Genomic DNA, 288358 nt, shown 5'->3' with positions numbered 1-288358 from the left:
TACCCTAGAGCCAAAGATGCTGCAGTGTCTGCTACACTCCCCAACAGGGCAAGAAGGACAGTCTGACTCACAAACAGGAGAATCAAAGTATAGGTTCCAAAGGGCAGGTATGATTTGCCTAGTCAGTCCCCTAATTGTTCTACAAGACAGAATGTAGAGACAATTAGCTACAATTTGTAACACATTTTCATTGGTTAAATGTTCCTTAAATGTCATGGGTACTTTTCTCAACTGTGTGTGTGTGTGTGTGCGTGTGCGTGTGTGTTGCTTTCACTTCTCACTGGGAGTAAATGTGTTCAGAAGAAGCCTCTAACCACATTTAGAGGCTGCAGTGCCACACAGAGGTAACGGGAGGTAGGGAGCGGGCTGAGACCTTCCCAGGTGGAAGGGGCGCCCTGGCATACTGACCACCTGGGGCTTTTTAGTCCAACATGGAGTCAGCAATCTATTCTTGATCCAGAAGCTAAGGAGGTTGATGAGGGCTTTACTGTCAGACAAGTTAGGAAGACATCCAGTTTGTTTCTCTAGGGCCGTGAAAGAAGGAAGAGTGTAGGGCTGGTGAGATGGCTCAGTGGGTAAGAGCACCCGACTGCTCTTCCGAAGGTCCAGAGTTCAAATCCCAGCAACCACATGGTGGCTCACAACCATCCGTAACAAGATCTGGCGCCCTCTTCTGGAGGGTCTGAAGACAGCTACAGTGTACTTACATATAATAAATAAATAAATCTTTAAAAAAAAAAAAAAGAAGAAGGAAGAGTGTAGAGGACTGTGCGAGTGGGTGGGATCTGCTGCTCCCTCTGCAAACTCCCTTTGCATAAAGCACACAGAGGAACACCCTTGCGAAGGGTGATTGATGTTGAATCCTCTGGGCACAAGCATGCATGGCAAAGGTTTTGTGACAATGGCGTCGTCAGGGCAGGGGCTCCAGACATTCACTTAGGAAGTCACATAAACCTGGGTCTGCAAAGGATGGGAAGTTACCTCAGGCTTAGGTGCCGAAGCTGAGTGTGCATCCTGCAAACTTCTGGAGCTTTCTCAGACTTTACATTTTCCTCTCAAGGACTGATTGATTATTCTGATTGATTGACTGATTACTTGATTAAGTGATTGATTGAGTGTGTGTGTATGTGTGTGTGTGTGTGTACACTACTGCAGGTGCCCATGGAGGCTAGACGTGTGATAGATTCCCACAGAGACTGTAGTTACAGGTGATTTTGAACTGCCTGGATGTGGGGGAACCGAACTCAGGTCCTCTGCAGGTCCAGCAGGTGCTTTTAACTTCTGAGCCATCTCTAGCCCTTACTGCTTGTTCTTTCGAAGCATGTAAGATGTTTTCATTGGGTGAATGTACTCTGCCCAGGGCCTGATCAGTATCTGGACAGCCACAATCCTTCAATAGCCCCCTTCCTCACAGTTCTCCTGATTAACTCACCTGGGTTTTGGTGTTAGCCTGACCCCTCCTACCTGATTCATTTACATTACAGCTTGTTTGTTGTATAAGCCATTCTGGTTATATTAAAAGGAACCTACTTAAAAATGTTGTTGTTGTTGTTGTTGTTGCTGTTTAGAGGCTTGAGAGATAGCCCAATGGTAGAGGGTTTCCCCTGCATGCACGGGTCTCATAGACTCAACCTCAGCACCTCGGGAAGAAAATCACTTTAAAGGTTTGTAGATTGATTTTTATATCAGTTTATGTGTGTGAGTGCTTTGCTTGCTTTTGTGTCTGTGTACCATGGATATGCAGGGTCCATAGAGGTGAAGAGAAGGCATTGGAACCCCTGGAACTGGAGTTGTGAGGCTCCATATGGGTGCCGGGATGTGAACTCAGGTCCTCTGCAAGAGCAACAAGTGCTGTTAGTGGCTGAGCCAGCTCTCCAGTCCCAGAAAATGATTTTTAGCTGACACAGTCTACTTGTATATATTTGTAGGCTATAGTGTGATGTTATGTGTAGGTACAATGTGTAGTAAGAAGCCTGGGTAATTCCCCATATCCATCACATCAGGAAGAAAGAGAGAAAGAAAGAGAGAGAGAGAGAGAGAGAGAGAGGAAGAAAGAAAGAAAGAAAGATGGCTCAGTAATTAAGAGCACTGACTGCTCTTCCAGAGGTCCTGAGTTCAATTCCCAGCAACCACATGGTGGCTCACAACAATCCGTAATGGGATCTGATGTACATGCTGATAGAGCACTCATATACATAATTAAATCTTAAAAAAAAAAAAAAAAGGAAAGAGAAACCTTTTAGGTAAAATACAAGAATATTGAGCCGGGCGTGGTGGCGCACGCCTTTAGTACCAGCACTTGGGAGGCAGAGGCAGGCGGATTTCTGAGTTCAAGGCCAGCCTGGTCTACAAAGTGAGTTCTAGGACTGCAAGGGCTACACAGAGAAACCCTGTCTCGAAAAACCAAAAAAAAAAAAAAAAAAAAAAAATTTGTAAAGAAATGGGTGAGTTGTGTTGAAATTCACAAGCCTGAAGACTGCAAGGGACACAATGGTCAGATCAGTCTGTGTTGTAGGTTGATGACCTAAAGGAGGAAGGGAGGAGAGAGTAGGGGTGAGGCAGCAGAGGAGAGGGGTATCCAGGGTTTGGGTGTGGAGGTTCCCACGGATGTCCAGAAGCTGAATGTGAAGTGAAGTGGACTGGGGCCACAGGGAAAAAAACAAAGGCAGAAAACAACGCTGCCCAGAACCAAGCTGTACTAGGAGGGTGTAGGTGAGACGGAGGCTGAGGATTGGCAGTTGCAGAAATTCCCCAGTGGGGCAGAGCTGACTTGGCTTAGGGAGTTTTCCAGGATGGTAGCATGGCAGCCAGGCAGGAGACGCAGCTACAGATCCCTTCAGGAGTGCAGTAGGCCTAGAGGCAAGTCTGAGTGAGGTACAGTGACATAGCGTTTGTTAGTTCCCAGAGTTCGTTAGTTCCCAGAGCCTGGACCCCAGATGTGGAGTGGACCTGGAAGGGGAAGGCATGAAGGCGTGAAGCAGGCTTTGTGTGGGGAGGCGGACCTGTCCTCGGCAGCCTGAGGCCTGGTGATGAAAACTGAAGAGGGGGTGGTACAAATTACCCAGGCCTCAGTGGCGCGGAAGTGATAGGATGGCAGCCCGGTTCACCAGGACAGGGAAGTTGGGCAACAGGGAAAGCTGGGGAGGGACAGGTGGGGGAGTGTGAGGTCTCAGGGCTACTTAGCTTCAGTGGGCGATGTCCCCGAGGCCTCTGTAGGCCTCTGTACGTGACTTGGAGAGGAGGGAAGGCCAGGGTGTGCCAGGGAGAGAAGGCTGGTGGGAAGCAGTCATGGGGTGGGTGGGGTCAGTGAAGGGTGAGAGGCAGCGAGCCATTTGATCCCAAACAATGGGGTGCTCCACTCAGAAATGGGACTATGAGGAAGGAGTCTGTAGGTTCTCCAGCCCTTTGCTGTGAGCTTGGAGCTTGGAGGGTAGAGCCTGTTACCCCTTTATTTTGTTTCACTTGGATTTTCGATCTGGTGCAGCCTCACTAACAGACACTGACAGAAGTGTTGCTTCCATGCACGAAAGAGCCTGAGATGTACGTGCCTCGCTCCCTTGGATTAAAATCATTCATCTGTCTAGAAAAATGTCAGCCGTCTACACAATGGGAATATTACTCAGCCTTAAACAGGAAGGGCATTTTGACACGCGCCGTGACGCGGAGGAAACCTGGTGATGTCATAAGAGTGAAATACGACACTCCTAGGGGGACAGGTGCTACCTGTGGCTACTTCCAAGAAGCTCTGGGACATAGGGACTCACAGGGGTCAGGAAGTAGAAGGGAAAGGAAGAGCTATTGTTTAATGGGGACAGAGTTTCAATTTGGGATTGTTGAAGACACGCACTGTACCTTGATAACTTTTTTTGTTTCTTTGTTTTGTTTTGTTTTGTTTTGTTTTGAGACAGGGTTTCTACGTATAGTCCTGACTGTCCTGGAACTCACTCTGTAGACCAACAGGCTGGCCTCGAGCTCAGAAATTCTCCTGCCTCTGCCTCCCAAGTGCTGGGATTAAAGGCTTTTGCCACCACACCCTGCTACCATGGTAACTTTTAAACCGTTTGTATCTTCACCTGTGAGATGGGCCTGGATCACCTGTCCGTAGAGACATAGGCTCTTTCACATCCCACCTGGCCCCACTCATATTTTAGTTAAATCTACTACTAAACTGTGTTCCAACGTCATTACTACTTGGGTGGTTTCCCTGTTAAGGATCTGGCCTTTGCCTGGCTTTTCTGGGCAAGTCTTAGGGCAGCTCGCAAGCACTGAGACTGTAGGGGTTTCTAAAGGATCTGCTCTGCCCAGAGGGTCTGTAACAGGGCTATGCATGTCAGCCCTTCTGGTATTCCTGCTGTCTCTGAGAGGATCTGTAGGGAGGATCCCAAACGGAGAGGCCAGCCTTCTGACCAAACACATGACATAGGAAGACATTGACGACAACTGGTGAGAGCTCTGTATTCTCAGAGCTCCAGGCCCACTGACACAGAAATGCCCTCCACCAACAGGAGACAGCAAAAGCAACATGCATCTGGGTAGGTCTACAAACGGGAGGTAGGCTGGAGTGTGTATGTGCAGAGGGTGGGGGGAACAAAAGTTTGCAGGCGTAGGATTTGCAAACATTCGGTGCTCAAAGCAGAGCGGGAACAAGTGCAGTTGTATGACAGACAGAGGTCAGGCAAACACAAGACACATGCAGTGTGCTTAGAGCGCGCAAAGCGTGAAGACCCAGGCTGGAGAGCAACACGGACCAGGCAGATAAGCAGACGCTTTCTTTCCTTTTAAAACAGATTTGTGTGATTTTTTGGTCATGTATGTGTGTGTCTGAGTGAGTGTATATGCACAGGGTTGGGGTGCGCCTGAGAAGGCTGGAGGTATCGGATCCCCAGGAGCTGGAGGCACGGGTGCCTGGCGTAGGTGTTGGGAGTCGAATTCAAATCCTCTGGAAAGTAGTGCACACCTTAACCAGTGTGCCTGCCATCTCTCCAGACCCCAAAGGACGCTCTTTCTTAACTGCCCGCCTTGGCTAATCACTTTTCTTATTTCTCACTGAGAAGAACACAAGAGTTGTCAAAATACCAGAACACACATTGTTTTGCACAAATTCACAGTCAATAGACTGGTCTTATTTCATAACATGACTTCAAGGTCCTCTGTACTCCCCCGTTTACCTCCAGAAGTTCTTGGGGGTTAAGACCAGACTCTGATTATTATCACAGTGAGATACCTGGGCAGGGCGGCCCCTTTCTGGCTAGCTCAGTTCAATCCTGGGACCGTGAGTTTCCAGGTGAGCGACAAGCCTCACACAATGTTGTCTGGGTGTGCTGCATGTGCAACCAGAGTGTACCACACCCAGAAAGTCGATATGCCAGAATATTAAAATATCTCTCTCTCAAGACACACCATGTCACGTAGACACATGGCCTGGTACAAGCCAGTCCCTCTAAGATCTCTGAGACAGGGTCAGTCTCAGGTGACTTGACATTTGCATGTAGTGCTTAGCTTTCTTAGGCTGTTCTCTCTCAGGGTGTCCACGGTCCTCCTCTGTCTTAGTGACAGCACAGTGATCAGGACTGAATGAATGGCTTTTGCATCAGGCAGAACCCAGTGAAATCCCATCTCTAGTCCCTGTAAGGACTGTGAGCCCCCCACCCCACCCCACTCCCAGAACTCCTCTCTCCACAGAGAAGATCCAGGCAAGGTTTTCGGGTTCAAGGCATCCCCTTTAAAGGTGAGTGGTTGGGCTGGAGAGATGGCTCAGGGGTTAAGAGTACTGGCTGATCCCAGCACTTGGGAGGCAGAGGCAGGTATTCTGAGTTCGAGGCCAGCCTGGTCTACAGAGTGAGTTCCAGGACAGCCAGGGCTACACAGAGAAACCCTGTCTCGAAAAACCAAAAAAAAAAAAAAAAAAAAAAAAAAAGAGTACTGGCTGTTCTTGCAGAAGACCCAAATTCAATTCCTAACACCCATATGGCAGCTCACAACTGTCTGTAACCCCAGTTCCAGGGGATCCGATACCCTCACTTAGGCACATGCAAGCAAAACACCAATGTGCATAAAAATAAAATAAATTATTAAAGGGGAGGTATTTCCTCTAACCTCCTCTCTGCCACCCTTCTCTCCCTGGCTCTAATGCTTGTCTTAGAGCCTACTCTTGGGCCTTGACTAAACAACCAAATACAGCCACTCCTATTTTACAGACAGGTCCATCTTCCTTTCTACACACGCTCCCTCCGCTTGCCCTGCTCCCATCCCACTCCTTTCAAAAGGAAGCAGTGAGGCTCCAAGGTTAAGGGCACTGGCTGCTCTCCCGGGAATACCTGGGTTTGGTTCCCAGCAACCTACAAGTCGCTTCCCACCTGCCCATCTGTAACTCCAGTCCCAAATGCTCTCTTCTGGCCTCAGACACCGGGCATGCACAGGATACACAGACGACACAAGCATGCAAAACATCAGGCGCATAAAGTGAAATAGATTTAAAGATAAAATAAACTGGTCCCTTAATGTGACAGTCACAAATGACTTCAAAATAGAGAAGTGAGCCCGGGACGATGGCGCACTCCAATAATCTCAGCACTTGGGACCCATCAGCAGAGTAATTAAGAGTTCGAGACCAGCCTGAGGCTACATAGCAAGCCCTGTATTTTTTTTTTAAAAAGTAACAAGGACAAAAAGTGGCTGAATTGTTAGTCTTTGGTCCTTTTCTAACAGGCTCTCAGAAATACGTGGGTGTAACTGGCCTGTAGGGCAAAGGCCCCGCTATTTATTTTGTGTTCCATCCTCTTGTGTGTGCGAGGAGCCAGGCACGTGTCTGGACCATGTCTGTTTTTCTCTCTTAAATGCCAGTACCGCCCCCCCCCTTTTTTTTTACCCCTAGCCTCACTTGCCATTTGTCGTCAGCAGCTCAGCAGGACAGTTCAGTCCCTACGTGCTTCTGGGCAGCCGCCCCTTCTACCTCGGCATCCTGCGAGGGAGCTTTTCTCCCAAGCCTCGGCTGCTAATCACCTCTGACCCAAGCCCTTGCTCTCCCCAGCTACGTGTTCAAGCGAAGGGGCTGAGAGGACAGCGAGGAGCTTTCTATTTCCTGCCGCTGGAAGATCATCTCTCCTTCCCCTCTTACAACTTACAGTTGACTTCCTCCAGGAAGCAGGCGTTCCCTGGAATAAGTCAGAAGTCATAGTAAAAGGGAAAAAAAAAAAGAGAGAGAGAGAGAGAGAAGTTCAGGGGTGGATGCTAAAGAAACACTGGAAAGCAGGCCGTCTTCCCGGGGTCGCGCCTGTGGAATTTTGCTGGGCTCCCGCTAGCTCCTGCTCTCTCCCTCCTGCCCTTTTGGCTTGGGGAGGTTCCTTCATCGCTTCAGCTGAGGCCATGTGGCCTGCAAAGCTTGCTTGTTCTCTCACCCTCAACACAAAGGCATCTCACACTGTTTTGACAGAAATCTGCCCTGACATTTAGGATCACAAGATAATCTGTTGGTCCCATTGCTCTGTGGGGGATTATGGGAGTGGATGTGAGGGATGAGAGAGGTTTAGAAACGAGATTGGATTTGACTTAAGACTGGCCACCTGCGGCTTTTCAGGGTGTGTGCTGGTCAGCTGCAGGAGGTCTGCTCTGCGGGCGGGCGGGTGGGGTAGGGTGGCCCCCTGAGTACCCTGCCTTCCTCCAGGACATCTCTGTATGCAGGGGGACTCATCCCTTTTTTTCCCAATGCCTTCTTTGATCGTGGAAAGAACAAATGATTCTCTACGGTGACCTACCGATGGCGGCTTCGTGGGAAATCACAAATCTCAAGGGAAGTGGATTCAGAGGGTGGGAGAATAGAGACTTAGGGTTAAGCATTCTATTAAGCCCAAGGGCATTGTGTGACTTGAACCTTGGCTCCCTATTTATTTATTTATTTATTTATTTATTTATTTATTTATTTAATGTATGTGAGTGCACTGTAGCTGTACAGATGGTTGTGAGCCTTCATGTGGTTGTTGGAAATTGAATTTTTAGGACCTCTGCTTGCTCTGGTCAACCCGCTTGCTCAGTCCCTGCATGCTCCTGCCCAAAGATTTATTTATTATTATAAATAAGTACACTGTAGCTATCTTCAAACACACCAGAAGAAGGTGTCAGATCTCATTATGGGTGGTTGTGAGCCACCATGTGGTTGCTGGGATTTGAACTCAGGACCTTCTGCAATCAGTGCTCTTACCCTCGGAGCCATCTCGCCAGCCCTGGATCCCCATTCTTAAGAGCTACAGTGATTAGTGTTTTGCCAACAAGAACTTGTTGTGTTTTGTGGCACAAGCCACAGCCATCCTGGAAGAGGCAACTTCAACTGAGCAAAACACTCCCATCATATTGACCTGTGGGCAAGTCTGTGGGGCCATTTTCTTGATTGATTGATGTGGGAGAATCTAGGTCACTGTGAGGGGTACCAACCCTGGGCAGATGGTGCTGGGTGCTAGAGGAAAGCAGGCTGAGCAAGCTGGTAAGCGGCACTCCTCCATGGCCTCTGCTTCAGTTCCTGCCTGCTGCTCCCTGCATGGGTTCCAGCCCAGCCCCGTTCCCTCAGTGATGGAGGGAAGCCCAATAAACCCTTTCCTCTCCAAGTCTCTCGGTCCCGGTGTTTATCCTAGCAACAAGAAGCAAATCAGGACGGCTGCCAACTGTAAGTAGGGAAGAAATGTAAAGAAAAGAACGACATGCATCACCATCATCATTATTACGCCTTTAATCCCAGTACTTCATAAAATGGGGTTCGAGCCGGGCGGTGGTGGCGCACGCCTTTAATCCCAGCACTCGGGAGGCAGAGGCAGGCGGATTTCTGAGTTCGAGACCAGCCTGGTCTACAGAGTGAGTTCCGGGACAGCCAGGGCTACACAGAGAAACCCTGCCTCGAAACGCCCCCCCCCAAAAAAAAAAGTTAAGGAAATGAAGCCTGCAGCCACCCCAAACCAACACACCATGAGTGACAGTGACCTCTGTATATTGGCTTTTACAAACACAAATCACGTTCTTTGTTTAAAAAGGTCCACACACCAGAAATACTGCAAGGCTTTAAAGTTAGGAGGAGCGCTGCCCTCGAGGAGAGGGGTTAGCAGTCCCGGGGCCATCCATTCTGACTTTTCTCAGCGCGTGCACGCACACCTCGTAATGTTTGTTTAAACAACCCTTAGCTCACAGTCTGCTCATTGTTCTGCACGTCAGTGGCATCTTTATTTTTAGTTGTGAGCACTGCTGGAGCTAGAGAAGAGCAAGGCAGAGCTGTGCTAGACCCTTGGCCCCTCCTATCCCTGGCTGCCGGGCTTTGGACGAGTCACGTGGTCCCTTTGAGTCTCATCTTAAAAAGTGGTATCTAGAAGTGATAAGTGTAAAATTCCAGGCACTTGCTAGGTACTGGGTTTCATTATACTTGTTAATTTGCTTTTTAAAATTCTAGTGGGTTTTCCATTCCTTCACTGCAAAGATATTTTTCTCTTGGCTTCAACAAAGTGGACTGCAGTTGATTTAAAAAAACAAAAAACAAATTCCCTTACTTTATGATTGAATCCTCAGAGGGGTTTGTTCTTGTGTTTGTTTTTATTATTTTGTTATCAAAATATTGAGGAGATGTTTAAAGAAAAAGAGCAATTTATTCCTAGTGCCACTATATTAACCTGTACCTTTTTATTTGTTTCCAAACAGGATTTCTCTGTGTAGCCTTGGCTGTCCTGGAACTCACAGAGATCTGCCTAGATCTGCCTGCCTCTGCCTGGGTGCTGGGATTAAAGGTGTGCACCACCAACGCCCAGCCGTAACCTGTGCTTTTACTCTCTCTATAAAAAGACACAAGTCAGAGCAAGAACAACAGCAACAGCCTCTCTAATGCAGACAGGGAAAGCACACAAGGCTTAGGCCCCACAGAGAGAACTCAGGCCACTAAAGAAGGCCGAGAGCCGGAGACAGCCCCAGGGAAGAGCTTACCAACTGGTCATCCAACCCCAAATGGCCAGCCCTGAACACACACACAAGCAACCATGTGCAGACTGAGCAGGTTGTATATATATGTATTTAACACCCCCACACACACACATATACACACACACACACACACTTATGTCACAAAAATTGATGGAAAAGAGGCCATGAATTTAAAAGAGAACAACAACAACAACAAAAGATATCTAGGACGGTTTGAATGGAGGAAAGGGAAGTGGAAAATGGTATAATTATTTTACAATCACCCCCCCTCACCCCCCCAAAAAACAAACCAACAACAACAACAAAAAACCCAACCACAGACACAGACATGAGCCAGGTGTGTGATGGCATAAGCCTTTAATTTTAGCCCTCAAGAGGCAGAGGCAGGTGGATCTCCATGAGTTCGAGGTCAGCCTGATTTACAAAATGAATTCCAGGCCAGCCATAACAACCAAGTAAAAATCACTTTCAAAGAAACCAAACCAAAACGAAAAACTCCCAAAAATACACACACACACACACACATTTATATATACCCATTTTTATATATGGCTATATTTACAGGAACTTTTATATATAAGCGTGTTTGCTGGTGTGCTAGCATGTGCAGTTTTTCTTTTCTATACATGGGCTAAAATTATTCCATACCCTTTTCACTACCGCATACATTTTATTGCAAAGAAGCCAGCTTCCAGCTCAGCGCTTAGCAGCCAGGGACCGCACTGCTTCCTAAAACAGTCCCTCGAAGGCAGTGGAGTAAGACCCTCTACCCACCCACCCCCATTCACCCTCCTCATCTATCCATACCCCTCCACCCTAACCCCCCTTCACCCACCCACCCCCATCCACCCTCTATCTACCCTCCCCATTCCACTCCAATCCACCCTCCCCCATCCACACACCCCATCCACGCTCCCTCCTCTACTCACCCACCCCATCCACCTACCTCATTCACCCCTCATCCACCCACCCCATCCACCTCTACCCACCCTCTCCATCTACCCACCCCCATCCACCCCCTCTCATCTACCCACACCATCTGCCCCCCGGCTCCCCACCCCCATCCACCCCCTCTCATCTACCCACACCATCTGCCCCCCGGCTCCCCACCCCCATCCACCCTCCATCTACCCTCCATCCACCTTCTCTTTCCTGCCCCCTCCCCCTCCCTCCACCCACCCCTATCCACCCCAACCACACTCTAGCCACCCCTCATTCACCCCCATCTTCCCTCCCCCATCCACTCTCCATCCACCCACCCCATCCACCCACTCCTATTCACTCTCACCCCTCCTGCTACTTTAATGACTTCTGTCAGGTTTAGTAGCTCCAAGAGAAAGCTGCCTCTAATAGACCTTTAGAGAGTTACTGTATCAAGAAAGGAAAGGGTGGCCACAAATGTCCACGCTGGCTCATAGTCACCTGACCATCATAGAGACAGTTGATAGGATAAAAGACTCAGGGGAAATACAGAAGCAGCAAACAACAACTGGAGGCTGTGAAGGGGCTTTGAGAGGCCAGGGAGATGATTCCGCAAGAGCCTTTTTTTATGGTATTCACACACTACCTAATTATTAGTAATTATTAGTTTAAAGCCAAATATTCCTTTAATAGCGATAAATTTCCTGCATTATGTCATTGGAACAGGTGCCGTGCTTGTACGTGTTTTCTCGTTTATCTTATTTATGCATTTACCTCATAATAATCTGTAGGTAAACAAATAGTTCTTGACCTCCGAAAACTGACGTCAGTCCACAGGTATGCAGTGGGGGTAGGGGCAAGGACAAACAGCCACCGCTGCACCTGGTGCCAGCCACTTGCAGGTGTATATCAGAGAGAGCTCACCCATCGTGGGAAGGGCATGCTTAGACAGAGCAAGTCAGTGGGAAACCACCCTCTTACACAGGGATTCCAGGGAAGGGATCAGGATTACAAAGGTCTGGAGACCTTTGGTATATTAGTACACTTGGTAAAAGGACAGGCCGCATCCAGCCTCAGAGGTAACTCAGCCAAAGCGATGGCAGAGAAGAGCCACATCAGCATGCGTGTTCCACAGATGATAACCCAGGCAGGATTGCCTCCCCCCCCACACACACTTGTTCTGTGGTGGAGTGGACCCACAGGCCATGACAGGACACTCTGATGGTCGCTAGCTAACTGCCTTTGTTCTGGGAGGTGGGGCGTCTGTTTATGTTGTATGGGTGGGAAAACAGTTTGCTGGTACCTGTAATCACATGTGAATCAAAGGCAAAAACCAGAGACAGGGCACAGAAGAGTAGCCTGGGAAAAGGGGTGGGGATGGGGCTAGGGGTGGGGTGGCTGACAGACACTGTATTGACTTGCTCTCTGCTACAGAGCACTCCCATGCGCACCCCAGCCCAGTGTTCACAGGGCCCATCCACCCAAGTGTGAACAAGCTCCTCCCACTCCGCCCTCAGCTCATTGTCCAGTGAGGTGAGAAAACTGCTTTGGCAGAGACCTGAGTTCAATTCCCAGCACCTACATGATGGCTAACCTCAGACATATATATGGTGCACATACATACATACAGGCAAAAAGGCTCACATATGTAAAATAATTCAAAATTTTAATTAAAATAAAGCAGACAGGAACCCTTTAGGCAGCCCAGGGGTTCCAGATCTGCGAAAGAAGAAAGGGTTATTTAATTATAAGACAGTATGAGTTTTAGGGGGAGAAAAATTAAAAAGCAAATCCCGTAAATGAGCTACCGGGGCCAATTTTCTACTCCAGATCTCTCTCTCTCTCTTTTTTTTGTTTTTGGTTTTTTTTTTTTTTTTTTTTTTTTTTGGATTTTTCGAGACAGGATTTCTCTGTATGTAGCCCTGGCTGTCCTGGAACTCACTTTGTAGACCAGGCTGGCCTCGAACTCAGAAATCCGCCTGCCTCTGCCTCCCAAGTGCTGGGATTAAAGGCGTGTGCCACCACTGCTCGGCCAGATCTCTCTTAAACATATCTAAGTAACTGCTGTGTCTTAGTTAGGCTTTTACTGCTGTGAGCAGACACCATGACCAAGGCAACTCTTAGAAGGACAACATTTAATTGAGGCTAGCTCACAGACTGAGTCCATTATCATCAAGGCAGGAACATGGCAACCTCCAGGCAGGCATGGTGCAGGAGGAGCTGAGAGTTCTACATCTTCATCTGAAGGCTGCCAGCAGAATACTGACTTCTAGGCAGCTAGGAATAGGGTCTTAAAGGCCATGCCCACATTGACACACCTACTCCAACAGAGCCACGCCTTCTCACAATTCCATTCACTGGGCCAAGCATATACAAACCATCACAAATTGGGAGCATAAAGAATGGATGAGGCAGGGCAGCCACTTTTACTGTCTCTGGAGGGTCCCTGACCATGTCTGGCCATCTTTAATTAAGCCTGCTTCTTGGAGCATGCACGCTGCTTTCTGCAAACCTGCCTTCCATCTGATCACTTCATTCCCTTCTGATCACAGCACAACTTCCACAGGTCTCTGTCTCTTGTTTTCTCCTTTTTCCTCACTGGTCAATGAGCTGAGGGCGGAGTGGGAGGAGCTTGTTCCTACTTGGGTGGATCAACCCTGTGAACACCAGGGCTGGGGACCTCACAGGAGTGCTCTGTCGGGCTTGCTAAAGCGGAGGAAAAACAAGAGAATAGCAGAGTCAATAGTACCTAAACAGAACTGAGTGATTCCCCTGAAAATGACTGAATGTCTCTTATCTGGTGTGCTTGGCAGCAGGGGTGTTATGGATTTTGGATTTGAGATATCTTGAAATGATAACTTCCAGGAAAAAGTATTTTGTGGAATGTTTTCAAGTCAAAACAGGAAGTTCATGTATGAATTTTCATAAAGTCATGGAGCCCAAAGATAACCTTAAATAATGATGAATTTAAAAAATATTTTATTCTCCTCGCTTATATGTAGCAGATGTGCAGCTTGGTCTTCATGTGGGTCCCAAACAACTGGAACAGTGCTATCCCAGGGGCTGTTGCCTGTGTATGGAATATGTTTTTCTAGTTGGGCTGCCTTGTCTGGATTCAGTGGGAGAGGATGCGCCTAGCCTTTCAGAGACTTGAAGTGCCAGGGTGGGAAGATACCCAGTAGGGTACCACCTGCCCAGAGGAGAAGAGAAAGGGGGAAGGGGGAAATAGATTATGGGAGGGGGTGACTGGGAGAGGGGTCAGTGAGTGCGGTGTAAAGTGTATAAGTAAAAACTTATAATAAAATTAATTTTAAAATGTTTTATGACTGGTGTAAGGGTACAGACATACCCGTAACCCCAGCATTCAGGAAGTAGAGGCAAGGGGGCCACAGATTTGAGGCCAGCCTGCATTGTCTAGTGAGTCGCTGTCTCAAAACATCTTGTGGGGCTAAGGCTGTAGCTTGGTAGTGGAGAGCTTGCCACACCTGTGCAAGGGTCCAGGTTCAAACCCCAGTACTGGAAAAAATGAAGGACACAAACCTTCAAAGTGTCATTTTTGTATGTAAAAATCGTTTGCCTTCAACCATTAGACTTGTGATGTTAGGTTGTACTCAAAAGATTGGTGCTATATTTTAGATTATCCAGTTCAGAGTAACTGATTTACAGTTGCACCCGGTTCCTAGCTTGCCCATGCCTTGGTTTCTGACCCCAGCACTTAGAGCCACTCCTCAATTGCTCTCTACTCAGCAAGAGAATTCTATTCTTTAGGGAGGTTACCAGGGGGCAGAAAGCCAGTCCTTTTGGACCCTTGGTCTACCCTCTGTCCCATTGTGACCGCTTCCAACTATGCCGAAGGTTTATAAGGTACAAAGACACCAGGGTCTCCAGGTGTACACACTTCTGTCTTCCGATGTCCACTGACCATTCTGGTCTGCACTAAACATCTTTCCCATAGGCCTCTATAATAGCCCGCATCTCTGATTTTTGGACTTGCTATAACTGTTTTGTTGTATATTCACTCAACAACTCCTTCCCAGGTAGACAGGTTACTTCTCTGCTGGTGAAAGGAACCAATCCAAGCCAGATTAGATTATATTTAAGGAAGTTTTATTGGGAAGCTGTTCTCCAGCGGGCAAGTTCACTGGCCCCAAGGATAGAAGCCAGGGGAATTGCCCAGGGAGAGGAGTCGGGGAGGGGGAAGAGAAAGAGAGAAAGGGCATTCGGGCAGAGGGAGGAGGAGGAGGAGGAGGAGGGAGGGGAGTGAGAGAGATTGAGAGCAAGAGAGAAAGGTCTGGATTATTTTGGAAGGAACCTCTGGGGAAAGGGCAGCCCAGCCCCTGGGCTGAAAAGTTTAGGGCTGGGGGCAGGGTATGCCTGGTAGGGTCTGAGGGATGCTGGGAGAACCTGGAGGTCAGGCCGGTCTGCTTTGAATATGTAAAATATGCACCTCCACCCCTCCTCCCGGGGTTTGTAACCAAGCACAGGTATCAGTGATTTCTTAGGCACTGTGATAGGTACTGAGCACCCGTAGTGAACATCCCTGCTTTCTGGATCTTATGTTTTAGTGTAGGAAGGTTCACAAGTGGGGTTCAGTTCTATAGGGTACCGCCCTATAAATAAGAGTCATGAAAAAACAGGTAAGGCAGATAGAAAGGAACGGAAGTGAAGGGCGGCATCCTGGAAAATATATATTTTTTAACCTGAAACTTGAAGGAATGGAGGATGAAGCTGTCTGGGAGCAGAAGGCTCAGGTGGTGGAAGTAACAATGGTAAACTGGGTGACAAGAATGTGCTTGACCTACTCAGGAAACGGCAAAGATGCTCTCTCTGGTCAGAGCCCAGGGACCAGGATGCCACAGCAGTGAGGTCAGAGGCCAGGGCCTGCTACTTCTCTTTTAGCTGAACTAGCTTTGCACAGTTGTTATGGAGACTGGGAGGGGACATCTAGGATGGTGGAAGAACTTGTCTAAGGTCAAGCGACTGATGGCAGAGCCACACAGTGGCCCAATGCAACTGATTGCAAATCCTTCAGCCCTTCCCCAGCATCCTGGACAACCTTAGTTACTGCGGTGTAGACATGTGGGTGAATGACAGGGCACCGCGATGATGATGTTGGCCCAACTCGGTGTACTTTCAAGCCAAATGACACCTGCTCAGTGTTTTCTCCCCTCGATTGGGGTCAAGTTTACAGAAATGAATGCAGAAACCAACTGTAGCAATGGGGAAGACTTAGCCAGGAATCTGACCTTGGAAACTGCTTAAGAACCCCCCCCTCCCGGCCCCGGGAGGGAGCCCCGGACAAAAGGCAGCTGTGCCTGACAAGGGAACACCCGGAAACTTTCACGGAAAATTGCAACCCAGTCCTGGAAAATGCCTGTCAGGATCTGCCTCTTCGAGACACAGATAAAACAAGCCACTTGGTGCTCCCTGTAGGATGAACGTTGGCAGGAGCTTGGGGTCACAGTGAGGACAGCTGTGCCCACCTAAGGGATGAGGTAGGCCTGCAAAACGCCAAGTTCCAGATTCCCAAGCCAGGCACGTACAGAATCCAAAGCCTTCCCCCCTCAGGCCCACCTAACATCTACAATAGGTCCGTCTGACTGCCTGCAGTAAATGGAAATGGCAGAATGGCAGCTTGCTGCATGGCTCGGTGTGATTTCTAAATCAAAATCCTGTCCAGAGGACTGAAGAGACTGGGTAAGATGGTTAGCTGCAGCCGTGGCAGATGGCAAGAGCGTCCTGAGAATTCTTCAGAAGGGACCGAGCAGCCTCTCCGTCTCTATCAACTTCCCTCTGGAGAGTCTCTCGGGATGAAATCAAAGCGAACGAAACAGGAAGTGGTCCTTATCCTGTGATCTCACTTTGGTGCCCAAAGGGAGGCCTCTTCCCCACGGCGATAAGAAAACGTGTCTTCTCAAAGATGTGAGCAGGGTAAGGGAGCCTCTGACGCTCTTGTCAGCAGGATGCTGAATGCTTGGCCAGGACCCGAATCATAATCTCAGGGAGCTAAAAGCTGACATGAAGGCCCAAGCCATGAATGAGCCCCCCGCCCCGCATGGAAGGAGAGTGGCGGGTGTGGGCAGGGTGCGGGTGTGGGGGCCAGGCCTTCACAGTATCACACAGAACTTTCACACCGGGACTACATATCCTTCCTGCCTGTGTATCTGCCTTCCGGATTCCCGGTGAAGATGCTGATGCCTTTAACAGGAAAGGATGTGGGAGCGTTGGGGCCCCAGAGCCCATCAGGTTGCATCAGGAGCAATTAGCATCCAAAGAAAAAAGCCCAGAAGGGAAACTGACTGACAATATCTGTGTGGGTCTGCTGGATGCCAGAGAAATCCTCTCACTCTGAGCTTCATGAAGCTCTGTGGTGTGTGTGTGTCTCTGTGTGTGTGTGTGTGTGTGTACATGTGTGGCTATGTCATAGCAATCGGGAGGCCACATCTCATTTCCAAACACCACGGTTTGGTTTTCTCTCCTTTTATTGAAGTGTCTTTCCTTTGGCCCTCAGCCATGAGGAGTAAGGAGCTGAGAGAGGTACCCGGAGCCTGACTTTGGCCAGACTTAACTTTCTAGTGTGCAGGCATCTGGGGGCTTGTATCAAGTCATCTGTCCTCGAGGGAGCCGCATCCAAATTGAGCAGGGTAGATTTTTTTTTTTTAAAGCTGAGCACAAGAGAAATGATGATAGATAAAATTTCTAACATAAACTATTTGATTCTAAAAAGTATTCGATTATTAATGACGAGACTAACTTCAACAATGAAGACATTTAATAGTGATATAGGGTAGGAATTTTCAGAGGAGGAAATAGCTTTTTTTTAAAAAACCAGGAAGACAATTAAATATCATTTCTCACCTCTTAGGACGGCTACTATTTATTAAGAAAAATGTATGTCAGGAGCGAGTGAAGAAGTCCAAATCCTGATGGCTAGGGTTGTGAATGGAAATGACGTCACCAGTCTGGAAACCTGTATGGGGAATCCTCAAAGCATTAAAACTAGACCTATCACGTGATCTGACATTTCTGCTCTGGGGTAGGGTCTCAAAGAGATCTCTGTATCCCATGCTCTCACAGTAGAAGTATTCTGAACATCCCGGAAGCGACAGAGACCCTGGGGATGGATAAACAGATAAGGCAACCATGCTCCCTGCGCGCAGTCATCCATGCTCACAGGAAAGGCATTCCAACGACTGCTGCGACGGGATGGACCTTGGGACCATCACGCTAAGTGAAACGGGCAAGGTTTGGGAAGGCAGGTTCGTTATGAGTCCATGTCTGTGAAATACTGAGAACAGTTGGGTTTCAGAAGACAGACCCTGGGTTGCATCCCGCGGCAGAAAGCAGAGGGAGAGCGTGCTCAATGCTAGAGGGTAAAAGCTTCCATTTGCAAGATAAAAGGAGTTCCGTGGGTGGGCTGGGAGTTCTGTGAGTGTGCTGAGAGTACTACGGTGTGATGTGCGTGGATTTTGTGTGGTGCTAGGATCAAACCCAGGGCCTCAACGTAAGCCAAGCAAACACTCTCTCAGGGAACTGGATCTCTAGCTACGAAATGGACATCTGTAAATAGTTACCGTGGAAACCAGGGGTGCAGCCCAGGGGTGAAAAGCTTAACTGACTTCTGCGGGCCCCTGGGTTTCATCCTCAGCAGAGAAAGAGGGAGAGAGAAAGAGCAGAGGGTAGGGAGAAAGAAAGGACAGAAGGAAGGAAATAGTTGATAATCTTTAAACCATATGTAAAATCATATGCTTATCATAATGACAGAAAAAAGAGACAGGGTTAGAGATAGAGTGGCCATGGAGGACAAGCTGAAACTCTTCCTCCTGGCCTCTATCAGTAATGAGAGTAGAGAAAGATGAGAAATTCAAGACATGCCACCTAGGCCAAGCACGGTGTCGCACACCTTTAATCCCAGCAATCACGAGGCAGAGGCAGGCAGATCTCTATGAGTTTGAGGTCAGCCTGGTCTTCTATATAGTGAGGTCCAGGATAGCCAGGAGACCCTGCCTCAACAAAACAAAACAAAACAAAACAAAACAAAACAAAACAAAACAAAACAAAAGATATGCCACATGGTGGGAGGGGAAGTAAATCTGTCTTGAGAGTAAATGTCATGGTTGTGTTTGGTGTCTTGGACCACACAGCAAGAGGCACTAAGGTAGCCCCTCTGGCTAGCATCTGGCACAAGGAGTCAAATAGAGACAGTCTTGGAAGATGAGCCTAAACCCCATGTTATTTCGGCATCTCCAGTCTTTGTAGGCCTCAGTTTCCTTACCTGAAAAATAAGAGAGATCAGTAGGATGCTACCTCACTTGCTGTGTGACCCACAGACCTGGGGCTGAAGGCTCTAAAATCCAGTGCTTTGAGCAACCTCAAGGAAGCCATGGCCAGTGGGATTCACTGCACAGGGACTGGCTGAATTGTGCTGAGTGTCCTGTCCTGTCCTGGATACCAGGATAACTCTATGTTTAATAAGAAGAACTGCAAAATGCCTTTCAAAAAGGTCACTGTGTTTTATATCCCACCGGCAGTGTGTAGGGGTAAGAGATTGCTCCACAGCCTTCCCAAGGCTGGCTACTGTCTGAATTTTTCAGTCTTAGTTATGCTAGTGGGTGTCGAATGGAATATCATTGTGGTTTTGATTTGCATTTCCCTGTTGACAAATACAGTGGGATACATTTGCATCTGTTTACTGACTATTTATCACATCTTCTTTGGAAACGTATCTTTGGTATTACCTGGCTGCTTTTGGATACATTTTATTTGTTGTGATTTTTATCATTTCTTAGTACCTTTTTTTTTTCTTGCCTTGAGTTTATTTGTAAAAACAGCACAGGACACTGGTCATCTGCAAATAGTGTGTGGGTAGGTGTGTCCCAGCAGTCCATCTGTCTTCACACTGGCAGGAGCCTTTCTATGGGGCCTTCACCGGGGCCTGGGCTCCTTTGGGAGCCTGGGCTGGAGCTGAAGCCTGGGTCTTAGCTGGAGCTGTGGCCTCTGCCTTGGTTTGAACCTTGGGCTTTGGTTGGCAGAGCCTCTGACCCTTGGCCATGTAGCTTCGAATCCATTTCCCAAGCTTGAGGTGAGCAATGAAAGGCAGACGGCTGAGTTTGTGGCTGGGGTCCTTTGGCATCTTGGGCCTGATGTCCTGAGCCTTCACAAGGGCCTTGATGGCTTCTGCAAGCGCACTCACTGCCTTTGCATTGTTGGCCTGCATCTTCTTCAGGCCTTTCTTGTGCTTCTTGGCAAAGTGCATGTTCCTCAGCAACTTGGGGTCAACCCCCTTAAGAGATTTGTATTTTTGTGACTGGGGTTTCTTGATGCCATTTCTGTGCCATTTGCGGGACTGGTTGTGTGTGGTGTGGTTCTTGGACTTGGCCATGCCTGCACGGTAACCCATGGCTCCCGCAGCGCCTGGGACCAGAAGAGAAACTTCTCATTACTTTTTCAAGATAGCTTTTTATACAAGTCTCAAACAAAATATATGAATTTCAGCTATTTTCCCCATTACATGGCTTATCTTCATTTTCTTATGAGTAGCTTGTGGATCACAAAAACATTTTCTTTTTCATCTAACCTATTTTTCTTTGTTGTTTTGTCCATGACATGTTATCTAAGAAAGCTTTGCCTACCCCAAGTCCATAAAGACTTACTCTGTTTAAATTTTTTTTTTTATCTTCTTATTTGATATGTCTGGAATGTTTTACCTGGATATATGCACGATATGAATGCAGTGCCCACAGAGACCAGAAGAGGGTGTCAGATCCCCTGGAACAGGAGTTACAGATGGCTGAGAGCTGCCACATGGGTACTGGGAACCGAACCTGGGTCCTCTGTAAGAGCAGCCAATGTTTTTAACCAATGAGCCATCTCTACAGCCCCTGAGACTTGTGTTTATCACTTATTTTGTTTCTCTAAGAGTGTTGAAGTTAGCATGACAGTGGTGGCACACGCCTTTAATCCTAGCACTTAGGAGGCAGAGGCAGGCAGATTTCTGAGTTCGAGGCCATCCTGGTCTACAAAGTGAGTTCCAGGACAGCCAGGGCTATACAGAGAAACCCTGTCTCAATCCCTCCCCCCCCCAAATAAAAAAAAAGAAAAGAAAAGAGTGTTGAAGTTTGGGCTCTTACATCTAGATACACACACAAGGGGCCCAGCTTCATCATTTTGTATGTTAATTTCTGGTTGATATTCAGCATCATCAATTGGGGGAATATCCTTTGGGTATTGAATTGTGTCAGCATGGACTGAGTTTCCATCTATTATCTTATGTTTTCTTCCCACACTATCCTTGATAGCTTTAGATATTTTCCTCTATTATTTTGAGCCCCATAGCTGTGTGTGACTAGACTTGCCTTTTTTTTTAAAGATTTATTTATTTATTTTATGTATGTGAGTACACTGTAGCTGTCCTCAAACACACCAGAAGAGGGCATCAGATTCCATTACAGATGGTTGTGAGCCACCATGTGGGTACTAGGAATTGAACTCAAGACCTCTGGAAGAGCAGTCAATGCTCTTAACCACTGAGCCATCTCTCCAGCCCCAGACTTTCCAATCTTTACTATTTTATGTGTATGAGTTTTTTTGTCTGAGTGTAGGTATGTGCACCCATGTGCATGCCTGGTATCCTTGAAGGTCAGAAGGCAGCTTTTAGTCCCCTGGGAGTAGGGTTACAGACTGTTGTGAGCCACCATTTGGATGCTGAGAATCTAACCAGCGTCTGCAGCAAGAGCGACAGGTTCTTTTAACCACTGAGCCATCTCTTCAGACCCACCTTTCCTATCTCAACACACATGCAGCAGGACACAAGTAGACCGAGCCATTCCAATCTTCCCGTACTAAGACAGACCAATCCTTGACATCTCAGTACAATAATAGTTTATTTGTCTTCTGTGCCATTCAGGGCTGAGTCCTTGGAGGAGGAGATATTCCACACAGACACTGAAGACTCAGGATCTAGTCAACAGAGGAGAGATGGAGAGGAGACGATGTGTAGTGAGTGTCCAGCTGTGCCTGCCACACTCTCTACACACCATGAGTATAAGAACCAGAGAACTCCATTTACACATCGTTGGCTTCCAGCTGCTGTAGGAGCAGTGTTCCCAATCCCCTTCTGAAAGACCGTTTCTCCATCTATGCTAGACTCTGCTAGTGAGGCCCTGAGGGAAGAGGCCTGAAGACAAAGGTCCGAGCTAAGTACAGCTCCATGAGTCTTGAGGCTCAGGGGGAAGAGACCTGGTTGTCTGAAACAGAGGGATGCTAAGGGTGTAGTTTGGAGTTTGATCCCTGGAAGCAAAGACCATTTCTCCTCTCCAGAAAGAACCTGGAGGTACTGAGCCATACATCCTCCCAACTGTTCTCCTGACCCACCAACTTTTCTTATCTGCACTCTACTTTTTCTTTCCAAAACGTTTATTTATTTTTACGTTATGTATACAGGTGTTTTTCCTGTATGTGTGGCATGTGCATGGAGTACCCGAGGGGGCCAGTAGAGGGCGTCTGAGCCCATGAGATGACGTATGGGTGCTGGGAGTTTATCCTGGGTCCTCAGGAAGAGCAGATGGCAGCCATCTCTCCAGCCCCATTTCTACCCTTCCGATGGAATCCACACCACTTCTTATGTTCTGCCATCTTGCTCTGGAAGCCGTTCTGGAGGAGATGGAGAGACACCAGTTCCTTCCTGAGCCATGTGCTATCTCAGTTCTAGCCCCGCGGCTTTGATTTTTTTCCTCGTGGGGTGCTAATGCTAGCTCCCTTCGGAGAGCCCCTTGCACCTTACTCTAACTCCCATTAAGGGTTGTGTATTTTCTACTGTGTATTTTACTTCGTCAGAGCCAGCTAAGAATAATGTGTCTCCATCTTTTCCTTTTTTTCTTTTCTTTTTTTTTTGGGGGGGGGGGTGGAGGGGGAGTGGTTTCGAGACAGGGTTTCCCTGTGTAGCCCTGGCTGTCCTGGAACTCACTCTGTAGACCAGGCTGGCCTCGAACTCGGAAATCCCTCTGCCTCTGCCTCCCAAGTGCTGGGATTAAAGACGTGCACTACCACTGCCCGGCCTGTCTCCATTTTAACTCTATCTCAAGTCATACCCTGCCCCCCACCACACACGCTTCCTCCTACATCAAGACCCCCTTTCTACCAAGGATATTCAAATAATTTCGTAAACCAGGCTGGGATTGTTATTCCCCTTGCTTCCACCTCACCTCCCCAACCCATCCTGTTGTGACCTGCGCAGGTCATCCGTCACGCTACTGCGCTGAAAGCTCTTGCAACATTCATCTATTCATTCCATTTTACTAATTAACACATTTGTTATTTGTCTCAGTCTGGCAGGCCCAGCCCTGGTTGTCAGTGTGAATCTGTGAGTTCCATCTCCCTTCACAGCCAGGGATAATACTCCTCTATGTTCATCTGGGCTCTGGCCTGTGGTCTCAGGAAGCTTGGGAACTGAAGCCACGCCCTCAGCTCCCACTAGGCACAACCACACCTCCTGCCCGTGAGCCAGACCAACATAGACTTAGATCCTTTATCAGGCCCTGTGTTCAAGCACGCCTTCTCCCGGCCTCTCACTGCAGCCCTCTAGGAGAAGAGCGTTCTCCTCATTTTTTAAAGATGAGGCTCCGAGAGGTTAAGTAACTCACCCAAAGTCAAATCACGAGTTCCGGAGGCAGCGCACAAATTCATGGCTGTCTGAGTTCCCCTTATCCGCTTCACATCCCAGCTTGTGTGCAGATAGATATTCTCCACACTCATCAAGGATAAAGGGTCTCGGGCTGGAGAGATGGCTCAGCGGTTAAGAGCACTGACTGCTCTTCCAGAGGTCCTGAGTTTGATCCCCAGCAACCACACGACCATCTGTAATGGGATCTGATGCCCTCTTCTGGTGTGTGTCTGAAGACAGTTACAGTGTACTCGCATACATAAAATAAATAAATAAGTCTTTAAAAAAATAAATAAAGGGTCTGGGCCATGTCTCTAAATGTACGTGCCAATCCCAAAGGCAGATAGGGAGCTGACAGTGGAACTCATGTCTCTTGTGTTACACAGCTTGGTACATACGCCCTCCTGACCATGCTGATTCATTCATATGAGAGAAAACCAGCAAGTTCAACAAAATGTGTTCATGCTTTTTTTTTTTCATTAAAAAATTATCTTATTTCATGTGTACACGCATTTTACTTGAAGGTATGTCTGTGCGCTACATACATGCAGTGCCTGTAGAGGCCAGAGGAGGGCGGCAGACACCCAAGGACTGGAGTTATAGATGGTTGTGAGCCACCACGTGGGTGCTGGGAATTGAGCCAGGTCCTTTGGAAGAACAGCCAGTGCTCTTAACTACTGAGCTATCTATCCCTCCAGCATCTATAGTTTTAATTTTTCCACCGTGTGGCTGAACAGTATTTTTATAAAGAAAAAGACATGGATCTTAAGAGCAAAGCCGAGACCCAATTCTCTCCCATGAGAGAAGGGGCAGCTGAAACCCCTGTTAAGCATCCCCAAGCAGCTGGCTTTATGGAGTAGTGTTCTTTTGCAGCAAGTTTGCTAGCGGTTGCTAACCAGAAGTATACAGATATGTGGCAAGCATGCAGTACCTGTGCAGACCAGAGGAGGGCGTCCCACTGGAGTTGTAATGAAAGGTTGCAGACTTCTTGCACTAGTAACCACACATACAATCAGAAATGAGTGCTGTTTTCCCCATGGGACCATTTTTTATCACCTGCTGAGTTTTCTCCCAAACTCTCAGCTTTCCCGGCTACCATCCACAGCAGTGGCTCTCAACCTTCCTAAAGCTGATTCTTTAATATATGATCCTCATGTTGTGGTGACCCCCCAATTATAAGATTATTGTGTTGCTGCTACACAACTGTAATTTTGCTACTGACATGAATAGTAATATAAATATCGGACGTGCAGGAAACCCCCAAGGGGGTCGCGACCCACAGGTTGAGGACCACTGGTCTAGCAGCTGATTGGGGGTTGGGTGTAGGCAAAGGGAATCACTATTTTAATTCTCTTACCTCCCTGGTTTTTCACCTTCGAATTTTCAGCTTTAAAAAAAATAACAATCTACCTCTTTTTTTTTTTTAATGATACATGAAACATTTAATCTGCCATTAAATGTTGCATCCAACACGAATGGATTTAGGCAGTCTCTTGGTTGTGTGTGTTGGTGGGGAAACAGCAGGAAGTTGCATGGGGTGGGTTGTAGAACGTGTGAGAGGGTGGGTGTGTGTGTGTTGGGGGGGGCTACCTGTGGAATTTGCAAAGTAGCTTTGAGTTCTGAAAATTCAGCTCCACCTGCATCTTAGAGACAGGTTTTGGCACCGAACTTTGATAATGGTTCAGAGCTGAATTGTCAAAGTAACTAGGAAGGGTCTGGAGCTGATGTAGTGTGAGCCACTCGTGTAATTTTACATTTTCTGGGAACCATTCTTTAAGAAAGAAAGAAAGAAAGAAAGAAAGAAAGAAAGAAAGAAAGAAAGAAAGAAAGAGAGAGAGAGAGAGAAAGAAGGAAGGAAAGAAAGAAAGAAAGAAAGAAAGAAAGAAAGAAAGAAAGAAAGAAAGAAAGAAAGAAAGGAAGGAAGAAAGGAAGAAAGAAAGAAAGAAAGAAAGAAAAAAAGAAGATATGAAGCCAATTTGAATAATATGTTTTTATCTGAAGCAAAATATTGTTTTGAGACATGACCAATTTAGAAGGGAATGAGATATACTGCATTCCTTTTATTTTATAGATATTGTTCATCTATCTACAACTTTATCTCTGAACCAGGAACAGATTTCTGATGTTTTATTATAGGCGACACATTGAGGTTAAGAATTTAACTCTTTTTTGCTGGTGCCTCTGAGAATCTAGTATTAAACTACCCTCCCAGGCCCCATGACTCAACTATAGGGCAAGACTTGAACTCATCATTCTTTTTATTTCATTGTATGTGTGTATGTCTTTTGCTTATATTCATGCAAGCCACATGTGTGCAGTGCCTACAGAGGCCAGAAGAGGGCGCCAGAACCCCTGGAACTGAAGTTACAGAGAGTTGTGAGCCTCCATGAAGGTGCTGGGGATTGAACCCGGGTCTTCTGGAAGAGCATCAAGTGCTCTTAAACCACGGAACCATCTCTCCAGCCCCATACTTGAATTCGTACTCCTTCATTTACTAAGCCATTCCTCTGATCTTTGGTTGCCTGTGTCTAAATAGAAATAGGAATGCCTTCCATGAGGGATGGCTGGTAACTCTTGGGGCCTCGACATCATGCCTGTACTGTGACCCTGCTGTCATTGACTTCCTTGCTGCCCTGGGCCATGTCTGGTGACTCTTCCCAGCTAGGCATCTGTTTGGTACTTGGAAACACTTTCATCGTGTGGCAATTCTTCCAAATCTTACATTCTTTAGCCCTTACTATATAGAAAACAAATAAAGTGAAATATTTTATCTAAAGATATTTTATCTAGAGATGTTCTCATTAAAAAGAAAAGTTGACAACAAAATTAGAAATCAGCTTTTCTGTTGCCAATTCTACGTATCACTAGAAATTCAGAAATGCAGATCTACCATTTGAACAATTTCACTACAGCCTAAACACCGGGTTAGTCTAACCATGTTTTGCATGTAGGTAGTTCATGTAGTGATCCCCAAGGATAACATTATTTGATTATTACTTTATAACTATAATGTTGCTACTGTTAGGACGAATCATAAGGCCAATACCTGATATGCAGGATATTTGCTATGCGACCCCTGTGAAAAGGTCCTCTGACACCCCAAAGGGGTCGCAACCCACATGTTGAGAACCCCTGCCTTAGGGGACTTATCTGTTGTGTATAAGTATCCCATTTTGATGTGTACTCTCCTCCAGTGCGGAGTAGTAGGGTTATTTCTATCTTGCAGCTCTTGCAGATGACGCTGTTATGAACAGTGCTTTCAAAGCTTGCTTTGATTTTTTTTTTTTTTTTTTTTTTTTGAGGACGGGAATATATCCAAAAATGGAATTGTTAGGTCACATGGTAAGTCTCTTTTCCGAGACAGGCTCTCCTGTAGCTTTGACTACCTTTGTACTTGTTTCCTCCAGCTCTTAAGTGCTTGGATCACAGGTAGGCAACCATCAGGACTAACCTTGGTATTTGAATTTTGAACTTCCTGGATGTTTGAATTTTGAGGGACTGCCATCTGAGATTCCGTAGTGGCCGCATCGCTCTGTATTCCTGTCAACAGAATACAGACAACATCACAGACCGTCATCTCTCTCCACCCTCTCTGATATCTCTTCTCTTCTGCATCCTAATGGATGGAGATGGTTGGTCTAGATTCGTGATTAACTGACTTAGGTAAGTTATATTGAGCATCTCTTCACAGTTCACTTGTAAAAAAAATTTAAAGTGATGTCTATTTAAATTCTCTGACTTATTATTTTTTATTTTATGTGTCTGGATGTTTGACCTGCGTATGTGTATGTACTCCATGCATGCAGTGTCCATGGAGGCCAGAAGGGGGCATCAGATTCCCCTGACCCTGTTACTGATGGTTGTGGGCTGCCATGTGGGTTCTGGGAACTGAACCTGGGTCCTCTACAATCCAGTGTTCTTGACCACTGAGCCATCTCCTCCGCTCCTCTGCCCATTTTTTTTTTAAATCTGCTTGTTTGGTTTTTGTTATTGAATTGTAGGAGTTATTTACATATTGTGATACTTGCCCCTTACCAGATAAATGAGTTGCAAATATGTTCTCCCTGTCTTCAAACCATCTTTTCTCTCAATTGATGCTGCTGTATTTAAAGTTTTAAACTTTTGTGGAGTCCTATCTGTCAGTTTTGGTTTCTGTTGCTTGTTCCTTTGGTTCCCTAGACAGAAAGCCTCATCAAATCCAGCATCATAAAGTATAGGCTACGATTCCTGTTAGCCACCCTTAATGCCCATCACAGGAACAGTGACTTCAGGAGTGCTTACCTGTCCTTCATTTCTTAGTGGGAACCCAGCACACCAGTGGAGAGAAATGCCCCCTCCTCAACCATGTGGCTAGCTCTGTGCTGTGAGACGGCTTTGCTTCTGTTTACAGTGGTCCTCTGCCATTCCCAGGAAGGACTTAGGGGTTTAGTGTCTGTGGTGTTCTTATTTATCCACTGCACTTACTGTTTTTATTGTTCCAGTGTTTCCATCTTTAGACTGAGACAGACCTCCAAGTTGGCTCTGAGCTCTTCTGGCGTGGCCTGCAGATTCCTTGACAGATCCCTCGCTCGCTACTAGTCCAAGATGTTTCAGGCTGATTTTTACACATTTCCTGTCCCAGACAGTCCACCACTGAGATAATATTTAAATATAAATAGATCAGAGCTTTTACAATCTCCAGCAAGACTGCTTGGAAAACCGTGTGATTGGACTGAGCTGCACCCGGAGAACCAGAACATCATGTGACTGCACTGGGCTCTGATAGGGAGCACGGCCTGATCAGAAAAGTCACGGGACCTTCCTAGTGTGTGTCACATGGTGAGAATCCTAATTGGGCATGGTGTCCAGTATGGGGTTGACCAGGTACTGGAGGTCAACTTAGAGGTCAGCAGAGCCCAGCCAGCGGCCCGAGATGGGAGTGACAGGGGCTTTGGCTGGGAAGCAAAGGGTAAACTGAATCAGGACCGAGGAGGCCAAGTCAGAGCCTGGAGTGCCTGGCATTCCACCTCTGAGCCAAGGCAGGGTCAGTGAGCTTTCCAGATGTTTGGTGAGTCAGCAGGAGATGGGGACACAGTGGGGTCTTGGAAGAAGAGCAGAGTGTAAGCCAGGCGGACTGGTTCATGCAGATGATTCATCCAAACTCAGGAGACCAAGGCAAGAGGAACGAGAGGGCTTTGTGACAAGGCTCCGTCTCAGAGGAGAGGGGGGAGAAAAAGGAAAGAAAGGAGAAAGAAACAGAAAAGAGGCTGGAGCAGTGGCACTCGCTGCTCCTCCAGGGAACCAGAATTTGGCTCCTAGAGTAGCTTACCACTGTATCTTCAGCACCAGAGCACCCCACACCCCCTTCTTGTGCTTTCACACCCATGACTCACACACTCATGGACACACACAGACACATGCATACACGTGGACATGTGCAGATGTGTGCACACACATGAATACCATACACACATGAGGTCACATACACATACATGGACACATGCACAAACTGTTCATAAAAATAACTCTTACAGGGCCTGAGCGAGCAGGGCCTGGACCGAGCAGGGGTAGAACAAGAGGAAGAAAGGGAAGGGGCACGGTGGGGGGGGGGGGGATTACTCTTACAAAAAAAGAAAAAAGAAAGCCAGGTGGTGGTGGCATATACCTTGAATTCCAGCACTCAGGAGTCAGAGGCAGGTGGACCTCTGTGAGTTAGTTCAAGGCCAGCCTGGTCCACAGAGTGAGCTATAGAACAGCCAGGGCTACACAGAGAAACCCTGTCTCAAAAAACAAAGACGAAACAAAACAACAACAACAAACAACAGGGGAGTATTTTAAGGTCAGCTGTGTTGAACAGTGAAGCTGAAAGGCAAACTAAAGCGAAACACGACCCTGGTTCACACTGATCGGGATCCTTGGTATAGATTTCAACCCTTTTACCTGGACCTAAGACAGCATATCTAACTCCAGCCTCATGGAGACAGGTCTTACCAACCTAGGCTTGTTTGTTTGTTTGTTTGTTTGTTTTCTTTCCCCCAGTTGTTATAATGCTGTCCCCCCCCCCCCAGCTCTGGCACACGAGGCTCTGCCTGAGATGTCATTTAAGTGGCTCCTTCTGTCTCTCACTCTCCGCTCACCTCTGAAAGGCTGGGCCCTGTCCTATCTGGTGTTGCCCTGGGGCTATCGCCAGTCTCTCTCACTGTAACCTATTTGATTTCTGCGTGTGACCAGCACCTTCTTGAACGTGGGTCTCCCTTTCTCTCTCTCTCTCTCTCTCTCTTTCTCTCTCTGTCTCCTACTATACACACTCTCTTCTCACTCCAGTCTGCAGAAGGGTGAAGGTGCCACTTCATGGACCAAGTGTTTCTAGAACCAACCAGAAATTTCAGGAAGGCAGGTGAGCCTTTCCTTGTTCCAGACAAACCCCTGCTTGAAGTGCGAAGCCATTGCTCTCCATTCCTGGACAGTGCTGACACAGTCCTTGGCTGTGAGTCTCTTGGACGAGTTATTAACTCTGTCCATGCCTTGACTGACTTTTCACCTCAGAGACACTCCATGAGAATTTTTCTCTGCATTTCTGCAAGCTGCTCTCTGGGTCCAGAGCATCTGAGAAGGGTCCAGAAGATGAGGCATGGGGTGGCAGGCAGGAGGGATGGAAGCAGTTGTATTAGTTAGGGTGTCGTTGCTGTGAAGAGACATTACGGCAGCTCTTATAAAGGACAACATTTAACTGGGGCTGGCTTACAGGTTCTAAGGTTCAGTCCATTATCATCATGGCGGGAAGCATGGTGCCAGCCAGGCAGACATGGTGCTGGAGAAGGAGCTAAGAGTTCTTTCTGCATCTTGATCTGCAGGCAGTAGAAGGAGAATACATCCCACTCTGGGAGCAGCTTGAGCATAGACCTCAAAGCTCTCCTTCCCCCTCACCTCCTGCATCCCCCCCTTTCCCTCCCTGAAATGCACTTCCTCTAACAAGGCCACACCCACTCAAACAAGGCCACGCCTCCTAATCGTGCTACTCCCTATCAACCAAGCATTCAAACACATGAGTCCATTCCTATTGGAACCACCAGAGCTCTGACTCCGACTCTCCAAGTGGGGCATGAACTGGAGTGGCAGAATCCCCAGGTGCGCATGAGGGAGGTTCTGTGGTTTAAAAAGAAAAGGAAAATAAGCCAAACTGGGCCGGGGATGTGGCTCAGTTGGAAGCATGCTTTCTATGCCCAGGATCACATAAAGCAGCTATGGTGGCATAGCCCCGTATTCCCAGCACTTGGTAGGTACGCTCAGGAATATCAGAAGTCCAAGGTCATCTTCTGCTCCGCTGCGAGTTCTAGACACGCCTTCTGACACTCAGGCACACAGAACCCGGGTGCTGAGGGGCACAGACCTCTAGGTTTCGGCTGACATTCCCAGACTATGTTTGTGCTACAGACCCCCTGAAAATTGTACAAAGAAATTGCATGTGGATAGATTGAAATTTTACACTGCAGCTATTTCCACCTAAATCTTCCCCATTCCTCTGCTCATTCTTTTTACCTCTCTCACTTATCTGTACATATATGTGAGTAATGTCATGTTTGCATGCCTGCGTGTGTGCAGCTGCCGTCAGCGTACGGAAGAGGGCGCCAGTGGGCACTGGACTTGTGGATACCGAAAGTCTGTCCTGGAGGACTGGGATAGGAGCTGTGTTTGCCCATGGAGGTTTCGCTAAATTTCACCACCTCAGAGTTTGCATTTTATTCAAAGATTCCACATCACAGGCAGCTCTTTTCTCAGTGTCTGCCTTGTATATGTGAGCATGCTCCTGCATTTGCCACAGTGAATCCTCCGTCCCTAGCACAAGTCCCTCTAACCTATTTCCTATTGCGTGCCTTATTCTCTCCTTTGCTAAGGTAAAATGTGCAAAGGGTCGCCCACTACTATTTCTCTTACCAGGCAGGTAGCCTCATGTCCCAAGACTTCTCGCCGGCCTGTTATCTATCCCAGAATGGATTTATCTCGGCGCTGACATCATCGGCAAGACCAGACACAACCCAGAAAGAGAAGACGATCTCACTTCAAATGTTTAAATCACGAATCGGTGTAGAGTACCCACACTAAAGTCACAACCACTTAGACGGCAACTTTCATCAGCTTGGAAGAGGTGTTCCTGCTGAGCAACAGCTCTGAGGTGTACCTTAGCTGACCCTGAGTGGTGGAGACGGCCAGCGGTGCTGACTGTAGCTGGAAAAGAAAGGAAAGATCTTGCCTCACAGGAACACTTATTTAGAACCTTTTCAGGTCCTTAAATCATAGAAGAAAGTTAGTGCTAACCCACAGATATTTCCCCAGCTGGTCTGCCTTCTCTTGACCTTGCCAGCTGTCCTAGATGGCTTTCTGTTGCTGCGATAAACACTCTGACCAAAAGTGGCCTGCGGGAGGAGAGGGTTTACTTCCGCTTACAATATAGGTTCCATCAGGGAGGGAAGCCAAGATGGGAACTGAACGGGGGTAGGGAGGGTTGTGGAGGAACACAGTTGGGGGGGGCGTGGAGGGACACAGCTCGGCTTACTCAGCTTGCTTTCTTAAGCCACCCAGGACCCCTGCTCATAGTGGGCTGGGCCTTTCCACATCAATCACTGGTCAAGAAAACGCCCCCCCCCCCACACACTTGCCAACTTGCCTAATGCTAGTCTGATGGAGGGAACGCATCAATGAAACTTCTCTCTTCCTAGATAATTCTAGATTTATGTCCAGTTGGCAAAAACCAAAACCAAACCAAGACAAAACAAAACAAAAACCACCCTGCCTAGCACACCAGCTCGCCCTGTCAAGGCCTCTGAAGAAAGACACCACAGAGGGAGTCCTCGTTGCTCAGCAGAGCAGTGTTCCACTAAACCCTCCCCCACTCCCCCACTCCTCTGCCCTTTTCTCTTTTCCTTGGTTCGTTCTTTTTCTTAATCTCTAGCTAATGTTTTCCACCCCAAGGCTTTCCAAGCGAAGCCATCCATCTCCTCTAGTTGAGACTGTGATTCGCTGGTACCTCACCCCCCCCCCAACCCCAGGTAGTCTGAAGAACAGGGTATATTTGACAAACCAAGAGATTTAACACCCACTCTGTTACTAGAAGTCGCCTTTGTGAGATGTGATTCTATGGGCTGTTAGACTTTGTAGGGTTGGAATTTGTGGGAATCCATTCCTACAAGACACAGAGAGATGAGGCAGGTGGAGTGGTACGGGTTTCTAACCCAACGGTTGTGAAGCTGAGGAGGTGGTGGGGGGTCATGAGTTCCATCCAGCCTCAGCTACAGAATGAGACCGTGTCAGGCGGAACAGGGCTGGTGCCACAGAAAGGTGTACGTGTGTAGTAGAACTCGGCACAGACCTCTAGGTTTCGGCTGACATTCCCAGACTATGTTTGTGCTACAGACCCCCTGAAAATTGTACAAAGAAATTGCATGTGGATAGATTGAAATTTTACACTGCAGCTATTTCCACCTAAATCTTCCCCATTCCTCTGCTCATTCTTTTTACCTCTCTCACTTATCTGTACATATATGTGAGTAATGTCATGTTTGCATGCCTGCGTGTGTGCAGCTGCCGTCAGCGTACGGAAGAGGGCGCCAGTGGGCACTGGACTTGTGGATACCGAAAGTCTGTCCTGGAGGACTGGGATAGGAGCTGTGTTTGCCCATGGAGGTTTCGCTAAATTTCACCACCTCAGAGTTTGCATTTTATTCAAAGATTCCACATCACAGGCAGCTCTTTTCTCAGTGTCTGCCTTGTATATGTGAGCATGCTCCTGCATTTGCCACAGTGAATCCTCCGTCCCTAGCACAAGTCCCTCTAACCTATTTCCTATTGCGTGCCTTATTCTCTCCTTTGCTAAGGTAAAATGTGCAAAGGGTCGCCCACTACTATTTCTCTTACCAGGCAGGTAGCCTCATGTCCCAAGACTTCTCGCCGGCCTGTTATCTATCCCAGAATGGATTTATCTCGGCGCTGACATCATCGGCAAGACCAGACACAACCCAGAAAGAGAAGACGATCTCACTTCAAATGTTTAAATCACGAATCGGTGTAGAGTACCCACACTAAAGTCACAACCACTTAGACGGCAACTTTCATCAGCTTGGAAGAGGTGTTCCTGCTGAGCAACAGCTCTGAGGTGTACCTTAGCTGACCCTGAGTGGTGGAGACGGCCAGCGGTGCTGACTGTAGCTGGAAAAGAAAGGAAAGATCTTGCCTCACAGGAACACTTATTTAGAACCTTTTCAGGTCCTTAAATCATAGAAGAAAGTTAGTGCTAACCCACAGATATTTCCCCAGCTGGTCTGCCTTCTCTTGACCTTGCCAGCTGTCCTAGATGGCTTTCTGTTGCTGCGATAAACACTCTGACCAAAAGTGGCCTGCGGGAGGAGAGGGTTTACTTCCGCTTACAATATAGGTTCCATCAGGGAGGGAAGCCAAGATGGGAACTGAACGGGGGTAGGGAGGGTTGTGGAGGAACACAGTTGGGGGGGGCGTGGAGGGACACAGCTCGGCTTACTCAGCTTGCTTTCTTAAGCCACCCAGGACCCCTGCTCATAGTGGGCTGGGCCTTTCCACATCAATCACTGGTCAAGAAAACGCCCCCCCCCCCACACACTTGCCAACTTGCCTAATGCTAGTCTGATGGAGGGAACGCATCAATGAAACTTCTCTCTTCCTAGATAATTCTAGATTTATGTCCAGTTGGCAAAAACCAAAACCAAACCAAGACAAAACAAAACAAAAACCACCCTGCCTAGCACACCAGCTCGCCCTGTCAAGGCCTCTGAAGAAAGACACCACAGAGGGAGTCCTCGTTGCTCAGCAGAGCAGTGTTCCACTAAACCCTCCCCCACTCCCCCACTCCTCTGCCCTTTTCTCTTTTCCTTGGTTCGTTCTTTTTCTTAATCTCTAGCTAATGTTTTCCACCCCAAGGCTTTCCAAGCGAAGCCATCCATCTCCTCTAGTTGAGACTGTGATTCGCTGGTACCTCACCCCCCCCCCAACCCCAGGTAGTCTGAAGAACAGGGTATATTTGACAAACCAAGAGATTTAACACCCACTCTGTTACTAGAAGTCGCCTTTGTGAGATGTGATTCTATGGGCTGTTAGACTTTGTAGGGTTGGAATTTGTGGGAATCCATTCCTACAAGACACAGAGAGATGAGGCAGGTGGAGTGGTACGGGTTTCTAACCCAACGGTTGTGAAGCTGAGGAGGTGGTGGGGGGTCATGAGTTCCATCCAGCCTCAGCTACAGAATGAGACCGTGTCAGGCGGAACAGGGCTGGTGCCACAGAAAGGTGTACGTGTGTAGTAGAACTCAGCGTGCATGAAGCCCCTTCCAGCGGTGTGAAAAAATGTGGGCTGTACCTAAGAGCCTTCTCCCTGGCTCAGGATGGGAGCAAATGAGATCCCCACAGCTGCCAGGCTCACTGAGAGGCAGAAAGGGCCGGTGAGGAAGGGAGGGGAACTGTGGAACTTTGTCACTGGGAGCTAGGCACTCCTGGGAGGGATTTTCTTGACCAGATTATCTGAGGCAGAGAGACCCACCCTAAATGTGAGCAGCGGCTTCTGGTGGCAGCCCACAGAAAAGCACCTGGGGGGTGTGGGGTGTGGGCAGGGAAGTTTACTCTTTTGCCTGCTTATCTTCACTCTTGCTGGCAGGCTCATCGCCTTTGCTGCAGCAGCATTCCTCCCCCAGGACTAGAGTAAGCTTCTGGATTCCAAGGAAGACTGAAGAGCAGTAGCTCTCCAAGAAGCCCCCAGGCGTTTGGCAGCAGACTGGGACTGAGAACACATGCAGTCTCATGGACTGAACAACCACAGTGGGAGACAGATGTTGTTGGGCTACCCTGCAAGCCACTCTAACACATCCTTAGTGTACTGGCTATTTTTGTGTCAACTTGACACAGCTGAGTTATCACAAAGAAAGGGGCTTCAGTTGAGGAAATGCCTCCATGAGATCCAACTGTAAGGCATTTTCTCAATTAGTGATCAAGGGGGAAAGGTCCCTTGTGGGTGGGACCATCCCTGGGCTGGTAGTCTTGGGTTCTATAAGAGAGTAGGCTGAGCAAGCCAGGGGAGGCAAGCCAGTAAAGAACATCCCTCCATGGCCTCTGCATCAGCTCCTGCTTTCTGACCTGCTTGAGTTCCAGTCCTGACTTCCTTTGGTGATGAACAGCAGTATGGAAGTGTAAGCCGAATAAACCCTTTCCTCCCCAACTTGCTTCTTGGTCATGATGTTTGTGCAGGAATAGAAACCCTGACTAAAACAAATTGGTACCAGCAGAGTGGGGTATTCCTGTGACAACCTGACCATGTTTTGGGGAGGACTGTGGAAGGACTTTGGAACTTTGGGCTTGAAGATCCATTCGTTGTTAAGAGCTCTGTCAGATGTTGTGTAGGAGCTTGGAAGATAATGTTGAGAACAGTGCAGAAGATGGAGGTCTGGTTTGTGAAATTTCAGAGGGAAAATTAAAGACTCTTTTCAGGGCCGTTGCTGTTTTGATTGTGAAGATTTTGTAGTTCTGGTTAGCTGGAGCTAAGAAATTAGCGGTGATTAAGAAGAGACCAGCATCGTTGAGGTGACATCTTCTGGGAAGTGTTTTTTGAAAGCACAAAGAGGCTGTGTTCCAGAGATAGGCAAGGTTGTACTCCTTCTGCAGCGGGACTTGGTAATATGTAAGGGTCACCCAGGTGGTACTGGTTTTGAAGGCATGAAGGGGTCATGCAGAGCAGCTGAGGCTCAGCACTGTGAGAGGCCATGGAAGGCCATTGGTGAAGGTGCAGCCTCAGTTATAATTGAAGGCCCAGGACTGAAGGGGTCATGCAGTGTTTTGGAGATGCCAGTACCATGAGATGACCACCAAGAGCAGCAGCAGCAGTGGAGTACAGGCATCTGGAGCCCAGAGCACGACGTGTGTGCTACAAAGGGCATGGCTGGAGAAGTGACCCAAGCCCTTGGAGGAGCCCAGAAGATCGTGAGTTGGATCTCAGACGTTGGACAGTTGGAGATTGATTTTTGCTTTGATTGTGACTGTGCCCTGATATTTTCCCTCTTGAAGGAAGAAACTGTTTTAGTGGAGCCCACAGTTAAGAGACTTTTAATTGTAAAAAGACTTTGGATTTTAAAAGAGATGGATATTTTAAAGAGATTGAAATTTTAAGAATATGTAAAGACTGTGGGACTTTTAAAGTTATTTAGATCTTGGGGATGAATAAGAATGTAAGGGTTGAGGCTTACTAGTGATGTGTTTGTGTGTCAGGTTGACAAGGGGTCAATTGTACTGGCTATTTTTGTGTCAACTTGACACAGCTGAGTTATCACAAAGAAAGGAGCTTCAGTTGAGGAAATGCCTCCATGAGATCCAACTGTAAGGCATTTTCTCAATTAGTGATCAAGGGGGAAAGGTCCCTTGTGGGTGGGACCATCCCTGGGCTGGTAGTCTTGGGTTCTATAAGAGAGTAGGCTGAGCAAGCCAGGGGAGGCAAGCCAGTAAAGAACATCCCTCCATGGCCTCTGCATCAGCTCCTGCTTTCTGACCTGCTTGAGTTCCAGTCCTGACTTCCTTTGGTGATGAACAGCAGTATGGAAGTGTAAGCCGAATAAACCCTTTCCTCCCCAACTTGCTTCTTGGTCATGATGTTTGTGCAGGAATAGAAACCCTGACTAAAACACTTAGGTATGGCAGCTTGTATCTGTTTATTGCAATGTTGGCTGGGCAGAGACAGGTGGATTCCCACAGCTGACTGGCTGGCCAGCTGATCTAGTTAAATTGTTAAGATCTAGGCTCAATGAGAGACCTTGTCTCAAAAAATAACATGGAGAGCTATCAAGGAGGAGGACACCAGATATTAACCTCTGATCTCTACACACACACACATACATACACATACACATATCCACACATACATATATCCACACACATACACACACATACACATACATACACACACATACACACATATACACACACATACACACACATACACATATACACACATACACACACATACACACACATACACACATACATACATACACACACATACACATATACACACATACACACACATACACACACATACACACATACATACATACACACAGATACACACAGATACACACATACACACATATACACACAAACACACATACACACAGATACACACATACACACATACACACAAATACAGACATACACACGCATACACACACATATACACACATACACACACATACACACATACACACACATACACACACATACATACACATACACACATACACACACATACACACACAAATACAGACATACACACACATACACACATACATATACACACACATACACACACATACACACATACACACACATACACACATACATACATACATACACACATACATACATACATACATACACATACAGACACACACACATACATACACATACAGACACACACACCACACACACACAAGCTTGGAAAAGAAGGCTGACAACCATTTTAAAAATAAGCCCTTCGCTTCCTTCCCGTATGTTAAGTCCCACCATGTCTCTAGTTTATAGATTATAATATTGACATCCAGGGAGGATAGGTGACTTGTCCAGATCCTCCAGAGTAATTGAGTGTGGGAGTGTCTGGCTCCCGGCTGTGTTTTCTTTACTGTGTCATGTTGCCAAGTGACCATGGAAATGTTGCTATCAGAACCAACTTGACTGGGAATGGGTTCAGGAAGCTGCTGTGGTATGTACCGACTATTTATTTACGTGTTTATCTGCTTATTCTCCTCAGTCTATCAGCAGGGGTGCTGGATCGCTTCGCCCCTTGGATGTCTCGGGGTGTTTCTGTGTGATGATGGATGCCACATGCCCTTGTGGACGCAAAATGTTGGGGAATGCCGTTCTGCAGCAAACCCCACAGACATGGAGCAGGTCACAGGGTGCCTTGGGCTGTCCATTTTCAGGATAGCTGGATCCTGCAGGGAACCAGAGCCCTGGCCAGCTCTGTCATGGTAGAGCATTCTTTCCACCCCTGTTTTGCTGCCTGGCTGCATCAGACTGCAGCTGCTACGTGTTCAGTTTGTGGACAGCCTGGAATTTCTGGTGGGCTCGCCACACACCAGTCGTCAGGCGGCTCTGTGGTGTGGTCCAGGACCTCAGCAGGTCAGGCCTGATTCTTTCCTTTTGCTCTGGGGCAACTCCTGGCTGTTCTGTCTCCCCAGGCTTGGTTCTAGAGGACCAGGGCATCACTGTCCATCTCTTTCCAGAATGAGGGCGCCTTTGTGATTTATTCTCTCTCTAACTGAGCTTAAGACCATGTGTCTCTGCTCCTTACACACACACACACACACACACACACACACACACCACCAATCACATACATACTTGCTGACTGAATAAGCAAACACTAGCTTGCTTCCTTGAAGTATAGTGGGCTCTCGCAAGGGGCAAGCTTATCAAGATGCTTGGATCTGGGTCACTAGAAGTCGGGGAACACTTCGGGCCTATGGAAAGAACTTTGCAAGCATGAATACAGACAAGGTAACTGAACTCTTGAAAGAATGTGAAGGAGAAGGGTGGGGCATCCAAAGAGGCAGCAGGTGTTCACAGATGGACGAACAAGCGATGTAGATTATCTAGAGTGGTGGTTCTCAACCTGCCCAGCGCTGCAACCTTGAATACAGTTCCTCATGTTGAGGTAACCCCCAGCCATAGAATTATCTTCTTGTTTCTTCCTAAGTTTAAATCTGCTACTGTTATGAATCATGCAGGATATCTGATCTATGATGCCCCCCCCCCCAGAAGAGGGCTCAGCCCACTGGCTGAGAGCCTTTGATCTAGACTCACTGTAGGATAAAGCTCTACTCTATTTCCTAGCAAAGTTTAGCGTTGCTCCAAATGTATTTGATGGAGATACAGAAACACAAAATGGAGTTTAACTTTTAATATACTACACTGGAAAGGAGAAGTGCAATGATTACAGAGAACGAAGCAGATCTTTTGTCACTGTGGCAGAATGCCTAACAGGAGGAAGGAAGGAGGAAGGAACAGAGAGGGAGGAAGGAAGGAAAGATGTAGGGAGGAAGGAGAGAGAGGAAGGAAGGAAGAAGAGAAGGAGGAAGGAGGAAAGAAATAGAAAGGAAGAAGGGAAAGAGAAGGAAGAGGAAAGGAAGGAAGAAGAAGGGAAAGAGGAAGGAAAAGGAAAGGAAGGGGGAAGGAAAAAAGGAGGGAAGAAGGAGGGGAGAAGGAAGGATGGAAAAGGGGAAAAGAACATAGGAGGGAAGGATTAAAGGGAGGAAGGAGGAAGGGAAGAGGAAGGAAGGAGGAAGAAAAGAATGGTGGAGTTTGACCCCCAATTTCACAGGTTCCAGTCCACGGGGCTTGTGTGCATGAATCTGAAACCATGGACGGGTGGAGGGCTGCACCAGTGAGAGCATGCAGCAGAGACCGCTGTTCTCATGGCAGACAGGAAGCAGAGCTCTCAACAGATGAAAGCAGGGGCCAGGCAGACCCTCCTAAGCCAAGCCACCAAAGGCCCACTTCCTCCTGCCATCTCCCTCCCAGAGTTTCCATTTCCTCAGCCATACTGCAGAGAAGGACGAGAACTCAGCGCTGACCGTCTCCAGGTACTTGATGCCAAGTGGATTATCCTGACCACACAGGATAAGGGGTTCTGTTCTCTCAGTAAAATTTAATGACTAATCAGATGTTTCATCCTCGGATGGAGTCAGAGAACCCTCGTAATACGAGCACTTTCCCCCAAGCCCATCAGCTGACAGCCTAGCCCCTAGTGGGTGACATTTCATATCGAAGTGTCCTATGTACTACGGACTATTCTGTGTTATCTCCTGACAACTCAGTGAAGGATTCTTGTTAGTTAGCCTCATTTTAATGGCAAAGAAATGGAGTCTCAAAGAAAAATGAATAATTTCCCGGCATCACTGCCTCGTGAATTCTGATGTGTTGTTTTTAAGACAGGCCTGCCCTATGTTAGGACTTTCCCTTTGATTTACCCATGAAGTGAGATTCTCCCCAGAAATTCCAGCTCCCCCATTGTCTTCACCAGCAGCTGAAATCCTAGCTGATTACAGCTGCGTTGAGACATGAAACCACTAACGGTGTGAGATGCTGCTGCAGTGTGGACAGATTTTTCTTGTGGTGACAGATGTCAAGTATATGTATGCATATATGTAAATACTCACACATATACATTAATATCTTATATCATATAATTATACTAATATATTAAATATATTTAAATATTATTATATGATATATTCATTGTCATACATTATAGAACATATTCATTGTTGCTATGATTATTAATTATACAATATAATTAATGTAGTTAATAATTATAGAATGTAGTTATGTAATATAATCATTTTATAATATATTTAATTATTACTATTCTAAATATATTTTATATATTTAAATATATATTGAAAATACATGTGTGTATGTAAAAGATACCCGTTTCAGGCCATTTAAAAAACTTTTTTAGATTTATTTGTGTGTGTGTGTGTGTGTGTGTGTGTGTGTGTGTATACCATGCCTTGTGTCTGGTGCCAGCAGAGACCAGAAGAGGTCATGGATTCCCCAAACTGGCCTTACCTGTGATTGTGTGCCACCATGTGGATGCTGTGAAACAGATCGGGGTCAGAGCCAGTGCTCTTAGCCACTGAGCTCTCTGTATCATCTTTTGAGAAATAGCCAACAGAGAAGATTCAGTGGTCTCATGTGGCAAAGGAAATGATACATGCTAACTTGGCTGGGTTCTATCTCCCCATGATGCATTTGTACTGCATATGGACAAGTAACACTTATCAACTAAAATAAGACTTTCGAAGCCATCTAAACCTCTCTATTTTGTATGTTACTGAGATATAGTCTCCAAGCAACCCAGGCTGAGATTAAAGGTGTGCACCGCCATGCCCAGCCAATCTTGTATTCTTTTGTAATATTGCTTGTGGTCTTTGCCCATGCCGTATGCACACGGTTCAAAGGGAGCCGAATGCCTTTGGCATAGGGTGGTCACACACATCCCAACCTTGATGGCGCTTGACTGTGGACAGCCTGTGCCTTCACAGTACTGGAAAGCCCCACGCTGCCAGTCGACACGGCTGTCAACACACATTCTGAGCCTGCAATGCAATAGTGGCGACGGCTGGGAGAGACGACAGGAAGTGACTGAGTGATGGCTGCCCGGTCTTTGAGAATGGATTCCTGAGTCACTTCAAAGACTTGTGATAGACGGAGTTCAGAGCTGGTGTGGTGGTTCATCCTTATAACCCCAGCACCCGGGTGAATGAAGAGGGAGGGCTGGGAGCTTGAGGCCAATCAGGACTAAACACAAAAGTCTGTCTCAAAGAAATTAATAATAATAACAACAACAATAGTAGTAATAATTAGGGGACTGGAGAGAAGGCTCAGTGGCTAAGAGCACTGGATGCTCTTGCAGAGGACCCAGGTTTGATTTCCATCACTCATATGGTGATTTACAACTATCTGTAACTCCATTTCTGAGGGATCTAATGCCCTCTTCTGGACTCTTGGGGTACTGCATGCCCATAGCACAGGTGCAGCCCAAACTAGCCATACACATAAAATTAAAAATAAAGGAAAAGGACAATAAAATACAATTAATGAATTGATTTATATATTAATCAATTAATTGTATTTTTGTGTTTTCCTCTATTTTAATTTTATTTTTATTATTATTTATTTATTAAAGAGTCTGACTGTTCTCTCTTGTTTCCCCTCTTCCCCACCCTGTTCTACCAGTTACTATCATCTTGACCTTGGACTTCCCAGCCTCCGGGGGGGAGTCAATACACTGTTGATTAAACAGTACCCAGTCTGCAGCCTTCCATTACAGCAGCGCACAGGGGTCTGATTCCAGCACAGTGAATGCCATGTGCTCTTTGGAATTATCCCTGGTTCCTTTGCTCACTTGCCTACTGTGGGCTCTTTGAGTTGGTTCCTTTTGGGATTTGTAGACTTTCTCCCACCACTGAAAGTGGAAGAATAATTAGGCTATAAGCCCTGACTATATTGATTTTGTCCAACCCCATGTTTTGTCTTCTTACTGATTTTAGCCAGGTCATGTCTTCTATTACAATTGTCAACCTTGCTATATTGGTGTGTATTCTGCTCAATTTTAACTATTTCTGCAAGATTGTTTCCTTTTTCTATTTGTTGTGCTTGGCCCTCTCTTCCAGCTCACTTTGATTCTTGGGCTGTTTGTTTTTGTTTGTTTGTTTGTTTGTTTGTTTTGAGACAGGGTTTCTCTATGTAGCCCTGGTTGTCCTGGAACTCGTTCTATAGATCAGGCTAGCCTTGAACTCAGAGATCTATCTTCCTCTGCCTCTGCCTCTGCCTCCTCTGCCTCTGCCTCTGCCTCTGCCTCTGCCTCTGCCTCTGCCTCTGCCTCTGCCTCTGCCTCTGCCTCTGCCTCTGCCTCTGCCTCTGCCTCTGCCTCTGCCTCTGCCTCTGCCTCTGCCTCTGCCTCTGCCTCTGCCTCTGCCTCTGCCTCTGCCTCTGCCTCTGCCTCTGCCTCTGCCTCTGCCTCTGCCTCTGCCTCTGCCTCTGGAGTGCTAGGATTAAAGCTGTAAGCCACCATTCTCAGCTGCTTGTTTCCATTTCTAAAAAATTAAAATAACATAATTTATTAGACCCTTTTGTTTTTACTATTTACTTTTTTTACCTTTGTATTTCTCATTATGTTTATTTTCTTTTTTTTGAATTTATTTTTTATTAGGTATTTTCCTCGTTTACATTTTCAATGCTATCCCAAAAGTCCCCCATACCCACCCCCCCAATCCCCTACCCACCCACTCCCCCTTTTTGGCCCTGGGGTTCCCCTGTACTGGGACATATAAAGTTTGCAAGTCCAATGGGCCTCTCTTTGCAGTGATGGCCGACTAGGCCATCTTTTGATACATATGCAGCTAGAGACAAGAGCTCCGGGGTACTGGTTAGTTCATATTGTTGTTCCACCTATAGGGTTGCAGTTCCCTTTAGCTCCTTGGGTACTTTCTCTAGCTCCTCCATTGGGGGCCGTGTGATCCATCCAATAGCTGACTGTGAGCATCCACTTCTGTGTTTGCTAGGCCCCGGTACTATTTATTTTTTTATTACAATTTTTTTTTCATAAAATATACTTGGATCTGTTTCTTACCTCTGCAGCTTAGAAAGTGTTTCTGTTTCTGGTCTGCACGCATCCCCAGATGTGTGCCTATCACCGAATCATCTGTGAGGCTTCTCTGGGGCCCCTCAGATAGTCTTCATGGAGTAGCTAATCTGAGGTAGGGGGTGGGAATCTGCATAATGTCTGAAGTCTCTGGTGATGTTAGATCCACTCTGCCCAGGATGTGCTTTGACTACCAGTATTTCTGAGTGACGATTCGTTTTCTCATGGTGAGTAAAGACACCACCATGAGAAAGCTCTTCTTCCTGTCTCATGTCTAAGTAGACGCAACAGCAACACTTCTCAGCCACTCCTGAAGATTTGTAATCTTTCCACCCGTGGGTTTCCTAGGGATCCTTGGAGCTGTAATTCATTTCCTCCTTTGCAGATAAGCATCAAATTTGGGGGAAAATGTTGTAGGTTGCCGAATTTACCATTTTGAACCAACACAATGTAACTGGAGCACACAGCTTCATATCTTTCTTTTGCTGACTTAGCCAGGAAATATTCCTTTTCTGTGAGAAGGGGTTGCCATCATGTTGCCTAACATGGCTTGGAACTCCTGGCTTAAGCTATCCTCCTGCCTCAGCCTTCTGAGTAGCTGGGACTGCAGCCCACACCATGGTGCCAACCTTGAGATGTCTTAGTATTTCTATTGCTGTGATAAAACGCCCTGACCAACTGCAGCTTGGGTTGATTTGACTTGCATATCCTGGGTCACATCCATTGAGGGACACCAAGGAAGGAACTTAAACAGGGGTAAGAACCTGGAGGCAGGCACTGATGCAGAGGCCATGGAGGGCTGCTGCTTACTGGCTTGCCCCTCATGGCTTGCTCAGTCTGCTTTCTTATAAAACCCGGGACCACCAGCCTAGAACTGGCACTGCACACAGTGACCTAGGCGTTCTCACATCAACCATCAGTGATGAAGATGTACCAAGGGCTTGTCTACCTTGTCGACCTATCGGAGACGTTTTCTCAAGTGAAGATCTCTCTTCTAAAACGGTGTTAGCTTGCATCAAGCCGCCGTATAATTAGTCAGCATAGGGAAGAACCTTTACTGAGCACTTAGCCTGTGCAAAACAGAGTTCACTGGTGAGACGGGAGAACCACGGTCTATGGTGGGTTCATTGGGCAACTGAGCAGATAGGTAGACCCCAGGCAGTTACTATCACATGGCGAGTACCTTCACAGAAAGACGGACAGGAGGGTGGCATACGATTATCGGAACAGGCCCTGCTTGCGCATGGAGAGCGGAGAGCCCTACTTTTTTTTTTTTCCTGAAGGCAGTTGTGCAACTTTATTTGACATGAGCAGGTTAGTTCTCATCCACATTGACCGTCTGTAGCTTTTTGAACGTGGTAACAGGCACGTAAGTTACCAGCGTGTAGAGCTTGTTTGGGGAATCCTCATCCTCATTACGTTTTCTGGGCAAGCGCACTCGGATGCGATAGGGAGCCTTCCTTATTCCCTTGGTCCAGACGGCTTTATTGAGCCTGGTGTCAATGCGCACATCTGGTGTCCCCATTTCCTTCATGGCAAACTTCCGAATTTCTTTGAGTGCCCGAGGAGCACGCTTCTTGAAGCCCACTCCATGGATGCGCTTGTGAATGTTGATGGTGTATTCTCGGGTCACCACCTCGTTTATGGCAGAATGGCCCTTCTTCTTCTCGCCACCCTTCTTTGCGGGAGCCATTCTGCCGGGCCCATGTAGGAAAGGAAAGCGAGAGCCCTACTTTTAAGCCAAGTGCTAACTGCTAGCTTCTTTCTGTGGTGTGTGTGGCTGGCCCTTCCACATGAATGTCCTGTATTTCAGCTTTGTGCTGTGGGGTCAAATAAGTGAGACATTTGAACAAGAGAGCTGTGGAATGTTCCCTGGAGAAGGTGCTGTTGGAGCAGACCTCAGTGATACAGGAGACTTGGGCCTGGAGGCCAAGGGTGGGGAGTGGACATGCCCAGACACTGAGGAGCAATGTGTCAGCGGCCTAAAGGTAAAAGTCAGCCAGAAAGTTTAGATTCTTTCTGTCTCTAAAAATAGAATGTGAGCCGATCCAGGATTTTAGGGAGTGGAGGGAGGCAGCGCCAGCAGCACGGACATGTATGGTTGAGAGCGTGCTGAGGTTCAGAGCCTTCGGCTATTTGCTGTGGTGGGTGGGTGCCCCGCCCTTTTGCAATGGGCAAGGCTCATAACGGGACTGCTCTAACTCCACTTCCCTGCTTTCTGGTGATGGGTTATGTCTTAGTGTCCCCAAAGATGAGAAAGTGACAGATCCAAGTCCCCAAGGCTCAGAAGTTAAGCCCTGTGATGCTATCTTTTCTTCTTTCACCCTTCCCTAAAGATTCACAACAGGGCCCCGGAGAGATGCTCAGAGTTTACAAACACTTGTACTCTTGCAAAGGTCCTGGGTTCATTTCCAAACACCCATGTGGCAGCCCAAAATTGCCCTTAACTTCTGCTCTAGGGGATCAGTGCTCTCTCCTGGTCTCCATAGTCACTGTATGCATGTGTGTATGTTGTGTGTATGTATGTATGTGTGCATGTATGTACGTTGTGTGTATGTATGTGTATGTATGTGTGTATGTGTGCATGTATGTTGTGTGTATGTGTATGTATGTATGTATGTATGTGTGTATGTGTGCATGTATGTATGTGTGTGTATGCATGTATGCATGTATGTGTGTATGTGTGCATGCATGTATGTGTGTGTATGTGTGCATGGATGGGTGTATGTATGTATGTATGTGTGTATTGTGCATGCATGTATGTATGTATGCTATGTGTATGTAGTATATTTACATGCATGTAGGCAAAATACTAATACACAAAAAAATAAAAAGTAAAATTTTAAAACAAAAATCTTAGAAATATATTTACAAAGGAAACACTGTTAAACCTTTTGTCTTCCATTACTTTTGATCATTGAAACAATAGTCAAACGTGCCTTCTGAAAACTGTTATAGCTTCAATCTAGAATGTTCTCCAAAGGCCCATATGTTAAAGGTCAGTCTAGTTAAAAGTTGGGGTCTAGTAGAAGGCCTTTAGATCCCTGGGGGGGTGTCATCAAGGGGAGGGGTATGTAGCTGGCTGTGACTATGTGAACACACCCATAATCTCAGAGCTTGGGAGACTGAGGCAGGAGGATTGTAAGTTCCAGTATATCCTAGGCTATATAATGAGGTCCTGTTTCAAAATAGAAGAGAATAAAATGGGGTGTGTGTGTGTGTGTGTGTGTATGTGTGTGTGTGTGTGTGTCTGGGGGTGACTGTGGAGCACTTCGCTTCCCCTCTCTGCCTCTGAGCTCTGCAGAGCTATGCGTCTCTGCTGTGACAGTCTGCCTCTCAAGGCAGCAGAGCTAACAGAGCTAGCATGGGTTGGTGCTAATGGAATCTTTTCTCCTTAAAAGTCGGTCGTCAGCACTTCCACAATCCTGCTTCCACAAAGTTCTCTCTGGGGACCCTACTAGCATCCCTTACTGAGAAAGCCAGCCTTCCTGCTGTGATCGTGTCCCCATGTCTTCTGGATAAGAAACATCAAAAACTTCCTGTTCCCGGGGGAAAGGATTTCACCTAACATTCCCAATAAAGTCTAGTAAATAGATGTGTGAGTCACTTCATTGAGTTCTCTGAAGAACAGTCCACGAATAGACTCTTTTGTGAGTCACTGAGATACACTTGCTAGATGAGAACTATCTCAAAGTGGTTTCTACAAGGGGGGGGGGGGGGGTTAGAGAGATGTGTAGAGTATTTCCTCTTCTGCTTGAGCAAGCACAAGCCGGGGAAAGGCTCACAGCTCTGATTCACGCAGTGCCGTGGTTACTCCTTGTCCGGGGCCCTGGGGTGCATCCTCAGATCCCTGCTGTAGCCGTGGGGCTAGAGAACTCTGTACAGCAGTCCCACTGAGATGAAGGACGCACACAAGAACATTTGGAAAGTTGAGGATCTACCCACCACTCAAAAGGATGGCTGGACAAATGCACAGCCATGGGGAGTTGGGGACATCACTGTCTTTCTGGATCTTTCTTGACCCTCTGAGCATGGCCATTGTGTCATACCTGCAGGACCCCTGGAGGACTGAGGAGTCACCATCCATTTTGTTATCAGATGGAATAAAACTTAGTGCTTATGGGATTTTCCTGAAAGAGATATAGGGAGGCTAGAACTAGCCTTGAAATAAGCCTGGGGTTTGAAGCCAGAGGTTGGTTAGGCTACAGGTCTTACAAGAGTTGGAGTCAGGAAGGGAGAGACAGGGAGAAGGGGGAGAGGAGGAGAGAAAAGGGGGAGGGGGAAGGAGGGAGAGTGGGAGAAAAAGAAAGAGAGGAGAGAATGAGGGAGACAGAGAGAAAGAGGCGGGAGACAGACAGACAGACAGACAGCAGATGGATCTGGAGCCCAGGAAGAGATGTGTTGCAGAGCTCTGAGATGGGTGGGGAAGAGAATGTTCCAGTGTTCACAAAAGCTGTCTGTCTGTCCAGGAAGACAAAGGGTCCAGAGCCTCCTAATCAGAAGAGCATGTGCTGGTATAATGCCTTGCTGACACGTTCTTTAAATTCCCCGTAAGTTCTCAACAGAAGAAACCTGTCAGCATCTTTCATCAGGTCTCTCTCACAAAACCAATGCACCTGTGCTAGGCAGGTCCTCCAGGATTTGTGTCTGTGTGTCTGTCTGTGGGTATCAGGACAAACAACCCTGGACTCCTCATCCCTTAGTCTCCCAAGCAAGGGAAAGAGGTTCTTCCAGCTACCATTGAGAGAACTTAAACAGCACAAGTTCCGCTAGACACTGGGGTGCTTGGGAAGGGGCTTCTCCTGTGTCTCCCATTTCATCTGGCATGAATGAGGGTGGAAAACCTGGATGCAGACACAGTCTTTGTCCTTGATTCGAACAGACTCATTTCCAACAATTCTCAGACAGTAAACCCTTTGCAGAAAAACTGTAACAAGGTGGCTGACTTGGGGTTTTACTGTTGTGAAAAGACACCATGAGCAAGGCAAGTCTTATAAGGACAACATTTAATTGAGGCTGGCTTACAGGTTCAGAGGTTCAGTCCATTGTCATCAAGGCAGGAACATGGCAGCATCCAGGCAGGCATGGTGCCGGAAGAGCTGAGAGTTCCACATCTTCATCTGAAGGTTGCTGGCAGAAGACTGGCTCACAGGCAACTAGGATGAGGGTCTTATAGCCCACACCCACAGTGACACACCTACTCCAACAAGGCCACACCTCCCAACAGTGCTACTCCCTAGGCCAAGCATATAAAAAGCATCACAGTGGCATATATATATATATATATATATATATATATATATACACACACACATATATATACACACATATATGTGTGTGTGTGTGTATATACATACATATACATACATGTATATAAAGTGTTTGGTGTTATATACTTAATAAATAAATATAAATGTGTGTTAAAGGTCCAGTTTCCTTTGGATTTTGTTATTGCCATTGTTACTTTGTGGTGTTACTGTTGAAATGGCTTTCTAGAAATTTTCTTTTTACTTATAACATTATTACCAAAGAAAGAATGAGAGGACACTTGACTTGCCAAATAAGGAATTAAGGCATGCATACTTGGCGAGCTGGATTCTCATACTACAGACATGATGAAAACCCAATGACTATGCAGTTTCCTTGGACCTTCAGTCATTCACATGTGCATGCATGTGTACATGCACATACATGCACACACACATAAACACGCACTCACACATGCATGTGCACACACTCCTGCCCGGAGCCAAATGAACAGGTTTTTTGGTTTTTTCCCTTCTAAAGCAGTCTATGTAATCGTACAAGAGGACCATCTCATTCCACCCCGCAGGTGACAACCCACCTCTGTGGTGCTGGTGTCTAATGCAGCGTTAAATCTGTGTTTGTCGAGTGAATGGGTAAAGGAATGAGGAACTTGGCTGGAAATGTGTTCCTTGTTCCATGATTTCAAGGCCGAGTGAAGAAGTGACTGCAAGGCTTCAGTAGGGCTTTGTCTGTGTTGCCGTGCCTTGGGTACCCACAGGAAGACTTCCACACACACACACAGGGAATTGATGATGTCCAGGGTGGACAGGTTGGCATTGGGGGAAAGAAAAAGTCTGAGCCTGAGCCGGGGATACATGTTGCACCTATAGCCACTTTGGAAGCCGAGACAAGAGAATCATGTGAGCCTAAGAATTTAAGGCCAGCTATACAACATTGTAAGACTCCAACTAATAAATACGTAAGTTACTTTCTCTTTAGAAATCCTCTTTATTTCTTGAAAGAGCTCTCTAAAGGATATTGATACATTCATAGAAGAGGCTGGAATGGATTATAAATTGGCGTTCCCAGAATTAAGTGCTATACAGGGCCGGCGAGATTTCTCCACAGTCAAGGTGCTTACTGTTCGTGCAGAGGATCCCAGTTTGGTTCCCAGCAACCATCTGTAACTCCGGCTCCAGAGGATTCAGCGCCCTCTCCTGGCCTCCTTGGGTACCTGCATGCCTGTGGTGCACACAAACTCACGCAGGGCACACACTTATAAATGAAAGTAATAACTCTATTCTTTTTAATTTAAGAAGAAAACGGGCAGGAGATGGACAGAGAAAAGGTATGTGGTCCCCATGAGTAATTTGCCTTGCCACTCAAAACCTGCTCTGAAATCCAAACTTGAGTGGACTCTGAGTCTCTGTTCCGACTTGCTGAAGGGTGTCACAGCCACTTCCTATGAACTGGGAGGTGAGGAGTTACTAGAGATGGAAACACAAACAAACCCGAGGTTACATACCCACTGTGTTACCATGGTGTGTGGGACTGCTCGCTGAGCGAACAGAGTCTTCAAGTTAATACAAAAAATACACTTGATAAAAACAGGTGGCTAATGCTTGGAGACAATATCTATGATTCCAATTTTCTTTTTTTTTTTTTTTTTTTTTTTGGTTTTTCGAGACAGGGTTTCTCTGTGTAGCCCTGGCTGTCCTGGCACTCACTTTGTAGACCAGGCTGGCCTCGAACTCAAGACATCCGCCTGCCTCTGCCTCCCGAGTGCTGGGATTAAAGGCGTGCGCCACCACGCCCGGCTTTCCAATTTTCAAAAGAAGGAAGAGGAAGAGAATTCTGGTTTTATTGCTTCTATATGAACATGAGTTTCTGCACATACTATCTCATTCAATGGCCTTCTGTATCGTTAAAAAAAAATGAGAGGGTAGCTAGCTCTCCTCTACTTAAGGAACCTGTCTGCTTGATCCTGAGATGAGAAACCTCGGAGCCCAGTGCCTGGCTTCGCATTCTTAGAGCATACCAGAAGAGGACAGGGAGAGAGAAAAGACAGGCCTGGCTGCCTGGGGCCATTGGGCTGGCTAGGGTAGCTGACCCAGTGGTGCTGAAGGAGTCCTCTTTCAGATTCTGGCAGCTGGGCTGTTTGCCTTCAACTGCGTTCTTTGTATACTTTCATTTAGCAATGCCCTACCCTTAGCAGGACCATCAGTTCCCATCCGCATGTAGCCCTTCATGGGAAAGTACGAACATCACAGACGGACAGGCTGGGTTACCAGACTCCCACACAACACTCCCAAGGCTGCCAACCTCCTCTGTGCCTGCTCCATCCAACACCAATCAGCCACATTTGATAGGCAAGCCCTCCGGGGGAAACTCAAGGTCCATTCAGCCTCGTAGATTGTCGGCTGAAATTAGCTGCTTCTGAGATGTACGCATGCATTTCGAATCTGGCTGTTTTCTCACAAGCGGGATTCAGCCTGGGGGTCAGGGACAGGAGGCGAGGCCTGGGAGGCTTGTAGAAGGTTCTTCTGTGGTCCTATGTGTCAGCGAGGTGGTGGGAAAGCACTGAGATCTGCTGCGGTGGCAGGCTGCTGAGACCTGAGCTGTTCTGCTGACCACAGATCGGCCTAAATCACCCTCAACTCTCATCCAAAGACCCAGAGTATGCATGCCTTTGGCTGGTCAGAACCCCCTACCCCCACCCACCCTGCAGTGTGTGGTGTTTAATCTGAATCTGTCAGCCTTAGGCAAAAAGGGACCCAAAATAGATGGACAGATAGCCAAGCAGAGAGTAGGCGGATGGAGCCAGTGGGAGGGGGCGTCCTGTGAGAGCCAGGGCGGAGCTGCTGGCCTGGAGTCAGGGGGTTGGTATGGAAGATGTAAACTGGCTATGGAGAGGAACCATGCTCAGAAAAACTTAGGACACCAGTTACTTACGGAGGAAGTAAGAGTTGGAGAGAGAGATGGCATGGCATTTGGCCACAACCTGCCTTTCCTATGGGAGAAGCAGCAAAAAGGCCCTGCAGAGCACCAGTGGATGTCCCGCTGTGTGCCCAGAGGGGGACAAACAAGACAGCACAGAACAAAATAAAACAGAGTCAAAGTGACAGGGAAGATGGGCTTTCTAGCCTCATAGTGTCACCGACACTCAGAGGACAATCAGCCGCGGGGGTATGCTGGTTAGTCTTGCTGTCCAGCTCAGTGGACCATTAAAGGAGCTGTGCTGGCCAAAGTGGTGGCAAGAATCCCCACCCCCACCACCCCGAACACCCCCACCTCACCTCCCACCCTCCACTCCCCATCCCCCGCCCCAAAGCTGAGCAGTCACCAGGAACAGATACATTCCTTTCATCTCTTCCCACCACCTCCCCCTGGACACTTCTTTATTTCAAAGACTGTTTTCCTTCGCCTGGCCAGTGCTCCACCCAGGCCCCTTGTCGCCAGTTCTCCATGCTGTGAATGCAGAGAGCCTGCCAAAATGCTAAGTTGTTTACGTCATTCCCTGCTTAATTCCTGCTAGCATCTGATTCCTGATATAAGGGTGTTGGGGGCTCAGGCTTTAAGGGGTGAGTGAGTCTTGAAGAGAGATGGTGAGGTTGTTCAGTTGGGTGCCTGGGGCTAGAGAGATGGCTCAGTGGATAAGAGCACCGGCTACTCTTCGTGAGGTCCTGAGTTCAAATCCCAGCAACCACATGGTGGCTCACAACCACCTGTAATGAGATCTGATGCCCTCATCTGGTGCTACAGTGTACTTACATTCAATCAATCAGTTAATCAATCAATCAATCTTTGGGGCAGAGTGAGTGGGGCTGGAGCAAGAAAGAAAAAAAAAAAGAGTTGGGTTCATATATAAGGCAAGGATGCCCCTGTTGGCTCATCCACCGGCCTTTCCGCTTTTCTTGGAATTAGCATGTAGCATGAGGTCCTTGCCAGGTGTGGCTGTCTCATCTAAAACCAGGAACCTCTCTCCCTTAGAAGTTGCCCAGTCTTGGATGTTTTGCTATAACAACACAAAACTATCTAAGACGGAGTAAAATAGAATGGCTTTGAAGTGACATTCCTTGTTTTTCCAAGATTCTTTCCCCACCTGCCCCTCAGCCTCACGTCTCGCCCCTTAGGCTACAGACGCTCCGTGCTCTGTTCATTCTGTGACGCACACCTGCCCCTGAGCATCCCAGCGAGTCATGGACGCATCTGGCTCGAGTCTCGTTTCCCTCTGACGTGGCAGCTCCTTGCACCTCATAGACGCCTATGGTCTTTGATGATTAGTGTCCTCCAGGACTCTACCAGCACGCGCTCTGTATCCATAGGACCGTGTCACCGGCCTAGTCGAGGTGGGAACCTCTCTAAACTCTCTCCCTTACCCAGACCCATGACATTGGGTGTGAAGCGCTTGTGGGTGTGACAACCCTGGTATGGACCGCTGGCTTCCCCAACTGCGTTGTCTACCCCGTAAGGACCTGAATTGATCCTGCTGGTCACTTTTCACAGCGACCCAGAGTCTTTCTCGGTCTCAGGTTTGTAACCCCTTGGGCTTTTCCACCCACACCCCAGTACCCGAATAACAACTCGGAGGCTTTATTTACTTATGCCTAGGCCATAAGCTTTGGCTCATTCCCTGACTAGCTGGTAACTTATATAACCCGTTAAAACTATTCCATGTCTTCCACAAGGCTAGTTACCTCGCCTCAGTTTCAAACATCTGAGTTCCTCCAAGTTTGGGGTGAATCTCCCGCCTCTGACTATCTCCCAGAGTTCCAATCTCTCTACCGGAACTCCCACCCTCTACTTCCTACCCTTTTGCTAATAGGCCATCAGCTTTTTATTGACAGGTGATGCTTCCACACAGAGCACAGAGATTATCCCTACACGGGTCTTGTTATTCATGACCACAAGCCCAGCTGTAATGGGTACCAGTCCTTGAGGCTGGCACAATAGGGCTCTCGGACAGCAGAGGGTGAGCCAGGAATCCTCTAAGGTCCTACCGTCAATCTTAAGACTACCAAGGAGAGAATGGATAGGAAACTTTCTTAGGTCTCTGACAGGTTGCACCATCCAGATTACCACCATCTGGCCAGTCACTATGCCCCTGCTTCGAATTAGTGGACAGACAGGGAGAAGGTAGAGCAAGGACCGACCGTCTTTCCATCTGTGAGAAATCGGGGGGCGGGAAGTGTGTCCCCCAACTCTGACATTCAAAGCCTATGAAACTCCCGTTAGTCCTTGTAGATCCTAGTGTTTGTCACAGTCCCGGACGCGCAGTAGCTGCTTAAATATTTCGAATGAGCACGCAGTCACTTGTGTTGGAAGAGTATGGGGCGGTTCTGAAAGCAGAAGGGTCAGGTGCAGAGTCCCAGCCGGTCAGATGCCATGTGACCTGGAGCATCCTTCTGACTCGTTAATCTGAAATAACGACTCTGACACTAGGACCGAGCTTTTAGGATTTATTTAATATATGTAAACCGATTAGCCACAGACTTGTCCCATAGCACACACTCAGTGCTGGCTTCTGAAGGAACACTGCAGGTGGGAGCTAGGTTATTCCCAATGCCAAGCACACACACACAGACCCATAGTCATTATTTGTTTTTTTTTTTTTTATAATATATTTTTTTAATATTTTTATTACATATTTTCCTCAATTACGTTTCCAATGCTATCCCAAAAGTCCCCCATAGCACCCCCCCACTTCCCTATCCACCCATTCCCATTCTTTTGGCCCTGGCATTCCCCTATATTGGGGCATATAAAGTTTGCAAGTCCAATGGGCCTCTCTTTCCATTGATGGCTGACTAGGCCATCTTTCGATACATATGCAGCTAGAGACAAGAGCTCCGGGGTTCTAGTTAGTACATCATGTTGTTCCAACAATAGGGTTGCAGATCCCTTTAGCTCCTTGGGTACTTACTCTAGCTTCTCCATTGGGAGCCCTGTGATACATCCAATAGCTGACTGTGAACATCCACTCCTGTGTTTGCTAGGCCCCAGCATCGTCTCACAAGAGACAGCTATATTTGGGTCCTTTCAGCAAAATCTTGCTAGTGTATGCAATGGTGTCAGCGTTTAGAAGTTGATTATGGGATGGATCCCTGGGTACGGCAGTCTCTAAATGGTCCATCCTTTCATCACCGCTACGAACTTTGTCTCTGTAACTCCTTCCCTGGGTGTTTTGTTCCCAATTCTGAGAAGGTGCACAGTGTCCACACTTTGGTCTTCATTCTTCTTGAGTTTCATGCGTTTAGCAAATTGTATCTTAAATCTTGGGTATCCTAAGTTTTGGGCTAATATCCACTTATCAGTGAATACACATAGTCATTATTTGTAAAGAAAATTGTTTATTCACATCTGTACAGATGATTAAGTAACAAAAATGGCTAAGATAATGAATCCTTTTATGTATATTCAATACAACGTAATAGAATGTTTTTATTAATTTTTTCAAGACTTTATACATGCTGCATACAGTGTATTTTTTATTGTGCCGCTAATGCACACATATCGGCATATCTTGCCAGGCCAGCTGTAGTGTTCATAGCTGACACTACAGTTTGTCTGAATGTATGTCTTAGTTAGGGTTTCATTGCTGTGAAGAGACACCATGACCACAGCAACTCTTATAAAGGAGAGCATTTAATTGGGGCTGCCTTACAGGTTCAGAGGTTCAGTCTGTGATCATCATGGCGGGAAGCGTGGCAGCATCCAGGCAAGCATGGCACTGTTGGAGCTGAGAGTTCTGTGTTCCAAAGGCAGCTAGGAAGATTGACTTCCAGGAAGCTAGGAGGAAAGGCTCAAAGCCCACCCCCAAGTGACACACTTTCTCCAACAAAGCCACACCTACTCCAACGAGGCCACACCTCCTAATAGAGCCACTCTCTGGGCTAAGCAAATTAAAAACACCACCATATATATGCTCCATATGTGTATCTATAAACACAAACATATAGCTATATGTGTCTGAATAAGATAAGATTTATAATCTTATTATAGGTTACATCAACTGATGTTTCACAAGACTCAAGTCTGAGTATTAGGAGAACTAGAGGTTAATTTTGTAGGCTAGGGATATCTCCAGAGTTTTCTGAGCTAATGTCTTTCCTGCTATTCCGTTATTGAAAAAAGCCTCTCCCCAAAACTATCATGATAATAGGTTGTAATTGGTAGGTGTCATGTCTTCACCACAATACATATGGCTCCCATACTGCTTTCTGGTATGTCCCTGGTTTGTAATATGAAGTTGAGGACCAGGAGACTGCTTTGCGGGAGCTCTCAGTGGGGATACCTCACGGTGCAATTTGCCTTTTGGGGTCTCCTTTCTTCATTACTCCCGGAGTGAAAGCTAGAAGAAAAACAAAGAAGGAGCAGAAAATGGAACAGTGGAAAATTGTGTCTTATTCTAACTTGGCTGCGGGGACAGCCACCTTCGCTGTCCCCTGCTTGGCCCAGAAACGCCCGGTTCTGAAGCGCGCATGTCACAGAACCTGGTTCTCTCTCCTTGCCTCTCGCTTGTAACTCAATGCAGAGAGAGGGGAAAATCTTCCCAAATACTACCAAATAGCCTTGGATATTCCTTTACATGCCACACCCATGACATCATCCGAATGCCTGGTCACCAAGAAATGCACTTCCTCTTGGCTTTTAGAATTCCTTACATAGTAAGATGCATTTCTAATTATATTACAAATGAAAGCCAGATGCTTAGAGCACTTTAATTTGAAACTTCTTCCCAAGACTTGTTCCGACACGGTTGGCGTGGGGGGTGCTCTTTGGCTCGCTTTTCCTCCTGTGTATTTCCCAGATTTAACAACCTCAAGTATTTTTTCCTGGGAATTTACAAGTCTGCCTTCAATAGAAAATTGTTTATACCTCTGACCTTTCAAGAGACACAAATCCGAGCGTTGGTTGAAGCAAAGGTTAATATCGAAGGCTGGAGGTATTTTTGGGGTTTGCAGAACCATTCTTAGAACCAGGAAGGAACTTTCTAGATGATTGGCCCTTCAGTTTGGCCAGACCTTGGCTTTCACCTTCTTGCCAATGAAACAAGAGTGCTTTGTTATAACTGCGAATTAACTCACGTAGCATCTTGCCTCCAGCATTCTGCTGTTCATGCTATCGGGAAGTACAAAAGAAACAAAACGAACCTTAACGCAGAAAACAAACCCCTCTCCTCCTGGGGTCTCACCAGGTCCTCTACTGTCTATTCCTTCATATGCTAGTCTAGCTTAAGGCTTTCCAGTATCACAAACAGCACTCGGTGGGACTTTATGTCCACACCACAGTTGGGAGGGAGGAGAGGGGAGGTGGGAAGGAAGAGGAGAGGGGAAAGGGGAGAAGGGAGAGAGAAGGGAGGAAAGAGGGAGAGAAGAGGGAGAGGGAGAGGGAGAGGGAGAGGGAGAGGGAGAGGGAGAGGGAGAGAGAGAGAGAGAGAGAGAGAGAGAGAGAGAGAGAGAGAGAGAGAGAGAGAGAGAGAGGAGAGGGGAGAGGGAAAGAAGGGGAAGACAGAAGAGAGGAGGGAGAAGAGAAAGAGGAGGGGGGAGAGGAGAGGGCAGAGGGGAGAGGGAGAGAGAAGGGAGAGGAGAGGGGAGGGGGGAAAGGGAGAGAGGAGACAGGAGAGGGAAGAGGAAGGGGGAAGAGGGAGAGAGGAGGGGAGAGAGGAAGAGGGGAAAGAGGAGAAGGAAAGAGGAGGGGGAGGGAGAGAGGACAGGGCAGAGGGGAAAAGTCCTTGTAAAGTAGAATTTGTTTTTTATTCTCAGGGTCACCCACCCCCAGACAAGGTTGAGGTAAAGATGTGAATGCCAAGTAAAGAAGTGGGGCCAAGCCTGGACCTGACATCTTTCAGAATGGCCAAGAGAGGCAGGACCAGAGAAGACATCTTTAGCTTCTGTCTCCCTTCACCCAGGAGTCATTTGCATAAGTTAGGTAGGGGGAGCCTGAGGCCTGTCATAAGCCCTCCGACTGGTGTCTGGGGTGGAACAAAACATTGAAGGGTTACATCTCTTGTCTTACACCAGAGCAAAAAAAACGCCTGGCCCTTCCCGGCACCTGCCTTGTCGCCTCTGCTTCTGCCCTGCCACTCTGGAGCACTCATTCTCATCTAAGCCTAAGGAGTTCAGGCTCTCAGGCTCACTGTTGACAGGTCAAACAAAGGCCACCTCCTCCATGCAGTGTCCCCAGCTTCCTCCGCTGGTCAGCATTACCATCACAGACCCCAACCATGGGGGACCATGGCTACCTTTCCATTTCCTCCTGGGTCAGCACCAGCATACACTCATTGCTCTCTTCTGACCATGGATGGAGTGTGAGCAGACACTTCACACTCCTGACGCCTTGACTCCCCACCACACAGAAAGTGCAATTATTAGATAAAATAAACCCATTCGGGGCTGAAGAGGGGGCTCAGGGGTTAAAAACACATGGTACTTCTACCAGAGGTCCTGAGTTCAATCCCTAGCACCCGCTTCAGGTTGCTTACAGACCTCTGTAACTCCAGAGGATCTAACTCCTCAGACCTCTGTGCATGTGTACACACACACACACGTGCATGCAAACACACTCACACACATACTCACACATGCATGCGCGCGCACACACACACACACCACACACACATACACACAAACACACACTTCTAAAAATTATTTTAAAAATAGAGTTGAACATAGTCCTGCATGCCTTTAATCTCAGCACTTGGGATGCCAAGGCAGGTGGATCTCTCTGAGCTTGAGGCCAGCCTAATCTACATAGTGACTTCTAATCACCCAGCCATCTCTCCAGCCCCCCAAAATTATTGAAAATAAATAAATCTCTCTGTTTTGTCAGAGTTATATCATAGCAATGCAGAGAAATGGAAATAGTCATCCAGCCATGGAAAACTATGTCCATACACTAGCAAGATCTTGCTGAAAGGACCCAAATATAGCTGTCTCTTGTGAGACGATGCCGGGGCCTAGCAAACACAGGAGTGGATGTTCACAGTCAGCTATTGGATGTATCACAGGGCTCCCAATGGAGAAGCTAGAGAAAGTACCCAAGGAGCTAAAGGGATCTGCAACCCTATTGTTGGAACAACATGATGTACTAACCAGAACCCTGGAGCTCTTGTCTCTAGCTGCATATGTATCGAAAGATGGCCTAGTCGGCCATCAATGGAAAGAGAGGCCCATTGGACTTGCAAACTTTATATGCCCCAATATAGGGGAATGCCAGGGCCAAAAGAATGGGAATGGGTGGGTAGGGAAGTGGGGGGCGCTATGGGGGACTTTTGGGATAGTATTGGAAATGTAATTGAGGAAAATATGTAATAAAAATATTAAAAAAAAAAATGAAAAAAAAAAAAAAAAGAAAACTATGTCAACCCTTGGCTCTTGTTCACTCTTGGGTCTGCCCCTTCCATGCAGGTGGCCTGCCTACCTATGAGCCTGGCCGTGTTTGTGTGTGTGTGTGTGTGTGTGTGTGTGTGTGTGTGTGTCTGTGTGTCTGTGTGTGTCTGTGTGTCTGTGTGTGTCTGTGTGTGTCCGTGTGTCCGTGTGTCCTGAGGCATCAGGAAGGGAAGGGCAGGTGAAGATGAAAACTGGCCTCAACTACACAGCAAGAACAGAGAGTCCTCATTTCACCTTCTTCATCTTCTACCAGGATCTTCAGGTTCCAAAAGTGGATATAACATTAGGGAACTACTACCAGATAAAACACATGCTTAGCTATATCCTAAATACTCTGAGACCTCTAAATCGTGTAGATCTAATCCTTCCAGGACTAACAGCAAGGAGAAAGGACAAGAACACAGCTCCATGCATTCCGAGGCATTCCTCTAGAGTTTTAGGGGCCTCCATTCAGGCCAAAATTGGAATCAGGGCTTTCGATGCTGAAAGTGACTTTAGAACTTGTTAGTGCATGAAACAGGACTGGGGTTTAATGAAGATTTTAAAATATAGGCTCAAGCACGGGGTCAAGAGAACGAACAGTGCTAAAAAACTCAGCCTAGAGGTTGGGCTTCTCAAAGCACAATCATGGCCCATTAGGCTCTGGAGAGATGGCTCAGCAGTTAGGTTGCTCAAAACCTGCTCAGTGAATCTGACGCCCTCTTCTGGTGTCTGTGGGCACTGCACACACAGTATGCACTCACAGAGGCCCTCAAACACAAAAAATCAAAATAATCCGTCTTCCAAACAAAATAGATGCACAGCTCATTGATTTTTTACAATGCCGCATACAGGATTTTGTTAGGGTTTAAAGTTATTAACTTATCAGCGAGTGGTTTCTGTGAGGTACCTGGTAGAATGGCAATAGATAACTTAAAGTCTAGCGCACAGGCATTCAGGAAGATACAGCATCTTTGTTGCACTATTGCACGTAGTATTTGTCTGAGGTCCTCAGGGCATGTCTGAGGAAGGAGTAAGGTTCTACCAAAGTCATAGACAAAGGCACAAAGCCTGACTTCTTGTCTTAAACTATCTATATATGAAAGCAATGTTATCTCTGTGTTAACAACCTTCCCAGCAATTATTGGGGCTAGAATTCTTGCTTTGCGTTTAGTGAGTGGCTTTAATTGGGCTCTGGGATGAGGGCTCCTGTCCTCTTTCATGTCCCCATGACTTTCCTGACTTCCTGTCCTGCCTCAGATCAGCTCCCTGAGGTTGTGAAATACCAACAACATCTGCTCTTAGGAATCACACGGCAGACATAGTAACCAAGAGTCAGGTGAAGATGAAATCAGGAGACAAACTGAAAATGAAGTTTCTGACCGGGAACAGGAAACAGTGATAGGCAGAGCCCAGGTGTGAACTGGGATGAGGGAGCCGGCAGAATGGACACATTTTACCTTTGACCTTTGAGGAGAGGGGAAACAGGCGTCTGGGATACCTAGTTACCATGGTTACAACAGGCTCTCGGGTTGTTTTGTTTTTTTTGTTTTTTTTTTTTTTAGGTAGCCATCTTGCAAGCTCTTGTTTTGGATTTAGATGGTACAAATATTGTTACAAATAGACTAAGTGTCTAGCTGGTCCAGTCTCCATAGGGCAGAAACAGGGTCTCTATCATGGTTGCCTTTTAGCATGTCCACATCCAATCCTTCCCAAGGGCTTTGGGGAGAATCCCCAGAGATAAGCATCCGGTGCCTCCTCTGCAGCCCATAGGTGCGTTCACTCAACAAAGCGGTGGGAGAAATCTAAACCTGACACTGTAATGCAGTTCCAGGGGAGAGGCCACAGGGTACAGCAAGTTGGCCCAGACTCTCAGGTACCCTGTGAGAGTGACTAGAAAATTCTAAATGCTTCAAGAATGGGACGTAGTGTTTAAGCTCTTAAAGCTCTATCAAAACCAGCACCCCTCAAACTCTTAGATGTTTGTATCTGGTACCCTCAGTTATGGGGGAGCTCAGATTCAGCCCAAGGGAGGAATGTCATGCTGGCGTGCACAGAGCATCTCACCCAAGTGGATGCACTCAACTAAGCCGAATCATCGGAGAATCAAATGGGAGCCTAGAGTGCTTCGAGCCACCATTTGTGGAACCCTCCATCTGCCTGGCTTCAGGAGTTTTCTTAATGTGAATGTCCTGTGTGTTGTCCTTGTGATAATAGCTGAGGATGGATATATACATATATATCATACACACACGCATGCATGCATGCACACACACAGTGCTGGAGAGTTAGCTCAGTAATTAAGAGCACTGGCTTCTCTTGCGGAGGACTTGGGTTTGGTTGTCAGCACCCACATAGTGACCCACACCATCTGTAACTCCAGTTTCAGAAGATGCAGCGCCCTCTTCTGACCTCCATGGGCTCCTGCACACACATAATACACATACGCACATCAGACACACACACATCTATTAAACTAGTAAACTCTAAAGAGAATAAGTGCTTCGAGTGGATGGAAGTGCCTCAGAGCACACCCAAGAAAAACTTTGACAAACCAGATATCAAATAACTTGTCTTTGCTCAAAGTACTTTTTTTTTTTAGTGTATAAAACACAACAGAGGCGTAACGATGGTCTCTTTACATTCAGACTCTATACATGTGAGTCGGGGCTTCTTACAAACAGTTCAGAAACCACTGACACCTGACATGTTTTTGAAGTGTGTTGTCCTTGTAACTTTACATTGGAAAGAAAAGCACTAGAGGATAGCAGACTGCTTACGTCCTGAGCATGTTTGCATATAGCCCTCCAAGGGAGTGTGTTCACCACCAACCATCTTACTTGGCCTCTGTTTGAATTCTCGCACTGTCTGCTCTTCCAGGATATTATATAGTCTGTGTGCTAGAATTCACCTGCTCATGCTCTTTGCCGCTGGCACTCTGGGATTGCAGTGTGAGTCTAGTCGTCAAGTACTGAACTCTACTTTTTTTTTTTTTTTAAGAAATGAATTTTGAGGAAGTGTAGAAATGAGAAATAGATTTCACGAAATGTTAAATGAGGCCCACCATTGACCCTTGACTATTAGGAGTTTTAAGTGTTGCTTTATACATTTTTTATTATATTATTTTAAATTGTGTGTGTGTGTGTGTGTGTGTGTGTGTGTGTGTGTGTGTGCACATGATTGCAGTTCCTTCGGCGCCCAGAAGGGGGCATGGGCTCCCCTTAGAGCTAGAGTTACCCTTTGTTTGCGAAGGATGCTGGGGAAACAAACTCAAGTCCTCTGTAAAAGTCTCAAATGTTCTTAACCACTGGTACTTTTCTCGGATCCTTAAGTGTTACTGAACTTTTTTTTTAATGTAATGGGGGAGTCGGGTGGCTCAGCCGCAAAAGCACTTGCGACCAAACCTGACAACCTAAGTTGGAACCCATGGGACCGAAAGAGACACTCCACTTCTCTGACCTGCACCGACACTGCGTGGCATGCATGTATCTATAAGAACATATGTGAAAACACACACACACACACACATAATACACACATGCATACACACGCACACAAGCACATGCACACACAAATATCTATGCCTTAGGTTCAGAGGAAAGAAGAAAGAAGAGAAAGAGTAAAACAAACAGCTCTGAACTGGCTAATTACAGCATTTACCAGAGAAGGGTGAGCTCCCAAGACAGGCTTGCCGCAGACTTTTTATCAAATGGGCAAATTGGTTACTGCCATCAGCATTCTTCTGTGGAGCCCACATTTTCACACTTTCCAGTTAAAAAGCACTGGACATGTCTGCTTCTCAGTCAGGACAGCCATAGGCTTTCCACTGCTAGCCCATCTGCCTATTTTCTTCCACCTTTTTCTATGAGATTATCTAGTGCCTCATCTCGACTTACAAGCAAAGCCTCCAAAAATGAGTGTGCTGTGACTTATCTAGAAGTAATACCAAAATAAAATAAAATAAGTGGCTGCTATTTTTCTGTGCAATCAATTTTGCGTAAATTATTTCCATTTAAATAAGATGCAAATTTTGTGTAGCCACAAGACTTTTGTTTCTGCTTCTCACGACTTCTGTTTCAAGAGTCATTACCTTCTGCCGCTTGGGATAATGTGGAGAAACGTGTGCTGTGACTGAAAAGTAGCACTTATTCCCCCTGTCATGGCACTTGTAGGTCATGCTTGCAGGCATCACACAGACAAGAAAGGAGCTACCTATAGGTAAACATGGTGGCCTTTCTTTGAGGGACACTTCCAAGTGCATGTAAGCACAGTAGGGCTCATGTTAGCAGATGTCACTTTCTGGCAATAGCTTCCATGGCCTATAAACACCTGGCGTTCATCTCTCAAGGTCCTAATTACATTCTTCCTGTAGGCTTTAAATGGCCAGAAAGAAGGACACGGTGTCCCTTGTTCTTTTATACTTTGGAAGGTGTGTTATTCTCGGGTTGATTTTCTTCTATCAACAAAATATCCTGGCCATTTATGAGACTTTGAATTGCCATGAACTAGAACTTTCTAGATAAGAAGTTGGGTTTTTGTTGTTGTTGTTGTTTGTTTGTTTGTTTTTTTTACATCCTAAGATGTAGCAGATATGATGAAATCTCAAATCATGATAAAAGGTCTCCTCTTTCTCCTTCTTCAACATGGTTTTGGTGCATAACCTAGGCTGGCCTTGAGCTCAGGATCCTCCAGCCTCCATGTCCCAAGTGCCGAGATCAGAGAAGGGCTCGGTCACATCTGCTCTGAAAGCTACTTCTGGTAACGTGTGTGTCTTTCACCTGCTCCTTTTAGCTTCAACTTGATGTGTTATGGATGTCACATACTAGCACCCTGACCGGAGGAGAGCAAGGGGAGAGAAGAGGAGCTAAGATGTTCCCTGTTTCTTTAGGTCACAGCCCCTGACTTGAAGCATTCCGTTCACCCTCAGGGGGATGCAGCTGCAACAGGCACTAACTCTGGCTCTCCTTATCTCACGGACTCCAATCTAGTAAATTCCTGGTGATTGTATCTGCACTCTCAAGATGAGTTTTGGTTCTAAGACTGGGAATCAAATTCAGAGCTTTGTGTATGCTACCAAGCTCTACCACCAAGCTATGTCCCAGCCCAAGAAGGTTTCTTAAAAATGCATTTTATGGGGGCTGGAGAGATGGCTCAGCAGTTAAGAGCACTAACTGCTCTTCTGAAGGTCCTGAGCTCAAATTCCAGCAACCACATGATGGCTCACAAACATCCGTAATGAGATCTGACACCCTCTTCTGGTGTGTCTAAAGACAGCTACAGTGTACTTACATATAATAATAAATAAATATTTGGGCTGGAGCGAGCAAGTGGGGCCAGGGCGAGTGGGGCCTGGTGAGGAGGGCTGGGGTGAGTTCAATTCCCAGCAATCACATGGTGGCTCACAACCATCTGTACAGCTACAGTGTGCTCATAGACATAAAGTAAATAAATCTTTTAAAAAAAACCCACAAAACTCCTTTAAGAAAAATGTATTTTATGCCAGGTCGTGGTGCATGCCTTTAATTCCAGCCCTTGGGAGACAGAGGCAAGTGGATCTCTGAGTTTGAGGTCAGCCTGGTCTACAAAGCAAGTTCCAGGACCGCCAGGGTTACACAGAGAAACCCTGTCTCAAAAACAAAACAAAATAAACAAAAGAGCAACAAAAACAAAACAAAACAAAATAATAACCAACCAACTAACCACTGTTGTTTGTTTAGAGCCTAGCATACAATTTGGTACAAGTTAGGCACTGGATGAAAGATAATAATTTTGAAAGATAATAATGTTCAAAGATTCCACAAATGGGACACACACAGCTCTATATCAGCCACATCTTTTCCCCCAAACGGTGCTCCTGGGCTCTCATCTCTTGATGGTCTCCATTTCCTTAATCATCATATTTTGTGTGTGTGTGTGTGTGTGGTACCTACATAAATCTGCTGGACATATTCATTTTCCATGGTTTTGATGTCCTGTATCCCCCACTAAACCTGGCTATTTGGTGCAATGTCTGAGTGTATCCCCCAGCAGTTCATGTGTTGGGGACACATCACGGCAGCTCCAAGCACGTCTCCTAGAAGTTCTTTAAGGTTAAATGAGGCCATGAGCTTAGGATCTCTGTGATGGTATCAGTGGCTTCCTAAGGAGTGACGTGAGCAAGAACATCCTTCCAGACACCCACACCATGACCCTGGACTCCCCTGCCTCCAGGACTCGAGAAATGGGTTTCTTTTCTTTATAAATCAGCGAGGCTATGGGGAAAACATTGCTCTTGAGGGCTCCCCCACCTTGCCTTGCCTTCCCAGGGTCCCCTTCCATTTTAAGCCACTTCTAAAATGTCTTCTCCTGTACCCCGCCAGAAACAGAGCCCTTTGTTTAAACTCCAGAGCATTCAAGGTGTCTTCTCTGTAATGACATGCTGTGAGCCGCTGCTCTGGATGTATATGGGTTTAAGGACGTTTTACATCTACAGGCATCTATGAAATACTGGGGGGTGGGGTGGGGGAAGAGCCCTAAGAAGAGACAGGACATGCTGATCTTCTCCCATGATTAGAACATGACATCCTACGGTCTCCTCCCTAAGAGCTACTCCAGCAGTATCAAAGCAAAGGGATCTTTGTTTACTAACACAGACATAGGAAATTGGTCTAGGTCCTGTGCGTTTCTGTGTATGGTCAACGGCATCAGGCAACAGCAGTGTTGACAGGCACGCTATTTAAGCCCTTTTCATTGTTCAGTGAGAAGTATAAAAAGTTTGGCCCCTTTTGGAAAGCAGCTGGGGACTGACTGCTTTAATTTTGTCACTGCTGTTGTTGTTTGTTCTAAAGCCCTTGGGACATTTCATCAGAGGACAGTTTAGGGGATTCAGAGTCGGAAGTTAGCACTGTCAACACTGCCACGCCCACACAAGCCTCTCCTCAGGAGCCCCCGGTCCCTTGGTTCTCATTTGGACTCTTCCTGCACTAAAGCCCACCACCATGGACAACAGAAAACCAACCAGGCATCTCTCTTGTTTCCAGAGGCTGGAAGCTAAAACTAGAAAATTCCACATTACAAGGCCCAGTACTTACAATACCGTGTGCATCTTCGACACAGTTGTGACGGTTTTTCTGTCCAAATGAGACTTGGCAGCTCTCTAGTGTTGTCTGTATACAGAGGACCTGAACCTACCATCATGTTTGGTTAGCAACGAAGAGACTTTGAGGTTTTGCAAAAATCTGTGGTGAATGTGTTCTCTGAGTATGTTTTTAAAGGACTTTTACAAAGAAGTAGGAATGTGGTTGAAGTTATTACTACTAATGCTATGTGTAGTCCCGAATAAAAGAGATCAAATTGGCCTATGACATTTATTTATTTATTATTTACTTATTTATTCATTGTGAATTGCTCCTTTTTATTTTATAGATAGATGATAGATAGATAGATGATAGATAGATAGATAGATAGATAGATAGATAGATAGATAGATAGATGATAGGTAGAGATAGATAGATAGATAGATAGATAGATAGATAGATAGATAGATAGATGATAGGTAGATAGATAGATAGATAGATAGATAGATAGATAGATAGACAGACCCACAGAGGCCAGCAGATGGTGGCAGATCTCTTGGAGCTAGACTTACAGGTGGTTTCTACCCACCCAATGTTGGTGCTGGGAACTCAACTCCAGTCCCCTGCAAGAGCAATATGTACCCTTAACCACTGAGCCATCCTTCCAGCCCCAGTTGTAGACTTCTCCTGTGTTTCCGGAGAGAGGTTCGAATGCTCAGAGGCAGTAATCTCAAAGTCTGGGACCGTAGCTCAGAAGCACAGAAAATGCCCATTAGGCCTGGGATCCTAGATTCAGTCTCCAACATGGGAAAGGGGAGGGGGACAGAGATGCCTTGGTGAGGAAGAGTGCCGAGTACAAGCAGGGGGACCTGAGCCCGGCTCTCCAAAACCTACAGAAAGGCCAGAGAGAGAAGCTGAGAGAGACAGGAGGATCTCTGGGGCTCCTTGGCTGGCCAGCCTTGCTGGAGAAGGGCAGGTTCTAGTTCAGTGAGAGACCAGTCTCAAGGGAATGAGGCAGAGAGTCACACAGCAAGGCAAGCTGTGCCCTCCTCTGTGCCAAGGATACGCTCTCTCTCTCTCTCTCTCTCTCTCTCTCTCTCTCTCTCTCTCTCTCTCGCGCGCGCGCGCACACACACACACCCCTACACACACACCTCTCACATACCTGCACACATAAGAAATAAAATACTTTTCTAAAAAGAAAGTGGGGTGGGGGGAGTAGTATGTTTTGACATCTAAAGGGAAACAAGCCCTGTTAAGGATCCTGTTTCCCAGATTATAACTAGGACGGTGGCAATGGGAAGCAACAGATGTAAAAATCACATCTCAGAGAGAGAGAGAGAGAGAGACCCATAAAGCAAAGCAGAGATACCCTGAGCGGGAAGCTTCCAGAAACCTGCGTGGAGCCCAGAATGTCCTGAGGGCAGGAATGAGGGACTTCGTGACAGAGGACACTGTGTGATGCTTGCAGGAAATCCAGTCTGCCTGGAGGAAAGCCACATCATGTCTCCTGGGAAATCAAGTCTGACATCTGGATAATGCTGGGGGCGTACCAGACAAGATTACAGGATTAACTCCGGTCTATTCTTTCAGTCGCTGTCCGGAAAACAAATGCCCAGGTTTCTGAGGAAACCCGAAATTGAACCCCCATGCTGCTATACATCTTCAGAAGGACCCAACCTCACCTCCCTCCAGCTTTCTCCCTGACCCCATAGAGACTCCACCGTATGGTTGGTAAAGCATTCCTGCCCACTACCTCTGCCTGCCTTCAAAAGAACTGCTCCCCTCCGCTTCTCATATAGACACATACACATATACCCCGGGCCTGAGCCAGAAACAAACAAATGTCATGTGCCCCTGTGGTCACTCTAGACACTCACCAGGCATGTCTTTTTCTCCTATGCAACTTCTGCTTTTGCAGCTTACACCACCTAGATACCACCTCAACCGGAGGATTCCAGAATGTTCCCACCACACCTGCGGCACATCCCTCACCCTACGGACTTCAATCAAACTGAATCAATCAAACTGAATCAGGCCTGAGGAAGCCTCAATAAGGCACCCTGGCAATGCATGCCCTGAAAATCTCTCTTGGGGATTTGTTCCCGTGACAAATTACTGAGTCTCGGCCAACCAATCACAGGCAGCCAACTGCCTCATTCGAACGGTGTGCCTTCCATAGCCGGCTATCTTGGAGCTTCATCTCCTGCTCTCTGAGTACGATGGCAAAGCTTTCTGAGCCCAGACTGCTGGTGCTCGGTTAAAATGAGACCTTTTAAGAGAAGGTGATTTCTTCCTAGCCAAAAGAATGGAGTCTATCTCTGGCCCTGGGTGGGCACATGACATGCAGCTCTGTTTCAAGGTGAGAGCATTATGTCCCATTGGCTCCTTCCATAGAGTTAATCTAGGGCCTCTGAGATGGCTCAGCAAGCAAAGGTGCTTGCTGCCAAATCCAACAACCTGAGTTCAATCCCTGGGACCGGCGTGGTGGAGAGAGAGAGAAACTGACTCCCATAAGTTATCCTCTGACTTACACACTTACACCACGCGTACACACACATGCCTATTCACACAGACATCCACATCTGTATGTATACAAACACAGAAGCACACGTGCCCGCAGGTATTTACACAAAATAAATTAAAACTGTGTAATTTAAGAGGTTGTTCTTGAGTGATTTATTTGGTTTTATTTTATGTATTGGTGTTCTGCCAACTTGTAGGTGTGTGTGTGTGGGGGGGGGTCAGATCCCCTGGAGCTGAACTTACAGACAGTTGTGAGCTGCCATGTGGGTGCTGAGAATTGAACCCCCAGCCATTTGGAAGAGAAGTCAGTGCTCTTAACCGCTGAGCCATCTCTTCAGCCCCCAAAGTTTGTTTTCAAGAGTTAATTTAGCTGGATCTGCCAATCACATGGTCTCAGAAGACTGATTCACCCAAAGTGATGTTAAGGAGATTGGGGGATAATTACCCCTTTGGTGAGCTAGCCTATCCTTCCCAGGAATCCTCAGGCATGAAGCATCTCACCAAGCCACCACCCTGTGGCTCTGCTCCTCAGAACAAAGCAATTTCATCTTCCCTCCTCCACCCCTACCCCCCACCCCAGATCCTGGTATGCTTTCTCCAGCTTCCTCCCTACTCTCTGACGTCTGCGTGAGGCTGCTTACAAATGGCCTGGTTTTCACCCCTCTGCTCCTCCTCCTCCTCCTCCTCCTCCTCCTCCTCCTCCTCCTCCTCCAGGCAGCTGCCAAGATTGACAGCTCACCCATTCTGTCGCTTTTCTCACTGCCTCTTCATAATATTTTGCTAGAACTTCCTTTCCAGTCTGGCTTAAAGATTTTTTTTTCTTCACTAATGAGAGTAAGAAGCAAAAACAACAACAACAAAAAAAACCAAGTAAAAGCTAAATAATAACTAAAACAAGACCCGTGGTTTTGGTGTTCATGATATTGAAGGCTATAGCTTCCAGAGCTTCTTGTTCACACTAACTCCAGCAGCATTGTGAGCCGGGTCCAAGATCCTGTCCCACTCACCTTGTGCCGTGACTCAGCCCCTGGTTTGCTCCAGTCTCCACGGCAGCTGGCCCCAGGCAGACCACACCCTAGACCTTGCTTATCTTAATCCCAGCACCTCTCTGGGCCGCCCCCATGCTGCCCCGTCCTTCGGTTGTACCTTCTCAAATAGGAAGAAAGCCGTTTGGCTGCACAGACACAGCCCATTGGCAAAAAGGAACACTGGATACTCCCACACCCTCTGCCATTGAACTTCTGACCTCATTGTGGGCTTTCACCCACTTCATCTCATGGGAGTGCCTTCTTCTTCTTCTTCTTCTTCTTCTTCTTTTAATTTTTAATATTTTTTATTACGTATTTTCCTCAATTACATTTCCAATGCTATCCCAAAAGTCCCCCATACTCCCCCCCCACTTCCCTACCCACCCATTCCCATTCTTTTGGCCCTGGCATTCCCCTGTATTGGGGCATATAAAGTTTGCAAGTCCAATGGGCCTTTCTTCTTCTTCTTCTTCTTCTTCTTCTTCTTCTTCTTCTTCTTCTTCTTCTTCTTCTTCTTCTTCTTCTTCTTCTTCTTCCTCTTCTTCTTCCTCTTCTTCTTCCTCTTCTTCTTCCTCTTCTTCTTCCTCTTCTTCTTCTCAAGCTGTCTCTCTTTGCTTACCCTTAACCCTGTATCTCTGTCCATTTCCTTGTTCCTGGATACAAGTGCCTGCTACCCATCTGGAGGAGCCTCCAGCAACCTTGGCAGTACCTTGTTCTGTCCCGTCTCTTGTTCCTTGACAGAACCTTCCTTACATTTGAATATCCACGGCCTTCCCCAGACACAGGAGCGGGTGTGGGGAGTCACACTGGCTCCTGAGGACCAAGTTTAATTATCAGTTTTTGCCAGGCTGGTAACTGAAAATTGGTCATAGTGACAGAGTACCACTATACACAGCCCACCACCAACCAGAGGCAGTGGAAAGGATACGGAGGATGTGGACCTGTTTAGAAAGGTTCTCTGGAGTAACTCCCATCTGTGTTGTCTGCAAATCGGCAGTTGGGTTTGCAGGTCAGCTCGATCTGCTTGCAAACACTTTATAGACGCACCAGCAGTGCGGTTTGGTTGAGTCAGGATAACAAACACAAATCAGCAGCGGTGGCATGACCTAGCAGAGACAGCCAGGCCTCAGCCTCAGCTCCAGTCAGCAGGAGCGACCAACAGGAACACCAGGAGAAGTTCTCGGCTGTACCACTCTCAAGGAAGAGATTATCAAAAAGATGCAAAACCCACAAGCGTTGCACAGTGAGCTCTAGAAGCAAGCCTAGCTCAGCCTCCGTCACTGTCGGTCAAGTCCCATTTATACCCTCCAAACATCACATGTCCTCCACAGGTCTGGCCTCAGCTGACATCACTCTGCCCATCACCTCAAGTTCACAGAAGCAACAAGAAACTGCAACACACCACTATAAGTTTTTTGGCACGTTTCTCTCTATGGAGTACCGACAAATGCAGCTCAACTATACAATGTAAGGTGGACCAATGCATGCATGTTGTTCGTGAAGAATCCTTCTTCATCACATGTCTTTTCATGAGCTTGCTTTAGCGGAACATCCTGTCTCCTGTGTCTGCTTCAGCTAAATGTTCCTTCATGAGTCTGCCTCAGTCTTTCATCTGTGTCTACTTCAGGAAAATACCCCTTCAAGCGTTTGCCCCAGCAGAATACCATCCGACACAACTGACTCTCCAAATTTCCACTTCATATATATATGTTGGTGTGTGCTTGTATGTGTTTAATGTATGATATAAATACAAATTATATAATATACATGTATATATATATACATATATACGTATATGTATATATATATATATATACCTTGCTGTCCTGAGCTATCGTTCTCGCCGGCAAGAACACACTCGGACAACCGGATTCTTCTGCAGCAAGCTTTATTGCTTCTTCAGTAGGGAAGACCCAGAACCCGGAAAATGGTGCTGCTTATATAGCCCTCAGCGTGGCATGTCAGCACCTGATTTGGCGTGTCAGCACCTGATTTGTTGCTTGCCCATCACCTCATTACTACGCCCTGAGATGGGCAGTGACTAGGTGTGAGTTCACTCTCGCACCTGCGTACAAGGTTTGTTTACTAGTTAGGCACAGCAGAAGCCAGCGCCATCTTATAATGGCGATTGCTCGCAGCACGGCATAGTCTTGAATCTGTATGGCATGGGCTTCAGGTTAGATGGTTTGTTCTAGTTGGTTAATGGAGTGTCCTGAACATGTCTGGCAGAGGCTGTGCTGCGTCAGGATGTCTGACAGATTAGAGAAATTAAATGCAGTTTTTACATAATACTTTTGATTTATGATGAGTTTATTTGAACCTCTGTCATGAACCTATATAAAGGTAATCTAGGAATAAGAAAGTTTTTATAATTATATGGCAATGAACACGTTTAAGCCATAGAGTAAATGTTCGTGATGAACAGGGAGTGGATGCAGGCGATGGACACTGAGTTATGAAGAAGAGAATAAAACTAATTTAGCTTTTTTCTAATTTTTGTTTGTTTAAGATAGTCTCTCTCCATAAACCCTGGCTGTCCCAGAACTTGCTAAGTAGACCAGGCTGGTTTTGAACTCACAGAGGCCAGCCCTCTCATCTCTGGTGTGGTATTCTAGTTTTACTTTTGTGGTGAATTTTCCAGCTTGTTGCTGTTGTTCGGTGGTGGATGAGTCTATAACAAATGCCTGTGACATGAAAGGGTAGAGCCCGCGCGTTCACACGGCTGCACTGACCAAATACAATTTCACTGTGACAGATTTTCAGATTTTGGGTCTGGTTAATTTTGCTGGTTGATTTTCTTTTCTTTTCTTTTTTTTTTAATTTGCAAGTTCTTTATAGTCACGTTGTAAAAATATATATAAAAGTATTTGAAATGGAAAACTATAAAACATGTTATCTGTTTGATAGGAAATATGCGTCTTTAAAGTGTAGGGAATTTGCATGAGGGTCTCGCTGCATGCTTTCCCTTAAGCAAACCATTCTCACCACACTAGCTAAGCCCTGAGAGAACCGCGCCATAGTTCTCATTTTACAAACAGAACTTACTTGAGCAAGCAGAGTTTGACAGTTTGAAGCTTAGCAAACCCCAGACATGATCACCATAGCCCTTTGTATCGTCACAATCAAAGTAAAAAGTACTGCATTGTTCACAGAAGCCAAGATATGGGATCAGTCTAGATGTCCATCAGTACACACACACACACACACACACACACACACACACACACACACAGACATACACATGCAAACATACATACACATCACACGTACACATCACACACATACACACTCACACAGACATACACATACAAACACACACATCACACACATACACACTCTCACACACACAAACACACATACACACACAGACAAATACAGACATACACATCGCACACACATACATACACTCACACGTACATATACACAAACACACGCACACTCATACACAAGCAAACACACACACAGACATATACATACAACCATACATCACACACATACACACACTCACATACAAACACATATAGACACACTCACATACATATACACATATATACACATGCTTACACACACATACGATACACATTTTTCAGCCACAAAGAAGTTTCCTTACATCCTAATTTGTTTTCTTTTTTATGGCTGAAAAAAATTTCAGTGCATGCACACACACATATACGTGTGTGTGTGTGTGTGTGTGTGTGTGTGCGTGCGTGCACGCACGCTAAGAATTGAACTCAATTCTCTGCAGTAACTAACAGTAACATTCTCAACCACTGAGCCTTCTCTCCAGCCCCAGAATCTACATTTAAAACAAACTGACTGGGCCGTGGAAGGTGGGGCGTGCCTGGGAGGAGGAAGGGAAATGCTCTCAGGAGCGGAGAGGGGCAGCGAGGATTATTCTGGGTGCTGTGACTGTGAACAACCTACATGATAAATGTCTGTGGATGTCAGAATAGAACTCCTTGACAGTAATGTAAACACAGACAAATTCTCTTGAATACCTGTCTTCCTGCAGTTGTTTAATTCAATTAAGCAAACAAACAAAAAAATAACTCAACTAATATCTACCATTTGCTAACGCATAAGAAGCAAATTAAAATCTTGCAAAGGGAGCCTGTGAGATGGCTCAGCAGGTAAAGGTCCTTGCTGCTGTCTCCTTGGTTGAGCCTGACAACCTGAGTTCAGTCCCTGGGGTCCACAAGTTGAACTGCACACAAGCTCTGTGTTGGTCAGGAATGGACACACACACACACACACACACACACACACACACAGAGCTCCTCACACCTCACAAGAATTTTCAAAATTCACATTTTTAAATAAGCCAACTGTCTTCTCTCTTTTCCCTTCACAGTCTCAGAAATTCAAACAGCCTTTACCGATGCCAAATCTACGTGGAAATACCATTCCTTTGCTCTCGAAACCCTTTGTAGTTTTCCTTTGTGTTCCAGAAGTTTACCTGTGGACTCCCCGAGTCAGACAATTGTTTCTAAAAGAGATAACAGCTTGCTGCCCAGGACCGACTGAATGTTTTTCCATTGCATCACAGATAAGAGCCACACGTCTGCCCTGCAAGACTGCCTGGTCTGCTCTTCACCTACCTCTTCAACTCTGTGCTGTCCTCCTTGCCCTCTGACTCCTAAGCCCAGAGCCTACTGATCTCCTTTGTTCTTTGGGATGCTCTGGTGAGTGGGGGGGTTGTGGGAGGGTGTGGTGGGGGGTTTTGATCTTTGATTCTGCCTGGGGTGGGGGTGGGGAGCATTTACACAAGTTATTCTCCCCTCCCAGGGAATGTTCCCTTTCAGTTTCTGTTGATTTCATCTCCTCTTTCAGGATTTGGCTCAAACACCACGTCTCCAAGATAGCCCCCAGGGAAGGCCTGATAGGGCAACCAAGGCAGCGTCTGTAAACAGTGGTCACACCAGTCTCCTTAGGTAGTAAATAAACATCTTTATTTAACCTGCTGTCTGGTAAAACAGCGTTTCTGTGTATTCCTTGTTTATTCATCAATTCCTAGAGGAGAGGATTGTTGGTCAAAATCCTCAACAAACATTTGGAACAATGAACAGATACCAAGTACTTGCGGTGTGACGGGAATTGGTCTTTGTGGTCCAGTCCTTGTCTGCCTGTTCAGGCACTTTGCATCTACCCAGTTAAGCTTGCCACTTCTACAATAACTTGAAAGAAGTTAATGTCCCTGAAAGAAGCTAATGTTTCTATCCTTTCTCTCTCTCTCTCTCTCTCTCTCTCTCTCTCTCTCTCTCTCTCTCTCTCTCTCTCTCTCTCTCTCTCTCTCTCTTTCTCTGTTTAGCCCTGGCTGTCCTGGAACTTACTCTATGGACCAGGCTGGCCTTGAACTCAGAGATCCACCTGCCTCTGCCTTCCAAGTACTGGGATTAAAAGCATTCACACACTCAGTCACTTGTATATGTTATAGGAATCCAGACTTCTATGCCTTTATGTCGGTCACTCACACTTTTGCCTTGGTAGTGGGAAGAAGGTGGGACTGGGTGCCGTGGAGATGCTGAGGTGCACAAGGCTCTGGTTCACAAGCAACTCTGAGCAGCCAAGGTTTGCCTCAGTCTCCAGTGAAGGGAAACCTGGGGGCACAGGGTGACAGAAGTCTAGGTCAATATTGGGGCAGGATTGGAGAGGTCACCTCCAAGTCCCATAAGCTGTTTAACATCTCTAGCTTCAGCCCACTGGAAGCTAGCAACACTCCATAGTGCCACCCCAGGCTCTAGACACTGCCAAATGTCCCCTGAACTGAAAACTGTCCCCACCTTGCCCCCTCATCCCATTGTCTGCCCACCAGATATATCCCATCCTGCATGATGGTTTACACGTGTGTGAGTGTGTACACCCACATCAGCTGTGAACCTCACTGAATGTGACCCTCTAAAAGCTGACTCAAGATAGGGTGGAAAAGTGATGTCATACTTGTGTGACAGGCTGATCCTCAGGTCTCTGGCTTTGACAAACAGATAGCTAGGGACGCGGACTTCAAGTTTGGAAGGGGAAGGGACCAAGTATAGTTTGAATTTGAAGGCAGTAGGCTACCTATAGCATGGCTGGAAAGCCCGTGAATCTTTAAGTGCCACCTGGATTGAGATACTCAATCTGCTAATCCTATCAAAGTCAAGGGCATAGATAGCTACAGTTGTCTATGGACAGTACTATGAAAGAAAAGGGCTGATTAAAAGGGGGGGGGGATTTTCACCTTCAGGGAGCACATGAATCATGAGACAGGTCAAAGGAATCTAGAGGTACATCCAACAAGGAAGGAGGAGCAGCAGGGGGTGGGGCAAAGCTATAGAAACAGGAAACTTTGTATCTAAAAAGGAAAAGTACCTCCCTTGGGCTGTTGGTGGACTCAACCTCGAAAGGACAGAAAGCACCCATAATTTAGCATTAATACTCTTACATAAATGTGTTAAGAAAAGCTCCATCCCATTGTACCTGTTCAGAGCGGTTGTGCTTAGGGCCCCGAGAGCACGAGCCACTCTGGGAGCAAGTTAGCATCCAGGCTAATGGACCAGGGTACCACCTCACATCCATTAGGATGGCTAAGGCAAAGAAGAGCAGAAGAAAGGAAATAGAAAAGAACGAACACCGTCAAGACATGACGAGATCGGGATGTATGTGTGCCATGGTGAGAGTGGATCAAGTTGCAGCTATTTTGGAAAACCAATATGGAGATCCTTCAAATAATTAAAAGAATTATCCTATGGCATACACCTTTATTTCCTGGTCTAACCCTCCCTGCTCCCCCAATTCCAAATAGATGCTCAAAGAATTATTACTATACCATGTCTGTAGCTGTCTTAGAACAGCCAAGCAGCTCACGCGCCATAGATAATGGGGTTACACATACCTTGCAGTATTAATCATCAACATAATATGGATGAGCTTGCAACACACAGTGCTAAGGGAAACGGGGAAGTAACAAAAAAAAAACAAAAAAAAAAAAACAAAAAAAAAAAAAAACAAAACACCAGACCCTATATAAATCTGCCCTTATGAGCTACCTATAGGAATCCATTTCCTGGAATTGGTGGGCAGGATTGGGGTGGGGGGAGGAACGGGGAGTTGGTGTTTAATGGGGTCAGTTTCAGTTTAACAGGGGAGAAAGATTGCTCAACGGTATAAATATAGTTAGCACTGCTGAAAATGGTTTAAAAGGGAAAGGAGAAGGAAGAAGAGGGAGAGGAGGGTGGATGTCTTGTGGAAGAGCTCACTTGATGAAACGAAAGTGACGTAATTAACGCTCTGAATACAAACTGACATATTGTCCTGTCTGTCTGAAGCCAGCTAACAGTCTTCCCGGGATTTGTGGTGGTAGGCTATTTCAACCGGAGCAGGATATTCCACGACCTGCTTGTTCTGTAGATGCTTACTAGATTGGAGATGCGAAGAAAACCGGGATGCTGCTTTTACTTTGAGAATCTCCCACTGCTGCACACAGAACTCCCAGCCTGGGCTTCGTTTCTAGGGATGTTATCTGCTAAGCAGTGATCTCTCACTCATTAACCGTCCTTTAGTAGGTCCCATTCAGAGGGGCTCCGGGCTTCCCACTGCACATGCGTGCATTCTTGTGCTGACCAATATCGGATGCTTCAGGACCAAGTAGCAGAACCCTGAGTGATTTTTGCCACGTGCTGACTGTGAAGACCCTCCAACAAGGTCTGCACTTTCCATGGCCAAGTTTGTGGCTGGGAGTTTCCTGAATGAGTAAGAATTCCTCAGAAAGCCTCCTAGTCTGTGGAGGCTGCTCCTTGTAGCCTGACCACGCCCTCCCACGCCACCAGCAAAAGACCAGGAGGAATCAGGCTTCTGGTTTCGCTTCTGGGCAATTTGATGGAAGTTCACTGAAGAGTCATTCCATGCAAATTATCAAAAGGTAGCTAGCTATTAAAATGTGATAAGGAGGCTGAGAGATGGCTCAGCATTTAAGAGCACTCAATGCTTGCTCTCGCAGAAGACCAGGTTCAGTTCCCAGCACCTAACACAGCAGCTCACAATCCTGACTCCAGTTCCAGGGGATCTGACGCCCTCTCTGGCCTGCATAGGTATTGTATGTACATGATACACAGACATACATGTAAGCAAAACACCCACACATGTAAAATAAAAATAATCTTTTTAAAAATGATGATGAGGTTAATTTTAAAACCAGGTTTCTGGATATATAGACATAGACATAGGCATAGGCATAGGCATAGGCATAGGCATAGGCATAGGCATAGGCATAGGCATAGGCATAGGCATAGGCATAGACATAGATTTTTTTTTTTTCTGAGAAAAGTCTCACTCTGTAGCTCTGGCTGTACTGGAACTTACTATGTAGACCAGGCTGGCCTCAAATTCACAGAGATCTGCCTACTTTCGCCCCCTGAGTGCTGGAATTAAAGGCATGCTCCACTATGCTCAGCCGTTGAAGTACAATTTTTGTTTTGTTTTGTTTTGTTTGGGGTTGTTTGTTTGTTTGTTTGTTTGTTGCTTTTGTTTTTGAGACAGGATTTCCCTGTTTAGCCCTGGCTATCCTGGAATTTGTTCTGTGGACCAGGCTGGCCTTGAACTTAGAGATCTGACTGCTTCTGCCTCCCAAGTTCTGGGATTAAAGCCATGCACCACTACTTAGGCCTAGCTTGAAGTATTCACCCTTTTAGGAGCTTAGGCCTGTGAGTTAGTTTACACAGTCATGTCAACCCTACCGCAAGCGGAATACGAACTATTTCTTAAACACTTCTACCGTGACCCTTTCCTGTCAATCCCTCTATGCACCCCTCTCTCCAGGCAACCACTAATCCGATGTTTGTGTCCATAGCTTTGCCTTTTTTTCAAATGCCTCATAAATGCAATCCCAGGTCTGTGCCTTCAGTGTTTAATTTCTCTCATTCAGCATAATACATTAGAGAGTCACCCATGGTATTGCATGTAGCAGCAATTTTCTCCTTTTCCCTGTAGAATAGCAGTCCTCTGCTGCATGGACATACCACAGTTTATCCACCCACCAACTGACAAACATCTTATTTTGTTTCCAGTTCCGGCACTGTGGATATTGCCATCACAAACATTTTCCCGTGTGTCTTTGTATAGAAATAAGCTTTTGTTCCTCTTGGAATAAATGCCTTGGAATAGAAGAGTTGGGGCGGGGCACTTGTGTGTATGTTTCAATTTATAACAAACTGTCAAATTGTGAAGGTGACCAGTTCCTTTGGCATTCTTAACAGCAATACATATGCTTCCCGGTGTTCCTGTGTCCTGGGCAGCCACACAACAGAAAGCTTTGAACAAATCTCAGCATCTTGCTTGTCCAAAACCTGCCATACTCCTTTCTTCTCCTTCAGGGTCCAACTAGAAGCATCTTTCATGCTAGGTAAGAGGTTAGTCTTGAGTTCTAGCCTCAGCCTTGAATTTGCCGATCGATATCCCTGAATACATACTGAGTCATTAGAGTGACTAAGCTGTCTTTACAACCTGGGCGATGGAACCCAGGACCTGCGATGCTAGGCCAGCATCTCTACCACTAAGCTAATGTCCAGATCCACAGTTATGCATAGCTTGAGATATCTTGTCATCTAGTCTGGGGGACTAGAGATTTCAAAAATTTTTTAAAGAATTATTTATTTTATTTATATGAGTACACTGTTGCTGTCTTCAGACACACCAGAAGAGGAGATGGGATCCCATTACAGATGGTTGTGAGCCACCATGTGGTTGCTGGGAATTGAACTCAGGATCTCTGGAAGAGCAGTCGGTGCTCTTAACCGCTGAGCCATCTCTCCAGCCCCAGAAATTCTAATCTTTGTTCATTTCTGTGGTGTTCATTTTTCACTGTAGGACAGAAATACAAATGTACCTTGATGGTCTCATTGGGTTTTAAAAAATTATAAGAAGGTGAACAAAACATTCAACAAAATAGAAGTAGACAGTTAATAGTAGAATATGCACGGTACAGAGGGACCTTAAAATGGACTCTCGAGCCAGGCAGTGGTGGCACATGCCTTTAATCCCAGCACTGGGAAGGCAGAGTCAGGAGGATCTCTGAGTTCAAGGCCAACCTGGTCTACAGAGTGACTTCTAGGATAGCCAGGGCTACACAGAGAAACCCTGTCTTCAAACAAACAAACAAACAAACAATGCGCTCTCAGAGAATGTTTGACTCCTTCCTTACTGTATCTCTTGTAAAGGGTTGTCCAGGTTCTTCTGTAGGGAACTTTCATGGATCGCCCTCCCTCCTCAGTTAAGAGCCCACATGAACCAAACACACAGTTTTCAATACACTGTGTGGCTACAGACAGTCACTACTCTCATCTGAGGCTTCTCTGGCGGGTTCTGCCATCATGGGACCACTTACACTAAGCAATATTTGCGGGTGCTATGGAGTCTAAGCTAATTTGTTTTGCTGAAGTCTGTCCATTTGTCTTTGGGGTGTGCATACTTAAGACCTGCCCACTCCATACTGGACCATTGCCAGCTTGTCAGTCACACTACCACTAACTGGGCTATGCCCCTTAGTCCCAAGAGACTCTACACAGGGTCAGGGCCTGTTTTAACTTAGTAGGTTTCAAACATTGAAAGCCTATTCACGTGATGTGACAATGAGTTTCTCTGTCTTCTGGTCCCTCTCCTTTCAGTAGACAAGTCTTTTTAAAAATATCTATTCACTTATTGTGGGAGGAGCCCACAAATCATGATATGTGTGTGTGTGTGTGTGTGTGTGTGTGCGCGCGCGCGCGCGCACAATCCTGTTCTACCACAAGGATTCCAAGGATTGATCATATTGCTGAGTTTTACAGCAAGTGCCTTGACACACAAAATCATCTCACGGGCCCAAAAGTTTTCCATTTTAATCCCTCCCGATTTGAGGACTCAGGACTGAACCCAGAGCTGGGCTAGACAACATAGTAGACCCTGAACTCAAGCCTTCACTTATAACATAGGCTGAGGCCAAATGGTGGGTTCCTTGCACTAGGTTCCCTACAGGTTGTAATCAGTGTGGCTGGCTGCTTAGTGGTCCCCACTCTGCCCTTGCATAATCAACCCTGGGAGTAGCAAAGGGACGAAAATGTCATCATTATAGATTCACGCAGTGCTCCGATGTGGCCTTCGAATGACCGTAGTACCATGCAGTCTCTTCCCAATCAGATCAATGTAATCTAACCGGGTCACTTCCCAATTAGATCAAAAAGTTGACAGCATCTCTGCTCTGCAGTGAATGTGTACATTGAGGGATAACTATGTTCCAAGTATGCTCTGGACCTGGTCAAAGACAAACCACATTGGAGCCACTTGCTGAGGAGAATGTGACCGGTTCAGAGAGTGAGAGGGGAGAACCGCAGATTGAAGCTTCCTGTCGAATTTCATCAGTGTTGGAATCAGACAACCATGGATCCTGTCTTCCAACAAATCACTAATCCACGTATGTGTACCCGTATCCAATCCAGATGTGTCAACTTGGCCCACATGAGAGGCACAAGGAAGCTTGAAGAACCCAGGAAAGGAGATTATACCACATCTGCAGGTCGCTCTGAACTAGGGTCTGAGATCCACAAGGTACACAGATGCTTAACTGGCTGCCTCTATGCCTCCCACATGCCTTGTCTTTAGCCTCCTCTGTGTATCCCCAAAACATTACATGAATGTCTTAGTTACTCTTCTATTGCTGTGGTCAAGGCAACATATAGAAGAAAAAGTTTATTGGGGGCTTACACTTTCAGAGGGTTACGGTCCATGACCTTCGTGGCAGGCAGGGAGGCAGGCAGGCAGGCATGGCTCTGGAGCAGTAGCTGAGAGCTCACATCTACAAGAGGTGGGAGAGCTAACCCAGGCAATAGCCAGTGCCCCTGAAACCTCAAAACCCACCCCCAGTGACACACCTCCTCCAATAAGGCCACACCTCCTAATCCTTCCCAAACAGTTCCACCAACCAGAGACCAGGCATTTGAATATATGAGCCTATGGGGACCATTCTCACTTAAACCACCACAATGAATTACTTGCTAGGAGACAAAGGGGGAGCCAGTAGGGCAGGGAAGAAAATCCATGCGCTGTGGCTAAGGAAGAGTACTGGCTGGGTCATAGAAGGTGAGGGCGGGCCAGACTGGGCGTGGTGGCGCAAGCCTTTAATCCCAGCACTCGGGAGGCAGAGGCAGGCAGATTTCTGAGTTCGAGGGCAGCCTGGTCTACAAAGTGAGTTCCAGAATAGCCAGGGCTATACAGAGAAACCCTGTCTCGAAAAACAAACAAACAAACAAACAAAAACAAAAAAGGAGGAGGAGGAGAAAGAGGAGGTGGTGAGGGCCAATTTGAGGACATTTCATTGTACAAATGGTGCGTTTGTGTTTCATGGGTTTGAATAGAGGATCGAAGTGAGTTTGTGTCATGCTATGACTCCAAGAGCAAACCTTAAGGAAAATGTTATATTTTCAGAAAACCCTCAGCCTTCCAGTACAGAAAAACACACCTCCCCTTCTTGCCTGTTGCACCAACAATACTTGGCAGATCCCAGAAAAAAAAGGGGGACAACCACCACCGTCTTGTTTATTGGTATGGGACTCAGTCTGTAGCCCAGGTATGTAGTCCAGGCTGGCCTGCAACTTCCTGCCTTGGAAATGCAGTGTAGGTTTGTGCCACCATGCCCTGCTCTGCCAGTCATTGTAAAGGGCTCAGTTTGAACCATTTGCATTGGAACACGCCGCTGAGTGAGCGAGCGGCCCCTGGGAAGAGAAGGCCTCTCTCAACTTGCAGGGCTGGTGTGTGAACTCTCCCCGGCCCTCTTGTTTACTTCTCCAAAGTTTTTGTTCTGCTGCGGGAAGCTGCGCCCGCGGCTCCTCAGATGTTATTTATCTTTTCCTGCGAGGGACTTGTGACAGTCCAGGGTGTTGTGTATCCTGTGTGATTGTTTATCGCCCAGCCCATGCCCTGGCCGGAGCAGCTTCTGGGTCGGCACTTCACGTCCCGAACGCAGCGGCTACGTGAGCGCCGAGGGCGGGGAGGTGACACTTTGGCCGAGGCCCTGACCTCGGGCTCCCAGGTGGGCCGATAGTGATGTGCGCTCTCCCAGTCGCCTCCCATCTCCATCACCTTAGGCTGCTGCTGGCGCCGAGTACCCCGCAGGGCACTGGTGGGACACAGGCGCTCAGGCACCTGTGTCTGGGCGGGGTGTGGGATCGGTCCTCACTGAGAGGCTGTGCAGCACGTAGTGTTTTTCCTTTCTTTATTTCCCCCTTCCATTTCCATGCTCTTCTTTGCTTTTTTCCAGTCGGTTCCAACCTTTGGGGACCCACCAAAGGTGCACAAAGGAATACATCCTGCCTTGACCAGCCTGAGCACTCTTACACGCGCACATATATTCATATGCATACACATACCTATAGTGATCCTACACACTGGCTCATCGTGCACGCACACATCACACACTCCCACAAACAAGCTAAGGCATACTCTTACGCACAGACACACTCCCACACAGGATCATGCACACTCCTCCTGCACAGACTCATATCTTTTCACACTTCAAACGCGCAACATACAATCGCACGTGCGCGCGAGCACTCACAGAGAGAGAGAGAGAGAGAGAGAGAGAGAGAGAGAGAGAGAGAGAGAGAGAGAGAGACTAGCCCTGCAGGGAAGGATCAAACGCTCACGGTGGCCCCAGGTCTATTTTCTCAGGCGCCCTTCCCCATCACACATTGTTAGCGGGACAATGGGCTCCTGTGTCAGTCTTATTGGCACCAGTTTTGTACGATGCAGGAAACAGCATTTCCTCTCGGCGCTGGAAAATTCACTTGGATGGTGCTTTTCCCTTTTTATTGAGAATGCTCACACACCCCGGGAAACGCGAGCTCCCGGAGAGGGGAAGGAGCAGCAGAGGTAGACATCCCGAGGGCTCCAGCAGCGTCCCGGCCCCTTCCCGCTCAGCGCGCCGCTGGCCTCTGCCAGAAGAGGAAGCCGGACCTGAAACAATGAGATGGGCCGGGTGTCTTAGCCGTGACCCTCCCACTGGGGCCATCGGAGATGGCCGTGCCAAGTCCCTCTGGCCTCGGTGGCTAGGGCAGAAGCGAGCTCAGCGGGAGGGGTTCCCCACGGCCCGGAGATCCCCCCCTCCCCGGGTATGGCTGGCTGCGCCAAGCCATAGGAAGAACTGCCTAGGTGGTCCCTAGTTTTACTAACTAAATCGCTGGTTAGCATTCCCTAGTACCAGGACTGGAACTGCTTAGCCTGAGGGAAGCCCTGCAGGGGCGGAGGAAAGGGGGTGCGTGCGGTGAGGCGAAACGTGTACAAGGCCTAGTACCAACTTGGGGGGGGGGGGACCGCCTCCTATCTCACTTAGGAATTCTATTTTGACATTCATTCCACCCTGGCCTCAATTAAATAGTAGTTCTGGTTTCTTAGAATAGTACTTAGATAGGAAAATCGGGCGTTGGGGGTGAGGAGAGGAGGGGAGGCTGGTACACAGTAGGTGATCTATCACTTAAAAGTCACAGGAGGGGCTGGAGAGCTGGCTCAGCGGTTAAGAGCACTGGCTGCTCTTCCAGAGGTCCTGAGTTCAAATCCCAGCAACCACATGGTGGCTCACAACCATCTGTGATGGGATCTGATGCCCTCTTCTGGTGTGTCTGAAGACATCTACAGTGTACAGTGTACTTACATATAATAAATAAATCTTTAAAAAAAAAAGAGTCACACGAAAAAAAGAGTTGCACGAACACTCTGGCCTGTCCTGGCTACCCTGCCCCGTCCCCTCCCCCATCGTTGCCACTATCCTGCTTGTTCACAGTTACTGGTGAGCACACACTGACACCCAAATGTTGAACCTACACAGAACGTTTGTGTATTTATGATATTCATGCTTCTTAAGATGCACTTCATATGCACATCTTCCTTCCATGCTAAGCCTTAAAATGCTAAGTGTTTAAAAAAAAATGCCTGTAACTTCCTGGCTGCCCTCCTTGAGCCGAATCCAGAGAGGGGAGGGAGATATTTGAAATTTATTACAACTCCCTTCTCATTAATCTGCTACAAACTGCAAACATTTGCACAGGAAAGTCAGAAGACAGTTTGCAGGAGTGGCGTCTTGCCTGCTAGCCCCTTTCATAGCTAAACCTGCTCACCTGCCTGGAAATTCTGCTTTTTGAACATGTTATTTCCCATCTCATTGTTAGACTCTTTCTTTCTTTCTTTCTTTCTTTCTTTCTTTCTTTCTTTCTTTCTTTCTTTCTTTCTTTCCTTCCTTCCTTCCTTCCTTCCTTCCTTCCTTTCTTTCTTAAAGATTTATTTATTTATTACATGTAAGTACACTGTAGCTGTCTTCAGACACACCAGAAGAGGAGGTCAGATCTTATTATGGATGGTTGTGAGCCACCATGTGGTTGCTGGGATTTGAACTCAAGACCTTCAGAAGAGCAAGCAGCCAGTGCTCTTAACCACTGAGCTATCTCTCCAGCTCGCTCTTCTTTCTTTATATTTCTTTCTTTATTGACAAATGTGGAAAATGAAAGTTTAGGTCTCGCACTTGCTAGGCAATTGCTGTGCTGCTGAGCGGCTTGCCTAGCCCATCCCTTAAGGTTAGAGCCTCTCACCATGCCTAAAGGATCCTAAGACCAAAGTGGAGACGGCCAGGGAGCGGAAGGGGGTGGGGGTGGGGCTTGAGGCCTTTTCTAGCCAACTGAGTTAGTAACACTTCATTGACAGAATAGATCTGATGCTGGCAGCAGCTTCTAAGCCTCAAGTTCAAACCTCCACTTTTTTCCTGACTACACAGAGTCCGAGCCTGTCTCTCTTCCCCAGCTGCGAGGGTCAGCAGTCTGTAAAACAATACAGCAATGTTTAAATCCTCTCGGGAAGCACTTAAAGGAGCCCTCCCGCCACCCTTTGTAACAACTGAATTGCTCTCTAATTGCTTTGTTTTCGGTGTCCCTCCCACCTTGTAAGTCTTCTTTCGGAGCCTAGTGGGACCAGACTGTGAAAACCCAAGCTGTTGTCTGCTTCTTGAATGAATGCATGGATGAATTAATGATTGTTTCTCACAGTTTTTATACGCCTGGGGAAAAGAAGTTGGTCTGTAGGGACGCACTTGGAAAACTTGTCATAGCAACCAAGGTTTATCTCCTCCCCACGGGAACCAGAGCAGCGCGGCTTAGGGTACCGGAGTGGGCAGAAGCCTTTGGTGCAGCGTTTGCCTTCTTTGAAGAATCCTTTCTCTTTGAAAAGTGCCCCCACCCCAGCACTTTAGAAAGGGGGGGCAACATTTAGGATGTAAATAACTAAAATATATTAATTTTAAGAAAAAGAAAAATCCCTTGCTACCCCTAAGAATTAAGAGTCATACTGGCTTGTAGACATAGTGTGCCATTCTGCACCCAACCTGTTGAAGCATTTATGACTAGTTAGTTTGTTTTAAGTATTTTTTTTATATGTATGAGTGTTTTCCTGATGTATGTCACATCAGTGTTGTCCTGATGTATGTATGTATGATGTACCACATGTGTGCCTGGTGCCCTGGAACTGGAGTTACAGACAGTTCAGAGCTGCCATGTGGATGCTGGGAACTGAACCTGGGTCTTCCGCAAGAACAGCAAGCTCTTTTTAACTGTGGAGCCATCTCTCCAGCCCCTCAATTAAAGGTTTATATAACACAACAAGAAAATGATCCTTAAAGGAACACCTTGTATGTAGGGTCTGATGGAGATAAACATGAGTAAACTGGCAACAAGGCAAAAAATAAAATAAAATAAAATTCCAAAGGTCAAAGGTCATCCATTCAGCCCATTAATTGAAACTCAGGTGCAGAGCGCCAGTGACATTCTGTGGTGTGTAAGGCGTGTGGAGAAGTGGCAGCTACTGCAGGTGTCTTCTATTTCAGGTCCCGATGCTCAGCAGAGGTTTGCAAATATCTGCCCTAGACAAATAATTATCGCACAGAGCAGGTTGCTCCCCCAAGCCTATAAAGAGTGAGCATTCCCCCTCCTCAACCCTTAACTGTTTGCCTTGAACTAGGTACGAATTAACAGGAAAAGGAACCTTAGAAAAGACCCGGGAAGAGCTAGGCATGAACAAGGGAAGGTTCGAATCCACCATGGTTCTTCATCTGTACCTGGTAGCCCCATCTCCCAAGTCTCCACATGTTGCTACTCCCTCCGAGCATCTCTGCTTCCCATGATAGCTGTTTGCAGGCTGCTTCCCACAGTCTTCTCGCTCACAAAAGCATTAACCAGGATTTCAATAGAGCAAGCCAGGGGCTCCGTGTTTTCCTGGGGTATCAGTGAAAACTTTCAGCTTGTGTTGTTCCCTGCAGCAGACTGGATGTTGAGTGGTTGAATGGCATTTTGCCTTTTAGTGCCTGCTTGGCTCACTTAGGTGAGTAATTGGTCAATTATTTTCTTCTTGCCCCCTTGCAACCATCAGCAAAGCTATTCCTTGCCTCCAGTCAGAAGTAAGTGTAAATGAACTAGGTCAGTTAACTCCAAGACTTGACGACAAAATGTGGACCGTGGGGTCTTCTGGGCTCTGCTCGCCTCCCCTCCCCTGCTCTGTTCCCGATTTGGATCCAGCTGACTCCCTGCCTCCAGCCTGCCTCCTAGGACGGTCGCCAGGTCTGTTTCTGTTTCTGGGGCTGGGTTGCCAGCTTACTCAGACACCTCTTGCTTAATAGTTTCTTATGAAATCTGTCCACCCAAATTCTCACTGTCCTGTTCTGCCCACGTTGTCACAAATCCTTCAGCTCAAGTTCCTGTTCTCATTGTTGATGAGTTTCCAGGGCTTGCGCCAATGATTGCGGTCTCCTGTGGACGCCTCTGCAGCCCGAGCATCCTCAATAGGGGCTTCCCCCGGCCACGACTCTGCTCAGATGCTGGGGCTTTCTTCTTCAGTTGAAGCTTACTCTCAGCCTCTGATGCCAAGACACGCTCAAACCTTTCCAAAAGGAGATAAGTCTAAGTGAAAATAAAATGAAAGGATCGTATTTATTATGAATGTCTTAAAAAAATATTGACATGAGTCACAGGACACAAAATGTGAGATGGCCTTGCAGGTTCACATAGCTTGGTTTCATTCTATGGACCCTGTTCACAATTTAACTGACACGTTTGAACCCGGTGAGCACATTTGATTGAAATATTTAATTGATTTATTTTTATTTCTTTACTTTTGCAGTTATGGAGACCAAATCCAGGGCTGTGTGCTAGCCAGGCAAGCACTCTCCCACTGAGCTATCCATCTTGGATTTTTATTTAATTTTTAAAATTGTGTTTCTTATCACTGTGTGTATGTGAGGTGTCATGATACACAAAAGGAAGCCAGAGGACAGCTTTGTGGGGTCGTTTCTCTCTGTTAAGAACTAAGTTCCTGGGGCAGGAGAAATGACTCAATGGTTAAGAGCACTGGCTGCTCTTCCAGAGGTCCTGAGTTCAATTCCCAGCAACCACATGGTGGCTCACAACCATCTACAATGGGATCTGATGCCCTCTTCTGACATGCAGACAGAGTGCTCATATACATAAAATAAATAAATCTGGAAAAACAACCCAAAAACCTAAGCTCCTCAGGCTTTATCTGCTGGCCCATCTTACCAGCCCCATTTAAATGCCCAAATTCTTCCACAAAACCTGGTAAGTCCAAGAGGATAGCAAATAAATTATGCATATAAAACATGAGACTGTAGGTTTTTGGTTTGAAGTCCTGCTTTTTGTTTTGTTTTTGAAAGAATATATATATATATGTGTGTGTATATATATATATATATATATATATATATATATATATACACTCTCTTCAGACACACCAGAAGAGGGCATCGGATCCCATTACAGATGGTTGTGAGCCACCATGTGGTTGCTTGGAATTGAACTCAGGACCTCTGGAAGAGCAGCCAGTGCTCTTAACCGCTGAGCCATCTCTCCAGCCTTGAGCTTCTGCCTTTTAAGGCAGATTTGTAATATCTTGGTATAGAAGCAAGGCTGCCCTAGAACTAGCGGTTCTTCCTCCTGCCTCAGTCTCCAGTGTACGGAGATTGCATTAGTACCTCACGGTCCCTGGCTCCAGATGAAATTCTTAACACAGGAACGCTTTCATGAAGTCTGTACTCAAAAGGCTTAAATCTGGGACTGACAAGATGGTTCAGTGGAAAACGATACCCAAGCCACACACAGCTGGAGACCTGAGTTCAATCCCCTGAAACTATAAATGGAGGAGAAAAACCAACTCCACAAAGTTGTCCTCTGACCTCCGCACATGCACTATGACAGACATAAGGATAATCATAAATGTAAATAAATAAAATAAGACCTTATACCCGAATGTTAGAAACCAATACATTGACCTGTTGGCAATACTTAATATAATACACTTTCATTTCTTTCTCTCTCTCTCTTTTTAAAATTCTCTGTCTATGAGTCTGGGTATGTACTTGTGAGTTCAGTGCCTAGGGAGGTCAGAGTGATAGGTGGGTATGAACCATCCACCCCCGGGAACTGGTAACTTACCTCAGATTTGCTGCCAGAGCACCGTGTGCTCCTAACCACTAAGCCGCCTCTCCAGCACCGTGAATTTTCATTTCTAAAAGGTTCTACATGGTGTCTTAGAATCTAAAAGCCACTTGAAACTTGATTTAGCTACGATTTAGTTGAGTGAAAGATTAAGAGCACACATACATAGGATGCTGGGAATGTGGCGGGAGTGCTTGCCTTACTGGGTTTTATCCCCAGCACCCAGGAAGCTGAGGCAGGAGGATTGCATGTTTGAGGCCAGTGTGAGTTTTACAATTAGGCAAGCTCCACAGGGATCTTCATCATCATCAACCTCCCAAACTGTCCTATGCATACGCTCAAGTTGGACATACCTTTCCACCTTCCCCCAAACCTTTCTGTTTCCTCTCCGCACCCTCCTCTCCCACAGTCTCTTCCCATAACTAAGTCTTGGCCCATAATAACAGAAGACTTCCATTGACCTGCAGAGATGGAGCCTCTTCTCACTGACACACATCATGCTGGCGATTTAGCTCCGTGAACGAACATTTGTTTAGGATGTGGGAGGCTGTGGGCTCAATCACCAGCCCAGCGAACAAACACAACACCACCTTTCTTCTCTCTGTCTCTGTCTTCCTCCTCTGTTCCCCTCCCTTCTGAGTCACTGTCCACTGGGTAGCTAAAACAATAACCCTTCATTCCTCACACTTCTGCAAGCTACAGGTTTGGGGTCAGAGTGCAGGCATAGTTTGGTTTGGGTAAGGGCATCCATTCTGGCTTCTTCTGACATCACTAATCTTGTTGTTTGAGGCTTCACCCTCATGACCTGATCACCTTCTACATGCTTGATTTATAAATATGGTCTCACTCAGATTAGGGTTCTAGGCTGTGCATTGGGGGAGGGGGGTGTCACACACTCCATGGCACCTCCCAAGGGTGAAAGAGCACCCGTAAGCCTCAGCGCTCTCATATGTGAGGAGCGGGTGTGGCAGCAGTCCCAAGATGGCGCCCAGGACTGCAGCCAAGTCTCATGACTTGTACCTGACTTCCTCATACACCCTGATTAAGCCACGTCCACTGGGTGAACTGCGCAGGTGCACCATGATGCAAGATCGGACCATATGACGAGTGATGATTCTGGTCAATGGACTGCTGTTACGTGGACTGGGCTGATGGGGCGTGGTTGAGGGGTTATATAAGGGATTGCGATTGGGGGCAGGGAGATTCCTGTGAGAGAGAGAGATTCCTGCATGCATGTCGACAGGTTCCTGAATAAACTGCTTTGAGAAGAACGCGGTGTCGTCGCTCTTTTCTGCTGGTCGGAATCGGAGGCGACACTCATGCGGTTGTTTTCTTTACCGATAAAGAAGACATTTACACCTTGGCCTCTGTCCCAGCTGGCTTTCTGCCCCTGTGAAAAACACCATACCCAAAAGCAGCTTTGGGAGGAAAGGGTTTGTTTGGTTTTTCATTTCTACACTCTAGTTCATCGTCAAAGGAAGTCAGTAGTCAGGGCAGGGACTGAAGTGAGGAACTGGGAGGCAGGAATGAAATCAGAGAGCACGAAGGGATACTGCTTACACAGCCTGTTTTCTCATACAGGCAACCCAGGAGAACAGTTGGAAATTTTTCTCCAGTTCAAGTATATACACAGGCTATATGAATGGCATCTTCTGACAAGAACCTATGAATTATACCATTCCTTCCCCAGGTTGGTTTGTTTGTTTGTTTGGTTGGTTGTTTTTTGCTTGTTGGTTCATTTTAGATCGACTCTTACTATGTAGCTCAGGCTAGCCTCACTTTATAATTCTCTTGCCTCATCCTACCAAATACAGGATTACAGGGTGCACCGCCCTGCCTGGCTCTCTGGCACCTTAAACATCAAATCTCCCCTAATCGTTTTGGGCTGCAGTTGGCGTGCAAGAACCACTCAGAGCTATTGTGGCGGTTCCGAGTATAAGGGACTGGCCTGGTGCTGCTTGTATTTAGATGCTAAATTCTGTACCCGGAGGTCTGGTTGCTCCAAGAGGAGCAGACCCTCACATATACCAGCTTGTGTTGTAGAAACCCTGCCGCCCAAGTTATCTGTGATTGGCTAATGAAGATGCCTACAGTGTGTAACTGGACAGAAGAGAGGTAGGCGGGGCTTTGTGTCCAGGACCTGGGGGCTGAGTCAGGGACCAAGACGAGTAGGAAGAAGAGGAAGAGGAGGCGGAGGAGGGGGAGGGGGAGGGGGAGGAGGAGGAGGAGGAGGAAGAGGGCGAGGAAGAGGAAGAGGAAGAGGAAGAGGAAGAGGAGGAGGGCACCATGGGGTAGGTGGATTGTGAATGCGTGCTAATGAGGGCTGGCCTGTTGAAGTAGGAGTGGCCCAAGCAGAACATGGCAAGTGACATCTCGGGAATATTGACAGGGAAGATGACAAGATAGCACAGAGGGTTGATACCTGCCTGTGGGTCTGCATTTTGCCTACTTGCTAGGGTGTCAGAATGCTGATTACATGCCACTCGGGGGCAAACCGCAGGGGTGCTAAGCTGCGTTTCTTCCGTGCCACTGGGGTGCCAGCCTCCTATGCACGCTTAGGGGAGGTGGAACGCAGTCTAAGATAAGGGTCCCATCCCGTGTTTCTCCAGGTGAGAAGCAGCAGAGACTGGGACGTAGATGTGGTTCTTAAACTCCTGGGAACCCAGATGCCACTGGGAACTTTGAGGAGTTGAGAACAGGGGCCCCACAGGCCTGAGATGACTCGGGGTAGGGGTGGGTTGGGGGTGAGAATCAGGTTTAATTAAGAGTGCATGCCAGGATCGTGGAGGGGCTAGAAGAGAAACCCTCTATAGGGGACTTAGGCACGGCTCTGTATGACCAAGGCCTCCCCCATGACGGTCCTTGATGAAGGAAACAGTCCTTGCTTGTCTAAACTGCTTTGTTCATGGCTGGTGAGGATACATATGACTGACTCAGGGTGAACCAGAGGTTAAATCCCTTTTGCAGGAAGGGGTGCCCAGGAAGGGAAGCTCATTGGCTTTAGCCTATGGGGCCTATCTAGATGCCTCATTAGCATGGAGAACTCTAGGCTCTATGCTACCTGACTGGTTGTCATGGTCCTCTTAATGGGGTGTTGTGGTCAAATGCTCCAGGGAGCTAGTTCAAAGCCCCACCCTTTGCAGTCATGAGTTTTATTGGGCTCTGAACTTTGCTGCAACCTTACCAGTTCCCCTGTCTGGTGGTGCAGTCCACTGCCCCACATCTGCCTAATGCTATAAGGCTTATTATAAACCTAAAAGGTTTTGCGTCCTTTATTTGGGGACTATATGGTCTAAGTGTGGTAAATAATAATAATAATAATTTATGATAACAATAGTTACCATGACGTCCAAGGATTGTCCTACCCCAAGGTCTGAGTAAGCAGCAAGTGCTCTCTGCCCCAAGAAATGATATTCCAGCTCCGGATACCAGGGGCCAGCCAGGTCTCCTATTGTGAAACATATTTCACAATACCAAGTCTGCCATAAACACATACTGATTTCATTTGTCAATTAGAAATAGAAAGAAATGGGTTGGAGGAGGACTCCTAAGATGTGAGAGAAGGGGACGGTCACTAATGTCACCGGGTTTGGAGGAATTCGTTTGGAAATGATGACGAGTCCCAGTCAGTGCGTGCAGCCTGCAAAGAGGGAAAGCTTGTCTGAGACTCTGAGATGGATGGTGCGCTCTTAGCTGCTGGGTTACTCATGACTTGGAGGCTAATGGCTTCCTCTTTTCAGATGCGCAACTTCCCTGGTGTCTTGCAGGGCTTCATGTTTGGTTGTTTTGTTTTGTTTTTAAAACAGATCATGAAAATGTATAACTTTTAATCATTCCATAGAAATACTGAGTGGAGCTTCTTCGACAAATACTAGGAAATGCTTAACTAAATGCTTAGGCCTTGGACTGTTGTGGATCGTTAAAAAGAAGCAGCGGCTGGAGAGATGGCTCAATAGGTAAGGCTGCGGAACAGAATTCTATCCCTGGAACTCACATAAAAGCAGGGGAGAATTTTTTTCAGAGTTGTTCTCTGATTTCCACACACACATATATCATGCATACTTACAGCATTAATAGCTTTTTTTTTTTGAGACAGTCTCAGTATGTAACCCAGGCTGTCCATCTGCCTACCTCTGACTCCTAAGTGCTGGGATTAAAGGCATGGACTGCCACCATCACCCAGCCAACTCTTTTTTTAAAATGTGCATTGGTGTTTTACCTGTGTGTGTGTGTGTGCGCGCGCGCACGTATGCAAGGGTGTCAGATTCCCTGAAACTGGAGTTGCAGATAATTATAAGCTGCCATGTTGGTGCTGGGAATTGAACTCTGGCCCTCTGGAAAAGCAATTAGTGCTCAAAACCACCCAAGCCATCTCTCCAGGTCATATTAATAACTATTTTAACTTTAAAAATAGTGGAGAGATGGCTCAGTGGTTAAAAGCACTGGCTGTTCTTCCAAAGGACCTGGGTTCAATACCAATCACCCACGTGGCAGCTCCCAACTGTCTGTAACCTCAATTCTAGAGGACCTAACAACCCTCACTCAGACATGCATGCAGGCAAAACACCAATGCACATAAAATAAATACTTTTTTTTTAAATAAAAAAGATAAAACAGAAAGAAAGAAACAAAGAAACAGAGAGAGAGAGAGAGAAAGAGAGAGAGAGAGAGAGAGAGAGAGAGAGAAGGAAACAGAGAAAGAAAAGAAACTGAAAGTAAACTTAAAAAGGAAGATTAAAAAAACTTTACTGGATTTCCCCCTTCCTGCTTCTCCTCCTCCTCTTCCTCCTCTTCCTCCTCCTCTTCCTCTCCCTCCTCCTCCTCTCCCTCTTCCCCTTCTTCTTCCTCCTCATTATTTGGGCATTACTAGGGACTGAACCTCAAATATGCCAGGCAAATGCTCTACCAGAGCTACATCCACACCCTCTTTGCTTTTATTCTGAAACAAGGTCTTGCTAAATTACCTGGGCTAGCCTTTGACCTCTGTAGGCTCTGCAGGCCTTGAATTCACAGTCCTTCTGCCTCAGCTCTCCCCGACCCCCCAGACCTGCACCACCAGGCTCTACCCAACTTTAGTTTGAGGGAGGGGGGGCAGCATTAGGTTGGTAGGACGTTGCCTCCTTTTTTTTTGACTAAGACCAAGTGAAGAGTGATGACGTGTTCCCTCCCGACATGCAAGCAGCACCCTCGTCACCCCCAGCAGGCTGACACACCTCTCACATCGCTGGAGCAGCATGGAGGGTACAGTTGACATTAAAGCTTGCTTTTGGTGTCTATGTGGGTTGGAATCACCCCATTTACACCACCCAGTTAAGCAACTACCAACCTAAAACTGAAGCCCAGCAAAACAAAGTCAGGCGTTGCAGGCCTGTGATTCCAGGTACCCCAGAGGCTGAAACATGATTGTAAATCCAAGGCCTACAGAGGCTACAAAATAAATTCAAAGCCAGTCTAGCAATTTAGCAAGCCTCTGTTTCAAAATAAAAAGTAAAGATTCTGTTGACAAAAATCCAATAAACTGAATGGCTTTAAACTACACAAATGTTCCTAGCAGTGGTGGCTTATGCCTTTAGCCCCAGCACTTGGGAGGCAGAAGTAGGTAGATCTGAGTTTGAGGCCAGCCTGGTCTACTGATTGAGTTTCAGGACAGCCAGAGCTGGGAGAGGAGGGAGGAGGGAGGAGGGAGGAGGGAGGAGGGAGGAAAGTCACTTTCTCTCAGGTCCCAAATCTTCCAAACAAGGATCCTTAGGCATATACAGACATTGAAACACACAGAAACAACATATTCAGTAATGATAGAGTGATAATTAACATTTAAATAACATGTTTCAAGCCAGGCATGGTGGCACACCACTTTAAATCCAGCACTCAGGAGGCAGAAGCAGGAGATCTCTGTGAACTGGAGGCCAACCTGGTCTACAGAGTTAGTTTCAGGCCAGGGTTACATAGTGAGACCCTGTCACATAAACAAACAAAGAGTAAATTGCAATGGTTTGGATAAAAATGCCTCCCCAACCCCCCACCCCCACCCCATAGACCCGTAGGGAGTAGCATTATAAGGAGATGTGGCCTTGTTGGAGGAAGTGTGTCACTGGGGGAGGGGTTTGAGGGCTCAGAAGCTCAAGCCAGGCCTAATGGTTCAGTCTGTCTTCCTGCTGCCTGCTGATCTGAATGTAGAACTCTCAGCTCCTCCAGCGTCTTGTCTTCCTGTATCCTGCCAAGTTTCCCACCAGGTGATCATCTAAACCTCTGAACTGTAAGCCAGTCCCAGTTAAATGTTTTCCTTTATAAGAGCTGCTGTGGGAGCTGGTGAGATGGCTCAGTGCGGCGTAAGAGCACCCAACTGCTCTTCCGAAGGTCCAGAGTTCAAATCCCAGCAACCACATGGTGGCTCACAACCATCTGACGCCCTCTTCTGGTGTGTCTGAAGACAGTGTACTTACATATAATAATAAATAAATAAATCTTAAAAAAAAAAAAAAAGACTTAAAGAGTTGCTGTGGTCATGGTGTCTCTTCACAGGGATGGAAACCCTAACTATGACAGTAGTTTCCATTTAATGAGTACTTGCTCTGAATCAACCATTGCACTATTTTAAGTATATCATCTCATATATTTCCTCCAGTGATACCATATTATTATACTGCTGAGTCAGAGATTGGGGCTCAGGGTAGCCCACACACCAGGTGAACGCTCCACCATTGAGCCATATCTCCACACCTGGTTCTATTTTGTTTCCTCTGCCACACCGTTCCACCATGACATAACTGTGATACCACAGACTGCAAGCCAAAATAAACCTTTCCTCTTTATACATTTGATCTCTTGGGTATTTTGTTATAGCAATGGAAAGCTGACAGACTCGGTCTTGTTTACGCCTGTTTTTAATAGGAGTGAACTAAAGTTTGGACAGGATAAGTCATTTGAACCCACCAGGATCAGATGCAGCTTGTGTGTGTGTGGAGGCCCATGGATATGTACTTATAGAAGCCTTCTTTTAAAAAAAAGAATAGGGCAGTGGTGGTGGCACATGCCTTTACTCCCAGCACTGGGGAGGCAGAGGCTGGAAGATCTCTGAGTTTGAGTCCAGCCTGTCTACAAAGCAGATTCCAGGATAGCCAGAGCTACACAGAGAAACCCTAGCTCAAAAAAGAAAAGAAAAAAGGAAGGGAGGGAGGGAGGGAGGGAGGGAGGGAGGGAGGGAGAGAGAGGGAGAGAGAAGAAGAAGAAGAAGAAGAAGAAGAAGAAGAAGAAGAAGAAGAAGAAGAAGAAGAAGAAGAAGAAGAAGAAGGAAGAAAGAAGAAAGAAAGAAGAAAGAAGAAAGAAGAAAGAAGAAAGAAGAAAGAAGAAAGAAGAAAGAAGAAAGGAAAGAAAGAATAGGAGAGCCCAGAGAGATGGCTCAGCAGTTAAGAGCACTGATCACTTTTGCAGAGGACCTGGGTTCAGTTCCCAGCACCCACCTGGTAACTCACAACCATCTGTGACTCCAGTTCCAGGGGATTTGATGTTCCCTTCTGGCTCCTTTGGGTACTGCATGTATATGGTGCATACATACATGCAGATAAACACTCATATACATAAATATATATATACATATATACACACACATATATATATATACACACACACACAATACACACATGTATGTATACACACACCTTTGGGGTTTTGGGCTTTTTTTTTTTTAAGATATGGAATAAAAGTTATGGCAGCCTTGGGTGAGAGTTTAGAGGCTTATAGTTCTCATGTAATTGACCCAGAATCCATGGCCAATCAACTGTTATTGACCCCTCATCTATGTCCACTCAACTGAGTTTCCTGAGCTGTGGTGGATTTGCAGACCCTCACAGCTCATGATGTGACCCTCTGTTGTCACAATCCCGGACAGGTGAACAATGATTTTATGCCCAGATTTTTCTGTCACATTCAGTTACTGTCACTTTATACCAAGTCGGTGTTCTGGTTTAAGAAACAATTGACGTGATGTTTGAAACAGAGTAAAAGCTTAGCATCGCCTGCCCATTACCCTCAACTCCTGGGTGACAGGCCTGACCGACACAGAGACTAGGAACATTTGCTACTGGATTTTTAAAAAGATCTTAGATGATAAGTAACTCATTGCTGGCACGCCTATGTTTGCCAAATGCATCATGGGCCCTAATTGGGAGACCTGTATGTGTGTGCTAACTGGAAGCCACCGTAGCTTCTTGATAGCATCTATTTGGTTTACAGTACATGTCTGGGTCTTCCTAGTGAACATTTTCCAAGATGAGACTTTAAAACAGTGTCTGCTCAGCACTGTGCCTATGAATGTCAGGGGCTGCGGTGGTTTGAGGGGTTCATAACAACCCTCTGTGGTGGGACTTCAGGTGATCCACACTATGCCCAGGCTGTGGGGCATTGCAGAGTAGCCAGAGATGGGGAATCTGGTTTTCAGATACTACGCCACTTATCTGCATGTGAGAGAGGGCAAATCTTATCCTGGGATCTCTGTCTTTACCTACTAAAGCATACCGTCAGGGTGCTGTTGAGTACTGTCTTCATTCATGTTTGTTGTCTTTCCTTTAGGTTTTTGAGACAAGGCCTCACTCCACAGTCACAGCAACCCTCCTGCCTCAGCCTCTCAAGTACTGTATGCCCAACTCCTTGACATTAAGCATGTGTGTGTGTGCTTACAGGCATTTATTCTGGTGTGCTTGGGGCATATGCAGAAGCCAGAGGCTGTATTCCTCAATCCTATCTCCTTCTTTTCATTAGTCAGTCTCACACTGAACCAGAGGGCTGACTAGCAAGCCCTGAGCATCTGCCTGCTACCTGGGGTTACAGGTGTATGCTTGTACCCAGGTGCTTTTACATCAGTGCTGGGAACCCACACTTAATCCCCATGCTTGTATAACAAGTACTTTACCCACTGAGCCATCCCTCCAGCCCCTCTCGAATATCTTTTGATATCAAAATGCGTTTGAAAAGACGTCTGCTTTTCAAAGCAGGATTCTCAAGTTGCAGCCACAGAGAGCATCGGTGTGACAGGTGGGCTACACTGCACTAAGAAGACTTGTCCTGCTTCAGTTCCCACCACAGAGGACTCTGCCCTGAGGGGTTTGGTCCATAGAGATGTCACTGCTGGCTGCAGTATGCCTGGTACTCTCCTCTACATCACATGGCTTATTTATATTATGACTCATAGAGCCTTTATCACATGATTATTTATATTATGACTCATAGAGCCTTCGAGACAATAATGTTTCAGCTTAATCACAATTAAAAGGCTGAGATGGGGAATAATTTGAGGATCTCCATAGCCTGTCCTCAGAGGCAGACGAATGGCTCTCCAGGCACTATCTTGTCCGACTAATCTTAGTCATCGTTACATGTCACCTGAAAACAGTTTGAATCCGACCAATCCCAGTCTTCAGTCTCGTGGATCTGAATTACTCCCTTCAGATCCTTCTCTAGCCTGAGGGGGGTCTACATTCTTTCTGCATACCGTCAGGGACAACACAGCTAGCTGGCCGACTGACTACCTAACTAGTCTATGTGTGGCGGGCTACTGGAGTTGTAGACAGCTGTGAGCTGCTGTGTGGGTGCTGGGAATTGAACTGGGGTCCTTTGGTAGTGCTCTTAAACAATGAGCCATCTCTCTGGCCCCAAAGCTAGCTCTTTGAGTTATGTAAGTACTCACTTTACTAGAGAATCTCTTGGATACACAGTGCCCAGAGTCCCAAGGTGACAGTCTTGACCTGAGTGAGCCTGGAGCTGATCTGTACAGAGGCCTGCCTTCCTTTCACAAGGAGGTCCTCTCACACTGGCCCTGTGATTAGAAAAGAAACAGCTGGCCAGTTGTGGCGCATGCCTTTAATACCAGCACTTGGGAGGCAGACGCAGGTGGATCTCTGTGAGTTCCAGGACAGCCTGGTCTATATAGAGAAATAAATAAATAAATAAATAAATAAATAAATAAATAAATAAAATAATGTTATTAGATAATGAAACATGAGTCTTTCTCTTTTATAATAAACTGCATTTTCTTTATTTAAATGTGTGTGTGTGTGTGTGTGTGTGTGTGTGTGTGTGTGTGATGTGATGGCTTAAATAATCCCTCTGTCTAAGCCTCACAAATCCAGAGACTGCAGGGCAGGTTATGGCCAATTTCTCACCTACAATTTTTGTATGTTTGTTTGTTTGGTGAGCGGGGTTTTGTTTGTTTGTTTGTTTTTCGAGACAGGGTTTCTCTGTGTCACCGTGGCTGTCCTGGAATTCACTCTGTAGACCAAGTTGGCCTCGAACTCAGAAATCTGCCTGCCTCTGCCTCTGCCTCCCAAGTGCTGGGATTAAAGGCGTGCACCACCACTGCCTGGCCCGAGCAGGGTCTTATATAGCATAGATGGGCTTCAAACTACCATGTAGCCAGGGAGGTCCTTGAACTCCTAATCCTGCCGCCTCCACCTCCTAAGTGGGATGACAGCCAAGTATATCTCACCCTGACTTGTATCCTACCTATACCTTTGAAATATAACAGAGGAGAAAGGGGATTTCAAAAATATGTGCTTTTCTTATCATACAATACTTTTGCTTTTAGTAAGACATTGTATTACATTTATTTGTGTGTGTGTGTATGTCTGTGTGTGTCTGTGTCTGTGTGTAACAGCCTGTGAGTCAGGAGGCCATCCTCTCCATATCCTATGTGGTCCAGAAGACTGAACTCAGGTCATCAGGCTGAGTCTCTTCCCACCAACCCTGTCCTTTCTTTTGAAAAATTTACCAAGTGTCCCCTGCCCCACCCTCACTCACACGAGTAAACACACACACACACACACACACGTGCACGCACACATACCTCTTTTACATTTCTGATCCTGGAATGCATGGGAAGCAGGGTTCTGCCTTTCTGAGCTCAGTTTCAGATGCTGCAACCCTATTGTTGGAACAACATGATGTACTAACCAGAACCCCGGAGCTCTTGTCTCTAGCTGCATATGTATCGAAAGATGGCCTAGTCGGCCATCAATGGAAAGAGAGGCCCATTGGACTTGCAAACTTTATATGCCCCAATATAGGGGAATGCCAGGGCCAAAAGAATGGGAATGGGTGGGTAGGGAAGTGGGGGGCGCTATGGGGGACTTTTGGGATAGCATTGGAAATGTAATTGAGGAAAATATGTAATAAAAATATTAAAAATCAAAAAAAAAAAAAAAGAAACACACACAAAAAAAAAAAAAAAAAGATTTCCTTTGAGTCAACAGTCTGGATTTTCAGTTTCAGAGAATAGCAGCTGGGGCATAGCTCAGTGCTAGAGTGCTTTCCTAGCACGGGTTCCATTCCTCAGAGTGCACACACTGACACACACACACACACACACACACACACACACACACACACACACACACAGCATGTAGTTTCTACTACCCCGCTTTAAGCTCTGGGCAGACCGTGCTACCAGCCCCTGCCCAAGTTCCCTTGGATCCGTGGATGAAAGACACATACACACGAGCTAATTTTTAATATGTGTTTAGCTCAATGGTTGGGTACTTCTAACCCTCCCACTGCTAATGTGCCCTTACCTTCACTCCCTGATCAACATCACTGAATCTGCCCTCAGCTTAGTTGTGTTTCTAATCTCCTGCCTAATACCCCAGGCCCAGTTGGGGAAACAGCCAATGGCCACTCCACCTGAGATCTCACATGGCTGGTGGCTTTCTCTCTCTTTGAAAGCAAGGGGAATCCTTTTCTTCCTCCTCCTTCTCCTCCTGCATCACCTCCTCCTCCCTCTCCTCCTCCTCCTCCCCCTCCTCCTCCTCCCCCTCCTCCTCCTCCTCCCTTCCCTCCTCCATCCCTCCTGAACCTGGAAGTCCCACCTCTTCCACCCAGCCATTGGCTGCTAGTATCTTTATTGATTGACCAAGAACCAATTGGAGAACAGTGTTCACATGCAGCTTCCCAACCAAAGCATCAGAACCACACCACACACACACACACACACACACACACACACACGCGCGCGCGCGCGCACACGCACATGCACACGTACACACACGCGCGCACACGATTAGAGAGATGGCTTAGAAGTTAAGCACATGGCAGCTCACAACTGCCTGTAACCCAGTAGGGACCCGTCTTCTGTCCTCTGTGGGCACCCTTATACATGTGCTCTTTCCTACCCACAACCACAACACACATATACATATAAGTAAACAGTGAAGTAATTATTTTCTTTTAAAGTGTATGTAGATTATGTATCATAACCAGCTTTGACACTGTCAATACGTGTCTGTCTCTCTTGATCATTATTTGTCTTGGGTAACTCTGAAGCAATTCTCAGTTGTTTATTACCTTGTGAGGATTGTATTAGTGTAGAAAGAGGAAAATACCACATAAAGAATAAACTGTTGCCGGGCAGTGGTGGTGCACGCTTTCAATCCCAGCACTTGGAAGGCAGAGGCAGGCAGATCTCTGAGTTCGAGGCCAGCCTGGTCTACAGAGTAAGTTCCAGAATAGCCAGGGCTACACAGAGAAACCCTGTCTCAGAAAACAGAACAAAACAAAAGCCCTGTTACCTGGATGGATGGGTTTTATTTATTTATTTATTTATTTATTTATTTATTTATTTATTTATTTATTTATTGCTTTATGTATACCAGTGTGTTGCCTGCCTCTGTGACTGTACACCATGTGCATGCAGTACCCACATAAACCAGAAGAGGGCAATGGAAACACACCCTTCCTGGAAGTACAGGTATAGTCAGCTGTGAACCTCCATGTGCCTGCCTGGAATGGGACCTAGGTCCCTGTGGGAGCAGCCACTTCCCTTCACTGGACTTTAAATTCTACCAAGACAACACAGGTGGTTCTACTTAACACTTCAGATATTGTGTTTGGAAAAGTCTTTTCTGGAGATGAATTTTTCTTCTTTTATGTGGACAAACGCTTGAAGAAATGTTGAAAATACAAAACACCATCTCTTTCTTTTCTTGCTTATAGTTTATTTTTGACGTCTTTTGTTTATCTGTTTTGAGACGGGGTCCTACAGTGCTGCTCAGTGGTCTAGGACACAGGCTCTCCCATCCCACAGGGACATGCCACCATGCCAAGGGTCAACTTTTTATATAGGTGTTAATTGAAACAGCAGACACAAAGTCACCATATATCCCCCAAACTAATGACGGAAAAGCAGAGGAGGGGGACATTCTCAGGCATCATTCTTGTATGGTTAGAATTTGATTCTTTTTTCCCTAAACAACAACAAAATCTTTAAATTTGTATTTTCCCCTCCAGGTCAGGGTCGAAGGCTGTAGGATCTGGTTCCATATTGCTGGTGAGGCTGTGCAGGCTCTGGAGACTGTGGTAGGATGGTCCAGGGGACAGGCAGAGTACAGCTGGACTCCATTGGACTTGGGCCACAGCCCCTGCAGCTCCTCTGGAAAGGCGGGCCAGGAGGAGCCTGGAAGAGGCTGGGGAAGGAAAGGGCTGGTCTTCCACTGATGAGGCCAGCAGGCCTGCCCTGAGGGTGTGTCTGGATTTTGGGGAACTTTTGAAGAAGGAAGACTAAAGATGGATGCTGGCTACCCTTCCCTACTCAGAGATGACCCCAGAGCTGCCCTCTCCATTTATGCTCTGCATCCAAACACCCTAGCAAGGCAGTTGTAACACAAACACCTTCTCTCTGTGGTCCTATCAGCCCTCCCCTGCCGTCTCTCTGTTTTTGTCTTTATTATCTCCTTATCGCCATCTTCTATGTATCGACCCATCTTGTCTCGTATCTGTCTATCTGTCTATCTGTCTGTCCATAGTCTATCTTGTATACAAATAAGTATATGAAGGATTACAAAGACCTGATGGTGTTCTGGCTCCTTACCATGTCAAACCAGAGCCATATATATCCCTTTTAAGCTCTCCCTCACCTTAGGCAGGGACACAGGGCAGGTCACTTTCAGCTGTCCCTTTTCCTGTTTCCCCATCACCACACACACAGTGGCTTGGAACCCTGGAGTTGTCCCAGGGCCTCCCGTTTCTCCTCTTCTATCTCAGGGTTTATTGACTCCGGACACACCCTACCCAGACCCACTTGGGAGAGCCACCCTGCACTCTCCCCTGCTCAACACAGGGCCAGCACATATCTCCTGTGCCTCTACGTGATCTGTGTATCAGTGATTATATTTTTTCTCTTCCTTCAGCCTCGTTGGCATTGACAACATTGAAAACACACCAGAGACCCCTCAGCCTTATCCACTGAGACTTTGCCACCCGCCCCCACACTTCCATCTTCAAGGGCTATCTCCCTCCCAGTCTTCCTCCCACCCTGCTCCCAGGTCTCTTGCTTGCTCTCTGCTGATGTTAACCTGTTACTACCTTCAAGACCATTTCCCAGAATGGTAACGAGTAAGCCCTTTAGTACTTATAACTGTGTCTTGCTTTTAATTGCCCTGGATTGCTTCCTAACTTTTCATCTATGTGTGGCGTCCTGGAGTTTATTATAAGGTCATTTAGGACAACTATATCTTCTAGTGTGTATAGCGTATGTATTCAAGAAAGGCGTTGTTGTGATGGTTTGTGTATTCTTGGACCAGGGAGTGGCACCATTTGGAGGTGTGACCTTGTTAGAATAGGTGTGACCTGGTTGGAGTAGGTGTGTCACTGTGGGTATGGGCTTAAGATCCTCACCCTAGTTGCCTAGGAGTCACTCTTCCACTAGCAGCCTTTGGATGAAAACGTAGAACTCTCAGCTCCTCCTGCACCATACCTGCCTGGATGCTGCCATGCTCCCACCTTGATGATAATGGACTGAACCTCTGAACCTGTAAGCCGGCCCCAATTAAATGTTGTTTTTTTAAATAAGGCTTGCCTTGGTCATGGTGTCTGTTCACAGCAGTAAAACCCTAAGACAGGCATGTTTAGGGAGTACTAAATAAAAGACATGTTTCCTGGACTGTATACCATGAGCCTTTCCTTTCTGATTGCTCAGTCAGGATCGTAGGACGCTGAACTGATAGAAGTTTTAAGTGAAGCAAGGCTATTGAAGATGTGCACACAAATACACACACACACACACACACACACACATGTCAGGGGCAATGACAATTCACTCTCAAACGCTATCTATTTTGGAACCATTTATGATACAGAACCCAGACAGTCTAACAGTTGGCTGAGACAGGAATTAGACATAAGAGCTATGAACGTGGCATAGGAAAATGAAATATAAAGCACAGTAGCTCCCACAAACTGCCCCAAAGTGGTCACGGGGTGGCTCTGTTGACAGCTGACACGACAGCCTCCTGCTCAGCCCATCCTCTCGATTTTCTTCAAGATCATGTTTCAATTTAAAAAAAAAAAAAAAAGTGCTTAAAGTGGAAAATCCATGAGCAAAACATAAGGGGAAAGGACAAAGGCTGGCACTGAGGTGACAGATAAAGTCCTGAGAGGGACCAGGGTGGTAACCAGAAAACCTTCCTGTGTGTTCCCTGAGGGCTCCTCTCTCTTTTAGGGGTCGTCTTCTTAATTTTACCCTTTCACTTTGTTTGTTTGTTTGATTTTTAAGACAGGGTTTTTCTGTGTAGCCCTGGATATATATGTTGGACTCACTTTGTAGACCAGGCTGGCCTCGAACTCACAGAGATCTGCCACCTCTGCTCTCCAAGTGCTGGGATTGTTTCACCACCATGCTCAGCTGTCCTGGAACTCAGAGATCCACTTGCCTCTGCCTCCCAAGAGCTAGAAGTATAGGTGTGTGCCATGACCACCAGGCTAGTTTTGTTGTAGTTGTTGTTGTTCTTGCTGTTGTTGTTTTCTCTTCTTTTTCTAGATGGCCTTGAGTATATCCTGGTGGTCTAGTTCTCTCTTGCGAGTTCATTGTTTCCAAATAGGACTCAGTGCCGGATGACTTAACTGGCTTACCTGCTGAACCCATGCCTGGGAACAGAGGCACAAAAGAATGAGCTGTCTTTCGACCATTTGCAGAACCTCCACAGGTCTCTCATTGATTCACTCTCTCACTGATCTCTTTTGCTGTATCCCTAGTTAACGATTTCAAAGCAAGGAAATGAAAAATTGATTACACACCCAGGGCACATGAGTCTTAAGCAAATAGCCTGTGGTTCCTGATGGTGAGAAGTAGCAATCCATTGAATGGTTAAATCAGAGGCTAAGAGAGTTCAGCAGGCCATCGGATGTGCTGACAGAAGGCAGGAACGTGGCGGGGGCCTGCAGATGAGGGTCTGGCATGAGCCTCAGAGACAGGCTTAGGGCTAGGGGGTCACAGCAATGGGCAATTGCTATCCTGAGAGAGCCATAGGGGTCTCAGCTAGGAAGAAGTTCTGCCAGACACCTAGCTATGAAGGTGTCCACAGAAGAGGCCGCTTTGCTCTTACGTTGACAGTTGGCCTATCATGGCTCTTGGGAACAGGCAGAACAAAGCAAGCTGGAGTCCAGAGTTGGGCTTCAAAAGAAGAGCCCAGAAAAAGTCCAAAGATCGTATCAATACTAGCAGTGCCAACCTGGGCCAGGAGTGAGAGAGTCCTGGGCAAGCAGAAGCCAATGATGTATGTTTGGGGTGGGGGGAGCTCATTTCCTCAGCTTTTGTCCACCCAGTGTACTGTCCATCTGAACGTCTAGCCCTCTTTTCTCATTTCTAGAACTTTCTATAGGCTTTTCTCCATGCTTGGGAGATTAAGTTCCTGTGTGTACCTGAACGGACGCATACAACACAGGTTCTCTCTCTTTCTAATTAAAAATAAGTGAGTGTGTAATCAATCAATCTTAGCTAGGCATGGTGGTTTTTAATTCATTCATGTTTTTAATCCCAACACTGGAGAGGCAGAGGCAGGCAGATCTCTGTGAGTTCTAGGCCAGCCTGGTCTACCTAGTGAATTTGAGGCCAGCTAGGGTTACATAGTGAGACCCTGTCTATAAGATTAAAAACAGAACCCTGAACTTTGAGAGGAAGGATGGAGCAGTCATGGACACCTTTAGCTAGGTCTCTGGTAGAACTTCCTCCTGGCTGAGACCCCCTATGGCTCTCTCAGGATAGCAGTCATTGCCTGCTTCCCTGACTCTAAGCCGAACTATTTTAGCCTCTGATTTTGCCATTCAGTGGATTTCTAATTCTCTTGCTGATAACGTTATAAACGCTGTTCCATCCTGGGTCTGTGTCACCTGCAGGGATGTTAAGAAGATGGAATCTTCCAAGGGAAGCTGGGAGCAATTTCTAGAACATGCCATTTAAGCAGTGGTCAAGGAGACATGGACAGAGAGCCTAGAGATGAAGTTGTGTTTCTGGGTGGCCAGTGTCCTTGAGAAGCTGTCAGAGCACTGAAGAAGCCCTTAGAACGGGAGTCCAGGGCCTGGTTCAGTGGATAAGCAGAAGGGCCCCCCTCTGCTCCTCTGCTGACAGGGCTCGGAACCAAATCTAGGGGCCCTGTGCATATTAGGTGTCCCGTGGTCTGCTGCTGGACCGTACCCCTAGGACTTGGGAGGTTGAAATAAACAAGACTCTTTAAAAACAACAACAACAACAACAACAACTCATCTATTACTGTAAAAACACTTTAGCCATCTTCAGACACCCCAGAAGAGGGCATCAGATCTCATTGCAGATGGTTGTGAGCCACCATGTGGTTGCTGGGATTTGAACTCAGGACCTTTGGAAGAGCAGTCAGTGCTCTTAACCGCTGAGCCATCTCTCCAGCCCAAATAAGACTCCCTTGTTGTTCTAATGTGTTGATTCATTTCTGGTCAGTAAAACTGTAAGGTACCAACGGGTCTGGGGCACTCACCAAGCTCCTGCCTCATTGTCCCAAGATGTCATAGGAGGCTTGTTTGCTTGTTTTTCTTCCAACAATGCATAAGGATTTGACAAGATCATCAGCTTCGTGTAAACAAGTCCTGTGTTGTGTGTCAACAAGGATTTTTCTTCAACAACCAAGCTTAATGTCACTCTGCTTCCTCTTCCTCCTCCTCCTCCTCCTCTTCCTCCTCCTCCTCGTCCTCTTCCTCCTGTAGATCAGCTCTGGGTTCCCCTCCTGTCACTCTTATTGATGCTCCAACTTACTCAGTCTTGAATATTTAAGTCACTGGCTGGACAACAGTGTGTTCCTGAATAGGGGCAAGAGAGAAACTTCGAGAGAATGTGGCTGATAAGAGGAGAGAGTGTCTGGTTTTGCTAGGTAAGCAGGAGATGAAACGTTCTTTTGTACGTGGGCAGGAAGCAAGCAGATAACCCACTGCAAATAGCCTTTCACACATACCTAGCGTGTTGAATTTGATCTTTCCCATCAGTGGTATCTAGAAAACCTCTTTCATGACTGATTTGGTTCGAAGAGTCCTACTGTAGCCCATTATTCAACTCCGTTACCACTTCTGGGGAAAGGGTCTTAGCCCTTTATTGTCCATATCAAAGTGAAGTTGAAATGTCCAATGAAACAGTTTGTATCATTTTAAAATTCTTAATAATTAATAATAATAACCAATGCAACCCACAAAAGAAATATTGGTGTGGGAGTTGTTGGCTGTAAATTAAAAGTCTGGGGCTTTTCAAAAGAGTTGGAGAAACGTATCGAAGACCACAGCATATAAACCTTAGCTACTTCAATTACGAGGCCATTAATCTTAGATAATTGAGCGATATTTTAGCATTGTTAATGCACAGCTTAAGTTATAGATGGTTTTGGCTGTCGGTCAAATACCTGTCTGGCTTCGTGATCCCATAAAGTCATTGTGGGATCATTTCTGGCAACAAACTCATAAGGATCTCCTTGAGTATTTAAAGACATCAAAATGCCTTTTGAAAACAACGCATTAAACTAAACCTTTGGGGACTGTACACGGAACACTTCCCCCAAGTTGGTAGTTCCCCTCGCTGGTCTTCCCCTACAATAAGCCATGCCCGTGTTTCTGTGCTCATGGTGGGCTTCATACCCCTCTAGAATCGTACACCTCCTCCACGTTGTGTGTCTTGGTTTCTGTCGGCCTGCTCAGCGTAGCCCCTCCAGCCTCAGCGGCGATGGGTTTCCAATTGGCAAGCTCTCCCCAGCCCAAACACCTGCCTGTTGCTTAAAGGGGCTGAGCAGACCTCGTAGAAGATGCGTGGGCGTTAGGAGAACTTTTACGGGAGACAGGGACAGTTTGACCGTGTGGGTGTGTCTAAGACCATCTGAGGCCGGAGATTCAGCTGGGAGAATTATAACTACCTAGTGCGGGCCATCCTGCATGATTCCTGATTGAAGAGCAATTTGAGGTGCCGGAGGCAGAGGCCAGGAGTACTGACCCTAGTGGAGGCTTGTAGAGAAATCAGAATCGGCTGGGGAAGTCCGCAGGTGAGCTGAGGCTCACAGTGGCCTTTCCCTTCTGCTAGACCATGAAGGAGAGAAGGAATCTCGCTTGCCCTGGCTCAGAGGCTCCCGGTGCCCTAGTAGAGCTGCAGGGGGTGGTGGCCCAGACTCTCTTAGGAATGAGGCAACTCGGGTTGCGCAACCTTCCCTACCGGAGGTTTAGTCTAGTCCTTCAGGAAAAGCCTCTGGTCCCATTTAGGAGCCATTTTATCACGGGTATCTGGCAGGTTCCAATGAGGCTATTTTTCAAACCTGCAGTATTTACAGGGACAAGACTGGGCTGCTCCGGGGCGGCCGGGACAACTTCAGCCTTTCAGTTAATGGATGCATAATTGAGGAACAACGTGGAATTAGTGTCATCGTAAATGATCTAGTGTCTCAAGTTAATTTCACCCGTTTTTTGTTCCAAGAACATTCGAGTCAGTCATCTTGGCTAGCCGGCTTCCACCAAAAAGATTTGTTTTCCATCCAGCGTTTCAGACCTAGAGTTCAAGTTCTTGGCCCTTACAAGTTGCAGGAGCGTGTCTCACGCCTTGGCTTTTTTAAAAAAAGGTAACATGTTATTCCTTGTTTTGCTTCTAGGAAGCAGAGGGTTGAGGAAATGGCTTGGGCGGATGCATTAATGAAGCCGAAAAAGACACAGACTCACTCCCTTGGGACCCGTGCTCTTTCCGAAGGTGCCTGGCAAGGCGTCCGGTTCCCTCGGACGCTCTGGGTCCAAGTGCCTTAAGCGGAGGGTCTCTGGCGCCTTCCTTCGCTGTCTGGCAACAGTCTGGCGGGGTCAGGGACCGGCGGGACCGCTCGGGAGAGGGCTCGACTGCGCCTCGTTCCTCGGTGCCAGGGACACCGTCGCGGGAGGCGCGGCCAGCTTCCCTAGGATAAGACTTCCCGCCCCGGGGGCAGGGCGGTGCACTTAACCGGTCCCCTACTCAGTTTCGGGCGGTCACCAGAGCTGAGTAAGCTCGGTGGAGGGAGCTGGCCAAGGATTTCCTGAGAGCGATGGGCAGGAGGGGCGGTGGCAGCAGGGCACAGAGCAAGGACCCTGAACCTGCGAACCTGCCCAGGGACCCGCGCGCCTAGCGCCACCGCACGCGCGCTCTGGCCCCTGGGCTACCCGCCCTCGCCGGCCCCCGCCCCTCCGGGAGGAAGAAGAGGGTAGGTGGGGAGGCGGATGAGGGGTGGGGGACCCCTTGACGTCACTGGAAGGAGGTGCCGGGGTAGGAAGTGGGCTGGGGAAAGGTTATAAATCGCCCCCGCCCTCGGCTGCGCTTCAGCGAGGTCCTCGAGAGGCTCGGAGCGCGGTGGCGGACACTCCCCGGAGGTAGTGCTAGTGGTGGTGGCTGCTGCTCGGAGCGGGCTCCGGGACTCAAGCGCAGCGGCTAGCGGACGCGGGACGGCGAGGATCCCCCCCCACACCACCCCGCTCGGCTGCAGACGCGGAGAAGGGCTCTTGCGGCGCCAAGCAGAAGCAGGAGGGGACCGGCTCGGGCGGCTGCGCCGTCGGCCTCGGAGAGCGCGGGCACCGGGCCAGCAGGCCGCGTCTAGCTCACCATGGTCAGCTGCTGGGACACCGCGGTCTTGCCTTACGCGCTGCTCGGGTGTCTGCTTCTTACAGGTGAGGCGCGCCAGGGACCACGAGTTGGAGTTCGGCGGGGATGGGCAGCCACGGGGTGGTCCAGGGGAAGCGAGCTCCGGCGGGAGCCGGGGACACTTGTAGCAGCGGGTACGACTCGGGACACTCTTCTCCTCCCCCACCCCCCAAGTGGGCGCCGCTGGAAGTTGGCATCACTGCTTGGATTCTCCTTAGCTCCACGCTGGGGTCAGAGCCAGATTGCCTGCCGGGTGTAGCCGGAGCCGCTAGTCCCCTACCGGGTTCCCGGGTAGGCGCTCGCTCCTTAGACTCTGGGAGTGCAGATCACCACACGGGTGGACCTTTCAGCATCCAGAGCCCGCTCCTAGGCTGCGGCAGAGTCCTCAAGGGCTAGTTGGAGCAAGCTAGATGTCAGAGAGGCTGCCCGGGGCTGGACAGAGGAGGGGTCGTTAGCGATGAGCTCGCTCCACCAGAGCAGAGGAGGACGGAATTGGGAGGGGTCCCGTGCCGGTGGCGAGCAGATGGAGCCCAGAGAAGGGCCAGCTCTGACTCCCGTACCCGCTTGGGTCCGTCCGGAGGAAGCTGGGGAACGCACAGTCTGCAGGGTTTCTTCCCCGCAGTTCGCTGAGCGCCGTCTCCCGGGTGGGGCCTCCGCGGTGAGGGGCCGGTGTGCGGTCCAGGTCGTCGGAGTGAGTGAGTGACTCAAAGCGACCCAGCAGCCTGGGGTCCAATCTTCAAGTTTTGGAATTTTAAGCCCTACCTTTAGGTTATGAATCTAGAAGAAAAAACAAAACAAAACAAAACAAAACCACCTGACAATTTAGACTGAAAGCTGTGGTTTAAGAAGTAGGTGAAGTCTGCGACCTCCTACATCAGCGTTCTCTAGGATATGAAAAGCGCGGGGGGACCGATCAGGGACCGACAGATTTTAGGAGCATTTAAAGTGGAGACCGTCGTCGTCCAAGGGTCAAAAAGCTGGAGGGACCTCGGGAACTCTAACTCCAGGTCTGCAGGCGGGAGGTCCCTTTGCGCAGAGACGCATACCAGAGCGTCTTTCTTTAAAACAGCGTGGTTGGGAAAGAAGATAGAGACTAAAGAGTGAGGTAGAATAGTAGTGGCCCCAGAAAGAAAGGCAGCAAGGTTTTAAAAGACAGTAAAAATGAGCCTTTTGAAATGGGAAGACTGTACTTCGTTTCAAAGTAATGACAGGGGTTTATAATTAAAACGGACTAAAATGGCAAAGCCAGAATCCGACGTGGCTGGTTAGGTTCTAAAATAATGATATTAAACGAGTTATTGTATTTCCTATTTCACAAATGTTTTTGAAGAGCTGCTTATACGGAAATACAACCGCTTCGAGAGTTTAAATACTGATTTATTATATAAAGGCAAAACTAGCTTAAAAGAATTATTGCAAACCCTTAAGTTACAGGGGGGGGGGGACAGGCGTTTTATTGGATTTTCTGCTTGACACATGTCTCTTTACTTTTTAATTTTAAAGCGGGTTGGTTTTGGCTGAGCGTAATTTTATCTGTTTGCGAACAGTGGAGGCAGATTGAAGCAGTTCAGGAATGTGTACGGAGTCGCTTTGCGCCGCTAGCCAGGCGCTGAGCCTCATCAGGTGTTCTAGCCTCGATATTTATTAGTTACCAACGCCCTAAGGACCATAATTACCGGTCCTCTCTGTAGCTATCGAGACCACTGTCTCTACAAAAGTTCAGTCTCCTGTTCAAGGCTTAAGACAACGCACTTAAGTCCACACCCTTGATTAGCTCCACACCAGTGTGCTCTCTTGCGCGGGCTCCTCTCTCTCATCCCCTCTGGCTCCGTCTCTGTCTCTGTCTGTCTGTCTCTGTCTATCTGTCTGTCTGTCTGTCTCTCTCTCTCCCCTTCCCCCTCACTTCCTCCTTCCCTCTCCCCTTCTCCTGTCCTCCCTTACTTTTCTTTTAAGCAGCTGACATTTAGAGTTTGGTAGAACTAATTAGAAATACTTAAATTGTGGGCTTGGGGTGTGTGTATATGGTATTCCCAATAGTAACTCTGAGTTAAAATAAAAATTATGCAAATAGTAGCAGCCAGGTGTGAGGGCCCTGTCTGTATCCTGAGAACTCAAGGCCTAAGGCAGAAGGGTGGTGAGTTCTAACTAAGAGTGGACATTGGCTATGGAGCCAATTAAAGTCAGGCTGAACCACACAGGGAATCCTTTCTCAATAATAATAATTAATAATAATACCTATTCCCAAATTGAATAGAATGCATTTTTTAAAATATAGTTTTACATAGTGATTTCTATTTTTTTTTCTCTAAGGCTTACACAGTTGTGCTTTTCCAAAAGTTGCATATTTTAAATGGTTATTATTTGAGTCCCTTGTGGGTCCATGTTGTTTTCCAACTTATCAATCATCTTGCAGATAAACTGTGAACTAGGCTTTCTATTAAAAAAAATTATTAGTGCAGCATTTTTTTTTCTGGTTGAAAAGTCTTTAATAGGCTATATAGTTTCTTTTTAAATGATCCCCAATTGGCATTTTTCTTTTAAAAGTGGAGAAATTTTGTTTTTCTGTTTGTCTGTTTGTTTGTTTTCTCTATGCAAGAGTTTCTTTCTGTAGCCCGGGCTGTCCTGGAACTTACTCTGTAGACCAGATTGGCCTCTGCCTTCTTAGTGCTGGGATTAAAAGTGTGGGCTGCCACCACCTGGCCTAAAACTATGGTTGACTTCCGAAGGCTCCTTTTCAACTATAAAATTCAGTGAAGGAATTCCACAAAGCAAACAGATGGGGTCCTTCCGTTTTCCCGGCTCCCTGCCATTCTTATGCATGTTAATGGGTGCTAAGCCCTTTGACACCCTAGCTGATGAGCTAGGCTGCTGCTGCCATCGGGGTCACACCTCATCTTTCTCTCTGGTAGAATGTACTAGACCAACCAATTAACTTGGTCTTTAGTGGGCTTCTTTTTGCATTGCAGGGGGTGCAGGGGTGGACTGATCAAGGATGCATCCCAGATGCCTCAGCCACTGCATCACTATCTTGGGTCTTTTTTTTTTTTTTTCCCCCAGCAGAATGTGTAACTATGACAGAGGCTAAATCACGTTACCTATACTGAGGATATCTGTCACTTTAACCCACTCCCCCCCACCCCGTATTTCTTGCTTAAAAAAATTAATCTTTTTTAGTTCTTTTTTTTTTAAACAGCTATGTTCTAAAACTGTTCCAGATTACAACAAGGCTAGTAAACCTCTTATTTAATAATTAAACCTATTTTTTTCCTCTCCGAAACTATGGGGACATTTCTGAATCCTTGAATGTGTGTAATATAGAACTTGAAGTGATATGTATACCCTACCCCCAAAAAAGAAAAAGGCTTTATAGTGACACTAGCCCCCCTTCCCTTCAGAAAAGTGGTTCCGTGGAGGGAAATTACGTGGTGTAACACAACAGAATTGTGGCTGATCTCTACCCAACAGGACAGTGGTTTCTGTGATGCTTTTGATTGTGTGTGCGCGAGTGAGCCTCGGGATAAAAAGGGAATTCTAGGAGCTGGGAACTAGTGAACAGGATTTGGCTCAGCACACACTAGGTGCTGTGTAGGTTGGTGGCACACACCAGGTGCTATGCTGTCATCGCAGGCTGAGAACCATTTTTCAATGTCCTTGATACTGTGTAGAGAGGAAGAGGACATTTGAAGATCACAGTGGGCTCTATTTTAAGTAACAATATATTATACCACGAGCAGCTGAAAGCATTAAAAAAAAAAAAAACATATTGTGTTGGATTTAGCTTAACAGAGCAGAGTGGCTCCTAAGGAAAGACGTGGCCCCTGCCAGACACTTTCCAGGACTGCCGTGGAGGCCGAATCCTGTGGTTCCTTGGATGCTGCACCCTGATGATTAAGTTGCTGGACTTTGTTCCAGACTGAAGGAAGGGAAGGAAATGGGAGGAATGGAGTATTTGAGGGAACTGGAGAGAGAAGCCTCTGACTTAGTATGCAGCACTGTCGGGGTGTGTGGGGGTGTTCATTAAGGAAATGGTTCTACTCAGTCTGCTGAAGATAGTGAGCGAGGTTTCCTGCATTGTTGCTGGCCGGATGTGGGGGGGGGATGTCAAGAATTTCTGGGCATTTCCCATCCGCCTTTGCAAACCTGGATGCTTGAAGACCATTTCTGATTCCTGCCTCTGTCTTCCATGCCAGGCTCCTTGGGAGGGAGACTCTTCAATCTTGGCTCTCTCACACACATTTGTTGTAAGAGTTCCATGGGGGCTCAGGTTTGAAAGTGGAGAGAGCAGTTTTGTGATATTTGCTCAGCTCCCACGTTGGCCAGTGGCAGACCCAGGATGACCCCCTGAAGGTCAATCAGCAGTCCACATTTCTGCTGCATCTGTGCTTTTCCTCCACAGGGACAAAGTAGGGAGGGAGATGCAGATATTCATTGACTGAGCACTTCCATCCATCTTTCCTAAACCATGATATCTACTCACACTTGTAGTAGTAGTAGTAGTAGTATTTTGTGGTGCTGGGGATCAAATCTAGCACCTCTCAGTAGCTCAACAAAGGCTCTACCATTGAGCTACCTTCCCAACATCACCTTAACTATGAGATTGTCTTCTGCTAAAGCTCATGGGAGAAGGCGTTACATTCAGAACCTCAAGGCCCCATGGTACACATCTCTGCTCTCAGCACTCAGAAGGTAGAGGCAGGCTGATCTCTGTGAGTTCGAGGCCAGTCTGGTTTACAGAGTGAGTTCCAAGACAGCCAGACCTATACAGAAAGACCCTGTCTTATAAACACAACACAACACAACAAAAAGATAAAAAGACAAAAATCAAAAAATCCAAAACCAACCAACCAAACAAACAAACAAACTTAGAAATTATAGCTGCTTAGTAGTCCATGAACATATTTATAAGATTTTCCTTTGTGAGCCCTTGGGTTCCCTCTTTGGAATAGCCGTGCTCTATGGTGCTGGTTTAATCTGTCATTTGGTCCCTCCACCTTCTGTTTCACCTATGCTAACTCTGCCCCTCCTTCTTAGGGCTGGGCCACCTCTGAGATCATTGGCCCCTTCTCAATTCCCCCCTCCCTACCAGGGAAACCCAGGGCAGCAGGGCAGCTCCTCCTGGTAGCACTAGACAGAGTGGGGGCTTTACCTCGCCACTGCCATCATCCTGGGACCCAAGTATGCAGCCTCCTGCTCTCATCTGCACCGCTTGTATGTTAGCTGCCTGTCTGTGCCCTTCCTCTTTGGGGAAGAGCCTGTGTCTAAGTTTTTCAGAAATGTTGCTGGGGAGGATAAGTGAGTAGGGTCACCACACAGCCCTCTCGAGGACACCTCTTAGAGTAAGGTATGCTTTATTTAATTCCTGTTTGTTCATGTGTTCTTGCCTGCCCGCGGAGCCTCTGGGATTACTTAATGAGATTGTTCCCAATAGCTGTATGCGTGTGGGACATCACACCTTACCCCATAAGCATGTGGTTTTCTCAGTTAACAATTAAAAGAAAATTAAGGGCTAGAGAGATGACTCAGTTGAGTCAACAACGACTGAGAGCAGTTGTTCCCCCGGAGACCAGAGTTCAGTTCCAGTACCCATGTTGGGCACCTTCGGCTCCTGAAGATCAAATTCTTTCTTCTAGTCTTCTGAAAGTATCCCCACACAGGACTGGCATGCAGAACCAAGCACGCCATTTTTTAAAAAAGACTTTTTTACTTACTGTATATGAGTGTTCTGTCTTCCCTCGCACCAGAAAAGGGAATCAGACCTCATTACAGATGGTCAGGAGCCACCATCTGGGTGCTCCCGGGGCAGGTGAACTCAGGACCTCTGGAAGAGCAGCCAGTGCTCTGGACCTCTGAGCCATCTCTCCAGCCTCACACATCAAGTTTTTAGATTAAAACCTTAAACATAAGGAAAGAACTGGTCAATAGCTGAAAATAAAACTACAATCTCTGAACTTATTTCTTTGCTTATTACATTTATATATTTACTTTTATTTCGTGTGCACTGGTGTTTTACCTGTGTGTATGTCTGTGTGAGAGTGTCAGAGACCCTGAAATGGGAGTTACAGAGGGTTGTGAGCCACTGGGTAGGTGTTGGGAATTGAACCTGGGTCCTCTGGAAGAACAGCTAGTGCTCTTAACCTCTGAACCACCTCTCTAGCCTCCATCACTGAATAAAAAAAAAGAAAAAAGATCTGTATCTCTGGTCTGAGCTCAAGTTGGTCCCTTTCTTTACCCCAACCCTGTACATGCTCACAACACACTCCAGCACTCTTCTTAAGAGCCAACGGTTTCAGTGTATGTGTGCATGCATTCGAGAACATACACGTGCGCGAGCGCATACACACACACTCACAGTATATAAGAATTGGTCATTTGCAAAATCCCCAGGTGCTTTTTATTGCCACATTCAAAATGGAGAAATATGGATTTAGTGAGGGATTTGGGGTCATCTCCAGTACCAGGGTCCGATTTCTCTGCCCTTACACTCTAGTGATGACCTTTGGCTGTGCGGTTAAGAGACAAAGGCCAGGCTAGCCACAAGCCTTTCCTGGCTCCCCCTTAGGTCTGATGGCCAGTGGGACTCCTGCATTCTATTCCTAATCTTTACACAGACTCAGGCTTAGCTCAGCCCTCCAGTCAAAGCAGATAGATGTCATCCTAAGGAAGCCATAACTAATCAAATGACTGATGTCTTAGAAAACATGGATTTGGTGGAGAATGGTAAGAACAGCATTAACTAGCCAAGATTTAACAAGAAATGAAGCTCTGCGAGGCATTCACTTCCAAATGCTGGAATGAACACCAGCGGTGTTCGATACCATTTTCCAGAATGTTTGGCTACAAAGCAGCGGTATCACTGCCTGGTTCTGTGACTGCCAGACCCCCCTGTTCTCCCTCTGGCTGGGAGGCTGGTGTGTTTTGCGTCTGTGCTTTGCCTGGCCTTGCTGTGGCGCCGTTCTGGCCAACACTTTAGAGTCTGTTCACAGATATTCACACTGCTCCCAGGCACAGGTCAGCAGGTTTGTCCTTCCATTGCATGGGTGGGGTCTACATGGGATTTCCTTTCAAGCCACAGACCCACCCATGTAGTCTACAGAGGCAACGCTCTAACAATTACCAGATTCTTTTGTTGAAAGAGGCCTCAAGTGAACCTGGTTTGACCAAAAATCCTTGGCTCTCATTATACGCAAATATAAAATCAATCACTCAAATTTGAGACCACTTCCAGAAAAACCCTGATGAGGGCTTAACCCGCCAATGGATTGCTAGAGAATCTTTGTAACTGCACAGCCCTGGTCCTCAGCCTGGGTTGTCTGTTAGTCAACTTGAGGAGCTATAAGAATCCACTTACTTGTCTCAGCTCCCCTACCTAGCTTGCTCCATGGTTTTGGTGAGACCCGAGAATTGATTTTAAATTACAAGAGGATTCCAATAGCCAGCTGAGATAACCACAAGCAACATTAGGGCTGGAGAGATGGCTCAGCGGTTTAGAGCACTTTGATTAAAGTCCTTGGGATTGTACAGGATTGGCCTGAGCCATCTCCTCCACCCCAACTGTTTGCTTTTCTAACAAGTTCTGGGTGAGGCTGATATACCTGGCCTCCTTGGGGACCTAGGCCTCCCTAGGGCTCATTATAGGGGCCTGGACACGTGGGAGGCAACTCCCCAGTGATAATCTGGAACAGACACTAAATAGGTCATGTCTAGATTATGGGGTGGGGGGGAGAAACAGTTTCATAGGATTCCCACCAGAAAGAGTATGCATTGGTGGATTTTGACAGAGGAAATACCTAGACACCAAGGGCAAAGCCACAGGGTGTGTCCAGCCAATGTGACTAAAGACAAATTGTTGCCTTCTAAGAGCTGGGGTGCTCTGATGGTTGGATGGCAGGAGCTAGAAGCAAGAATTGAATGTCAATTTAGACAACACAGCCAACAGTATCTCCCAAACCCATCTTCTTTCCCGTGGCATTCAGCCTCCCTTTTCCTAACTCATCACTGGTCTTGGTCAAATTATAAGCCTGATCAGGACACCTGGGATTACATCAGTCTAATCCCACGCCATTCCAGTGGGCCCTGCAAGGTGCTCTCTGAAGACTCACTGATGGTTTGTTTTACTATGGAGACTCCCCATCTCTGTCTCCCTGGCTGGGTTCAGTGCCCTTGACCTGGGTGACTGACTTCTGGACCTGCTAGAGGAAAATGCTGATACACGATGGTTGGATCTGCATTGTCCAAAGCCACTGCGTTGTGGGAACATGAGGCTCGAATTCTCCTTGCTAGACATCAAATCCCAAGCAGCGTCCCTTTCCTTGAGAACAGTAGGGATTCTAATCGGTGTTTGAAGTGATCACGAGTGGTGCCGTCAGACACAGAGTGCCCAGCCCCTTGTTTTTGCAGGGTGGAGGCCAATAGTTGTTTGTATCTTCCATCTATGGAAGCATGGCAAGCGGTCCCCACACTTGGTGGCCCATGTCAGTTGGGTACATCTCAGTGTGCTGCAGGTTAGACTTCTGGGCCCTCTGCTGGTGGTTTCCTTTAGCTCCCGCCTGAGTCTCTTGGACAACCACAGTCTAAGCAGTTTCCCTGAGAACTTGGTACTGGGGTCCCCTCCCATGTGGCCTTTCCTCCCTCAGTGGTGCAGCCGGGACTCTCTCACACAGAGACAGGAGCTTTCCTTCAGTTCATTGAACGGTGTCTGCAAGGTGTCTGAAGGCCTGCATTTTGGAATTCCTACATCACGCTGTCACATTCTATTGCTCCAAGCTAGACCTGGCCCAGATTCCTGGACTGGGGAGGCGGCTTCTTCTGAGGGGAGGGGCAACACCATTTGACACTTCCACTTTGCTTTTCCGTCTTGGCTAGAGCTTGGCCCAGAAAATTATAGTAGCTGATAAATAATAATGAGTGCTAAAAAATATCTTGGCCCTTACAATCGCTTGGGCAAGATGCGATTCTGACCTATGGGACGGGGTTCCCATTCATAAAGCTTGTTCGTGACACACAGGCCAGGGTTAGCCTGGCATGCAGAGTTGGCAGAGCAGCCTCTTAGGATGATTGTGATTCCAGTAAGGGAGCCAGCTGGTCCTGGAGGCTGAGTGTTAGCAGCTCTGTGGCGGCGGCAGCAGCGGCGGCTGCTGCTGCTGCTGCTCCTCCTCTTTCTCCTTCCCTGCCTTCTCCTCCCTTTCTCCCTTCCTTCTTCTCCTTCTCTTCTTCCTCCTCACTCCTCCCTTTCTCCCTCTTCCTCCTCTTCCTGCTCCTCCTCCTCCGCCGCCTCTTTACCTGGCCTCACTGTATTGCCCTAGCTGTCCTGGAACTCCATGCTGTAGACCAGGCTGGCTTTAAAATCAGAGAGATCTGCCCGCCTCTGCCTTTCAAGTGCTGGGATTAAGATCAGTTACCACCATGCTCTGCAGCTTTGTAGCTTCTTGAAGTCTTAGCCCATGGAACCCTTGGCTCTGTTCTGAAGAGACAGAGAAGCTGTGGTAGGGTGTGTGTGTGTGTGTGTGTGTGTGTGTGTGTGTGTGTGTGTGTGAAGCGACCTCCCCAGCTGTCAGGCGCTTTTGCTTGCACATCTCACTGGTTCCCAGAGTTAGGTATGGTGCTCGTAGCACTGAGTGGTTTCTACTGACAGAACAGTGTGGTGAGGTCATGGTTCCACCTTTACTGCCGCCACGCTGGTACCAAGTGGAAACAGGAACTCTCCTCGGTACACCAGGCTTTGGGAACGGGATGTCTGTCTCCGGTAGTAGGGAAAGCTGGAGTTAATCTGAACCCGCTTTCGTCAGTCCCGGAATCCCCTCTTGGTGTGTCACAACCCAACGGAAAAGTAGAGACGGAGAAAGAGCCTTCGTGGGGTCCGGGAGGGGGAGGGGGTGTTTGTTTTCTCTGGGCTGCCCCGGTCAGTCTGTCCTTGGAGTTTTGCCATCCTCAAGGAATGTGAGAAGCCACTGCTACTCCATCTTAAAGTGACCCTGGGAGATTTCACTACCGTGTGTTGAAGACAGTGTTAAGATCTCGATTAAGGCAGACTTTTCTCTCTGTGGCCTTTCTTATTGTGAATAGCCAAGAACACTCATCGAGATATCAGAATAGGATCCCCGAAAGCCATTATGAATATGGTATGATAATGTCCTTCCAATGTGCAAAGGATCATGGGCCAAGGGTGCAAAGCTCTCATTTAGAGGGTCTGGAGTAAAAGCCAAGGCTGCCCTCTGACGGTGTCCAGAAACCCCATGCTCCTCCAGCAAGCACTCTCTACATCCTACACCATAAGGGACTTGGTGCTTCCTAGGGGTGAAGCAGGGCATGGCCAGAAGTATATTATACATGAAGGTAAATGCTCTGGGTACCTGAGTGAGGGTGGATGCTCATTCTGTCCCCCAGAATGGGAAGAGGAAGAGATTCAGATTCAGAGGGACTCCTCTGCAGGCTTGGAGCATGCAGGCTTCTTGGTAACCATCCAACACCGGCGCTTTCAGCTTTGATGGAACCCTGAGGCTGGGGGATAATTGGATAACTTGCTGAGAGCCACACACTGTGGATTGGTCAGGGTGGAATTCAAATGTGTTTTTCTTGACTTCAAAATCAGCCCTCTCCCCAACATTTGTTCCTAAAATAGCTTGATGAGGGAAGCCTTGGGACTCAAGAAAAGGCAACAGGTTTTGTTTTCGGGTATTAGAATAAAAGGCCAATGCATCTGTGGGAAGACAGTGGTTCAAAGGCCTTTGGCAGAGGCAGTTTTCAGTCTGGGGCTGATTTTCAAGGTTGAGTCCTTGTACAGTGAATGACACTAGAAGCTTGTGTGTATGTGTATATGTGTGCATGTATGTTCATGTGTGTTTGTATATGTGCGTATGTAGGTGTAGATATGTTTATGTAAGTGTGTGTGAGTGTGTATATGTTTGTGTGTTATGTGTGAATGTATATTTATGTGTGTATGTGTATATATATGTGTGTGAGAGTGTGTGTATGAGTGTATATATGATGTTTGTGTGTGTGTGTAGATGTATGTATGTGTATATATATGTGTGTGTGTGTAGATGTATGTATGTGTATATATATGTGTGTGTGTATGTGAGAGAGAGAGTATATGTGAATGTGTATATGTGTATGTTTGTGTGTATATGTATGTGTGTGAGAGTATGTGTATGTTTGTGTATGTGTGTGTGTATATGTATGTATGTGAGAGTATGTATATGTGTATGTTTGTGCGTATGTGTTTGTGTTGTGCTGTAGCTGGACACTGAGCAACTCTGAACATTGGACAACACTCTGAGCTGGATTCAATTGTAGCTTGTGGTATCCTCTCCTTCTCTTCTCTTCTCTTCTCTTCTCTTCTCTTCTCTTCTCTTCTCTTCTCTTCTCTTCTCTTCTCTCCTCTCCTCTCCTCTCCTCTCCTCTCCTCTCCTCTCCTCTCCTCTCCTCTCCTCTCCTGTCCTCTCCTCTCCTCTCCTCTTCCTCTCTCTCTCTCTCTCTCTGTTCAGATCAGCAAAAAGTCAAGAAAGAGAAGGAAGTATTAACTTGTTTGGCCAGGCGGTGATGGTACATGCCTTTAATCCCAGCACTTAGGAGGCAGAGGCAGGCGGATTTCTGAGTTCGAGGCCAGACTGGTCTACAGAGTGAGTTCCAGGACAGCCAGGGCCAGGGCTACACAGAGAAACCCTGTCTCAAACAAACAAATAAACAAACAACTTGTTTGTCCTAATACTCCAAGAGTGTCAGGCACTCTTTCATTCCCAGAATAGACCACAGTTATCAGAACCTAGAAAAAAATCCTGTCCTGCTGTCTACTGAGGACTTTCAGTTTGTGTGCCAAGGAAATAGCCGGAAAGTGTGTCCAAATGCAGTCCCCTGCTTCAGATGAAAGTGATATAGAGCACTCGGCTCCACATTTACCACTGTTTCCTAAGTTAGCTTTAGGGACACCCAAACCATACTTTGGTTTTTTTTTGAGACAGGGTTTCTCTGTATAGCCCTGGCTGTCCTGGAACTCACTTCTGTAGACCAGGCTGGCCTCGAACTCAGAAATCCTCCTGCCTCTGCCTCACCCAAACCATACTTAAGTGGATGAAAAGACAGCGTTTGGTCTGGGATCGATGAGTGGTTGTCTTGTTGGCAAACACGGTTTAAAGCTTTTTTCTGCTAAAGTCTTCCGCTGGCCCAGACTTTCCTGTAGTGTTGTCTTTTAAGGACTTTTACAGCATTAGAGCCCTGTCCATAGGGAGTTCCGCCAGAACTGGGGAAGGTGGGTGTGCTTGCAGCCTGAGAAACTGCATCGCCTGGGATGGGATTTGAGTACCTGTGGCCTGGTTTGAGGCTAAGGAGTGCCACTCCCAAGTTGTTGATACAGAAATTCAATGCAGTCTCCTCCCCACTCTGCATCTCCCTCTACCTTGGAAAGGACCCCACGCAGGGCACATTCCTCACAAAGTCACTTGGGAACTGGAGAAATTGAGGAAACAGGCAAGAATGCCAATCGTCAGAAATCTCAGGTGACCAGATACAGCGTTGTCTTAGAGGTGGCGGAATCTCGAGCATAGACATGAAGGAAGCTTGTCTGGAGCTGTGGCCGCTGTCATTGTAGGGGTTCTTACTGTTATGTAGTGTTTTCAAATTCAAGCACATGGGCCTAGAAATACTGAAGAGACCCAGTCCCTATCTGGGGAGACTGTTGACGATAAACTCGGTAGGAGATGTCACAGGAAGGCCTGTTCTCCGAAGGATTTGGAACTCTGGGTTTTCTCCCATTATTGCACAATGAAAAACACAGACCCTGGAAACTTTAATTCTCATGCCAGCTCCACAGCCAGTTACCACCCTCCCAGTTCCAACTAGAGTAGAGGCACGCTTAGAAGACTTTTTATTTTGCCAGGTGTGTGACACACGTCTTCAGTTCCAGTATTCAGGAGGCAGGGAGGCAGGGAGGCAGGGAGGCAGGGAGGCAGGGAGGCAGGGAGGCAGGGAGGTAGGGAGGCAGGGAGGCAGGGAGGCAGGGAGGCAGGGAGGCAGGGAGGCAGGGAGGCAGGGAGGCAGGGAGGCAGGGAGGCAGGGAGGCAGGGAGGCAGGGAGGCAGGGAGGCAGGGAGGCAGAGGCAGGTGGATCTCTGTGAGTTGGAGGCCAGCCTGGTCTACATAAGCAAGTTCCAGGAAGGTTCTTCTACTTGGGGACATTTAAACCTGTTCCCTCAGAAAGTGCTATGGCAACCATCGTGAGAGCCCCCCTCTTTTTTTTTTTTTTTAAATAAGAACAAATACAGTTTAAATTCACTATGCCTCATGCTTAGCATTGAATAGATGCTTGTGTTCTGTGAATAGTATAGCAAATGTTACGAAAGTGAGTCACTGAGTTAAGTGAAGAGTTTGGAACTGACAATGGTAAATAGCGTGTGCTTAAAGCAGAGATCTTCTGGATTTCTTGGTTATCAACTGTTCTGTGTCTAGTGGCATTTCCTAAGAGGTCAGCTTTGGCAGGAAAATCTATTTAAGCCAAAGAGCCATCTTTGCTGCTGTGATGCTGGTAACAGTCCCTGGCAGGTGAGGACTGCTGACTCCTGTCACTCGGGAAATGCTGAGATGGCAGACTCATGCTGTGTCTTAAGCAGTTCTTCTGGGTCTCAGAGGCATCTGCAGGAGTCTTGGCCCCTGCTGTTCACCGTCTAAGCATGTAAATATGCAAGTGGAAGAGGTCGTAAGGACACACCATGGAGTGGAAATAATTCTTCCACGGTGTGTTAGTGTGTGTGTGTGTGTGTGTTTGTGTGTGTGTGTGACAATTTGTTTTTCTGCTTTGTTGGTCATCCTCTGGGTCCAGTCCATCTTCTTTTCTCAGCCTGGGCTGAGCTGGCTATGTTCTCTTGATTGACACCAGACCCAGGAGGGAGAATGGGTACATAAGCCGTCCACCCCTGAAGAACTGTCCTCCCGGATGCTGTCTTGGAGACAGGTTCTCCTGCTGACATTCTCTCTGCAGGTGAAGGTTCCCAGCACAGACCCTAGGTACACCAAACACAACCCGAGAATCCAGGTGACACCTCTGCTTTCCCTGCCTTGGATCAGAACATTCTGGTCAAGAGTTCTTTCCTCTCACTCTGGGCCATCCATGGTATAGAGTAGATGAACAGAGATGGCCAGGGCATGTTAGTCCTAGCTGACACACCTCATACGAGGGTCGTCTGTTCCTCTCCTCGTTGCTGAATCTTCCACAGACATCTGCCACCGACAATCTGTTTCAGAAACCACAACGTGACCTCAGTGTTTACTTATGACTTTTTCCTGGTGCCAAGGCAGACCCCCAGACTCAAAACATCTGAGAATCAAAGAAGGTGAAACCAAGTTTTCTCCACTCAGCAAAGAGGCCAAGGAAGCGGAGAGTTTTAAGAGGCAGGAGAGTTTAAAAGGAAATAATTGTTGGATTGGAAGCGAGGCACATCGGTAAAGCACTTGCCTGGAATGTGTGTGTGCCTCACAGGGGTGTCGGTTTGGCCCCAGTGATGCAGTATATAGTGGCTTATTTGTTGTCCCTGTTAAGTGATAAGGGCTTTTGAGAAAGTAATCAGGGGCCAGTGAAATGGCTCGAGTGGATAAAGGTGCTTGCTGCCAAGTCAGACTACCCCGAGTTCAATCCCTGACACCTATGTAGTAGAGAAAGAGACCCGACTCCTACAAGTTGTTCTATGGCCTACACACACACAAACACCATGCCATGTGAAAATACACACACACACACACACACACGTTAATTAACAAAACACAAAGAGAGACCCCGGTATTGTCTACTACTGACCCCACTCACTGTGTATGTTCAGATATGTTCACTGGCTTACCTAGGATGCTGCTGCTCTCTTGTAACCTTGGGCCTCCGGATGTGGAGGAGGGAAGACAGTTCCACTCTCTCTGGGTGACATAGTGAGTTCTAGGCCAGCCTGCACATCATAGAGAGACTCTGTTAATGTTTTCTAAGATATGCATGCATATCTCGAGAGGTATCTCAGTGGCGAATGCACTGGCCGTGCAAACCTGAGAATCACAGTTTGGGTCCCTAGAACTCATGTAAGTGACAGGCAGGCATGGTGACTGACAGATGGCAGGCAGGCATGGTGACTGACCGACAACTCCAGCCATGGAAGACAGAAATAGGAGATCCCCCGAACATGCTAGTTAGAGAGATTAGCCATACAGGTGAGCCTGTGTTTGATTGAGAGACCTTGCCCCAGTGAATAAGAAGGGCAGTTGAGAATGATTCTGGACGTGAGCCTTGGGCTGCCCTCTGCACATGAACCCACACACATGTGCACCCATATAGATAAACATGCATAGACACACCCTTTAATGAATGGATTTAATACATCTCCTGTATAGAGAGTCAACTCCAAAGGACTCTAGACTATAAAGGCGGAGCTATTGAAGAAAATATATGAAACTTTGTGTTGGTCTTGCTCATTTTTTCTTGTATGAATAGCTCAGTACATCACACATGCATGCATGCATGCACACATAGATGCACAGCAATTGATCTTCATTTTTTACTACACAAAGAGGCATTAATTTGGATTCAGAATTAAAACTTGAACAAAATGTGCTTTGGCGATTTTTAAAATTTTTATGTGTTGTGCCTGTATGAATGTGCACCATATGGGTGCAGTGCCCATGGAGGCCAGAAGAGGGCGTCTGATCCCCCAGAACTGGAGTTACACATGGTTATGAGCCACCATGTGGGTGCTGGGAACTAAACCCTGGTTCTCTGGAAGAGCAGGTGGTGCCCTAGACCCCCCTGAGCCATCTCTCCATCTGTTGTCATGGTCTATGTATGGTTGAGATTTGGGCATTGAACAATAAGGGATGGAAGAAACTTGGCATCATAAAGTACCATTCTCTGCTTTCAGCCTAGTAACTTGTTGGAGGACACCTTTCCCCAAACTGGGACTTATAATTCTACACGGCTGACCACTGTCCTTCTAATATGTAGGACAACTCAGGCACGCTAGGGCAATTACTCACACCTAACAATGCAATCCTACCCAGTCTTCTTTCACCCACAGCATTCTGTGACTGGTTCTGGACCATTGTATAGAAACCGTGATTCCCAATGGAACCTGCAGGATGCATCAGTTGACCAAAGCATTGTACACATTGCATATATGTTCATACATGTTCACTTCACATATATTATATGTTTGTTGCCACAGCACCGCTGAGCTATCTTTGCTACTGTGGTGTTACTTTTATGAGAAATGTGCGTGTTCTCACCTGGAGTAATGTGTGACTTTCACCTTGAACAATAGCACAGCACTTAGCAGCAACTATGACCTGCTCTGTATGATATGACATCCGGGCCCAGCTTCCCATGCTCTGAGCTGTGGCACTGGGGAAGAATGTAAGATGGGGGGGTGAAAAGAATAGAGTGGACTTGCTGCTGCTGACATGGGAAACCAAGATAGATCTAAGATGAAATCTACCCTGTGCAGTTTTAGGGAGCATTTGTCTCTGTTCCCGGCCCCTTTGTACAACTAGGTGAGGTCTGATGGGTTTTACCACTAAATACAAGCCATGTTTCATGTCCTGTTAACCACACTTTGAACCTTCTATGTGACACAGAACCATGAGACGAAATGACACACGGGCAGACTCTGTGGAGATCAGTTTCATTCAATTAAAGAAGAGTTCGTGGGAGGAGAACATCTGGGGGGAAAGGTATCCACTTGGTCAGAGTGACATCTCCCCTGCCCCCCGTCAACCCAATTAATTCCGACGTCACATGAGAAGAAGCTGTTTGTGGCTATAGGTCACTGGAGGGGTAGGCTCCTGATGGTAGCTGGTGACAGGGCTAATGATGGATGGGGTTAACCTGTGACCCTCAGAGCAACCAGTGTCTGGTTTAAAAAAAAAAAAAAAAGCTCCAGGACTCACTGCAGACGTGGCCCCTGGCCCCATTCTTATGCATCAGCAGTCAGAATGTGATGAGGCTGGGGGATTTCTCTCTTGGTAAACATTTTATAAAGATGTCAGGAAGATGAGTAAGTTTGTCAACCTGTGGATGGAGCGAGTGAGACTGTACCAGACCAGATCATGACTTCTCGTGGGACTTGTTTGGTATGAATATAATTCTCCGCATGTGTGCTGTGGTATGCTTGCATTATGCATTTAAATAACCTCTTTAAATGTTGTATGTGTGTGTGTTTGTGTATCTTGCATGTGTGCACGTGTGTGTAGACATGTAAGTACAGATACATGCATATCACGGCACATGTGGAGGTTAGAGGACAACTTTTGGGATACATTTCTCCTCCCACCAGGGTTCCAGGGAGTGAACTCCATTTATCAAATTTGTGCAAGCAAGTGCATTTACCCACCAAGCTAACCCTGGCCTCCTTAGGTAACTTCTTGACTTGATTTGTGGCACAAAGTTTCAAGATGCAAATGAGATACGGCTATTTCAAGTTTCTATAAATACAAAAAAGTCAGAGTACAAATTTTTGAGTCCTAGTGATTTGAGGATTTACTTAGAAGTAGCAAAAACTTGCCAGACACTGGTGAATTTTCTCCATGGGTTGAGTGTGGTAAAAAAAAGTCTAATATAGGACTTTAAGGTGAGCAGCGAGTCACTGGGATTCAGAACTGTATACAAATCACATTCTCGCTTTCTGATCAGCATCTTTGTAGACATTCAGGGCCTCCTCTGGACCCAAGAGCTGTAAGTTCAGTAGTTATCCTAAATCGAAGATGCTCTGTGTGGCGAGTTTGCCCACTGTAAAGTCATGAGTCATCTCTCCTCCATAAGGATTAGTCAGCATTGAGTCTCAGCTTCCTGCTCCTCCGAAACAGACTTCAATTTGGGAATCCCAGCTAGGGAGGGGCTTTCCCTTCCTCTGAACTGAATGAAGAGTGTAATTAAAAACCTCCCCCATTCCTCCTGCTACCTCTTGGCCCCGGCAGTTTAAACACAGAGAGGCATCTGCAAGCACACAGGCTCTATGTGCTCCGATGAACACCCTTCCCTTAACTTCTTCGTCCTTGATTTAAAGCCTTGATTAAAACAAATGGTGCCTGGGTGGTAGGTAAGTGATGGAGCCAGACCTCAGCATGCAATGAGACCTTGAGTTTCACCCTGGCACCAAAACCAAATAGATAAATGAAGCCAGTTTGGAAGGAAGGACTCAGTGTTTTGGGTTCGCAGTTGGGACTTTTTTTTTTTTTTAATTCTCCCTTCGTGTCTGCAGGTGAGACACAGGCCCTGTAGCCTGTCTCCATCTTCTGGGGACTCAGATGGGAAGGCTCACTCAGTGGGCTCCCCCAGTAGTTAGAACTGTTACAGTTTCCAGTTACAGCTTCCCAGGACCTGTGAAGGGCAGAGCAGAGCTGTGATGTGGGATTAAGGCTTAGACTTAATCTATTAAATCCCAGAGCTCTGGAGAACTTCGCTTCTCAAATACAAATTTCAGTAGCTTCTAGAAATTCACACCTGTACCCCATTTTCACTCCAAATCTGCCCCCACCCCCTCTCCCCACCCACACCAGCACAAGAGTCCCTCCATATTTAGACTTATGGGATGTGGGCTTTTAATAAGCTCCATCTTGACGGGAGGAGCCTTCCTTTATTATGAATTGTGTTTAATTGACCTCATGTAACCTTGAGAGATGACGAATTGTCTTTAGCTCAATTTTTTGGAAACATGATATCTAAATTATGTTTAGATAAAGAGGCCATTTATCATGTAGGATTATGTTCTATTGAAAACATAGTATGAACAATGAAAAGCAGATGTTTCACATCTGAAATAAATATATCTACAAAGCTTTTGAGTTGGAAACCAATTAATTAGAAGTCAGGCTTTTTGTGTTGTTTTGTTTTTGTTTGTTTTCTTTGAGACAAAGCTGCACTGCATAGTTGGTTGGCCTGGAACTCACTGTGTAAAACAAGCCTGTCCCCAGACTCACAGGGATCTGTCTGCTTCTTCCTATGGAGTGCTGGGATTGAAAGTGTGTGTCACCATACCTGGCAGAAACAAACAAACAAAATTTATATCGAATGAAACAGTAGTAGTTTTCTTAAGAGATTTCTGTCAACAACTGAACTGTCGGTGTGACTCAATTTGGTTAGAAATTCCCCTTTAAATATGCAAATGAACAGTACACTTGCAGCATTGTGATGGGGTAGGCGTGAGGATGGATTTCCCCCAGTGTGATGTAAAACTTGTACATAAATTGTGATGTTACTACATAAAGGGTAAGCTGTTTCTCTTAACTCTAAAAATTGAAGGCGAACCCCAAATGTAACTCCTGGAGAGCTTTGTTGTTAAGATGTATTTTCTTTTGAAATATGTATATGTATGGTGTGTGTATGTGCATGTGTGCATGCTTGTGTGTTTGCGTGCGCATGCATGTGTATGTGTATCTATATGCATGTGTGTGCTTGTATATTGTGCACGTGCATGCATGCATGTGTTTATGTGCATACGTGTATGTGTGTGTGCGTGTATGTGTGTGCGCATGTATGTGTTTGTATGTGTGTGTGTTCGTGCATTGTGCATGTGTCTATATGCATATGTGTGTGTATGTGTGTGCATGTTTGTGCTTGTTTGTGTGTGCACACGTGCATGCATGCATGTGCTTATGTGCATACATGTACATGTTTGTGTGTGTGTGTTTGAGTGTAGGTTCTCAAGGAGATCAGATACATCAGATCCTCTGGAGCTGGAGGTACAGGTGGTTGTGAGCCCCCGGAGTCCTGGGAACAAGCTTGGGTCCTCTGCAAGAGCAGTATGTGCGCTTATGTCTGAGTTTGTATGTGGCGGTGTATTTTCAATTCTTTAGGGTAGGTATTTAGGAGAGTAATTGCTGGAAAATCCTTTTAACCCGTGGTTAACTTATTATTGGGACTTTTGAGTGGCTACTATACTGTTTTCCAAGGTAGCTGCGTTTTTTGTTTTTGTTTTTAAAATCCAATCAGCAGTGACCCAGCTTCTAATTTCTCTACCTGCTTATGTGACAACACAGGGTCATCACCCTCCTCTTACCATCTCCACCATCCTGGCAGTTTAGTAGAGTGTCGTTTGCTTTTTGTTTTCTTGCTGGCTAATGGCATTCTTCATCTTTTCAAATTCTCTTTGGGAAAATGTCTGTTCAGATCCAGTGTGGATTTCCCAAATTGAGCTATCTGCCTTTTTATTACGCATAAATATTTTCAGCATGTGAAGATGGTGGTGGTGGCGGTAGTGATGATGGTGATAATGATTTATACAGGGTCTCACTGTGTAGCTGTGGCTGGTCTAGAACTCAGTATGTAGACCAGGCTGGCCTGAAACTCAAAGAGATTCACCTGCCTCTCCCACCAAGTGCTGGGATTAAAGGTGTGCGTCATCAGGCCCAGCCTAAACATTGGGATTTCTAATTTGTTATCAACAGCTGCGACCTCAGAGTCAAAGGTCACAGAGGTCAGAGGCTGGAAAAAAATTGTTCATGTGAGTCCCACCGGCTTGCTTGTTAGGATCAGAGCCAGGAAGGGAGTTGGTAGGTGACTCTGAATCAAAGAAGAATGGGTGTTTCATGATGTACACAGGTGTTGTTTAATGGCAAGAAAAATAGTCTAAGAAATGCATTTTAGACAAAGTCTCTATCGTGTGAACACCATAGCTTATGTGTACAAAGCAGAACATGCCATTGCTAGGCCCATGTCCCCACTGTGGTATATACTTCCCACTGTGAACAAAACTGTGGTATTCCATTGTGGACTAAAGTGCCTCCCTTAAAGAGAATAATACTGGTGTCTATGTTTGGCTCTGCACCATGTGGGCGCAGGTGCCCTTGCAGGCCAGAGTCTCCAGCTCTGGAGTTAACACTTGATCTTGAACCCCAAACCCTGGTCCTCTCCAAAAGCAACAAGTATTGGTATCCACCGAGTCATGGTGTCTTCTCTGATGCTTAGACCCTTGCAAGGCTGTCGGGTCCCTCAGCACACAGCCTTGAGGGACTTTTCAGGGAGATTCATCCATTTGATCTTGGATTTGGTTTCACAGTAAAGTCGTGCATTGCTAGAAGTGGACTCACTCTGCTCAAGTCAAAGATGCATTCCATTTTGCACTGTGAAATTAAGGCAAGGGCAGAGAGTGTCTCCCTTACCTTTGGCAGATAGGAAGGGAGACACAGGGCAGAAAAATAAGGAACATATGCAGAAAAGTTCAGCACAAACTGCCACTGTTTCATAAGGACAAATTCAGGGCTATTTTACTTTATTTTATTTTAAGAAAGGGTGTCACTATGTAGACCTAGGCTGCCCTCAAACTCAAAGAGAACCATTTGCTTCTGCCTCCCAAACATACTAGTGTGCCAAGATCAACATGCTGGTGTTTTTGGTGCTATTAGCTATAGTGATGTACCATAATTAACATATATAATATATAGTATATGATGTATAATATATAATACCTAATACATAACATAATATATTGCGATATAATATTATATAATGTATTCTGTATTCTATATTTATTATATATTATAGTTATAGTTATAATAGTATATAGCTAAGCCCATTGTCCTAGTCTGCATTGAAATTTTCCATTATTATGTTAAATAATACTCTTCCTGATGGAAAAAGATCTCTATGCTTCTCATCTCACGGTTGGCTTTGATGTCAAAGGATAAAAAAAAAAAAATATTTCTTTAAATCGGATGTCAAGGCTACGGTGGCCAACAGTGGAAAGTTCTGACACCCACCCAAGCTTTACTATGGGAATCATTACCACAGGGCGCTCCACCCTTGAAAATGGAACATCCTGTTGCTTTAGTGTCGAAACGGGCAGCCCAGCTCTGAGTTACTGCGGGAGCCCCTGAGCAGGGATGCATCTGCTGCAGGTATCACTAGTGACACAGGGAGTGTCTGATGGGCAGCCGATGCTCCGAAGCCAGTCGCTGAACCGTTATTACTCAGGCAGAGATCATCAACCGCCTCTAATAAATGTTTTATGGATGGATACTACTTTCTAGAAGCATTAGGGAAAAAATTTCCCTTATCAATTTTTCTGCTAAGCTATATTTGCAGGTTTGGTGAGAAGGGTTCTCACTGTGTGGTCCTGGCTGGACTGGCTTTGAACTCACAACCCTCCTGCTTCAGCCTCCCGAATGCTGGGAGTATAGACAGGTGTCAGCATATCTGATTCCTGCCAATCCTGATGTGAGCCTACTTTCCTGTTCACTGAAGAATCCTATTAAAGGGTTCAGCAGCTCAGAAATATTGTATCCTTGTGCTTTCTTTTCTAAGTATTTTTTAATATGCATATGGGTGTATGTATGTATGCCTGCATGTATGCCTGGGCACCACATGGGTGCCAGAAGAGGGTGCTGGATCCCCTGGAATTAGAGTTACAGATGGTTGTGAACCACCATATAGGTGCTAAGAATCGAGCCTGGGTCCTCTGCAAGAGCAGCCAGTGCTCTAACCATTGAGCATCTCTCTAGTTCTCCCTCCTTTTCTGAACTGACTGGGTTACCCAACTTGTAGACCTCATTGGTGTTAATGATAAACTCCAGAGTGAAGATTAATTTTCCTAGCATTTCCACCCCAAGATTTCCAAGGAACCCCACTTTCCTCCAGCGTGTCTAATCACTCGCTCAGGGGGTTGGAAGACAGCGCAAAGAGCAGAGAGTATACTGGAGGGTTTTTTCCTTAAGAGAACTGCTTAATGGTGCTTCTTATTCGGCGAGCATGGGCCTTGAAGTGTCAAGGTTCCCTTGACAAGAATCAAGGCATTTAGCCGCTCTAAGTTACCCTCGAAAGAACTAATACAAATAGAATATTAATTGAAAGATTAATACAACTAGAACACCCCAAGTTGGGAAAAATGGAAGTTTCTTCCCCATGGCCTCTCCTGCAGGGAAAGCTTGATCAAATCTACCTAACAGGTAGTTAGATAATGGTTACAGTTGATGCCAGAATTTCCCGCAGGGTCCTTGCCAGCACTGAGACAATTGCTTAATTAAACCACAATGTTCCATGACTCAAGATGGGCAGAGGCAATTCTGGCCTGGAACGTTTTTTTTTTTTTTTTGGTGGGGGGCAGGGGGGTAGGTGTTACCAACCATTAGCTGTGGCTTTAGGAAAACCTACTGTTCTTGGCGGGGGTGGGGGGGTGTCATCGCACCAGGAAACTCAAAAAAAAAAAAAAAAAAGAATAAAATACAAAGTTTGCTCCTATGTATCCAAGAGAGTTGATTTTTATGTGGTTTAAGGGGCAGAAAAACTAGGTCTGTATGTTAGCATCCCTTATAGGCTCTGCCCAACAGTTACCTGGCAACAGCCAGTTAAGAGCCTGACTTGCTATAAAAGGAGTTTCTTTCTTTCTCCTCCTCCTCCTCCTCCCCCTCCTCCTCCTCCTCCTCCTCCTCCTCCTCCCCCTCCTCCTCCTCCCCCTCCTCCTCCTCCTCCTCCCCCTCCTCCTCCTCCCCCTTCTCCCTCCTCTTCCTCCTCTTTTTGATCTCTCTTTCTCCCCCTCCATTTTTCTCTCTGTTCCCTCTCTCTCCCCTCTTTCCCTCTGTTCATGTGTTCCCAGCCCTGCCTCTTCCTTTCCTTCTCTCTTCTCTCTCTTCCTGTTCTTCTCTGCCCTCTTCCTTTCTCTGTCTCTACTTCCTTCACACAACCCCTTCTAGCATAAACATTTTATGCTAGACCCATCATATGGGTGGTACCTGGGGGTAGCGGGGCGATGCTTCAGCCTGAGCCTGCTAAGGAGCCTCCTCCTGCCACACCATGCCACCACATTACAAAACACATCACTATATGAAACTGGTTTTAATTTATTTAAAGTCATTAGTGTCCCGTCATTTCATCTAATCAGTAACTCTTACCAATTGAAGATACCTTCTAAAATATTAATTTTACCACCAGCAACATTTAGAAAATATAATGTTCACTTAATATCTTCCCTCCCACAATTACATATGGAATAGAATATCTTCAGACAGCAGCTATGCTGGGTGCAGGGCAGGGGACGGGGGGGGGGGAATCCACCACGTGGTAGGCACTGAATCACCCTCTTGTGCAACATAGCTCTGACACTGCACCCTCTCTGCACAGTCAGAAAGAGGGAAAAGAAGCCACCTCTGCACTCCAGGGTTTGGAAGAGTCATGTACTCTTCGAGATGAAGAGAAACACTAGTGAACACAGTCAGGCGTGGTCCTGGCAGTTGACACCAAGAACTCACCTCGCAGATCTGAGACCTGGCAGGGGATCTAGAACACTTCACATTTCTCCCTTAACTTCTACCATAAAAACCCATTTTCAAGTGACAAATACTTTCTAAGATTGTTAACAAGCATATCTACTTCCCCACACCCCCAGAATTCTTCCCTCCTGATCTCTTTTCTGTCCTAAGGGACAGAATTTAATTAGGGATGGCTTATGCTAAATCTGAAGGCTGAGAGAGGCTCGACTGCTAAATGATAGCTCAGAGAGCCACGTGACCTGAGAGGCCAAATGGGAGTCGTATATCTAAAAGTATTCAGTCCAGCTCATAGAGAAGAGAGAGAGACACACAGAGAGACAGGGAGACAGTCAGATGGACAGAGAGACACAGAGATAATCCCTGGGGTGGGTGTCATCATCATATTATATGAAGATACATAGATCATTAGCCATTTCCAGGTGCCTTATTCTGTTGAAGCAGAGCAACCTGAAGTGGGCTAGTCTGGTGCGAGAGAATAAGTCATTTTACCCCATCACCATGGAGGGATTACGCAAGACACAGACTATGCAAGACTAGGCTCAGATTATGCAGGATAAGACAGGCAGCTTCTAAACTGACTTTGACTCTAAAATTAGTTTTCCAAAGGAGGAAGGAAACAAGTTTAGAAAGAAAAAAAAAACTCAGTGGCTGGCCCCAGATATTGCTCAGCTATCGAATGAGTGACATCCCGAAGCCACAACCGGACAAGGTGGCTCACGTTTGCAACCTAAACATTTGGGAGGTTGTCTTAGTCAGGGCTTCCATTGCTGTGAGGAGACACCATGGCCAAGGCAACTCTTATAAGGGACAAAATTTAATTGGTGCTGGCTTATAGGTTCAGAGGTTCAGTCCATTATTATCATGGCAGGGAGCATGGCAGTGTGCAGGCAGATATGGTGCTGGAGATGCTGAGAGTTCTGCATCTTGATCTAAGACTCTCCAAGGTAGCTAGAAGGAGTGTCTCAAAACCCACCCCCAAAGTGACACACTTCCTTCAACAAGGCCACACCTCCTAATAGTGCCACTTCCTGTGCCAAGCACATTCAAACACATGAGTCTTTGGGGACCATTCTTATTCAAACCACTACAGAGGTTCAGGTAAGAGGTTTGTCATGAAGTCCAGGCCAGCCTGGGCTAATTAGTGAGACCCTGTCTCCAGGAAACAAAGGAACAAAGAGAAACTTGCATCCAGTGTGTCCTTTGCATAAATGACTAAAGAAAAAAATTCATCTTTTAGAAGAGGCAATAAACCATTTAAAAATAACACATTTTAATTTTTTGTTTGTTGTATAGGATATGGCTCAGGGTCGAAGTTAAAAGTACCTGAACTGAGTTTAAAAGGCACCCAGCATGTCATGCAAGCAGGCCAGACTCTCTTTCTCAAGTGCAGGTGAGTGGCGGTGTGGGTATGGGTGTAATAATCTACATTCCCAAATCAGACTCCCTCTTTGACGAGGAAGGGCGGCCTCAGTGGCCCCCAGCATTAAGCTTCACGTAGAGGATTTGTCACCTTGAAGGAACGATGTCCAGATGCCCAGACATTGTCACATCTCTATCCTGACCATTGTCCCAAAGCTCCTTTGACTCTGTGGCTTGCTTGGAATGAAGCAGAGGGCTTCCTGAGAAAGCGGATGCTTCAGAGCTGCCACTGAGTCCGGCCCCAGCCTTGACCGTGCTCTCCTTTCTCTCCTGCTTGCAGAGGGGAGGCAGCCCACTCATGGTCTCTGCCCACAACCGTGAGCCAGGAGGACAAAAGGCTGAGCATCACTCCCCCATCGGCCTGTGGGAGGAATAACAGGCAATTCTGCAGCACCTTGACCTTGGACATGGCGCAGGCCAACCACACGGGCCTCTACACCTGTAGATACCTCCCTAAATCTACTTCGAAGAAAAAGAAAGTGGAATCTTCAATCTACATATTTGTTAGTGGTAAGACTCCTACCTTTGGTGTTCTCTGTTTAGCTGTGGGTCAGAGATCTACTGAGCCCGGGTGAGAATATATGGTTTTCCTAGTAAATGTGGTATAACGAGGCAGCAGAGAGCCATTAGCCTAGATGCAGAAGCTTGCAAAAGAGATCTTAACGCTTTTTGTCAGTCAGCTTCAACCAGAATATTCTAGACCCAGTGAGTTTAATGTTCCCTGTGGGAAGAGACTGTGGCCTACTTAGTTGACTCCCATAATACCAGAACAGGGTCTGGCTATAGTTAGACTGAACGATAGGATGGGATCAGAATTCCATGTGTGAATTATTGAGAAACTCAATATAAGATGCCAGGAGGTGGTCCTTTAGCACAGTGTGTTCTCTTACATGTTAGGTCAGTGGCACATTTAAATCACTGGGGATACACACACACACACACACACACACGAGGTACCAGAGTGTGCTCGACAGCTTTCTTCACTAAGTTTAATCAGTGTGAAAGTAAATTCCTGGGTGTGGAACTGGAGAGATGGCTCAGCCATTCAGGGCACTTGCTACTCTTGCACAGGGCCCAGGTTCAATTCTTAGCACCCACATCCAGGCACAACTCTCTGATCCTACAGTTCTACAGGATCTGACACAGTCCTTAGGCACCTCACACACATGACACATAAAAGATACACTGCAGACAAGCACTGATGCACATAAACTAAAAATAAGTCATTAAAGACAACAAAGTAATAATTTAATAGCCATAACGCTGCTACTGTCTCTTAAGACTTTCCGTATTTGTTTCAGTGGACTACAGAGGACCACAATTCACATGCACTGAGGAAATATTAGTGATATAAGAACAGGTGTATTATGCTGAAAAAGACAAAGGTAGAAATGTGTCCTTTTGGTCATCATCCTTCAGAGCTGCCTTTTCTGTCCTTAGAGAGTGATGAAATGATTCAGAGGGAGGCAATGCAGAACCTTTGGGAAGTAGATATTGGGAATAGAACAAAGAGGCAAACTGCCATCCTTTTGTTCTCCCTTGCTCAGTCCTCCCGAAACTGGAAACTCCTTAAGGAGATCTAAATATCGTAACATGAAATTAGTTTGTGCTTCAGTCAGAAACTCGGGGCGGGTGTGTGTGTGTGTATGTGTGTTGTGTGTGTGGGGGGGTCCTGTCTTTAATTCCCAGCCACCACATGGAGGCTCACGAGCATCAGTAATGAGATCTGACACCCTCTTCTATCATGCAGGCATACAGAGCCCTAACAAACAGTAAATAAATAAACAAATAGATACTCAAAAAAGCAAAAAGCAACTAGCCACCAGCCTCAATAAAAAAAATACCCACTGTGAGCCTACCCCCTGGTGGGATAGTTAAGAGTCTTTTCTGTGGATTCCTGTGATCATCCAGCTTCCGGACTGGTCTGAAGGGACAGTCATCAGCTGCATGCTGTTAACAGTCACCTCTTTCTAGCTACCGTCAGTGGCAGTTCCTTTCCAGTCCTGAGGTTGCGTCCAGGACCGTATGCACGTCCACCAAGCACAGTGTCACTGAGCTGTGTCCCTTTTGTATTTAAGGGACAGGCTCTCACCGAGTTGCCTGTCTGCCCTTGAAGTCCTGAGACAGCGAGAGTCATCTGTTCAAGCAAGACAGGAACTTAGCCCCCAATGTTATAACCGATACTGTGGATAAATGTCGGCTTAGTTGGAAAGTGTGCCAAGACTGATAACTGATGTCTGCCATGGGATTCGTGGGGAACAGTAGCCACCTTGTCAGGGATCTGCACCTATCTTTCTGTCTTTCTCTGGAGGTTGTGATTAGCCTCACAGAGCTTCTTAAAGCCAAGACGGTGATCTGCTGAACAGCTGGAACTCTCCCGGGTTGCCAAAACTTTCCTAAATTTTTGTTTTTGTTACTTTTATTTATTCTCTTCTGAGGAAATCGGGGCTGCTTCTCCTACTTTTCCTGACTACTCCCACGGCGGTTTGCTTCCGTTGTAAGACACAAACCTTGCCTCTCTCTCTGATAATAGCGCAGATTCTCTCTGAGATGAATTGATTCCAACCGTTTTCACCGGTGACACAGTAACTGTCCGCTACTTTCTTCTGGTAGGACAGTTACTGTGGAGACGTTTTTTTTTTTTTTTCTACTCCCTGGTGAGCATCTGTAAATATGTTGGCACTTGATTTTAGTGGCTTATAACAAGAGACCTTGTATAAGTTTATTTTGGAAGGCAGCTGTAGAGCTTCAAGAGGTTGAGAAAGAAAGAACCAGGCATCTACTTACTACCAAATGCAGCCCGTGGACGAGCATAGAGTGTTTAGGACACAGTGGAGGGTCCCCTGTTTCGCAGGCAGTTGCCAGCTGAGTTCTGATGTGGGCAGAGCCTCTGATAGCATACAGAACACTAGTTGTCTCCACTCTGACACTGCAGTTTACACCTGCCCACCAAGCCTCCACCGGAAGCCAGCCTTAGAGTAATTTAAGTATTCAAATGATCGTGGTTAACTACTTTAGCTGACTACTAAGTTGGCTGGCTGGCTGAAAAGTTCCACTAATTTGACTTCTCACACCTGTTAAATTTCCCTTTTGCGGAGCAAATGGTTGTGTTTATAGGGTACCATTTATCCCCACCCCTAACCTAGTTACTCCACTGTTCTCTAGCAAGGGAATGCCCCTCACAACCGGCTTTTCAGAAAGCAATGGGGCACCTGCTGTTGCAGGATTAAGAGGGCAGTCTTAACCCGCCTCAGTCTCAGTGGTGGGAGGAGACGGGTGGGTCCAGACTGAGGCAGAGAAGCCAGTTAAGGCTTGGTGTGTGCCTCGAGGCCTAGAAGTGACCCGGAAGGAGAGAACTGATAGGTTTGAGGAATTCAATCAGCCTTGATAACTGGACGGGGAAGAGTCAGAGAGACACTTCAGTTCTGTCAGGGTTCTGTCAGGGTAGCAGCTTCCTCTGGGTCACAGCCAGGCAGAGTCTTCCCTGGCAAATGATACTGATGTAAGCCATCCCTTCGGATAGACTCTTGACATGGTCTGGACAAATGGCATTTGAGTGTGAGTTGCTGATAAAATAGAATTCTCAAAAAAAAAAAAAAGTAGCTATGAAATGTTGGCTCATAAAAGAACTGAAAGCTCGCGGCGCACCTCTCAGTTGTTCCTTCTTACAAAGTGTTTCAGGCTACCTGTACACCCTCCGTCTCCCGAGGGAGGGAGAAGATTGTGTTCACACTTAGGTGCTCTGGGGCAAGGATGTGGCTTAGGACAGTCCTTTCTAGAAGTCGAAGGATTTCTTATGAGTTTTAAGGGGACAGTAGGATGCCGACCCACAGAGTTTTCTTCGCGTGCGCATGCGTGCGAGTGAGTGCGCATGTGCAGAAAAGTCTGTGGAGGTTTGTTCCAGGGATTGTCTCTGGTTCCTGCCACAGTTGTTGCTTTGAACCGCTGGTCAGAAGCAGCAGGTATTGATGGGTTGGGTGGGTTTTGTCTCACGTGATTCCATGAACACGTCAGTGTGAGCCAAGTCTGCCTCAGCACCTTTGGGCTTCATGCAGAGCCTAGATGAGTTTCTGAAAACAGCAGTAGTCAAAGGTGGAATTGCATCTGGAAAATTCTACTTCAAATGGGTCTTCTGTAGAACTCCTTCTGGAGTGTCTACATACAGCTTTGGTCACGTTTTGCTAGGGTTGATGAAATTTTTTTTTTTTTTTTTTTTTTGGTTTTTCGAGACAGGGTTTTTCTGTATAGCCCTGGCTGTCCTGGAACTCACTTTGTAGACCAGGCTGGCCTCGAACTCAGGAATCCGCCTGCCTCTGCCTCCCAAGTGCTGGGATTAAAGGCGTGTGCCACCACCGCCTGGCAAACAGACCATGAGAAATTCTTATAGAAGAGAAACAAAGATTTCTACCATTTATCATAAGGACAAGAGTGGTTTGGAATCACAGATTTCCCACATCCCTTAGAAATCAGGACCGTGTATATCCTGGCTGTGCACTCCCTCTAGGGCCGTGGTGGCAGACCAGGACCAACATGGCCAGAACTCAGAGAGGAGTGACTTAACTCAGTCACTTTCCTTCTCAGTGACACAAAACTTTGATAAAGATACTCTTGGTGTCTGTAAGCCCTGCCCATGTCACATGTCTCTTCAAGAAGCACTCTTTCATTAAATTCCAGAGGCCCTCGCCCCGGGGTGCTGCCACACCCACATGCAACTAGGATGGAAGCCACTCTTGTTGCTGTTCTTGGCAGACTTTCCATTTATCTAGAATGTTCCTTAGGTTGCCATCTTTCACACTGCCAAATGTTCAGGCTGTCGCTTAGTGAAAGAGAGTAACTTCTGGTGTTTGCTGGATTACATGTCTGAAGGATCTGGCACACGGTCCTCGACAGTACAATCCGGCAGTGTGTTCTCATTTCTGCCCAAGACGTTTGACATAGCGGATTGAAACTTCATGAAGTTTTGTCTGTTTGACTTTGGGTGGTTTTATTGGTGGTGGTTTTTCGAGACAGGGTTTCTCTGTGTATCCCTGGATGTCTTGGAATTTGTTCTGTAGACCAGGCTGGCCTCAAACTCGGCAATCCACCTACAAGTGCTGGGATTAAAGACGTGCATCAAGCAACCTTTTAAGGCAGAAGAGCTAGGAGTGCTTTCTCAAAAGACATTCCCTTAAGCTGAAAAGGCTTTAGGTATCTGACATTTCATTAGCTTAACACTCCTGATGGAATGTCTGCCCTGTCTATAGCCATGAAGGCAGCAATCTGTGTGGGTCCTTGCAGCTGTGGAGTGCTGACATCCTGACCCCCCTTTACTGCAGAATGCATTTGTTCTCCCATTGGATGCATCTTTCCTGAGCTACACTGGGCTCTGTGGCTGGCTGTGGTACTCAGTGTCCATGGCGTCTTCCTTTCATCAGAGATCAGTTACTGAGTGGCCATGCAAACAGCACATCCTAGAGTTTATGTTGTTTTCAAGCTCCTGCTATGGCTTGCCCTAGGCCTTCAGCTTTGTGCGAAACAATTTGAAGAATAATGGCTGGCATTATGGGGATGTTCGTCTCTGTTTCAACAGATACCAGCCTTCAAGGAGCTGTACCTTCTGTTTTGTGTATGCATATGGATGTGTGCGACAGGGTATTGCATCCCCGGAAGCAAATGGTGGTCTGTGAGCTGCCTGATATGAGTGCTGGGGTCCAGACTCATCTCTCCAGCTCCATTTGTGTGTTTTGTTTTGTTTTGTTTTAAATAAATGACCTCACTCACAGCTTACATAAAGGTTCTCACCAATGTTTATCGGAAGGAACAGGGGTCTTCCGAATACATTCTGCCCCCACGTGGAAGCCACCCCGCCGTTCACACCTCTGTCCGACTGGTACCACTGATGAGCCCACTTTTACGATCGGAATTAACCAAGTGTGTAGATAACCCTAGATAATGTTAGGTGACAGGGCCTGACAGTGTAGCCTAGGCTCTCCTGAAGCTATGTAGACCTGACTGGCCTTGACCTTGTGGAGACTCTCATGCCCCTGTCTCCTGAATTGCCATGCCTGGCTTAGGGTTCACCCCGATGTTGTATAATCTTGAGTTTAGATTAACACATGATGGCACGTAGCTATCATCGTGTATCACACAGTGTCTGTTTTTGTAATATGTCTCAGATTCCTCCATGTTACAGAGTGGCCTGCCCCTTTAATCCAGCACTGGGGAGGCAGAGGCAGGCACATCTATGAATCTAACCTTGGTCGGTCTATGTAGAGAATGCCATCACAGCCAAGGCAACATAGAGAGACCAGATCCCCAAACACACACAAAACAAAACAAAAAGATTCTTCCATGTTTTCTTATACCTTGATATTTCTTTCCTTCCTTCCTCTTCCTCCTTTATAGTCCTCCTCCCCTTCTTTTTTTTTTTTTTTTTTTTTGTTTTGGTTTTTCGAGACAGGGTTTCTCTGTGTAGCCCTGGCTGTCCTGGAACTCACTTTGTAGACCAGGCTGGCCTCGAACTCAGAAATCCACCTGCCTCTGCCTCCCGAGTGCTGGGATCAAAGGCATGCGCCACCACGCCCGGCTCCTCCTCCCCTTCTTAGTCTTCCTCCTTCATAGTCCTCCACCTCCTTCATAGTTCTCCTCCTCCTCTTCCTCCCCTCCCTCCTCCTCCTCCATCTCATGTGTCCTAGGAGGGCTTCAGCTTTGCTCTGTGAGGATGACCTGAGATTGCATGCCCCAACACACATGGTTTATGCAGATCTTGGCATCAAACCCAGGGCTTCATGCATGCATTACCTCCTGAGCTAAATCCCTAGACCTGCATTTCTCTAGCACGACATATATTCAAGTGTCTGTAGGCTCCATAGTTTATTTGTCTCTTCACCCTACTGAAGAAGCTCTTAGTTGCTTGGCAGCCATGACTAAGGATGCTATGAACACCCACAGCCATAGCTGTCAACTCTTAGGCAAATAGCAGAAAGGGTGATTGCTGGATTGCATGCTAGCATTATGATTGCTTTGTAAGGAATTGCCAAGCTACCCCCAGAGCGTCTGTTGTGGTCACGTCATCTTCCATCCCCACTAGCAATGGATAGAGTTTCTGGCATGCTGTGTGCTTCACCAGCATCCGAGGTTGTCTGTGTTCCGGACTTGGGCCATCCTCACTGATGGACAGTGGTATCTTATTGTTCTGATGTACATCTTCCCGGTGGCATGATATAAAACATGCATTCCTTGGTGCAGTGTTCGGTTACAATCACTGGACCACTTTTTATTCTTATTTTTAATCTCCCATTCTTTGATCTTTAGCAGAGGATCCTCATTTTATGCTGAAGACTGTGACCCACTCTGAGTTAATTTTTGTAATCTCATGTTTATATTCTTTTTTTAAATTTATTGTATGTGCATGAGTGTTTGCCTGTGTGTCTTTTCAACAAACACTTCTAGAACAAGTGGATATCCATTTGTAAAGGACAGTTTTTAAAATGAGTGTAGGGGCTGGAGAGAAGGCCCAGCTGTTAAAAGCATTTGCTGCTCTTGCAGAGGACCTGGGGTTTTATTCCCAGCATCCCCATGTCTGCCCCATTGGATCTAGTGCCCTCTTCTGGACTCCACAGGTACTACAAGCACACGATGCACATAATACATGCACTATACACATAAACTAAAAAATAAATAAAAAGAAGTAGAAGCTTGGATGTGAAATAAGGAAAACAAATGGTGTGGGTATATCCACACCCCTTGCTTCTATGAAAATTAACCAGGCTTTGTCGTTAGAATCCTGATGTCAGAATGCCTGAACAGGAAGTCAGGCAGGCAGACTGCACTGTGACATTAAGAGCTATCTATAAGTGGCATGAGCTGTCTTGGGACATGTGTTCCCTCCATGTACAGGCATTCAGGACAAGGCAGGTGCTCACTGGATGGGACCAGATGCTCCCGAGGTACCCAGGGCCTTTCTAGTGCTGAGATGTTCCTGGCTCCCGTCATTTCTGGCTATTCCTCAGGTCCTTTCCACTGCAGCCCAACAAGACAAATTCCATTACAGCTTCTCTTTTGGATATGCCAGTGTGTCGAAGTCAGTCGTTTCTGCTCTCTAAATGTCTTTTATATATCGAACTTTGCGTCCAAGAATGGAAATTATCAATTAAGCCTCAGGCCCATGTCTGGTTCCCTGTGAAGTCTCTGACTGTTTCAACTCCTCCTTCCTCAGCATCTAATATGAACTTTTCAAATGAGTGCCAAACTGAGCAGACATCTGACAACAGGACAGAAGTGTCTGCCCTGCCTAGTGGCAGAGCACTAAGAAGGGATCCAGTGACTTGGTTCTAACCATGAGCCAGCAACCTGTTATTATATACTGCTTCGTCAGTCAGAATCTTTTGGGATTATGGTCTCCTCCAGTGGGCATTGATGATGGCAAAGTGTAATGGCCCCCCCACCCCCCAGTCCCTGCCTTGCCTGGTGACACAGATGTATCAGGGCCATATTTTGGTGTGGGAGACAGACAGGAAACCTGAGTTCCATTTGGACTTCACCATTCCTGTACTTGTGGAAGGTCCCTCCTTTCCTGTGGGTCTCAGTGCCCTCATCTATGCAAGAGAGGCGGCACTGAGGTATCTGTAATATTCCCGAGAGATTTTATGGTTTCGTGTGTCCAAGGCAAACAGGAATAGTAACATCAGGAAATGCTTCTAATCTTGGAGTAGGAAAGTTACAGCACCTCTCTTCTCCATCTTTCTGTCTTCTTCCATCCCCACCCCTGCCTGCCTTCTCTCTGAGGTGTGGCTCAGTTGTCTGGCCAGCAGGACACAGGGATGGGCCAGCCTGCTTTGGGTGAATACCTGGGAGATGGAAGGCCCACCCTGTCCCTAGTATTCCATGCTCACTGAGACCCTCAACAAGTCGACTTAGTTTGTAGCTGCACATTGTTAAAACTACAGGTCTCATTTCCCCACCCTTCATGGCAGAATTTAGAATTTAATTCCAGGAAGGAACGATCCTGCCATGTGAGGTGTGAATGCTGCGCCCTGTCATGGAACTGCTAAGGACTGAGTATTCTGACGTGCATGTGTGTGTGCATGTGTGTGTGCATGCGTGCGTGCATTCCTGCAGAGTTGTAAAGCACCTTGGCAGGTGTCTTCTCCACTGGGCCGTGTGGATACAGATGATGATCCTGTCTCCCTGTTAGGAGAGAAGCAATAGGATGATCCGGCTGAGCCATTGTCTCTGGCCTCTTCTTTCTCTTCTGCTCTTGGTTAGTCCTCTGTTACAAGGGAAGCACCAGGAAGCCGAACAACAAGGCTGACCACTGCAGGAGAGCAGATAGTGACGAAAAGAAAAAAAACCTTCTCAGGGACATGTGTGACCACTGCAGAGGAGCAGATAGTGATGAAAGACCTTCTCAGGGCCTCTTACTTTATAGCACACAAATAATGAATTGCTAATTTTAGAGGTTTTTTTTTTCCCCTTCTTTACAATGGCATCTTGGATGGGAAATACAATGACCCTTCTCTGTGCCCCCTGCTCTGTCAGAAATGTCTTGTGTAAGGTATCTGTCTTTGTGGCAGAAACTGGAGAGCGATATAGCTGAGTGTAACCAGTCGAATATGAAGGGCTCCCACAGGCTCCGATGTCTGGATACATGGTGGTGCTGAGTTGAGAGGCCATGGAAGCTTTGCCACCGTAGGCTTACTTGGTGGCTATGGGCCCACCTTGAAGATTATAGCCCAGTTTTACTTCTGGACCAGTCTCTGTTTCTTTGTCAACACCATGTAAGAAGCTGTGGTGTAAGCACCCTCAACCACAGACTGAGCCACTCCAGTCTCTGTGCCCGCCATTGTGATGGATTGAGTTTCCTGAAATCTAGGCACACTGAAGCCTTCCTTCCTTAACTTACAAGTGATCTTGTCATAGCAACAAGAAGATTAACAAAAATTAAGGCACTGGGCCAGCCTCCGAGACATTTTTTTTTGATCCCTCTTACATCTGGATGCTGACCCTCTGTGTAACCAGAATAACATGCCAGGAGCTACCAGTGTACACACCCCATGTGGGGCACACGCGTTGTACACAGTAGACATGCTCCGTCCGTCTAAATGAAGACAGAGGGCTTTTATCGTTCTCCCACTGACTCTCGGCCCTCGAAAGCTTTGGCACAGGGCAAATTCCGTTATTTGTGAGTGGCCTGGGAAGGGTGTGAGTTAGGGCTGGAGAGAAAGGCTGTGAGGACCTAGAGAGTGAGCAGGGGCCTGTGCAGCTCAGAAAACAGGGTCCCCAGTTTTAATCCGGTAGAGATATAGTGTTGACAGATATACATACTCTTCTAACTATCACAGGAGGAAAGCTGCAGTCCCTACTCCATATCTCCTAGCCCATGCCTTTTCTAGCCTAAGCAAGTGTCGACAGGCGTTCTGCCCCATAGAGCTGCCTCTTTTGGATATTTTACAAGACTCCAGCTGTGTCTGGATTCTTTGACACAGTGTTTTTGAAGTTCACCCCCTAGTATACCATCCCCCTTTCTTTCTATAGCTAACTGCATGGTATAGACCACACCTTCAGCAATCCACTTTCTAGCTGATAGATATTTCAGTCATTTCTGCTTCCTGGATATTTTATGTTTGCTTGTTTTTTTGGTTTTTGAGACAGGGTCTCTCTACCTAGCCCTGGCTGTCCTGGAACTCACTATGTAGACCAGGCCTTCCTCAAACTCACAGAGATCAACTGCCTCTGTCTCCCAAGTGCTGGGACTAAAGGTGTGCCACCCCTACACCCAGCATATGGTTACATTTAATAATACATGCTGTATACAAGCTTTTGTGGGGATAGAAGCACCCATTGCCTCAAGTGTGCACGTATATGTAGAACTGCTGGTAAGGCATCTAGTTCTATGTTTAAGCTTTTGGGGGAATATCCATTTTTTTTTTGTTGTTTGTTTTGTTTTGTTTTTGATGTGGCTGGAGCATTTTACACTCCCTGCTGCAGTTGTTCCGTGTCCTTGCCAACACTTGTTATTATGTGCTTCTCATTTAGCCGTTTCTGTGGGTGTGAAGTGGTATCTCATGGCTTTGATTAGTATTTTCCTGGTGGCTCATGACCTTCGGTGACTTTTCATGTATTTATTGAATCCTTTGTATCTCATCTCGGGAGAAATATCAATTCTAATCTTCTTGTATTATTTTTTTAAAAGATTATTTTTATTGCCCTTTTAAAAAAAAAAAAAAAAGACAGGGTTTTTCTGTCTGTAGTCCTGACTGTCCTGGAACTTGCTCTGTAGACCAGCCTGGCTTCAAACTCAGAGAGATGCCTGACTTTGCCACCCAAGAGCTGGGTCAAGAGGTGTGTGCCATCACCACTTGGCCTTATTATTGTTTTTTTGTTTGTTTGTTTTTCTTGAGACAGGATTTCTCTGTGTAGTCCTGGCTGTCCTGGAACTCACTCTGTAGACCAAGCTGGCCTCGAACTCAGAAATCCGCCTGCCTCTGCCTCCGGAGTGCTGGGATTAAAGGCGTGCACCACCACCGCCTGGCTTCTTTATTCTACTTTTTGAGAAAAACTTTCATGAAGACGTGGTATTCTTTAAGTTTGTTAGAATTCGTTTGCCATGTGGATCTTGGTGTTTCCTTGTGAGCAGGTTGGCTTTGTCTTCTAATAACTCATTTAATCTCTTGCTATAGGTCTTTCTGAGCCATCTCTCCCTCTTGCTCTTCCCAGTAGTTTCTGTTTCACTAGAAATCTGTTCAGTTCATCTGTCATCCAGCTACTGGTGTATGACCATATTTCTTCATATCGCCTTATACTTCCATAAGGTCTGTTCTAATGTCTCACTTCTGTTTATATGTCTGTGAGCTCTGACTCAATCTTACTTCTATTTATATAGCTCTGGAGTTTGAGCCTCTACTTTTTTCTCCTTGACTTGTCTGGATAAAAGTTTGTTGCTTTGCGATCATCTTTTCAAAGACTCAGTCTGCCTACCTGTTACTTTCTGCCTAAATACTTTCAGCTAGCCTCCTAGGTGCGACCCCTTGTGTCTTCCTGTTCATCCATTTCATAGCATTTTCTGATCCCCCTTTAAGTTCTTCTTTGACCACTTTGTTGTTCAGAACACATCAGTTCTAGAGTGGTTTTTTTAGTTTCCCCAATTTCTGTTACTGATTTCTAAAAAATAGACACTACATGGATTCTATTCTTTCAACTTTAATGAGGTTTGTTTTATGGCCTGGCAAATGCTCTGTCACTGAAATTCTTCCTGTGTGCTTAAGAAAACTGTGTAACCTGCTGGGATGAGCGGAGTGTCCTCTGCGTGGGTTAGGTAGGACTGGTTACTTGTGTTGCTCTAGTATTTTCTCCCTGTTTGAGCTATATCCGTCTTCTCTGAAGATAACATGAGGCTTGAGAGAAGGCTCAGTGGTTTGGAGCACTGGGCTCTTGCAGAGGGACCTGGTTTTGATTCTTACCAGCTATATGGTGGCTCACAATTGCCTCCAACTCCAGTTCTAGGGGATCAGAAGCCCTCTTCAGCCTCCTGGTGCATATGAACTCACATGAACACACACATACACATGAAACTATTTAACTAATTTTTTTTTTAAATGTAGGAGGCAGAAATGTTCACCCGTTTGTATATTTTTACTGTATTTCTCTCTCCCATTCTTTCAGTTTTTGCTTTTTGTGTTTTGCTGTTGTATTGCTATGTGCGTAGATTTTTATTAATGCTGTGTCTTCTGATAAGTTGGCCCTCTTAGTATTACTAAATATTCTTTATCTCTAGCAACATTGATTGCTTTAAAGTCTATTTGGGGGCTGTGGATGTCTTAGGATTTAAAATACATGTAGCTCTTCAAAATGATCAGAGAGTGGTTCACCTGAAATTCCAGCTCTAGAGGATCCAACAGCTTCTAGCCTGTGCAGACACCTTCACACAGATGGCCATCACACAGACATGCGCACGCATGCGCGCACACACACACACACACACACACACACACACACACACACACATATAAAGGTACATTTTATTAGAAGTCTACCTTGATGTCACAGGCACCCAACAGCTGTCTTGTGACAGCTGAAAAGCTGTTTTGAGCTGCTAAACACTTGGTGGACAGTGTAAGTTCTGTTAAGAATTTGCCTCCTTCCCTTTTCTTGCTGTGTTTCAATTTCTTTTCTTTTTTTTTTTTTAAACCACTCAAGACCTTCCTTGAGTGTTAGGTATAATTCACGGCACATAGTACGTAGCACGTAGTTGATGCCCACATTGCAGCCGTCTTGGTGGGATTGGTTAATGATGTTTTTTTCCTCTCCACTTGCTCAACTGTTGAAAACCACACCCTCCTCAGGGTCCTCAGGGTCCTTGAGGCCAGGACTTGGCAGCTAATAAACATGAAAGGGAAGATCATCAGGGGAAAATCTGCACGCACCTTTGAAACGTGCGGTGCGAGTGCTGGGAAACAGGATGCTTACTGTTTGGATCTGCTTTCAAGTAAAAGAAAAAAGGGGGGCTTTTCAATTTTGTGTGTGCGCACACACTCGGGGTTGGGGTAGGGTGTTATTCACCTGCAGTGTATCAGTCAGAGCTAGGGTAAGGTTGACATTCTCCGCACTGTGTGCCTTAAGCTGCCAGCACGATTTACAGGTCGCAAAAGGAACAACAACAACAACAAAAACCACTAAAACCAGACAGAATTCCAGTCTGAGCAAGAGTCTCTGATCCCTCCCTGATTCTAAGCCCACTTGGCCTTACACATTCTCCCATGGTGCGAGGAGAAAACCTCATATTCTGTGCTAGGTTCCTGCCACTGCTTGGAGCTATAAGGGCTCGGGGTGAAGGATGCTTACCTAGATGTGTATTGCCTTGGGTCCCTGGTGACTGCGTGTGTGTGACCTCAGCACTGGCCTCTCACTCCTACAGTCACTCAGGTTGATAACCGGAAGTCACTGCAGTGCTGGCCATGGGTAGATGTCATTTTTAATTTTGTGACGTAGACAGATGTGTCCTTTGGGAGTAGTAAGTGATTTTTACCGGTGATGTTAATGGGACTGTAACCTCTCCTGTACCTACAGTCCTACCAAACAATATGTTTGTATTATGTCAGGCAAGTTCATTCTCAGCCTTGCCTTGAAGCAAGCTGCGAAAGAAATGTATTCTTAATAAGCACAGAGAGCAGAGTGGAGTGTGTGTGTGTGTGTGTGTGCACGTGTGTGTGTGTGTGCACGTGTGTGCGTGTGCATGTGTGTGTGTGCACGTGTGTGTGTGCACGTGTGTGTGTGTGTACACGTACAGGTGTACAGGCACAAGGTCATCTGCAAACATGGATTTACAATGCCACTTTTGACAGATGTACTAACACTGGTTTTAGTTGTTTGGACGGACACAGACTTTTTGAAGTTCTGGTACCTTTGAGTCCTAGCTGGCCCATTGCTGGCGTTGAAACTGACCTCTGGGAGGCATCATCTACAGTGAAATTAGGTGGGGGAATCCACAGAAGAGAATAAGAGATTCACACAAAAAGATGATTCTATTTCCCCTTGAAATTGCCGTTTCATTAGCCAAGAGCCAATGTCACCGGCGTTTACTGTTTCCTCTAGAAACTGTTTGTGTCCGTGTCCTTTGTCAGAAAGGGTCGTCTGAGAGGACAGTGAGTTCCATTGAAGGATTTGCAGTTCAGTTCAGTGAGTTAAGCAGCTTTCCTGGTGTTTACCTTCGGGGATCACAAAAGAGAAAAGAAACAGGGACTTGCAGGGAGAAGAGAGGGTTGCCCTGCTCCTGCTGGGTGTCTGCCTCAGCAACTTCATCTAGAGGAGGAGTCCGTTCAAGCACTCCTTGTCTGCACTGCATTCATTTTCTCTCTCTCCTCACGATGATCTCTGCCCACTGAGAATCCCTAAGCAACCAACAGTGAGCATTGTTAACCGTGTCAGTCAAAACGAGAGCCAATCAATGACAAATGTATTGTTGTCCTCCTGTGCAAATGGATAGTGCTTTCTCATTGGAGTTTTAACTTCAGTGGCTATTATTAAATGATATATGATCATTCTAGAAAAACCAACAAATAGAGTAGCCCAGCATTAGAGGCAGAGGAAAGACGATTTCTGTGAGTTCAAGGCCAGCCTTGTCTACATAGTGAGTTTCAGGTGAGCCAGAGCTATATAGTAATACTGTGTCTCTGTGTCTGTCTCTGTCTGTCAGTCTGTCCATCTCTCTCTGTCTCTCTCTCTCACACACACACATATAAATAGAAGAGGAGGAAGTAGAGAAGAGGAGGAAATAACTCATAAAACTAAACCCACAGATATCCCCCCCACTTCCTACACACCTGCCCCCCCCCCAATTTCTTCTTAAAACAAACAAAAAAAACGACAACATCATCAAAACAAGGTGTCTAGCTGAGGCTGGCCTTTATCCTGCTTCCGTGACTGGACTGTGCATGCACCACAAAGCCTGAAGTGCTGCTAAGTCTGAAATCTGTGTGTTTCTAGGGCCAGTGTGTTCGTCCCTCCCCCGCCTCCCAATACCTGTCAGGAATCCGCCATCTTCTTCTACCACTTCCTGTTCCGGTTTCCTAGCATTCTTTGGCTTGCAGAGGTTCCCATCAGCTTCTGCTTTTGATTTTAGGATTTGTATTAATGGGTTCAGGGCCCACTCTCCTTAGCTTAAGTAATTATATTAACTGTTTCCATATAGGCCCCATTCAGAAGGATCTCACCAGTCCCACTCATACCAGCCACTGGGCAGCCAGTGTGGGGGTTTGACACCCATCACTGCTGACAGCTTGTTTCTCTAAAACTCTGTTCTGTTAGCATCCGGTTTTGAGAGGATCAACCACCGGCAGGTCTGGGGGCTCTTCCTTCTTGCACACAGGACTTCTGGCCATCAAAGGCTGGAGCCAAGTCTGGGAGACAAGAACACAGTCTTGAAGAGATCATTACTTGAGGATATCAATGGATTCCTGAAGACAAGAGCAAGGTGGACAGGGAGAGTGTTTCTAGGAAAATCTGATGCTCCTCTGGTTCCCTGAAGGCGTTACAAGTTGGAATCCTCCCCTCTAAGGGGCAATGCCACACTTTCAAAGGAGATGTTTTGGTGACGTTTTGGCAAAGGCCCCTCCAGACCTCTCTGCAAGCTTTTCTCTTAGCAGTTTCAACCTTGTATGTTGAAGAAACAGCCCTAATCGCCTATGAAATGCATGCATTTCTCACTCATTCCTAGGCTACTGGGCAAGGTCTAAAGCCTTCAAGTGGTATCCCTGCCATTCAAATGATAATCCCCTGAGTCTGCCTTGCCCTAACTCTTCCAAGCAGCAGCACCTGTGCCTTCCTGATGCTCACAAAGGCCCTGGAAGGTACTTCCCTGGCACTTAACATAGCTGAGTCCCCGTCCCCACCCCCTTCTCCCTCCTTGCACTTCAAAAGCATCCATGGTCCCTGTGACCTCACTGCATATTAAGGAGTCAGTGTAAATCCCACCAAAGCCAAGAACTGAATAAGAAACTGCACTGCTTTGGGGGACAGGCACATAGAAGGCCAGGTTCAGAGCAAAGAACAGACTTCTGCACAAAGAGGGCATGGCAGGCGTGACTGCAGCCGAGTCCCAGGGACATCCCCGGCTACAGCATCTTACGTGCATATGCTCTCAGATACTTATATGTGTGTTTTCCCACCCTCATTCAGATGCAGGGAGTCCTTTCATAGAGATGCACACTGACATACCCAAACTTGTGCACATGACGGAAGGAAGACAGCTCATCATCCCCTGCCGGGTGACGTCACCCAACGTCACAGTCACCCTAAAAAAGGTAAGACTCAACAACGTCACTCCCTGCGTGGTGTTGGCTTCAAATGGGTGTTGTAGCGGTTTAATTTTTTTTTTTAATCTCTTTGGAATAACTTTCTCTCTGGGCTTCTCAGTAGACTCATCTGGAGCATCATTTTCCTAACAAGAAACATTATGAGGAGTTACCGCCCCCTCCCCTTGTATATTTAAATGGAGTCAAATGATAACACCATACACATAAATCGAAATAATGAATGAAAGAACCAAAATCGTGACAGTTTGGATGTATTGTCACCTATCCAAAAGGGAGAGTCAGCTGTGTTGTTCACGTGGATAAGCTGGTGTCTGGGTAGGGTATCCACTGCCCAGGCACCTAGCGGCAGCTTATGCCATCATCTGCCCCCACCCCCACCTGCCACCACCAGGTGTGGGTGGCATATAAAACGACTATCTGCCACCCCAGTTCTATCTCCCTGTCCCCATGTATTCCTGGCTAGTCTCTCTCTCTCCCCTTCTGTCCTTCTCTGTCTCCCACCTCTGCCCTCTTGGCTCTGCTCCCGTCTGTCTGCCTCTACCCGTCCTTTATACTAGATCTGTTGCATGGCCATGGGTGGTATTCAAACTTAACCTCTTAGGGAAAAAGAAAGAAAGAAATCTGCCAGGCGTGGTGGCACACGCCTTTAATCCTAGCACTCGGGAGGCAGAAGCAGGCGGATTTCTGAGTTCGTGGCCAGACTGGTCTACAAAGTGAGTTCCAGCACAGCCAGGGCTACACAGAGAAACCCTGTCTCGACCCCCCCCCCCAAAAAAAAAAAGAAAGAAAGAAATCCATCCGTGAGACTCCTTCTCAAACTCTAAGTTGCATATTCAGAAAGGGAAAGCTATTTATGGTGCAGCCTAACGAAGATGCAACTGAACATCAAACTCATCCAAAGTAGGGGTCAGAGGCTCCTGGAGCCCCTTACAGATGTTCCCATAGAGAAGCTAGGAGGGTAAGGACCAGCCAGCCCCACCCCCACTCTTCCACGTTCACCCAAGGCAGCAGCTAGTCAGTCCACACAGGGACGTAGCTGGCAAGCAGTGGCTGTAGTTGGGAAGTCAGAAGAACTTTGTCTGTGATTCATCAGTGCCTGGAGTATCCCTCAAGAACAGGTTTGAGCCCCGATCCCATCTGTGGCCTGTGGCTTGTAGGTGTCAGGGCTGGGAATAACAGGGGAGACTTACTCAACTGCCCAAGAAAATTCCTAGGTAACAGGTTGCAGGGGACTCCTGGTCACACTGGACCATGGAGTCAAGCTTGTGACTTCCTACTCAGTGTTCCTCCTTATATGTGTTCCTCTAATGTGCGTAGGGGGGGCTGGAATTTCAGGGCTAGCTAGTTGCAATACCTTATTTGTGAGTTGTTGTAGATTCTAGAATGTTCTAGATGAGGGCAACACATGAAGATGTCCCTCCGGATCCAGTGGACAAGGGGGGGGGAGGGTGGAGTAGGAGGGGATTGTCTCTCTTCAGCACCAGGCCATCTTGCTATGTATGAGAATTCTCACCATCATCCTGACGAGGCATCCGGGTCTGTCACGGATGGGCGCAGCTTGTGGCCAAGACCAGTTATAAGTTGCCATAATCCATATGACTTAGCACTGGCAAAACATATTAGCCTCTGCACAAAGAAAAGTAAAGAAGTCATGGGAACAAACCGGCGTTTTGACCCGTGTGGTGGCTTTCATGCTAAAAGAGAAGCGTGTTCTCTCGTATTGTGTCGATATGGTCAGTACTACCGGGGCTCGGCTAAGCATCGCTTCCTTCTTTGCAGTTTCCATTTGATACTCTTACCCCCGACGGGCAAAGAATAACGTGGGACAGTATGAGAGGCTTTATAATAGCAAATGCAACGTACAAAGAGATAGGACTGCTGAACTGCGAAGCCACCGTCAACGGGCACCTGTACCAGACAAACTATCTGACCCATCGGCAGAGTAAGTGCTGGCTGTCCCGTGGGTGTGGCCGCCAGGTCCTCCGAAATCTGGCCTGAGAAACTGTCATCCTTAATATTTTCCCCCCTCTTGTGCTTGCAGCCAATACAATCCTGGATGTCCAAATACGCCCGCCGAGCCCAGTGAGACTGCTCCACGGGCAGACTCTTGTCCTCAACTGCACCGCCACCACGGAGCTCAATACGAGGGTGCAGATGAGCTGGAATTACCCTGGTAAAGTGAGTGAAGAGTTTTCTGGTTCTCCCTAGATGCTCTCCAGCTGCTTTGAGCAAGTGAAACCCCACTGGGTTTTTGAAGTGGGAAAACTTAGAAAATCCTGCTCCCAGGCAGGGCGGTGCTGGTGGACAGGAAAGCAAGCGGCAGGCAGTTCTGAATGGTGCCTCCCTGGCCTGCTGTCCCTGAACTCGATAGAGCTGCAGATCCTGGCTTTGATGTCTGGGGGTTTGTTTTGAAGGGTACCGGCTGCTGTTTCCACTGGAGTCTGGAAAGCGGGAGGGAGTGTTTCGTCCTTGGAAATGGTGCATTGCGATTTCAAGATGAGAGAATTTATCACTAAATACCAGGCAGGGACTATCTTCTGTCATAACAACTTTTCAAGAGATTGTCTTTGTCAGTGCATTCGTAGAAGGTTCTGGCAGTCAGTCAGGCACCTGACTGCAGTGTATTTGCTAAAGATACTTCAACCTAGCCATCCAATACGGCATTTATTGATTGTCAAAGGGGCAAATCTGTCCTTCAAAAAAAAAAAAAAACCTGAGAAAAATGAAGACAGAGTCGGTTTCCCTATTCAGGTGAAACATCCTTGCAAATGCCGGTTATTTATTGACGTACACAGATGGGAAAGCAACGATAAGCTGGAAAGAACATTCTGGCAGCAAGCCCGCTCTCCTTTCTCATGTGCCAGTGTGATTTATGCAGCATATCCCAAAGGCAGGCGTTTGCTATGTTATTCAGACTGCCAATCAAAATTAATTTATGATTAAATAATAAACAAAAGATTAATGCCTCAGCTCCAACCTGTTTTCACCAACTTCCCCCACCCCTCCTCCTGTGGAAATAGAAAAGCTTTGCAGCAAAAGATGTAATATGGACCCAGTGGGAGTTCTATTTTCTAGAACTAATGTTTTTCCATTTAAATTTAAATAAAAGTGCTGTAACATGAAGCAATCACTTCTGACAGGAATGAAATATTCTCAATAAATGTCAAGAGTGAAGAGAACTTTATCCAGTTCTTATTGCTATTAAGAATATCGAAACAGGGGATGGAGGAAAGCGGGAAGGGGGGCTGAAGAGATGGCCCAGTGGTTAGTGCTCCTCTAGAGGACCTCATTTCAGCTCCCAACTCCCACATGGCAGCTTTCAACTGTCTGTAACTCCATCCCAGGGGATCCGTGGCACCAGGCATACACTTGGTGCATGCAGGCAAAATACATAAGATAAAATAAATAAATCTTTAAAAGGAGAGAGAGAGAGAGAGAATATTGATACTGGGGGTGGGGGAGGGGGCTGGAAAGATGGCTCAGTGGTTAAGAGCACTGGCTGCCCTTGCAGAGGAACTGGGTTCCGTTCCCAGCACTCATGTGATAGCTCTTGGTCAACAGTGGTCCTAGGGAATCTGATGCCCGCCTTAGATTTCCCCAGGCAGCAGACACACTCATGGTGTACAGACATACATACAGACAAAACACCCATAAACAGAAAATGAATTAATAACAATTTAAGCACCGTGTCAGTACTCTACCTACCAAGCACCAACAACCTTCTAAAAACGGCGCTGTCCAGTGGAATTTTCCGTGACAGGAATATTCTGTGCTCATCCTTTACAATAAAGTATCCACTAGCCACTATGGCAGATGAACACTTGAAGTGTGGCCAGCTAGCTACGGGGAGGAATTCTTCATCCTGATTAATTGTATTTAATAGCCACATAAAGCTAGTGGCTTCAGAAGTGGACAGGGCACTTGTAGGGGCCCGGATAAGATGCTTCCCAAAGTGCAAGCCATGCCAACAACACACTTCCCTCTTCAGAGAGGGAAGTCACGCCCAGATGGAGTGGCAGAAAGGCTCCTGTGCCTGGTCCACTGGGGACTGATTCTGACTTCTCACAGCAGTGACTGACAGCTACGTCTTTTGTTGTTTCTGAGAAAGATGCAGATGGCCTAAACATATGTCCCAGACCATAGGGAATTAAAAGGCAAGGTGGGTGAAAGTTGACTAAGCATGGTAGAGGGAACTAGGTTTAAGACCCTCAAGTCCGTCTGGACGGCTTCCATGTCGTTTCCCACCACCCTCCCCAGGGAAGAACTTAAGAGGAGGAAATGACGCGCTCTGTGTTATGTGAGGAACAATTGCAGGAGATGGCACCGCATCTTCTCAGAACAGGGAGCAGGCCACCGTGGCCAATCAGACAGCTGAACGTGCTCTCTCCCTGAGATAAGTAAGGGATAGAACCCTGCAGATGATGGCTGAAACTACCTCTGGGTGTGTGCGTCCCACACCCACTTGCCCAGATTTAGCAGAAATTGATGAGCATTGCTCAAGATGTGAAATAATGAATGAGAGGTGGTTGAAGTGACATCTTGAATTTTCCTTCTCATCAGTAGGAAAGAGACCTTACATTTGTTCACAGAAACACCACTGTTGAGTGTGAGGGGACAGGCTACTATTTGGAGATGAGAACCTGTAATAGGGAAAAATCACCAAACGCATACCCAAGAGACCCAAGTTCCTCGTGTACAGTGGCCCGTTCTCTGTCACTTCTACTTCCTCAGTGATAACTCAACAAAATCTCTCCAGTCTCTCCAGGTGCTCGCAAAAAGCAGCTGGCATAATGTATATGTGACGACCACTAAAAGAGATGCAGTGCTGATCCGGAGGCTAGCACACTTCGTGTTTGACGCACATCTAAACAAAAGTGTAGCTTCCAAATGATATGCTTGTGGTGAATCTGATGTGCCTAACCTTGAGAGGAGGGAGGGAGAGAGAGAGAAAAGAAGGAAGGAAAGGAAGGAAGGAAGGAAGGAAGGAAGGAAGGAAGGAAGGAAAGAAGGAAGGAAGGAAGGGAGGGAGGAAGGGAGGGAGGAAGGGAAGGAGGGAGAGAGGGAAGGAAGGAGAGAGGGAGGGAGAGAGGGAGGGAGGGAGAAAGGAAGGAAGGAAGAAAGGAAGGAAGGAAGGAAGGAAGGAAGGAAGGAAGGAAGGAAGGAAGGAAGGAAGGAAGGAAAGAGAAAGCTGTCAAAATACTGATTTGAGGGGCTGGAGAGATGGCTCAGCAGTTAAGACCTCTGCTCTTTCAGAGGTCTTGAGTTCAATTCCCAGCACCCACATGGTGGCTCACAACCATCTGTAATGGGATCTGATGCCCTCTTCTGGTGTGTCTGAAGACAGCTACAGTGTGTACTCATATACATAAAATAAATAAGTAAATCTTTAAAAGAATCCTGATTTGGGGAATGCTAAACCACTGTAACTTTCAGCAAGAGCAATGCTGACTTCTACACTCGCTGTGTGTTCTCTGCATAGGCAACTAAGAGAGCATCTATAAGGCAGCGGATCGACCGGAGCCATTCCCACAACAATGTGTTCCACAGTGTTCTTAAGATCAACAATGTGGAGAGCCGAGACAAGGGGCTCTACACCTGTCGCGTGAAGAGTGGGTCGTCGTTCCAGTCTTTCAACACCTCCGTGCATGTGTATGGTAAGCTGCAGAAGTGACCTGCTGCTGGCCTAAGCACTCCATCCACTTCCCGAGCCCTGCAGGCAGAAAGAGTCGGGGGGGTGGGGGCGGGGGAAGTCCATGTGGCTAAGAGTTATGCAACTACAAATGAACACTGCTTTCTCTTGCACCCCGAAAGGCAAATGAAGCACATCGGGTACTCGTTACACTGAATGCTTCTGGGAAGGGTGGGTGGAAAGACTGTAAGAGCCTGAGAATGGGGAGGGCCAGAGCAAAACCGTGTCTTCTGGATGTTTACAGTGTTACTGCACTCATGAATTCATGGCAGCCGGGACTGCCTGTGCAAGATCAGAGCCAGTCAGCATTCCTGTATGGAAAGGAAAGGGAATCACAAGCCCATCCCGCTAACTGAGGAGCCATGGACAGCTGATGGCTCTGAGGGGGAGAAGGATTGTCAGTTTTCAATGGCGTGGGCCCCGGTAGGTCAGTCATGCTCCAGTAGGTGGTCCCATACCCAGAAGACAATGGACAACACTAATTGAAGTTAATGGGTTATTAACTAAAAAAAGAGGACGTGAAATTAGGGAGGGTGGGTAGGACATGGGGGCAGACTTTCAAGGATACCCGAGGAGCAAGGGAGATGAATCTGATCAAGATACATTGTATGAAAGATACGTGCTAGCTTTAAAAAATACTCCTTTTGACTTGGGGAGCTTTGATTTTAGAAGTTTGCGTCAGCTAGTAGCGTAGCTGGTAAGAGGACCATGGACTCCTCACTTACTGTCCCCACGTAAACAGCAGACTGTGTTGGCCACATTCTTTATCACTTTATCTGGGGGTGGGGGGATTTCCCTGACTCTCCCATGTGTTGGGGCCGGCCTGCGGCTCTCATGTCCGGATTTGAGCCTGGAAGGCATCTTGGAACTGGAAGAGAAGAGGGAATCTAAGCGGGTAGAGAAATAATGGAACCAAGTCAACTAGTCTGCTCAAGGTTCAAACTTTTAATGGCGGACGTGCTTTATAAAGGAGAGGGGAAGCCCTTTCCCGCCAATCATCCTTGGAGCCCAGCTGCAGGTGACCGTGTGTAGTCTCCAGCATAGATAGGCTGACTCCCAGCAGGTAGCAGCAGTGGCTGTGGCTGAACTATAGAGTGATCCAGGGAGGCAGGCTCCACCCTACGTAATCTCCTTAGGGACAACAAAGTCAAGGTCTGGCTCAGCCTGCTTCAGGCTTGTGGTAGGCTGCACCCATGAAGTTGATGTAGAAAAATATGATAAATTACTCAGAATTAATGCTCCTCTAACCCCCCACCCCCAGTTTAATGATCACGGGATCCCCAAACGGTTGCTTAATGCTAAGTTGTAAATTCTGTAAGGACAAGTGAAAGGCAGGAGCTGTCTGTTCTTCGAGTTCTCACAGCTTGGCTTTATAGCCCAGAGCCTTTCTCCATCTTCCTTATACCAGCCGGGTAGATTTAGAAATACTGTCTGTCCCTTGTTGTTGTTGTGACAGATTTAGTTTGATGCTCCCGGTTAGCAGGTGACCGCTTTCTGTCTCTAGGGCTTGCTGGCCTGAAAGCATCATCTATTGATGCACACTTGGATTCGATGACAGGCTCCATCCGTTCTCACTGGTTGGTCGCATGCATCACCTCTTAATGAGGGGGTAAACTCACGTTCACAGAAATGAATGCCTCCCTTACACGCTGTCATTTCTTCTCTCAAAGAAAAAGGATTCATCAGTGTGAAGCATCGGAAGCAGCCGGTGCAGGAAACCACGGCAGGAAGACGGTCCTATCGGCTGTCCATGAAAGTGAAGGCTTTCCCCTCCCCAGAAATCGTATGGTAGGACTGCAATCATTTCAGTGTCACTTAAGACACTTTTCATAAGCGGGAAGATGATGGAGTTGAGTGACTGACACTCCTGAAAGAGACACTAAGAGAAATTGTACACACCATGTTGGTTTCTGGGTGGTGGCTCTTGGGGAGAGATGGATGGACAAGGAAGCAGTGCCCAGGGGTAGGTAAAGCAAGAGCTGAGAGGCTTGCGTGCTCACACATACTAAATTCCTGCTTCTCGAAACCATCCTGTGATGTCAACGCTCTCTGAGTGAGATGTGTTGGGCAGCCACTCAGAGGCATCTTGAATGTGTAGCATGCTCTATTAACCCCAAAGAAGTGGGCCCTTGTAACGAGGAGGCCAAAAATAATTCCTTTCTGTGAGGCTTTGTTGAAAGTTCCAGCTTTGTTTTAAAATTCCAACAAATGTTAATAGCGGCAGGACTTGTTCATTTGTAGGTGTGGACAAGTGGACCTACTTGAATTAATTATGGTTTTCTTTGGCTTGCAGTTTGCATATTCAGAAATGCTTTACACAGTTTTTTTTTTCTTTAAAAAGTCAAACCAGTATAATACCACTGTGAAACAATGCAATCTGTTTAGAATCTGCAGTCATTTTGTTAAATTACTTTTTAATGCCATTATCTTTGACTTAAATCACTCCATTTTAAACAAAAGGTTTAGCCACTCACAGTTGAATAGGAAAATAAGCCGTACGACACAGAAGCGCCACCATTCTGGAAAATCCTCCCTGGAGTTTGTGGCCCCAGCCCTGCAGGGTTTGTTTGCAGCAAACTCAAATACTATGGAATTAAAGAACAAATTGCAACTCTATACTACACCTTCATTGCACTGTAGTGGGAAATTAATGGATATTTTTGTTTCATAGTATCTAAGAAGTTATTTGGACTTCATAGTTGTCTTGAAACACATACAAAATATAATTTAAGAAATGAAAAAGTATTAAATTTAATAGAACAGTTTGTAACAATTTTATGACCAGAAAAAGCACCCTCACTCTTTCCTGTCTGAACAGAACCTTCGTCTATTCATGACGATTTCCTTAGTGACTACCTAGCCAGGAACAAAGAGAATAACATAATCCACTTTTGAAATGCTGTCTTGTTGATAGGACATAATTGAACAATACTAAAATGATATTTGTAGTCATTAAAATACTGCATAGCTATTTTGACTGCCTTGGAAGTGAGGTCCAGAGAGTGTGTCCCCAGACCTACAGGCCTAAGAACCATTTCTGCCTCTTTCTACAGCAGGGTGTACTCCCTACAAATGAAAGGGCCTATTGAAAGAAATGCACATTTAAATCAGGGGCTGGAGAGATGGCTCAGCCATTAGGAGCTCGGGCTATTCTTGCAGGGGGCCTGAATTCATTTCCCAGCACCCATATTGAGCTTGCAACAAACTGTAACTAGGCTTCAAGGCACCCAATGCCCTCTTCAGCATATATGTATATGTATACATATATACATATATATACAGATACAGATACAAATAAATATGTATATTTATGTATATATAAAACAGCTAGGCAGTGGTGGGGCATGCCTTTAATCCCAGCACTGGAGAGGTACAGGCAGGTGGATTTCTGACTTTGAGGTCAGCCTGGCCTACAGAGTGAGTTCTAGGACAGCCAAGGCTACACAGAGAAACTTTGCATTGAAAAACTCCAATAAATAAAGACAAGTAAACAAACAAATAAATAAAATAGAAATAAACATTAAAAAAATAATAAAATATAAAATGAATTCATAGACTATCTGAGTTCAAAGGGCTCCTAAGAACTTCTAGAAGCCTGCAGATAGGGCAGAGCCAAACCACCTGACTCGACTAAACAGAGAACATCAAGGCATTGATTTTACATTCAAAACATTTTTAAATTCCTGTTGCTTGGTGCCTTTGATTGTTTCTCTATGGACAATTGGTGTAACCATTTGTGTAATTAATAAGAACTCCACATGAGCCCACAATAGGAGCCTCTATTTTTATTTTTATCAGATTTAGTGGATCCGACTTACAAGGGTTCTCATACTTGAACTTCTTTTTGTTTTGTTTTGTTTTGTTTTGTTTTTGTTTTTCGAGACAGGGTTTTGAGACAGCCCTGGCTGTCCTGGAACTCACTCTGTAGACCAGGCTGATCTTGAACTCAGAGATCTGTCTGCCTCCTCTGCCTCCCCAGTGCTGGGAGTAAAGGCGTGCGCCACCACGTCCAGCTGAGTTCTTGTTCTTCTCATGGAGGTTTAAGGAAAACACTTAACAAACAGCTCGGTGGACTAAGTCCACCAGACTGGAACCTCTGAGTTAGTTCTTAAGACCCGATGGCCACCAACACCCCTAAGGGGACAATAAGCCACCATTTTCTTTTCTTCATTTAGCTTAGTTCATCCTCTTTGTGAATAAAGATGAAATGTTACCCAGTCTAAAGCCCTCGCCTGCCTTTACCCAATACTTAGTGCCCAAAGTTTTTGTTTTTAAAAAAAAAAAAAAAAAACAACAGTGCTGATATCCAAAGACTCAAAACTAATAAACTTGAGGTTGTAAACAGAAAGGGCACATGCCAGTCAAAGTGACATCCCCCAGCTACTGAAGGGACTAACACACCATGCTGTTAACCACAGGTTAAAAGATGGCTCGCCTGCAACGTTGAAGTCTGCTCGCTATTTGGTACATGGCTACTCGTTAATTATCAAAGATGTGACAACCGAGGATGCAGGGGACTACACGATCTTGCTGGGCATAAAGCAGTCAAGGCTATTTAAAAACCTCACTGCCACTCTCATTGTAAACGGTAAGTTTAACGTTCCTGTGAGATCTGAGCCCCAGGGCAAAGTTAATGATCATTTTCTGGTTCGAAAGTCAGTATAAACGATCAAAGAAAACAAACTTTTTTTAAATTGATTCTTGAGTTTATTTTATTTTATTATATGAGTGTTTTGCCTGTGTGGTGTATGTACATATGTGTGCCACATGCATGCCTAGTGTCTGAGCAGGTCAGAAAAGGATATCAACTCCCCTGGAACTGACAGATGGCTGTGAGCCAGCCTGAGAATCAAACCCAGATCCTCTTGCAAGAGCAGCCAGTGCTCTTAACTGCTAAGCCATCTCTTTAGCCCCACATAAATTTTTATATTCTTAAACCGCTTCTAATGGTTGGGATGAAGTTCAGTAGTAGAGTGCTTGCCTCCTAAGTAGGAAGCACTGGTTTTATCCCTAGCACCACAGAAAAACAAAGGAAAGAAACCCCACACCCTGTCCCTGTCATAACCACTTCACAATTTCTTTGTGGGGGGTGTGTGTGTAGCCCTGGCTGTGACCAGGGCTGTCCTTGAAATCAGAGATCTGCCTGCCTCTGCCTCCCGAATGCTGGGATTAAAGGCGTGTGCCACCACGGCTCAACTATTCATGTTTTCTTATCTTTTGTATGCAAGGTGGCTTTTATGTCTCACCAATATTCATACTGTGGAATCAAATAGGCATTTTCCTACGTAATATGACCAGTTTTTGCTCCCCTACCCGTGGCATCCAAAGCCAGTGTGACTGGTCTCTCCAGAGAGCTCCCGGAGGAAGCCCCCGGCTCTGCCCTTGATCTCACTCTGCTTCTCTTCCTCTCTAGTGAAACCTCAGATCTACGAAAAGTCCGTGTCCTCGCTTCCAAGCCCACCTCTCTACCCGCTGGGCAGCAGACAAGTCCTCACTTGCACCGTGTATGGCATCCCTCGGCCAACAATCACGTGGCTCTGGCACCCCTGTCACCACAATCACTCCAAAGAAAGGTAGGGACAGTTAATGTCTTGAGTGATTTTTCAAAGACCAACTAGATTCTTTAATGGCTGGAATTTACCAGATGTATATTGGGTTTGGGACAAAGGCTTTCCCTGTGTTCGAGCCTGCAGACAGTAGGTATTCCTTCTCACTGGAGACAGACACCCTACCCTTGGCTCATGAGATCACAGGAACATGGGACAGAACCACGGTTTCCCAGGACCGAGGAGCTGTTATGTGACTCAGAATTTTCGTGCACCCTTTCCCAGTTGAGTAGCCCTGCCAAGAGCTCTTCTCCTCCGTCAGTCACCCTGGTCTTTCTACTCTTCGTTTTCGCATCCTTGGCTGGAATCCAAGTTCTTCGTAACACATGGCTACCGTTTCCTATTTTGGGCTCAGCCCGTGCTTTTCCATCTGTCTGGATTTTGCTTCCACCTATTGTCTGTCTCCTAAGAAGTTGGTTTTTTTTATCAGACCCCCAGGCTCAGCTCCTAACGTTACCTTCCCTGTGAACCCTCTGGTCTGCCTCATTCCAGCTCACTTCTCCCTCCACAGTATAGGCGATAGCTGTCATCACGCACCATCCTCGTTGTGTTGGCCCATGTGCCCAGCTGTCTCTTCCTTAGGCTCTAGATCAGCCAACTGCAATCGTTTAGCAAATGCTTGGTATAAGCTTGTACAACGAATGCAACCCTACCCTCTGTCAAGTGCCCGGCATTCTCCTTGCATCCTGCCCACGACTGATCCTTGTTTGTTTTGTCTCCGGTTGTTTAGTCTAGAGAGATGATACCTGTGATAATTCATGGGAGGGAATTGGAAGGACAGGAATAGAATGGCCAAGTACAACCGGGAGACTGAAACACTGAAAGTACCCGAGGGTTACCATACTCATCTCGTCTCCGTGTTGCTTTTAGCTCTCCCTGGAGGATGCTGGGGACGATTGCTATTAAACTAAAGCAAACAAACTCCCAAACTAGCTTGATAAAAAGCAAGCCTGGGATAATTCTGTGATGGCTATTTGGTTTTCCAGGATCTTCCCGTAATTGAGATTCTCCATCGCTGCCCTAATCCCTTGTTTAGGACATGGTATAATGATAGTGGAAAGTTACTGGTGAGAGGTGGAATTCATGAGAAGCAGCTATTTCCACATAAGTCTGATTTTTCATTTGAGAGTCATTTTCTAAGAATAGAAATAGAAGTTGCAAAATATTTAGGACTTGTGAACATTTCATGGAGAATACAAGAGAGTGGACGGCTGTGATTTTGTATTGTTTGGCTAGTTTTAGTTAAGCATCCACGCTTGGTGGATCGGCCTCAAATATAGGCGTTTGTAGTGAACTGGTGAAAAACTAGTCAGTCAGGATCCAAGTTTAGAGTTACATTTTTATGAACTAGCATAGCCTTTTATGCATGTATTTAAATTTCTGTTTTAACATTATCAAACCTAAAGCTTCAATGTTGCTCTTAACTGAATTTTAAGAGTAACTATGTTAGAAAAAAATTCAGTTCTGAAGTCAGGACACTGTATTATGAGTTTGGGGTTGAATGAGGCTCGTGAAATGAAACAAGGGGGCCCAGGTGGATGCCGTATGTAACGCCTCTCTTTTTGATCTCTGTGGTGTGTGATCTTTCTCCCATTCTGTGAAGAATGTTCAGGAAGTCCTGGAAAGATGTCTTACTCCTTTGAGAAAAAAAAAAAAAAAAAAAAACATTGCAACACTCAGAAGTACTGCCTTAAATCTTTGTTGACTATTTGAATTATTCTTTTAAAGTCATCTTACTATTTATTTTTAACTTTAACAATTGACAAGATAGACATGCGAGGTAGATAGTGCCTACTGTCCTTGATTCCTTCCTTGAATCAGGAAGTGTCTGCTATGCTTATTTTTGAGTTACATATTTGCATGGGAGTATCTATGCATGATCTCCAATTATAAAAATGCCTAACATTTCAGAATGATTACACATATAGTTATATATGTGCAGTAATAGTTATATATGTGCAGAATAATTATTAGTGCTTAAATCTGAGACTCTAAGTCAATATCTACAGCTCAAGGCCTAGTTTATTTTGGTGTCCCAACATTATTAATTGTATTTCCATGACCAGCCACTTAATACAGACAAGTTAATTAAAAAAGAGAGATTCAGACCACTCAAATTTCAGCATTTCCTAGAATCTGACAAATATTTTAAAACTTCAGAACTCCAATGGACCTAAAATTTCTTAGTTAAAATATGGCGCACGCCTTTAATCCCAGCACTGGGGAGTAAGAGGCAGGCAGATTTCTGAGTTCGAGGCCAGCCTGGTCTACGAAGTGAGTTCCAGGACAGCCAGGGCTATAGAGAGAAACCCTGTTTCAAAAAACAAAACAAACAAATAAAAAAATTTGGTAAAATAGTTTATACAAATGAACTTTGTTTCAACTGAGTAATACTGTGGTTTTTGTCTCCCCTGTAATTCATTCTTATAAAGCATTTCTAAGATGCCCTGGTGGCCTATTACACAGTAGCATAGCTATAAATAACAGCTACATGTTCTATAATGCAAGAAGACTGATGAAAGGATACTCAGCATTAGTGTCACAAATAGATGAGAAATGTTTGAAGAGACAGCTATGTTTAAACATGATACAATGTGTACGAGTGTGGAATTATCACAGCACCACATTACATTTGTGGTTTATTGGCTATAGGCATCAATTTTAAGAACAACACTAAGAATAAAGTGAGGGTATTATGTAAGTTTCTATAACTAATGATCAAGAGGAAATAACGGAAGGTCGCCCATTTCCCTATCCGACTTTTGGATGGTAAGGTGTTCAGAGAAGGAGAGAATTTCTGGTGACTGTAGTAGAATTAAATTGTCAGCCCTGAGTGAAGAGGGGTTTGAGGACTATTTGTCTTGATTCTTAACCATCAATAGAGACATCTAGTTATATGCTGACCCTCTTTTGTGGGAGCTTAGCATCACCCTAGGCAGCTTCCGCAGGAGTGTTACATGTTGGATACCCTCTACACATCATCTGTTAATGTAAATAAAGATGATTAAACACACTTCACAGGCAGAGGTAACATGTCTGGGGAGAGCCCACGGTGACAGAGAAATCTGAGAGTGGGCTTTTACTAGCATTTGGAGGACCACATTTCTCGGAGACCCATACTAAGTCCATTCTGAGGAACATGGAGGGAAATGTTTTCGCCTACATCAGAACGAATTTCACAACATGGGAAATGATACTGACCATTTCTGAAAAGTATTGGATGATGGGAAGCCAAATGCAAGTTCGCTTTGCTATAAAAATAGAAATCTAGTAAGTCTGAGCGGATACAAGCAAGTCAGAGGAAGAAAAAAAATTAAGGAACTAAGAAGACTAAAATAAAAGTAAAAGGAAGGGCAGAGAGGTGGGCGGGAAGCATGATGCGACTCCCCAGGCACTGACCATGCTGCTCATCCTTTCCCACCCCGGCAGGAAGTAGCTCTGCCCAGCCCTGTAAGGAGGATAAGGCTTGGGCGGGACGGGGCAAGCTGGTGAACCAGCTCCCTTGCCCATAGCCCATACCCAATTGAATTCACTTGTCCCTTGATTTTAAAGAATAAAATAGGAGCAAGCCTCCTGGGCCAAATGATACTCTTACTTATTTTTAAAGATAAAAAAAAAAAAAACTTTTTTATGTATATGAATGTTTATCTACTTACTTGTCTTTATATATACCATGTGCATGCAATACTTGTGGAGGCCAGAAGAGGGCGTCAGATGCCCCTGGAACTGGACGTAACAGGCGCTTGTGAGCCGTTATGTGGGTACTGGGAATCGAGCCCAGGTCCAGTGCTCTTAATCACTGAGCCTTCTCTGCAGCCATGGGTATGACTCTTAATGGCAAGCCCCTGGTGAGCTTTGCTGCAATGTTAATACACTCACAGGCGAAGGAAGGGTTAAAGAAGACTGTGCAGGGTGAAGAGGCTGTTCTCTAGAGCGACAAGCGACAGCACAGGGCTGGCAACAAGGAGTCCCTCTCTGAGATATGGAGTTCCCAAGAGGATGCGAGAGGGCTTTGGGCAGTATCTACCTGTGCTCACAGTTGTCAGCCCTGTTCAGAGGCTGCTTTGACTCCTGTGTTTCAATGCCTGTGAGACCTTCGGGTGACTGAGTAATGGGTGTCTGAGCTCCCGTTCATCTCCTCCCCCAATACTTTCTGCTACCTAACGTCATCTCCCCCATTAGTAGCCAGAGCAACATGGTTTTTGTGTGTTTTTTTCACTTTTTAAGAACTCAAGCTTGTTTTTAACGTGTGGCTGGGTCTTGACTACAGGCCCAAGTCACTCTAATTCTCTCTCATCATCTGCCATAGCTTTTGGCAACTTGTTACAAACCTAAGCACATGTAGGAAAGGGGGATGCTCAGCTGGGCAGTCACCCCTATCAGGTTGGCTTGGGGGCATGAATGTGGGGCATTTTCTACACTGCTGAATGACACGGGAGGACCCATTCCCTCTGTGGGCAGTGCCATCTCTAGGCCAGTGGGCCTGGTTCTATAAGAAAGGCAGCAGGGCAAGCCAGAGGAAGCAAGCTAGTAGCAGCCTTCCTCCCTGGTCTCTGCTACTGTCCCTGCCCTTGGCTTCCCTGGGTGATGGATCATAACTTGAAAGCCAAATAAACCCTACTCCTGGCCCCAGGTTGCTTTTGGTCAGTATTCGATCAGAGCAGTAAGAAAGCAACCGTGGTCACAGGTTTAAATTCAGAATAATAAATGACATCAATTTTATAACAGATACAGTCACAAAGCAGACTTTTAGTCTCTATAATGGAGAAAATGTTAGACAGCATGGATTTCTTTGCAAAATGGTTACTTTTAAGGACCTACTGTGCTGGCCAGAGTGGTGCACACCAGCACTTGGGAGGCAGAGGCAGGTAGATCACTGTGAGTTTGAAGCTAGCCTAGTCTATATAGTAAATTCCAGCCCAGCCAGGCCTATACAGTAAGATCCTGTCAAAAACAAAAACAAAACCAAAACAAAATAAAACAAAAGCCAAAACCAAAACAGTGATGGCCACTGAAATGTTTTAGGAATCACATTAATATTACCTGTATCCTATACATGGATTTTGCACATCATCAGTGGCCAGCCCAAATGTATGACGTCAGCCATCTCATCACACAAATATGCCGTAGCTACTGGCCGTGTTAATTATCAGTTGCCACTTGTTTTGACTGTGTAGGATCAAACTTTCTTGGTGGTTACTTATTGCGCATGGGTGTGTACCCGCAGATGATCTATTACAAGCTGTTGTGGCACTAGAGACCTAGCAATCAAGGAAATGGGTTCTAATCCTGGCACTGGCCCTGACCTCTGTGGAACCCTGACTAGTTGGTTAACCTGAGCAACATGCTCTCTGTAAATGGCAATGGTTGGTGTCTCCTTTCCTCTCATTCCCAGGGACGGAAGAGCTCAATGAGAAAATCACCTTAAGTCACATGCTCGCCTTCCAAAAACAAACTAACTAACTAACTAACTAACTAACTAACTAAACTAAAAACCGGGAATAACATGCCAGCTGATGTTCATGGACAGTGGCTCCTCAGCTGCCTATAAATTATGAATTAACTTGACCAATTAACTGGATATTAATGACAAGCGAACAGAACATTTTAATGGATGAAAGCAGGGTGCTTATGTAGGTAATACTCTGCCTGTGATTCCTAACACAGGTAATCACCAAGTAAGAGGGGGAACAAGAAGGCGGGGCTGGTGACGCTCAAGTACACTTGTGTGTGTGTGTGTGAGAGAGAGAGAGAGAGAGAGAGAGACAGAGACAGAGACAGAGACAGAGAATGAATGAATGTGTAACCATCCCTCCACCACCAGCATCATCCCACATACCCACTGGTGCAAGCCTGGACCATCTCTGGTGATCATGGCCCAGCAGAGATGTAACACCTCTATCTGGCCATCTCTAAAATTTACCATGCCTTATTTGGCCTTTTTCCCATGAGTCCCATTAGGATGGAAAAGACAACACCGAAGTCTCAATTTGTAGAAGGCTAAATCGTCTTTATAACTTTCTTGGCTAAGCTGGTCAGTGGTCTAAGAAAAACTCAACAGACCCATGATGGACCCCAAAAACCACTGTTTCTAAAGCTCTTAAGTAGGTCACTTATGGAGTCTAACCTAGTTACATCTGTTAGAAGACAAATAGGTAACATTATTCCCTGCCACTCAATGACTCTTTGACATCCCATCGCTGAAACACCCAATAAAGGGGCTCAGGGTACACAGCTAGAGAAAGTTCACCAATTCAGGACTAAGTGTCATTCGCCCCTTGCTCCTGCGAGAGGAAGGGTGGCCTACAAAATCAGGGAAAGATGGGCTCGGAGAAAGGTCATCCTAATTGCATTCCTCTATTGTTTATACTTGCAAATCTGCAAGAAAAGCCGGCCAGAATCATTAGGGATGTGTCAGGGATAGCTCATTCCAGAGAATTGTAGTTTGGGCACCAGCGGGGTGTGCAGAATGAACAGGATACAAACAAGACAATTGTGGCTGGCAGTTAATTAGAAATGTCCTCAAGGACCCAATTGAATCAACGGCTGGCAAGAACGTGAATTCGTTTTTTTACGCTGCCGCCATTTTAGGCCCTGTATTCATTCTGCTCTCTTCCTTGAGAAGGAGAGTTTTCAGTGGGCCAGATGTCTGAAGGAAGTGGTCATCTAAGAAGGCTGTGTCTGTGTAAATATGACCACTTTCCTCCTGTTTTAATATCTACTGCACTGTCCTTCAATACTCTGAGACTTTCCACCCAAGGCTCTGACATCAGTCTTTGCAGAGTGTGTCTAAGTCCGAGGGCTCCAATAAGACATTCTGTAGGGAATTTTAATTGGCCATAAGCAAAACCTGGGGTCCAAATGAGGATTTAAGAAGACCACTTGACCAGGCCTCTTGAGCTGGACATTTGAGAGCAAACTCAGCCAAGTAAAACCGGCCATCTGATACAAGAGACTTTTATCAGTAGCCAAGAGAGTGAATGGTCACTGACTAATGAGACACTTTTTGCGTTCTCGTAGATAATTGTGAGACGAGGAAGCACCCCCCACATACTGCCCAACACGAATGTCCAGACAACGGCCCTTATTAATATTTCATACACAGTCCTGAGAACAGAAGCGCTGCTTCATCTTCCAGACCAATGCCCCCTCTCCACTTGCCCGTGCTTTATAAAATCTCTCTCTTTGCCCACTCTTCATCCTACTGCAGGGAACCCAACAAGTAATTGTTTCTAATGAATTAACTGTCTCTTACAATTGCTATCAAACATTTCATTTTGTGTTTTAAATTAAGCCAGAACACTGCGTCCTGGGCAGTTTGCACTGGCTTTATTAGGGTCTTCTCAGCAGGGTTTGGTGGTGTTACCCAGAATTCATGGTAGCAAAAGGTAGTGGCACACAGTTTAAGAAAATGCCTCGAGGAGATAGGTAGAGGCTTTTGGGTTATCTTTGGTCACATGGAGTAATGTTTAAATGTGGGGTGAACATTTTTATTGTGGATGTAGAGAGTGATGCTCTGACCGGAGATCCTCATCTAGTGAGTAAACAGGCTGGACTCTCTGTGCTTGGCTGAGAATCTTTTAGATCTCTAACCGTTGGCCTGGTAGAGTTGTTTGTTGAAATATGCACTTTAGTGGCCAGTTTTCATATAGCTCAGGGCCCCGTTGGCACAAAACAGAACCTAGTGAATGGGGAAGATGGAAAGAAAGTAGACTGTAGCCCAAGAGGTACCCACAATGCAACACCCACCCTTGGTCCTCACCTCTACATAGTCCCTGTAGCTGGTCCTTCAAGACAATGGTCTACCCTTGGCGGTTTGATGGGTGTGTCCCTCTGGCATCAAAACCTCTGCTTATCTCCTTGTATAAGTTTTTCTCTAGTCCACATGGCCACTGACTATGGGAGCTGTAGTTTCTCTTGTTCTGCCAGAATGAGCCTTAAGCTCGGGGTTGGTTTCTCAGATTAGAGACTAAAAGGAAAGGGCTAAACAGGTTGGTGCTGTGGGCTGAGGATGGTAGAACAGGGGAACACTGGCAAGTTGTTTGGAACTTAGCTCTGCAGGTGGGAGCAGGCCTTTGGCAGGAGCATGAGGCAGTGTGGTGGGTCTGAATGAGATGAAGCTGGAAGCAGGGTAGGCAGGGAGACAAAGAGCTAGTGAGCCCACTCATTGTATGCTTTGTCCTTGAGATCATGACCCTCTGTGGCTTTCTCACTGTACGGTGGGAGGTGAGCGGTGTTAATTTCTGGCAGAAGAGCCCCATTTGCTCACGAATGTTCTGGGTTAGAACTCAGCAAGCACTCAGCCCCCGCCCTCTAGGCCATGTCCCTGTTTCCACTTCATTACTAGCTGCACCCCAGGACTGCATCGGGTCTCCACGGCCAGTGTTTATCATGAGGCTGACCAAAATGGGTCAGCCACTGGTGGGTGGCTGATGGCCAGTTCTGCAGTTTAGAAGAGGGGCCATGTGAAAGGTAAGAGCTGGGCCCTGAGCACAATGAGCAGGCTTTGTAATATCAGATGGAAAAGGACAGGGATGGAGCAGGGGTGACAGGGGTCTAGTTAGAGAGGGCACGCCTCAAAATCAACATGTCTGGCTCATCAGCTTCGGCTCCAGGAAAAAATGAAAGGCACCATAGGAAAGGCGAGCCTTACTACAAGCTGCAAGTTTGGGGGTAGAGCTGTCAATCACTCCCCCTTGCTCCCCTGGCCAGTGCCTGGGAAGTTCTACTGTCGGTTGACCAGAAGTTCTTCATTCGTACAGATGGCTTTTCACAGGCTCCCTACTAGTGCTCATACCTAGCATGTGTCAGAGGCACTGGGTCCCTGAAAAGGCCTTCTGTGACCAAACACCAAGGGTGTGAAATTGAAAGGGCCTCTATCTGAGGCCATTGATGGTCCCAGCCCCATCCCTGGACAATGCCAAATGATCACCTGCCACTGCCTTCTTTATAATCTGCCCTTGGAAGGGTGGAAAAGTTCTTGGCCAAACAGAACTACAATGTGGGTAGAGATGATTTTGAACTAAATCGTCCATCAAAGCTGCTAGGAAACATTTGGTTTTAGAATTCCATTTTAATGTTCTTTATAGTAATTAAGCACTTGCTTAGCAGAAGTGGCAAGCTCCTGTATGTCATAGGCGTGCACTATTTAGTTATCACAGCATTTCTGGGGGGGGGGGCAGAGATTTTATCACTGCCAGTTTCCAACTCAAGGCAGGCCTGGGGTTCAAGGACCTTTTTAGGAAACAGTCCTGGCGGATGTGCCGGAGAAAGCTGCCATGAGCAGCATCCAGTGCATTGGGATCAGGCAGTTGAAAGCAGTTCACATGTTCGTTTCCAGCATTGTGCTCATGTGCGCTTGTGCTTTCTCCTCCCTCTCCCTCCCTCCCCCCTAAAATTAAAATGGTGACCACTTAGGCCTTCACATGAGTAAGTCTGGTCAAAAGCTGGTTTATTTTAAGAAGCCCATGTCGTGATATCACAAGAGCCAGTTGTGCAAGGTGTTAGGATGAAATATGGCCTACAGCATAAGAATGTAAGCTCAAGACCGGGCTCTACCACCCGCTGTCATCTCCCAGCTGTGGGTTCTAGACCTCTTGGAGACTGGCCTTCCTCATTTGTGCAATGGAGTCAGCACTGACATGGGGAGGTGGGGGTGGGGAAGGGGGAAGATGCATATCACACACTTAGTCCTGTGCCTGCCATGGTGCATGTGCTGAGCTTCTGTGATGGAAGGTGCCTAGATCTTCTAGGGTACCCTTTAGGCAACTACAGGGTGTCTCCACTGCCGAAAACCACAGTCCCCAAAGAGGACCCTATGTGGACTGACCGTGAGCCATCTCTTGAGACCATCCATGCTGGTTGACAAATGTTCTCTCAAGAAGAATGCCAGTGTCTTTGAATAGGTCTCTGAAAACTTTTCCCAAAATATAAGACCAGAAATATCATACAGCCTCAGTTACTTGGGAGGCCAGTGGAGTTACAGCCACCTGTGTCTACTGTATCCAGTCCTTCTTCAGCCATAAAAGGTTCAGATGCCTGCCCTGTGTAACCTCTGGTAGCTTACAGCTCTTGGTGGTTTGCTGGCACATTCTCCATTGTATTCTGGTATTTTTTTCCCATAAATTTGACCTGTCTCTTTGATGGACAAAGCCATCCTTCAATAGCAGAACAAAGCAAACCATGTGTTTCTTTCAAAATACATGGGAAAGGGATGTGCAAGGAAAAAAAAAGGAAGGTAATTTAAATTAAAGTAGTGCTGGTAACTGTGAGCCAGGACTTCTGCCCACCTGTGGGAGATGGAGAAGACCACCACTGGTCCGGCTTCCGTTTTTCATTAGGCCAGAAGATGCCTCTTTCACACGTCAGCATCCCTGTCTGCCTTGAGACTGACCAGGAACATCACTTTGTCAGGCAGTGAAACAGCCAAGCTGACTTTATCCAGGTCCCCATCAGATCTGTCGTCACTTATATTTGTCACTGTGAGTGGACAGACACCAATGGTGTGGCACAGTGATTGGTTTAAGAGGTGGTGTGAGGTCATCTGATGGTCACTAGTGCCTGTCTTCTCAGCACATTTGAGGTCAGTGACCTATGGCAGTTTGGCGCCTGATAAGTGTAAGGCCACATTCGGATTGGCCATTCTGCCGGGCTCAGTCTCCACACTTGGCAGCGAGCTGAGCCCAGGTGGGCTCTCTAGCCAGTGAGGTCACACTGATTAGTAAGACAATCTCCCAGCTCCTACGTAGCTCTCAGTGCACCAGATGACAAGTAACATTTCCAGTCTGCTTCTCTGTGCCAGGCACAATGCTAAGCCACCCATTCAGTTGCCATGTGATAATTCCTGATAGCAAAGGGACCATCTTTAAATTGCTCAAACCCTTCCTGTTTGCTTTTTAATACCTATAATAAAGTCATGGTAGCATGGGGTTGGTCCGTTGTTGTTTGCAAGGATTCTTTAGCCCTACACCTGGGTGGACCGGGAGGCCAAAAGTGTTACACCCAGACAATAACCTCAATAAAAACATTGATTTTTCTTCATTCATCTTTCTTCTTATTGAAGGACTATTTGGTCTGCTGAGGAAGGATGACTTTTATAAAGAGATCTTTAAGGAAATGTTAGGAGTGGCTACCAATAATATCCTTTAACACACTCAGGAAGGACATGCAAGAGGGTGCTCCAATCACTCAGTGAACATCCATTGCCATAGAGTCAGAGGTGGTTTGGATGCAGTACTCGGGAACAAGGCAGCAGCAATAAATGTTTGCGATAGTAAGAGCTCCAGGGGGATTCAAACCAGGCTAAGATCTGAGAAACAACACTTCCCTCAGGCTCTCTGGGCACAGCACGGTATTCCTCAGTCATGTTTCTGCCACAGTGAAGGCCTCAGGGCTGGTCATTTGGCCATCTCTCTGTGTTGTCCAATGACAGGAGCAGAATATATTGTGATTTTTGTCATCTGTGAACCTAAGACAAAAAAGCTTGAAATCATTCAAGAAAGCAAAAGGGTCAGAAAGGCCTTGACAATTTTTCTGTGACTATCATTCCTATACTCAGATTCTCAAAGACATCTGCTGCCCAAAAGCCACCCCCTACCACCCCATCCTCCCAGCTCTGCCACCCCTGTGCTAAACCATGACCCCATGCCCTACCGTGTAGCAAGTAAACTGTCTTCCTTTCTGCAGGCACCAAACCCAGTGATAATCTGACATGCTCTTCACTGAGTGATTGGAGCACCCTCTTGCATGTCCTTCCTGAGTGTGTTAAAGGATATTATTGGTAGCCACTCCTAACATTTCCTTAAAGATCTCTTTATAAAAGTCATCCTTCCTCAGCAGACCAAATAGTCCTTCACTAAGAAGAAAAATGAATGAAGAAAATCAATGTTTTTATTGAGGTTATTATCTGGGTGTAACACTTTTGGCTCCCGGTCCACCCAGGTGTAGGGCTAAAGAGTCCTGATCCTAGCCCTGACTCTGAGAGATCCTGGAAAGGCGGGGGATGGGAGCTGTCCGAGCTCATGCTATAAGCCAAGCACAGAGGCTATCATGAAGAAGGGAGGGAGAGGCTGGAAGATAGGCCTGAGTGTAAATGGACCTCCAGAGCAGGAAGCCTGGCAAGCCAAGCCACTCATGGAAAAAATGGTCTTATCTAAACAAGGGTGGCCCAGGACTCTGGATCCCCTCCACCATTGTCCAAGGAGTTGACCCAAAGCTTACCTACAGTCTCCAAAACTCTCTTTGCTACCACCCCACTCCACCCCCACCCCACTGAGACAAGAAGTAATTTTCAGTATGGCCTCCAGGGCGTCACAAGGTCTCTCAATAAGGTCAGCCCACCGGAGTCCCCTTGGCCTGACCCCGTGACCACCCTGAAGGGCCAGGCTCTCTTCCTGAGCTAAGGGAGCAGGAACCATTTTGTCTAAACACGCCTCCCAACCCCACACCTCTCCTGCCAGCATCCTCTCCCCGGCTTGTTTTATTTAAGAGGACGTGAGAGGAGGGAAGAGTGTTGGCAGAGTTGGTCAATCTGTTGTTCCTGATGCGCTATCACCAGTGTTTTGACATAACACCCACAGTAGCAGTGAGATGTTTACATCAGGCCCTCCCGCAGGACGGAGGCTTTTCTTCTCCTTTCTGGTTTCTGTTTTGGTTTGTATCGATTTAGCTACCCTTTTTGTGTCCTACCTTGAAATGATTCCGTGTTCTCTGCAGTCTCATCCCTTTTTGTGTCCTACCTTGAAATGATTCCGTGTTCTCTGCAGTCTCATCCCTTTTTGTGTCCTACCTTGAAATGATTCCGTGTTCTCTGCAGTCTCATCCCTTTTTGTGTCCTACCTTGAAATGATTCCGTGTTCTCTGCAGTCGCATCCCTTTTTGTGTCCTACCTTGCAATGATTCCGTGTTCTCTACGACCTCATCTTGGTTCATAGGAGCAATGAACTCTCATTAAACACATCAGCACTGTCCGTGACCATCCTCAGAGTTCACTAGCCAGAATAGAATCAAAGAAACAGGGAGAATATTTGGTTTGGGGGGCATTATAGAGCTTTCTAGAGTCTTGGGTTTTTTTTTTCTTCCTTGATTAAGTTTTAAATATACATTTAATACACTTGGGCAATGATTTAGGCTTAATGTAAGCATTCAGTAGGTGTTGGAGTACTCAGCTCAGTTCTTTAAGTACTGAAGTTGTGTTAAAAGAGATGCACGTGTGCAGATTCACTCAGTTCTGAGCCCGTGCCACATCGTCTCGGAAGAGAAGGCTGCGTCACCAATAGCTAAAGAACAGATGCAAGTTTTAGATGCGAGGAGCAGACAGGAGGCACAGAGGAAACCTGAAAATCAATGTTGTTCCCACCCAGCACAAAAGAAAGAGCAGGGGTGCTCCGGAGTGCACAGTGTACATCTTGCTTGTGCGTGTTAGAGTCCACAGGGAATAAACTTGCCTTCAGGAACCATAGAATCTGTCCACTCAGAGAGCAGTATTTAAAAGGAAATTGCACACACTAAGATGAGCAATGTTTACCAAAACCTGAAGAAAAAAAAGGGGGCTTAAAAAACCCACAAAACTCCCCAGTGCTGAAATGGTATTAATATAGGACTGTGAAGGCATTCTTGATATACACAAAGCAGCATTGAGGAGCTGACAGAATGACTCAGCGGGTAAGGGGGCTTGCCACGTAGGCCCAACCCCATGAGTTCAACCCCAGAACCCACATGAGGGAAAGGACAGACTGGCAGACTGGGCAGTGTTGCCCTGACCTTCATATGTGCTCTGCTGTCTGTGCACCCATGCAAACTCAAACACACAACAGTAATGAGTAAATTATCTTAACTTTTTAGAAGGAGCCCCCTCCCGACCCCCCCCCCCAAGCACAGTGATTTCTTGGTATGTGACAAACGTCTGTGGGTGTCATAACATGGAAGGGTTAAATGTGATATTTGGAAATGTGCCTGAAAGAAAAGCAGATTCTGGCTGCAGAGGCGCTGTCTGGATGGGAGCTTTGACTTGCATTGCTATTGGGGGGGCCCAACCTGCCTCCTGTTTGGAGTTATAAAAGAGCCAGGGGGAAACAGGGAACAGAGCAACCTCCCCCCCCCCCAAAACGAATCTAAAAGAGAGGTCTCTGTCATCTGCACCGAGAGGTCAGCAGTCCCCGCTGTGTGTCAGAAGAAGAACGTTAGAACTGGGACCTTTGAGCATTCTGAGTTGGAGTTAGGCAGACTGGCATGTTGTATGTAGGGCTCAGCTCCATATGTCGGTACCTAATCGGCTAACTTTTAATTTATTTATACTGGTCTCTTATCCTAATGAAACAGTTCAACCCCAGAGCAGCGGACAGAGATGGCACGGACCCACACTTGCCCCCAGAATGATTTTTTTCCTTTGGTTGGTTATAAATACCTCCATCTCATTGTGCTTGACATGCTGTATGCAAATAGAGGGGGGAGTCCTGGGGCTCGTGGGGGGGGGGGCTCAGAGTACTCAGAGGACAGAGCCGAGCTGATAACACTGGCCTTGTTCAGAATAGTGCATGGGAGCTTTCTTATCTCACTCCGGCAGGAGCTGCCGTGGGCTTCCTGTGGGAAACCAGGGGCAAGCTCTGCCTTCCTCTTGTTGTTCGCCTTCCGCCTCCCTCAAGACTGTTCCCAGCACCGTGGTTATCTTTGTATCTTCAAACATGGCACACTCTACTTCCTCAAGAGCTTGATGTATTCTTAAGACTTAGGCAAGTGCCCCTCCTCCCCACCCCCTCCCCGGCCTCTTTTCAAGTGGTGGAATGGAGGCAGGCCCTCAATGACATTCTATTTTTATGGTTCAGTGACAAAGAGGGAAAAAAAATAATAGCCCCTAAATTAGAAAAGAGCCACAGGACCTGTCCTTTTCATTCGGAGGACCTGGCCAGCAAGTGGAGTCTGTGGTTTCCACATAGGGCTTGAGCCTTGGTAACTTGGTCCTCACAGACAAGAATGGCAGGGGGCAAAGGGGCTCAGAGACCGGTGGCCTCAAGTGAGCTGAGCCGACTGACTGCATTTCCCTGGCTTTGCTCCAACATGTTTTGGGTTTGGTTTGGTTTGGTTTGGTTTTTTGTTTTGCATTTCCTGAAGATGGGGTGTGAGAAGTTTTAAGATCTTTGACAAAGGCTCCCCTTCTCCTTCTCAATGCTTCAAGGGACACAAGAAGGCATCTGAAGCCTTCTTGTCCAGTCAGAAGAGAACTTGGGTGGCTGAAGCCACAGCCCTGAGGGCACACACAGATGGCGTGTGCTCCTGGAGGATGCAGCAAGCAGTCCCTAGCAGTTTATGATACTGATGCTGTGTCCTACAACTCAGAACACTGGCCGTGGAAGCCCAGGGGAGTGACATTTATATGCTCATCCTGGAACTCTAGTATTAAAAGGTTCCTAGTAGAAAAGAAAAATGTCTGACTTTCCTCTTGCCTCTGTTTCTTTATATTAACCAACAAGGGCAAAAATGTTGCCTGGTGATTGCAAAACACAGCAGAAATCTCATAAGCAACCTAAGGAAGGATGGTCTTGGTTGCCTAAGGAAGGATGGCCTTTGTTGGTTGGTTGGTTGGTTTTGTATTTTTGTCTTAAAACTTTTCATTTACCTATAAGTGTTTTAGGTGGTGGTGGTGGGAATTGAACTTAGGTATTTGGAGAGATCTAGCGTATGGCCCAGGTACGAATTTCAATTGTCGAAACTGTCTAGTTATAAAAGTAGCGTGTGATTTAGAGGATGTGGCTGTTCTTTAGGGATCCCCATTGAAGCACTACATCTAACTATGAGAACTGGGCATTGGTGGGCAGGGGCATGGCTCACTCATGTAACTTGAGCCCAGGGTTCTATCCTGAAGAACATACCACACACACACACACACACACACACCACATACACATATGCCACACACACACCACATATACCCACATACCATACACACATCACATACATACACACACATGCACCACATATACACACACCACACATACACACATACCATACACACATCACACATATACCATACACACATCACACACATACCATGCACCACACACACACACACACACACACACACACACACACCACACACATACCACACATCACACACATACCATACACCACACACACATACCACACACACACACATACCCATGCCCATGCACAGATACACACACACCACACACATACCACACATATATACATACCACACATACACATAAACATATACAACACACACTATGTATATACACAGGTATGCACACACCACACACATACACACACACCACACATACACAAACCTGGGTGGATAGATAGCATAGCCACATCTGACGAGTATAGCACAGGAGACTATTCTGGGTCATACAATGGAAGGAGGAGACCTGAACCCAGCAGACTGGGCCCTTTAACCTTCTGGAGTTACTTCCCAGCCCAAGGCTCCTGAAGGGTCTCCTATCCTCTCTATCCCTCTCTCTTTTCTGCTTTCCCCTCCCACTTTTATTTCCTGTAACTCCTCACTGTTCTGGGCTACTTAGAAACTGGGGTTTAAAATTCCTCCTTGTTTGAGAATCTCCAGATTCTGCCTGAATCGTGTTCAGGTTTCAAGCAGCGGGCTTTCTGTTCAGCAAAGGTTCTAGACCAGCTGCCAGGAGTACAAGACAGCAAAATGCTCAAAACGGGAGAGGGGGAACGGGGAGAGATGACTCATCGGTAAGAGCACTGGCTGCTCTTGCAGAAGAGCCAAGTTCAATTCCCAACACCCACAACCACCTGTAACTCTAGTTCCACGGGATCTGATGCCATCTTCTGGCCTCTACGGGCATAGGCACATGCACACATGGTTTGCAAAGACACGTGCATGCGAAACGCACATACACACAGACTAAAAATAAATAAATGTTATTTTCAAGATTAAAAGAGGTCAACACCGTTAGCACTCTCCTTTGATAATTAAACACTTGAAGCCTAAGAAGTTAGGGCTTGCTGTGATAGCGCCAAACTTGGAAAGAAATTAATTAAATACAATAAACTATTCCAAGATGTTTGTTTCCATGGGCACTCCCTTAGCCCTGAGTGGGAGGCGGGAGTCTAACTAAATATTTTGACTTAAAGCCACCCTGTAAACCGTGAAATACCATTATTTTCTCAAGGTTTCTATTCATTAATGTAATATACACACACATACCCAGCCCCGTTCACAGGTATGCAAGGACACACACACACACACACACACACACACACACACTTGAATGTTACTTCCATCCACTGAGAACTAACTGAAATCCAGGCATCAGGTGTCCTAACTTAAGTATTTTCTTTAGTATTTAGATCAGGAAAGGCATGCGGCAGCTCACGGTTTGAGTATCTCCCTGCTGGGTAGATACAGTTGAGATGTATAGTTGCTAGGGAGGAGGGGGGGTGGTCTTAGGTGAAGAAGACTCTCGTAAAGTCTGTGGTCTTCTCTCAGAGCACGTTTCCTGTCTGTTCCACCTCACTTGCCATCACTGGCTATTCTGTGCAGCCTTGCAATAACCTCTCTCTTTTGTAGGTATGACTTCTGCATTGAGAATGAAGAATCCTTTATCCTGGATCCCAGCAGCAACTTAGGAAACAGAATTGAGAGCATCACTCAGCGCATGACGGTTATAGAAGGAACAAATAAGGTACCGTTTCTATAAAACGAGCCTTGGGGATAGTCTGTAAACAAGCTCTCAGCTCCTGGTTCTGGGTCTATGAGACCCAGAAGTGATGCAAATGCTCAGAGTTCAGAGGGGAAGAGAATCTCTGAGGGGTGTCTTCATTGCTCCAGTTGCTACATTTCCTGGACTGCATTCTTCAGACTCCTGATGCCCCTCTTTCTTCTCCTTTCTCTCCCTATACATATATGTCTGTGTTTGTGTGTATGTGCCATGTGTGGGCAGTACTCCTAGAGTCCAGAAATGAATTTCAGACTTCCCAGAAGCCAGATGTAGAGGTGGTTCTGAGCCTCCTCTCTCATCTTCCCATGTGGGTCCTGGAAATGAGAACTGAATTTGGGTCCTGTGCCAGAACAATACATGTTCATAACCAATAAGCTATCCCTGCAGCCTGGGGAACTCATTCTTCTTGGAAATCAGGCTGGTGCACATTGGTGGCTCCCTATTCCAACTACACATTCAGTCTTCTATCAGCATTACAGTCGCATCTTAGGGGTGGAACCTAGAGTCCATACAAGTGCTGGGATTGATCCCATGTACCACCAAGTGATTCTAGCCTTCAACTGTGCCTGAGTCCTGCTCGCAGACAGGAAGTGGCATCCCAGTAAATAAAAGCTAATTCAAAACTCCACACCAAATTTCAACATTCCTATCTCAGAAAATAGCATATCTGTCCTTCTGTCCCGGCCAGGTGAAGTCTAAGCTAGATGTGCAAACACACACCATCTATCAAGATTCCCCAAACTATCCAGGTCTAGTGTGTATTTAAGAGCTGGTATCCTGTGAAGCAGAAAGTCCCAGTGGGCTGCAAACCAGGAAGCTTTCCCTCTTTGAGGTAGCAAAGGATTTGCTTAGAAATCAGCTATCATTGGGCATGGGAATAGCAATGCTTAAAAAACCAAATCAAATAGCCTCTAAAACATCCATTTACATTACACATGCTCATCTTGATCTGAAGTAAGGGGTTATCTGTATAAATGCCACCATCTGCTCAAGGGATACTTAAAATATCCATTTATTTTGCTGTGTCCTTGAATTCAGGGATGAAAAGCAGATACATTGTTCTCTACGTAGGATTCAGCAACTATAAATAACTTCTACACTCTTCTCTTTAAAGACTTACTTGTTTTTATTTTATATGGACATGGGTTTTGCCTGCATGCGTGTGTATATACACCATGTGTGTGCACTGCCTATGGAGGCCAGAAGATGGCGCAGGATCCCCTGAAACTGGTGTTACAGATGGCTGTGAGCTGTTATGTAGGTGCTAGGAACCAAATCTGAGTCCCACAAGAACAAGTGCTCTTAACCACTGAGCCACTCTAGCTGACCCGTCTCCCATTTTCTCTTTCCTTCATTCTTTTTCCTTTTCCTTTTCCTTTTCCTTTTCTTTTTCCTTTTTCTTTTTCTTTTCTTTTCTTTTCTTTTCTTTTCTTTTCTTTTCTTTTCTTTTCTTTTCTTTTCTTTTCAGACAGGGTCTGACTATGGCTCTTGCTGCCCTGAAACATGTTCACAGAGATCCACCTGCTCTGCCTCCTGAGTGCTGGGATTAACCGTATGCACCACCACGCTAACCCTGCACTTTTCAGTATCTAAGCCTTTTTGAAGATGCTAATGTCAACATCCTTTTTTTTTTTGGCAAGCCAGCGTGGTTTTCCCCGTTTTAAACATGGGCAACCTAAGCCACACCACATAAAAGGGAAAAAAAATTCAAAGCAAGGTCTCCTGAGTCAAAACTCAGCACTTTCATGGCCAACTACTCGAGGTACAATATCAACAGTCACTTGCTGGGGATTTAGGAATGGTTTTTATAGACACAGCAGTGGTTGGGATGGTTTGTAGCCTTTGCCCCACTAACACAGTACACAGGAGCCATAAAGTGCCATGCTGTCCAGCCACCAGTGAAAGACTTTAACGAACAAGTTAGATGAGAAGGAATTCTAGAAACCCGGATGTTTGATTTGGGTAGAAAATTGTTCACTAATGCTAGAGAACCACTTAGTACTGCCACACAGTCCTAGCAGACTTCCCAGATGATGTCATTGGTGGTATCCATTTCATCTTTTTTGCTTCTTCCGGACCATGCAGGCAAATGTCCTATTAATCCCGGAAATTTAAAATGAGAGAATTGATGTTCATGATCAAAGTGGGATTTCTACTTTGTTTTCTTACCACCAAAATGTCCAGTGAGCAATAAAACTGAATGGGGTGAAGCTGGGTGAGATTCCTGATGGGCGTGGCCCCACGTAGTTAACTAACTCCAGAGATAATGTCTGCTGATCAAAAAAAAAAAAAAAAACAAAAAAAAAAAACGGAGAGAGCAGAGAAAAACTTGTCTGAAATAAAATTAAAAAAAAAAAAAGTCTTCACCGATTTTCCATTCAGGCTGGAAATAGATGTATTGTCTTGTGGTCCTGCAGTTAAGTTAAAGATTTCCGACATGAACTTCTGTGCACAGTTGGCTTTTGTACCACCTGGCCCACGTTCAGGAGCTGCAGGGTCAAACTCCTCCTTCTCCCAACCAAGGGCAAAGATGTCCACATCTCTCAACTCCTCCAAAGAAATGGCATTCGTGGTGTTTATCCTACCTAACTTCCTGTGGTAAAGAGGAGATAGCCTGGAGAGAGGTTCCCCTAGACATGGAACTTTAACAAATTGACAACCACTAAGATTGCAATGGAGTCGTCCTCCAATGGCCGCAGTCACATGCAACGAAGGGTGTCTATTCAAGATCATTTGGATTACAAAACTTTTAATTTTCCCCATAAGGGAAGTGAAAAATCTACATAGTGTATGGGGGCCTTTAAGCGGTTCTAATACCATTATGCTGGATATAAATGGCTGATTTCTTGTTCTGATTTTAGGAGAACTTACTGCGTTTAGTTTTAGCATTAATTTAGTATGTTTTTTTGTGGTTTGGGAGAAAAAGTTGTCCTTCGTTGAACAGTTACTTACAAGCATAGTTTTGCTGTTTCTAAATTGCATGCAATGTTCTTCACGATGTAGACGCTTGCTTCTTTGGCGCACTGTGACTCCAGTACACCAAAGTCCCACAATAATGGCTCAGTCACCGGTCAGCCTTGCCCAGCAAAGCTCCTCTGTGGAGAGGTGTGGGTGGGGACGCTCTCACACCGGAAGTCATGGTGGCTGGGGGTTCCAGGGGCTTTTCGTTGTTGTTGTCCCTTAGGTCAGTGAAGGGCATAGAGGGAAATGCAATTCCCAAACTCCATTTCCTCCTTGGCCCACCTTTGTGAGATGTGAGCCGTTCTCTGGAGTGGCTAAAAGCAAAATGTTAAATTTTCATGTTGTTCACACCAGATGCAGGGGGTCGATGGGACTGAAATGAGAAGCGCACAGAGCCCTGAGCAGACTTTTTGTAAGGCTGGCGGGGAGGGGAGGGGTGACTGCCTCTCTGCTTTGCGGTAGCGACATTTCCGTGAACTTGTTTGAGGGTACAGGAGGAAATATGTAAATTGCCTGAGACAATCCCATGACGTGTATGATCGTCCTAATTACGGAACTACGGCTTGTGGTCCAGTTCCCACACTGCCCCTGGCTCCCCCTAATTCTCACCTTCTGTTTTCCCACCACGTGGTTGTTGCGTGTCAGCTCTTCCTTGGCCTTTATACACCTCTACTTCTATTTCTCCCTGAAAGACTTAGAAGAAAGCAGTGTTAGAAACATCCCAAGATTAAAATCTCTATTCCATAAATAGGTTTAAAAAAAAAAAAAAAGCGTGTTCCCGGAAATTAAGCGGAATGACATATTACTTCCATTCAATCTATTCCACGAGGCTGAAGACAGGACTTACTAAGGCTTAGCAAATGGAAGGGAAGGAAAATTAAGAAATCCAAGCTTAAGTAGCTAATGACAGGTTTTTGGTTGGATGGTTTGTTGTTTTTGTTTGCTTCCTTGTTTTATTTTATTTTGTTTCTGGGATTGGGAACTTTTTGTGTTTCAAGACAGGGTTTCTCTATTTAGCCTGGGCTGTCCTGGAACTCACTCTGTAGACCAGGCTGGCCTCGAACTCAGAGATCTGCCTGCCTTTGCCTCCGGAGTGCTGGGATCAAAGGCGTGCACCACCATGTCTGGCTTCTGGTGACAGTCTGGATGAACATCTGGGGACATATCAAAGGACCCCGTGACAAGCACAGAACCTTTAAGAATGCAGAGTTAGACTGGACCAAAAACCTCGCTAAGAAGTCATCCACCCCAAACAAAACACCAACAGAAAGGCTTTTATCTTTTTTGATGCTGCAATTGGCTGTGTTCATCCTCTGTAGAAGGCCACTGTGGATTTTAAGTGGGAGTGAGGTTGTCTTTCCTTTGTGGAAAATGCAAACTGATTATAGAATTGATGCAAGCAGACCATCTTGAGACATCCCTTCGAGTGTGTCCTATAAAATAAACAATTACAACTCCAAGTATCTGTCACATCTCAAATCTTTGGCAGTTTCTCTTCTAAAACGTAACAGGGATAATTTGGTATTCTGTTTGACCTTTTTCATTCTCCTCTTTGTTGTGGGCATCAAGGATCAGAATGGTCCCTTTAAGACAAGCAGCTCGTGCATCCTTATTGACTGTCCCATGAGAAGATGCCTTCCAATACAACCAAAGGATGCTGAGCACAGCCTTGCTTAAGCTCCTGTCTCTGACCTGACCTGGCTTATGCTTGTCAAATACCCGCCATGGATTTTGTCTTGTTTTTGAGACAGGGTCTCACTATGTAGCCTTGGCTGGACCTCTTCAATATGTAGACCAGGCTGGCCTCCAACACACAGAGCTCTTCTGCCTCCTGTCACTGGGACTAAAGTATATACCACTATACACAACCTATATCTTTGATGTTATATGAAAAGATACTTAATTTTATAACCTTAAAACATATTCCCTAGATAAAGAATATACCAGAGTAAAATAATTTTTAGGAAAGTTGATCATAATAAGTTCTTTGTTTCACCCTGTGTTTAAAAATGTTTTTCTTTAATTAGAATCTTTTCATTCACCAATCATACTTCCAAATCACATCACCTAAAAAAGAAAAAAGAAAGAGAGAGAGAGAGAGAGAAAGGAAAGGAAAAGAAAAGAAAAAGAAAAAGAAAAAGAAAAAGAAAAAGAAAAAGAAAGGAGGTAGTTTACACCTTTAATCCCAGCACTCAGGAGTTCAAGGCCAGCCTGATCTATAAAGTCCACAACAGCCAGGGCTGTCACACAGAGAAATCCTGTCTTGAAAAAATAGAAAAGTTTTCAGTTTGTGTGAAATTCTATCCCAGAAGGAAAACAGTGTTCAGTTTATGCTACCAGCTGCTGCTGATTAAAGGAGCTACCTTCAAGGAAAACCCCATTCAAATGGTAGACAGGCCTGTATCAATAGGTTTTGCTACCCAGTGTGAAGCACTTGGGTGGGGAAGCAATCAGAGGCTGAGAGTGTGAGCTCTCAAGTTCTACACACCAGGATAGACGCTCTTCCCAGGCATGTCTGTGGTCTCTGGAGTCCTGGGGTTCATCCCTTAAGCCCTAGAAACCTTAGTCACCTTATTTGTTTAATGCCCCCCATCTCACAGGGCTAAGATAATGCTGTCCATGTTACCATTAAGGGCAGCATGAAGGTCCCACCACAAAGAAATAATAAACACCCCACCAACATAATTTCTACACTAACAGAAACCATGGTGAGTTCAATTCTGGAGGATGCCCGTCTGTGCATACGTGTCTAATATTGGAAGGCATTATTCAGGCAAAGAAAAATGTACTTGAATTATATCTCTTTCTTCATAATTCATTGTATGACATGGATTCATATCACCTCCAGGCATCTCAGCTTTAGTCTCAGATTACATGAAAAGTCTGACATGGCTCAGCAAGACCAAAGCTGCCGCAACCATTTCAGACAGTGTGGGCAAGTCTAATTTTCTGACTGACTTTATGCGCATGATTGCTTCGCATGTATGTATATCTGCGCATCATGTGCTTGCCCAGTGTCCATGGAGATCAGAAGAGGGTGTCAGGTCTCCTGAGGCTACAGTTACTGTGGCTGAAGTTACAGAGCATTATGAGCAACCACGTGGGTACTAGGAATCAAACCCAGATACTCTGTAAGAGCATATGCCTTTACCACTGCGTCATCTCTCCAGCCCGCTGTGTGCAGGACTCAAACAGGGCAAATGTCCATATGTAGTCTGGCTTCTCCTTGCCACAAACCCCAGCTCTGAGTTTTGCAAAATCAAAGTCATTTTAACAACAGTATAAACGGTGACTGTCTGAAATGTCAAATAGTCTCAAGCCAACAGACACGGGGGCTGCTAAGCAGACAAATCTAACTAAACCATAGATCCAAGTTGGATCGCGATACATCCAAGAATCTAAGTGACTCTGCACGGGTCCTTTCAGATCAACAATAAGAATTTAACTCCTGTAAGGAACTCGGGCTTAAGATGACTGCAAACAGGAAATCCTCAGTGCAGACATTCATTTCTGATTTCCTGTGAAGAGCTTTGACATACAGGAGCTCAGACTCCCCAGACAACACAGGGGGGTCACAATGCACTTGATCGTCAATCTGTCCTTCTGGCTCCCACCAGCTAATGGCTCCCTTCACACTGTCTCCAACAAGCTTGTCTTACCACAGTTTTCTATGTCCTCTGTGACTCTCGCTGGTCCTTATAATAAGAGAAGGCGGCTATCAGAACTCATATGTTCCCACTCTTTGTTAAAGTTAACAATCAAAAGAAAGAGAAAGAGAGAGAGAGAGAGCTGATCTCTCAGACTCTTCTACAGTGGCCATCCTCCTACCCCACCCACACCCAACTCACACCCCCAACCCCCCGAAGAAGAGAAAGCATATGTTGGAACCTTAAGTAGGGAATGAGGCCAAACACTTTTAAAAGTCATTGGCCATGGGGATTGCTATGCTCCCTACTGATTGATATCCCGGCAGAACCTTTACAGCCACGTGATGAATATCCACTAAATGGAGTGAGAACTACCACATAGCCCAGCCCTCTGCATTATCTAGAAGTTTGATAACACACAGAGGATATAAGAGTGGATGGGATTGAGCAGAGACTTCCAACAACCAAGAAACCATTTGGGGTGGAAGGTGAAGAAGAGGGTTTGCTGCCTAAAAAAACACAGAGGATGCTGTCAGACTTCCTTTCAGATTTACTTACTGTGTTTTATATGTGTAAGTGTTCTGCCTGCATGTATGTACATGCAATATGTATGAGCCTGGTGCTCACAGAGGCCAGAAGAGGGTGTTGGATCCTCTGGTACTGGAGTTACAGATGGCTGTGAGCTGCCATGTAGGTACTGGGAACTGAACCCAGGTCCTGTGCAAGAGCAGCCAGTGCTCTTAACTACTGAGCCACCTCTCCAGCCCTTGTTTTTAGTCTGCTTAGTCTCTAGATTAAAAACAGAAATGTCTTGATTTCTTAGAGACATTGAGAGACCACGCATAAAGTGCCTATTTAATATTACTTCACCCATCGGAAAACGTTAAGACCCTTCCCCAAGACCAGTCCCTCGGGAATGCTCATTCATGAAAGTGCCCGGCATCCCGTAGTATTGCCTTTATCTTACGCCAGGACACACAACTCATCTACAACCCTGAGAACAGTACCCCAGTCTCACAGACCATGCCTAGTTATTTGTGTCCTAGGACAGACTACGATCTCTGAGGAACTGGATCAAGTTTTATGTATTTGTCTCTAATTTGAAGTATTAAAAAGTACCTTTAATTCCCCCTCACTACCTATTCATGGTATGGTGGCTTTCAATGGAAGACTGCTCAGCAGTGTGTCCATATTTCTAATTTCTTCTTCTTTTAAAGGAAACAATGGAAGTCTTTTAGCTGTCTAAATTTTCACCTTATGATTAGAGTAGACATTATTTATTTTGAAAAGTACTTCAGGTTCATATCAACTTGACCACCATCTGGGGACAATCAGCTAAATCACAGCTCTAAAATATCAGTTTATATCTTCATTTTGTACATAAAGAATTAAAGTCCTGAGAATAGATAATTTATAAACACACATATACACACACACATACACACGCACGACTATCTTAGCTTTCAACTTCCTGTCCCTTTCAAGTCCACTGGGGGCTGCGAGCCAGATCCCGTGAGCACAAATGAGAAATGGCTTTGCCGCCTTCTCTTCTCTCCTTGCTTGATTCTCATGCCCATCATAGATGCCTCCTGTGACCAGTTGGCACCCATGCTCTCAGGTCACCCACACCAGGAAAGGCCTGGGCCTCACCTGTTCCTCTCACAGATGTGGCCTGACCACCTCATGGGGTTGGACGTGCAGTTCCACACCCCGGCTTCAGGTCTGTGATTGTTGTGGCCACTTACCGAGATAAGCCCCGAAAACCCTCGTAGGTCGGATGTCATGGGCTCCGGTCTCCTGAGGACCTGTTTTCCTGTTATTTTTCTATTCGTAGTGGGGCTCCAAAGCAGAGAGCTTGCTGGTGGCTACCACCCCTGCCATACCCTCTATGTGAATGGAACATCTGAATCACTCTAGCCCTTAGCTCAGGGCTGTTCCTATCGATCTCTGTCCCAGCTGAACTTTGTGTCTTTTGCAGACGGTTAGCACATTGGTGGTGGCTGACTCTCGGACCCCTGGAATCTACAGCTGCCGGGCCTTCAATAAAATAGGGACTGTGGAAAGAAACATAAAATTTTACGTCACAGGTAAGCTATCCGGACTCCACCTACAGGAAAGTTGGGGGTCCTCGATCTCTCTTCAACCCTCTTTGCTTTTAACGCCCTTGGTGATTCCCCCCCCACCCACCTCTTTTTTTTAAAACATAGACTTGTCACACTGTGAAGACCTCCATCCTTGCTCTCGGATAGAATTCCACAACATCTTTAGCTTCTCTAAAGAGCCACTTCCCGGAATTCTCTCAATTGTGTCTGTGTCTCTTTCCCAGACTGGGTTCTAAATTTGGGATCTTATATCCTCACTCTTGGACCCCCCTCAAGACCTACCTCTGCGTCTGGTACATAGTTCATTTCCAACCCCTATGATATTAGACAGGTTTTTTGTTTGTTTGTTTTTTGGTTTGGGGGAGGAGGTTGTGGGTTTTTTGTTTGATTGTTTGTTTTACTTAGAAATCCATAGTAGAAGTAATTTAGCCCTTTGGGAGACTCAGACTCCCCTGTCAAAATCTGAAAGTGGGCTTTGTTCCTTATAATTAATGGGCTATTTTTTTTTTGAGCATTTAAGAATTTTTAACTTTAAACCCTGATGGTCTCTACAAATCTTTAAACCTGCAAAGTACTCAAGTGGCGCTCCTTATGTCCCTCCGTGAGTCCAGGAAGGAAATAAGTTGCTCAAAGTCTAAAAACAATTGCCTGGCTCCACGCCTCTCCAGTTTCTGAGGGAACCTGGGCAGCCTGCCAACCCTCTGGAAACTTCGCACTGCACGGAGCAGGCTTCTGACAGTGCCTAGAAGTCTCCAGAAAGAAATAGGCAGCCCTGAGTTCATGAGGCGTTTGTGTTGTCCGATGATGGGAGCCTGCAGCCAAACCCTAAAGAGTCTGGGCCGTGGAGCCGTCCTGAAAGTCATTCTCACAGGTCGGACCTGGACGGGGAGAACACCACAGCAAAGCCCCCTTACAAGAGCAGAAGACAGTGTTCCTCGTATATCTGCTCCCAGTAGCAAAGGCCTTTGCTGGGGAAGGATGCTCACAGAGATTTCACTAAGATTAGTCTTGGAGTAAATCCAGGAGCTTTGGAGTAAACCTGCAGCTCTCAACCTACATAGGGAGGTTGCTCCACCCTTTCATAGGGGTCACCTAAGACCATCGGGAAACATTTTGCAATCCATAGCAGTAGCAAAATGACAGTTCTGAAGTAGCAACAAAATCTTGCTAAGTATTGGTGGTATACGCCAAATCCCAGCACTTGGGAGACACAGGCAGGCAGGATATATGAGTCTTAGGCCAGCCTGGTCCAGGACTGCCAGGGCTAAAATGAGAAACCCTGTCTTAAAAAAACAAAACAAAACAAAAAACAAACAAACAACAAAATAAATAAATAAAACAAAAAAGGAAGAAAGAAAGAATAACATTTTGTTTAAGCAGTATATCTAAAATACTATATTACATTTTTAATATGTAGTCAACATTTAGGGGGTTATTTTCCTGGTGATTGAACTCCAGACGTGATGCAGATGTTTTACCACTGAGCTATGCCCATAGCCCTGTATCTAGCAGAGAAATAAAACAACACACACACACACACCACCCTGCTCAAATTTTAATCAATTTAAAATAAATGAAATAAAATTCAGGCCTTCAGTCACATAGACCACTGATCAGTACTCCAAAGCTGCGTGTCAGCTCTAAGCCTCTGAGAGGGAGAACTAGAGGGTACTGAGCTGTGGGGGTGGGGGTGGGGGTGGGGGCGGGCATGAACAGATAGAGGGAAGAGGCTGGACTTCCTCTACGTGTTCCGAGCTAAAGGAAAGCACCAGCAGCCGCCCACAAACTCTTTAGCCCCCTGAGACTCATCTAAAACCATCCCATAAACCTTTACAGATGTTCCGACTTCTTGTGGACAATTGTGCCTACATCAGGACCTCAAGGCCAGGCTAGGCTTAGAGTCCTGGGGCCTCTCAGGGCTGCTGAGCCAAGAGCAACAGTACCTGCCATGCCTCTCACGCCATTCCTGTGAGTGAGAGCCATGCCCACATCTGCTCCCGGACACTTTCCTCCTCAGCTCTTCAGCCACTTCTTATATTGACTAGGGATGCCTGCCAGCCCTCTGGCCGAAGCAGAGAAGTCTAGCAGCCTTAGGAGCCGTCTGTCTTCTCTGGGAATCTTGGGCATTATCTAGAGCAGCATGACACAGGCTCAGAGTGGGCATACATCACTGGCCCATCAATGTTTCACATTCTAAGGGTCCAACCAGAACAGACCATCTAAAGGCTCAGGGCAGGGCCCTTCTGGCTTGGGTCTGAGTGTGTTCTGGGAGAGGGCATGCTGGATTTGGGGAAGGAAATGCCTGCTGGAAGCTCACAGTGCTTCTCAAAGCACACGGAAACTTTCATCTTAATGCCTAAAAGCAGCGCATCACCTCAGCCTTGTTATTTAGGATTCACTTCCTCCCCATGGTTCTCTTCAACCAGCGCTGGAGAGCGTAAATTGAGATGGATGGTAGATTGAATCGCTTATAAACACTATTGGCTTTTAGCTGATTACTATATTTTTTCAAATCAGATCTTTGCTCCAATTGTTTTTTATTTTATTTGTATTCATTTAAGAAAGGGTCTGATCCTAAACCCTTGGTTGTCTAGGAACTCATATATAAACTAGGCTGGCCTGCCTCTCCCTCCCAAGTGCTGGGATTAAAGGTGTGCCCCATCACACCCAGCCTAAGATTTATTCTTAGGACATACAAGGTTAAGCACTTTTAGGACCCTTGCACATTACAAGTTTATTTTCTAGGGAAAATAAGAATAGATGGATGGATAGATAGAGATATAAATATATCTTATGTGTAGTATATGTTGTAGGATATAAGAAGATTTGTACTGTGTGTGTGTGTGTGTGTGTGTGTGTGTGTGTGTCTTATACTTGGCCCAGGGTACCACTTCAGTTTTCTGTATTTATTTTATATTGTGTTTGTGAGCATTTGGCTGGCATGCATGTACATGTACCACACACACGCCTAGTGTCTACCAAAAGCCAGGAGAGGGCTTTGAGTGCCCTAAAACTGGAGTTACAGGTAGTTGTGAGCCATGTTGTTGGTTCTGGAAAACCAAATCTGGGTCCTCCGCAAGAGCAACAAGTGCTTTTAACCACTGAGCCATCCCTGCAGCCCCTCCCCAGTAATACTTAAATAACTGCTGCTGTGTAGGAGCAGACATAACATGTAGCTCAGTGGTAAAGCCCCACCCCCCGGTATCACTTAGGAGACACTGAGTTAAGTCCTGGGGACCCTCCCAGCCCCCTAAAGTGCCTGTCTAAACTTTGAATTCTGTGAAGATCTATTTGATGCTTTATCGGTTCTCAGAACGCTGTAATTTCCCTTCCTCGGTGGAAAGAAGCAGCTAGCTGTGGCCATCGGCATCCTTGACAGCATGCCCTCCTAATTCTGCTGCTCAATTGTAGCTAGTACCTGTGAACTCAGCAGAGATCTCTAGTAACTCTTCATGCACTTTCGGGGACTACTCCTGCCAGTGGTCCAGTTAAGATCGCTCAACCTTTTTAGTCTCTTTGGGGCCATCCCAGTCAGGTAGAAATGCCTGCCTCACGGTGCCTGTTTCCACCGGGACATGCTTTCCCCACAGGGGATTGGCCATGTCTCCTGAAAGTGGGGCTGGCTTCTTTCACGGACCCCTCAGGAGACTGTGGTAAGTCTCATCCTATACGGATGAGTGTTACATAGTGAGGAGGGTGATGGCTGAGCTGGAGAACAACTCCTATTTTACGTGCATCAGTGTCTTGCCTATATGTATGTGTGTTCGAGGGTGTCAGATTCCCTGGAACTGGAGATGGAGACAGTTGTGAGCTGCCATGTGCATGCTGGGAATTGAACCCAGGTCCTCTAGAAAAGCAACCAGTGTTCTTAACCACTGAGCCAGCTCTCCAGTCCCATGGAGAACAACTCTTCTTAGGGTTTATACTCAGGGTTTGGGGGGCAGGGGAAGAATTAAGGAGAGAATCCCTCTGGGTTTATTAAACCATTAAAGATATTTTATTTGTCTGCAGTCTTCTATGGATCAAAAGCAAATGCTGAAGGGGTTACATTGAGAAATAGATGGTCCTAAGAGCTGTTTGATGGCTTCAGACACTGTTCAGTTCAGAAACAGGCTTTCAGGATAGAGCTGGTTGTTTGTTTGTTGTTTTTCTCTTTTCTAGATGCAGTGTGTGTGTGTCTGTTCCCCACTGTGACTGTGGGTGTGTGAACCATCACTGGGGGAGAAACTGGAAGATGAAACCTTGTCTCTCTCATTTCCCAGTGTCACTAAATACGTTTTATTTTGAGATTCCTGACGGTTCTTGGCAAAGATAAACAAAATCTTCCATCAGGAAACCTGTGAGCTATTTCCACAGGAAGTTTTAAATCACCAAAGTAAATAGAGACTCTGCACGTGACCTCAGCGGTGTGACTGAGGTCCCTGGGTGCCAACCGCCAGGATGAGGGCGCAGGGATGGAGAGGGGCTCTGGCCAGTAAGGACCGCCTGCGGCAAGCAGCCTGTGCACAGCCAGCCCTCCATTCCCCTCTCATCTATGTGGATGGCGATAGCAAATGCGTTAGTCTCACCTGGAAGATGTCCAGAATGTACCAAGATGCTGAAGGAGGGGAGCTGCTTCAGACACCTCACTGCTAGGTTAGCCCCAGCGAGCAGTGTGCTGCAAAGCAAACTGCCATGTCTGCACTCACACAGGCTCCTTTTTATTTTCTGAGAGCCGTCTCTGCTCTCCTCCTTGTTCCCCATGCGCCACACTTCATAGGCCGCCATAAACCCCATGCTTCCAGGTTTCCCATGAATACTTTGGCATTTCTTCAGACGATACACTTTATAATGGGGCCAAAGCCAGAGAAATCAGAAAAACAAGCAAAGTGAGATCTAGGGAAGCGCTGATACGATGTCTAATTTTGGACTATTGTCCCCTTTAAGGTTTAAAGGTCTCTTTATAGCTTTGTGTACGGAGGATAATAATAACAACAGACAACAGCGCTTTTCATCTTCAAAGCTCTTTGTAAAATGTTGGCCCAAATTCTTTGCTCAAATATAGATACATCACCAGTAGCAAGCCATGGGAAGGCACTGAGAAGTCAGCTCACCACCAGTAGCTGTGATTTGTAAAGCCCTCCAGTGAATGTTCCAGAATGACAATGAGGAGCTGGTAGCCTTAAACTCAAGGGATGGTGCCGGAAGGACTACTGAAAGTGGGGTGCACAAGCTGACCTGGAATGAGGGGTCGCTTAGGAGATGTAGAGAAAGGATGAGGACTGACCCCAAACAGAATGGCTTTTGGCAACACCATCACCTTAAAAGCTATTTATTATTTTTTGAGAATATCTCAAGTAGCCCAGGACCTCCTCAAACGTCCTATATTAAAGATGACCTTGAATTCTTGATGCCCCCAAAGTTTTTAGATTACAAGTGTGCGCCACCACTCCTCATTTCTCAAAACAGTTTGTTTCTCTTTAGATGTTCCCTCCTTTATAGTGCTGGGCATCGAACTCAGGAGCTCATGGCGGCTCATCTTTTGTGTGTGTGTGTGTGTGTGTGTGTGTGTGTGTGTGTGTGTGTGTGTGTGTATGTGTATCACCGTCCCCACTAGAGGAGTCTGAGTAGGTGAATAACACAATTGTGGTGTGGCCCGCTGGCCTGGAGCTCTGTTCTCAAGCAACAGGGAGGAGGCCATGTGAAGCAAGGGAGAATCGGCTCTGACCAGCTTTCCCAAGCTCACCCCTAAAGAACTGTTTGGAAATAGCGTCCCTGTACCCAGACTTTAGGTTTTTACAAAGTGCTCCTATGTCTTTATCTTACTCTCCTCGAATGTCAGCTTGCCAGGGCGAGGACTGTACCTGTTAAGTGAGGAACAAGGTTCTTATCCCAAGTCAGGAAAGCCAGTTCATCATGAAGAGCAACTGGGGGCAAATGAGAAAAAGTTACCTTCCCCAAACCTGCCCTGGTTTTGTATTTCCTGTGTCACTTGGGATGGGCTCAACTCCACAGGCTCTTCGTGCTCTGTCTGAGCACTTCCCCTAACACAAAAAAGGACAGGACACTTGTCCCAGCGATGCTCCTGCTGAGAGAATCCAAAGGGGAATACAGAGTTTGCACCATGTCTGAGTATCTCATTGTGAGACGCTGGTCTGAAGTTCTTCATTGTTCTTTTCTAGATGTGCCGAATGGCTTTCACGTTTCCGTGGAAAAGATGCCAGCCGAAGGAGAGGACCTGAAACTGTCCTGTGTGGTCAATAAATTCCTGTACAGAGACATTACCTGGATTCTGCTACGGACAGTTAACAACAGAACCATGCATCATAGTATCAGCAAGCAAAAAATGGCCACCACTCAAGATTACTCCATCACTCTGAACCTTGTCATCAAGAACGTGTCTCTAGAGGACTCGGGCACCTACGCGTGCAGAGCCAGGAACATATACACAGGGGAAGACATCCTTCGGAAGACAGAAGTTCTCGTTAGAGGTGAGCACTGCGGCAAAAAGGCCATTTTCTCTCGGATCTCCAAATTTAAAAGCAGGAGGAATGATTGTACCACACAAAGTCATGTCAAACATTAAAGGACTCATTTGAAAAGTAACAGTTGTCTCTTATCATCTCAGTTTATTGTTACTGTTGCTAACTTTCAGGCCCAGAGGAAACGCTCCTCCCAAAATGAGTTTGGACATGATAACGTAATAAGAAAGCCCAGTGCCCTCTGGCCCGGGGTGCCCGCTGGCCCAGGGGTGCTCTCTGGGCCACCCGGTGTGTGTTTGGATTTGAAGATCCCTGTACTCTGTTTCTTTCGTGTGTTTGCTCTTCTGTCTTCTGCCTCATAGCAGCAACCTGGGACGCATCTTTTCTTCCACTCTGATGCCAGCCTCTTTTGATATATATATATATATATTTTAAGTTGTGAAGCTGAACAAACTGAATAATTTAAGCAAATGCTGGTTTCTGCCAAAGACGGACATGAATAAGTTAATTTTTTTTCAGCACAGGATGCGTACAGTTGAATTTGAGTCTGTGTCGGGTGTCTACCTGGTTTTATTTTTTACTATTTCATTTTTGCTCTTGATTTGTAAATAGTTCCTGGATAACAAGTTATAATGCTTATTTATTTGAAACTTGGTTGTTTTTTTTTTTCTTTACATGAAGTATATTGATCTTAAACTGGAGGGTTCTAAGATGGGTCCCAGGGGCTCAAGATATTGATGTAATTCCGAGAGTAAAGCTAAGTCCCAATGTGAATTATGAAGGTCCAGCAGGTCTGCTCCACCCTCCTCTGTCTGACCCAGGTAATTACACGTGTGTTTCCTGCTGTGATTAGATGCTGTTCCTCATTGTCCTTGGCTGGACTGACAGCCCCTGACTGCAGGCAAAAGTGCAGCAAGCCTTCATTCTAAACACTCATGGCCCCTGGGCACTGTTTTAAAGCCCTTCACCAAGCTTTGATGGCATTCAAAGAGGTCCACAACCCATGTATCCAGGATATAAAGGCTATTGTGAGTGGAGATTTAATGCAATCTTCTTAATGTCTATTGAAAAATCTACCCATGAGAGAAAGAAAAGGCCACCTTCTCTATATGCAAATGTTTTTATGGGGATTAAGAAATTGCAAAAGTTAAGAAGTTACAAAAAAAAAAAAAAGAACAGCATTAAAACTATTTAAGTGCATGCCTTTAAAAAAAATAAATCAAGAGCAATTACATTTTGAACTTGCATTTGAAGGAAAGGTACTTTTAATATGCATTGTTTTTTCTGTTTCCATGTATGGTTTCCATGTCTGATTGATCTTTGTATGTGAACTACATGGCTGGAGGAAGCCAGCAATAATGACCAAAATAGTGAGGCTGAGAAGCACATGGCTGGGCAGTTCTGTGTTGTGGCGGTGGCAGTATGGCAGCCCTCGAGCCTGGGAACTCACCAGCCCAGTTTCTTCTTCCTTTAGGCTAACAGACTGTGTTCCAGAGCTAAGCTTGTCTTTCACGTGGGAATTGCTCTCGTGGAGTGTGAAAAGAGTAAACAATAGCATTTCCCCCCAAGTGCCAGTTTTATGGAGCCCCAAATGCTGTGAAAACAATCAGTAGCCTGGAAGTTGTCAGCCCAGAGGAAAGAATAATCAATTGTATCACAAAGCCTTACCTATGGCTCTTTGGCCTGACCTCTTTGTTCATTCTGAGGCAATGTCTTCCTTCAGGGAAACAATACCTCAGCACCATTAGGGACCTTCAGGGGCCTCAGTTTGTAAGAAAGCTGGTTTTGGTTTTTTTTTGTTTTGTTTTGTTTTGTTTTGTTTTGTTTTGTTTTGTTTTAAGAAAAGAAGAAAAAAATGAGAGAGAAATGAAGGATTTAGGGAGCCTTCTCAGAACAAAACCTGAACTGAACTGAGCATGCAAAGTATCCATTCCTTCCCTGTGAGTAGGGGAAGATGTGCATCCCAAGAGACAATTTTAAGAATTGCATTCATTGTTGTATAATCAGTCCTTCCAGAATATTCAAGAGAGAAAGAGAGAAAGAAAGAAAGAAAGAAAGAAAGAAAGAAAGAAAGAAAGAAAGAAGAAAGAAAGAAACTATTATATAAATTCTTTTTTTAAAAAATCCTTCTTTGGGGTATGAAGTGAGATGAGGGAGAGAGGGAAAGAAAGTGAGAGAGAATTGGGGTAATGAGGCTGGCTCCTCAGCTCCTCCCAAAGTGTAAAAAAACAAAAACACCCCCCCACACCCACACACACACATCATTAGAGACCTGGAAACCAGGCCAGCAACCCTGGGGTCATACCTAAAAGAGCCCCTTGTGGGTGGCTGTCTTTAGCTACTCATGACCAGCAAAAAATATCCTGTCAATTCTGATCATCCTGGTCGGGGGGTCAGCCGTGCTGTTTTAACTGTGGGTTTCTATCCTGCCAACTATGTATGGATGCCCTGTACTCTGTTGCTCCTTAAAATGTCACACTGCATTGTTACAAAGTAGGTCTACTTCACAAAGTATGATTCCTAGGTTGCACACTCTTGTAGGCAGGAGCCAAAAGACGAGACACTTAGCATATAGAAAATATTTTCTCATGAATAAATCCTAATACTGTATGCTTTAGAGGGTGTGTGTGTGTGTGTGTGTGTGTGTGTGAACCTTGTTTGTAAATGAGGAGTTCTGTGTGTTTATTTTGTGGCTTTCTATGCTGCTTGTGTGAAGTCTGTGTCCTACAACTAGCCCCTTTCTATGCTGCTTGTGTGAAGTCTGTGCCCCTTTTGGGTGTTCTTTGTAAGATTTTGGTTAAAGCAAACCATCCGCTCCTAAATAGATCTGTCAGGGAAACGCAAAACCCGTTTGTACAGATGGTATTATAAACTGTAGCTATGACAATGATTTGTGTTTTATAGGCCCTGTATCCAAAAGTCATTGAAGGCCTATGAGTAGTGAGTGATACATTGTTCTCTCAGAGTTGACACACTGGTAACAGTAGAATGTGCTAAAGGGAGCTAGACACGCAGTGCACTGGGTCTGAGTTTTAAGTAGAATCTGTGAGTTCTCTGGGCACTGTTGAATGCTGATTAGCCATGTGTTCTTTCTTATCTTGTCCTATCTCACTGATGTTTTTGTAAAGATGTCAACATTGTAATGAGCATGCGTGCACAAGTCATTATAGATTGAAAAGTTTCCTGCGGGCTGTGATTTCAATTAAGAAAAGCTGTTTGACAGATTGCGTCTAACGCGGACAGAGGGAGACACTGTAAGAGGCAACAGTAAGAGTTTTCTCCTGCAGCCTACCCTCGAAGAAGGTATTTAACCAACCAGCACTTCCTTCAACGTGTGCCTTCAGACGCCATTCCATATAAAACAAGAAGACTAATGATAAGCTATGGGAACCAAAGCCCTTGAGAGGTCTCCTAACCAATAGTAACCCTGCTGAGTGTTCTGTGATGATAATTCTTCAACTTGGGATGTCAAAATGGCCTTAACAAATGCTGATCCTGAGAGTTTTCCTGCAGGAATTTAGAGAGAGAGAGAGAGAGGGGTGTGGGGCCCGCAGCAGACTCCTGCAGGGGACATGGAATCCAGGCCACAGCATCACTTGTAGGGTAACCATTCCTAAGCTGCCCTCTCCCATTGTTAATGTCATAAGATGAGGAACCAAATCTGTTTAGAGAAAGCTCAGACAAGGGTGCAGAATATGTAAGTGATACCAAGACCCTTGGGATTTCTGCCCTAGGATTTGCAAATGAGATGGGAAAAGGCAGACTAGGGAGGGGTGCAGGGGAGAGGCCTTAGGCAATTCTGTTTTTCTCCCTTGGGCTTGAGGCCCTGATCCAATCCACCTCACTAGAATGTATACACGTCAGCAGGACTGAATAACTACTCCATTAAACTGAGACACTGTACTCACGGGGGCCCTGGGGGGTACTGCCGTTCCTGTGTGGTATTTTTAATATTATAATGTATTGCATCTTAATGTATTAAATTCATTTTTTGTTGTACTATATTGGTTGGCATTTTATTAAAATAAATTGTATTGTACCATATTTGTATGTTTTAAGAGAAAATAATATAAAATACAATACTTGTGCTATTATATAGCGCAAAACCTACAAATCTGTGCCTCTGCCTCTTAAATGAACTTCTTCGTTGCTTGTATTTGGGGGAGAGGGAGGGGAGGGAGGGGAGGGAGGGGAGTGACCAATAAAGCATTGAATGATTTCAGAATTTTCCTGTTTGGTCTGCTGCCTCGAAGTGTAGACTATGGAGTAACACAACCCAGTCCATGAAATTCAGTTCAAACACAGGAGCCATCAGCCGTCGGGCTCAGTCCAGAGAACAAACATAAGATGTAAGATGATATTGGCCCATCACGCATGTGCAATAGGAACGTTAAAACAAAACAAAAAACCCAACCCAAAAACCTCTACACACACAACCATGTGTTTCATGTTTAGCTCTAGAAAAATATGAAATAGTTGAATTTTCGTAATGCTTTTCTTTACTAAAGAAGAAAGTGTGTTGGTGTATTAGTATCTAAAAATATAGAGTCCAACCTAGTTCTTTATTTACCTACATTTTAGCACATTGCAATTTGTTGTCACGTTTTCTCAAGGGAAGCCTTAGCTTTAATCAGTGAAGAGAAAAATCGACAAATGCGTGTTGAAGCCTTACCTTGGGTGGGTTCTGTCTCTATTAAGATGTCCATCTGATTGTGCAATATAAATAACCACACCCCCTCTCTTTCCTCGCTAGATTCGGAAGCGCCACACCTGCTTCAAAACCTCAGTGACCACGAGGTCTCCATCAGTGGCTCTACGACCTTAGACTGTCAAGCTAGAGGTGTCCCCGCGCCTCAGATCACTTGGTTCAAAAACAACCACAAAATACAACAAGAACCCGGTAAGAGTCTTCTCCCTTGCTTCATCCCGCTTTGCCATTCCCTGCCCCTTGATCCTCCCCCTTCACCATTCCCCGCCCCTTGATCCTCCCACTTCGCCATTCCCCGCCCCTTGATCCTCCCCCTTCGCCATTCCCTGCCCCCTTGATCCTCCCCCTTCACCATTCCCCGCCCCTTGATCTTCCCCCTTCGCCATTCCCCGCCCCTTGATCCTCCCCCGCTTCACTACTCCCCACCCCCATCCCATCCTCCTGCCTCACCACTCCCCTCCCCTCCTGTGCTTCCTCTTACCTGCTCTCTGTCAGACATCTAGAACCTTCCACTTACCATGCTGGCAGACCACACTTCAGCTTTCAAGGAGTCACACTAGAAAGGGTCCTTACAACTGTGTCCCCAGTGCCTCAACAGCTCAGTGAGAAAGAAATGGAAAGACCACCCAGGAAGTGGCGCCATTCACCTTTCAACTGGGAGAGGGAGGAAAGACTGTATTGGCCTGAGCGATTTCATACTTTTCTTTGTTACTTTTTAAACTTTGTGAGTTTGAGTGTTTCATCTGCCTGTGCATGCATGCTTACCACTTGAGTGCCTGGTATCCTAGGATACGGGAAGAGGGTGTCAGATCCCCTGACAGCTGTGAGCCACCATGAAGATGCCAGCAGTCGAACCTGCTATCCTCTGGAAGAGCAGCCAGTGCTCTTGATAATCACTGCTCTCTCTCTCTCTCTCTCTCTCTCTCTCTCTCTCCAACCACATAGTGTATAGTTTTAAACATCTAGTATATACGAAGCCCAGGAAAGTAGATTTATAATTCTTAAAGTTCATCTACACTCATTTTAATAATTTGGGGGGCCACCATTTTATTATACTGATCAGGCAAAACATTTTCTTTGTTTTAGATGCGTGAGTGTGTGTGTGTGTGTGTGTGTGTGTGTGTGTGTGTGTGCGCAGGTGCCAGTGGAGGCCTGAAGAGGGCGTTAGCTCTCCCGGAGCTGAAGTTGCAGGTGTTCCTGGTGTGGATGCTGGGAACTGAACTCGGGTCCTCCTGAAGAGCAGCAAGTGCCCTCTACCACTAAGACATCTCTCCAGCCCTAAAAGAAGCAAAACACACACAAAAAAAACCACACAAACAAGAAAACCAACTTTCTAACTTAAACTAACTGGTATGAGTTATACTCTTTCAAAAATAAAACCAGCTAGACTAAAACCAAAGAATATAAACAGTGTCTCCTGCCTGCTTCGTGTGGTGGCTAAATAGGATGAAGCTTACTGGCTTTTTTTGGTTAACAATTACATTTGTAGGAAAGCATAATATGGCCCCTTGACTATCATGTCCAAGGGCCTGCTTCAACGCCCGTATTATAAATAGATTGCCATTTATCCGAAATGTTTGGCAACGTGATAGTGCAGGGTAGCCTTGAAATTGAGTCTTCCACTCAGAACACCTGTGTGAGTCCAATCTTGGAATGAGACTGTGGCAGAGCCAAGCTTGACAGTAGTGACAGTATCCCAGAGAGGGGTTACATTCCACAGCACAGGGCCAGCATGTCACAGCTTCTCTTGAGTTAGCACATTCGTCACAAGAATGCAGCACACTGGAACTGGCTTCTTGTCATCCCTCCAAAAGGGCCTCCCATTCACCCAAAGGAGGCAGCCTGCCCCTGCGTCCTTTTTTTTCCCTTATGAAGGTTTCGGCTTCTCTCTTACTGAGGTTATATAAAGGGGCAATTACTTGGTGTGGGGTGGTGTGTGTGTGTGTGTGTGTGTGTGTGTGTGTGTGTGTGTGATATAAACCTATTCTATTCTCACACTGTATTATTATTTTTAAAGGTCTATTTCTAATCCTGTGTGTAGATATGTAGGCATGTGCCCATGCGTGCAGGTGCCTGAGAAGGCCAGAGGCATCGGGTTCCTCTGGAGCTGGAGTTACGGGCGGTGTTAGCCGCTGCCGGGGGTGCTAGGAACCGAACTCAGATCCTCTGTGAGAGCACCCCATGCTCTCAGCCACTGAGCCGTGGCTTTACCTCCCTGTATTCTGTTTTAATCATCAGTTGATAATGCAGTTCCCTTTGGCGGGCAGATAGTCTCATTAGTGTCTTCCTACTGCTTGGCACTCGGTCCGGTGTACAGGGAGTGATAACTGAATGGCTTTTGGAGACTGCACACTATCTTTAGTAAGCTAGCTCTGTAACACAAATACCTGGCTTGAGGCAGGCTCTGTATCATAGAGTTATCAGTTACTGAAGAGATCTTGGAATATTCTTAGGCCAATATGGAGAATAGACAACTTGCCCCAAAGAGATGAAATGCTTACCCAAAATGACCTACTACCAAGATGCTAGTTTGTGGTAAATTAATCCCCTGAGGTATTCTGCCATATTAAAAAGGTGAGTGATCATGTGGATACACACGCAGCTCATTAAAAAGTTACTTCTTTCTCCTATTAAGTCAGAGTCCGTGTCAATATAATAAAGACCCAGAGAGTCTCTATAGAAGCCTGGTAAAGTGACTCCAGGCTTCAAATACTCAATCATACACAACACATGGTAAAGTGATTTTAACCCTGTGTTCTCCTAATACGCAATCATACACAGCATATATTCCATGAAGCACTAACAGAAAATGGGGACTGGCCCTTTGAGAGAGGAGAGTCCGGTCTAAATTCAGTTGTCAGACCTTAAATGTGATCCCAGCACCGGGGAGGTGCAGACACATCAGGAGTTCAGTGTCACTGTTGGCTACGTAGTGGGTTCCAAGCCAGCTTAGGCTGCATAGACCATGTCTCTAACAAAAAGTCCCACCAATTCTGAAAGTCTGTGGCTGTTAGGATACTGGAGAAAAGACACAGGATAAAAAGGGGGCGGGGAACGGGGAGTATAAGCGCTGTGGAGGTCCCCACTGTGGAGGACCTAACACTGCCCTCATTTTCTTGCCCTCCAAGGCCCTGTTTACCTCTGAAACTGGAATGCCACTGACTGCACAGGACATGGTGAGGTTTAAGGTGTTTCACTCCCCTAAGCTGCCCCCAGCCACCGTTTAATAAGCACCACTGTTAGCATTTCTTAAGATGAACTATGCTATACCCATCTTCTCTCTTTAGTGTCTAAAGCTACTCTAGCTGAGCCACTGAGATGGCTCAGTGGGTAAAAGGGGCTTGGCACAAAGCCCGATGTATGAGTTCGATCTCCAGGACCCATGTGGTAGAAGCAGTGGACTGATGGCCACACGTCAGACCCTACTATAACCTCTAGGGAGGGAATTCTGAACAGCAGTCACATACCCATTAAGTTTCAAATGCAACCTGTGGTGCACCTGTGGTCATGGCCACGCGCTCCATATCCTGGCCCTTATGTTCAGTATCACCCACAGGGGACACTAAACGTGCTGCCTCCACTGTGGCTGTTTCCATTTCAAGCCTGTGAATAAGGACTACTGGTAACCGCAGTGGCTGGTCCTGGCTCTCCGGGACTCCATGAGTGGAAAGCCTCTTCATTGTGTTACACCCACAAAGTCAGTCTAAGTTTGACTGCCTGAGTGTACAAACCAGGATGCATCTCTCACAGAAAGCCTGTCAGGTCAAGAAGGACTTCCAGGCCCAGAGAATCATAGGGGTGCTGGCTCCTTAACAGGATCCGGTCCGCTATCATTGTGACTTGTTAACTGACAACCCCTCAACATTCCAAAAAAAATAGGACAGAGGAAGCCTGGCACACAGGCGAGCTCATGCCCCGGTGACCATCAAATAAATGCCTGTTGAAAGGGCTCGGGGAAGCTGGAACTTCTGTTCCCTCATTTCCTCCCAGGAAAACCCTTTCGGTGGGACACAAGCCATTCTTGCAAAGGAAAGCAAAGACAAGAAAGCTGGGTAGTCACTTCTTGGGCCAAAGGGCAGCAGGCAGGAACAACGGAAGTCTTGAGTGCACGAGCCCAGGAGAGCATGCACACAGGCATAGAGGCCACCTCGGCCACATCAATGGAACAAGAAGAAAAAAGCCCCTGCAACCACCGCACTGACTCCTGTATATGTGGGTTCTCCTGTCTTGCCTCCCTCCCTGCTGGATCTGAGAACATCTCCACTCACTGCTCGCCAGACTCTCTCTTGGGGCTCTTCCTTCCCACCCTGCCTTCCCTGTTCCCTGTATGGCAAACTCACTCACTGCTCACCTGCAATCCCTGCCACCAGGCATGTTTCTCTTATATTGCAAGGCTAGGGGACATCCTTTCTTCCTGGGTCCCATTCACGCCTCAGGCAACCACCCTATTATTCTCTAGCTTCCTGAGTACTTGTTTTCAAACCTTGGAAAATGTGTATGTGATGGTCCGACAGGAACTGCAAATTACTGGCATTCAGTCAGGCAGCAAGACATCATACCTATTTAATGTCCATACCTGTTATCAGAGGCAGGCACTTGTATGACACAGTTCACAAGTAGACTTTAGCTTCACAAACACTGCTGGAGTATATTTGGTTGGTTGGTTGGTTGGTTGGTTTATTTGTTTGTTTGATAACAGTTTGGAGAGGTCTGCTAAGTTATGCTGACTATTTTATAGGTTCAAATATGAAGAAGTAGGGAGAGGGGACCTGGGCTCAAGTCATGGTGGTGTGGGCAACTAAAGTTGTCTCTGGCGTGTCCGACTAACAATGCCAGATGTGTCGCATCTCTCACAAGATGACAAACAACAGTTCCAAACTGCCAGGTTGGCATCAAGAAATAAAGTAGTGAACACCTTTGTATCCGTATACATGTAACCTTGTCTAGAGACTTTAATTTAAAGCATAGTTTAAAAACATTTTAAAGCATATTAAAATACATAAAACATCTTTAAACGCTGGGCATGATATATAAAGACAGAAATGATTTTGAAGGTGAATCTGCTTACACTCAAGGGTTGGTTTAAGTAAAATTAGTTAATTGTTTGAGACAGGGTCTTACTATGTAGCTCTTGGTTGGCCAGGAACTTGCCATACAGACCAGGGTTGAACTAACAGTGATCCTCCTGCCTCTGTCTACCCTATGCTGGGATGAACGTGTAAGCCACTATGCCAGATTAATTTAATGGTTTTAAAGGGCTAGCATTAGTGCCATATCAGCTCACCTCCCATTTGTTTTGCTTAATAAATGTTTCTGAGCTGTTATGTTTTGTCCAGCCCTGTGCTAGGCTGTGCAGATGTGACAAGTATCTAGATTTTTATTGTCATCTGTCCCCATCCCTCGGAGCCGAGGATCAAACTCAGCTTCGAGTTTGGTACTGCCACTGAGCTGAATCCTGGAGCCCTGAACTCTGGATATGAGAATTAAAATCAAGTAAATGAAGCTACTGTCAGAAAACTTTAAACCTTATATAACCAAAAGGCCAAGTGAAGAGCGCGTGCACGCGTTCTCGTGGGATGCAGCTTTTTCAAGCAGTAACTCTCAGTGTCCAGGCCTGCTCTCTGTCCATCGGTTGGCCTCAAAGTGGGAGAAGATGGATTGATAAAACGAGTCTAGAAGAAAACACCTTGACTTAATCTCAGGTTTCAGATACATGTAACATGGGAGATAGGGAACGGCCAGTTAATGTGGCTAAAGGAAAAGCCGGGCACTCTGGTGGTACGATGCATTTGGGCAGCTGCAGGAGGCAGTGAGATCACGCATAGCCCAAGCCAGAAGGAAGCCACTGCATGTACTCACCATTAAGACGAGTCTTTTTCTTTTCTTTTCTTTTTTTTTTTTTCCTGAGACAGGGCTTCTCTGTGTAGCCCTGGCTGTCCTAGAACTCACTCTGTAGACCAGGCTGGCCTCGAACTCAGAAATCCACCTGCCTCTGTCACCCAAGTGCTGGGATTAAAGGCGTGCGCCACCACTGCCCAGCTTAAGACGAGTCTTAACAGACAGATACATTTAACTTGATTTAAAAATTACACAATTCCCATCTATATCAGAAACATCACATGTCCCTGTTAGTACCTACCTATTTATTTATTTATCTATTTATGTATTTATTTACTTAGTTTTGGCTTTTTAAGACACAGTTTCTCTGTGTAGCCCTGGCCATCCTGGAACTTGCTCTGTAGACCAGAGACCTACCTGCCTTTGCCTCCCAAGTGCTGGGATTAAAGGCGTGTGTGTGTGTGTGTGTGTGTGTGTGTGTGTGTGCCACCACCTCTGCTGCCACCACCTTTGTGGGAGCCATCACTACCACTTGGCAGAACCTACATTTTTTATGTTTCTATATCTCAGTTAAATTTAATTTTTAAAATCTTTAGTATATAAAGATAAGAAAACCCCATCTTCTGTGCATTACCTTCAGCACACTAAGGCTCTGCAGGGCAACAGGCCCCAGTGGTGAGATGTCTGTTGGGTGATGTCAATGTCGGGCGAATATAAAGAAGAAACGAGGGAGGGTGGCTTGAAAGAAGTGAGAGACGTGCAGAGCGTCTGACTGGAGCTCAGCAGAGAACCTTGGAAGACTGGGGTGGTGTGACAAGCTGGCAGATGACGGAAGATGCATTTCCTCGGAAGGGTGGAGGGAACGAGAAAGCAGGTTAAAGCCCACGTAACACAGAGAAGCTGCAATAAGACAAAAGCATGTGGAGGGAGCAGGCCGCAGAGCTCCACTCTGAGGGATAGCTGGAGAAGAGTTAACTTGTGATGGTGGCCGCTCAGAACACGCTCTGGTCCTCCGAGTTAGACAGACAGCACAGCTCCTGTTGAGCCTTTACAAATTGTGACAGTCTACACCCACATTGAAATGGTGTTGTGGAGTCACCTTGTTATCCTTACTCCTTCTGCAGGCCACATGCCCAAGGGATGAACAACTTACATTTAATATGGTCCCTCACTTTCATCCGTTTGCTCCACTATGGTCAGAATGTCTTTCAGACAGTGACATGGCTCAGCAGGTGCCCACAAGGGCTTGTGGGGGAATGCTGGCCAAACAGCTCACAACAGCACTACAGGCAAAGCTGATGGGGTGACAGACTGATCCAGTTTACACTGATGCTGACCCTGGCACAGACATCTCAAAAACACCACAGAGAAAAGAGTCTCCAAGCAACATGCTGAGGAGAAACTCCTCCCTCTCTTGAACAGATCTCAGCAACAGAGGGAAGCTCTGATCTGAGGGTGCTCAGCAAAGCCAGCCTGGAGCAGTGATGCCACCCAACCCTGAAAGCAAATGTCTGTGACAGCACAACACGCTTACAGTCTTTGACGGTTAAAATAGTGATATTTTATCCAGAGCAGACCTATGTCTCAAGCAGACCAAAGCTGGAGCAGGAGAGAAGCCCCCTAAGGCAGGGATTAATCACCAGGACTGAGTAACCTGTCCAGAAAGGACCTGTCCCCATTGTATCATGACCCCAACAATCTGCACCAGAGGCACCATAGTGGGTACCATAATGGGTACCATAGTGACAAGTGAATTGTGAATGCATTGAGTAGATCTCAGCCTTCGTGGGGAAGCAAGGCGAGAATGTTACAGGGAAAGATGGGAAGGAAGAGACTGGGCCCCTAGAATCAGCCGTTCAGCCTGAGTTCTCCAGCAGAGAAATGGCAGCCAAATACACAGAATGTGAATATTACCATCTCAAAGGATGCAGTCCAGAGGCAACAGATGCATCCACAATCTAAAGCAACTATGCTGCCGTGTACTTCCAAACTTCTTCCTACCTCAGTGGAAATCAGAGAGACAGAGAGAGAGAGAGAGAGAGAGAGAGAGAGAGAGAGAGAGAGAAGCCAGGACAAAGGAAGAGGCCTGAATAAAAGAGACTTTGGCTTGTGGAGCGGAGGTCCAGTACCCAGTCTAAAGATGCCCGGTGATGCCCAGTAGGGACTCGGGGCATGAGGAGCTTCTATCCCAACCGACCAAACCCTTACACTGAAGACTGGGCACTTAGAAACGAAGCTCCTACATGACCTTAGGTGTACTCTGTCTATTACCAGTGTCATTGGGTGTGGGGGTGGGGGGGTTTCTAGTCCCTATGTCCAGAGTTTTCATGGAAATCCCTATTCCTCCCAAATACAAAGTTAAAAGACCTCAGTTGGCACACACACATCAACCATGGCACTGCATTCACCACTGTGTCCAGTTAAGGCCAGAGGCAAACCAAGATGCTCTTGGGTAACCTGCTTAGTGAGCTCCTGTCCAGCTTAGTTGCTGCTAACACAGTCAGCTCAAGCAAGTTTGGTGCCCCTCCATTCCAGCCAATCATGAACTTGTCTCATGTAGTTGGACGAGGTCATCGTGCAGCTGACCTTCACCGAAGGGCAAACCGAGCCCAGAAAATACTTTCAGGATCAGGGCTTCTTACGTTTTATTGTACACAGCCACATGGACATGAGTGTAAGCAATAGACAGACAGGCCAAGCATTTACTGAGAATAAATGAGAAGGAAATTCATTTAAAAGGGCTGGAGAGGTGGCTCAGAGGTTAAAAGCACTGGCCGTTCTTCCAGAGGTCCTGAGTTCAATTCCCAGCAACCACATGGTGGCTCACAACCACCTATAGTGAGATCTGGTGCCCTCTTCTGGCCTGTAGGTATACATGTAGGCAAAATGCTGTATAAACAAACAAACAAATCTTTTTTAAAAATTCATTTAAAAACGGGTCTTTGGTATACATATCATCTTGTCATTCATTAAAGACAAGAGCAAATTGCATTGTAATGAATTAGTAAAATATCTGGGAATAAGACGTTGAGTTTACACTTTAGTGAAAATAAAAATTATAGACAATAAGTTTAACAAAGCATAGAGCATAAAATCAAATAACTGCTATCAAGAAAAAGCAAACAAAACATGATGGCACACGCCTTTATTCCCAGCACTTGGGAAACAGAGGCAGGCAGATTTCTGAGTTCGAGGCCAGCCTGGTCTATAGAGTGAGTTCCAGGGCAGTCAGGACTACACAGAGAAACCCTGTCTCTGAAAATAAACAACCAGAAAACAAAACAAAACAAAGAAAAAGAAAGAAAAACAAATAAGTAAACAGAGCAATGAGTTATGCTAAGTGCCTGGTAGTGACATCGTAAGGGAAGGCTGGTGCCTGAGCTCAAATCGCACAGTGCAGTATATCTATTATTTGAGAGGACTTATGGAGGTCAATCCATATCTATGCACACTGCCCTACCTCCTCTGTTTTAGCAGCCATGTGTGCAGTATGGTATGAACTCCCATAATTGATTTGTTGGTCCTCAGTTGACAGAAACTGATCACAGTTTCTTAACTGTAGCATCTATACAGCACAATAGTATTTCCCTGTTTTTTTTTTTTTTTTTTTTGGTTTTTCGAGACAGGGTTTCTCTGTGTAGCCCTGGCTGTCCTGGCACTCACTTTGTAGACCAGGCTGGCCTCGAACTCAGAAATCCGCCTGCCTCTGCCTCCTACTGGGACTAAAGGCATGCGCCACCACGCCCGGCATGTATTTCCCTGTTTTAAAATAGGAACTAGAAGAATCACTGTAGGTAGACAGGTATGTCTTGTGGTAGAACTTTAACCTTCCAGGTAGGCTATGGCAACTGTGAACATGAGCATTTATTGGCCAGGAGTTTCCACATATGCTTATAAAGTACAGATGTGTGTTCAGCTCCCAACACTGATGTGGTGGCTCACAAATGTTCCAGGGGATCTGATGCCCTCTTCTGGTCTCCATGGAACCCGCACTTAGTGAACAAACACACGCCGCGTGCACACACGCACACACACACACCACACACACACCACACACACACAATTAAACAATAAACAGTCTTAAAAATAAAGAAAAGAACTCTAATAATGAAGATAAGCTTAGCTAAACTCGACTGCATAGCCCCTATATGAAGTATAGAGATGGTCCCAGGACAAGAGAGCAGCCACTGTTCAGACTGACAAACCAGTTAGAAAAGCAGAGACGTTTGTGTGGGAGGAGCAGAAAGCTTAAACACAGTTATGCTTTTATTTAACCAGACATGCGAATCAAAAACTCTACAGGTTTAGTGGGTCGTATTAAAATACTGTCCTTTTTCTAAGACAATATAGTCCTCATCATACACAAAACACTGTGATTGTTACCTTAAGGCATAAATGGAAAAAATGAATAATTTGCAAAGTCCCTTGGAAATACCAAATACTAGAATAGCTGGACACATTTAAAATGTAGACTGCAGCCCTCGGATAAATGCAGGTCACTTGATCGCAAGCTGATCAACCGGCCAACCGACTCAGCAAGTCCCGGGGGTCTGACGCTGAGTATCATAGTCATAGCCTTCAGGGTTCAGGACAGATTCCCACAAAAACAGCCTATGGTGAAGCTTCACTTGTCACCTTGGGGCTACCAACACCTACACAGTCACCTGAATTATTTCTTTGCTGCAGGAAGCTGGGCATGTTTGAACTTTAGGATGATAAAACTGAGTGGTATAAACATTCTAGATTCGGAGAACTTGGCAAGCGCATGTGGTGCGCTACCTCATACAGAGTCCGAACTGGTGTAACCTTATCTTCATAAGATAAGGCTCACAAGAACCACAAAGCTGCCCCTCCTCTACATAGCACTCCTTTGCCCAGGGTCTTCGAGAATTTTGTCACTCCCCAGTTGCTGGAGGCCAGCTGGCTATTTGGCACAGCACTAGACACTGGAGACTCAGAAAGTTTAGGCAGAGTTACTGTTCTCCAGGAGCAGGTGAAATTAAAAAAAAAAAAGTCCACTATATGACTGCAAAAACCAGCACACCGCAGAGTGGGGCAGGCATGGGTGACTGCAGTAACACAGCAGGGGTTGAGAGAGCACCATGAGGTGTTTGCAAATGTGGCTGCTCCAGAAACTAACTATTCAACAAAACAAAACAAACAAAAAACCCAAGTAAGCATTAGTCAAGCAAACAGCTTGTGGGAAACCCTTGCAGTTTGTCAAGAACTGCAAAAAGATCCAAGACTCCAGAAGGCCAGGGGTCCTTTTACGGGAGATAACAGAGCCTGAAGCTGGAAGACAGACAGGGCCAGGTCATGCGGGTCCTTGATTAACTAGAATCTAAAGCTTACCCATGGGTAGTATCCTCACAGAGCTACGTCTGATCTGTGCAGCATATGGCCCTCACAGTAAATGTACTAAGTGGACGTGTTTGCAAACATTAAAAAGGGGGGGGGTGGGGTACATGCCAGTTTGAACATTAAAAAAAAAAGAAATTCAGATTTCAATTTTCTTTAAAATTTAAAAAGACAATCCTAGAATCACATCCCCAGGGCCCATGGGTGTGCACTGTAGGTAACGATGTCTGTAACTCCTGCTCTGTTCCCTGTTTGTCCAACCTGATGCAGGAGCTTATAGTAAAGAGAAATCTGGGCCGGCTACATGGCTAAGCTGGTAAGGGAGCTTGCCACCAAGCCTAACAACCTGAGTTCAATTCCTGGGGCCTCTATGGTAGAGGAGAGAAGTAAGTTTGTCCTGTGACCGCAGCATGTGAGACACTACTGCCTTCGGTAAATAAGTGAGGGAAAATAAATCAAATAATAGAAAAGAGAAGTAAATAATACTATTATTATTATTAACGCATCTTCCCTGTGTGTAGGGATGGGGTGAGTGTGTGTTCAGTGGGTGAAAATACAATCTATTGGTTGTCTGATATAAATAAGCAAGTGCATGAAAGGACTTGAGCCATCCTCCTGGTGGTAATGACCGCATCAACAGAAAGCGCAGCCGCCTGTTATCTTAGTTAGGGTCTCCATTGCTGTGAACAGACACCACAACCAAAGCAACTTTTATAAAGGACAACATTTAATTGGGGCTGGCTTACAGTTTCAGAGGTTCAGTCTGTTATCATCATGGCGGGAAGCATGGCAGCCTGCAGGCAGACATGGTGCTGGAGGAGCTGAGAGTTCTACATCTTGACTCTCAGGCAGCAGAAGGAGACTTCTATACCACACTGGGTGTAGCTTGAGCATAGGAGACCTCAAAGCCCACCTCCACAGTGACACACTTCCTCCAACAAGGCCACACCTACTCTAACAAGGCCACACCTCCTAATAGTGCCATTCTCTGTGATCTAAGCATTCAAACACATGAGTCTGTGGGGGCCAAACCTATTCAAACCACTACATCTATTCACAAGTGAGTCTGTTGCTGCTTCTAATACTCATGTCCACAGGAGAAAGAGAATTCAGCAAACCCCTCAGAGAACCTAATATGAATGTGCATGACAGACAGCTGGGGCTGGGGAAATGGCTCATGGCTTAGGAGCACTGGCAGCTCTTGCAGAGCACCTGGGCTCTATTCCCAATACCCACATGGCAGCTCACAGTTGTCTGTAACTCTAGTTTCCGGGCATTTGGTGCCCTCTTCTAGCCTCTAGCTGTACACATGTAATGTATAGAACATACATGCAGGCAAAATACACATAAACAAAAAATAAAATAAAAATCTCTGTGTAGCTAGAAATAAATTTAACTTTAAAAGCAAGTTCTTGGGCTGGAGAGCTGGCTCAGCGGTTAAGAGCACTGACTGCTCTTCCACAGGTTCTGAGTTCAATTCCCAGCAACCACGTGGTGGCTCACAACCATCTGTAATGGGATCTGATGCCCTCTTCTGGTGTGTCTGAAGACAGCTACAGTGTACTCACATACATAAAATAAATCATTTTTTTTAACTTAGCAAGTTACTTAAAAAGAAAACATTCAATGACATAAAAGAACACACACACTAAGAAGAAAGAAAGAAAGATCCATACACATGAAATAAAAATAAATCAAAATAAGTCTTTTTAAAAGATGTGTTAGGAAGCTTCATTATTTAAATGCTGTGGTTCAGAGATGGACAAATGGGTTCTTGAAAGGGTAGAGAGCCCAGAAACAGAACCATAAATATATAGAAACTTGCAATCTCAGAACTGGTACCATAATTCAGAGGGAAAGAATATTTTATTCAATAATTAACACTCAGGTGAGCATGGCCACACGTGCCTTTAATCCCCGTACTCAGGAGGCAGAGGCAGGTGGATTGTAGCAGTGAATTAGCTAAAGTGCTTTGGTTCTTGGTGGGTCTGCTGCACCTACCCAAGGGCTCTCTGGATTCAAGAGTGAAAGACACACACACACACACACACAACACAGAGAGAGAGAGAGATTGAGAGAGAGGGGCTTGGAGATCCTTATCTGGATCTTGGTATGGAGATCTTGAGCCATAGTGGCTATGGATTCCAGAAGATTAAATCTCCGAGTTTAAGGAGATTTAATCGGGCTACACCTTTCATCTGGGATTAAAGGTGTGGTGGAACACACCTTTAATCTGGGCTACACCTTCTGCTGGAGACAATATAAGGACATTGGAAGAAGGGAGTCTAGCTCTTGCTCCTTCGCCTGCTTGCCGTGTGAGACTGAGTAACTGCTAGATCCTTGAACTTCCATTCACAGCTGCGACTGAACCATTGTTGGGAATTGGGCTGCCGACTGTAAGTCATCAATAAATTCTTTTACTATATAGAGACTATCCATAAGTTCTGTGACTCTAGAGAACCCTGACTAATACAGAATTTGCAGCCCTTAAATCTCATCCCTCTGCCTCTGAGTCAAGGCAATTCTCCTCTCTCCCTTGGTCCCTTGCCTAGGCAATCTGAAAGTCCTGCCCTGTCTCTCTGCCCAGCCGCTGGCTGGATGGCAATTCTTTATTATCAATTGAAGCCAGCTGGGGTCAGGAACCCTCAGGTCTGAAGTGCGGCTTTTGGGAGCCGCAATAAGACAAAGCACTAGAAGCAATTCTCAACAGTGGATTTCTGAGTTCGAGGCCAGCCTGGTCTACAAAGTGAGTTCCAGGACAAGGGCAAGGGCTACATAGTGAGACCCTGTTCCCTCCCCCTCCAATAAATAAATAAATAAATAAATAAATAAATAAAATAACACCACAGCGCTTAGCTGTCTATGTGGTAAAGATCATTTCCTCCCCTCCCACCACACACCTTTCTCCAAAGGAAAACTCAAAGACAGAAAACCAAATAAGGAAAAAGCTCGCAGCCATCAAACCTTCCGCCGCCGGGACTTCGTTCGTATTTATTTTCCCTGTTCCTGATGCAAAGCAGGTGCTCCTCTTATTTTACAGAGAGAAAAACATCCTCAGAGTGAGTGACTCCGAGGACTCAGCCAGTCCTAGGGAGAGCTCTGTGAGGAAGGCACATTGCCTTTCATGGAGGCTGAAGGTGTCCCCTTGGGCTCTTCTCCCTACATTGTTGCTTGAGCCAATCCCTGCACATATGTCTTCCCAGTGTGTATTTCCATTTCTTCTCCCCCCCTAGCTTCCTATCCTCCCATCCAGGCTGGGGGTGGCGGGAGGTGTGGGTCTCACCATTCCTTGCCTGAATTTCCAGTAGGGAGCCGGACTGCCCCATGCTGTTCTTTCCTCATTCCAGCCCCATCCTGCCTTCTGCGAGACTAAACTTCCCTGCATGCCATTGGCATGATGTCATTTCCACAGTCAGACATCTTCAGGACCCTCTTCCTCCAAGCTCTGATCAGAACTACCCCTGACTTCAGAGTTCCCCTTCATCTGCCAGTCATTCAAAAAACAGGGCTTTTGGAAGCAGGGATCACACATACACACACACACACACACGCACATACACACACTTGCGCGCACACATGCACACACAGTGCACACACACATGCACACACACAAGCACACATACACATGCACATACAATGCACACACAATACACATACACATGCACACAGGCACACATACACACCCACACACATGCACACACACATGCACACACAGGAAAGAATGGTAAGAGGGTGCACATTAAGCAGCAGTCATTTCACAGCAGTGGGAGGGATAGTTTTGGTTTGTGTGTCTTGTTTTACATGATAACGCAGCTCAATCCTGGTGAGAACGATGAAATCATGTACCATTGTTCACTTCCAGTACAACATGAATCGATTGTCCTAGTTTCCATCTCCACTGATGTGAGAAAACACTGACCAAAACCAAGTGCGGAGGAGAGAATTTATGTGGCTCACAGGTCATTGTCTGGCATTGAGGGACGCCAAGGCAGGGACTGAAGCAGAGACTAGGGACGGATGTTGCTTACTGGCTTGTTCAGCCTGCCTCCTTAGACAAGTCAGGGCCATGTCAATCATTAATCGAGAAAATGACAATGACTATACCAGTTGACATGCCAATGTGGATGGGAAAAATCTCAGGGGGCCCCACCTTCCACCCCCAACCCCAGTGAAGAGTTACAGGCAATGAACCACACTCCTTGGAAAGACAGAGTTAGCCTTCCTCAGAGATGAGCAACCTAATTGATTATCTAATGCCAATTGGTCAGCCCTAAAAACATATATATATGGATATACTCAGCAGGTTGTATTAACATATTTGTTCACTTATATATATAATTGTGTATTTGTGTATGTGTAACAATAATAATAATTAAACAAACAAGATATGAGGTTGAGATGGAGCAAAGTAAAGTAGGGAGATATGAGAGGGTTATATAATTCCAGCAGTTGGGAGGTAAAGGTAGAAGGTTGGTGAGTTCCAGGACAGCCTTGGCTACATAGCAAAAGCCCGTCTCTGGTGAAAAGGAAGAAAGGAAGAAAACAGGAACAGGCTGCCAGCTCCCTCCCAGGTCACCTTGACCTTGGAATCCTACTCTTCTTACTTCTTGGAAAGTTCTGGATTTAGGAACCACACCCTCTGTCTCTCCCTCCCTCTCTCCCTCCCTCTCTCCCAAATTACTTCTACCAGCGCATAAAAAATGCTATAAAGCTTTGCATCGTAAGAAGGAATTCCTGGGCTGGGGAGATGGCTCAGTAGTTAAGAATAGGAACGGCTTTTCAAGAGGACCAGAGTTCGATTCCCAGGACCCACACTAGTCAGCCGTGTCCCTAGTTCCAAAGGATCTGATGTCTCTGGCCTCCATGGGCATCTGAACTCATGTACAACCACACACACACACACACAATTAAAAACAGAAAAATAAAATTGTTCTTTAAAGTTCCCTTCTTGTGCTGAAGAGATGCCTTATTGCTTAAGAACTCTGGCTGCTCTCGCAGAGAACCCAGATTAAAGTTCCAGCACCCACATAGCAGCTCACAACCATCTACATCTGCAGTTCCAGGGGAGTCCAACACCTGCTTCTGGCCTCTATGTGCACCCACCGCATATGCATGGTGCACAGACAGACGTGCAGGCCACATGCTTACGCACATAAAATGAAAATAAGTAAAATCTTAAAAGTCTCCTCTCCAGCCACGTTGCTCTGTAGGCTCTTGCACGGAAGGAAACTCCTCACTGCCCCCATTGGGCACCGCCCTGTCTGTTTCCGTGTCCTTGTCAGGTTTTCCTCCATTAAAGTAGGCGGTTAGCTTCCTTCCTCAGTGCTGCGTGCTCTCTCCTGTGAAAATGTCTTTTGTCGCTTCCAGAAACCTCCCGGTTTTCTTGTCACCTCTTGTGCTCTCTCTCTCTCTCTCTCTTTTTTTTTTTTCTTCCACTTGGCCGATCTCCACCGCTCAGGCTGTGGCCACTCACTCGCCTTTCTTGGACTAACGGAGCCCACAGTCTTCATCTATCGCCCACGGGGTTTCTTCAGGTCCCGCCCTCTCTCTGTGCCCCAGATGAATCCACTCTTTGGATATGCAGTAGCCATCTTGAACAGAATTCTCGACCACCACCTTCATTCGGCTCCCCCATAATCTTCTTCATCTCCAGATGCTCCACATCCCAGTTGTCTACACCATTGGCTTAAGACATCAGCCTTCCATCGCCCCTCCCCTCATACTGCAGCCCAATCCAGAAGCAAGCCAGTTGATTCTTCAGAGAAACCCTGAAGTTGATCACCACTTGTGGCATCAGAACTCTAGTTCAAGCCTTTCAGTAGAAAACCCCCAAACCAGCCACCCTCTTTTCCATGTCTGCCTGCTGCCGTGCCATCTTATAATGATTAATGGCTTCTCTCTCTCTCTCTCTCTCTCTCTCTCTCTCTCTCTCTCTCTCTCTCCCTCTTTCTTCTTGTGCTACCAGGGAGGGACTCTAGGACCTTCCTTGCTCATTTGGGGAAAGCACTCTAGCACCAAGCCACACCCCCAGCTCATCTCACAGTGGGTTGTTTTGGTTTATGGTGGTTTTGTTGGTTGGCTTGGTTTTGTTTCTGAGACAGAGCCATGTAGCACAGGTTGGCCTCAAGCTCACTGGATAGCTGAGGCTAACCTTGCTGTCTCCACTTAGACTTGTAAGGGTTACAGGGGTGTGCTACCACACTCAGCTTGCCAACAGATTTACTTATCATCCATCTATCTATCTGTCTGTCTGCCTACCTATCCATCCATCTATCTACTTATCTATCTATCTATCTATCTATCTATCTATCTATCAATCATCAACCTGTCTATCTATCATTTATCTACCTGTCTGTCTATCTAAATACATATTATTTTATATGTATGTACGTGTACCTGAGTGGACTTGGAAGAGGGCATGGGATCTCCTGGAGTGACAGGCACTTACGAGCTGCCTGATGTGCGTACTGTGAATTCAACCCAGACCCCCTGCAAGCACAACAAGTACTCTTAGCTGCAGGGCCATCTCTCTAACCCTAAATTGTTACGATGCTTGGGAAGAGGTCAGGATAGGTGTCCTGGCCGCTTCTTTCCTCTGCTTGCTTCCCGAGTACTTGGTACTCAGTACTGAGCTGCAGAGGTCTTGCTCCTCCTCGCCACCACTCTTCCTCTTCTTCAGATTGCTTCATGTGTATGAGTGTCTGTCTGCCTGTATGCACATGTATGACATGCATGCCCGGTGCCCACAACGGTCAGAAGAAGGCGTTGGTTCCCCCTTGGAGCTGGAGTCACAGATGATTGTGATGTATCATGGGAGTTCTGGGAACAGAACCCAGGTCCTCTGCAAGAATAACGTGCTCTTAAGCATGGAGACACCTCTTCAGCCCCTTATTTCTCACGTGGGCTCATTCTCATCTGCTACTCACTCTGCCTGTGATGCCATCTGCCAACCCATCAGAGGCTTGTCTCTCCCCACTCTCTAGGTCCCCCAATTAGAAGAGCCGTTCCATTTAGACTGCCCTGTCTGCAACAATCGCCCTCCTTAGCGCCACCTTCACTGCAGCCTCTCAAGCAAGCCTGCTCTCCTCATAGGCTTCACTAGAAACAAGAAGGGAGCCCTTTGTAGGCAAGGATGGCATTAGTCTGCCACTGTCTGTATCTAACCCTCTGGCACGTAAATATTTTTCATCTGAGCAAACAAATTACCTTTTTAAAAGTCTATTAAAAAAAAAAGATTAAAGGGGCAAGTGGATGCTCAGTGGTTGAATGTTTGTATAAAATCCCTGGGTTTAAATGGGGTGGAGCAGAGAGATAAATAATAAGGCAATGTGAAGGGTTGGTATTTAGCTCTTCTACCATCTATTTATCTACCGTCCATCTATCTACCTGTCTTTCTGCCTATTTATCCATCCATCCATCCATCCATCTACTTATCTATCTATCTATAATCTACCTATCATTTATCTACCTATCTACCTGCTTATCTATCTATTGATCTATTGATCTATCATCCATCTATCTACCTGTCTGTCTATCTACCTATCATCTATCAATCTATCATCTATCATCTATTGATCTGTTTGTCTATAATTTGCCTGTCATCCATCACCCACCTCTCTGTGTCTGTCTGTCAGTCTGTCTGTGTGTCTACCTATCTGTGTATCTATCCCATCTTCCTGTTTTCGAATGTGGTCAGGGACACTGACTTCCTCTCCAGGACAAGCCCTCAGTGTGTGCTCACTATCGCCTCTTATCTCATTCCTTGCTTTCTCGGTTCACCTCTGACAGTCCCTCAAGCTTCAACTCAAGGCCCACCTCTGCCTCTACGCACCCCTCCCTAGGTGCTCACTGGCATTCTTGTTAACTGTCTGTTCCCCAGACTCACACTAATGGGAGAACAAATACCTAGTAAACACTTGGTGACAGTACTCGGTAGAGGCCTCTGTGTCTCAAAGCTTTTCAGGGGTCTGAAAATTCATGGCAGTCTATGTAGTACTGAGTATTAAGTACTTACATCTACTGAGCACTCACTACCACAATACCCGTGCTTTGAATGGGAACTGCTTTCATTTTATATGAAGACTAGGGAAAACAAAACATAGATTGAGTAAGTGATCTGCCTATAGGCTAAGGTGTGGCTTCAAACAGCCTGCCACACTCTTTTCTGCCAGGCTGCACCACCTCATCAGGCCCTATGCCACAACTGTGCTATGGGTTAAGCTGCGTTAAGCTGTTCTTGATCGTGTTGCTTAATAATGGGGAGTCTCCATTTTCTCTGTGTGATGGGGACAAGGCATCAACTTCTGAGTGTTTGGAAGCATCAAGCTCTGGTCTGGGGACTGCAGGGTGCTTGGCTCCCCGCATGATTGGACAGACATGCTGGTCAGCCCTGCGGAGAATGAGCAAAAGACCCCATCTGGGGTTAAATCGGGCTCAGAACCACTTCCGGGAGCCTGTGAGAGGAAGGCACTAGGCTTCCTGAAGGCTGTTTGGGTTTGTCCTCCAGACCTGCTAATGTAAACATCTCTCGCTCCCCAGGAATTATTTTAGGACCGGGAAACAGCACGCTGTTTATTGAAAGAGTCACAGAGGAGGATGAGGGTGTCTATAGGTGCCGAGCCACCAACCAGAAGGGGGCCGTGGAAAGTGCAGCCTACCTCACCGTGCAAGGTAAACAGCTGGTAGCTCAGACACCTGTTTCCCTGTTTGCTTAACTACCCCCAACACCCCATCCCCAACCCCCTCCCATCCCCACCCCTGTCTCTCATCTCTTGTCTCTCCCCCTCCCTACCCCCTACCCCTATATCCGGTCTCCTCTGGCAGTCCAGCGGGTTCTTTCTGTACCTCTTTCTCCTTGCCTGATGACACTGTGTGGCTCCATCAGAAGGAAGCGGTTGGCTGTCCTTGGATGCCCCAACCCAGCAGTTTTCGTAGGGGAAGTACTTCCCGGAAGACGGAGAGCCTGGTGTGCCACCAACGCTGTGGATAAAATTACTCAGGATGACCCAAGGGATTCATATCTGTGAGAAATAAGGTCAGGAAGAAAGAGGAGACCCACCCACTGAAATTGTCCATCGCTAGCGCCCCCCACCCCCTTTTTCTGAGTGTTGGAAATTATAGATGAGATACTTTTTCATCTGCTGGTTTTTATCACAAGGTGACACAAATTATTCTCAGAAGCAATACATACAGGACAGCTCACACCTCAGACACTGCCCTGCAAGCACCTCCTCTTGGCCCTCAGATAGTTTATTGAAGAACGAAGCACAAAGTGGCTGGCTCCCACCCTGGCTGCGGCCACGTGGCTTCCATTTAGCAAACAGTTTCAGCCCAGGTTTCGGTTTTTCCGTGCTAAGCACCATCCCGACACAACGTACATCATCGTAAGATTGCCGGGCACCTCTTAGGTACCAATATCAATGGCGTGTGGAGATTTGACATGAAAAGATGGAGATTTGTTCAGGAGCCATTCCACAGTGCTCAGGGGTGCATTTGAGAGCATGGGAATGGTTCTTGGGAAAAACCAAGAAGGAAGAAAAGCTGAAATTATCCTACTACAAACCTGTACTTCCAAAAAGAGGATAGTATTCCCCAAACAGCCTGAGGGATGGTCCTATCTATCTCCCAAATCATCCTTGTTTTAAAATGGTCTTCCGATTCTGCCCACACATTAAATAAGACTAGGGAAACTTCTTGCTCTGTCTTTAGCATGATCATCAGGTATGGCCACTGGAGCAGCTGCATCAGGCCAGGGAGAGCAGAAAACAAGAGATGCCCGTCAGCCTTGCTTAAAGGTGTTACAGTGGACCCATGAGGTGTGTAGAGCAGTTAGGAAGCCCCCAGAGGTACAAAGAGGTCACCAAAAACTCAGTCGGCCAATCGTGGCCCCGATGAAGGAAGTTTCCTTTCTTCTGACCCCACCTCCACCCACCCCATGGCTGCTTCACCTTGCTAAGTTATCTGTCCCTGTGCTCTCTAGTAGGCAACATGGTCAGCAGTGGTTACACATCTGGTGGAGTGGGAGAAGCCCTGGCATGAAGTAAGAATGTGCAAGCCAGTGTGTGAATTGTCCCTCTTCTGCCGGGATAATCTGGGCATCTCAGAAGCCATGTTACTTGGCCTTGTGTTTTACAACATCTGTGACCCTAGTATTCCCCTGAGACTGCCCTCTAAAGCCTAACAGACGGTGAGGTTTTGGGGGCATGGGTATCAGCTTCAAAGAAGGATATATCTTAAAGTTTATTTATTTATTATCTATAAGTACAACTGTAGCTGTCTTCAGATACCCCAGAAGAGGGCATCAGATCTCATTACATATGGTTTTGAGCCTCCATGTAGTTGTTGGGATTTGAACTCAGGACCTCCGGAAGAGCAGTCAGTGTTCTTACCTGCTGAGCCATCTCTCCAGCCCCAGAAGGATATATCTTGAATTGGGAACAGTTTGCAAGTTGACAGTAAACAGAACTGGGGAAGCCTGCATGTGAGTGAGGGCCAGGTTCTCCAAGGACTCTGGGCTCACAGAATTAATGTGGTCTTCATGTGATGCCATTCAGGGCCGTGGACTGCAGTGATCTTCAGATCATCTTATAGTTGAAAATGGAGGGCTGGAGAGATGGCTCGGTGGTTAAGAGCACTGGTTGGTCTTCCAAAGAACCAGGGTTCGATACCCAGCACCACATGACAGCTCACACCTGCCTATAACTTCAGTTCTAGGGGGATTCAATACCTTCAGACAGACATATATGCAGACAAAATACTAATACACATAAAATAAAAATTAACATTGCACATACCTTTAATCTTAGCACTAGGGAGACCGAGGCAAGTGGATCTCTGAATTTGGGGCTAGCCTGGTCTATAGGGTGAGTTCCAGGACAGCCAGGGCTACACAGAGAAACCCTGTCTCAGAAAGAAAGAAAGAAAGAAAGAAAGAAAGAAAGAAAGAAAGAGAGAGAGAGAGAGAGAGAGAGAGAGAGAGAGAGGGAGGGAGGGAGGGAGGGAGGGAGAGAGAGAGAGAGAGAGAGAGAGAGAGAGAGAGAGAGAGAGAGAGAAAGAAAGAGAAAGAAAGAAAGAAAGAAAGAAAGAAAGAAAGAAAGAAAGAAAGAAAGAAAGAAAGATCAGAAAAGGAAGAAAGGAAGGAAGAAAAATAAGGAAGTGGACTCTTGCCCTTGAACTTCTGATTCCTGTCACTGAGGGTCTGAGCATACCCTAGTTTCAGATGTGATTTCCTGGTACACTCCTACCTCGCCCAGTCGAGTTTAGGAAATGTAGGCACACGGGTTGTGTCTGTGGCTATGTTTAACAGATTTAAAGAGGTTCAGGAATCAGCCAGGAAGGAAACGGTCTGCTCATTTTATTCCCTTTGCAAAAGGAGCCTTATACTCGCAGATAAAACAATGTGTTATTTTGGTATCTGAAAAGGATAAATGGACTGTGGAGTCCGAGTGGCTTCTTTAAATAATTACAGGTCTTGTTTGCTTTGGACAGGACTTTGGGCACATGTGGAGCTGGGGTGGGGGTGGGCGGTGTGGGGTGGTGTTGTTCCAGTGTCAAGACCACAGTAAAGCTGTCAGCAATCAAGATGGTTTCTGAAATTAACATATTTGGCCCACTTGTAGCCAAACACTTAAGCGAAGCTGCCTCTTATCGAGACTGAAAGCTAGACTCCACACAAGGACTTTCCTGCAGCAGACTTAGGCGTGGCTGTGCTTAACCGTATCCACAATTATTAGGACAAGGCTTTAGAATGAAAACAGCTCAAAACAAAGCATGTCTCAATGCTCCCCTAACCCTAATCCTAACCCTAAGCCTAAACCTAAGCCTAAGCCTAAGCCTAAGCCTAACCCACTCCCCGGGAGTGCTCCATTCCCCATTCCCCGGGTCCTCTTTGACCTGCAGGCATCCTCCTTGGCCCTGAGCATGAAGGTGCTAAACTAACTTAGGACTTCCTGTTTCTCTTTCTCTCATAGATGCTCACAATTTTCAGAGTCCCAAGTAACAAACCATGCTCAAAAAAGATGGAAGTGAAGCCAGGCGTGGTGGCGCACGCCTTTGATCCCAGCACTTGGGAGGCAGAGGCAGGCGGATTTCTGAGTTCGAGGCCAGCCTGGTCTACAAAGTGAGTTCCAGGACAGCCAGGGCTACAGAGAAACCCTGTCTCGAAAAACCAAAAAAAAAAAAAAGATAGAAGTGTCTACCCCTAAGTGTACTTAGGATGTTAAAGGCCCTAAATATACATAGCTCTTTCTTTTTTTAAACATTCAACTCCAAACTATGGCATAGAACTGTAATAATACATTTGGTCTGTCCACCTTTGTAAACTTTTTTTGATTGGTTGGTTGGCTGGTTGTTTGTTTGTTTGTTTGTTTGTTTAATGCTTTCTAAGAATCCGTATAGACCAATTTGGATTTAAAGAATTTTTAAAAGGGTGCCTAAGTTCAGTAAAGATGAGTAAGATATATATAGATAGTTCTTGAAGCCAAATAATTAGACTTCAAGCATACTCATCTCATTTCTTCTCATGGAAACTAGGCTTACATGAATCTACATAGAGTATCCCAGACATAGATGGTAGCTTAGTTAGGAAGGCCTGAATATGTTAATTATACCCTGTCAAAGCACGTGGTATACTGTGTTAAGCAAGCATGCACAAATATACTTGATTCTTTTATTATTTTATGAATGTGAGTGCTTTGTCTTCATGTACATGTGTGCATCGTGTGCATGCAGTGCTTGCAGAGGGGACCCTAGAACTGGAATCGCAGAGGGTCGTGAGTCACCATGTAGGTGCTGGGACTTGAGCCCAGGTTGTCTAGAAGACCAGCCACAAGTTTTAACCATCCAGCCATCTTTCTATTCCCACCTCAACTCCCTGCTTAAGTATTTGCCTCAACCCTGTGAGCAAGTATAGTTGTTGAAAATAAGACGTTAGTAAGACCTACAGAGGGGTCAAATGACATCATAGGGATACTAGGCTAGGAAGTGACAGAGCTGAGAATGGGAACCGCTTGCGTCCCTCTCCTGCCCTGGGTCACATAGAGGGCGGGGGTCCTCCCGGCAGCAGGGTGTCTCCACCTCAGGAGCTGAGTCACTCTTGGAAGATTCCCTCCTTTCCTAGTTCTTCAGTTTCTGCACTACAAAATGGGACCGTTCATGATGGTTGACTAACCTTCCCAGGACCGTCACAGGATGAAGAGGGTCTGTCATGATAAGATCTGAAGTGTTAGCTATTATTAGTATTGGTTAGTGTGTTTCTCTACTCCAGCGTAACTTTTAGTATCACATAGCTTCCTGGCCTTACTGTGAGTCACCTGGATGGCGTACCAAACCGCCGTATTCCTATTGGGTTAAGGACTGGCTTGGGATAAGAACATTTGTTCTTGTGTTACAGAACAAATGTCCCAAACCGCAATTTTAATTATTTTCTTTCTTCCTTCTTTTCTTCCTTAGCCTGAAATTACTCTCAAAAAGGTACTTCATACATATCACGGTCCTGAAGAGAAGATCCAAACTGATCTATACAGATTCTTAGAAAACATTAAAAACAAACAAACAAACAAACAAAAAAGCCTGTTACAAAGATGGACAGGCCTATTGTACTATTCTAGTAAGCTACATTAAAGGTCAGAGGTCAATTGAATCTCAGGTAGAGCCTGGCTGGGATCTGTTCCATACCTGCGGTTCTCAATTATGAAATTTACCAGGTTTATTTTGTTTGTTAGTTGGTTGGTTGGTTTTTTTGTTTATTTGTTTGTTTGTTTTTTGAGACAGGGTTTCTCTGTGTATCCCTGCCTGTCCTGGAACTCACTTTGTAGACCAGGCTGGCTTCAAACTCAGAAATCCGCCTGCCTCTGCCTCCCAAGGCATGCGCCACTGCTGCCCGGCTTTACTGGGGGGTTCTTGAATCTGCTTCGACCTTACCAGTTCTTCTGTCTGGTGGCAACGGTCCACCTGCGCTGAGCTGTCTCTCCAGTCCATAAAACTGTATTTAAAAGTCCAAGGAGGTTGAGAGAAGTGGCAGGAAGTGAGGCAAGATTCAAATCATACCTGACAGCAGTTTGCATGTTCACCCCTCTTGTCTAAAAAATTTAAAAAGAAACTGAGGCTTTTGGTCTATTACACAGCTGCTCACAGGCTCATACAAGAATGTTTTCCCAATTTCTGATGACAGTTGCTCTAGTTGTGCTCCCCCACCCCATTCTTCCCCACCCCACTCCACCCCACAACCCTCTCTGGGCAGGGTGGGTTCTGGAGCTAAAACTCCCTGGTGATTGGCTTCTTGGGAACTCACCTGGTTATGTTCTGTGAGCTGAGCTGATGGCTCTGGCGCCTGAGGCACTGGCAGCCTGCTACCACACAGTGCCACATGCCAGGCCAGTGTGTGGATGCCTAGCTACGGAGAAAACACCTAGACGTTTCTTAGGCTAGTCTTCCCAGCCAAAGCCTGTCCCTGGCTATAGTCCTGCAAAGGCATGCGGCCAGTTCACTGAGCCAGAACTGCGCACAAAGAACCCACCACCATTGCCACCAGACAAGTTCAAGACACGGCACCACACAGATTCCTGATCCCCACCCCCTCAGAATTCAGACAACCTGCTAAGTGGTACCCAGAGAGATGACATGCAGCCCGGGGAGGGGCAACTGGCAGGGGAACAGGAACCTATACCAAAAGGCGCCATTATAGGCTTGGCCACATTCTTATCAGCATCCTGAGTGAAAACAGAGACATGCTGGGTCCTTCTGCACACATCTCATGACCCTGAGCACAACACTCTCTCCTAATAATTGTCAAGTCCCACCCACACTGCCTCTGCCCATGAGCAGCTGGGCTATTTTGTAGACTGGACTGATCACCTGCCACCAGCCTGTTAAAGCGTGCGGGGCAGGGGGGCAGGGGGGTAGGGGCGGTACGGGGAGTTGGGGGAGGGTGTTGTGTGGGGAAGTGGCTAGTCAGGCTAGTGTGTATGTAGAAAAAGCGCCCAGGGACCAAAGTGTGTCCTGACAGCTCTTTTGCAAAGAGCAATAGAAACAAAACTATCGAGTAGAACTCAGATGTCACCGTGTAAAAGGCTAAGATTTTTATTTACTAAGCACTGAGTACTGATGTTAAATTGAGCCTGATGTTCTTCTTAACGGTATTCTAATGAGCTGGTCCCTCAAACGTGTGACTGCATATAAATAGTCCCACCCGAAAGGAATTTTGCTTGAGTAAGGGCTATGGAATTAGACTTCGGGGGCCAGTTTCCTGTCCCGTGGAATGCACTGGGAAAGTTCCCACAGTCAGACAGGGCCACTTGCTTCATGTTCCATGTTGGATTCCTGCACAAGGACCCTACAAGGCCATCAGCATCTGTGACAGTCAAAGGCCACTGCAGCGTACATTTAGAAGGCTCCTGTCATACTACAAAACTTATTGTAGCATGCGTGTGTGTGTGTGTGTGTGTGTGTGTGTGTGTGTGTGTGTGTGTGTGTGTGTACACGCTCGAGCATGCATAGTAGAAGAAATCCATACTCCCATGAACTTTGGTTTACACTTTTCTCACTCTGGGGGATCTATATTGAGATTAAAGGACAAAAGAAAATATAAGACCTAAGCATTTTAAGTTTCAACTTAATTTTTAAAATTGGGAGCGGGGCTGGAGAGGTGGGTTTTCGAAGGAATTCACTCTGGGTGCTCTGCAGAAGACCCTGTTCAGTTTCCAGCCACATGGTGGCTCACAACCATCTGTAACTCTAGTTCCAGGAGCTCCAACGCCCTCTTCGGGCGTCCAGAAACACTGCATGCCTGTGGCACACACACGTACATACACACTGGCAAAACACCCATGCACGCAAAATAAAAGCAAACCAGTATTTTAAAAAAAAATTGGCAAACTAGAGCCTTATCGTACAACATATGAACCTCCACTGAGCTATACATATTTGAATTGTATGCTGACAGTCATGGAGAGCACATGTTGTCACTGAGGCAGGGGAATGACAGGATTGGATCTGTGGCCCTGGAAAGGAGCGAAAGTGGCCTGAGGCAGTCAAAGATAGGCAGATGAGAACGGAAGAAGGTTCTCTAGGCAGCGACAGAGGATGAAGAGGAACGAATTCCTTCACCAACCCTGAAAACAGCCCAGGTAGGACAGAGGACATTGCCTCTCTTAAGTGCCTGATGAACTCCCATAAAGGCTCAGAAGATCCGAGGAAAGGAGGAAGTGGCAGGACCCTTGGATGTGTGGTTGTTAAGGACTCGGATCCCCTGGGTTAAAATCACAGCACCACTGCTCACAGGCAAGAGGATTAATCATCAACTTCGTCATTCAAGAACTGGGGAAAGTCTACCTGACAGTGTTGGCAGGAGTCTTGCTGAGCATCAGCACGGCCTCGCACATTCTTACTGTGATTCTGTGCAGGCGACCTCAACGACTCCAACTGCCAACAGCATCGCTCCTGCTTTGTTCCATGCTCAGAGTCCCATGATGCTCCGGGCCCCGCCCTGTGCTTCCTATCATACTGACACCAAATACAAAGACATTAGCCTTACTTTGTTTTTTAAGATTTATTTATTATTATATCTAAGTACACTGTAGCTGTCTTCAGATGCACCAGAAGAGGGTGTCAGATCCCATTACAGATGGTTGTGAGCCACCATGTGGTTCCTGGGATTTGAACTCAACACCTTTGGAAGAGCAGTCAGCGCTCTTAACCACTGAGCCATCTTTCCAGCCCTGTTTTTTGTTGTTGTTGTTTTGTGTTGTTTTGTGTTGTTGTTGTTGTTGTTGTTGTTGTTTGGAACGAGGTCTCCCATGTAGATATCCCATCACCAAGGATGGCTTTGACTCTCTTGCTTCCACCTGTCAAGGTGATTATAGGCATTTGCCACTACAACCAGTTCATGTTGTGCTGAGGAGGATCAAACCCAGGGCCTCGCGTATGCTAAGCAAGCACTCTACCAACAGGGCTACATTCCCAGCCCACAAACAACCTTTCTAAATGCTTCCGAGGTCTGCAGAGATGGCCGCAAAGTTGGCAAAGGCTTTGGCCATGCAGACCTGATTGCTTGAATTTCATTTCCTGGGACCCACGTGAAAAGCTGTGATCCCTGCTCTCCTAAGGTGAGATGGATGCAGAGACAGGAGACTGACCCAGAAGCTCCTGAGCCAGCTAGAAAGAAATACTCAGCACAGTGACTGAAACGAGAGGGACCTTGCCTACAGAACGAGACAGAAGGAAAGACCCAACTTCCAAAAATGTTAGCCTCTGATCTCCACACCTGCGCTGTGACACATACCCGGCCCCCTGCCCCCAATAAATATATACTTTTTAAAATGCTTCCGAGGTGGATGGATTCAATGTCCTCTGGAAGAGGTATTTTTAAATAAGTTTGATTGGCAGGCAGGAAGGCAGAGAAGGGCATCATGAGAGCCGGAAGGGCAAAAGGAAAGCCCCAGTCACGGGAGATGCGGCACTTACTGATGCCGTAGGAGGCTTTAGCTCATCCTGGCTGAATCACGACAGAGAATCCCCCAGTGAGGTACCCATGTTTGTAACTATGATATTGCTGTCATGTATCCTTAGGGAGGGCCCAGTGTGTGTGTGAACACAGAGCCCCCGTCATGCGTAAGAAGAACAAGTCTCATCTGGCCTTGGCCTAACCTCCTTTGTCATTATAGTTGAGTCAAGAAAGCCGTGCTCAGGCCCAGTGGTGTGTGTGTGTGTGTGTGTATGTGTATGTGTATGTGTATGTGTATGTGTATGTGTATGTGTATGTGTATGTGTATGTGTATGTGTGAGTGTGCTTATATGTTTGTGTTTGTGTAAGCATGTGAGTGTGTGGGATGTATGTATGTGTGATAGAGCTACTGTGTGTGCATGAGAGAGAGAGAGACAGACAGACAGACAGACACAGAGACTGTCCTGGGTATCTCCCCTACAGTGTTCAGCCTTGGTGCTATGAGCCATGGAATCAGCATGACTGGATGAGAAGCAGGCCTGAGGTCCTCTCTTTCCTCTTAGCCAGTGCCTCTGGCTGCCGAGGTCAGAGCCCCAGAGGCAGGGAGCAGCACTGTGGTAATGCAGAGCGGCTGCCCCAGAAGAAGCAGGCAGGCGATCATGAGTTTTAGTTTTATTTTTATTTCCATGTTTGCTTTGAAGAATTTTGTGAGTCCCAAAGCGGCCCCTTTTATGTCTTTTCATTTTTTTCTTTAGAATTTCCTCCAAAACCCATCAGGCAGATTTAACATTTCACAGATTTAGCACTTTAATGAACCACCCTCTCCCCTAATTTCCTTCCATCTTTATTTTCTCTTCTGATTTTTAATTAATTATTTCTTAGAATATTGGTTACAAAGTCAGCAGAATTTCTGGAAAGCCCTTCCGGGTGCAAGTTCACAGCCTGGCTCAGAAACCATGTGCTCCCACAGATGCCCAGCTAGAATGAGCAGAGACCTCACTTCTTTTATAGCATCTTTGTGATTTTTCTCTCTCTAGGAACCTCAGACAAGTCAAACCTGGAGCTGATCACGCTCACGTGCACATGCGTGGCTGCGACCCTCTTTTGGCTCCTTCTAACTCTCTTCATCAGAAAACTGAAGCGGGTAAGAAAACAGAAGATATGACCGCCAAGCCATGCGATCCCCCACTGCCCATGTGAACTTGTCCATCGTTCAGGTCTCACTGGGGCAGTCATCATGTTGAGTGGGAGCGGGGGTCTCACTGGGGCAGTCATCATGTTGAGCGGGTGTAGGGGGGGAATGTTCAGCAAAAGTGAATATGGTAAGAAGAGGCTGCTGCTCTGGTTAGGGGAGGAGGTGAAGGGGTAGGGTGGGTGTCCTCTGGAATTGAAGCCTCCCCTCATAGACCAGAGCAAGCAAGAGTTGACCCACACACGCTCAGGAAATAAAGAGGTGCAAGAAAGAATCGTGACTGCCTACCGGGTTGGAGCTGAGAGCTCTAACTTGAGAAAGGCAAGATTTCTGCGTTTCCTAGAGAGTCTCCTAAATGGTTGTCCCATGCCCTGTGGGTAACATCTTATGCATGGTCTCAGTTCATCTTACCAAAATGTCGGAGAGAGAGAGAGAGGTATTGATATTCCCCGTTTTAAAGAGGGAAAGTGAGGTTCCCTGAGGTAAAGGCATGGGTCCAAATGTCACTATGGTAGTTTGATTCTGAGCACAGGCTTGTCTGACCTCAGCGAGAGTCAAAATCATATAAGGCATGCTTGGTCATTGGAATGGGAGTGGTGACTGGCAGCCATCTTCCATGTTCATATGAGGTATCAGTCTTCTGCCAAATGGAACGTTTGGTTTTGAGACCTGAGCAGGCCACTGCTTTGGAAGGAAACAATTGTCTTGAAAGAAGAGAATACATCTTCTGGGAAAATACTTGATTAAGATGCTTAAGTCGAGATGCTTGAGATAGACTTGAAAGAGAATAACTGTAAGGGATGAGTAAACAAAGAAAGAAAGAAACAAAGCACAGAGTAACCCGACCCTCTCCTCCCCTAACTGGAACAGCAGCCTTCTTACTCAGCAAGACCTAACAGGATAAGACTGGAAAGATCTAGAACAGATTTAAGAGGGCTTTTTATGCTGCCAAGATTCCACAGCTTATGCGTTGGGTGTGAGAGATCGACTGAAACTTGAGTGGAAGAAGCAAAGGTCAGAGATGACTAAGTGGTTTCTCTAACCACAATGCTAATTCCTCATTGATAAAGGACCTACTTACACACGGCAGAGCCAGTCTTAGAACAATGGCTAACTGTACTGATGCTTGCTAGAAACCAGGTCCTGTTCTAACAGGTTGGTCAATCATTTCATACCCATAGTGACCCTCTCAGATAAGTACAATTGCTATTACCATTTCACAGATAAGCAAGCTAGGTTTAGAGGTGTTAAACCACTTGCCTGGGAGGTCATTTGGCTGTGCACAAGGGGTGGCTCCGATGGAGGCAGCTGTCTTCCATGCCAAGTGCTGAGCAGCTGCTCAGAGATATCATCAATTAAAAGAATAAATATCTGTCAGCTAGTACTCTGTCAGCACGCTTCCCTCACAGGTCCACATGGTGTTCCCTCTCTCTGCCTTATTGAGCTAACACATTGAGTTTCGCAGGAGACACGTGGGTTCCACTCTAAATCCTTGCCACCTCCCCATCCTGCATAAATGCAAGGTGCCTCTCGCTAGGTTTCAGCTGGCGTGTGCTCTTTAATGGTTGCCTTGGCGATGTGCAACGTGAAAAACACATTAGTTTTCCTCTGAGCACCCGGCACCTATAGCCTGACACCGTCGGCCTTGCTTCTTATCTTTGACTTTTCAACTTTCTTGGATGCTGAGCAAACTCTCTGCCCTGAGCTATTTGTCCCACGTCCTAATGATTCTTTTTGCAAAGTGAATGATTGCAAGCAAGTGATGGATGAGGTGAGCTGTGACTGCTCACAACGGGCTGAGTCAGGGCTGAGGAATGTGGCGGCTGTGAGATGGTGTCTATGGAAGGGTTTGTCCCTCACTCCGTGCCTCCTCCTGGTTAAGGGAGGAGAAGGCCAGCCTTATTGCCATGAAGTTCATGTAACTTTGAGGCAAGGATTCTGTGGGAAAGCGCTCATGCTTTCTGTCCCATCCAAGACTCTGCTCACAGAAACTCGGTAATCAATGCCGGAGATGTGTCCATTAGCAGGAAACGAACCTGCTGACAGATCCTAACTGTCAATCTACTTCTCTGTGATCTGCCACAGTGGCTGCTTTCTGGGTTTAATTTGTCACCACACACAGCTGTCATGTGCACTTGACCTCTGAACAATGCCTTAAGGAACTCAAAATGTGTCTATAGTTATGCCTCAGGTTTTTGTTTTATTTTGTTTTGAAATGATCAGCCTCTATTTCTGAGACTAGACAGGACTTTGCATAAGCCTCTGTTCTAATGGCCCTACTGGACTCTATGGTCTTTTTGGAGAGTAAACCAATTAAGAGCTGCAGGTATCTGACTAGTTAGATGCTTAAGAAATGTCTACATTTCCCTAGGGACCCTGGATTAACTTGGCCACTCCTGGCTTTCTTATAAATTCAGAAAAAAAACAAAATAATAAAATAATCCCTCCCACACACACAATGCGTATCCATATTCACAGAGTGGTGCTGGAGAGATGGCTCGGTGATTAACAGCATTTGTGGTTCTTCCAGAGAACCTCCGTTCTGTTCCCAGTACCCACATTATGGCTCACAAGCATTAGTAACTCCAGCTCCAAGGGATCCGATGTTTCCATAGGCACCAGCCAGGTATGGTGCTCTTCCGTCCACGCAGGCAGAATGCACATACACAAAAAGGAAAAATGCTAGTCTTTTTACAAAAGATGTTCAGAGCAGCCACAGAAAGCTCTCGGTCATTGTTTAGAATTGTATTAAATGTTCTTCATCTTTCTTTTCTTTTCTTTTCTCTTCTTTTCTTCCTTTCTTTCTCCCCCGCCCCCCGGCTATCCCCACATGCTCTGGCCATGCTCTGGCCATATTTATTTCATATATGTGAGTCCACTGTCACTGTCTTCAGACACAGCAGTAGACAGCATTGGATCCCATTACAGATGGTTGTGAGCCACCATGTGGTTGCTAGGAATTGAACTCAGGACCTCTGGAAGATCAGTCAGTGCTCTTAACCACTGAGCCATCTCTCCAACCCTTTGTTTTTCTTTCAAAAGACAAGCTCTCATAGGGTTGCCTCAGAACACGAGATGTATGTGAGGCCAGTGAAGGTTTGGGGCACACTCATTCAAGATAGGATGCCATTACACTGGAAATGCCGTGAGAGAAAAGTAAAGAGCTGTCCCACAGAGACACCACACTCCAGTGTGGGCATCTCAGACACTGTCCTATTGCCATGAAGAGACACCATGACCAAGGCAACTATTAAAAGAAAGCATTTCACTGGGGGCTTGTTCACAGTGTCAGGGGGTGAGTCCATGACCATCATGGCAGGGAGCACGGTGTGGCAGTGGAGCAGTAGCTGAGAGCAAAGTAACAGGCAGAGAGTAGAATGGGCTTGGCCTGGGTTTTCAAAACCTCAAAGCCCCACCCCTAGGACATGCCTCCTACTGCAAAGCTACATTAAAGATTTACTCATTTTATTTATATGAATACATTATAGCTGTCTTCAGGCACACCAGAAGAGGGCGTCAGATCCCATTACAGATGGTTGTGAGCCACCATGTGGTTGCTGGGAATTGAACTCAGGACCTCTGGAAGAGCAATTAGTGCTCTTAACCACTGAGCCATCTCTCCAACCCCAAAGCTACATTTCTTAATCCTTCCTAAACAGTCTACCCACAGGGAACCAGATATTCATATTCAAACCACCACAGTGTGTGTGTGTGTGTGTGTGTGTGTGTGTGTGTGTGTGTGTGTGTGTTTAGGGGACCCTCTGTACCTGGTCAATTGATGCAAAGCAGTAGATGTTGTCAAGTATTGTAAACTGAAAAACTGAGGTTTTAAAGTTGTTTTTCTTCTTGGTAACTTTGGGGTGTGTGTGTATCTATTTCTCAGTCTTCTTCCGAAGTAAAGACGGACTACCTGTCAATCATAATGGATCCAGATGAAGTTCCCCTGGATGAGCAGTGTGAAAGGCTGCCCTATGATGCCAGCAAGTGGGAGTTTGCACGGGAGAGACTGAAACTAGGTAAGGTGTTCGTTTGGCAGATCCACAAGCCTGTCAGAGAAACTACCCCACACAGAACACTTGTTTTAAGGAAAGCAACAGAGACAAGACTTGGGAGTCTTCTGGCTGGGGTCATGGACCAGAGGAAATGTAGTCTGTTGCCGAGACAAAAGGACAAGGTAACAAGAAACCCCTGTGTGCTGGTTCCGTGGTTACTGAGGGGCAGGTGCCAGGCAGAAGCCCCAGAAATACGAAGGTCTTGTCTCTCCAAGCTTAGTCTCCAGCTAGTCTCCAGCTAGTAGGTGCAAGTCCAGGCACTCTTAGATAGCAAAGCTACTGGGAACTTAGACACCTGTTGGCTTGAACAATTCAGCAGAATGAGGATCAGTTAAACCAAGCTCTCTGTGCAAACCCGGACACACTCTCTCTCACACACACATACACAAACACAAACACACACGCGCACACGCACATTGTAAGATGGCCTGTGACTTTCCTGGTATGCTGTGGGCCAGCCCTCGGGATCTCTTAAGTTTCACTTTTGAAGAACAGAGACGTCTTTTCCAGGTAGGGCTGATGCTGTAAACAGCAGGCCCCTGGGCTTGCCCCCAGTTCCTCTGGCTCGGATGGACGTCACAATGCACACTTTATCTCCAGATTTGACAATACAAAACAATCAAGAGCCTCAATGACTGCTACCCAAGGTGTCTAGAACACGGCTTCTGAAAGTTTTCCACTTGCTCCGGTATATGCCAGAGTCATTAGTGGTTGGAACTAGGAAAACAGATTGTGAGCCCAATGTCCTCTGGGCTCGTCGCTCTCACTCAGAGCAAGAGCGCTTGTTGTTCTGACAGCCTGACCCTTCTCTTCCCAGGCAAGCTGCTCTGGGGTGGGGGTGAAGTGGGTTTTTTCTGGCTTTTCTCTTGGGGCTTGAAATGACTCTGCTTACACGAGGAAAGGAGAGTATCGGTGAGGGTCCTGTTCAGCTTGTGTAGGGAAAAGCTCAGAAGTCAGCTAAAAGCTGGAGAAAGCCAGGCAAGGCTGTTGGGGTTAGGGATGGAGAGCTGGGAGAAATCTAAATAGTGAGAGAATAAATGCAGGGAGCACAGTCAATGAGTTCCTTCTGTGGGGTGAAGGCTTAGGCAGCTCGCTGAGCCCCTCCGTGACATTGGCAGGGAACATAGCATCCTTTTCTCCCACAGTCAGGAGCTGTTCTTGGGCCATGTCGCTCTCCAGTGTTAGCTAGGATTAAACATACTTCTTCCAGGACAGGATCCATGAGAGCTCCCTGCCAACTGCTGAGCACCACACCCCCTACCTCGTTCCCCTCATTTCTACTCGCTTCAATCCAGAGCATGCCCCACTAGGCTGTTTCCTCTGTCTCCAGAACTCCCTTAAGCTCAGAGAATTCACAGAATCGCATACTTCATAAGGCTTTCCCTGTTGAAGGCTTTTCTCTGGGAAGGCTTGCTATGGGCAGAGCCTCAACTGTGACTTGGCCCATGTCCATCTGAGTGTCTCTGTTGGATGAGAGCGAACGGGCATCAAGCTTTTTAGTGCATGGTGTGGCGACAAGATGGGAGGAGCTCTGCTCTGATTAACGTGGGAGCGAGGAGGCCCCAGACATCTTGGATCCTGCTAGCCGAAGAAATGACACAACGATTTGAAATCGTGGCTAGCAACGAAAGGAACCAAGGTTACATCTAGATTGGTGGAGAGGGGAAAAGTGATTTGATGGGCACTGTTGCATTGGAGAGAGAGAAAGAAAGAAAGAAAGAAAGAAAGAAAGAAAGAAAGAAAGAAAGAAAGGAAGGAAGGAAGGAAGGAAGGAAGGAAGGAAGGAAGGAAGGAAGGAAGGAAGGAAGGAAGGGAGAGAGAGAGAGAGAGAGAGAGAGAGAGAGGGAGAGAGGGAGGGAGGGAGGGAGGGAGGGAGGGAGGGAGGGAGGGAGAGAGAGAGGGAAAGAGAGGGAGGGAAAGAGAGAGAGAGAGAGAAAGAAGAAACATACAGACCGAGTGGTGATTTTAGCCGTGTCTTCTCTGTTGGCTACAATGTCCAGCCTTGTAGAAGGCACATTGGAGTTTTGCCTGCCTGTCCAGTTGGAGCTTGATGTTAGTATGATTGCTGAAATCAAGAGTGGGGAGTGGGGGTGGGGGGAACATGGACAACTTCCTGACTCCTTCCCAATTCCTTACTAACCCCGGGAGAGGATTCAACTTCCATAAACGTACAGGATGCTGTCTGACACAACAGAATACTTCTATTTGAAAGCAACGTGCAGGAGAAGTTGCCTAACATGGAAAAGCACACGGGAAGTTTGGGGCTGAGTAATCACCACAGCCAATAAGATCAGTTCCCTTGATTTCAAAAGAGCAGTGGCATTGGATTAGTTAGCTTTGGTCATGGAGGCCAGAGTAGCTAATAGAAACTTAGGAAGGGAAGAGATTCGTTGTTGTTGTTGCTTGATGATGATGATGATGATGGTGGTGGTGGTGGTGGTGGTGGTGGTGATGATGATGGTGGTGGTGGTGGTGGTAGTGGTGATGGTTTCAGGAGGTTCAGCCTGGCATTGTACTCAGCAAATCATCCTGATGTCAGAAGCCTGTGATCATGGCTGCTCCTTGCTTCATAGAAGACAGGAAACAGAGATAGGCAGACCAGGGCAATGGAGAACATACCCTCACAAAACCTCTCCTTGTGGCCTAAATCCTCCAGCTCAGACAACCTCTTAAAGTTTCTAGAGCCCCCCCCGACCCAAAATAGCAACCCCAGCTCTGGAGTAAGCTCTCATGCAATGCTTGAGTCTGTGGAGGACATTTCATATTGAAAACATAACAGGGGCCAAGCTCATGCTGCCCTGCCCTCTCCCAAGAGTGACAGGGACTCGTCACGGCCATTCCATTACCCTTGCATTGCATGACAGTGACCTAACACATTTCTGAACCTAGTGTGGGGCATTCCAGACAACGCTAAGAATTCCAGGGAAAGGGAATGTTGCGGCTAGGTCAAGTCCAGTGTGAACCAGTCTCACTGGAACTAGAACCAGGGATCTGAAGTCAGATTCCAATGCACGAGATGATCACAGAGCCTGCGAAAGCGTCATGTCGATTTATGGGGCAGCCCAGTGAGACCAACTTGTTCCCACTGATGGAAGCAGAACCCCCAAATGCCTGTTAACACAAAGTGTGGAATGTGCAGGGATGGCTGGGAAGGGATATGTAGGGGTGGAGAAAGGCCTTTGGAGTGTGTGGAGAGATTATCCCAGTGTTTCCTGGGCTCCAGATGCTTATCAGATGGCAGAATGTGGCTAAAGGACAACACTGTAATAACCCTCAACCAAAATATGCCATTTGTTTTGAAAGTCAGGAGACCCCCAAAGAACTCTCCCCTATCCAACTTGGATGCACACACAGCACTTTTGGGGGTCACTGTTTAAGCTTCTGTTTTAACTTAGAGTCCTTCTGGCTCAGACCATTTTACATGAAAGGATGTGTGACTGTGTCCCTGTCCCTGTTGCGTGCTCTGAGAAGAATCAGGTTCAGTAGTCACCAGCTGTACATGTCTGACTTTGGAAAGCCACGCCATCTCCTAGTATGGCCCTACTGAGGAGAGTGAGTCCCAGGAGACAACTCTCATCACTGAAACTGCCCGAATGCCTCACGGAGGGCAGTCAACTTGAAGCTGCAGCAAAACATAGTTGTGTATAAGTAGACAAGGGCTGAGACATGATCTGTGCTTTGTCACAAAGCCTACAAAAATATCTATCTATCTATCTATCTATCTATCTATCTATCTATCTATTCATCCAACCACACACAAACATGAGTATATATATATATATATATATATATATATATATATATATATATATATATATCCATCCATCCTTTGGGGGAAGGAACTAGAGAAAGGAAAGCTAATTAAATTAACTGAACGTTTATTAGCAGGGCAGTCTGAGGAAGGAGAGTGGAATGGAAAAGAAGGGTTAAATTAGCATTCTAACTGGCAGAATTCTTTTTTGGCCAATGGCATTCTATCCCCTACCCCATTACATCAGAGTACAGAAGAGTTGAAAGAAGTTGACTTTCATGGTCTACTCTTCTTTCTGCCTATAATGCTAAGGACAGCTGCTTTCTTATGTGGCTCTATTTAGCTTCCTAACTGTGCAAACGCGGGACCTAAATAGAAAAGAAACGCGGAATTCCAGAGAGATTCCACCTAAGAGGCTTTCAGCTCCCCGACCTCCAGTCCACAGGGCTCCCTAGTTGCTAACCTCCAGTCCTAACATGGCTCTCCATTCTGCTGTAACTGGACAGCGTCTCCTTTATACCAGTTATCACACCAAGGACTTGGCAGTTCAGACAGTGGCCTTCCCTTTTTGAGTCAAGTTGGCTCATCCAAGAGTGAGGAAAGCCATGGATTAATAGTTACTACAGCAAAACAGTACAGGCACCACAAAAGATACCCTGCTTTCTTACAGTTTTTGGTAATCACCTCTCTGGGGTTGAAGCAAATTGCTACCTATGTTTGATGGCTCATGTTCTGAAAACCACAAGGGCTTGTAATGGTTGTATACCCGTATAAGAACTACCAGGAAATGCTCTGGCCAGCACGGAAGTCTGAGAAACGACCAAGTGCTTATTCTTGAGATCCAAGGCATCGTCACACCAACAGTAGTCACCGACATATATCCATTTTACAGAGAACGTAGGGAATGACCTCAGTGACAAGAAAGAGGGCTTGAAACATCTTAGTCATGGAACAGAGAGACGCTCCCTGGGTTTGGTGTTTTCTCCCTCTGGGAGACTCTATGGCCAGTGGAAATGGCCACTTTCCTTCACTGAATGCTCTAGAAGCTTAGACCCATCTTGAAGGATGTGGTGGGGTGGGGGTGGGGTGCCCAGAGGCAGATGAATGAGTTCAGAGGAAGGGGCATCTTCCTTTGGGTTAGTGCTCCTTTGGGGTCACTCCATTCCAGAATCCCTTTCAAAGATGCGCACTTTGCGTAACACATGCAAGGCAGCATTTCCTTCCCAGAAAAGACTCAGACTCGCTGTTGGCTTTGCAAACAAACCAAGACCCTCTTCTATTGTAGGCAAATCGCTCGGAAGAGGGGCTTTTGGGAAAGTCGTTCAAGCCTCTGCATTTGGCATTAAGAAATCACCCACCTGCCGGACTGTGGCTGTGAAGATGTTGAAAGGTAGGTGTGCCATATGCCGGGGTCTGGCTGTCAATCACCTTTCACCTCTCTGCACCCTCCATGTCAGAGCAAGATTCATGTACCCCAGGAACACATGAGTTCTCTCTGCTTCAGCCAGGGCTTCTGTGTGCCTGGACTGTAGAGTCAGCTGTACTAGCTCAGAATAAACCTTGCCAATGGAACGACCCGGAACTGTCCATAGGAAAATGATCTTTGAACTAGAGCTATGGGTGGTTGTGAGGTAGGTGCCCAGAGTGGGTGCTGAGAACTGAACCCAGGTCCCCTAAGAGGGCAGCAAACACTCTTAACCACTGAGCCACCTTCCAGGCCCACACAGTATGCTTTTTATATTTTTTATAAGGAACCAGAAGAGAGGAGTTTAAAAGCTTCCACTGCAAACCAACAAACAAGGAGAAGGAAATGTTACTGAATTAGGTCACTACACATTATACATATACCCTGTAGTGTAGCATACACCGTAAATACCCACAGTTGTTACGCTCCCCTTGCCATAAGGAGTTTGCTTGGGAACAGACTACCCAGATGGGAGTGGGCATTTCTGTGAGAATGCCATCAGACCAGCACTGTCCTCTGAGGAGAAGTGACATCCGCGGGTCTTCTGCTGGGGAAAGAATCAGGCTGGACACCAACATCTTTTCGGCCAACTACCCTGTTGATGAGCAGTGTTATTCCCCAGTTGCAGACAGGAAAAGTGGCTCAGAAAGGCTTAGCCATCTAAGCTGCTGACCCCAGCTTTTTCTCCTTGCCAAAAAGGGATACCATCTTCAGGGACTGTTAAATGATAAGAGAGAAGTCTAACCTGAGATTGTTTCCAAGGCTGATCTCTTCTATGTAATCCAGAAATCATGTGTGATATCTATTTGTAAACTCAGGGCTGAATGGATGGCTCTGCAGTTAAGAGCACTGGCTGGATGCAGCTTCCGTTCCCAGCAGCCACATGGCCGCTTACAACTGCCTGTAATGCCAATTCCAGGGGATCCGAGGCTCTCTTCGGGCCTCCACGGGCATCAGACACACACACACTGCACATATATACATGCAGGCAAATGATCATATACATAAAATAAGAGTAAATTAATCCGTATAAAGGCATCTTCCTTCCACTGTCAGCATTGACAGAAAAAAGATTTCCATAACACCCTCGCCCTAGAATTCTGTCAGTAGAATAAAAACTATCCCCCAAACTTTCTTGCTTAAAGTAGCTTACATTCTGTTCCAGGGAAAGTAGAAAAAAAAAAACATGATGCCAAGCAAAGGGCATAGTCAAAAGCTCTTTCAGTGTGTCCCTGAGCATAGCCTTAAACTTTCTGGAGTTTTGGGAAAACTGTCCGTTTGGGAAAAAAAATGTCCAAAATGAGAAAACTAATCACGCTGTTTATTTATCCAAAAATATTTGTCGAGCAGACACTGTAAGCCAGTCCTACCCCACTGGGGCTTTGAGTTTATCTGGTTATTATTAAAAAAATTCCATCTTAATAAAATAACATATCAATATCTACTACAATATTAAGTGCACACACCTTTGACCCACTTCCAGGACTGTGTTCCACAGAAACCTTTGCCTTTGAGCACACTCACACTGGGATGTTCTGGTGTTTGTAATAGAAAAAAAAAGAGAAAAGAGAAAGAGAAAGAGAGAGAGAGAGGGAGGGAGGGAGGGAGGGAGGGAGGGAGGGAGGGAGGGAGGAAGGAAGGAAGGAAGGAAGGAAGGAAGGAAGGAAGGAAGGAAGGAAGGAAGGAAGGAAGGAAGGAAGGATGAAGAGGGGCAGGGGAGATAGCTTGGTCTATGAAGTGTTTAACGTACAACCATAAGGATCTGAGTTCAAGTCCATGAAGCTCCAGACCACAGAGAGACCCTGTCTCAAAGTACATGGTGTGCACAGATCCTGAGGAATGACACCTGGGTTTGTCCTCTGGCATGCACATACACACACAGACACAGGACCTGCCTGGACGAGCCACACAGAGACAGACACACAGACAGAGAGACACCCAACTGAAGACTATACATGTCAGAAGAAACACATCCGTCCATTAAAAGGAATGAAAAGAGGGCTGGAGAGATGACTAAGAGGAGACAAGCCCTTCTTGTCCTTGTCCTTGAGGACGAGTTGAATTCCCAGCATTCACATAAAAGAAAAATAAATAAAGCAGGATGAGAAGAATCTGATATAAAAAGGGGGAGTGAATCAATGTGTGTGCACATGTCTGCGTGTGTGCGCGTCTGCGTGTGTGAGCATCTGCATGTGTGTGTGTGTGTGTGTGTGAGAGAGAGAGAGAGAGAGAGAGAGAGGAAAGTCAGAGGATCATTTGCAAGAGTCAGTCCTTTTCTTCCACACATGGGTTCTGGGGATCGAACTCAAGTCACCAGGCTTAGCAGCAAGCTCCTTCCTCACTGAGCCACTGAGCTAGCCCTCGGTGGGTATTTTTAAGTACATATGGAAGGGTCTGAAGCTCACATTGTTGGCCATGGCTGCTTCGAGGAAGCAGATTGGAGTGACTTGCGCTTTTTACTCTAACACCTCAGACTCCTTACGCTGACTTTCGATCTCTTATTATTTGTCTTTTCCGGTGCTGAAAAGCTTTGCACACGCTAGAGCTGGGCTCTGCCACTGTGCTGTAACCACCTGCGTGCACATATCTGCAGACATGTACACATACACATGCACGGGTGAACATATACATGCGTGCACACACGCCCCTTCACTGATCTCCATACTCATACTGTTGGAATATTTTACAGAAATACTTTTTAGTATCTTTTAAAAAAAAACAACTAAGATTATGAATACCTCAAAAATGAATGATAGGAAAGAGAGCAGGCGGGACTCAGTCTAGAATCTAGACTGTTGGTTCTTGGACTGGTACAGATCATCCCCAAGAGTGAAGTTAAAGGGGGGTCGGGGGATGTTAAGGACACTTGCTGCTCTTGTAGAGGACCCAGGTTCCATTCCCAATGCCTACATGGTGGCTCACAACCATGTATAACTCCAGTGCTGAGGGTCCTGGCTGGTGCCCTTTTCTGGTCTCCACAGACACCAGGCACACACATGGTGCAAGCACAAGGCTATACACATTTTTTAAAAAGAAGCTGGAAAACACAAATCCTTGTTGCCTGAGATAGCCCTTGCATTCCAGGCGTGAAGGTGGCTAAAGAGAAAATAACACGGTTCCAAGGTGTTACATAAGCAGTTAGCCTGACATCGTAGAGGCCCCCAACCTCCTTCCTTCCTGGTGACTCCCTAGAAAGGAGACTGAGAGGGAAGGTGTGGGTGGGCCCCCTGCCTGCAGGGCTCTTGCCTCACCTGCTTTTGCTAGAAGGGAGGCTTCTGGAAAGCCGAGGACGTGAGGTGCCAGTTCTGAGTCAGCACATTGTCGGCACAGCCAGGTCCACCAGAAGGAAACGTCCGGTGACTAACCCCATCCACACGGCGGGCCTCAGTGCAGTGCAAAGGATGTTGGCTCAGGCAGAGTGGGAGGAATAAAAACAGTCTGGCTGGTGACTTGGCCTTTCGCAGAATGTGGGGAAGTTAATGAAGCAAGGACAAACAAGGGTGGCAGGCACGCGGCCTCCAGTGCGGAAGCAGCCCCATTGTCCCAGAGCCCTGACTTTTCCTTGCTTCTCACACAGAGGGGGCCACAGCCAGTGAGTACAAAGCTCTGATGACTGAACTCAAGATCTTGACCCACATCGGCCATCATCTGAATGTGGTTAACCTCCTGGGAGCCTGCACGAAGCAAGGAGGTAAAGGAGACGGAGGAGGCCTGCGCCATCTGTCTTGCTGAAAGGGGAGCTCTCTCTACTCACAAGACTTATTCCCTCACCCCGCCCCCAGAGAATGGCCACCCAGTCCTTCATCATTAGAAAGCCACTCCATTTTAGATATTCTAGGTCAAATGGAGGGCCTTTTCTCTCAGGATGACTGGGGGAGTTGAACATGAGATGGTAAAGGTTTAAGAGGCTACACACCACCGTGCATGGTGGCACACAACTTTAATCCCAGCACTCAGGAGGTAGAGGCAGGTGGATTTCTGAGTTCGAGGCCAGCCGGGTCTACAAAGTGAGTTCAAGGACAGCCAGAGCTATACAGAGAAACCCTGTCTCAAAAAACCAAAAAAAAAAAAAAAAAAAAAACCAAGAGGCTACATACCCCCTGCAGCTTCCCAGCAATCACACAGGGTGGCTGTAACATAGGAAATAACCAGAGGGGCCCTCCTTTCTGACCAGCTCTCAAGACAGGTAACAGGAACATGGCTGGGCTATAAACTGTTGAGCCCAGTATGCCCTTGCTGGTCTCTCTTCCCCTGGGGCAAGGGTTCACACTTGGGTGTAGGTGTGAACGGATGCTCAAGTCATACCAGTGGCACCAAGGAGTTGTACAATAAATGGTCTTCAGTTTCCCAACATGAAGCAGGGGTGGAGGAGCATGGGGAAGAAAAAAAGGGAGCCAATGGAAGGAGACGCTAAGGGCTGGGAGGCCAGAAAGAGTCCTCATGAACCAGACAAGTTCCCCATAGCGCCTAACCTTGCATAAGTCGAGCGCCTGCCCCAGTGACAGCATTCTGCCTCCCTCAACCTTGTACCTTTGAGATGTGAGCCTCCAAGGCTGGGCATCTGAGCCCCAGCCAAACCTGCTCCTTGGTGGGGAGACCCCAGCTCTAGAAACAACTTCCTTTCTGGAACCCTGAGGGATGAGGGGGTGCTTTCCTTCCCCCCAAACTGTTTTCACTGCAGAAGGGTAGGAAGAGGGCAGTAGCCTCTGTGCTCAGCATGGCTTGCTCTCTTTGAATCATCGGGGTTGGGGAAGAAGAGAAAAGGAGTATTTTGTTTGTTGACATTTAAATATCTGTGTTCATAAAACTTTATTGGAAGAGGGCCATGTTCTCGGTTATATTAACAAGGCGGGTTTTCGTGCCACAGAGGCTGAATCGAGGTCTTGACTCATGGCCTCTAGTCTCAGGTGCACTCTCGGGCCCTACCCATATAAAACCAGGTTGGTTTGAGGTTTCGAGGGCTGACCGGAAGCTGTCGAACGGCTGTCTGACCTGGTGTGGTTAAGCATGTGTTGTTTGGGCTGCAGGGCCTCTGATGGTGATCGTGGAATACTGCAAATACGGAAACCTGTCCAACTACCTCAAGAGCAAACGTGACTTATTCTGTCTCAACAAGGTAAGGATACACCCTGGTCTCTCTCTGTGGCTGTGGCTTATGGGTCCTGACCAGGGTTCATCTCTGAAGGAAGACAGGGCAGGAATGTAAGCAAGGACAACAGAGGAACACTGCTTGCAGCCTCATTTGCCCTGGCTTGCTTAGTCACCTTTCTTCTATGGCTCAGGACCACCTGCCTAGGGATTGTGCCGCCCACTGTGAACAGGCCTTCTACATCAATCAATAGTCAAAAGAAAAAAAATCCCTCCACAGACATACCCACAGGCCACAGTGAGGAAGAGAACGCCTCAGTTAAGGTTCTCTCTTCTTAGGTGACTCTAGTTCATTTGTGTCACATTGACAAAAACTAGCCAGGCCTGGATTTTAAAGGTAGGGCTGTTTTTAATGGCAGCACTTGTGTATGTTTGTGTGTGTGTGTTTGCACACATATGTGTAGGTGCACTTTACCCATGTGTGAATCCCAGAAGTTGACATGGGGATGTCTTCCTCAGCTGCCTCTCCACCTTAGTTTTTTTGAGACGAGGCATCTCACTGAACCTAGAGCTTGCCAGTTCCTCTAGAGTGACTTGCCAACGAGCCTCTGGGACCCAGCTTCCTCATTCTGCCCTACCTCGAAAGGTTTTGTGTAGATGCCAGGGATCTGAACAGAGGTCCTCATCCTTGCACGAGATTTTATGCACTTGTTCCTCAAAGCCATACCTGTGACTATACGACAACATAGCTTCACTCATCAGAGAAACTAAAGGCACAAACAACTGAATGGTTTCCATAGTTACCAATAGATCAGTGATGGACTACAACAGGAAATCATGTGTGCTTAATCTAGTGCTCTCCCTCTTCTATTTCATTATTGTGGTTGTTGTGTATTTGCATGTGTATGTGTGTATATGCATGTTGTGTGTGTGCATATAGTATAAATATATTACATATGTATATATAATATATATACATATATGTGTGTGTTGCGTTTATATATGTGTGTGTGTGTGTTGTGTGTATATGTGTTTGTGTGCAGTGTATGTGTATATATGCAGGTTGTGTGTATGAATGTGTGTGGTGTGTATGTGTGGTACATGTGTTTATATGTGTGTGTTGTGTGTGTGTATATATGTACACACATGTGTGTGTCTGTGTTGTGTGTATGTCTGTGAGTGTATATGTACATTGTATGTGTCTCTGTGTATGTGTGTGAATGCACATGTGTGGTTTGTGCACAGAGGCCAGAGGAAGATACTGGAGTCTTGCTCTGTCAATCTCTTCCTTACTCCCTCAAGCCTGGGTCTCTCGCTGAACCTGGAGCTAGGCTGGCAGCTAGCAAGCTCCAACCATCCTTCTGCCTCCACTTCACATAGCACTTGAGTTACAGGTGTGCCAAACCACTCTGCAGCTTAACTGCTGTTTTCGGCAGGAGTGGAGTTTGAGTTCCTCTGCTTTCCCAGGGAGGCCCTGACTTGCTGCGTCATTCCATATGAAACACACACACAACACACACATACACACACATATACCACATACACACACTACATATACACACACTACATATACACACACCACATACACACACACTACATATACACACACTACATATACACACACCACATACACACACACCACATACACACACACACCACATATACACACACCACATACATACACATACATACACACACACCACATATACACATACCACATACACACACATACATACACATACACACACTTCAAACACATACACACACTACATACACATATCACATACACACATACCACACACACCACGTACACACACATACATACACACACACCACATATACACATACCACATACACATACATACACGCATACATACACACACTACATACACACACCACATACACACATATACACATACACATACACCATACACTACATACACACACCACATACACACATAATCACACACCACATATACACTTATCACATACACACACATATATGCACATACACACACCACATATACACATACCACATACACACACACCGCATACACACACACTAAACATATACACACACACAGAGAGAACAAACAAACAAACACACAAGAATACTGGGAGGACACATAGTCTTTCAGGAAACGCCAGCTCTAAAGAAGAAGCCATGGATTCAAGCACTGTGATATGCTTTGTGGTCCCACTGCTGTCCCTCTCTGGGCTGAATTGGCCAGGGAGACAGTGACTGACAGTGTTAGCCAGTCACCAGCAGCTGGGAGGCGCACATTGGAGGCAAACTCTCTGGCTCCACAACCAGATTTTCCAGGTTTAAATTCCAAGTCTCCTCTCATAAAACCTGGCCTTGAACAAATTAGTCAGTCTCTTTAGGCTTCAGTTCCTTGTATTCAGTGGCGCTAATAATAGAACCCAGGATGAGACCGTTGGGAAAATGAGACTCTTCCCTTAAGCATCTAGTTGTCCCCTTTTGTCAATTTTCATCCACAAGGATGTTGAAGGATGGGGTGTAGATCAGTGGGGGAGTTCTTATTTGTCACGAGTGAGGCCCTGTGTCTGTCCCCTCCCCTGCATTAGAAAGGCAGAGACAGAGAGAATCAGAGACACACACAGAGAGAGAGAGAGAGAGAGAGAGAGAGAGAGAGAGAGAGAGAGAGGAGAGAGAGAGAGAGAGAGAGAGGAGAGAGAGAGAGAGGAGAGAGAGAGAGAGAGGAGAGAGAGAGAGAGAGGAGAGAGAGAGAGAGAAATACAGAGAGAGAGAGAGACAGAGACACAGAGAGTTCAATTGAGCACAACTAATGTACATGGTTGAATGAACCTTCAGCGTTCTAAGAACGGTGCCCATCTCTGGTATGTAGGGAAGACACCACAGAATACAACTAGATGTTGCAGTACCTGCAAGCAGTTCTGGCTGCTGAGATGGAGGATTGTGTGAGCCCAAGTATTAGACATCAGCCTGGAAAATAGAGTGAGACCAGGAGTGGAGAGATAGCTCTGCGCTTAGGAGCTCTTTCTGCTCTTCCAAAGGTCCCGAGTTCAGTTCCCAGCACCCACATTAGGTAGCTCACAACTGTCTGTTACTCTAGCTCCAGGCGATCTGATCTCTCTACTCACTGAGGGTGCCTGTGCTCAGAGACGCACACATACCCATAAATACATAATTTAAATAAATAAATAAATAAATAAGTATATGCATATATATGGAGAGAGAGAAGAGAGAGAGAAGAGAGAGAGAAGAGAGAGAGAGAGAGAGAGAGAGAGAGAGAGAGGTGGGGGAGAGAGACCCTGTTACAAATAAAGCAAGGAAAACTGGATAGCTGACCCACCTTTTCATCTCAGACTATGGTTTTATCAAAGACGTAGTTGTCCCACCAGACTGTTGAGAATATATTACATATCCCCTCATTCTATTGTTTGAGACAGAGTCTCACTATGTATCCCTGGCTGTCCTGGAACTCACAGAGATCCACTTACCTGTGCCTCCTGAGTGCCGGAATTAAAGGTGTACATCACCATGCCTGGCTGTATTTCCCCCTTATAAACTAGGCTTTCCAAAAACTGAAATCTTAAATCTACTCTGTGCTCTGTGTGTGTGTGTGTGTGTCTGTGTGTGTGTGTGTGTGTGTGTGTGTGACCAGAGAAGTCAGGAAATGGCTGGCAAGATGGCTCAGTCTAGATAAAGAGGCTTGCTGCCAAGCCTGATGACCTGAGTCTGATCCCTGGGACTCACATGATGGAAGGAGAGAACCAACTCCAGCAAGTTGTCCTCTGGCTTCTGCATTTGCACACGCAGCAGACAAGCCCAAATAAGTGTAATAAAGAAATTGGCTTGCCGGGCAGTGGTGGCACACGCCTTTAATCCCAGCACTTGGGAGGCAGAGGCAGGCAGATTTCTGAGTTCGAGGCCAACCTGGTCTACAGAGTGAGTTCCAGGACAGCCAGAGCTATACAGAGAAACCCTGTCTCGAAAAAAAAAAAAAAAAAAAAAAATTGGCTTAAGGACAGAGTAACCACAAGATGAAGAGAGAAGAAAGACCTATCTTGCTTCACCCCCAGCTTTAGAATTTTTTTCTCAGAACCCCACTAAATAAGGGGTGCAGTGGTGCCCCGAGCTGAGAGCAGCACAGATTCCTGTCAGTCTTAATGTCCTAGACTGGGCTCAGGAAGCGCTAAGCCCTCAGAACACCCCAGGGACTTGGCAGGACGGAGCGTGTGGGTTTGTGCGTCCTTTGTTTGGAGGAGCTTGCTTCCTTTCGGGGCTATATTTACTGGTCTACTTCCCCGTGGCACTTGGTGGAGCTATGTTTTATGAAAAACTCACGACTATCTGTCACATTTGGAACCTAAAGGAATAGGAAAGAGAGATGGAGGAACAGCCCAAATCCGTCAAGACTCTTAAATGTGCTTTGTGATTAACCCACTATTCTGCCTCAGTCCCCAAAGTCCACTAACATAACCGGTCTTTGGTGGCACACTGCTGCTGAGCATAGCTGAACTGGGGTGCGAGGAAGGGTAGGGTAACCTGGGGACAGGTTCTACCCCGTAGCTTCTGCGAGCGGTGAGGAAGAAGGCAGTAAGCTTTCAGAAAATAAAACTCCAGACTCCGTCTGAGCAGGGCTAGCTGCCTCGTGGAGAGAAAAATGAGGTTCCTTTGGACTGTTTGGCTTTTTACCTGCCACGAGGAAAAGGTGTCTAGGGTGGGTTACACGCAGTATGACTGGTCTTCACTCCTGAAATCCCAGACAGGATTTGGGAAGAACTAAGAGAGCAAAACTCCCTTCAGGGACATGACTCGAGGAAATGTTTGTATGGGGTGTGTCCCCAGGAGATTCTCTTTTTTTCTGGGTGTAGGAACCCCTCTGTACCCTATATCACAGTGTTGCTTGCTGCTGTCCCTCCCAAAGTTTGTTGGGTCTTCTGCTTGCTCCCCAGCGCCCTCTAGTGGAAGGACTGCTCCTTCTTAGTGACCTCCCGGAAAAGTCAAGGCTGGTTAATCCTAGCGCTGAGCCTCATTCCCTCCCCAGCTCCTGTCTAGGTACACAGAAGCCAGCAGAAGCCAGACTGTACGGTACACAGGCCCCTGTGGGTATATACACATGCGGGTACACATGGGCACACAGCCCCATCCTGAAAGCCACTGAGCAGGATGCGTCTCTAGTGTGAAGCAGTAGATGAGTTACGGAAGGCAAAACAGGAGAACACGGAAGTCCTTTCCTGCGAGGCACAAACTGTAATATAGTGCCTTCCAGACGAGAAAGATGAAACGCAGACAAACATGAAAGGATTTGCCCACCATGGCATGATTAGTAGAGGCGCCAGAAGACTCTATAGAGAAGGCAGAGGAAAAGCAGCAAGATTCTGATGCCCACATTTGCTATTCATGATAGGATGTAGTGGTGTGACATCCTCAAAGGGAAACCAAGAGAAAGGTGTATCTCCTCTCCCCCAGGAAAAGAGAAGAACTGGAAACTTGAGCCTCTGCAGGGATTACAGAGAGAGCCCTTTTCACACCACCTGAGTGAGGCTCTCAAACTCTCTGTCGCCTTTCAAACAACAGGGCAGGTGCTACGAAAAGCAGCAGAGACAAACTTGGTTGGACGCTAGCGCAAGCTACATTTCAGGCTTTGCCGATTATTAGCTGTGGCTTTAATGACTTAGCTCTTCAGAACCAGCTAGCATATGAATCGTTTTATAAGAGAGGGAGGAAGAGAGGGAGGGAGGGGGAGAGAGGGAGGGAGAGAGGGAGGGGGAGAGGAAGGGGGACTCAGCAGTTAGGAACACTTGCTGCTCTTGCAGAGCACTGGAGTTCCTTTCCCAGCACCCATATTGGCACAACCTGTTTTGACCCCAGATCTAGGGAATCCAGTGACGTTGTCTAGCTTTGGTAGACACCCAAATGCATGTTCACATACACATAACTAAAAATAAAATAAATCTATTTTTTAAAAAAAAAAAAAAAACCAAGTCAGGTAGTGGTAACACACACCTTTAATTCCAGCACTCGGGGGGATAGAGGCAGGTGGATCTCTGAGTTCCAGGACATCAAGGACTACACAGAAACTCTGTCTCAAACCATGCCCACACCTCGTAAGGCCAAACAAACACAATTTTGACAATTATTTAGTAAAAATGACATAAGCTCTTGGGGAAGTTGAGGGAGTGTATGCTAGCTCACACTAAGTGTTCAGTATTTATCAGCTGCCAGGATCGGAGGTGTTCACTAGGAACCCAAGCAAGAACATAAAAGATTCTACAGCCTGGGAAATAAATGCCTAGCACCCAGTGTGCATTCGGGGGCCAGTGGCATGTCTAATCTGGACAGCAGCCATCTCTGCCTTGGGCCCCTCTCACTCCCGTGCTTCTTGTCTGTGCTAAGGACGCAGTCTTGCATATGGAGCTCAAGAAAGAGAACCTGGAACCAGGCCTGGAGCAGGGCCAGAAGCCCCGCCTAGACAGTGTCAGCAGCTCAAGCATCACCAGCTCCAGCTTCCCTGAAGACCGAAGCGTGAGCGATGTGGAAGGAGACGAGGGTACATATCCACTCCTCCCGGCCTCCAGTCTCGGGGATTTCTACAACATACTAGGCATCTCACACATTTTTTTCCTTCCAGATTTATCACCCTAATAAGCATCCTGGGAATGGGGGTAATGTCCTACCAGGTCACACCCATTGTGCCCAATCTCCATTCCCCTACCCTTCACCCCCCACCCCTCAACCCTGCAGCCTGGGAAAACATCTCTGATGCTTGAGTTGAGACTCAAACTCTCTTGCCAATGAACTGTGGCGCCCTTGGTGTGTTTTATACTTTGTGAATATTGTTTCAATAAATGGGGATTTGGTGCAGGCACAAAAATCTTTACAAGATTTTAATGCTCCGTAGATTACAGTGAGATCTCCAAGCAGCCCCTCACCATGGAAGACCTGATTTCCTACAGTTTCCAAGTGGCCAGAGGCATGGAGTTTCTGTCCTCCAGAAAGGTCAGCTCATCTCTTTGTAGTCTAACTTTATTTTAAAAAATAGAATGTTTTTTAATACTGCAAATCTTTTATATATGCATATGTACACACACACACACACACACACATATATATATATATATATATATATATATATATATATATATATATATATACACATGCATACATACACACACACACACACACCTGAGTGCTCTGTCTTCAGACACACCAGAAGAGGGCATCAGATCCCATTACAGATGGTTGTGAGCCACCACATAGTTGCTGGGAATTGAACTCAGGACCTCTGGTAGAGCAATCAGTGCTCTTTACTGCCAATACATTTCTCTAGCCCCTTCTTTAACTTTCTTAATCAGAGATAAAAAAGGGTTTTGAGTGTTTTCAAAAGTTTTCACTTTACATTTTAGAATTTGTTTTTATGTATGTTATTAATCTTAGAACATCCATGTAAGAGACAACACATGTGCCTTTCATGTCTCTTCCCTGCTCCCCACTTTTATTTTGATCTTTTAAATGATGTCTGAAAACATACAGATTGCATATGTTAACCAATATTCAATAATGATGTCAATTCTCAATACAATATGTTGGGTAGTGTTTAAATCGGGTTGGATATATTTTTATAACTTAATGGTAACATATTTGAAAATGCATTCTGCTACTGATTTGTCTTTTTGTGAGGCCTGAGTACACACCTCTGCTGTGAAGCTATTTTTCTAGTATTTGTTTATATTTGTTTAGGTTGTTAACTGTACACCAGGCCTCACCACAATAACATTGATTTGCTCTGATATGGAGAGGTACCAGGATGTTGAGCCTGCAGATAGCATTTAAGGGTAAAATCTTCCTGGGTATTTCGGACTACACAAACCCAGGAGCACTGTCTTCCATGGTGCCCTCTGGCACACTTCCAAACTCTCGAGGCTTCATGAAGAAGCTATCTTCAGTTACCCACATGTGGCTTCTCAGAAACCCTCAGCTCAAGTCCAAACCATGGACATCCAGGCACCCGAGAGGCCAAGGCAGGGGGATTCCTGGTTACATGCCAACCTGGGTGAGTTCCAGGTCAGGGCACACAACACCTCGGGAGTCTGTCTTAAAACCAGCAACAACGGCAAACACCGTAAACAGCCAACAAAACAAAGCATCCCAAACCACAGCTCCCAAATATCTGCTCTCAAAGGTCGCAGGGGGAAATCTCACTCACTGGCAAAATTCAGACTGCCGGTGCGGTTGACCAGTACGCTCCCATAGAACAGGAGCCTGGCTGATGTAGAATGTGCCCTTTGAGCCACCTGGACCTTGTACTTGCACAAGAAGCACACTGTGTTTATGGTAACTGGGTGTGTGCTAAGAGATGCTCCCTCTACCACCTATGAAATGGAACTTAGAATTAAGAATAACGATACCAGGGCCAGTGAGCCGGCTCAGCAGGTAAAGGTACTTGCTGCCAAATTGATGACTGCAGTTCGATCCCAGGAACTCACACGGTTGCCCTTCACATGTATGTCCTGGTCTATGCATGCTCACATGAGTACTCGTGTGTGCACACACACTCACGCGCACATACACACACACACACACACTCATACACACACACACACACACACACACACACACACACACACACACACTTTTTTTTTTCCCCCAAAGAATAATGACCCAGAGTGGATACAGGAAATTAAGCAGCTTGATTCGGGAAGTGCGTTCATTACATAACTGTTTTATTACAGTGCATTCATCGGGACCTGGCAGCGAGAAACATCCTTTTATCTGAGAACAATGTGGTGAAGATTTGCGACTTTGGCCTGGCCCGGGATATTTATAAGAACCCTGATTATGTGAGGAGAGGAGATGTGAGTGAGCTTGGGTGCACGTTCGATCCCTTTCTACCCTGTCGCGCTTAGGCCACGGACCGAAGCCCTTGCAAACACTTATGTTTCTCAGCAGTCATCCCCCAAATGCCCATGTGGCTCTGCGAAGATGGGGGGTCCAGAAGAGCTGTGTGCTGAGAACTCTGGGGATGGAATCTTCCTTCTCTGATCCCTGGCTGGGCACCTGTCCTGATAGAAGGACCACCTGAGACTTGTTAACCTAAGCAGCCGGCTGAGCCCTGCAGAGACCACATCAGTCTCTGCCTGCCGCCCCTCTGGGAGTCCCATGTCCCACTGAAAAGAACAGCGTGGCCTCTTCCCCTCAGATAAGCCCCGGTGATTGATTCACCAGGTGTCTGTACTTCCGGAAAGAGTGCGGGACGGTACACACTATCCTGAACGGAGGAAGCTGCTTACCTCCAGGGACGCCTTCCGTGGGACCCATCTCCCTTCTGGCTCATGCTGGCCTCTCTTCCCCATTTGTTTTTGAACATAATGTTATTTGTCACTTACTAGGTGACCTCTAGTGTCCTCTCTTGTCTGGCCTCTGCCAGGAGGGCTTTAGCTAATAATGTCTGGGTTCTCTTGATTGCTCTGCAGCAGGGCTCTCAGACTGTAGGAAACACACATCACCTAGCAGCTTTTCTGAACCAAGGCTTGCTGTCATCACCCCCCCAGATCCCTTGATGCAGAAGGTCCAGAGGGAGGGTAAGGAAGGTGGGGAGGGTGGGGAGGGTGGAGGGAGACTGGAATCTGCATTTTCAACAAGTTTCTGGACCATACTATGCGGACACCCCGGGAACACACTTTCAGAAACCCTTCTTAGTAACTGTTTCTTTTCTTTTTAACTTTTATTTTATGTGTATGAGTGGTTTACCTAAATGTATGTCTTGTGTACTGCATGCATGCAGTGCCCAAGGAGGCCAGAAGAGGGCGTCAGATTCCCCGGGACTGGAAGTACAGATGGTTGTGAGTCACCATGTGGGTTCTGGAAACTGAACCCATGTCCTGTGTAAGAACAGCCGGCTCTTTACTGCTGAGCCACTTCTCAGCCTCTCAGCTACTCTTTTTTTTTTTTTTTAAGATTTATTTATTTATTACATGTAAGTACACTGTAGCTGTCTTCAGACACACCAGAAGAGGGTGTCAGATCTTGTTATGGATGGTTGTGAGCCACCATGTGGTTGCTGGGATGTGAACTAAGGACCTTTGGAAGAGCAGTCGGGTGCTCTTACCTGCTGAGCCACCTCACCAGCCCCAGCTACTCTTTTTCTAAGAGGGAAATAGCCCAGTTTGCAGTGGCGCTCCAGGCTGCAGAGACTGCTTCCGCCTGTGTTTCAGTTTGACCCTCTTTGCTGTCCTTGGCATCTCTTCATTCCTCCACAGTCTTTGTCTCTCCACTGTCCCAGACATCTTGCTTTGCTTCCCCCAGTCTCCCAACCCTGCCAGCAGGCCAAACTCCCACAAACTCACTGTGGTCCCTGCTGTCAGAACAGGGTCTGCATGCTTGAGATCCAGCCATCTATTCTCCTAAATGGAAAACTTTAATACAAAGTCATTCCCTCATTCCAGGGATGTGGGAGATTGGATGGGAACTGAAGCCAGGATCTCAGACATACCAAGCACACATTCCACCCCTGAGTCGCTCCTAGCTCCAAGTTCAAGACTTAACTATTTGTCCTTTTTCAGAGGGATATCTTTCACAACCTTAGAAGAAATTCATAGGAGTTGCTATCAATTTTCAGGATATTTCCTAATTCAGACCTCTTTACCAAGCCCTTAGTGTCCCTGTGTAGGCAGGGAAGGTACCATGAGAACACAGCTTTTTAAGAACCATGGAACCAGGACCTTCTAGGTGCAACAGAGAAGTCTACTTGCCATGCCTGCTCTCCAGAGGCTGGAGGATGACCTGCCACGAGCTAGCTCTATGCTTTTCTCCGGTATAGGAAACTGCAGGTGTTCTAGTTCTTCTGAAGTGTTCAGTGGAAGGGGTCCCCTGGGCCCTGGGTGTGGACATCACTTTTGTTAGCATGCTCAAAGGCCCCACTGCTGTCTTCCAGACTCGACTTCCCCTAAAATGGATGGCTCCTGAATCCATCTTTGACAAGGTCTACAGCACCAAGAGTGATGTGTGGTCCTATGGCGTGTTGCTGTGGGAGATCTTCTCCTTAGGTAAATGTGGAGGAGGGAGTGGTTGGAACAACCCAGAAGCGGGCGTCTATATGCTATGCAGAGCATACGGTGGACACAGCCCACCTCGAGGTCTGCACTTGAACTCACACAGTGTTGGATGTACAGATACCACAGGGAGGGTTTAAACCATTCTCAGCAGAGTCAGGTGGCAGGAAATCTAAAGACAGAGCTGTCTGTCAGTCTGTCCTTTGCCCCTTTCTCCGATATCTCCAACGCCAGCTCTCATGTCTTCACCCCTTCCCTCTATGCATCTGCTGCCTCAGAGTTTTTTCTCAGGGCAGGCCCTGATGTTCACAGCTGGACCAGAAGAAGGCATTGTTAGAGGCAGCTGGCTTTGATCTAGTGTCTTTGGTGTAAATATACATATACAACATATGCACATATATATGTATATATATGTATATGTGTACATGTAAATATACACCTATATACACGGTGTATATGTGTAACACATATACACATGCACACAGTGTGTGTGTTGTGCCTACGTGTAATGTCTGAGCACCATGTGCATACAGCCTGGGAGAGGGCATCAGATCCTCTAGAACTGGGTGAATGTGGAGCTGGAAACTGAACCTGGGACCTCTGCAAGAGCAGCCAGTGCTCCAGCCCATCTACTCTGGGTTTCTAGGAACCGTCCTCAAAGCCCTGTTCCTCCAGATGCACACAGGGATGGCGAGGTGCCCCCAAGTGTGAAAACTAGCCAAGGATCTTTCAGGCTTTGCCAAAATGAAAAAAAAAGAAAAAAGATTCCTTTCCCAGCAAATAAAACGCATGCGGTAACACCCCTAGGTTCCTGTAATGTGTGAAAAGCATTCCCCTGCCTTCGACGACAGGCACCTGTTGCTTCCAGTCCTTGAAAGCAGCACAGTAGCTCTGATGGCCTTGCTGTGACACGGTGCCAAGCCCTGCACGTCTCCTATGCAGCTGCTTCCTATCAGTAGCCATTACTAGAAAGCACAGGCAAACACGTGCTGGGTGGCCTTGGCTAGAGGGCTGAGCAGAGTGTCCTGAAATGCCTTACCCACCCTACCTAGCCCAGGCTACCCACAAGAGGACTGACCAGGCACTGTTAGATAGGCTGGCAAAGACAGTACCCTCAGCGCTGCAGACTCTGGAGCAGCCCCCATCCACCCTAGCCAGCCTTGCCCTGGGTGCCCAAGGCTCAATTCCTGAGACCCGTAATAACCTCTCATTCTTAAAACCTCAGAATGAAGGCCATTTTCTGAAAGGCAGGAGTGGTCCATTGGTAGCCTAATCCAAGTCCATTGGTTTTCCAAAGGGAGGTTATTAACTCAGGCCACAGAGTCGAAGGATCAGATTTCCTTAGAGTTATTTGTGGGGCAAAGACAGGAATACTTTAGATTGCCTTTCCCTCTGACCAAACAAGCAACTGTGGACACTGGGACAGCCATGAATCAGCCAAGGATGTGCCCTCAGGAAGGACCTGCCAAGCACCGCCCTGTGCCAGGGTTTACCTCAGCCACTGGAGATTTATCGTGAAAATGTCACTGTAGAGTTATTTTTGGGTTTTTTTAAAGATAGGCTCACTAGATAGCCCATACTAGCCTCAAACTAACAATTCCCCTGCCTCAGCCTCGCTCCCAAGAACTGGGATTACAGTCATGTAGGACCTTTCTCAGCTAAAGCATCACTTTGAGGAAGGGAGGGAAATTGCCCCTCATGGTCTCTTTTGTAGCCTTCCCTGACTTTGAACTCACAAGAGATCCATCTGCTTCTGCCTCCCAAGCGCTAGAACTGAAAGTGCACCATCATGCACACACACACACACACACACACACACACACACACACACACACCTGCCCCCATGTTCTTTTGTACTAGAAGCCTTAATGTGTCTTTCCACACCATCCCTTGTAGGGGGTTCTCCATACCCAGGAATACAAATGGATGAAGACTTCTGCAGCCGCCTGAAGGAAGGCATGCGGATGAGAACCCCAGAGTATGCCACACCTGAAATGTAAGCTCACACCTCCATGTCCCTCCCACCCCCCACTGAGCGCTCATCAGGGACCTGGGGCGGGCGTGGTAAGGGGCACAGGGTGCCTGGGGTGGGGAGTGAGTGAGTAAGGGCACAGGTTTATTTTCAGCCCCACTCTTCAGTGATGCTGGCTCAGCTGGGCTCTGCTGTGGCTCAGGATGTCTGGAGTGACATCCTGAGCGGGGAGGTGTTCTGGAGCCATCCCTGTTTCCTCTCTAACCCACCCATAGAACCTTTCGAGGCCATTAGCTGGGAACGGGAGTCAGAAAGCCAGACAAAATGAATAGCACCTAGGAACTGAAGGCAAGACCTCGTTCACTGAGTAGAGCCCAGAGAACCAATCCACCTCCAGTCAAGGCTCAAGAGGTCTCTGTGGCACTGTTCTCCATCTACAGAGTCCCAGGAGCTTGCTTTATGCTGTCTGTACTCCACAGGGATAGGGATGTAGCTCAGTTGCTCTAGTAGTGCTTACTCAGCATGCACAAGGTTCCTGGGTCATCCCCAACACTTCATATACTGTGCCAGTAGCCACAGTACTCTGGAAGTGGAAGCAGAAGGACCCAGAATTCAAGGTCATTTGCAGTTTTGTATAATTATCAAGGCTGTTCTGAGCTACTTAAGAACCTGTTGCCGCCCGGCGGTGGAGGCGCACGCCTTTAATCCCAGCTCTTGGGAGGCAGAGGCAGGCGAATTTCTGAGTTCAAGGCCAGCCTGGTCTACAGAGTGAGTTCCAGGACAGCCAGGGCTATACATAGAAACCTTGTCTCAAAAAAACCAAAAAAAAAAAAAAAAAAAAAAACCAAACCTGTTGCCAAAAACTTATATATAAATAGATGATCAATTAGATACATACATACATACATACATACATACATGCATACATACATACATACAGGATAGAAATATATAGTAAATGATAGATAGATAGATAGATAGATAGATAGATAAGTAGGTAGGCAGGTAGATAGATGAAAGATAGGTAAATGATAGAAAGATAGGTGATAGATAAATGATAGGATAGATAGATAGATAGATAGATAGATAGATAGATAGATAGATAGATAGATAGATAGATAGTAGACAGACGGACAGATGTGGGGTAGCTGGGAAGTCGTGAGAGCTCTTGAACAATGGGCTTGTGGAGGTGCCTTTAGGAATGAGAGGAGATAGGCTCGGGCAGCTTCTCGATTGTCAGCGGGCGAGCTTGACACTTGTGGGTACCATTTCCTGTAACTGTGCCGTTTTAGCACTCGGAGGCCTCAACAGGAATGTGATGACATTTGCAGTTTGGGTGAGCTGCTGACAAGGACTTGGGCCTCCCTGAGGTGGCGCCACCTTTCCTGAACTGGCAGGCGGCCTCCCCTCTCCACCCACACACAATGAGATCCTGCAGAGCCCTGGGCTGGCCCTTGGGGAAGAGTGAAGGACAGAGAAGGAAGTGTGGGCGTGGCCAAAGGGGCAAGGTCACTGTTTCTTTCCTTCTCTATCTCAGGAGCAAGCTAGGTCAATGCCAAGACAGGGAACTGGATGAGAGAGACATGGACTCAGACCTGAAGGCAGGAAAGACACTGATGTGCTTCAGGGAAGTCCAATGGCTAGGCTGACCCAGGAACATCTGGGCTACAGGAGGGGTTGCTTTAGATTTGGTGGGATCCTTAGGCCCTGCAAAGAGAGGTGGAATGAGGTCACTCTGTGCTGATGCTTTTGCCAAGACAGTTTCACATAAACTTCCCACAATCTTGAGGAGTTGGTAAGGCAGATATGATAATCTGACCTCGGAAAAATACCAAAATCTGAGAAATACAGCATCATGCCTTCTGCCAGCTAAAGAGCAGAGAAGACAGAAGCCAATCCCATGTTCCCCAAGAGGGTGTTCTCTGTACAATAGGTGTGTTGAGCTAATATGCCCTGCTTTTCACATAATCTAAAAACCACAAGGAAGTTTAGTTGCCAACGGTAATAATAATTGCAGTTATTATAGAATGATACAGGTTAACTTACTATCAGTAGTGCTTGTTGGTAGCAGGCCTTGAACAAGTTTAATGTATCTACTGCTCACAATAAGCCCGTGAAGTTCGTGCCTCCATCAGCTGTATTTTACAGATGACAAAGCAAGGCGCATGACGATCTGCCCAAGGCTCCATTGCCAGTCAGTTAGCAATTGCAGTCCAGCACTCAGGGCCCATTTACAGCCCTCATATTTATCAGAATAATTCTAGAAGCAGGCAGTCACTCAACTTTGGGCTGAAGAATTCTCTAAAGCCAGGTGTGGAGGCACACGCTGTAATCCCAACACTGGGAAGCCTGAGGTGAACCAATGGGGAGTTCAAGGCCTGGCAGGGCTACTTAGTGAGATCTTATCTCAAGCAAACCCAAGATTAGCAAGGCCCTGGGCTTATCAAGCCTTTGTGTGTTTCCACAAACCTCTTCCAGGTAGCTCATTGGCCCCAAACAGCCTATAGGGTACAGTTCAGAATTTAAAAGATAAGTTATGGCTCTGTAAAATATTTCCTCAAAAGGAAGATACAGGTCAGCCATGTTCTCAGTCAGCCATGTTCTTAGTCAGCCATGTATGTACTCAGTCAGCCATGTATGTTCTCAGTCAGCCATGTATGTTCTCAGTCAGCCTTGTTCTGAGGCAGCTATGTTCTGAGGCAGCCATGTTCTCAGGCAGCCCTGTTCTCAGACAGCCATTTTCTTAGGCAGCCATGTTCTCAGTCAGCCTTGTTCTGAGGCAGCCATGTTTGCAGGGATGTGAGAATTGAGAGGATGAAGTCACCTCCTTGTTCCAATCACAAGAAAGTGATATTCTAATTCAGTGCAGCTCTACTGGACACCCAAGACCTGAGCTTGGGCTACAGTGATGTGTACCTGGGAAAATTAGGCTAATAGCCTGTAGACTCTTCCCACAAGCCCCTCAACTGGTCTTGGATGCAACTGAACCCCCACCCCACCCCCACCCCACCCCAGCTTTACTGAGTGAGTAGATAAAACTGTAATGTTGCACTGAGTGAATTGCCCCCAACCCAGTGCCCGTCAATCAGATGCCTGTTACCCCACACGGGTGTCTGCCTTGCCTTGCAGGTCAGGGTATAGAGTGAGAAAAGAACAAGCCGGGAGCACACCTGGTATCCAGAGGTGATTACAAGTCTCCCTGCTGCTTTTACCCTGGAGAAACTAGGGAGGGGAAGGCCCAGTTAGGCACACCTCCCAGAAGGCTGCTTCCCCATCACATCACATCATTGACGTGACAATGACGAGGTTGCAGAGATAAGGCCTCTGCGGAATGAAATACGTCCCCTACCCAGTGGCTCCGGCCCCTCTGTGTTTCCTCATTCCACCTTTCCTCCCCCGTGCGACCAGCTTTAGAATTCCGAAGTCAGTATCTGATGTTCTTTCAGCCAACTTTGGAAGCCTTACGCCATGAAGCTTGAGTATGGTCAGGATGAATTCTGGCTTAAGGTGGTTTGTCTGTTTGTAGGTGTTTTGTTTGTTTGTTTGTTTGTTTGTTTGTGTTTTTTAATTGACCACCTGCCTTTGTGGCATGTTTTTGCTTAAGTAACACACAGAAAACAGGTAACCTGTACACACTTACTTTAAATGGAGATCCATGTAGGATCTTAAGAGGTAGTGTGGCTTCTGCTATCTGGCAGAGAGAGAGAGAGAGAGAGAGAGAGAGAGAGAGAGAGAGAGAGCACGGGGGTAGTGAGTGGGTTGGGGGCACTTGGCAGTGTGTATAGGGATCCCCAGCATGCTCTCTACACAGGGAGTAGACATGGCTGAAAGGGGAGCCCAAAGCCAATGCTGCTAAAGTAAAAACGAAAAGCCAAGCACAAAAAAACCCTGTTGATGTAGGAACCTGAGGACAAGATTGGGCCTCTGTGATATGGAGACCAGTGTTTCCAACCCAGAAGCGCAGCCTGGTTTTGCTTTAGTGGCGAGAGACTACTTAGTCCTAATAGGGGCTTTGAAATTCTGGGTGAATACTAAGCAGTCACACAGTAGACCCTTGCACACATACCGAGGAGCTACTGTGGTGGACCTGGTGTCTTTACCACCGGGGTCTATTGCAGAACCTTCCCAGGGAAGTCTAAGAAACCTTCTGAGAATCTCAGGACCAACCTAAGGAAGTCTGAGGACCTTCCCAAAGAAGGGCAAGGATTTCCCCCAAGGAAACAAGGGTCTTTCTGTAAGGAAGTATGAGGTGCTACAGATGCCAATACTTAACAAAGAAGCCACGTGGAGCCAACCTTCGTTACAACTCAAGAATGTTTTTAGCTTCAGGAACTCCGTCCTCCTCTTGAGAGAGGAGGGGTGCTCCACTTCACACTCAATCACACAGAGCACCCCTTTCCTATCTAAGCCCCCTTCTCTGATCTATAAGACTCAGTCCTGGTGCCTAACAAAGGTGGGTCAGGAGTTCAGGAGGGTTAGTCTGTCATAGTGTGTGCCCCTGCTAGCAGGACCTGACCCACACAGACTGTTAGGTGCTAATGCTATAGAAAAGCATGTCACACATTATCAACGGCGTGGTCTGGACTGAGAACCGACAATCCTCATGTAATGTGCAGGGCAGCCCAGATAGACCCCAATGTTCTACAACGTCTTCTGTGTGCTCTTCATCAACAGCTACCGAATCATGTTGGATTGCTGGCACAAAGACCCCAAAGAGAGGCCCCGGTTTGCTGAACTCGTGGAGAAACTTGGTGACCTGCTTCAAGCCAACGTCCAACAGGTAAAGCAAAGTTTATCTAGATCCGAAGGCTGAGTGTGTTCCTAACTGGGAAGAACAAGAATGAAATAGTGGTGTGTGTGTGTGTGTGTGTGTGTGTGTGTGTGTGAGAGAGAGAGAGAGAGAGAGAGAGAGAGAGAGAGAGAGAGAGAGAGAGAATGTGTGTGAGAGAGATTTGTGTGACTGTGTGTGTGACAGTGACTTGTGTAAGTGTGAGAGTGACTTGTGTATGAGAGTGTGTGTATGTGTGTGAAAGAGATATATGTGTGAGAGACATGTGTGTGTGTGAGAGAGAGAGAAAAACTGAATGTGTGAGAGACTTGTGTGTGTGAGAGAGAGAGACATGTATGAGAGGTGTGTGTGTGTGTGTGTGTGTGTGTGAGCCATGTGTGTGCACGCATGTGTGTGTGTGTGTGCCCATATCCGAGTCCTTGCAGGAGAACCGTCGGTGATGTACCTTCTGAGTTCTGAGGTTTACCTTCGGTTTTCTAGGATGGGAAAGACTACATCCCCCTCAATGCCATACTGACGAGAAACAGCGGCTTCACATACTCAACCCCCACCTTCTCTGAGGACCTTTTCAAGGATGGCTTTGCAGATCCACAGTTTCATTCCGGAAGCTCTGATGATGTGAGGTGAGATTCTGTTCCCTAGTTTTATTACAGAAAGAAGAGGGGACAAAGGAGGAAAGGGGAGCATGGGGGGAGGAGAGGAAAGAAACAGAAAGGAAAGACTTGGGCATCTGTTCTGCCCCCTGAATCCAGTCGTTGTTAATACTCTGCCAGGTTTTATCTATGTGTTCTGTAAGTTGGAGGAGCTGCAGATTTTCCTTTCTTTCCCCTAAGCTTAAAAAGGAATGAAAAATAAGATATTGTGTTTCTTATCTTATTTATTATCTTATTCAGAAAGGTAGCCTGATTTTCATGACATTGACTGTGATTAAACATATGTGAGTCCATAGAATACTCTAACCCAGATTGGGGAGCCCAGGACTGTAATCTCAGAATTCAGGAGGCTGAGGCAGGAGGATACAAGTTTAAAGCCAGCCTGGGTTACATAGTGGAACTGTGTCTCAGAAAAAATGACAGCCAAGAAGAAAAGTTACATAAAACTAAATAAAACCAGCCCCCCTTTCTGTTTGTTTGTTTGTTTTTCCTCAGCTAAGGAATTTTTACACCATGCATTACTGTAGCAGAAACTGGGCAGAAGCTGAAAGAACCAACGGTTATGGGAGGTGGGCAGGCCAGTGAGAGTAATTACTTGTTGGTTATAGAAGCTCACACTGCAGTCTGGTGCTGTGCCGGCATCTTGCACATACCGACAACTTTCGAGTACAGAAACATCCAACATTGATGTACAAAGCATCCTACCAAGCACATATTATCTCTGACAAATAGGGACTTGTCAACTACAGAGATGAGAACTTAGCAGAATGGGTGACTATCAAATATCAGAGCTGAGTTTGCAACCCAGGAAGTCTGACCCTCTCTGTCCAGGTTCCTAATGTCGTCTGGGTCCTTTGAGGACAGTTAGATGGTCCTGGGAACCTTCTCGTATTGTTACCTGCAGTGGCTCAGGCTTAACCCTCGCTTCTGCTACCAAGGGCAAGGCATAGGATAGAGATGCAGCAGTTGGAAAACATGAACAGTCCTCTGTAACAGGGTTTGAAGCAGACAGCCCAGAACTGTGAAGGTGACAGGTTGACTTCACAGGTCATACCCAACATCCAGTCCAAGTGGCTGACGCAGACCAGTTGTCCAGTTTTAAATGATAAAGCCTGGCTGGGGTAGTAATGGGGTGGAGGGTGGAACCAGAGACTCAATAGGAATCGAGGTAGGACTGTAGGCCAATGGTTTAACTGAGGAGTAGGTTGGCCTATGAGCAGCCATCCCATGGGGCTTCCCATCAGGTCTTTCCAGTAGCTAGTCAGTGAAAGCAGGGAGGTGGTCAGTGAGAAATATTTGCCTTCCTTCCCAATTGGAGTTTTGGTCCAGAATATACCAGGTGGAGCCTCCCCTCAGCTGTACACTTCTGTCAGCTATGAAGCCTCAATAGGACATTTTGTTACTCCATATCCTTTTAGGAAGTAGATAGCAATAAGGGATAAGATGAAGTCATGTCGCCTCCTGGGGTATCTGTCTCTTATTTGTGCCATTAAGACACTCGGGCCAGATGAGAGATCTCAGGTCTCCTCTATGACCGGCATGATTTGATTCCACAAGAAACTGGAGTGGGCCATTCTAGGGTTTTTCTGAACACTACACACACGTGTGTGTATATATACACGTGTGTGTATATATACATACATATACATGTGTATATTTATATATGTATATATATTTATATGTGTGTATATATATATGTATGTGTGTGTGTATATATATATATGTGTGTATGTGTATATATATATATATAGTGTGTGTGTGTGTGTGTGTGTGTATGTGTGTGTGTGTGAAGTGACTGAAGCACTACACAGGGGGAGTGACGTTACCCTGAGGGTCCCTAGAGTATAGGAAGGAGCGAGTCTGAGTCAGTTGGTATTTTGGTTGCCAGGTGGATGGGTCCACTCAGGTTCTATAATGTCCTGATTCATTTCATTGGTGTGAGCCTTTTTCTCCTACCTTGATAATTCTTTCTACTTCTCCATCAGATACGTAAACGCTTTCAAATTCATGAGCCTGGAAAGAATCAAAACCTTTGAGGAGCTTTCGCCGAACTCCACCTCCATGTTTGAGGTAAGTCATGATAATAAGGACACAGTGCTCCCTGTCAGAAGTCTTCCCCTGTCGAAGCAGCCACCCCAGGCAGTGCTTGGCCAGTGAGGACCAGTGATCAGTAGAGGCCAAGGTTCCAAGATGGGGGAAGAATAGACAGCCAGACTTCACCATGCGGAGCCAATGTGAAAGAGAATGCCACAGTTTGAAGAAGTCCTGGAGTTCACTCCAGGGCCATTCTGTCCCACCAGCTCTCCAGAAGGGGAAGGAGTAGTCCCTGTGTATGTTCCCGGGGCTCTCTTGTAGGCTGGCTATCAAGGACACACCCTTCTTTCTTTAAGAATGTAAGATGTGCGAGTGGCTGGGCCTTGTGATACCACAGAGGCCCCGTGCAGAGGTCTGAAAGAAGTCCACGGAGGCCCTAGGTCCCTTTGGCGGAAGGCTCTGCAGCTGAGCAGCCATGTTCCCACCCAGACACACTGGTCAGAGCACACCAGAGTAAACTGGCCAACCAGAAGCTCCTGTCAGCAAGGCTATGGAGAGGCCCTTGGACAGGGTGGAGTGAGCTCCCGAGACAAACACAGTGCCATAATTCAAGAGGAGAAACCTCAATGCTGGGGCCTGGAGAGACACTGCAGTAGTTAAGAGCACTGGCTGCTCTTCCAGAGGATCCCAGTTCGGGTCCCAGAACCCACATGGGGGCTCACAGCCAGCTGTAAGCCTAGTTCCAGGGGACAGGAAGCCCTAGTCTTAAGTGCCAGGCATACATGCAGTGCACACACATAAAAGATAAATATGACCTGAGCCTCATAGACACACACGATAAAGGGTCATGGTGACTTCAAAATATAAAGGCATCTCCATTTTAAGTGGTAGCATGCAGTCCATGATAATGTATTAAAATTTTGTGCTGTGGCTCAGTAGTGTGGTTCAAGTTCCAGGAATAACACTGAGTGAACCTCAGAATTTCTCAAGGTTCGGCTACCCCTAAAGTGGAGCAAACGATGAGAGCACTTTGGCAGCCCTGGGTCCTCACCGGTGTTCAAATGGCCCAGGAAGAGCCTCAGCGGGAGGGAGGAACCAAGTGTGGAGTCCCCTCCATATCAGCAGTAACAGTACTGAAGGGCAGGTGGGAAATCCATGATGAGGATGACTGGACCACAGCTCCTAGAAACTATGGCAAATAGGACATATGCATATGCAAGCATGCATACGCAAATGTGCATCTAAAATATGCACACATGGCAGATGCCAGAGACTCTCCAAGAGAAAATTATCCCACCACATCTATAATTTCCTTGAAATCTTACGTACGATAGTATACTCATAGCCAGACACCAAGCTTTGTTTTAACATATATGATAATTTGCATATACGATAATTTAACATATGATAATTTGCGTGAAAATTTCACACGGAAAATACCAAGCAGTTACATGTAATTTCCCATTGCATGTATGTGTGTGTATGTCTACGTGCATGCTGTGTGCACCTCTGTGCATATGTGCCTGCCCCCCAATGTATGTGTGGAATCCATTGGCCAAGGTTGGGTGTCTTTCTCAATTGTTCATCTTACTGGGGTTGGTTGTGGTTGGTTAATTGATTTGTTTTTAAAGACAGGATCTTTCAAGGAACCTGGAGCTCACAGTTGAGCTAGAGTAGCTGGCCAGCAAGCTCCAGGCCCTGCCTGTCTCCATCCCCACCTCCTGCCCCCAGGGCTGGGGTGACACACCTGAGTCACAATGCCTGCCTTTTATGAGGACTCTGAGGTTCTCATGTGTGCCCCGTAAGCACTTAATCCACTGAGCCATCTCCTCAGGCCCTGTAATTCCTTCTTATTTTCCTCACCTTCTGGAAGGAGGGTGGCAAAGTTGCCCACGACAGGCACTGTTTTGTCTCTGACGAGCTCACAGATGTCAGTACAAGGAACAGGCACAGTGCTGGTGGGCGGGGGCTGTGTTTGCTGAGGGCAGCATGGGGCCACACCTCAGTGGTGCCTCCCAGTGTCTTCCCAGAGTCACTGTGGAGCCTGCTTGGCCAAGCAAATGAGTCACCTTCCTCTCCTCACCCCACAGGACTATCAGCTGGACACTAGCACTCTGCTGGGCTCCCCCTTGCTGAAGCGGTTCACCTGGACTGAGACCAAGCCCAAGGCCTCCATGAAGATAGAGTAAGGAAGCCGGATAGGGGTGGGGGAGGAGGAGGATGCCAGGGACGGTGGGATGCTTGTTGGGTGGGATGTTTAAGGCTACCTGGCCTCCTAGTGTTCAGGCATGGCAGAAAAGCAACCACCCCACACCCAGGGATGAGAAAAGGGGTCACAATATTAGGCATATGAACCCCAGGCTCTGTGACAAGGAAGACTGGGGCTTCTTGTAACAGGCAGGCTGAGCCTGAGAAATATGGGGCCTTGATGGAAAGGAGCCAGATGTGTCCAGCTGTGAAGGACGATTTGGACGTGTCCACAGACTCACGAGACAACACGTCCCGTTTCTGGTCCCTGGGCTAGCAAGGGAACACAGTCCTGTCTGTAACCCTGAGAATTCAAACTTCTACAATCAGGATTATCTGCATCCTGCTGCATCCATTACCCACGTCTCACTTGTAGATGTTCCCACAATCCCCTGCGGCTTGATCCGTCAGGCAATTCTTCCTTCAGTTCTGTATCATTTCGGAATCACTGGGCTCCGGCTGTACAGTGGACTGGTAGAGATGACCTCAGTGGTTCTCTAAGCCGAAGGTCACCCAAGCCTGGCCACTTACCTTCCTACCTAACTTTCCTGGCTCAAATGCCTGGCTCTCGAGTCTGGCAATGAAGAGCACTGACTGCTCTTGCAGGGGACCCCGTTTGGCTCCCAGCCCTCACGTGTGGGCCAGCGGCCATCTGTTAACTCTAGTTCCAGAGGATCTGACGCCTTCTTCTGCTGTCTGGAGGCACTAGGCACACACGGGGGGACACACAGATACAGGCTAACAAAACACCCATACATGCAACAACAAACCAGATGGCCAGCCCACGTGCTGCAGTTGATTTGAGCTGTGACTGGACTCAAACTCCCGAGTCCAGCAGACCACTGAAAAGACGGGGACTCCCGGGCAAACATTTGCCTTTTCCCTGTGATGCAGTCTCAGAAGTAGGCCTTGGTGTTAAAGTTACAGATTAATGGACCCCAATCTCGACCAAGGAAAGGGTAGCTAGCCAATCTTTTGTGTCTTATTAAGGAGTGTGTGGGAGGAAAAGAGTGAGTTTTTGTTGTTTTTTTTTTTTTTACTTGATCTTTGATGAGGAAAAGACAAACCCTAATTTATATCCTCTACCCTGCAATTAAAGATTAACGACCAGAGCCAGGCCTGTCCAGGCTGGTCTACCTCATGTGGCTCATGGGTTTCTCTCCATCCCAGCTCTCACTAAACAGTGATTCTAACCCAATATTACAGGCTAGAAGATGCCTTTCTCCCTCCTGTATCCATCTTGGGCTCATGTAATGTATGATACCCGAGAATAACAGTCTCCTAGACCACGCTGCGCTCAGGAGCTGCCTGTAATGACTGTGTGCACGGTCTGTTTCCTGAAACCACTAACCACGGATGTGACTAGGAGGAGGAATATATTTCTACAGGCCGGAAGTCCAAAGTAAAGGTGTTGGCAGGGACGCACGCCCTTCGGAGGCTTGGTGGGAAGTGATCTATCTGCCTCTCACCGTGTCTGTGGCTTCCTGCTGTCCTCAGTTTGGGCTGTCCTCAAGCCCTCTCTCTGGTTGGTTATGACTGCTATTTGTGTGCCTACTGCATTGGAGTCCACCTGGCTAATTCAGAACGACCTCCTCCTCTTTAAACCTCAGCTTAATTGCAGAGTGGCTCTCAGGCTCCCAGGATTTGACATGATATTGGGGGAAGGGCAGGCAGCCCCCCACCCCACCTCCGATTTAGCTGATTACAGGAGCTACCTGATTCAAGAATAGAACAGGGCTATTCCCAAGTCTTGTTTCCAGTGAGAATCCCATCTCCTCGAACACTCCACTCCCGGCCACAGGCATGCTCGTTCCACCCAGCTGCACCGAGGTAGTGTATATATTCCAAACAAAGAACGTTTGACTAGAGACAGGAGGGATTCTAGATCAGGTAAGGACAGGTGACCTGCTTAGTCTTTGCCCAGAAAACATCAGGGAGGCGTTTGATTGACTGTTTGTTTCTCTTTCTCTTTAGCTTGAGAATAGCAAGTAAAAGCAAGGAGGCGGGACTTTCCGATCTGCCAAGGCCCAGCTTCTGCTTCTCCAGCTGTGGCCACATCAGGCCGGTGCAGGATGACGACTCTGAGCTGGGGAAGGAGTCCTGCTGTTCTCCACCCCCAGACTACAACTCCGTGGTGTTGTACTCCTCCCCGCCCGCCTAAGCTTCTCACCAGCCCCGACAACCAGCCTCTGACAGTATTATACATCTATGAGTTTACACCTATTCCGCTCCACAGGAGCCAGCTGCTTTTCGTGACCTTTAATCGTGCTTTTTTGTTTTTTTGTTTTGTTTGTTGTTGCTGTTTTGACTAACAAGAATGTAACCCCAGTTAGTGACATGTGAAGGATACTATTGTTAGAGAAATTCCCCGCAAAGCCTCAGGGTAACCTGGACAGGAAGGAGCAGGTGCCTCGAGCGACTGCCCGCCCACAAGCCATGGCCCCAACCACCCTCCCTGCAGCTGTGGGACTAGAGGCAGTAAGCCCATTAGCTCATGGCTGCATGCACTGACCTGCTCTGTCTCTCTTACAGAGGAAAGGGAGAACAGAGCAAACAGGAGGCACAGGAGAAAGCTTTGGGATGCGTCCCTCCTGCGGAGCCCGTGCAGGAAAGGGCTCCGCTATGCTACTTCAGTGACTTCTCACTCCTGGCCTCCGCTTTTTCGGGCCCCCTTCCAAGAGGTATCAGAGCAGAACATGAGGGATGTTTCCTAGACCAGGGCACATGTTCTTGGGAACCACAGTTAATCTTAAATCTTTTCCCGGGAGTCTTCTGTTGTCTGTTTACCATCCAAAGCATGTTTAACATGTGTCAGTGGGGGTGGCGCTTGGCTTCCGAGGCCAGAGCCACCATCAGTTCTTCTAGTAGATGCATTGAGGTCATACCCAAGCTTGCAGGCCTGACCTTCGCATACTGCTCACGAGGAGTTAAGTGGTCCAGTTTGGCCTAGTAAGGTTGCCTACTGATGGGCTCAAAAGCCACATTTTAAACAGGTTTTATCTCAAGTATTAATATATATAGACAAGACACTTATGCATTATCCTGTTTTATATAGTTAGCTATCCAAGGAAGCTGGGGCGAGTTAGGAGTCATGGTCTAGAAAAGGGGTTTCTCTGTACCTAAATCGGGCTGGTTGAACCAAGACCCAGAGTGGCATAGTGGTTGTCCCAGGTGTAGTTACTAAACTGCTCACCCAAAGTTGGGACCTCACCGGCTTCTCTTTACTTCATCATGGATTTCACCATCCCAAGGCAGTCTGAGAGGAGCTAAAGAGCATCAGCCAGTATTTATTAAGCACTTTATGCTCCTTGGCACAGCAGGTGATGTGTAATTTATGCAAGCTCCCTCTCCGGCTAGGACTCAGGATATTAGTCAATGAGCCATCAAAAGGAAAAAAAAAAACATCTTATTTTCTTCTGTTTCAGACCTTGCCTAGGGACTAATGACGATGGCAACAGGGTAGACATGGGAAGACAGGGTAGAAAAGGGTGCCCGCTCTTTGGGGTCTAGAGATTGTGAGCCCTGGGTCTCTAAAATGGCTCTCTTCGAAGTTGTATGTGCAAATTATGGTCTGTGTGTTTAGGTCGTGTGCACCTGCCGGAGCCGGTCACAGCTGGGCAGACGATGAATAGCTGCTTTGGGAGAGCAGAGCATGCTAGCCACTTAATTCTATGACCGGGCCAGCAGCATGGGTACCTGCTCCCCTGTGTACCCCATCCTTAAGGTTTTCTGTCTGATGAGACTGGAGGCCCAGTGCAATCCCCACTGAGACTGTCTGCAGCCCACAGTGGCTCTTGGTGCACTCACCAGCCAGGACTAGACAAGTAGGAAAGGGCTTCCAGCCACACTGGAGAAAAAGAAAATCAGGTAGGGCTGGCCAAAGACATCTTTGTCCATTCGCAAAAGCTCTTGTTGTTTGCAGTGTGTAAGTCAGGCGATGAGACAGAGGCTACCAGAGAAACGGATGAGAACAGCATCCTGAGGTTTTTCATCCAAATATCCAGCAATTGGGGGGGGGGGAGACCATAGAGGATCCCGTATTATTCCGATTTTAATAATCTAATTCGTGATCATTAAGAGACTTTAGTAAATGTCCTTTTCCCACAAAAGTAAAGAAAAGCTATCGGGATTTCTCTGGTTCTGCTTAAAGACTTAGCTTTGGAGCCTGTGAAAGTTGATCAGCCCAAAAAAAAAAAAAAAAAAAAAAAGAAAGAAAGAAAGAAAGAAAGAAAGAAGACAGTTCCTTCTAAGTTTTTAGGGTAGGAAGAAAAATGGAAACTTAGAACGACAGACATACCTAGGTGCACTGGGCCTGACCACCAAGAACATGATTGGATGTTAAGAGCCTTGACAGTGGCATTCAAACCGTCTGCCATTCAAGGCCCAAGTAGATGGCAGTGAGGAAGAGCAGACTTTCTCCCAGTGTGTGACTAGGGAGCTGAAGTCTGAGTCAGCCTGAGATGGACTGTCAGGGGACAGTGCTGTTCAAAGCCTGTTGCATGGGACTCAGTGCAGGGAGAGGGCAGGGCACCCTTGACCCACGGTGGCAGGAACTGTACGTGTTTGTATGTGTGTATCTGTATGTTTTGTGCATAACTATTTAAAGAAACTGGAATTTTGAAGTTACTTTTATATGAGTCAAGATTATATGCTACAGACAGAACTAAGACATGGTCTGGCCTCACCTTTCTAGTCATGATGAATGTATTTCATATATTATCTTCATTTAATAAAATTAACTTTCAAAACCAAGTTTTGTTTTTTTTTGTTCTCCACGAGGAACAGCGACTTCCTTCTTTTTGAACAACCTCTGCGAGATGTTTCCTGGTTTCTGTGCTCAAAGCAGGGAACTTCTCAAGTTTTCTACTTGACCCTGAATTTCTTTCTTTCACAGAACTATGATTTTAAAAGTTCCTACAGTCAAACCAGGTGGTGGCAGTGCACACCTTTAATCCCAGCACTCAGGAGCCAGAGGCAACTGAATGGGAGTTTGAGGCCAGCCTGGTGTACAGAGCTAATTCCAGGACAACCAGGGCTACACAGAGGAAACCCTGTCCCAGAAACAACAACAACAACAAAAAATGTGAAATATTTTAAAGACCCTGTGTTTTTAGCTTACATGGTAGCCTGAGGGGGTTCTAGGAAAACGTCTAGTTTCATAACAAAGTCACTCTTTTGGGAAACGATCTGCAGAGTGTCTCAGGAGCCAGCCTCATGTCACAGCATAGATATTTTCTCATGGCTCTGGCAAGTGACAGGCCATTTGAGAATTCGTTTCTTCAGCAGTGGGACGACCTAGCAATGTTCCTTAGACTTCCACAGCATGGAAACACATCTCCAGATTTGGGGCTTTCATAGGTCAGGAATGCTGAAAAAATGTGCTGGGTCCCAACAGCCTTCAACTTTGTGAATTATGGACATTTAAGGGAGAAATTAAGAAAGCAAAAGCTAGTCCCCACACCAACCCAATCTGGGAATCAGTGAGTCCACCATTATAATTCACTGTTACTCTTTGTGAACGTTCACATATATGGAAATGTGTATGTGTGCTATCCTTCAAAAAGAACCACCAAAAAAAAAAAAAGCCCTACCATATAGCACTATTTTTGGTAGACCAGGGTAGCCTAGAACTCACAGAAGTCTTCACACCTTTGCCTCCCAAGGGCTGGGATTAAAGCACCATTTCTGGCCACATAGTGCCCATTTAAAAGGTGGGAAGGCTAGGGTGGGGATGCATCTAAGGTGTGGAGCACCGGCCTCATACACGCCGAAGGCTTCAGTTCCATCACAAGCAGTACCAAAAAAGGAGAACCAGAAAAACCATTGTACTGGCTAGTTTTGTGTCAACTTGACACAGCTGGAGTTATCACAAAGAAAGGAGCTTCAGGTGAGGAAATGCCTCCATGAGATCCAACTGTAAGGCATTTTCTCAATTAGTGATCAAGGGGGAAAGGCCCCTTGTGGGTGGGACCATCTCTGGGCTGGTAGTCTTGGGTTCTATAAGAGAGCAAGCTGAGCAAGCCAGGGGAGGCAAGCCAGTAAAGAACATCCCTCCATGACCTCTGCATCAGCTCCTGCTTCCTGACCTGCCTGAGTTCCAGTCCTGATTTCCTTTGGTGATGAACAGCAATGTGGAAGTGTAAGCCGAATAAACCCTTTCCTCCCCAACTTGCTTCTTGGTCATGATGTCTGTGCAGGAATAGAAGCCCTGACTAAGACAACCCCCAAGTAAAATACAATAAACAAAGCCAGGGGAGTTGTACTAGTAACATCTCTAAAATACACTGCGGCAGATGCTCAGTTTATTTTGAAGTGATACCAAGAGAAACCCACTGTGAATTTATGTTTTTAAAAAATGATTTATTTTTATGTACACTGGTATTCTGCCTGCCTCTGTGTGTTGAGAATTGAACCCAGGTCCTTTGGAAGAACAGTTGGTGCTTAACCGCTGAGCGTCCCCCTCGCCCCCATGTATGTTTGTGCACCACAGCGTTATGGATAGTAGTGAGCCGCCACGTGGGTGCTGGGAATCGAACCTGGGGCCTAACTGCTGAGCAATCTCTCCAGCTGCTGCCCCCCATCCCCACCCCCTGGCAACTCTACCCATTGTGAGCTAAAATGACCACCGGTGGTTGAAAGTGCATAGAAAACGGCTCCGCGGCACAGGCGGGGCGCTGCAGGGCCAGATGTATTTCCTAGTGGTGAGGACGCCAGAGGGGCTGAGGTCACAACTGCTGCCCGGTCTCTGGAGTGACTCCCCTGAAGATAAGAATCCAAATTCGAAGGTCCAGGTTGAATTCTCCTCCAGGTGCATTCCACAGCAACTGTAACCTCACCAGGGAGCACACGTCTGCATCCCACCCCCAGTTGTAACCCATGAGCAAATACCATTGCACAGCTTGGCATTCGGCAGCAGCTTGTAATTGCTCCCATCTGAGTGTTTCCTGCATGGCAGTTAACTATGCTAAGTGCTCCGAAGGACTGAACTCCATTGTCTACTGGGACGCACCTTCACTACCTTTCCCTTCAGTGGGGAAATTACACAATGGCAGTGCTCTTGATGGTCCTCTCATCAACTCCCCTCTATGTCCCCCTTCCTTGGGACCACACAAACACACCAATGTCTCTCATATCATTTCTCCCTTGTCCCTCATGGCAGAACTCTGGTTTCCAACTCCTCTCCTTCCTCTTTAAAACCAGCTCGACTTAGGATTGCAGTGTGAGCCATGAGCTCACACTTAAGCCGCTCTGCAAAAGCCCATCAGCCACCTGGTGGCTTAGTCCCTAAGCTAGCACCAGCAAGCAGTTGTACAGTTTCTGAAAAAGTCTTTGAGGCTGGGGAAATGGCTTAGTTTGGTTCAAAACAAAACAAAAACCTTGTTGCACAAACATGAAGCAGAGTTCAGATCTGTAACTCAAGCATGTAAAAGCCCAGCCCAGCAGTGCACATCTGTGACCCCGGCACTGCAGTAGGTGAGTGTTTATGCAGAGACAGGTAGATCCCCCTGGGGCTTTCTGGTCAGTCAATCCAGCTAAACGGTGAGCTCCGGGTCCATTGAGATGCTCTGTGGTGGTTTGAATAACCATAGACCCAATAGGTATATGTATATGCATATATATATATATATATATATATATATATATATATATATATATATATATATTATAATTATATATGAATGAATGCTTGGTCCCAGTTGGTGGACCTCTTTGGGAAAGATTCGAAGGTATGGCCTAGTTGGAGGTGGTGTCAATGGGTGTGTGCGTGTATGTGCTGAGCTTTGAGTTTTCAAAAGCACAAGCCACCCCTAGTTAGCTTTTGCTGCCTGGTGCTTGTGGATCAAGATGGAAGCTCTCAGCCACTGCTTAGCACTATGCCTGGCTGCCTGCTCTCATGCTCTCTGCTTATGATGGTCATGGACGCAAACCCTCTGAAACTCTGAGCCCTCAATAAACTCTCCTATAAAGCTGCCTTCAGCATGGTGTCTTATCTCAGTGATAGAAAAGATAACTAAGACACCATGGACAGATAGAAGGACTGACGGAGGCTGGTGAGATGGCTCAGCAGTTAATGACACTGGCTGCTTATACAGGAGCCGAGTTGGAGTTCCAGCACCCACATGCTGGAGTTCCCAGCTCAAAGGAATCGGATGCTCTTTTCCAGCCTCCACAAGAACCAGTACACACGATGCACACATTGTACGCATGTCTCTTTGACTGCAGAAAATACTCCCTTCTCCCCTTTCTCCTTTGGTCTCTAGCTAGCCGAACCTCACTTCGCTGACCTTTGAACATTGCTCTAGGGCTGGGACCTTCACTTAGGCTCGGTACCTCAAGCAACACCATGACTTTAAACGGCATCTGTCTGATGGAGGATCTTCAACATACAGATCAGTCCTGGCTGGGCCTTGAACTCAGAATGCCTAAGGGCCAAGGTGGTGTTTCTTCTCGGTGCTCTGAGCCTGTATCTTTTAGCTGGCCTCAACAGCTCACATACTACTCAGTCTTTCCCAAGTCCCCTTTCCTCAGGACTAGCATTTCCTCAGTGACTGGCATTGTATAGCATGACTTGGTGGACCAGTCAGGAAAGGACCTATTGTCTGCCTACCTCTTGATGCTCATTTCTCTGCAAGCTCCAGGCCGTGGGGAGATGCTGAGGCTGTGTCTCAGCAGAGCCCTGCATTCAGACAGGCCAGCTCCTGCCGCTGTAACTCACTCACCTCAAGCTCCAAACTTAGAAACCTAGTTGTCATTCCTGTGGTGCCTTGTCCAAATCCCTGACCCACAGAATCTGAAATAGGGTAGGTGTACCATTAAGCTTGGTGCAAAACAATGTGCCAGTACAATGTGTAAAAATCTCAGGCTCCGGGACAAACTTAATTGTCCCACTTCCTGATCCCCCTGCCTTCCTATCAAAACCACTTAGAAATCTTTCTTCTAGCAATCCCAAGCCTCACTCTTTTCTTCTTTATCCAACGCTGGTCCTGCTTTTAAAAGGCAACCAGAATCCGACACTTTGCATCTTCTCTCAGGCCGTCCTGGTCTGTTGCCCCTTTCCTTTAGAAGGCCACAGAAAACTCCCTAATCTTGCTCTAGCAGTGGTGGCTTCACGCCTCTTCCCTGGTCTGTCCTTGACAAGACAGCCAGAGTGATCTTTAAGTGTGTCACATTCCCAATCTTCTGCTCACAACTGTCCAGCAGCCCTTTCACAGAGGATGAAAGGCAAAATGCACGCTCCACCATGCTTGCCTTTGCTAGGAGCTTCCCCAGGTCTTGACTTCATAAGCCTGTTCTAGCTGTATTGAGTGTCCCACAACATTCCCTCACTTGCCTTCACCTGTGGGATTGGCAACTCCGTGACCTTCAAGTCCTTGCTCACATCAGACCTCTGAGCCAGCCCACCCTCTGAAACTGCATCACATCTAGAGGGGCAAACACGGCCAGGAAAATGAGAATCACAGGTCATCTTTCTGGTATTAATGTTTCCCATGCAAGAGGCTTATGCCAGAAATGGTTATAGTACCTGATCCTTAGATTCAACTCTTTTTATTTGCTAAATCTGGTAATAACTGGTTCTCCTAACCATAATTACATTCTGATTACTACATACAGTTGCCAGTATCCAAGGGGAATTGTTTCTAGCATCCCCTCACCCCCAACCAAAACTCTCACACTCTTCTGTATAGTTGAGAGCCTGCCTAGGAGACTCACAATCAACTCAGTGTAAATGCAATGGAAGTAACTGTCCTCGGAATGACAAGGAAAAATGGAAGCTCCAAACACAAGGAAAGTGTCTTCCCTTGGTGTTGAGAACCATGCTTGACATGAACAGACAGTGGGTTATAGTATCTGATGATAAATTCCAGTCCATTCCACCGTGGCACTGAGGGCAAGCTGCTTGGCCAAGGTCAACGAGGGCTCAGCCGTGGGGCCAATACTTCCACCCTAGGTGGTTTTTTTTTTTTTTTTTTTTTTGCTGCAGCCAGCTGGGTTCGTACCCACTTTGTCACACTGCTTGTTAGTAAGATTTAAAGGTTTAAAGGCACAGATTTTGTTTTTTGTTTTTGTTTTTAAATCAGCCTTTCTCCTTCTGGCGCAGCAGTCTGTGTGGATCTCTGTGGTTTGTGTTAAACTGGAACTACAACTCGCTGCCCAGGGGAGCTGTCCGACTGTAGGGTGAGGAAAATGGGAGCTGCTCCACTGCTTTTGTCCCAGGTCACCTCGGGCCTGGCTGTAACATCTTGTCCTAAAAAGCCTTCCAAACTAGTGTGCATTTTCACTTTTACCTGGATCCATGGATGGCTACAATTCTCTTTTTATATGAAAGTTCCCCTCAAGCCGCCTGCCAGTCCTTCAACTGGCCAATCTCCTGTCGCTGATCCCTCGGCCACTCTAGTCTCCTGCCCCCTGACCACTTTCCACTCTGTGCCTTCAACTCTTCAAATCACAGGAATTTCAAACACACAAAACAAAACAAACAATAACACAATAACCCACATTAAACACTATTCAGGCTCAACAAATGCTAATGACATTTTTGCATAATTTGTTCTTCTGGAACGCTTTTGGAGAAACTGGAGAAGTTTGTCTCTCTCTCTGCACAAGGGACAGGCATGGGCCCTGAGATATACTTAGCTGCCAGCTCATGGGAGGTCCTGCTTTCCTTCCCAAAGAGGGAAGGGACCTCGCTCCATGCCATTTCCTACTCTGTCAGATAAATAGTTTCTTGGACATTCTGTCCATTGCAAATCTTCGGATCTGTTAAGTTTTAGCCTCAGCACAGACCCAAGGGCACAGGGGATCCACAATCAACAAATAACTGCTAAACCACTGAACAAATCTGCTACCATTTCACCCAAAATACATAGTAACAGCCTTCAAAAACCCAATCAAGACCATATATGAACTGGTAATAAAAACAACAGAAATACAAGTTTATTTCTGCAATTCTTTATTAAAAAATACTGCTATACACATAGAGACTGAAAACAGGGTTAAGATGAGCAACAGGTACTGGGATTGTGACATTAGAACTTAAACGCACTGGTGCTTTCTAGAGACAATGTTGCTATCCAATGACAGAACCAAGGTCAAAGCTGAATATAAGGGCACCCTCAAAGTTATCTGCAGGGAAGTGAATACACTAACAGGACTGGAGATGGGTACACAGCTGAAGTGACGACGCGACATGATTTCAAGGGTTGTCCTTTCCGTGCTGTGTCTGTCATAACAGGGAGTTATGATGAGCTCACACCCTTCATTCGATGCACTAAATCGTAACTTTCAGACAACCCCCTGTATGGGTTTACACTGGGGAAAGAGGGCTCCCAGGAAACGGAAAAACAAAGAAACCCATCAAAGCAGAACGCAAGAGTTCTTTTGAAAACCATTCCCAATGAAAATGAAACGAAAAATAAATATAAAACAAAGCTAAGAAATACGTATCACCTGACACCGACTGTTTTCTGGCTGACACTATTTACTTAGGAACTTTCAGCTGACTACCTTTTATACCCAAACCAAGTCCTGAGGTTGCTGGGGCAGAAGCAGACTAGCATTTCTGATGCAGACACTCGGGGTTGTGATGTGAACCTGCCTTGCAGAGGGGAGTTTGCTGGTCTATGCAGGACTAGAGGTCCGAGCCCTATGTTACCCCTGCCCGCCCTTAGCATTCACATAACATTGGTCCACAAATGAAAATTTTCAAAAAGTTCCCAGGCCCCCAAAACTAAAATAGATGATCCCCTTTCATTTTCAAAGAAAACAATATTGGAAAAAAATCTCCAGCCCGCTTATAAATTAAGCATTTCATATTTCTTCTAGAATACAAGTAGTTCTTTTTTGTACAAAAGAATTACAATATGATTTGTCAAAAAACATATAAAAAGACAGCTGCTCTTCCTCAAATACATGAGCTAATGATAAAGACTTCTGCGTGGTACACCAAAAGTTCTCGTTCCCTTTAAACACAAGGAACATCATGGTGGCAAATGTTCATTATCCTTGGAATATTGAACATTATGTTCTTTTAAAAATCCATCCAGATCAAATGCAGTAATTGATTTTCTCATTAACAACTGATGCTAGCGCTCTCGGATACAGACGTGCTTGTTAGACATGGGAAGTGTGTCTCTAGTCCTCAAAGCTTTCAGTGAAGAGAGGTGCTTTTTCTTGATGCAAATTTCAAGGCAGAGAAAAATCATTTTAAAGCTTATAAAAAGTGGACAGAGAAATGTTAAAAACTTCTCTGAAATATACAAATACGCATACTTGTTAAAAACGAAGACAGTAACATCAGTTGCAAGTGCTGGGAGTCTGTCCTGACCTCCGAATCCCCACATTTCTTCCCAGGTATGGGGTGCACACCCAGTGTGCGCTCAAGACGCGGCACCAGGAAGGAGATGAAGTCTTCATGGCGGCTGTTTAAGAGAAAATCCCAATGTATTTGGCAGTCTTCAGTATCGAAGTAACCACAAATCCCACAATACTTGAGTTTGGCGACAACTGCATGTCCAAATAGTAAGTTCCATGGAGGAAAACTCCAACTTTTGAAATGGCCTTCTCAGATGACCGACCCTACAGGGTGAGTTCTATCAAAAGTCCCGGTCCTTTGGGTTAAGCAGTGAGTGCGAAGGCACAGCAGAAAAGTGTCCCTCCAGAGTCAGGCGCAAAGCATCAGGCCACTGCTGTGCTCAGCTCACCTTCGACAGTGTCTGAGTCTATCCAGTGTAAAGTACCATTATAAAGCTGTAGTTCAAAGACAAAAACAAAAAAACAAAAACAAAACAAAAAAACAAAACAAAAAAAAAAACCCCCAAACACACAAACTGGAAAGACCCTAAGGTAATATAACTCCTCCACGTTTAGGCCTTCAGCACAATTTCATTTTGCTATTAAAAATTACGTCAATATAAGTGTATGTGACTGGCAGGCAGACGCCTCTCTGAAGAAGCCTCTAGATGAACCTGGAGAAGAGCAGCGCCTGCTCCTTCAGTTACTGTTCCGATCGTTACCTGGAAAAGGATTTAAATCAACAAACGGGAATTCATATCTGACAGCTCAATGATAGTTCTCTCTGCGTGTTCTTAAACACAATACAAGCCTCAACTTGAGCTAACAGTGGGTGGCTGGCATGTGGAGCTTGCATAAAATACTCATAAGGACTATGCACTACATGGCATTTTATGAACTAAAGTACTGACCTGGCCCATCCCCCCAAGAGCAAATTCTGCATCTCTCAGTGGCGAACAGCTGCCCCCTTTGTTTTTGTCCTTGCAAATAGTTCCCTTAGTAAGTGTACAATGTGGCAAGAGGTCAAAGATCAGGAAAAAAGTCTTTAAAAAATGACAATTAGTGCATACACAAGTGGAAAACCGTAAGCAGGAGCATCATTCACTGAAGGGTGACCTTAGTCTGCACAAATTCCTCGGAGGCCTGTGGCAGCCAGAGTGCGTACAAAATGAGACAGACAGTCTTCCTCTCAAGTAACAGTGCGCCTGACCCACGTGTGAGAAGCTTCGCTCCTTCCTGCTCCTCCCCCTGGTGGCAGGAGATGGAGGACAGTTCAGCCGTAGTGCAAACTGGCTAGAGGCTTGGTCCTTCACCATGCCCTCTCAACATTTTTAGCAAATACTACAACTGACCATTTGCAGCCGCAATCAGTTCTTGAAAGGTATTTTCAAAGCAGCGTTTTAGGTCACTGTATGTCACCACCAGCACGCTCTTCTCGTCTCTGGAAATCAGGCTGATTTTTTCTGGCACACCAGCATCTAGCTGAAAGAGGTAAGGTATAAAAAATATGCAGTACTTACTGTGAGGAAGATTAATCTATTTTAGGACATTTTTCATGATGATGGATGAAAAACTATAATAAATGAAAGTTATTTCTATCACAGTCCCTTTCAGATTTCCATAAACAGCTTACACCATGGGTCAAAATTCCTAAGAATTCAAAGAAAGATTGCTGTTTCCTCTGCCTGCCCTGCCCTAGTGTTTAGAATGTGTCTGATGACTATCTTCTGCCAACTTGGCACTAATTATTTACTCAATAGTTTCTACTTTCTAGATTATAAATACCAGTACAGAACAGAACAGAATGCACTTACAGTGTAGAACTTAGGAGGCAACCTTCAGGGTACTATCAAATGTGAGCATGAATGTCTTCACAGCTTGGTACCCACAGCCAAACTGCTCTCCAAAGAATGTCAATTAGATGTCACCAATGAGTTATAACAACTACCAGCGCTCCATGTCAAACGAGCACCTTCCTATCTTTCTGTTTGATTTGTTTGTTTGTTGAGACAGGGTTTCTCTGTGTAGTCCTAGCTGTCCCACAACTCTCTCTGTAGATCAGGCTGGCCTCATAACTCAAAAGATCCTCCTGCCTCGGTGTCCTGAGTGCTGGCACTACAGGTGTGCACCACCATAATCTATTTCTGTAGCTTCCTCTATGGGTTCCAGCTTATGATCTCGATCTACCTATTCCATTACTGGGGTTTGGTAACAATATTTAGGATATGGTTTTCATTATTATTTTTTTAAGTTTCTTCTTTCAGTATTCCACTAATTGATTCATTAAAAAGCTTTACTTTTCACCGGAGGCTTAAAACTTTCAAAATATTTACCAACAATTTCTGTCATCATTTCCATAAAAATGGCCTTTTTCAGATTCTTCGACCTTAATCAATATGGTTAGCTTCCTTTTTAATATACTCATTGAATTTGGGGAATTGGCATTTCAGATTTGAAATAAGATTTACTTTTTTTTTTTTGGTTTTTCGAGACAGGGTTTCTCTGTATAGCCCTGGCTGTCCTGGAACTCACTCTGTAGACCAGGCTGGCCTTGAACTCAGAAATCCGCCTGCCTCTGCCTCCCAAGTGCTGGGATTAAAGGCGTGCGCCACCACGCCCAGCAAGATTTACTATTTTAGGATATGAAATCCAGTCTTCTCAAGACGACTGTCTGTAGCTTACTTAAGTACCACTGTCAGTATCTACATTTTTAAAAAACAAAACAAAGCAGTTTTAATTACTAACTGATACTAACGATACCAAGCTATGAGATCGGTTAGGAATGTTTCCTACTTATGGATCCCCCCCACTGTTTTCCCTTTAAGAGAAGTTAAGAGAGATGGGAAAGTAAGGCACACGTGTAAGGTGGACGAGAGGCACACAGCACTGAGCAGCAGAGCTGAGCCTGGGAGTCAGCAGGTCTGCCATGCACTGTTTACCTGCTCTTCCACTACTTTAAGGGTAGACACGGTGTGCTGAGGCAGAAAATATTTCCACAGATCTGAGGGGGAGCAAAATAAATACACTTTCCTTCCACATTTTAAAAACAAAAAAGTGTCACTTTGCAAGCTATTTAAAATATAAGTAAACAAACAAAAAAATCAAGTGTGTGGAACAGATCTGGCCCCTGACCATCACTACCCTGTTTAATCCTAACTTATACAAAGGCCATGATTTACTCCAGCTACGCCCCACCCCCATGTGCTAAGGTGCATGTGGTGGAGGTCAGAGGACAACCCTGGGTGTCAGCCCTTCCCTTTCCCCTTTGGTCTCTTTTATCATACTTACACATGTATCTACATATATGCAAACATACTGAATGCATGCAATCATACTACTTAATAAAACGAAGTGACATGTCTACAAAACAAAGTATAAAAGAAGGACCACGGTCATCTTATGATGCTTTATCATATTAAAAGGTTCACATATGAAAACTACATCAGCAGATCTCAACCTGTGGGTCACAACCCCTTTGGGTCACAGATCAGATATCCCCTTGAGTCACTTAAGAATCACATATTAAATATCCTGCATATCAAATATTTACATTACAATTCATAACAGTAGCAACATTAGAGTTATGAAGACATTAGAGTCCCCACAACACGAGCAACTGCATTAAAGGGTCGCAGCATGAGGAAGGGTGAGATCGCTGCTGTAGATGCTCCTGCTTTTGCTTCTGAGTGTTGGGATTAAAGGCATGAGCCACCATGCCCAGACAAAAAATTCCCACTTTAAAAAATGTCCAGCAGCCGGGCGGTGGTGGCACACGCCTTTAATCCCAGCACTCGGGAGGCAGAAGCAGGTGGATTTCTGAGTTCGAGGGCAGCCTGGTCTACAGAGTGAGTTCCAGGACAGCCAGGGCTACACAGAGAAACCCTGTATCGAAAAACAAAAAAACAAACAAACAAAATGTCCAGCAAGCATACATCCTGTCTTCTTCAGGATCCTAGCATTTGTACGCACGACGGCTCGCACGACGGCTCTTTAAGCTGTAATAGCTATCCTGTGATCTCAAAAATCTACAAGGCAGGTGAGTTCCCAGTGGCCCAAGCGCTTGACACCAAGCATGACACACCAGCACAAAGCAGAGGAACTCCAAAGTGTCCTCTGACCTTGTATGTGCACATGGGGCATGCACACACACGCACGCGCACACACACACACACACACACACACACACACACTGACATAGTAAGAACCTATTAAACATGATTCTTTTCCTTACAAGTACCTTGTTAAGACAAGAAATGATGTGACTGAGGTCGATCCAAGGAGCACCTGCTTCTGTCACCTGATGAAAGAGATGATCTCTAAAGAGTTTCAAAAGGTATCTGTCTCCAGTCTCTGACCAGGTTGGATCCTTCTGAAACCTGGGGGGGTTAACATTTGACCTCAGTAACTCACTCTACATGCCACATAGCCATATTTTTCAGACTCAAGACTCATCTAATCTTCCCCAGTTAATAAGAAATTGGAGGGGCTCTGAAAAGTGCTTAAAAAAATCACAACCCACCCAAAAGTACATATATCACATATTCTCTTCACAGGAACAGTTGCCCATTACATGCTATTCAATCTTTATGACTAGTACAAAGTAGAAAAAACTGTAGACATCTCTGAGCCAGGGCTGTAGGTCCTCTCCTCCTTCCGTGTTCCAGAGGCATCAGCTAAGTTTCCACTTTACCGAGGAACACACAGAGGAGGGAATGTTTAGAAAGCAAGGTAGCTTTTAGGCTTCTACACTTCACCAGAAGGTGAAGCTGTGAGGAACTGGAGAACCAGAGACCACTGGTAGTTTTAAGTGACCGGAGGAACCTATAGTCTGGTAGGACACACGTCACTCCAGTAACCTGAGAAAGCAGGGATTCTACCCAGCTACACGGTGCTCTGAGAAGAGGGTGGACAGAGCTGAAACATGAGCCTATCCTGGAAAGAGGAAGCTGAGGCTGCTAGTCCCAGAAAAAGCATGCTCTGCAATTAGCAAGAACTAGACAGCACTGAGCAAACTAGGAAGGGCCACTGTGTTTAGACAGGGTTTGCAGAGGAGAAGTCAGAGAACCAGCAGCAATGGACTCGGGGAAAGAAGTCACGAGCATTCTAGAAGAAAGCATGAGGTCACTCATTCATTTCTAAGTATAAAACAACATTCTTAACCTGAACACAGAGGCATAAAAAAGGTTTGATCCATTTGATCAAACATACAGAGATCTACCGAGGATGAGCCTGAGCACGGTCAGAGACAACTAAGTCCCCAAACAGGCAACCTACAGCAGGCAAGGACACCAACCAACAGCACAACAGACAAAATCCCAACTTCCAAGGCAAGCATTTTCAGTCAGGCCTCTCACGAACAGTACAACACAATCCTTGCAACACCCCTGGTCTCTGAAGACTCCACTGCTTCTCTATTCTTTGGTGAACAGGTCCCTGCAGCACTGTCTGTAGCTCATGGCATCAACAGTCCACGACTAGGTAGCTAAGCTGTCTGCCTCCAGTGTGTTCTCGAACACAGGAGCAATGCCTCCATCATAAGGTGGCAGAGGGAGAAGCCCAGCAGGCTCGTGTTTCATGTAGGAGCCTGCCTAATTCCAAACAGAGCTGAACAAAATGATTTCTAACATTAATACTGTGAGAAGTGGGGCTGGAGAGAGGGCTCAGTGGTTAAGAGCACTGACTGCTCTTCCATAGGTCCTGAGTTCAAATCCCAGCAACCACATGGTGGCTCAGAACCATCTGTAATGAGATTTGACATCCTCTTCTGGTGCATCTAAAGACAGCTACAGTGTACTTAAGATATAATAATAAATAAATCTTTAAAAAAAAATACTGTGAGAAGTGATAATGTTTACGTTAATTAAAAGGGGGAGATAAACAATATATTTATACTTGTAACTCTGAAAATAAATATAAAATTTTTATCAATAAATTAGTCAGGGTAAGGATTAACTGGAAAGACTGAGCATGTCAGGTATGAAAAGAGTGACGATATTTTTCACTATTCTACAAAACTTTAAAATTTCGTATTAAAAATATAAATAAAATTTTATAAGGACAGTTTAGAATTATATATATATATATATATATATATATATATATATATATAATATCACATATCAATAATGTATAAAATGAGAAAGTACTTTAGATTTGCAAAGGACTCATGAATTCACCTCACATGAAAGGTGTACAAGAGGGTGAGCTCCACTGGCAAGGGATAAATGATAGGAAAAGAGAGGCAATGGAGCCTGCGCTCCAGAGAGGGAGGAAGCCAAGACTCCGGAATGAGGGAAGGAAGGCATTCATGTGGCAGCCGCGAGGCACAACCAGCCTGGACAAGAACACAAGGTGAGAAGAGGAACAGATAGGCTACCTATGGCTCAAGGCATTCTGTAACTGTCAGAAAGTTTACTGCTGTAGAATTATCTGCTTAAGTTCACTATATGCAACTATGATCAACTCCAAGACAGCATAACTGAAAACTGAGAGAAGAACTGGAATCAGGCTTTACTTTGGGCACACTGACAACAGCATGCACCTACCTCTTCCCAGCAGTGCCAGCCCCGAGAACAGAGATCTCAGATCTATGTGTTAGCATAGACTGAAGGAATGGGTGGGTCACCAGGTGGATCAAATACCAAGAAAAGTCACAGAAGAGCCACCTTTTTGAAATACAGGAGTGAATAAATGAACAGGCTGAAACAGGTCTCCAAACTGGTTCAGCACACATCCTCTTATTAGGACGGATTATTAGAGATGATTCTGAGACTCTTCATTTTCAAAACAGCCAAGCAGGGCTGGAGAGATGGCTCAGTGGTTAAGAGGTCCTGGGTTAGAGTCTCAGCATCCATACAGTGACTCAACTGCAGCTCCAGGGGATCTGAGGTCATATTCTGCCTCCTAAGACACCAGACACACACGCAGTGCACAATACACATACAAGCAAAATACCCATACACATTACATAAAAATAAGCTGTAAAAGAAAAACCCACAAGCACCTGTCTGTCACCTACCTCTTTGAGAAGTGAGACAATTCTGATGTGTAACTTACACGTTTTAATCACGATGCAACCCTGTCCAGCCCGTCTCAACAGTTAACAAGGTACAGACATCAACTCTGCATAGGTAACGCTAACTTAACAGGTAGAACTGGGACAGCATAAAGTAATGATGTCACTTCATTACCAATAATGACATCTATAAAAGCGCATTTTCATAGAAAAGAAGGAAACACTACAAACAAGGGGTTGCTAGCGTCTCTCAACTGACAAGAGAAACTGAGGAGACGAGGCCTCCTACAGGAGGAGGAGCCACTGCCTGGAGTCTGCACAGCGCGGCCAATTTCCAGTATGGCATACACATTCTTAACAACAGCCACATCCAGGCTGTGGTTTCAAACAGTTCTTAAGAACTAGCAGTTTTATGGTCACTTCATATGAGAACTTCCCTTTTCAAAATAAAACCATTAAGAAGGTAGTTCGCTCATTCCTTACACAAACTG

The 288358-nt window shown here is 46.4% G+C and overlaps 2 protein-coding genes and 2 pseudogenes across 8 annotated transcripts in view; 1 reads left to right on the top strand and 3 right to left on the bottom strand.

Moving 5' to 3' along the window:
• Positions 1–19783: 19783 nt before the first annotated feature.
• On the bottom strand, positions 19784–20275 carry LOC110293835 (large ribosomal subunit protein eL29 pseudogene; annotated as a pseudogene).
• Positions 20276–45003: 24728 nt separating this feature from the next.
• On the bottom strand, positions 45004–45429 carry LOC110295171 (large ribosomal subunit protein eL31 pseudogene; annotated as a pseudogene).
• A 64176-nt stretch (positions 45430–109605) lies between these two features.
• Flt1 (fms related receptor tyrosine kinase 1) lies at positions 109606–273313 on the top strand. Its single transcript, XM_021162004.3, has 30 exons — positions 109606–110368; positions 135851–135947; positions 136257–136486; positions 152630–152754; positions 154546–154708; positions 154808–154944; positions 158246–158420; positions 160126–160243; positions 162874–163043; positions 163869–164028; positions 181610–181724; positions 190347–190455; positions 196632–196940; positions 201685–201831; positions 221374–221505; positions 231313–231419; positions 235351–235483; positions 240556–240660; positions 244313–244426; positions 245763–245851; positions 252212–252365; positions 252717–252814; positions 254548–254670; positions 256749–256860; positions 258763–258862; positions 263513–263618; positions 264108–264250; positions 266266–266350; positions 268405–268499; positions 270536–273313. Exons 1-30 carry the CDS (start codon positions 110305–110307, stop codon positions 270720–270722), a joined length of 4002 nt encoding a protein of 1333 aa, XP_021017663.1. The 5' UTR covers positions 109606–110304; the 3' UTR covers positions 270723–273313.
• Positions 273314–279495: 6182 nt separating this feature from the next.
• Positions 279496–288358, bottom strand: part of Pan3 (poly(A) specific ribonuclease subunit PAN3) — a 120978-nt gene continuing 112115 nt past the window's right edge. For 4 of the 7 annotated variants that reach the window (XM_085837449.1, XM_085837452.1, XM_085837451.1 and 1 more), the window contains 3 exons: positions 285090–285228; positions 282205–282334; positions 279496–281574 (listed from right to left, as the gene is read on the bottom strand). In XM_085837449.1, coding sequence (XP_085693575.1) covers positions 281552–281574; positions 282205–282334; positions 285090–285228 — 292 coding nt within the window. In that variant the 3' untranslated portion in view covers positions 279496–281551. Of the gene's footprint in view, positions 282101–282204; positions 282335–285089; positions 285229–288358 lie in introns of all 7 variants that reach the window. The other 3 variants (XM_085837448.1, XM_085837447.1, XM_085837450.1) reach the window with 1 other exon arrangement.

Source organism: Mus caroli, unplaced genomic scaffold (genome assembly GCF_978045245.1).
Source record: "Mus caroli unplaced genomic scaffold, Mus_caroli_1 scaffold_4, whole genome shotgun sequence".
Classification (NCBI taxonomy): domain Eukaryota; kingdom Metazoa; phylum Chordata; class Mammalia; order Rodentia; family Muridae; genus Mus; species Mus caroli.
The sequence above is the reverse complement of the archived record's forward strand: the minus strand, read 5'-3'. Positions and strand labels throughout refer to the sequence as shown.

Coding starts and splice junctions, on each gene's coding strand:
- Flt1 (XM_021162004.3), top strand. CDS start 110,305: ATGGTCAGCTGCTGGGACACCGCGGTCTTGCCTTACGCGCTGCTCGGG. Junction 264,251..266,265: donor GGAAGCTCTGATGATGTGAG/GTGAGATTCTGT, acceptor CTTCTCCATCAG/ATACGTAAACGCTTTCAAAT. Junction 268,500..270,535: donor AAGGCCTCCATGAAGATAGA/GTAAGGAAGCCG, acceptor CTTTCTCTTTAG/CTTGAGAATAGCAAGTAAAA.